The sequence below is a fragment of the Mobula birostris genome, chromosome 6 (assembly GCF_030028105.1).
Source record: "Mobula birostris isolate sMobBir1 chromosome 6, sMobBir1.hap1, whole genome shotgun sequence".
Classification (NCBI taxonomy): domain Eukaryota; kingdom Metazoa; phylum Chordata; class Chondrichthyes; order Myliobatiformes; family Myliobatidae; genus Mobula; species Mobula birostris.
In genome coordinates, this window is record NC_092375.1 from 132,546,129 (window position 1) to 132,756,626 (window position 210,498).

At 40.9% G+C, this 210,498-nt stretch overlaps 2 protein-coding genes and 2 pseudogenes across 16 annotated transcripts; 2 read left to right on the forward strand and 2 right to left on the reverse strand.

Annotated features, from left to right (window-relative positions):
- Positions 1-346: 346 nt before the first annotated feature.
- On the reverse strand, positions 347-72,213 carry parp12a (poly (ADP-ribose) polymerase family, member 12a). Of its 2 annotated transcripts, XM_072261346.1 has the most exons (12): positions 71,787-72,211; positions 45,422-45,557; positions 34,005-34,308; positions 28,274-28,375; positions 23,030-23,150; positions 22,704-22,866; positions 13,816-13,936; positions 13,587-13,683; positions 8,683-8,779; positions 4,192-4,322; positions 3,038-3,189; positions 347-2,337 (listed from the first exon to the last, which is right to left on the reverse strand). In XM_072261346.1, exons 1-12 carry the CDS (start codon positions 72,125-72,127, stop codon positions 2,078-2,080), a joined length of 2,025 nt encoding a protein of 674 aa, XP_072117447.1. In that variant the 5' UTR covers positions 72,128-72,211; the 3' UTR covers positions 347-2,077. The 2 variants fall into 2 exon arrangements, with proteins under 2 accessions (XP_072117447.1, XP_072117448.1); XM_072261347.1 differs by lacking the exons at positions 347-2,337; positions 3,038-3,189 and adding an exon at positions 3,197-3,337 and having other exon boundaries at positions 71,787-72,213.
- On the forward strand, positions 35,749-37,255 carry LOC140199688 (eukaryotic translation initiation factor 4B-like; annotated as a pseudogene).
- Positions 37,363-42,779, forward strand: LOC140199689 (eukaryotic translation initiation factor 4B-like; annotated as a pseudogene).
- A 7,492-nt stretch (positions 72,214-79,705) lies between the features above and the next one.
- On the reverse strand, positions 79,706-175,641 carry LOC140199375 (poly(rC)-binding protein 3). 14 transcript variants are annotated; one of them, XM_072261348.1, is made up of 13 exons: positions 175,231-175,638; positions 128,762-128,892; positions 125,963-125,986; positions 124,026-124,058; positions 123,805-123,921; positions 116,766-116,897; positions 115,974-116,114; positions 111,763-111,906; positions 107,723-107,764; positions 102,832-103,000; positions 99,778-99,830; positions 95,661-95,830; positions 79,706-80,156 (listed from the first exon to the last, which is right to left on the reverse strand). In XM_072261348.1, exons 2-13 carry the CDS (start codon positions 128,828-128,830, stop codon positions 80,120-80,122), a joined length of 1,131 nt encoding a protein of 376 aa, XP_072117449.1. In that variant the 5' UTR covers positions 128,831-128,892; positions 175,231-175,638; the 3' UTR covers positions 79,706-80,119. The 14 variants fall into 14 exon arrangements, with proteins under 14 accessions (XP_072117449.1, XP_072117450.1, XP_072117451.1 ...); XM_072261349.1 differs by having other exon boundaries at positions 115,986-116,114; positions 175,231-175,637; XM_072261350.1 differs by having other exon boundaries at positions 111,832-111,906; positions 175,231-175,637.
- Between the last annotated feature and the right edge of the window lie 34,857 nt (positions 175,642-210,498).

Consider the following 210,498-nt stretch of genomic DNA (forward strand, 5'->3'; position numbering starts at 1 on the left):
GAAGAGAGGAAGGAATACAAGCTGGCAGGTGATAGGTGAAAGCAGATGAAGAGGAAGCCGGGAGGGTGGGATGAAGTAAGAAGCTGTGAGGGGAAGGGTGACTCTCTCATGCTTCTCTTCTCCTCGCCTGCCTATCACCTGCATCTAGTGTCCCTCCTCCCTCCCTTTCTTCCATGGTTCACTGTCCTCTCCTATCAGATTCCTTCTTCAGTCCTTTACCTCTTCCACCCATTCCCTCCCAGCTTTTCGGTTTATCCCCCCTCCCCCTGATTGGGTCTCACCTATAATTTGCCAGCTTATTCTCCTTCCCCTTCCCCCATCTTCTTATTTTGGCTTCTGACCCCCTTCCTTTCCAGTCCTCAAGTCATCCAGGCCATGCTTTCTTCTCGCTGTTGCCATCAGGAAGGAGGCACAGGAGCCTTAGCTGAGTGGTTTAGCTCACGCAGAACCAGGTTCAGGAACGGTTATTATCCTTCAACCATCAGGCTTCTGAACTGGCAATGGATAACTTCACTCACCCAAACAATGAACTGGTCCCACAACTTATGGACTACTTTCAAGGACTCCACAACTTACGTTCTCAGTATTATTTATATATTAATTGTATTTTCACATATGGTCTTCTGGTTCTTTAAAATCGTATGGCATGAGATCTCCTCTTAGCAGTTCGGGGGGGGGGGGGGAACCTGTGCAGTGTACTTACATATCTGACAAATCTGAAGACATGACTGATTTATTTAGCTGATCATATTCATAAAGAAGTAGCTAAAATACATCAATCTGGTGGATGAGATTTCTTTGATTGGATTCATTTAAGTCTAGTAAGCTGGAGTTACTCAACATTATGAATCATATTGAATTATGCTTTATCATAATTTGCCTTTTTACTTGAATAAGGACAATCATTATTGAGTAGATCACACTCATGCCAGCGTGCCTACTAATCTACCTAACAATTACATAACTCTATGAATGCCCCTGATATTTACTTAACTTAGGTAGATTTTGATTATTTTACACCTAATGTAGATACATTTTTCTGCCTCTGAATTTTCAGATGTAATGACTCTAAACATGTTATTTAGAATCAAAGGGGGAATGTTGGCCTGGACTGTATAATTGTTATTTTTCTTTGCAGTTTAAAGGTTATGCCTGCTTGTATATTATGCAGTTACCTATGTATATGCAATTGTTCTGTGTGCCTTCCAGTGGTTAGAGTTCTTCGTATTGTTTTGGAAGCTTCTTGGGTATCACATTATTTGAATAGGGGCTATCAGATTGGTTAACTCTTATTTACTAATTTAAAAGGAGTGACTGTTATCTAGGGCGTAAAAAGAGCAGAGCACATTTGTTCACCATCTTTAATTTTTTGTTCCTTTCTTCTTTGTTCTTTGACTTCCTGATACTCCTGCTTCCAACTGCATTGTTCTCTGAGCACTTAATGAAATGATCGTGATGCAACAAGTTTTATGTCCATTCTTGACTTCTCTAAGAACATTGGATCAAAAACATTAGATTCCAACTATTTAGACAAGGGTGTAATTTAATTGTTTATACCTCAAGAGATGAGTTATACAGCTCGTGTTACATGCACGTGCAGTTCAACTCTTTGAGTGAAAATGCAGAAAGTTTGAAGTTAATAACTCATCTCCTTCTACCTTAGGCCACGAACTTACCAATCAGTCCTGCTGTGGACCACTTTCTGGAGGTCCAAGATGCTGACTTCCACGAGGAAGGGATCTGTATTCTCCACGACCGTTGGACTAAGTGTGTAAATGTAGGAGGGGACTATGTTGAAAAATAAATGTGCTAGGTTTTCTAAAATTGACTCCTTCTACCTTAGGCCACAAACTTAGTTAGCTTAACAATAATTCAAAGATTGCGGGTTGCTGATACATCCTTCCTGAACTACAATTACTAGAAATAACCAGAAATTAGGGAAAAAACCTGAAAAAGCAGAATTGTTATTCTAAAATTAGGTAAAAATAATCAAAGAAGGCAATGTGCATCTGCACTTTGCTGAGACCCATTGAGCTGGTGCCGATGGAAAATAAGCCACCTTGTGCTTCTTCTTTGCTTAACATTTATATTCTATAAGGTACTCAGGATATATCTGATGTTTCTCAAATACGACAAATATAGAAGGATTGGAGACACTGTCAACACAACTGTCATAAAAGCATTTTTTCGTGCCATCTTTCAAGGGTGGCCGGAGATAAGATGAGCATCCTCTTGCAGACTCTCCCACCAACACACGAGCAACAAACATGGTTAAGGTGCTTTTCCCTGTTTGGCAGTAATTATGGGAATAGGATGAATCTCTGGCAAAGTAACTTCCTAAAGAGAAAGAGAAAGACCTTATAGTTAATCAGCCTAGGTATCTTATAGCCCACAGAAGTACAACTTTAAAAGGTAATTACTGTTGCAGTGCTAACAAAATGCAGCAACCAAATTGGATACAGTATGGCTCTAAAAACAGCAATGAAGTAATCACGACAAAACACATTTTAGTTGAGTTAACTGAAGGATAAATATTGGTCAGTATACCAGGGAGAATAACCCTTCTGTTGTGTATTTAAGATTTCAATAATATTTGAGTAATCTTGTACATATATTGGTTCATTAAGCATTCTTGTTTAATTAATTATGGGTTATATGTAAAAGAATACTTTCATTGCATATGTTATCACACTACCACATGATATGTGGGTGCTTCGCTAAGAGTAAACTCGAAGTTAAACTTGCATTCCCAGACTTCCTTTTGAATTAGTTTAATGTTTTGAAGTTACAAAACATAACATTTTCTTTCTTTTCATCTATTATTGGGTGGGATTATTTATGTAGCATTCCCTCAGCGCTGACTCTAACAAAGTGTTGGATTTTTTTTGTGCTCAGGATCTTGAGTAGTAACTGAACCAGACAACCCCCTGTGCTTGAGAAGTGAACGGCATCTGCTGGGCTACAGGTACTTCACTGCGGTACAGTTCAATCAAATCTGGCTACAAAGGTAATAAAAATAGCTACTGTGTACTTGTACCCTTTCCGTAAGTCGTTCCATGGGTTCCACAGATCCTCCAGTCAAAGTTCTGCTGGCAGACTGCATCAATGATCGAGGAGTCCGTGCCATGGAAGAGCTGTTTCTCAACCACATCCTTGCCGTTATTGTTCTTCTTCATCTGTTCCTTCTGCCTGTCTCAGAAATGCAAGCACAACAGATGTTCGTTGTCCTGATAAAGGGCTTTGACTGTTTATTCATTTCCACAGGTACCACCTGGCCTGCTGAGTTCCTCCAGCTTTTTGTGTGCATTGTGCAATCGATGCAGCAATGCAACGCAACCTGTAAAACACAGCCCATCCTCACCCTGTCTCACAGGCGATCTAGTTGTAAACGATGACTAAAATCTTTATGTAAGAAGCAGAAACAAAATGCTGGGAACATGCATCAGGTCAGGCAGCACCTGTGGAAGGGGAAACAGAGTGGGTGCACATGTCAAACACAGTGACATGGTCAGAATTAGGGAAGAGAAAAAAAAAGTTAACTGGCTGAGAAATTAATGAGAGTAGTGAAGAGAAAATTCTTCAGCTTCAGATAACCCACTTACATATACCCCCTAGTCCACTTGTAATCTTGGTTCAGTCTGTCTCTCTCCACAAATGTGGCCTGACCCCCCTCAGCATTTCTACAGCTATGTATCCTCGCTCTGTCATTTTTATCCTTCACCCTAACCCTTGCACTCTCCGCAACTTCCTTTCTTTCTCAAGACGTGACAAGGAATCTTCGATCTGAAATGTTCGATGTTTCCCCTCCCACAGCTGTTGAGCACTTCCTGATTTGTTTGGAGCTGGTTTTATTTTCGTTACTGAAACCTTAAGCCCTCTGTTGGTATTGAAAGAGGGTACAACCAGTTAACATAGGTCACAAAGGAAGAATGTAGAAACACAAAAAGTTTATACTGCTGGTGTTTATAGGCTGGTAGTCTAAAAGTTTTCCGGGAGGGAAAAAATGGAGGGGAGAAGATCTGAGCTGTATCTCACCCCCATCTCAGTCAAATATACAAGAACAGACAATATGAGCTCATCTGTCAACTGTCAGGAAGAAACTTGCATCAAAGAAATCAACCAGTGACCAATCCCCAGAATAAATAATTCCCTTCATTATAGCCAGGTAGAAAAGTGATAAAGTTTGCAAACCATTGATAGACTTCCCAGAGGGCGATGTTTTGAATTCGTTCAATTTTCTGTATCACACTTCTCTTCATGGTCCGCTGAAAGAGGGACTGCACTTGTTTAAATTCATCTGAGGACTCAGCCACCTGAACCAGCTGTATCGAAACAGTTATTAGTTAGAATCACTGAACACTTGAACACATCTAGATTTACTCAGACTGCAACAAGTGCCAGGAATGAACTCCAGAGCAGCACAGTAGTGCAGCAGTTGGGGTAATGCCTTACAGCATCACTGATTGGAAGACTGGGGTTCAATTCCCACCACTGTCAATAAGGAGGCTGTACTTCCTCCTCGTGACCACGAGTGTTTCCTCCAGCTGTGCCAGCGACCTCCCACATTGCAAGAGAACGTACAGGTTGGAGTTAGTAAGTTGTATGAATGTACTGTTGGTGACGGAGAATTGGTGATACTTGCGGAGTGCCCCCAGCACAATCCTCAGACTGGGTTAGTCGTTCATGCCCTGTATGTTTCAATATTTCAATGCACATATGACCAACAATCTTAATAATTTTCTATTATGTGTCCTGATGTAAACATTTAACCTGGTAATGGGCATGTGGTGTTACCCTGTTCAGTCAGGTGCATACACTGCAAATATAATGTGGCTCAACACCATACGTGAGTTAAAGAGCCTCCTGTATCCAGCATAGAGCTCTTGAGCAAAAGGGGATACCTACATTCTTTTAAGAACTCTTTTATCTTGTTGTTTCCTGCTCATTATTTGTTGCTATTTCTTTATTATCTGCATTTGCACAGTTTGTTTACAGTTACTGTTCTATAGATTTGTTAAGTATGCCGGCAGAAAAAGAACCTCAGAGTTGCATGTGGTGACATGTATGTACTCTAATAATACATTTTACTTTGAACTTTTAACCAGTATTCCCATTCCTTCTGGAACCCACTTCCTTTTGAATCCCAGCCCTTGGCAAATTCCAAATTATCCAAAACTCCACCAAGACTTCATTTCCAGTCTCCTTTCCAGCTCAGATATCTTCTGTTTTTTTTTTCCTTTCTTCACCAGTATTGGCGGCTGTGAAACACCCTCCCGAAACTCTCCACCTTGTTTAAGACACTTCTTAAAGAAATCAGTATCAACTTACATGGTTGAACTTTTCAGAATGTTTTCAAGACAGGAGAAATATAAAAACGAAAGGGCCCAGTATCCAGAGGGCCCTGAGTGCCCCTGTACACGTATCTCTGGAAGCAGTCAGGGACAACGATCATTCAGGGAGACGAGTGCGTTGTTGACTTTGGTTTCAAGAGAATTTCAGTACAAGAATAGACATTTTATTGAAGTTACACTGGACATTCACAGGCATCAAAACTGGTAAAGGGAAGGAGTGAGAGTGGAGTTGTGGCGGAGTTCTGGAATTGTGCACAGGTCTCATACGCCCTCCTAAGAAACAGCACACTTGTGATAGAAGTGCAATGAAAGTTTTCAGATTGATTCCTGAGAACGGGAACTTTGCTGCATGGGGTCAAATTATGCAGACTGGGTATTTACTTGCTAATTTCCTAGTTCTGAAAGAAAATCATCCAACTGAATTGTTAACTCTCTCTCTCTCTGTGCACACTATTCGACCTGGTAAGTATTTTCAGCTTTTCTGTTTTACTGTGGGTCTACATTATCTTGAGTTTAAAAGGAAATGAAGTGATCTCAGTGAAACTTATAAAACTCCAGCAGGGCATAAAAGGGCAGATGTACAGTAGGGTTGGCTATGGCGTTGAGAACCAATGCTCATGGTCACAAAATATGGGGCTTGCAGTTCAGCAATGGTAGAAGAAAGAATTCCTTCACAAAAGGTTGTGACTCTGAAACTCTACACCTAAGGAGACTGTGGAGACTGCGTTACTAAGTATACTCAAGATCAAGATTGACTTATTTTTGAATATTAAGGGAATAGTGAGACATGGAGATAGTTGAGGGTAATGGCACCAAGTTAAAGGTCAACCGCAGTCTGACTGAACAATGGAGTAGGCACGAAGGTGAAATGGCCCTTCCATGCTTCTGTTCCTTAGTTCCTAAGTTATCATAACCAGTAAAATACTGGTAAACATCTATCTTTCAGGCTTCTTGTTTGCCTGGTCTGCTCCCTCTGGTGGTTTTAACAACTGCAGACAGCATGAGAGCATGAATTTCCTCCTCCGGCTGATGACTCAACGTTACTGTTAAGGGGAGTCTGCTGTAGGCTAATTGTTACTATCTCACTTGCAACAGTAACTGCAGTTTAAAGGTAGTTAGTTGATACCTTAGGACACACTAGTTCATTAATGATCTCATAAAAGTAATTTATTTCTTTGTTGGAAATTGAGAATATAATGTTTTCTTGCTAAGTCTGGGAGGCTTGACAGATACTGCAGTTGCACCAATGTGTATCAGAAGTTTTTTTCCCCATCAGGTTATTCGCCTTAAGAAGCAGCTCATAATGACTGGTCTATTTCGGGGTGCTCTCTTATTCAATATGAAGAGTGTAGGAATTGAGAAGAAACATTCATTGGTTAAATTGCAAGAGCCTCTTATTCATTCCAAACAGTGATTATATCAGCAAATCATTCTACTGCATTTACCGATTTGTTCTCATTCAATCAATAAACCTAACATGTTAAAGCTAACAGGCAATACAGATTTAAACATTAACTGGCAAATACCAAATGGAAGAATAAATTTATTTGATAAAAGGTCCTTTTGTATTTCAAAAGCAAAGATAAAGGTGAGTAACACACATCAAAGTTGCTGGTGAACGCAGCAGGCCAGGCAGCATCTCTAGGAAGAGGTACAGTCAACGTTTCAGGCCGAGACCCTTCGTCAGGACTAACTGAAGGAAGAGCTAGTAAGAAATTTGAAAGTGGGAGGGGGAGGGGGAGATCCAAAATGATAGGAGAAGACAGGAGGGGGAGGGATGGAGCCAAGAGCTGGACAGGTGATTGGCAAAGGGGATATGAGAGGATCATGGGACAGGAGGTCCAGGGAGAAAGAAAAGGGGGGGGGGACCCAGAGGATGGGCAAGGGGTATAGTCAGAGGGACAGAGGAAGAAAAAGGAGAGTGAGAGAAAGAATGTGTGTACAAAAATAAATAACGGATGGGGTACGAGGGGGAGGTGGGGCATTAGCGGAAGTTAGAGAAGTCGATGTTCATGCCATCAGGTTGGAGGCTACCCAGATGGAATATAAGATGTTGTTCCTCCAACCTGAGTGTGGCTTCATCTTTACAGTAGAGGAGGCCGTGGATAGACATGTCAGAATGGGAATGGGATGTGGAATTAAAATGTGTGGCCACTGGGAGATCCTGCTTTCTCTGGCAGACAGAGCGTAGGTGTTCAGCAAAGCGGTCTCCCAGTCTGCGTCGGGTCTCGCCAATATATAGAAGGCCACATCGGGAGCACCGGGCGCAGTATATCACCCCAGCCGACTCACCGGTGAAGTGTTGCCTCACCTGGAAGGACTGTCTGGGGCCCTGAATGGTGGTGAGGAAGGAAGTGTAAGGGCATGTGTAGCACTTGTTCTGCTTACAAGGGTAAGTGTCAGGAGGGAAATCAGTGGGGAGGGATGGGGGGGAACGAATGGACAAGGGAGTCGCGTAGGGAGCGATCCCTGCGGAAAGCGGTGGGGGGAGGGAAAGATGTGCTTAGTGGTGGGATCCCGTTGGAGGTGGCGGATAAAGGTGAGTTTTATTTATCACATGTATATCGAAACATACAGTGACCAACACTGTCTGAGGATACGTTATGGCCAGGTACAAGTGTTGCCATACATCCAGCGCTAACATAGCATACCAATAATTTACTAACTCCAAGCTGTACATCTCTAGAATGTGGTAGGAAACCAGAGCACCTGGTGAAAACCCTCGTGGTCATGGGGAGAACGTACAAACTCCTTACAAACAGCATCAGGAATTGAACCCTGGTCACTGGGACTGTAACAGTATTATGCTAACCACTACACTTCCATGCAACAGAGGTTTCAGTAAAGAGTGTGGTCAGCATTTCTTAAAACTGCAGATTAACCTGCTTAAGGAAGAAGAGACTAAAATGTAATAAAAGAACCTGTGGAATTTAAGACCAAAGGACTGCACATTAAGAGGTTAAATAATAGAATTTTAAGGACAGAGTATAATTTAAGGCAATAGAATTGAACACAATTAAACCAAAATTGTGTGAAGAACAACTATGTGAATAATAGACTTGAATGCATAATTTATGGATTGAATAGACGTAAGTTAAGGATTTTTGGATAAATTGAATTTAAGGAGTGAATAGGTTGGGCTGTAGTATTGCTGATGTTAATCATCGGAATTCTCAGCAATTCTTACAGGGGTAAAAACTCAGTAATATTAAACACGTACCTCCATTGAAATAGTTTCTGGAGAATATGACACAGCATATTCAGCACACCACCTTTACCTGCACATTTTGTAATTCTCCCATGATCATCATTGCCAGCTGAATGACTCTACCTTATAGCCCACATCTGACAGTGCTGATTTATCCCAGTGAGCCGGAAGGTTTTTTCCTTGAGAAATGCCCAGAATTCCCTGTCCAGCTTTTCTTTGGCTGTCAAAGGAGGAGAGCCATTAGGTGTCAACATCACAGTCAGTAACAAATTCCACATGAAGGTGAACTTGGTCTCATTATGTTCCTCCATTACCAAATCTCCACCCAATTTTCAAACTGATCTTCATCTTGTTCAACCTACTATTTCCTCTGGCACAAACTACATTGTGACTGTGGACAATGGATGCATGCAAGTGGTCAAAACCCAACTTGGACGTAAATCTGGGGGCAAAGTCACTCCAATGCAGTAACGAGTGAAAGCTGCAAAACTGGAGATGCTGAACCAAGGACTGTGTGTCCTAGGAGGAGCATAGAAAGATCGTGTGGCATTATCCGCAGCAACAGAGTTTACGTTGGGGAATTTGGTTATATTTATCTTTCTGTCCACTTCAGTAAAAAAACAGAATTCCCAGCCTTTAGCATACTTCCTTGGTGCAATCTTGCTGTGCACAATTTACAGTAAGCTCGGTAGTTATTATTGCTGGTATTTCTGTGTACATGAAATGCAGACTCCTAGACACAGCTTCACATGGCACCATATGAAAATGCCAGCAACAGTTTTGGCTTGAGATAGATGCAATGATATCAAATGAATACTAATTTTCAGAAAGCCTAGAAGAACTCCCAAGCAGATAATTTCCACCCAGCTCTCACATTCACATGTCCCATCCTAACTTAACATTTCCCTTTCTTATCATGTCTACTTCTGGGGACAGGTTGGCCTACAAGTATACATTGAAATTCTATCGATCTCAGCTACACCTATCTTGCCTTCCTGTAAAGACGCCATTTATTCTCCCAGCTTTTCCATCTCCGTTCTATCTTCTCTGATGATACAATTTTCCACATCAATGTGTTTAAGATGACTTCCTTTTCTCTAAACTGCAGCTGTCCCCTATCATACTTATTAATTGAATCTCCATAATTCCCTGAACTTTCGCACTTGTACCCTTTCCTTCCAGGAAGAACACAGGATAGTCCTTACCGACTATCCAACATCCTCCACGTAGTGGATCACCCTGCATTATTTCTGCCATCTCTAATATGACTGTATCACGAGCAGCACCTTCCCCTCCCCACTTAGACACTCTGAAAGGTTGTTCTCTCCATGACTCCCTCATTCACTGTTGTGTCACCACCAGCTACTCTCCTTCTCACAGCAACCAAAAAAGATACAATAACTGCCCTTATACCTTTTCCCCACCATCCAGTGATTCACTTGCATTTCTTCCAATTCAGAGTGCTGTATTCAGTACTCACAATGAGGAGGACAGGCACAGACTGGGTTACTGCTGTGCAAAATATCTCCATTCAGTCTGCCAGCACAACCCTGAGGTTCAGGAAAAGCCCTGCATTCCACTGAGCATTGGCACAAGAAAGCAGGATCCATTATCAGTGACCCCACCATCCAGGCCATCCTCTCTTCTCACTGCTACCATCAGTAAGGAGGTACAGAAGCTTTAGGTTCCACGTCACCAGATTCAGCAACAGTTATTACCCTTCAATCATCAGGTTCCTGAACCAGCCTCACTCACCTGAACTCTGAACTGATCACTGATCACAACCTATGCATTCACTTTCAAGGACTCTACAACTCATGTTCTCAGTATTTATTTATTTACTTCTTTATTTATTATTGTTATTATAATTTTTCTCTGCTCAAGCTGGTAAAACCTGAGATATGGGCATAGCCAAACACGCTCATTTCTCAATTGCTAGGAGCTTTTGAACTATTCTAGTGGTGTTTAGTATTGTGCCTTTCTGGAGAGATACATAAATATTGCTGTGTAGGCCTAAGTGTTTAATTCTATTGTGTAATGACTTTGGGATGATACCAGTTGTAGATATTACTATTGGGACAATGTATACCCTGCTCACGTTCCAAAGTCTTTCAATTTCCTCTTTTAATTCAGCGTATTTATGGTGATTTTCACTTACTGATTTCTGTATGTTGTTTGTGTTTGGAATGGTCACACTTAAGTTGTTCTTGCTTATTTTTCCCATATTATATCTAGACAGTTATAATGGATTGTCCTATCTGTAATAATGGATCACCCTGACTATAAAACTGATCAGGACTGTATTTTATTTATTTATTTTTTTGGGATACAGCATGGAATAGGCCCTTCAGCTCTTCAAATCGCACCACCCAACAATCCCCCGATTTAATCCTACCCTAATCACAAGACAATTTACAAAGACCAATTAACCCACCAAGTGGTACATCTTTGAAATGCGGGAGGGGTGGGGGAAGGCAATCAGAGCTCCCAGAGGAAACCCACTTGGTCACGGAGAGAACATGCAAACTTCTTACAGGCAGCCATGGGAAATGAACCTAGGTCGCTGGTATTGTAAAGCGTTGTGCTAACCACTACGCTACCACGCCGCTATAGTAGGGAATGGTGTCTTTTATGAGTCTGTATGTTAAAGCAAGATTTTGCCACTTGATTTTGCCTGTGTGAGTAATCAGATTGAGTTAAACTGCTGCAGGATCCTGCAATGTGTTGGATTATTTCTGGTTTCTCTTGGCATTTTCTTCATTTATCATCTTGAATTTGTTGACCTTTTATTATGTATTGGTGATTTTTTTTTGTGTGCTAACCACCTGGTCTGTATTGCCACAAGGAACCCCTCTGTTTCTGGCAAGAGGTCTCCCAACTGTAAGCCAGATGTTTGACACTTCATTGTCGACATCTAGTCTGTCTGATTGTGGGATGTCTTACATTGGCTAACTTTTGTTCTGCAGAGCTAATCTCTTCATATTTTTGGTTTTGTACTTTAATTTAAATTTAGTGTTATGTACTTCTCATCAGAATTGCAAATGCTTGCTTAAAGTGCTGAATCCTGTTTTCGTAAATTTGTTGTGTAAATTTTTTATGTCTGTTATTTCAGTGAACAAAGTATTTTCTAAAATTTGTCATTTCAGTTCTTATTTTCCTTTGTAAATTTTCCAGATCGGTTTTGGACCAAGATATTATGCCAAAAGAATATGTTAATATGGGTGTAGCAAATGTGTTTATTGCCTTTGTTATATTTTTACTACTGAGCTGTTTGGCAGATTTTCTTAAGCCTTGAAGTAAATTCTGTCAAAAGTTTTCCCTTCATCTATTTCCTTTGCTTGTTGATATCCTAGATACTTATGTTTTATATTCATCCATCAGTTGCCTAGTATCCTGTTGCTCTGTTTATATTCTACTAGCTCTATTGCAACTTGCTTTATGTTTAATTTCTGCACTTATTTAGTACACAGTTCATGTTTATATCTTTAGGAAGTAGTTCTACTATTTGAATTAATTGCTTTAGCTTTACTATTTTATATACAGTTTATAAACAAGTAATAGGACCATATTTTGATGGGTCATTTGTGATTTCTCCTTTAGCTGACAGATATGTTTTACCTTCTGTCAAAACTTCGAGCGCTTTTTCAGGGTTTTTAACAAAATTGTTGATATGATTGAAGGCAAGTAAATTTTTTATTCCAATCACTATATTATCACTGCCATTACTTTTCCAGTTGTGGGTATTTTTTATAAACACTGTTAGCATATACATTGTAACTACAGGTGTTTGCATATCTTCAATTGTGTGAGTGTATTCTTTTGCCTCCCTAATCAGCCCGTTTCTTAATTGTGCATCACCCTGTCTGACCAAATATTAAACCAAAAGTTCATTATCTCTGTGTTTGTTGGTAATTCTGTGCTAGGATTGGTGACATTTTGGAGTCTAATTTAGTTTCAATGTCCCGTATAAACCATTTTTATTGTCCCTAAACTGGTAATTCTGTTTTTTTTGTCTAGCGCATTTCAAATATCTATTTAGTCTGGCTTTGTATGCACCAAGCTTTTGTTTTAATGTATCTATAAACCCTACAATTCTTTTGTTAGGTTGATCATATTGTGTGAGTCTTATATTTCCTTAGCTTTTTTCTTAACTTTCTTGCTTGGGTTATCCATTTTGTACTCCATTAGGCAGGCTATTTCTGATCTTAAGATTTCAATTTTGTTTTGTAATCTCTTCTTCAATTTCAGTTTTCACATTTCATTACTCACTTTTGGGTTTCTATTAATGACTGTGTCTATTTTGTAGCCATTGCATTGCACTCCTGTTAATGCTGCACAGTATGTTATTGTGTGTAGTTCTTCAAATGTTTCAAGTTTTCCTAAATATGGTGATATTTCCAGAGTATTGTTGAAAGTATTAACAAATTTTGCAAATTTTGATGGTGTGTTTTGTTTTGGTATGTAGGATCTTTTTGTTGGGTCAGTGCCCATGTATTCTGTTAGTGTGGTGTTAAATATTAGTTAATTTTGTCTGTAAACTAAACTTCATCATAAGCATTCTGAGGAGGCTCTATGTCTGTGTTGTTGCTATTATCGTCAGGTTGTGGAGTAGTTGTTCATTGGTATTTGGGAGGTGGCATCTTCATTATTTTCTTGTATGGCATCGTTGTGGGTTTTAGGTTGATTTCTTTCTAGCTATTGTGCTATTCCATGTTTTATTTGGTTTAATATGCCCATAGGGATTAAGTTATTTTTTATTATTGCTCTACATTGATCTGCTATTCGGAATTATTATTATTATTTTGTATTTGCTCAGTTTGTCTTCTTTTGCACATCGGTTGTTAGTTAGTCTTTATGCATAGTTTTTTATTGATTCTATTGTATTTCTTTATTCTACTGTGAGCGCCTTCAAGAAAATAAATCTCAGGGTAGTATATGGAGTCATATATGTACTTCGAAAATAAATATAGTTAGAACTTTTATGATAGAAGTCTCCTTAAGGAGAATCATTGATGGATGTTACATACTTTTGTATCTGGCTCTTCATGTCCTGTTCAGAGATAAATTTGGGCCTCCTCTTGACTTCCCTGCGAGTGCCAATGCGTGAATTTGTTTGCTGCATTTCTAAATGAAATTGGGGAAGAGAGACAGGACATAGATCACAATCAACCTTCACAGTGAAGAAAGTGTGACAATAATTTTCACATGTTTCAATGAAACAGAAAATTGAAATCTGCTCTCTTAATATAACTGCACCTTTAAAGTTCAGCATATACTGGTGTATCCCTGCAGTGAATTCCACTTTCCCACTGCTGTCTGCTAGAAATGCCTTCTCCAGCTCAGCGGATGTGATGCTGGCAGCCAAGTGCAGCTTCTCCTATTATACAGAAAACACAACTCAAGAAAAGTTAAAGCACCTGGGGAAATTAGATTGAATCCCACCAAAGTAACTGGGGAATTTTAATTTAGGTTGATTTTACTCATTAGTGACAAAGTCAGAATATTTATTTATTTAGAGGTGTAGCAAGGTAACAGGCCCTTCTAGCCCAGTGAGCCAGTGCCACCCGATCACATCCACTAACACGTATGCCTTTGGAATGTGGGAGGAAACCAGAGCACCCAGAGGAAACCCACATGGACATGGGAAGAATGTACAAACCCATTACAGGCAGTGCTGGGAACTGAACCTGGGTTGTTAGCACTGTAATAGCATTATCCTAACTGCTATACTATAACATATTAACTGAGTGGCTGGTCTGGCCATTTCAAATGACAGTTAAGAGTCAACTCCTTTGCTTTGGGTACACAGAGCAGGTACACCAACAGATTAACTTTCCTAGTTCATATTAGATGGCTTAAATGCAGCAGTGTCATAGTCGTCAGATTAATTCTGGACTTCTGGTTGGCAGCCATATGGCATAGTTGCAGAGAACCGGCGCTCTGTCCTACTTTTAATTTCCACACTCCTTCTTCCCCCTTTTCTCATACCAAACTGTTGGACTTTTAGCACTTCCCCCTGCCTGTGACTATGCTCGTTTCACAATGACCTCAACAGTACTAAATCCGGGAAAAAAGATGACAACGGCTGGCTTGACAGTTGAGGCTATCTCCACACTGCTAGACCAATACCATGAGGCGCTAGCAGCCGAATTTAAATCTTTTTTCAGTCTGCTGGAAATTAAACTCGACCAAATCCAATGCAAAGTGGAGGACCACAGCCAACACCTACCCTCTCTCGAGCTTGCTACGGACGACCTGAGCTAGCGCATCAGTGAGCCAGAAAATATCTGCTCCAGCTTACATGAAAACAATATCAAGCTAATGGCTAAAGCTACTGACCTGGAGGGCCGGAGCAGACAACAGAACCTATGCATCCTGGGCCTGCCAGAATCTATTGAAGGCGGGCGTCCTATTGAATTTTTTACCAGTCTGCTTTGTGAGATCTTCGGGAAGGAGATGCTCCCATCCCCGCCGGAGATTGATGGAGCCCACCGTTCACTAGCAGCTAAACCAGCTCCAGGACAGAGACAGTGCCCGGTCATTCTTCGCCTGCTCCACTACCAGATTAAAGATCTCCTGGTGAGAGAGACCCAGCAGAGGGGGAAGCTGGAATACCACGGCCAGCAGATTCGGGTTGTGGAGGACTACTCTCCCAAAGTTTTGAGCATGCGAGCCGAGTACAGAGAAGTAATGATGGCGCTATACAACCGAGGACTCAGGCCTTCTCTACTATACCCTGTACGGCTCCGTATCACACATCCCAGCGGTGACAAGAACTGTCTACGCTCGGTAGACGAAGCATGGAAATGCAATGACAGCCTCCGCACTATACCGAATTCTTCAGAAAATACTTTTCTCCCATACTCTCTGCCAGGTAACGTTAGCAGTGCTTGGAAAGCGAGGTCTGGTTTGGTTTGGCTAGGTTAGATACTGAATACCATGATAGGTGGAATAATATTCATTCAGACTGCTCTCTTGAGAGAGTATTTCCTTTTACCTTCAACTCAGTGAACTCTACAACCTTTCGTGGGAAGAGCACTGGGTAAAGTCTGTATATTTTTTATTTTTTATATTTTTTCTTCAATTCTCAGTTTATATTTCTGCTTTATGGTTCATTCTTCAGAGCCATGTTTAATAAACTTTGGGGGAATTGTTTTGTCTCTCACTAAGCACAAGGTCAGTTTAGGAGTGTAGAATGCTTACTGTTTCCTTTAAATATCAATAATGGAGTTGAAGATGATGCTACGAGTGACAGGAAGTTGTACTGTTGGATAATTATCGTTCTTACGAGCTTGCTGCTATGCTGTCTGGCAGCTGTCTTGTTGTGGGTTGGGGGGGGATGGGGGGAGGGTACTCCAATGCTGGTACAGTTTTAAGACCCCTTAGAGGTCCTTGTTCTACAGGATTTATTTCTGCCCTGTTTCTCTTTGTTTTACATTTTTGCCTCAGAGCTGAAACCTGAAATCTTGACACCGTTTATGCCTATCAACCTGTATCTCTCTTACAGGAGAATGGTTAGTCCATTAGGTTTGGTAAGCCTGGAATATCAAGGGGCTGAATCATCCTGTTAAAAGAAGGAAGGTGTTCTCACACCTCAAAAGGTTTAATATAGCAATTGCATTTCTACAAGAAACACACATTCGCAGTTCTGACAATTCCCGTCTTATGTCACGATGGGCGAGGCAGCACTTCCACTCCACTTTATGGAGGACCAGATAATCTTTTTCCTTAATACCAATACATCACCTGAAACCTCAAGCCTGGTTGTCTGGGACGCTTTGAAAGCATACCTCAGGGGTCAAATAATTTCTTACACTGCAAATATGAAAAGAAAGACCCATAAAGAACAACTAGATCTAGCCAATCAAATTAAAGAAATAGACCAACAAAATGCTCAAATTAAAAATCCGGAGCTGTACAAAAACCGAGTGGAACTTCAAACTAAATTTGATCTTATTTCCACTCACGCAATTGAATGCCTACTTTTGAAGAGCAGGAGCTGGTTCTACATCCATGGTGACAAATCTGGTAAATTTTTAGCCAACCAATTAAGGGGCCTCAAAGCCAAAAAACACATTACAAAAATTCAAATGGAAAATGGAAGCATCACGTCGAATCATTCTGAAATCAACGACACATTCAGGAATTTTTACTCTCGAACTTTGCACTTCTGAATCCCCAAGTGATAACATTTCTGTCGAGAATTTTTTAAACAGCTTAAGTATCCCCACACTTTCTCCTGATCTCAAAATGAGACTGAATGAGCCAATATCATTAGAGGACATATCCTCAGCCACCTCGTTACAGCAGACTGGTAAATCTCCAGGATCCGATGGGTTCCCTGTAGAATTCTTTAAATCATTTTCGTCACTGCTCTTACCTCAACTAAACTTCTATCTGATTCGTTTAAACAAGGTAAACTGCCAGCATCATTTAATGAGGCATGCATCATTCTTCTAGCGAAGAGAGGCAAAGATCCAACAGAGTGCTCCTCATACAGGCCAATCGCTCTGTTAAATGTCAATGTCAAAATCTTAGCTAAAGTTTTGGCCAGTAGACTGGAGATCATTTTACCCTCAATTATTTCTGAAGACCAAACCAGTTTTGTCAAAAACTGCCTCCCTTTTTTTTAAAATACACCGTCTATTAGACATTTTGTATTCACCTTCAGTTGGGAACCCTGAATGTGTCATCTCCTTAGACACAGAGACAGCGTTCGACCGTGTGGAATTGAATTACCTCTTTGCTGTTTTAGAAAAATTTGGGCCGAATCAATGTTGTCAAAATGAACATCCTTCCTAAATTCTTATACCTTTTCAATCCATACAAATTTTCATTCCTAAAGCCTTCTTTGACTCGTTAGGCTCAATCACATCATCCTACTTATGGAAGGGCAAGCGTTCCCGACTGAATAAAGTCCATCTTCAAAAATCTAAAAGTGTTGGGGGCATGGCTTTGCCCAACTTCCGCTTATATTACTGGGCAGCTAATATACACTGTCTCATCTTTTGGTCTCATTTTTACAACCAATCTGACTGCCCAATATGGGCAGCAATGGAGCTGAACTCTATTAAGAATTTCTTCATCTCTGCACTTCTTGGATCCGCAATCCCTTTTCTTACGCCTAAACCAATTGTTAATCCTGTTATCAGGCACACCCTGAGAGTATGGGCTCAGTTCAGAAAGCAGAGTGGTCTCCATGGCTTCTCTCTTTCAAGTCCTATTCTATATAATCATCTCTTCCAGCCTTCTATACATGATCCAACATTTCAAGACTGGTAGAGAAAGGGCATCAGGCGCTTTAAAGATCTTTTTATAGACAACTGCTTTGCATCATTTGAACAACTGACTGCAAAGTTTAACCTACCATTTCTTCAGATATTTGCAAATTAGACATTTTATCAGTCCTTTGATATCAAACTTCCCTGAGGCACCCAACACAAACATTGTTGATATGATTCTCTGCATGAATCCATTGCGCAAAGGTCTAATATCTATTTGTGACAAGCTAGTGGTCCTGAGGCGAGCCCCCCTTGACAAAATTAAAACTGCCTGGGAGCAAGATTTAAATTTCTCACTGTCAGACGATGTATGGGATTCAGTTTTTAAGTTAGTTAACTCAACTTAGTTATGTGCCCGCCACTGCTTGTTACAGTTCAAGGTCGTACACAGGGCCCATATGTCTAAAACTAAATTATCTCACATTTACCCAGATGTTAATCCCTGTTGCGACAAATGCAAAAGGGGCAAAGCTTCCCTTATTCACATGTACTGGACATGCCCTAGCTTGAAAAAATACTGGAAAGATGTTGTTCAAACTCTATCCCAAATACTTAATTATAATTTGGAACCTAACCTTTTGATTGCTCTTTTCGGCACCTCCGGAGAGGGGGACACGCACCTAGGTCTGACCAAACGTTGCACAATGTCTTTTGCCTCTCTTTTGGCCGGGCGTGCAGTCTTGCTCAGGTGGAGGGATGCTGCCCCGCCCACCCACGCCCGTGGCTCAGGGACATCATGTCCAGTCTACACCTTGAGAAGATCCATTATTCAATTCTCAACTCGGACATAAAGTTCCAAAAGGTGTGGGGACCCTTGCTTGAATATTTTCAGAATTCCCAGCCAAACTAGGTCCATCCTTTCCTTCTTTCCTCTGCACATAAATCCCTGACTTCCCAGCATTTCCCGGTAAAATCCTACGGACCCGGACTTGTAAACATACAACTGTTTATGTATTAGGAAAATACACCTTCTCTATACCAATGCAGCTCTGTGGGGATAAAGGTTCTGATTAACCCTTTTTGCTAATGCAATGCTGGCTTGGAGATGGGGATTGGGAGGAGTGGGATGGGGCAGGGAGGCAATCAAAGCATGATTGTACTATGGGTGCATCTCTTTCATAGGTGTGAATTGTACATTTGATACATTTGTTATGAACTGCACAAACCTTCTTCATACTATGCTCTCTTTATTTAAAAAAACAATAAAAATATTTGAAAATAAAATAAATAAAATAACTCCAAACTTTCTTTACAATTCCAGATAACTTAATTGACTGAATTCACCCTCTGTTTTGGAATTAAGACCTATTCACTGCATTGTAAACCCAAGGCTTTAGATTACATTATCCAATAACTTAACTATTTTGCCTTCTTTACTTTCAGAGGTAGAAGTCACTACATGGAGTAGCTGTTCAGGGTTTAATGATTCAACCTAACCCTGTCAACTAATCTTGGATGTCACAGCCATATCCCACTTGGATGAAGTAAACAGCAAACTCTCATATGGGCTCAGATATTCAGCTTCTTTTGGACTAAGGCCAAGTGGTCCTGGTAGAACCCAAAGTGAGCAGCATTCAACAGGTTATTGTGGGTAATGGCCACGTGAATGAAAAGACAGACAGAGAGAATGAGATCAGTAAAGCATATGCAATCCTAGCTTTAATAGTGGAGGGTGAAAATTGATAAGGAGGAGGAATTAGAAAGTCTGGATGATCTGACAGTAAACAATTTACCTGCTCTAGATTGAAGGATATGAGGTGGCTGAGTGGGATGGGTGGGGTGAAGGCTGTGGGAAGGTTTACCATGATCTTCCAGTCCTCCCAAAAGGATGGGCAAAGTTTGAGTAAATAAAGAGTCTAACTCAATTTGATGGCATGACAGGGAATGCTGTGGATGCCATCCATGTAGATTTTTAGTTGACAAACTCCCGTATTTCATTGGCAGCGTTTAAGAAAGTCCCACACAGTGTCACAACCGTGGACCCGACTGCACAGCAGATTGGGTGACTGCGCTTGTGAGTGTGCATGTGTCAGCTCATTATTATTTCAGCTTGAGCATGTAGATATTACGAAAGAGGATGTGCAGGAGCTTTTGGAAAGCATCAAGTTGGATAGGTCGCCGGGACCGGATGAGTTGTACCCCAGGCTACTGTGGGAGGCGAGGGAGGAGATTGCTGAGCCTCTGGCAATTAACTTTGCATCATCAACGGGGACGGGAGAGGTTCCGGAGGATTGGAGGGTTGCGGGTATTGTTCCATTATTCAAGAAAGGGAGTAGAGATGGCCCAGGAAATTATGGACCAGTGAGTCTTACTTCAGTGGTTGGTAAGTTGATGGAGAAGATCTTGAGAGGCAGGATTTATGAACATTTGGAGAGGTATAATATGATTAGGAATAGTCAGCATGGCTTTGTGAAAGGTAAGTTGTACCTCACGAGCCTGATTGAATTTTTTGAGGATGTGACTAAATACATTGATGAAGGTAGAGCAGTAGATGTAATGTATATGGATTTCAGCAAGGCATTTGACAAGGTACCCCATGCAAGACTTATTGAGAAAGTAAGGAGGCATGGGATCCAAGGGGACATTGCTTTGTGGATCCAGAACTGGCTTGCCCACAGAAGGCAAAGAGTGGTTGTAGATGGGTCATATTCTGCATAGAGGTCAGTGACCAGTGGTGTGCCTCAGGGATCTGTTCTGGGACCCCTACTCTTCATGATTTTTATAACTGACCTGAATGAGGAAGTGGAGGGATGGGTTAGTAAATTTGCTGATGACACAAAGGTGGGAGGTGTTGTGGACAGTGTGGAGGGCTGTCAGAGGTTGCAGTGGGACATTGGTAGGATGCAAAACTGGGCTGAGAAGTGGCAGATGGAGTTCAACCCAGATAAGTGTGAGGTGGTTCATTTTGGTAGGTCAAATATGATGACAGAATATAGTATTAATGTTAAGACTCTTGGCAGTGTGGAGGATCAGAGGGATCTTGGGATCCAAGTCTATAGGACACTCAAAGCTGCCGTGCAGGTTCACTCTGTGGTTAAGAAGGCATGCGGTGCATTGGCCTTCATCAATTGTGGGATTGAGTTTCGGAGCCAAGAGGTAATGTTGCAGCTATATAGGACCCCGGTCAGACCCCACTTGGAGTACTGGGCTCAGTTCTGGTCGCCTCACTACAGGAAGAATGTGGAAGCCATAGAAAGGGTGCAGAGGAGATTTACAACGATATTGCCTGGATTGGGGAGCATGCCTTATGAGAACAGACTGAATGAACTTGGTCTTTTTTCCTTGGAGCGATGGAGGATGAGAGGTGACATGATAGATGTGTATAAGATGATGAGAGGCATTGATCATGTGGATAGTCAGAGGCTTTTTCTCAGGGATGAAATGGTTAGCACAAGAGGGCACAGTTTTAAGGTGCTTGGAAGTAGGCACAGAGGAGGTGTCAGGAGTAAGTTTTTTTTACGCAGAGAGTGGTGAGTGTGTGGAATGGGCTGCCGGTGACGGTGGTGGAGGCGGATACAATAGGGTCTTCTAAGAGACTCGTGGACAAGTACACGGAGCTCAGAAAAATAGAGGTCTATTTCTAAGTTCCTAGGTAATTTCTAAGGTAAGGACATGTTCGGCACAGCTTCGCAGGCTGAAGAGCCTGTATTGTTCTGTAGGTTTTCTATGTTTCTGTTTCATTATGGTGGTATTTAACTCCCTTCTTTTCATTGTAGTGCTTGTCAAGTCTACAGCAAAGCACAGCAACGTTATGCTGTCTGCTTGCATTCGGATTTGCCTGAGAAAGTGGACTATGTTTCCATGTAGATGTGACAAATAAAGCTAATCTTAAAATCTTAATCTTTTAAATCGGTAAAGCATATGGGATTCTGGATGCATAAATATGTGGAGGGAGTACTGAAGCAGAATGTTTAGGTTGATCCTTTATAAAACACTACTTAGGCCACAATGAAAGAATTGTATCCATTTCAGTTAACACCTCTTAGAAAGCATGTGAAAGAACTAGAGAGGATGAATGTTTACTAAGAAAAAAGTTTCTGAGATGCAGGATTTCAGCAACCATGTCAGGCTGGAGGAGCAAAGCCTGTTCTTCTTTGAGCAAAGAAAGAAGAGAGGAGAATTGATGGGGGTGTACACAATTGTGACAAGTTTAGATAGGGTAAGAAGAAGCCAGCTGCCCCACTTAACAAATGGTTCACAGACTGGGAGGAAACAAATATGTGAAGTGGAAAAAGTGAAGGACAGACAACACAGAAGGATGTGGAGAGAAACATATTTTAATGAAGTATGGTTGCGATTTTGGAACTCGTGTATAAGAATGGTGGAAACAGAATAAACAAGATTTTCAGCAGGACAGACATTTGTGGGTCATTAACATTCAAGGGCTGGGATTAATGGGATTTCTCTACAAGGAGCTTGTGTAAACTCAAAGAACAAGATGGCTTCCTCCTTGGCCACCATGGAAAGTGCTTCCTAATGGTCCTTACTTCCCTGAACAACCCAGCTCTCTTATTAAGTTTATGATCCATATTCTAAACAACCATTTCAAAAGCAATTGCTTTTGCTATCAGCTTTAAACCTTTTGATTATCTTCAATGCCTTAATTTGAACCACCTTTTAATCTTCCATACTTAGAGGAATAAAGTCCTAGGCAAGTTGTCTTCATTAATTGTGGCAATGGTATAACTCTGGTGAACTGATGCTAATTTCTCTCCTTCCCATGGTGCAGAAATGGATACAATACTCCCAGTGGAGGCCCAGCAGGGTCTTACACAAATGCAATGTAACTCCCAACTTTATGTGATGCTTCTGGTTGAAAATTCTCAAGAATACGATGGAAACACCCATAGGGGAGACACTCACCTCTTTCCCGTATTCAACCCACTCTCTACTCTCATCCTTCCAATACCACAACCATTCCGTGGTGAGGATATAGTTGGGGGGCTTTGTAACTGAGGAGGCTGTGGAGAGGCGCCGAACTTGGTTCGAACCACATAGCATGGTATTAAAATCAATATTTTCAGATCTGCAATAAGGACATAGTAAATAACAGGTATATATTTACATTGTGGTTGGAATAGCTTCTGTTACAGATAGTCAGGTCAAACCACATAGCCATGCTACAGCAAGGCTTTTACTCAACAAGTGCTTTGTTCAAATTAAAGTTCCCTGGATAAATCTAGCTGTACCTGGCTTTATTGGGATCACAGTAGTCTTTTTCAATCTTCTCCATATTTGGGAGATCTTTCCATGCTTTTTCATAAACCTGCCATCGATAAGGCAGCTTGAAGTGAACTCTCATACACCTATCTGTGGAAAACAGAAACATGAGAACAGATTAAATACATCACATTCAATGCTCCAATTGAAGTAACCTTCTTGCCACTTTCACCCCCAAATCCATTTTGTTTCAAAGAGAATGGTTCTTCAGGAGATACTAAACTCAAACTGGTCTGAGTCACAACCGAATCAGCATTCCAGTCTGCACTGTGCCTGGAGCTTTATAGATATCTTTACATCAGTTACAAGAGAAATAAGGGAAATAATACATTGCACAAAAACTAACAGTCAAGTATAGAATATAGAACTTTAGACCAATCTGTATGGAACATTATGTGAATTATTCTGCTTTGAGACTTGGAACAAAAATGTCCAGGTCGACTCTGAGGGACAATGAGAAACCTGAAGTTGTAGAAATGTTTTTGCATTAGTGGGGGAATAGAAGATTACTGAGGTTTCTTTCTTTTGCTGACCAGTCAGGATAGCAGGAGGGATTGCTTAACCTTCTGAAACAAGAGAAGTTGCATTTGGTAAAGAAAGATTTCACCTTTCTGGAAGATGAAGAGGCGTTGTTTACAGACATCCCACCTCTCCCGGAAGTTCCAGGAGCCTCCTGCATATTAATAGTGGCTCCCTGATGCCTGCATATTATATAAAATGTCCCGGAAATCAATTTTTTTGAGAGCGAGCAAGAGAGAGAGAGAGAGAGAACACGCGCTCCATGTGAGAGTGTTCCAAAAAAAGAAAATATAAAACGTACATTACCCCAGACTACACTAAAGTGTACCCCTGCCTAATAGGGGTCAAAATAATGACAGTGTTGCTCGCTGCACTGTTTGCAACAGTGACTTTTCTATTGCCCATGGTGGGTTAAGACTGTAAAAGACATGTTGAGGTGAGTTTAACAGGTGTCATTCATTCATTAGCATAGCTAAATGTTATGTAACCTAGCTGGCTAGCTGCTAAGGAGCTACGCTATTGCAGACATCCCACCTCTCCCGGGAGTTCCGGGAGTCTTCCACAAATTGATGGAGCTACCTCCTTGAAATGAGTTTTTGCAGGGTGGGATGTCTGTGTTTAGGACATTTTACAGACTCACTTTAAGGCTCTGTTAATCTTCATCATTTATAGAATTATACTAGAATCAATTCAACCAGCATGTTGGCATGGTTGTGATTGATTTTTCCTCTGAGTTTGTTTAAAGCGCATCAAGTCAAGACAAGTTGCTTTTTATTGTCATTTCGACCATAAACTGCTGGTACAGTACACAGTAAGAATGAAACAACGTTCCTCCAGGATCATGGTGCTACATGAAACAACACAAAACTACACTAGACTATGTGAGACAGCACAAGGCTACACTAGACTACGTAAAATAACATAAAAACTACACTAGACTACAGATCTACACAGGACCACATAAAGTGCACGTAACAGTGCAAGGCCGTACAATAAATAATAAACAAGACAATAGGCACAGTAGAGGACAAATTACAATATAATAATAAATGATGTAGATGTCAGTCTAGTCTCTGGGTATTAAGGAGTCTGATGGCTTGGGGGAAGAAACTGTTGCACAGTCTGGTCGTCAGAGACTGAATGCTTCCGTACCTTTTGCCAGATGGCAGGAGGGAGAAGAGTTCGTATGAGTTTAGTGCCAATGCATAAACATTGGCACTAAACTCTATAGACTCAGTAATACATTGGAGACACTTAGTGGCACCAACAATTAGATCATTAACAGTCTGAAAACATATATCATGCCACTAGGAATAGAATATGCTACAATGTGTAAGGCAGCAGAAAGCCTTTTGTATCTTGCTGGTTCTTCATAAAAACAGCCTAGGTGACTGACTGAAAGATAAAGCACCAAGGCTCAGCTCTTCAGAAAAGGAAGGGTTATGTTGGTCAATAAATAGAGCATTACCAAAAACAGATAGAAAGACAAAGTAAGAAGTCTTGGCAGATCCTGTCCAGGAGACACCCTTGAATGACTGCAAGAAAATAATTCCCTTCTAATGCTTAGTGAACCTCAGATAAAACGCTGTGCTTCGGACAGGAGTGCAAGATTATGAAACACACTTTAAATTACTCCAGTCTTCTCTAAAGCCACCAAATCCAACCTCGAAGTAAACAGAAGCTGAGCCGAGTCGTGGTTTCACCGTTGCTTGGTTAGCGGAGTTAGAGATTGGAAAAGATTCAGGCTGCCAGTCAGAGTTACTTAACATTGTTCTGCTTCTGTAACTAAGCATGTTGTCAGTAATCAGTAATCTGATCTCAGGCATTAAGCTTATCTTATTTTTATCTTACTTAGAGATACATGCTCTTCTACACCCTGGTCACCAATTGACCGACTAATCCGAGTGTCTTGACCACTATTACGGAGTTCTTAGGGGAGTATCAGTTATCCCAACACATTCAGTTCCTTCACTGGACCGGAACTATGATGGCAAGTATAAGTGGCAGCTGAAGCTCTCCCATATCTTTAGTCTTAGCAACTAAAAAGAAACTCAGGACATAAAATTTATTAAGAAATATACAGTTTCCTGCAGTGAGTTACTCTGGTGTTACACTGCTCAAGAGAACAATTCTGGGATGCAGAATTTTTTCTTTATTTTACTTTTTAATAGATCTGTATGGTGACAAAAGGCCACATTTATTGCCCCTCCCTAATGGTCCTTGAGAAAGTAGAAATGAACTACTGCAACTCCTGTGATGAAGGTACACCCATTGCTGTTGGATAGGGACTTCCAGGACTTAAACCCAATGGCAATGAAGGAAAGAAACAATGACTTCAAGTCAGGAGCGTCACTCAGGGGAATCAGCAGGCAACGTGTTCCTGCTCTTGTTCTTCTTGGTGGTCGAGGTAGTGGTTTAGAGAAGCCCATTTTGTTAACGATATGAACTTCAACCTCTGCATCCAGTGTTAGAGGATGCACATGTTCTGGGAAGTGGATGTGATGCCAAGAAACCAGGGTGCTTTACCCTGAATGGTGTTGAGTTTGAGTGTTGCTGAGCCGCCCTCATCTTGACAAGTGAAGGCTATTTGATCCTGCTCCCGACCTGTGCAATATAGATGACAACAATGCTTTGGGGTATTAAAAGGTGAATTACCCACCACAAGATAACCACCCTCTGACCTTTCTTTATCTGCCTACTCTAGATGAGTTTAATGAGAAGACAATGTAGATGGCGGGGCTTGGTAATGGTAGTGTCATTAAAGGTTAACGGGAACTTGCAAGACGGTCTCTTCTTTTCATCCACCACTCTACCTTCATCAACTTGTTTTGTCACTTCAAGTCCACAAGGCACAACCTCCCCCTCACAAAGCATTGCTGACTCTCCCTAATCAGTGCTTTTGATGCACTTACCACTCTGTGTAAAACCCTAGCTCTGACCTATCCCCTATACTTTCTTCCAATCACCTTAAAATGATGTCCTCTCATAATAGGCTTTGGCACCCTGGAAAAAAGCTACTCACTCTTGAATCTATTTATTCATCCTATCATCTTGTATACCTCTAACAAGTCACCTCTTATCCTCCTTCACTGCAGAGAGAAACCCCAGCTTGCACAACCTTTCCTCATAAAACATGTGGCAGCATCCTATCAGTTCTGCACTCTTTCTAAAGCTTCCACATCCTCACTGTTGGTGTATTTTTCACATTTAACTGAGACAAAGCTAGGACCAATCCTAATGCCAATTTATATACAGTGGGGACAGAATGATTAGTATTGGATCAGGTTGATTCTCAGATGCAGGTAAAATCTGGTTTTAAAACCTTACTAGATAATGCAACTGAACACAATACTGCACGTGTGGTCTAACCAGAGTTGTATAGAACTGCAACATTACCTTGTGGTTCTTGAAATCAAACCCTTACCTAACGAAAGCCATACACATTCTGAACCACTCCATCAACTTGCATGGCAACTCTGAGAGATCAATGGATGTGAACTGCAAGATCCCTGTTCCTCTACACCACTAAGAATCCTGCCATTAACCTTGTACTTTGCCTTCAAGTTCAACCTTCCGAAGTGTATCACTTCACATTTCTCCATATTGAACTCTATCTGCCACTTTTCTGCCCAGCTCTGGATTCTATCAATATCCCATTATAATCTCCGACAACCTTGTACACCATCCAGAATATGACCAAACTTTGTGTCATCAGCAAACTTATTAACCCACCCTTCTACTTCCTCGTCTAAGTCATTTATAAAAACCACACAGATCCATCCAGAACACCACTGGTCACTGACCTACAGGCAGAATACACTCCATCTACTACCATCCTCTGTCTTCTGTGGGCAAGCCAATTCCAAATCCAGACTTGGTGAAAGTTGAAGTGTGGATTGTAAGAAGGTAGTTGAAGACAGTGTAAGTAAAGATTGTAACATCAGCACCAAAAAGATACCAGAATATGACACTAAGGCATACAGGTAGACAGCAGAATTCAGTGTTGTTAATTTGATTTTGTTTCAGAATCCTTGTTTTAGTGCCAGTTGTTCTCTTGAGTGTTTACTGTATTATTTATAATTCAGAATTGAATTACAAGTCTCCACCGTGCTCCCACCCTATCTTTATGTCCATTCACTTCAACAGCACCAAATTTCAAAGCCAACTTTTAACAGACCCATGAATGTCCAGTTTCCACACTCAGGAGTATTCCTCTAATCTCACTGTTGGAATCAGTATTTTTGGCATTTAACTGAGACAAGGCTAGAACAAATCCTAAAGCCAATTTATATCAAGCTTGTTTTAATATTTATTCATTTACGGGATGTGGGCATTGCCAGCTAAGCCAGCATTTATTGCCCATCCCTAGTTGCCCTTGAGAAGGTGGCAATGTGCTGCTGTCTTGAACTGCTGCAGTCCCTGAGGTGTAGGCTCACCCACAGTGGGGAGAGAATGCCCAGTATTGGATCAGAGTGGTTTTCACACGCAGGTAAACTCAGTTTTTAAATGTGAACTGGATGCTATTCTTGCCCAAAAACATTTCTGTTAAATTGGAAGTACAAAAGTAAGGTTTGGAAAAGGACCATACACATAAATGCAAAGCTTGGGTTCCATTGGAAAACATGCTGCATTTATGGTGTGAGCATCATTACTTTTCCAACTCCGGAGACAAGATCCTGCTACATTTCCAGTACCTTTAAAGCTGCAGTTGCTCCTGATGAAGTAGAGACAAATCTCTTCATTGTCCATGTCCCCAGTGGAACTGCTGGAAGATAGTCGGGACACAGGTCTCTTCTCTGAGGGTTGGAAATCATAGCAGGTGAAAAGTCAATCTCACGCATTCAGCTGAGTCCCCATCTACAATAATCAGTGATTCTAAAAATGTACAGGAATACTTTAATAACCCATTTACCAAACTCAGTCAGATAAGGAAACCCATTTGAGTGAAAGCCATTGTATTACTGTGCCTGTACTCATTCTTTCATGACCTTACATCTACATAAGAGCATAAGAAATAGGAGCAGGAGTAGGCCAGCTGGCCTATTGAACCTGCTCCGCCAATCAATAAAATTGTGGCTGACCTGACCATTGGCTCATCTCCACCTACCTGCTGTTTCCCCTTAATCATTAATTCCACTACTATGCAATAATCTATCCAACCTTGTCTTAAATATATTAACTGAGGTAGCCTCCACTGCTTCATTGAGCAGAGAATTCCACAGATTCACCATCCTCTGGGAAAAGCAGTTCCTCCTCATCCCAGTTCTAAATCTACTCCCCTGAATCTTGAGAATACATCCCCTAGTTCCATTCTCACCTACCAGTGAAAACAACGTTCCTGCCTCTATCTTATCTATCCCTTTCATAACTTTATATGTTTCTATAAGATCGCCTCTCATTCTTCTGAATTCCAGCGAGTACAGTCCCAGGCAACTCAATCCCTCCTCATGGTCTAACCCCCTCATCTCTGGTATCAACCTGTTGAACCTCCTCTCACTGCCTCCAAAGCCAGTATATCCTTCCTCAAGTAAGGAGACCAGAACTGTACGCAGTGCTCCAGATGCGGCCTCACCAGTACCCTATCCAGTTGCAGCATAACCTCCCTGCTCTTAAATTTAATCCCTCAACGTGAAGGGATTTTCCCAACGTGAAGCAAGGAATCATCTATCGCCAAGAAACATTTCTTTTGGGGTGTTATTGTCGATTCTGCTTCTGCCACCTCTGCACAGAGTCCATTCTAGATCACAACAATAAATACCATTTTTACTCATCTCTCCTCTGATTTCTTTATAGCAAATACATTAAATCTATGGGAACCAACTCTTCTGCTGTGGTAAGAGCTCCCCTGAAGCACTTCTGCCCTGAGAGGAAAAAATGAGCACAGCCTCACCAGCTTCCCTTGAGTCGTTTTCCCAGCGTAGAGGAGTACAACATTAGAGGGCATAAGCTTAAGGTGAGAGCCGAAAGATTTAAAGGGGACGAGAGGGGCAACTTTTCATTTTTACACAGGAGGTAGTGGGCATGTGGAATGAGTTACCAGAAGAAATGATAGTTTCAGTACAATTTTTATGTTTAAAAGGCATTTAGAGAGATACATGGCTAGGAAAGGCTTAAAGGGATAGGAGCCACGTGCAGTCAAATGGGACCTGCAAAGGTAGACATCTTGGTCAGCAAGCTTTCTCACAGGTAGAGATCAGGGCCTTTCAAGACTTTTGGTGGGCTTCAATCATCATGAGTAGTTGCTCATTTGGCTGAGGAAACATGAGATTTTAAATGAACTTGGAGTCTTTGTGGGCTCTCCGTGGGCTTCAATCACAATGATCTATTGGATACTTGGCAAAGGCCATTAAAAAGAAGTTGGGTTTACGTTGAGCGGCCTTCAAGCACATAGGAGGGAGATTGAAAATCTGGCTGAGTGCTGCTACAGAAACAGCCTCTTACTTGATGTCAGCAAGACCAAGGAGCTGATTATCGACTTGAGGAGGAGGAAACCGGAGGCCCATGATCCAGTCCTCATCGGAGGATCAGAGGTGGGCATGGTCAGCAACTTTAAATTCCTCAGTGTTATAATTTCAGAGGCCCTGTCCTAGACCCAGCATGCAAGTGCAATTACAAAGAAAGCATGGCAGTGCCTCTACTTCCTTAGGAGTTTGTGAAGATTCAGCATGACATCTGAAACTCTTGACAAATTTCTAGATGTGTAGTGGAGAGTATATTGACTGGCTGCATCACAGCCCGGAATGGAAACACCAATGCCCTTGAATGGAAATTTCTACAAAAAGTCGTGTTTACAGCCCAGTCCATCACGGGCAAAGCCCCTCCCACCATTGAGCACATCTACGTGAAACATTGTCACAGGAGAGCAGCATCCAACGTCCGTGACCCCCACCACCCAGGTCGTACTTTCTTCTCATTGCTGCCATCAGGAAGAAAGTACAGTAACCTCAGGACTCAAATCACCAGGGTCGGGAAGAGTTATTACCCTCAGTCATCAGGCTCTTAAACCAAAGGGGACTACTTCACTTGCCCCATCACTGAAATGTTCCCACAACCTATGGACTCGCTTTCAAGGAATCTTCATCTCATGTTCTCAATATTTATTGCCCATTTGATTAATAATATTTATTTTATTTTATATTTGTTGTCTTTTGCACACTGGTTGAACATCCAAGTTGGTGCTGGCTTCCATTGTTTCTATTTTGGTAATATTCTATAATGGATTTATTGAGTATGCCACAAGAAAACAAATCACAGGGTTGTATATGTACTTGGGTAATAAATTTACTTTGAACTTGAGAGTGCAGGAGAGATTATGAAAGTCTCCAGAATAAATAAAAAGGCAAAACATTTTGAAAGGGTTAAAAATTTAACTTCTGGGGTCGTGGAGGAAAAATTGAAAAGAGCGATGTATACAGAACTGAAGGTGTTATATTTGAATGCACGTCATATACGAAATAAAGTAGATGTTCTTATAGCGCCGTTAGGGGTTGGCAGGTACAGTTCCTATAAAAAGTATTCACCCCCCCCCGGAAGATTTCAGGTATTATTGTTTTACAGCTTTGAATCACAATGGATTGAATTTAGCTTTTTTGACACTGATCAACAGAAAAAAACTTTCGTGTCAACATGAAAACAAACCTCTACAAAATGATCTGAATTAATTACAAATATAAAACACAAAATAATTGTTTGCATAAGTATTCACCCCCTTCGTCAGTATTTAATAGATGCACCTTAGGCAGCAATTACAGCCTTGAGTCTGTGTGGATAGGTCCCTATCAGCTTTGCACATCTGGACACTGCAATTTTTCCCCGTTCTTCTTTACAAAGCTGCTCAAGCTCTGTCAGATTGCATGGGGATTGTGAGTGAACAGCCCTTTTCAAGTACAGCCACAAATTCTCAATGGGATTGAGATCTGGACTCTGACTTGGCCACTCCAGGACATTAACTTTGTTGTTTTTAAGCCTTTCCTGTTTAGCTTTGGCTTTATGCTTGGGGTCATTGTCTTGCTGGAAAACAAACCTTCTCCCAAGTCGCAGTTCCCTTGCGGGCTGCATCAGGCTTTCCTCTAGGATTTCCCAGTATTTTGCTGCATTCATTTTACCCTCTACCTTCACAAGCCTTCTGGGAACTGCTGCAGTGAAGCAGCCCCAGAGCATGATGCAGCCACCACCATGGTTCACAGTAAGGATGGTCTGATTTTGATGATATGTGGTGCTTGGCTTATGCCAAACATAGTGTTTAGTCTGATGGCCAAAAAGCTCAATTTTGGTTTCATCAGACCATAGAACCTTCTTCCACCTGACCTCAGAGTCTCCCAGTGCCTTCTGGCAAACTCTAGCCAAGATTTCCTGTGAGTTTTTTTCAGCAGTGGCTTTCTCTTTGCCACTCTCCCATAAAGCTGCAACTGGGTGAAACACCCAGGCAACAGTTGTTGTATGTGCAGTCTCCCCCATCTCAGCCACTGAAGCTTGCAACTCCTCCAGAGTTGTCATAGGTCTCTTGGTGGCCTCCCTCACTAGCCCCCTTCTTGCCCAGTCACTCAGTTTTTGAGGATCTGCTCTAGGCAGATTTGCAGCAGTGCCATATTCTTTCCATTTCTTGTTGATTGACAACTGTACTCCAAGGGATATCCAGCTACTTGGAATTTTCTTGTATTCATCTCCTGACTTGTGCTTTTCAATAACCTTTTCACAGAGTTGTTTGGAGAGTTATTTTGTCTTCATGGTGTAGTTTTTGCCAGGACGCTGACTCACGAACAGTTGGACCTTCCAGATACAGGTGTATTTTACTACAATCAATTGAAACATTGTGGCTGCACATGCTGATCTCCATTTAACTAATTATGTGAATTCTAAAACCAATTAGCTGCACCAGTGATGATTTGGTGTGTCATATTAAAGAGGGTGAATACTTATGCAATCAATTATTTTGTGTTTTATATTTGTAATTAATTTAAATCACTTTGTAGAGTTCTGTTTTCATTTTGATATGGGAGAGTCTTTTTCTGTGGATCAGTGGCAAAAAAGCCAAATTAAATCCACCGTGATTCAATGTTGTAAAACAATAAAACCTGAAAACTTCCAAGGGGGTGAATATTTTTTATAGGCACTGGATATGCAGAGCTAGATTAGGGATAGCCAACGTGGCTTTATTAGAGGCAGTTATATCTAACTGATCCTAGCATTTTAAATGAGGTTACCAAGAACGTTGATGAAGGGAAGGTAGTGGATGTTGTCTAGAAGAACTTTAGCAAGGCCTTTGATAAAATCCTGCAGTGGAGGCTGGTCCAACTGGTAAAGTCGCTTGGCATTCAGGATGAACTAAATTCAATGTTGGCTTAGTGGGAGAAGCCAGAGAGTGGTAGTGGATAGTTGCCTCTCTGACTGGAGGCCTGCGGTGTGCATCAGGAATCAGTGCTGGTTCCACTGTTGTTTATCATCCATATTAATGGTTTAGATGGAAATGTAGTAAACTGGATCAGCAAATTTGGGGATGACAATTAAGGCTGGAGGTGTAGTGGACAGTGAGGAAGTGATCTCCACCTGCAAGCTGATCTCCAAAATGCTTGCAAAGTGATCTCCACCTGCTGAGAAAATGGCTGATGGCATTTAATGTAGACAAGTGTGAGGTTTTGCACTCTGGGAAGACAAACCAGTATAAAACTGGTTTGAGGGAATGAGGTGTGCAATAGGTCAAAGGGACCTGGAAATACAGCTCCATAATTCCTTGAAAGTGGCATCATAGGTAGAAAGTGCCTTAAAGAGAGCTTTTAGCACATTGGCTGGGATGTTACGCTAAGACATTGGTGAGGCCAAATTTAGAATATTGTGTGTAGTTCTGATCAACTACCTACAGGAAATATATCAATAAGCCTGAAAGAGTGTAGGGAAAATTTACATGAACATTGCCATGACTTGAAGGTCTGAGTTACAGGAATAGGCTGAATAAGAACTTTATCCCCTCGAAAATTGGAGAATGAGGGGAGATCTTACAAAGGTATAGAATTATGAGCAGTACAGATGGGGTGAATGCCTACAGGCTTTTTTCTCTCATGTTGAGTGAGATTAGAACTAGAGGTCAGAGGTTAAGGGTGAAAGGTGAAAAATTTATGGAGAACCTGAGGGGGAATTTCTTCTCTCTGTGGGTGGTGAGAGCCCAAGTGGTGGATACAGGTTGTGTTGTAACGTTTAAAAGAAGTCTGGGGTGGTATGGAGGGCTATGGTCTGGATACACATAAATGGGTCTCAGTAGAAAACCTGGCATGTACAGTACTAGGTAGGCCAAAGGGCCTGTTTCTGTGCTCTATGACTCTCTGACTGTTGTAGTCCTATGAGATCAAAGTCAACATTCTGTTAGTCTACCCAATTATTTGATGTTTCCTTGAACAATTTTTAGAAGTGTTTTACTGTGTTTGCACAGACCTTTCACAGCGGCAGTGCTGGCGGCATGATGATTATGTTCACTTGCATCATCTTTGCAGTCGCTGTAAGTTCTGATGTTGTATATATTCTGGTATATTTGAGGCAGGCGCATGATCAGGTCTAAGCTCAGATTTTCCAAGACAGAGGAGTTATTGCTGTCTTTGAAATTATGAGAGTGTTTACAGCTTAACCCAAACTTGCAGGTGCCCTGGACAAAGTGAAGGCAGACATGAAGCTTGGTGCAGGAATGCTTGAAAGTACAGCTGCCATACTGCCCGAGGCCCTTGTTGTAGAACACACAAATCTGCAAGAGATAATTCAGAAACATGAGTCTGAATAATGCAACCATCACACTGCATACACCCGGAATATGTGCCGGCAATTCCCATAAGCGTGCATTACAAGTGTCTATATTATTGCTGTAGTCAGCTGACAACACAATTAGCTTAAGTGTGTTCAGAATCAGAATCAGGTTTATTATCACCCGCATGTGACGTGAAATTTGTTAACTTAGCAGCAGCAGTTCAATGCAATACATAATATAGAAAAAAATGATAAATGAAATAATAATAAGTAAATCAATTACAAGATACGTATATTGAATCGATTTTAAAAATGTGCAAAAAACAGAAATACTGTATATTAAAAAAAAGTGAGGTAGTGTCCAAAGCTTCAATGTCCATTTAGGAATTGGATGGCAGAGGGGAAGAAGCTGTTCCTGAATCGCTGAGTGTGTGCCTTCAGGCTTCTGTACCTCCTATCCGATGGTAACAGTGAGAAAAGGGCCGGCCCTGGGTGCTGGAGGTTCTTAATAATGGATGCTGCCTTTCTGAGATACCACTCCCTGAAGATGTCCTGGGTACTTTGTAGGCTAGTACCCAAGATGGAGCTGACTAGATTACAACCTTCTGCAGCTTCTTTCGTTTCTCTGCAGTAGCCCCTCCATACCAGACAGTGATGCAGCCTGTCAGAATGCTCTCTGTGGTACATCTACAGAAGTTTTTGAGTGTATTTGTTGACATGCCAAATCTCTTCAAACTCCTAATGAATTATAGCTGCTGTCTGGCCTTCTTCATGACTACATCAATGTGTTGGGACCAGGTTAGATCCTCAGAGATCTTGACACCCAGGAACTTGAAGCTGCTCACTCTCTCCACTTCTGATCCCTCCATGAGGATTGGTATGTGTTCCTTTGTCTTACCCTTCCTGAAGTCCACAATCAGCTCTTTCGTCTTACTGACATTGAGTGCCAGATGATTGGCACATCTCACTGCTGTATGCCCTCTCGTCACCACCTGAGATTCTACCAACAATGGTTGTATCGTCAGCAAATTTGTAGATGGTATTTGAGCTATGCCTAGCCATACAGTCATGTGTATACAGAGAGTAGAGCAGTGGGCTAAGCACGCACTCTTGAGGTGTGCCAGTGTTGATTGTCAGCAAGGAGGATGTTATCACCAATCTGCACAGATTGTGGTCTTCCAGTTAGGAAATCGAGGATCCAATTGCAGAGGGAGGTACAGACGCCCAGGTTCTGCAACTTCTCAATCAGGATTGTGGGAATGATGGTATGAAATGCTGAGCTATAGTCGATGACAGCATCCTGACATGGGTGTTTGTGTTGTCCAGGTGGTCTAAAGCTGTGTGAAGAGCCATTGAGATTGTGTCTGCCGTTGACCTATTGTGGTGATAGGCAAACTGCAATGGGTCCAGGTCCTTGCTGAGGCAGGAGTTCAGTCTAATCATGATAAACCTCTCAAAGCGTTTCATCACTGTAGATGTGAGTGCTACCGGGCAATAGTCAATAAGGCACATCACATTATTTTTCTTAGCCACTGGTATAATTGTTGCCTTCCATTCCAGAGGCAGAAGCTCATACTGATAACTGCAGGTATTTTCCTTAAGATGGGTAGAATTCAAATGCAGGTGGGAAGTTCTGTCCAATATTCTGACAGATATTTATACTTCAACCAGCATTGTACAGTAATGTGCCTGGCCATTATCATATTGCCGTTTGAGGGAATTTGATCTGTGTATTTTTATTTCCGTGGGAGACAGTAATATGCAGAGAAGCAGGATCGTTATACAAGATGCTATCAGAATGGTTTGCTTCCGTGCAGTAACAATTCCATTATTCTTTGATTACAATGGTGATTACGCTTCATTGATTCTTTTGTGACATCCTGAGGTTGTTAAAGGTGCAAGTTTTTCTCAGATCCACCATTGCCTCAGAGACCAGGGTGCAACCCTAACCTCAGGTGTTGTCTATGAGGAGGCTGCATGTCCTCCCTGGTTTCCTTCCACATCACAAAGATGTACGAGTTGGCAGGTTAACCAGCCAGGTTAAATAGCTCCTACATGAGTGTTAGAAATGGAGGAACTTGAGATATGTGGGATTAGTGGAGGATGAGAGGAAATGGGTGCTTGATGGTCAGCACACTCAAAGGGCCTGTACTATGATTTGTTCAGACAAAGCAGCCCATTTGACCAACATCCCATGCACCACCTGAAACACACGTTCTCTCCGCCACTAGTACACTGTGGCAATGGCAGGCACCGTCTGCAAAATGCACTGTAATTACTCACCCAGGTTATTCTGACCTGACGTCTTCAGGGAAGAAAAAACAGAAAGAGGGGAAAGACCCTTACCTTAATTGACTTTCTGGTAGAGGATGGAGGAGGGAATACCCAGGCTAAATTCCCTCAAAGCCAGTAAGTTGGGCAGATGAGATAGATGACTTGGATACAGAAGCTTCCGCTGCTTGGCCTGGTGGTGATTTTATGAGCCTGTCATTAATAGGGCATTGCTGCCAACAGCACCTTGAGTAGCGCATGCACCACATATTGATATGGAACGTATCCTAAGCAGCCACCGTACACAGCCTTTCTAAGCAATTTGCCTTACGATGTGTGAAGAGTCCACCCGCAAGCAATAAGTCCCAGTGCTGTGTGTTGCCAAGGGAGTCCAGCAACCAGGATAGCTGCTTGATGATGTGGAATCACTGATGAATGCTTTAAGTCTCATTGAAGAAATGTTGCAGAACTGAAGAATGAGGGTGGATATTGCTGATAAAGCTCAGGAAAAAGAAGGGGAATCGGGGAGGGGAGGAGATTGGGATAGAGTTTGTGATGTCGAGATGAAGTACAATAGGAGAGCTCAGCCAGCAACCAATACCAATAATTATCTGTCAAGAAGGCTGGAGGACTCAATTGGGATCATTCGTGATTGGGTTGGTCCACAGTGGGACTGAGGTAGGTACAGGGAATGATGGTTTCAGAGGCCATGGTTATGATAGAAACAGTCGGTGTGTATTTAGCAGTGGGATCAGGAGGGACATTAATAACGATAAGTGGAGTGATGATTATCGGGGTGGTGGCAATCACCACAGTGACCATTACAGTGATGGATTTGACTGTTCTGACAGGAGAGATTACGAGTGAAGTGATCATGGCTCAAGAGATTAAGTGAGACAGGAAGATAGAAGAACACACACAAAATACTGGAGGAACTCAGCAGGCCAGGTAGCAGCTATGGAAAAGAGTAAACAGTCAATGTTTCGTGCTGAGACCCTTCTTCAGGACTGAGAAGAGAGGGGGAAGATGCCAGAATAAAAAGGTGGGGGGGAAGGGGGAAGAGGTTAGCTGGATTTAATAGGTGAAGCCAGGTGGGTGGGGAAGATCAAAGGCTGGAGAAGAAAGAATCTGATAGGAGAGAAGAGTGGACTATAGGAGAAAGGGAAGGAGGTGGGGACCCAGGACAAGTAATAAACAGTTGAGAAGAAGTGAAGGGTCAGAGTGGGAAATAGAGGAAGGGAGGCGGCAGCATTTCTTCACCAGGAGAAAGCGATATTCATGCCATCAGATTGGAGGATACCCAGATGGAATACAAGATGCTGCTTGCCCACCCCGTGCCATGGATTGACATGTTGGAAAGAGAATGGGAATCGGAATTAAAATGTTTGGCCACTGGGAAGGCCCACTTGTGGCAGATGGTGTGGAGGTGCTCGACAAAGCGGCCCCCCCAATTTATGACGGGTCTCACCAATGTACAGGAGGCTACAGCAGGAGCACCAGACATAATAGACGACCCCAGCAGATCTGCAAGTGAAGTGTTGTCTCCCCTGGCAGGACTGTTTGGGGCCTGAATAGAGGTGAGGGAGGAGGTATATGGGTAAGTGGAGTACTTTGGCTGCCTGCAGGGAGAAGAGTCTCGAGGGAGATTAGTGGGGAGGGATGAATGGACAAGGGAATTGCAGAGGGAGTGAGCCCTATGCAAAGCTGAGAGAGGGAGGTTCAGTGGTAGAGTCCCTTTGGAGATGGCAGAAGATACAGAGGCTGATGGGGTGGTAAGTAAGGACAAGAGGAACTCTATCACTATTATGATTGGATTAGATTAGATTATGAGAACACTCAGTCCTCGTTTATTGTCATTTAGAAATGCATGCATGGCGATGGGAAGATGGGGTAAATGTAGATGTTTGGGAAATAGAGGAGATGCCGGTGAGGGCAGTGTTGATAGAGGAAGGGAAACCCTGTTCTTTAAAGGAGAAGGACATCTCTCATGCCCTGGAATGAAAAACCGTGTCCTAGGAACAAATGCTGTCATGTGGGGGGTTAGTTTATTTGTCAGTCATCGAAAGCTTCTTCTACCGTGCCAATCATCGATTGGCCTGTTTGAAGGATGCAGCTGCTCTTTCCCATTGGTTGCCTTGTGCGCAAGGCACCAGTGTCCGGTTTCAGGTACCTCGGGGGTATAAGAATAGCACATGCAGAAGACTCAGTCTCTTTCTTTCATTCCCAGGGCCCACTTCAGGCTGAGGCCATGACCAACCCACAAACCTGTTTCCTTGTAACATTTGGCACTGCGAGCAGGGTCTGACAATTGAATGGAAGATGAATATCTTTAGAAGGTTACTTAAGAGAGAGAACCCTCCCCCCCACTGTATGATCAACGCTGAGTCCCGGGGTGGACCGACAACAGTGCGGGATTTGGGGGTCTCACCAATCTCCTCATCCCGTAGTTTGGTCAGCCCAGTTAGATTCTCCGGGGCTGAAACAGGACACATCATGTCCACACGTAATACATTAGGATTTCCCAGGAGAAAGGATAGCCGGAGGAATGCATTCTGGCTATTTGCAGCCATTGTAAGCCATCAGTACAAGACAATCGCAGGCCTTAAGACTGCAGTGGAGATGCTGCATCAGAAGTGTACCACTACGGGGGAAGTCGTCCGGCAGCCCAGAACTGGGCCACAGAGCTAGAGGACAAGCATACAGAGATAGCCGGTCGGCCAATGAAGGTACAACAATTCGAGGCTGCCCGGTGGGCTAATTAGCAGCTGGATCCCATTAAGGTCTGCGCCTTGATGCGGCAGGGCGATGATCCCACTGCATGAATGGGGGATGGGAGTGTCTGGCTGGATGTTGAAAATGGGGAAGAGAGGGTAGAGTGGTCCTAGGGGTCTTCCTCTCCCCAGTGCACCCGAAACAACACAGGCTAGGCCGGTGATCTTGCGGTCCCATTCCCAACATGGAGGGTGGGGGTGGGGGAAGTGTCCTCCCAGGAGGAGGGTCAGGAATGTGTGGGGCGTGGTACAACAGGCCCCTTCATGAAAACAGGGAATTCTCCATGAGGGAATTGGCGAGATTAGGGGATACGTACAGACAGAGGCCTGGAGAGTCTCTGGCCATGTAGTTGTTGAGGAAATGGGATGAGGGGAGTATTAGAGTGAGCCTATCTGGTACAGAGATGGGCATTTTAGGGAGCCTATCGTCCTAACACGTGATCAATAATGCCCTGGAGGGCGCGGCTCAGTTCTCCTGAGTATAATGCATTATTGTGGGATTGGGAGGCAGTGGTGGTCAGGGTCAGGTACCTTTCCCTCTTCGAATGGACTTAAAACCCTGGCAGAGTGGAGCACAGTAGAGTGAGGGATTAGAGCCCTTCACCATGGGCTCTGATTATGGGTTTATACGGTGATAGTGACAGCTTGTAGAGGATTCTAAACTAATCCCTGTTATGATGGGACATCTGGCTATGGAAGGGGTGGTGCTGTCTTTAGTAGGACCAGCAGTCAGACATCCCATAAATGCAGCCAGGCAGTTGTTGGCTTTGGAGTGTGTACGAGGTGCCAGGTACAGAAGTTGGATAAGCAGGTGGGAAATTGGGGATCCTGCATGATCCATAAGGAAATGTTTTTTGGTGTTGCTCAAATCTGGCTTCCCAAAGGAGAAGGAAAATGGGGCTCCCACTCCCACTCTCTATTCAATGTTTACTGCCAGAGGAGAGGCCAGGATGCTGGTAAGGGGGAAGGGCCATTGAAGTCCTCTCCGGATAAGGGCACCTTTTGTCCTCTACTGGATTTTCGCATTCCATTCAGGATTCCCTCTTATCCCTTGCTAGAGGTTCTGCAAAAGACACTAGCGGACTTTTAGTAGCTGCAATTGTTGGGGGGAGGGAATAGTTAATGTCTTCACACCTCAGCCCCAGAGGGAGGGGGACATTTGGCCAGCATCCCTCTCCCCTTTAAATAAAGTGTGAATGAATTGAGTGTAGGAGAAATGTTGCATGAGGTGTGACGATGCATCAGTTTGCTTGAGTGTGTATATGACGGAGGGTTTTGCCTTTAAGACCATAAGGCCGTAAGATAAACAGTTTAGAAAGTTTGTGAACTCTGTGGAATTCTCTCTGTTTCTGCATAAAACAGACCTAAAGTGTGATCAGATCTTCACGCAAGTCCTAAAACTAAATAAAGAGAACCCAATTAAATAAATAACACAGAAAATGTTATACTTGTTCATTTATTTATTGAGAAAAATGATCCAATATTGTGAACCTCTGGGCTAAAGCCTTCTTAGAAAGCTATTTGGAGTCAGGTGTTCCAAGTCAATGAGATGAGATTGGAGGTGTGGGTTGTAGAGGTGCCCTGCCTTATATATAAAAAAATACAAAGTCAGGTTACTGACAGAGCCTGCTCTTCTCAACAAAGCTCTGTTTATGCGCCTCATGCATCAATAAAAACAACTTTCAGAGGACTTTAGAAGAAGAATTGTAGAGATGCATCAAGCTGGAAAAGGTGACAAAAGCATTTCTAAAGACCTGAGTGTTCATCAGTCCACGGTAAGAGAAATTGTCCACAAATGGAGGAAATTCAGTACTGTTGCTACTCTCCCTAGGAGTGGGCATTCTGCAAAGTTCACACCATTAGCACAACGTGTAATGTTGAAGGAGATGAAAAAGAACCCAAGGGTCACAGCAAAAGACCTGCAGAAATCGCTAGGACTTGCTCAAGTCTCTGTTCATGTGTCTACTATAAGAAAAACACTGAACAAGAATGGTGTTTGTGGAAGGATACCACAGAAGAAACGTTGTTCTCCAAAAAAAAACATTGCTGCACATCTCAAGTTTGCAAAAGACCACCTTGATGTTCTACAATGCTTCTAGGACAATGTTCTCTGGACAGATGAGACAAAAGTTGAACTTTTTGGCAGAAATGCACATTTCTAAGTTTGGAGGGAAAAGGGCACTGACACCAAAACCTCATCCCAAGTGTGAAGCATGGTGGAAGGAGCATCATGGTTTGGGGCTGCTTTGTGCCTCATGGTTTGGACAGCCTGCAATCGTTGAGGGAATAATGAATTCAGAATTGTATCAAGATAAGTTACAGGAGAATGTCAGGGTAACAGTCTGTCACCTGAAGCTTAATAGAACTTGAATAATGCAACAGGACAATGATTCGAAAGACAAGAGTAAATCAACAATGGAATGGTTTAAAAAGAAGAAAATATGTGTTTTGGAATAGCCGAGTCCTGTAGAAATGCTGTGGAAGGGCCTGAAGCAAGCAGTTCATGCAAGGAAGCCCACCAACATCCCAGAGTTGAAGCAGTTTTTTTGTAAGGAGGAATGGCCTAAAATTCTTCCAAGCCATGTGCAGGACTGATCAACAGTTACTGGAAACGTTTGTCGTTTGTTAGAAGTTACTGCTGTATGGGGGGGTCGGGGGGGGGGTCACAACAGTTTACTGAGAGTAGTTTCACATATTTTTTTCAACAAATACATCTCCGCCATTTCTTCATGGCTAGTCCAATTTTCCTCTCAGCCCCAATCTCCTACCTTCTCCCCATATCCCTTCATGCCCTGTCCAATCAAGAATCTCTCAACCTCTGTCTTAAATATACAGAATAACTTGGCCTCCACAGCTGCCTGTGGCAAATAATTCCACAGATACACCACTCTCTGGCTAAAGAAGTTCCTCCTCGTTTCCATTCTCAAAGGGCGCCCCTCTATTTTGAGGCTGTGATAGAGGACCCATACGAAGGCCTGAATTGAATCTGAAATCTTGCAGCATTCCAAACGAAGAGGTTGTGCGTGCCCCTCCTGCAACATCATCTGGAAGGGCAGCATCCATTTTTGGTGCTGCCAAGCCGGTAAATACAACAACTAAAGAACATGAGGTTGAGGAAAGATTGAAGAAACAGCAGAGGCAAATAGATGATGAAGAAGGGGGGATTAAAGGGGTTAAGCAGCACTAGAAAGGCATCCAAGCTGACACCATGGGGATCAGGTTGAGCATTCAAGGATTGTCAGCGACTCTCCACAGCCAACTGTTACCTGTGCACCTGCAGGTCGAGCTACAGTCAGAACAGAGTGAAAAATTATTGGACAGCGAAGTGTTCAGCAAAGAAGTGGACCCACACTCACCAGTGTCCAAATCTTCTAAACCAGACCAGTTCCAAAAGGTCGTACCTGCCCCTCCAACTAAAGAAAATGCCTGAACAAAGTGAAATAAGAACAAGAACACTGAGACCGAGGCCACAGTGTCAACTTCACCAAATAGTGCACCATCAAATAAACCCCTAGGACACCCAGTGGCAAAACTGGGCCAGTTCCACCAACTGATAAAGTAGAAACATCATGCAAAGAATGCCGAAGAGTCAACAGTGCTACGAACTGCGGACAGAAAGATGGCATAAACAAAGACCAAAGGACAGAACTAGGGAGGAAAGACAAAAAACGCCATGATTCAAAACCTATAACTGAGCCAAGGAAATACTCAGAATTGCCCACTCCTAAATTCACTTCTGCTAGCAAATATGCTGCCTTGATGATTGATTCTGATGAAGGAGGAGACAGTACAGACTAAAGTTTTGTTTGAGAAACACACACCCACATCCCCTTTTCGGAGAACTGAAAGAATGAATTTCAATTAAAATGTGACTCTCAACAGCTTACATCTCTTGGAACCTTTCCTTGCATGCTGCTGCCACCAATATGAAACCTATGGCGTTTCCATCTACTACTTTATATGTTGCTATCAGGCTTTTGAGAAAACATTCTGTGCTGTAGGTAGAATGGGATTTTACATTTCAATATCTACATTTTTTTTTAAACAGCAAAAACCTTGTAAGGAGGTATATTTGTTTTCTTGTCACCTCTTCATAACCAAATTGGTTAACCTGCTACTGGACTAATCTTGAAATGTGACAACAGTCTGATGATATTGCTGAACTCCCAACAATTTATTTTTCTCCCCATGTATTTGGGAGGGTTATGCCATTGCTGCACAGCTGATTTGCTGGCACTTCAGGTGAGAGCGTTGTTAGGGCCAAATATACTAATACATCCATCTATGAACAAATGTGTATTGGAGTTAGTGGCCAATAGATGTGGTTTGTTTGGTTTGAAAACGTGACACTATCTGAAAAGGAAAACACTCTTTGTGTTAGCCCGTCTGCATAGCAGACTCATACATTGCTATGAGAAAATGGCTGATCTCTTTAAGATTAAGATCTGAACACACCATCTTATTGATGTCTGATATCAATCACAGACTACTTGAAACATTTTAGTTTGCACATCTTTTTCATCTGATCTGTTTAAAATACTTTCCAGTAAACAATGGAAACTGCCAACTCCAGGTTTATTCAATTGTGACACTGTTTTGATTGTGCACAAAGATTTGCATACAAACAGATTTCTGAACAATGAAGAGCAATTTGTGCTGTTGTTTTTTATAAGATGAATTCATGTAAGACTAACGTTGCAAGCTAATTGTTTGTGCTTTTTAACAAGCTAGTGTATTTTTGCACAGTATGTGGTGGTTTATCAACACTTACTGACCCAAAGCGGTACAGTGGTTAAACGAACCTTTCTCATTTTTCGCTGGCTAAGTACTAGCACATTACCCACGTGATGTAATCGTGCAATCATTGATTGGTTTAGTTTACCTAAGGAACTTTTCTTATCTCAACTATAAAAGTGATGGAATTTTTTCAGAGGCACCATATTTTTATCTTCCCATTCTTTGCTGTTCATTCACTTCTGCTTTGTTTCTCAGCTCTTTGTTTAGTTTGATTAGTATTTGCACGTTTGTTTGTACTTTAAAATAAATGATAGTTAAAATTAAGTCTGCTTGCCATTTTTGACTCCCAGAAAATAAACATGGATTCAAAAGAGCCAATCAAAAATTAAGTTTTCTACTGGAAAGTGAACTAGACGTTGCATGTCAGATATTTGAACATATTGGATCAGGTTTCTTTTTTGTTTTCACTGCTTGCATATGCAGATTAAGTATATAAGGTTATCTGATATTTCTAAAGGTCTTTCGGACTGCAAGCTGAAGTCCTAAATATTTGTAAGACTGCCATAAAGAATTGTTTTGATATGTAAATGCCTGACCCTAGACAATCTGCTGATTGTACTGGTACAGTTTTTATCTGTACCCCTTACACCTTTGGAAATATGTCCGTTCCTTCATTGTTGCTGTGTCTAAATCCTGGAACTCCCAATGCCACAACACTGTGGAAATGTGCTCTTCAGAAGGACTGTAGTAGTTCAAAGCAGCAGCTTATCACCATCTTCTCAAAGGCAGGGGAACGGAGTTGGCAACGCATGCTACTTTTGACCGGAAAACCAGATAAGTGAATAAATAATATGTGAGGAAACTTTCCACGGGGTTTCACAAGCATGAGAACAAGCAGAATTTTCACACTGAATCGAATGCTGAAATAGTTGACCAAGTGTTCCCCACCCTCCTCGCCCCAAAAGACCTTGAGGTTGACACGAGAGGAAGATAGGCTGAGGGGCGACATCCCAGTATCTCTGGTTTAGAAAGCTGAGGTAAGGGAGCAGAAATAAAGAATGACCAAGAAGATAAAACTGGAGATTGCAGAGATCTGGGATATATCAGGCTGGAGGCGATGACAGAGTAAAAGAGAATACAGGAAAAAGAGAAAATACACTATGGAGAGCTAACAGACAAGGAACCTGGGGCTAAATTAAGCCCAAGTAAGCCTTTCAACATTCATTAGATCATATGTCACGGTCTGCCTCCTCGGCTCACGCATCAGGAGTTAAGACGACTTTGGAGTGCAATGGTAATACATCAATGGAACCGGAGGCGTGACAAAGCTCCTACCTCAGGCAACAGGGATGAATCATTCTGCAGCAGAATCTGGCGCAATTCCACCTCTTTCAGATGGTGAAGTTTGTGAGCGCGCAGTACAGCAGAGTTGTGGCGAGAATGGATGTCGTGCGAGAAATTGCAGGTGTTTCTGTAAAAGAAAGCAAAGAATCAGACAAGAAAATGTTAAATATGTCTTGCAGTGTACATTTACACAAAAAAACTGGAGGCAGCTGCTTGGTTGAGGGAGTTCTCTTCAAGAGATAAGAGACTTTTTATCCCTGAGATGCAGTTTACGAAAGCAAGTACGAGCCCCCAGTCACCATCGGTGAAGAGGGCATCCTTAAGCTAGGGAGTAGCTGACCAAACCAAGAACTACAGAAGTCTTTGAATTTAAGTGATACCATGTGCCTAACAAGAGAATAGAAGGAAAAAATAGTAAGAAGAGACCAATTGTCCTCTTGAGCTTGTATCATCATTCAATGTGATCAGGAATAATCCAATCTTGGACTCAACAGTACTTTCCTCCTGTTTCACCTGCCCTTAACTCCCTTGCAAGTTAAATTCCTGTCACTCTTTGCCTTGAATATATTCAATGCCTGTATCTACACAGCTTTCTGGTGTGGAGAATTTTTAAAGAGTCGTAATTGACAGTCAGGCTCCTCCCTATCTCCATCTAAAACAGGAACCCCCTTATTTCATGCACGTTTTCAAAAAAAAAGTTCAAAGTAAATTTATTGTCAAAGTACATTTATGTCACTGTATGCAGCCCTGAAGTTCTTTTTCTTGTGGGGATTCACAGTAAATCCAAGAAACACAACAGAATCAATGAAAGGCCGCACCCAACAGGACGGACAAGCAACCAATGTGTAAAAGACCACAAACTGTGTAAACACAAAAAGAAAAATAATAATAATAATAGATAAATAAGCAACAAATATTGTGAACATGAAATGAAGTCTCTGAAAATGAGTCCATCGGTTCAGGGATTGGGTAAGTGAAGTTGTCCGCTCTGATTCAAGAGCCTAATGGCTGGGGGGTAATAACGTTTCCTGAACCTGGTGGTACAGGTCCTGAAGCTCCTGTACCACCTTCCTTATGGCAACAGCAATAGGAGACCATGGTCTGGATGGTGGGAGTTCTTGAAGATGGGTGCTGCTTTCCTATGACAGATGTGCTCAATGGTGGAGAAGCTTTGGCTGCGATGGATTGGGCTATATTCACTCCTTTCTGAAGGATATTCTGTTCAAGAGAATTAGTGTTTCCGTACCGAGCCGTGATGCAACCAGTCAATATGCCCACCATCACACTATAAAGTCTGTCATAATTTTAGATGGCATGCTGAATCTTTGCAAACCTCTAAGAAAGCAGGGGTGCTGCTGTGCTTTGTTCGTCATGGTACTTACCAGCTGGACCCAGGGCGGATCCTCCGAAATGTTAACACCAAGGAATTTAAAGTTGTTGCATCTCTCCATCTCTGATCCCCAAATGAGGACTGGCTCATGGACCTCCTTTTGCTCCTCCTGAAGTCAATAATAAGCTCCTTGGTCTTTCGGGCATTGAATGAGAGGTTATTGTTGGGGCACCACTCAGTGAGATTTTCAATTTCCCTTCTATAGTACATGCTGAGTTGTCTCCACCTTTCATTTGAAAGGACCAGGTATGCCACTGCCCACCCTGACAGTCTCCAATGCACTTGAATTTACAGTCACCTTCGGGCATGCAAGATCAGTCTTCTGAAGAGTGAATCCACTGGAAGCATTGGGCCCAGATGGTGTCCTGGCCATGTCCTTAGATTGTGTGCAGATCAGCTGGCAGGGGCATCTGGAGACATTTTAACCTCTCCCTGCTTCAGGCTGTGGTTCCCTCCTACTTTAATACCATTATCATTCCAATACCCAAGAAACACAAGATAATGTGCTTTCATAATGACTGCCCACTGGCTGCAACATCCACGTCATGAAGTACTTCAAGAGGCTGGAGCATCAACTCCAGCTTTCTAGACAACTTCGATCTTTGCCCACTCACTTACCCTATCGATATCTCTGTAGACTCTCCAAATCCTCTGCACAATCTGCTTTCATACTGAATTTGGGGTCATCAGCAAACTTACATATGCTACACTTTGTCCCCTCTTCCAAATCATTAATGTGCACCATGAAAATTGCTGGTCCAGCACTAACCCCTGTAGCACTCTGCTCTCCACTCACCGCCAACCATAAAACACCTGTCTATTCCAATTTGTTAGTACTATGTTAAAAGCCAATATCCCTAAATCAGCATCACAGAGGAAAAGTCATAGAGTTGTAAAAGTACAGGAACAGACCATTCTGCCCATCGTGTCCATGCTGAACCATTTAAACTGCCTACTCCTATTGACCTGCACCTGGACCACAGCCCTCCATGCTCTTACCATCCATGTAACTATCCAAACTTCACTTAAAAGGTTAAAATAGAGCTTGCATCCACCATTTGTTTTGGCAGTACGTTCCACACTCTCACAATTCTCTGAGTGAAGAAGTTGCCCATCATGTCTACCTTAAACCTTTCACCCTTAACCTATTCCCCCTAGTTGTAGTCCCACCAACCATAGTGGAAAAAGCCTGCTTGCATTTTCCCTATATATACTCATTATAATTTTGTCTACCTCTATCAAATCTCCCCTCAAGCTTCAATGCTCCAAGGAATAAAATCATAATCTATTCAGTCTTTCCTTATAATTCAGGTCCTCCAGACCCAGCAACATCCTTGTAAATTTTCTCTGTACTCTTTCAGCCTTATTCACATCTTTCCTGTAGATAGGTGATCAAAACTGCACACCAAATTAGGCCTCACCAACGTCTTACACAACAACTTCAACATAACATCCCAACTACCATTCTCAATACTTTGATTTTATGAAGGCCGATATGCCAAAAGTTTTCTTTACAACCCTATCTACCTGTGCCATCACTTTCAATGAACCAAGGACCTGTATTCCCAGATCCCTCTGTCCTACCACACTCTTCACTGCCCTGACGTTCACAATGTAAGACCGACCCCGGCTGATCCTACCAAGGTGCAACACCTCACACTTGTCTGCACTAAATTTCATCTGCCATTTTTCCAGCTGGTCCAGATCTCTCTGCAATGACTGATAGTCTTTATTGTTGTCCACAGCACACCCAATCTTGGTGTCAACTGCAAATTTACTGATCCAGTGTTACAAGGTAACAGGTTTACGGGTTTGGTCAGTGAGAGAGAAGACATGATTATGAATAAGCACATTAAAATATTTATTTACAGAAAACACTAAAAGATTCAATCAAACATCTAAGTCACCCTAAGTTACAGAACTATGATACTGTGGAAGTCAAATCCGGATAAAGTCACTCAGAGACCGTATATGTACAAACTCTTTATTCAAAGCACCCGGGGCTTACTCAGTTAGTCGCTCAAACAGGAACAGTCTGTCTGTGACTGTTCCTGCCCGATCCACCAACTAACTCACAATCCCCTTGTAGAAGAGATACATTCATTCAGATACCCCCCACCCCCAACACATACCTAGCTGGAGTCAGGCTTTATCTGTTGCTTGACAGTACTGAAAGACAAATTACAGAATAGGCATAATGGCCTAAATGCTCAAAACAGACTGGAGCTGTCCAATCTCTATGCATGACTGCACAAGGAGATAAGCACCCTGAAACCCTAGCTAGCTACCTTCAAGAAGAAATATTGCTCAGTATTGAATAACAAAATTAGCACTCAGGTTGGAGGTAAGATGAAGCCACACTCAGGTTGGAGGAACAACACTTTATATTCCGTCTGGGTAGCCTCAACCTGATGGCATGAACACTGACTTCTCTAACTTCCGTTAATGCCCCACATCCCCTTCATACCCCATCCGTTATTTATTTATTATTATATATATATATATAATTTTTTTTCTCTCTCTCCTTTTTCTCCCTCTGTCCCTCTCACTATACTCCTCGCCCATCCTCTGGGCTTCCCCCTCCCCCTTTCTTTCTCCCTAGGCTTCCCATTCCATGATCCTCTCATATCCCTTTTGACAATCACCTGTCCAGCTCTTGGCTCCATCCGTCCCCTTCCTGTCTTCTCCTATCATTTTGGATCTCCCCCTCCTCCTCCCACTTTCAAATCTCTTACTATCTCTTCTTTCAGTTAGTCCTGACGAAGGGTCTCGGCCCGAAACGTCGACTGTACCTCTTCCTAGAGATGCTGCCTGGCCTGCTGCGTTCACCAGCATTTTTATGTGTGTTGCTTGAACAAAATTAGCACATCTGTTTCTTAAAGTCAAATCTGAGTAAAACTCAGAAGACCAGCTTCTTATCGTCACCACAGTTTACTGCGCATTCTCCTGCAGGAACTTGAGACTCAGTTGTCAAAGGGGAAGCATGTCACCCTCTGATAAGTGGGACTGACTTAGTCAGGATACAGCCATATATTTATACATACTAAGCCCCATACATTACTATCGTAAGATGTTATTAGAACTAGTATGCCCACCAAGTCTGTTGGAGCAAAACTTAATTACTTCGATAAGACAGTCCACTAAATCGAAGTTTTAATTACAGACATATGTTCATCCCTGTCTTTGTGAGTGTGTTCTCCCTTTTGCTAAACAATGAGGGTACTTAGCTCAATACATGGGAAACCATAAGTCAGGATGTGTGCGACCGATAAGCAGACCCTAACCGCCAGAGCATAACATAGTCAGGGAGACACCTGCAAGGTCATTAGTCTGAAATTTGCCTCATGCAGGATTACTCAGAGCAGAATAAACAGACCTTTGTACGCAATTTTAACCCATTCGTTACACGAGTCCAAGAATCATTTTTTATGTCCCCAATACCCATCAGCGGTTTCTTTCAGAAAAACAGGTTGCTATTGTTTAACGAAGTGTTAACCCTTTTACATACTTTATCAGTACTAAACATCCAGAAAACTTCAAACAGGTACCTCATTAAGTCTCCCCAAGTTAAACATGTACAAAACTAAACATTCAACTTAGCTAAGAGTGCACGTAGGCCCTCCTATATCTGCAGCACTTTGCCAACGGTTCTTCAGCACTGGTTGCAACCTCAGTGTGAAGAGGAGCCCCTGGAGACAAAGGAAAAGCCCCCGAGGCACCCAAATCCGAACAGCAGTGCCATGGCACACAAGGCATCCAATGGGAAAGAGCTGCTGCATCCTTTGAATGGGACAATCGATGACCGGCACAGCAGAAACGGCTTTCGACTGACTAGTAAATTAACCCTTCACATTACCTTCCACCCCTCGAAAGACGTGACACCATAACAATCCGGCACCCAGACTAGTACGACCCCTGCAAACGCCCCATTAAACTACAAACGTTTGTACATATAAAACACTAAAGTACAATACCCAGTACTGTAAACCCAAATAGTCACTCCTTAGTATACTACAGTAGTCCACCAGCCTTCCCCCGAAGCATGGAGCTGGTCCCTCACTTAACGTTATCCACCGACTGTCAGATGTGATCAGCCAGGTGAGTGATGTTCCCCAACTCGTCAGGAATGTAGGTGCAGCATTCTTGACCGATAACATAAGTGCCTCCTTTCTTTGCAAAAGGTATTCTAACGCCATTCATTTCAGTTCCTGGAACAGTTTGGGCATACCGTACTGGGAAAGGCCATCATCTACAACCTTTCTTGCTCAGTGATAGTCCTCTTACTACACTGACCAGCACAAGTAGGGTGCTCATCCCAGACCACAGCAGCCATACCACCTCACAGGATAGGCGTGGGAGCTGCATATCCAGTAAGTGCCATTCCGAGTTTAGGGAATGCCAACCACAGCACCATTCAGCATAGACGGTCGCCCAGGATACTGTTCCTTCTCACTGACTGGTTGCACGTGTGCTTATCATGACACCTACACCAGCATACCTTTCCCATCCCTGCCAGATGGGGCATTACTTTAAGAGTTGGGACCTTCCAGTTCAAGAAATAAGTCTATAGGGCAGGGATCCCCAACCTTTTTCGCACTGCGAACCGGTTTCATATTGACAATATTCTTGCGGATCAGCCGACTGGGGGGTTGGGTTGTCAACGGACAAGAGTAGCAGTCAAATACGCTGGGTTTTCCCCGAGAAAGACTACAATGACCATGAAGCCTTGCGCGGGCACCAGTGCGCATGTGTAACTTGCACATGCGTGTACAATTTTTTTCTACAAATCATTTTTGGCGATTCTGTTCGGGGGGGTGTGAATCATGACTGGAATATAGATGATAATTAGCTAATACACTCAATTTTGTTTCTAAAAGAGTTTATCTAACGAATTTAATATTAAACACACAGCGCATATTTTCCTAGCATTAATATAGTGATAAGTCAATTATCAGGGGAGGGCAGGGGAGCTTGAAGTAAATGTTGAATGAACTTCCAGTAGAAGTGGTAGAGGCAGGTTCGATATTATCATTTAAAGAAAAACTGGATAGGTATATAGACAGGAAAGGAATGGAGGGTTATGGGCTGAGAGCAGGTTGGTGGGACTAGGTGAGAGTAGCATTCAGCACGGACTAGAAGGGCAGAGGTGGCCTGTTTCCGTGCTGTAATTGTTATATAGTTATATAAGTCAATAGCATCATAACATTTTAAGTATCATTTGGATATTAAACACATATTTTCCCCGTGTGAACATATAAAATCATTGCAACACACTAATATTGCTGAATCAGTGGGAGCCCTGGGCTTGTTTCCCTGCAACAAGACGGTTCTATCGAGGGGTGGCAGCGATACTCGAACGGGGTTCCTTATGTCCAGTCTATTCCGCAATTTAGTTTTCGTTGCATTCATTGCAGAGATATGTTGGAAATGGAAGCAATGTTTTCAGTGCTTTCATGGCTATCTCAGGATATTCGCCCTTGACTTTGATCCAGAATGCCGGCAGAGATGTCATGTCAAACATACTTTTCAGCCCGTCGTCATTTGCAAGCTCCAGGAGTTGATCTTCTTCCTGCGCTGAAATGGATGACGCGCGGGTAATGACCTCGCATGCGTAATAGCTCAACAGTGGGCGTGACAGGGAATGAGGAAAGGTGCAGCTGACTCCTATCGCCAAACCATATCGTTTCCTCGCGGCCCGGTACAGCATGCTCTGCGGCCTGGTACCGGTCCGCGGCCCGGTGGTTGGGGACCGCTGCTATAGGGAAATACCAGTCCTTAAAGCCCTTACTCCACTGGGAGTTACTAAGGCTCAAGTTCCTCAAGGGTGCCACCGTACTATGGGGAGAGGTTGTCCTGAATAAGCTCGTCCCTCCTGGCTTCCCCCAAAACAGAATGCTAAGACCCAAGAAGCTGGACAATTTTCCCCAGCAGTCTCTTTCTTTATCATTGAAAAGGATCGAAATGAATAGCATCCCATCTGTGGTGTGGTTTGGAGTCCTCAAACAAATCAAGCAATCCAGCACATTAGTCCTGCTTGCATATTCATACACCATCCATGTAAAACGACCGCCCACCACAGATCAGCGTCATCACCACTGCCACCAGCATCCATCACTTTGCCATTCCGTAATTAGGGAAACACAAGCAACACACATCAAAGTTGCTGGTAAACGCAGCAGGCCAGGCAGCATCTATTGGCCCTTCGTCAGGACTCGGCCTGAAACGTCGACTGAAACTCTTCCAATAGATGCTGCTTGGCCTGCTGCGTTTACCAGCAACTTTGATGTGTGTTGCTTGAATTTCCAGCATCTGCAGAACTCCTGGTGTTAGGGAAACACAAACTCACTCGCTCCTGATTAGACAAAAAGCAGTGTGTGTTAGCAAAAACAACAACTTTTAGGATTGCTCCCCAAGTCTTCTAAAACATGACATCCAAATTCCCAAATTAACTGTCCACCAATGAGCAATTTCCCCAAATGCACATTTCCCTCTGAAATGTGGGCATCTCATATCCAGAATAAAGATGTACAGATTTCCATCACCTTAACCTGGATTCCACATGGCCAGTGTGGAATCGGGGTCTCTCCCTGAACCCAATTTTATGGAAAGCAGATGACAAAACAAATTAAAAATACAGACAGGACAAACAAAGATCCAGGCTCGTAGAAGCTTTGCAAGTAACTACAGAATTTAGAACAAATAGTTAACTCCCAGTGAAAAAAACAACTGGGTGGGGTCCCAGCACATTAACACATTCACACAACCACTTAAAGGCGCAACCTTCACTCACATACATACACTCAACCAGCTGATGTGTGGCCACTCACTAACTCAAACCATTCACACTTTATTATAGGAAGAGGGAGTGCAAGCCCAATGACCTCCTCCCTATGTGGGTGAGGTGGGAAGGTGCTATGTTCCCCCCCACCCCCACTGATGCCTGCTGCCCCTGCCATCACTGCCTTTTACAGAGCCTCCTGCAAGGGATACAGGGATGTGAATATACAGAATGTGAGGAATACGGAGGACAAAAGGAGCCCTTTTTCAGAGAGGACTTGAAGAACAACCCTTTCGTGGAATCCTGAGCTCTCTTTCCTTGGCCCTCACACTGCAGAAAGGGTGGGAGTGGGAACCCCATTTACCTGCTCCTTCAGGACCCCAGCTTCGAGCAACATCAGAAACATTTCCTTACAGACCAAGCCGGATCCCCCGGATCCTCCACTCCCCGTCTCCTTAACCCGCTTCCACACCTGTCTACACGCACTTTCTTCTACATGCACCAAACACTGCGATATGGAATGGCTGTATTAATGGGACATCCAACTGCTGGTCTTTTTAAAGCCAACATCACTCCTTTCAAGTGAGGACTGCTGCTGTGACCAAGTGGCCTCACAGGGGTTAGTTCAGAATCCTCCAGTGAGTTATCACCATCACCATCACCATCACCATACAAGGCTGTAATGACAGACGGGTACTTGATCCTGACTGCTACTGCCACCCGATCCCATAACGATGCATGATACTCATGGGATGCAAGGGCATTACTGATCGCGTGTTGGGATGCAAGGCACCTGAAAACACCCATATCTCTATTAGATGGGCTCACTCTGGTATCCCTCTCATCCCATATCCTTAATAACCACATGGTCAGAGACTCTCCAGGCTTCTGTCTGTACCTGTCACCGATTCCTTAGTGGAGAATTCCCTGATCTCTGTGTCATGAAGGGGCCTGTTGTACCACTCCCCACACGTTCCTCATCCTCCTCCTTCGCTCCCTCCTAAGAGGAAGCGGCTGCAGGCCAATGTCCCCCATGGCGGCCTGTCTCTTACTGCTTCAGGAGAGTAGAGGAGAAGGCGATCATTAAAGGGAGAATCCTAGAACTCCACTCTTACCCATTCTCACCCATTCTCACCATCCAGCCAGACATTCCCATCCCCATTCCATGAGGTGGGTTCATCATCCCACCGCATCAAGGCTCAGACCTTAATGGGACCCGGATGCCAATTAGCCTGTCAAACCACCTCTAACTGGCTCTCTCCGCACTTCCTCTAGCTGTGTGGCACGGGTCTTAGCCAGCCGGGCGACTTCCCCTATGGTGGCACAGCACTGGTGCAGCATCTCCACCTCATTCTAAAGGGCCCTATCTCCTGCCACTTCTGTGTGATCATGTTGTGCTGGTACTTTATGACAGCTGCAAGCAGCCAGAGAGCACCCCTTCCACTGTCCCTTTTCCTGGAGAATCCTAGCCTGTTAAGTATGGACACAATGTGGTGTCCAGTTTCAACCCCAGGGGAATCCAACTGATGTAACCAATCTACGGGCATCTCTACATCTAGGCTCCCAAATCCAACACTGGTGTCGGTCCACCCTGCGACTCAGCATTGCTCATATGTGAGGAGGGGTGTGTTCTCTCTTTTAATTAACCTTCTAAAGATATTCATCGTCTGTTCAATCGCCAAACCCTGCTCACTGTGCCAAATGTTTCAAGAAAGCAGGTTTGGTAAGTGAGACAAGAGACACTGATTACTAATAAGCACATTAACCATTTACTTACAGATAACAGTAAAACATTTGATCAAACATCTAAGCCACCCTAAATTACAAAAACTACAATACTAAACAGTCAGTAACACTTCAAACTCAACAGGTACTTCATTAAGTCTCCCCAAGTTACACAACTACAAAACTAAACATCCAACAGATTCCTAGCATAGTGTGTGAATGGGCCCTCCTATATCTGCAGCACTTTCCCAATGGCTCTTCAGCACTGGTCGTGACCTTAGGGTGAAGAGGACTCCCTCCAGACAAAGGAGAAGCCCATGAGGCTCCCAAAGACTGACACCAGTGCCACGGCACATAAGGCAACCAATGGGAAAGAGCTGCTGCATCGTTCGAATAGGCAGAGCAGAAGTGTTCGACTGACAAATAAATTACCTCTTCACATTGCATCCAATTAACCACATCATCACCCAGATCATTGATACAGATGACAAACAACAACGGACCCAGTACTGATCCCTGCGGCACACCACTAGTCACAGGCCTCCAGTCAGAGAGGCAACCATCTACTACCACTCTCTGGCTTCTCCCACAAAGCCAATGTCTAATCCAATTTACTATCTCCTTTTGAATCAGCCTCCCGCGCCAGACCTTGTCAAAGGCCTTGCTAAAGTCCATGTAGACAACATCCACTGCCTTGCCTTCACCAACTTTCCTGGCAACTTCCTCAAAAAAGCCCGTAAGTTTGGTTAGACTCGACCTACCACGCACATAACCATGCTGAACTATCCCTAATCTTGCAGTATGTTGGAAGACACAGAGACCTCAAGTGTCCCTGACAACTACACCCGTGAGAAGCGCATCCAGCTGCAGCTTCCAACACTTTGTCTTAAAGAGCTGGAACAGGAACTGGATGAGCTCCAGATCATTTGGGGGTGACAGTTAGGACATACAGAGAGGTAGTTACACCCAAGGTGCAAAGCACAGGGAACTAGGTGACAGTCAGGAAGGGGAAAGGAGTTAAACAAACAGTGCAGAGTACCCTATGGTTGCGAACAGTTTGGACACTGTTGGGGGGGGGGGTACGTAGCAGAGGAGAGTCACAGTGGTCAGGTTTCTGGCACTGAGTCTGATTCTGCAATTCAGAGGGAAGAGGTGAGGCTGCGGCAAAAGGGGATTCGTTAGTTAGGGGAACAGAAAGGCGGTTCTGTGGACGAGAACAAAATTCTCGAACTGTATATTGCTTCCTAGGTGCCAGAGTCTGGGACATCTCGGATCGAGTCCTCAGCATTCTGAAGCGGGGGGGTGGACAGCCAGAGGTTGTGGTCCATTTAGGTACCAATGAAACAGGTAGGAAGAGTGACAAAGTTCTGCTAAAGGAATTCAGGGTGTTAGGTGCTAAGTTAAAGGGCCCCAACCTCCAGGGTTGTGTTCTCAGGATTGCTACCCATGCCATGTGCTAGTGAAGCTGGAACTAGGAAGGTTATACAGTTTAACATGTGGCTAAGGAGCTGGTGCAGGAAGGAGGGAGGAGGGCGTAAGATTTTTGGATCATTGGGCTCTCTTCCAGGGAAGGTGGGACCCGTACAGAAGGGATGGTTTGCTCCTGAACTGGAAGTGGATCTTAGCTGGAAGGTTTGGTAGTGCTGGTGGAGTTTAAACTAGAGAGTTTCAGGAGGATGGGAACTGGAATGCCAGAACAGTTTGTGGAGACAGACGTTGTTAAGTCCTCAGGCCTTAAGATTCCAGACGAAGTCAGGAATCAAAAGAAACGACTAACGTCCTGAACTGTGTATATATTTCAATACAAGAAATACCATAGGAAAGGCGGATGAGCTCAGAGCATGGACCAACACCTGCAATTATGATATTGTAGCCAACGGTGAAACTTCTTTGTAGGCCTGGCAGCTCAATATTCCGGGATCCGCTGGTTTAGACACCAGAGAGCGGGAGGGATTAGAGGAGGAGGAGGAGTGGCATCACTAGTCAGGGAAAAGGCCAAGGCAGTGCTCAGTCAGGCCAAAGTGCAGAACTCATCTGCTGAGGCTCTAAGGCTGGAACTGAGGAATAAGAAAGTGTGACCATGTGAATGGATTTAGAAGAACAAATTTGTAGAGATCACAGAGCTTAAGGTTGCAAGAAGCATAAGTGTGTTACAGTAGGTGATTTTAACGTTCCACATACTGACTGGGAGGTCTCCACAACCTCTCCACTAACTGTTCTGGCACTCTGGTTTCCATCCTCCTGCAACTGTAGTTTAAACCCCCTCGCTCCCCCCATCCAGCACTAGCAAACCTTCCAGCTAGGGTATTAATGCCTCTCCAGATCAGGTGCAAACCATCTTTTCCATACAGGTCCCACCTTCCCTGGAAGAGAGCCCAAAGATCCAAAAATCTTACGCCCTCCCTCCTGCACCAACTTCTTAGCCACGTGTTAAAACATACAATCTTCCTATTTCTGGCCTCATTCGCATGCGGCATGAGTAACAATCCTGAAATCACAACCCTGGAGGTCCTGCCATTTAACTTAGCACCTAACTCCCTGAACTTACTTGCAGATCCTCGTCCCTCTTCCTACCTATGTCACTGGTACCTACATGGACCACAACCTCTGATCACTCACCCTTCCTCTTAAGAATTTTGAGGACTTGCTATTTCTATCTTTAATATCTTTATCTTTTTCTTTCAGGGTTCTTGTGAAGACCCTGACCTGGAGTTACATGTAGGCTTCAGTTCTTTGTGGGAATGGGACCCATTCTCGGGGATCCATGACTGGCCGCTATTTGACATGCCAAGGATTTGGCCTGAGAATCTTGATCGTGTTCAGAAGCCTGAGATCTCGGGGCTCCGGAGATGGGCGGATCGAGGGTCAGTGTAATGGCAGGAGACTTATGTGTCGTCGGGGAGGCCGGAAAATCTTTTGCTGTGGGCCCGCAGACCCGAGGTCTTTGTGATCTTCGGACACAGAGCTTGAAAAAAGCAACGATCAGACTTTTAAGATTGTAAACCAGCGAGTTGTTGTTATGTCTCCTGCTCGCTGTGAAAATGGGGGACACCTCCCTCTCCCTTGCCAGAGAGAGAGAGAACCTGTGGGTTGTCCAATGTCGGATGAAATGTGAAGCTTTCGGGGTAACTTTGGTCTGTGTCTTTGGTATTGCTTTGCACACGCTTGGGTACCGGTGATGGTACCGACATTGCTCACTATAGAAGAAAACAATAATATTCTGTTTGTTATTAGAATCTTGCTTTAGGGATTATGCTGAGTTAAAAACTAGTAGTTCATGCAAGGAAGCCCACCAACATCCCAGAGTTGAAGCAGTTTTGTAAGGAGGAATGGCCTAGAATTCCTCCAAGATGATGTGCAGGACGGATCAACGGTTACCAGAAAGGTTTGGTTGAAGTTATTGCTGTACAAGGGGGTCATACCGCAAAGGTTCACATACCTTTTTAATCAAATACTTGTAATACTAGATAATTTTCTCAATAAAGAGATGAACAAGTATAATGTTTTTGTGTTGTTTATTTAATTGGGTTCTCTTTATCTAGTTTTAGGAGTTGCATGAAGATCTGATCACATTTTAGGTCATATTTATGCAGAAATAGAGAAAATTCTACAGGGTTCAAAGTTTCTAGCATCATTGTATTTTGTTTTAATTCTCTTTAGGACAAAAAACAACATTCCATTCTTTATATGATTATGTTTGTACCTCTCCTCTACACATTTCCATTCCCTGGTTCCTCCACAACCTCTCACTTTCTCACAGTTATCTCCAGCTTTCCCAATTTTGTCTGCTCAATTCATAAACATCTCTTTGTAGTTTCCTGGTCCCATGCTAGTTGCCCTCCCTCTAAATATAGTGACATCTGGAGAACTAGCTGTCACCTCCTTTATACAAATAACATGCTGGAAAGATTCTCATGGTTCCATCACTTGCTCCACCCTGTCAATCAAACTTCGTTTCCTTTATTACCATTCTCCATTTCCTTTCTCCCAACCAATTAACAATGCACATTGTTAGGTTCTCTCCAAATCCATATTTGCTTCTGCTACTAATTTTTTTATTTGAAATATAATTAAATGTTTTCTGGAAATCTCCTTAAACAAAGACATTCACCGATAATCTCAAAACAAAAAGGATGTTCAGTTGGCAGGCACATAAGAGTAGTTGCAGAGAACGGGCGCTCCATTCTACATTTTATTTCCACACTCCTTCTTCCCCCTTTTCTCATACCAAACTGTTGGGACTTTTTGCTCTTCCCTCTGCTTGTGACTATGCTCACTTCACAACGACCTCAAACAGTACTAAATCCGGGAAGAAAGAAGATTCGGCAGCTGGCTTGACAGTTGAGGCTATCTCCACGCTGCTAGACCAACACTGTGAGGCATTAGCGGCCGAATTTAAATCTTGTTTCAGTCTGCTGGAAACGAAACTCAACCAAATCCAATGCAAAGTGGAGGATCACGCCCAACACCTACCCTCTCTCGAGCTTGCTACGGACGACCTGAGCTAGCGCGTCAGTGAGCTGGAAAACATTTGCTCCAGTTTACGTGAAAATAATATCAAGCTAATGGCTAAAGTTACTGACCTGGAGGGCCGGAGCAGACAACAGAACCTATGCATCCTGGGCCTGCCGGAATCTATTGAAGGCGGGCATCCTACTGAATTTTTTTCCAGTCTGCTTTGTGAGATCTTCGGGAAGGAGACGCTCCCATCCCCGCCGGAGATTGATGGAGCCCACCATTCACTAGCAGCTAAACCAGCCCCAGGACAGAGACCGTGCCCAGTCATTCTTCGCCTGTTCCACTACCAGATTAAAGATCCCCTGGTGAGAGAGACCCAGCAGAGGGGGAAGCTAGAATACCACGGCCAGCAGATTCGGGTTGTGGAGGACTACTCTCCCGAAGTTTTGAGCCTGCGAGCCGAGTACAGAGAAGTAATAATGGCGCTATACAACCGAGGACTCAGGCCTTCTCTACTATACCCTGCACGGCTCCGTATCACACATCCCAGCGGTGACAAGAACTGTCTACGCTCGGTAGACGAAGCACGGAAATGCAACAACAGCCTCCCCACTATACCGAATTCTTCAGAAAATACTTTTCTCCCATACTCTCTGCCAGGTAACATTAGCGTGCTTGGAAAGCGAGGTCTGGTTTGGTTTGGCTGGGTTAGATACTGACTACCACGCAATTCAGTGAACTCTACAACGATAAGTGGAATAACATTCATTCAGACTGCTCTCTTGAGAGAGTATTTCCTTTTACCTTCAATTCAGTGAACTCTACAACCTTTCGTGGGAAGAGCACTGGGTAAAGTCTGTTTATTTTTGGGTAAAGTCTGTTTGTCTACATGGACTTTAGTAAGGCCTTTGACAAGGTCCCACATGGGAGGTTAGTTCAGAAAGTTCAGACAGTAGGTGAGGTTGTAAACTGGATTCGAATTTGGCTGTGTGGGAAAAGACAGAGAGTGGTAATGGATGGTTGCTTCTCAGACTGGAGGCCTGTGACTAGTGGTGTGCTGGGATCATTGTTGTTTGCTGTCTATATCAATGATCTAGATAATAATGTGGTAAATTGGATCAGCAAGTTTGCTGATGACACTAAGATTAGAGGCGTTGTGGACAGTGAGGAAGGCTTTCAAAGCTTGCAGAGGGATCCGGACCAACTGGAAAATGGGCCAGAAAATGGCAGATGGAATTTAATGCAGACAAGTGTGAGGTGTTCCAGTTTGGAAGGACAAATCAAGGTAGGACATACACAGTAAATGGTAGGGCACTGAGGAGTGCGGAGGAACAAAGAAATCAGGGAGTTCAGATATATAACTCCCTGAAAGTGGTGTCACAGGTAGACAGGATTGTAAAGAAGGTTTTTGGCATCCTGGCATTCATAAATCAAAGTATTGAGTATAGGAGTTGGGATGTTATTGGGAGGTTGTGTAAGACATTGGTGAGGCCAAATTTGGAGTACTGTGTACAGTTCTGGTCACCTAACTATAGGAAGGATATCAGTAAGATTGAAAGAGCGCAGAGAAGATTTACTAGGATGTTCCTGGGTCTTCAGGAGTTGAGTTGCAAGGAAAGATTGAACAGGTTAGGACTTTATTCCTTGGAGCGTAGAAGAATGAGGGGAGATTTGATAGAGGTTTACAAAATTATGAGGGGTATAGATAGAGTAAATGTGAATAGGCTCTTTCCACTTAGATTAGGAGAGACAAGTACAAGAGGACATGGCTTTAGGGTGAAAGGGGAAAGGTTTAGGGGGAACTTCTTCACTCAGAGAGTGGTGGGAGTGTAGAACGAACTGCCATCTGACGTGGTAAATGCGGGCTCACTCTTAAGTTTGAAGAATAAATTGGATAGGTACATGGATGGGAGAGGTCTGGAGGGTTATGGACTAGATGCAGGCCAATGGGACTAGCGGAATAATGTTTCGGCACAGACTAGAAGGGCCGAATGGCCTGTTTTCTGTGCTGTAGTGTTCTGTGGTACTATTTCATATTTTTTCTTCAATTCTCAGTTTATATTTCTGTTTTATGGTTCATTTTTCAGAGCCATGTTTAATAAACTTTGGGGGAATTGTTTTGTCTCTCACTAAGCACAAGGTCAGTTTAGGAGTGTGGAATGCTTACTGTTTCCTTTAAGTATCAATAATGGAGTTGAAGATGATGCTACGAGTGACAGGAAGTTGTAGTGTTGGGTGATTATTGTTCTTACGAGCTTGCTGCTATGCTCTCTGGCAGCTGTCTTGTTGTGGGTTGGGGGGGGATGGGGGGAGGGCACTCCGATGCCGGTACAGTTTTAAGAATCCTTAGAGGTCCTTGTTCTACAGGATTTATTTCTGCCCTGTTTCTCTTTGTTTTAACACTTTTGCCCCAGAGCTGAAACCCAAAATCTTGACTCCACTTATACCCATCAACCTGTATCTCTTTTAAAGGAGAATGGTTAGTCCGTTAAATTTTGTAAGCTGCAATGTCAAGGGACTGAATCACCCTGTTAAAAGAAGGAAGGTGTTCTCACACCTCAAACAGTTTAATACAGCAATTTCATTTCTACAAGAAACACACATTTGCAGTTCTGACAATTCCCGTCTTATGTCACGATGGGCAGGGCAGCACTTCCACTCCACTTTTCAGGCTAAAGTCAGGGGAGGTCTCAATTCTCATCAATCAAAATGTTCCCTTTGAGCTCCACAATACAATATCAGATACAAACGGCCATTTCGTCATTGTCTCGGGGAAATTATATAATACATTGGTAGTGCTGGCGAACATATATGCTCCTAACTCGGATGATGTGGACTTCTTTGAATGTTTTTTTCTGCGCTGCCTAATCTAAATTCATACTCTCTCATAACAACAGGAATTCTGCAGATGCTGGAAATTCAAGCAACACACATAAAAGTTGCTGGTGAACGCAGCAGGCCAGGCAGCATCTCTAGGAAGAGGTGCAGTCGAAGTTTCAGGCCGAGACCCTTCGTCAGGACTAACTGAAGGAAGAGTGAGTAAGGGATTTGAAAGTGGGAGGGGGAGGGGGAGATCCAAAATGATAGGAGAAGACAGGAGGGGGAGGGACGGAGCCAAGAGCTGGACAGGTGATAGGCAAAAGGGATACGAGAGGATCATGGGACAGGAGGTCTGGGAAGAAAGACGGGGGGGGGGGGACCCAGAGGATGGGCAAGGGGTATATTCAGAGGGACAGAGGGAGAAAAAGGAGAGTGAGAGAAAGAATGTGTGTATAAAAATAAGTAACAGATGGGGTACAAGGGGGAGGTGGGGCATTAGCGGAAGTTAGAGAAGTCGATGTTCATGCCATCAGGTTGGAGGCTACCCAGACGGAATATAAGGTGTTGTTCCTCCAACCTGAGTGTGGCTTCATCTTTACAGTACAGGAGGCCGTGGATAGACATGTCAGAATGGGAATGGGATGTGGAATTAAAATGTGTGGCCACTGGGAGATCCTGCTTTCTCTGGCGGACAGAGCGTAGATGTTCAGCAAAGCGGTCTCCCAGTCTGCGTCGGGTCTCGCCAATATATAAAAGGCCACATCGGGAGCACCAGACGCAGTATATCACCCCAGCCGACTCACAGGTGAAGTGTTGCCTCACCTGGAAGGACTGTTTGGGGCCCTGAATGGTGGTAAGGGAGGAAGTGTAAGGGCATGTGTAGCACTTGTTCCGCTTACACGGATAAGTGCCAGGAGGGAGATCAGTGGGGAGGGATGGGGAGGACGAATGGACAAGGGAGTTGCGTAGGGAGCGATCCCTGCAGAATGCGGGGGGGGGGGGGGAGGGAAAGATGTGCTTAGTGGTGGGATCCCGTTGGAGGTGGCGGAAGTTACGGAGAATAATATGTTGGACCCGGAGGCTGGTGGGGTGGTAGGTGAGGACCGGGGAACCCTATTCCTAGTGGGGTGGCGGGAGGATGGAGTGAGAGCAGATGTACGTGAAATGGAGGAGATGCGTTTAAGAGCAGAGTTGATAGTGGAGAAAGGGAAGCCCCTTTCTTTAAAAAAAGAAGACATCTCCCTCGTCATAGAATGAAAAGCCTCATCCTGAGAGCAGATGCGACGGAGACGGAGGAATTGCGAGAAGGGGATGGCGTTTTTGCAAGAGACAGGGTGAGAAGAGGAATAGTCCAGATAGCTGTGAGAGTCAGTAGGCTTATAGTAGACATCAGTGGATAAGCTGTCTCCAGAGACAGAGACAGAAAGATCGAGAAAGGGGAGGGAGGTTTCTGAAATGGACCAGGTAAACTTGAGGGCAGGGTGAAAGTTGGAGGCAAAGTTAATAAAGTCAACGAGTTCTGTATGCATGCAGGAAGCAGCGCCAATGCAGTCGTCGATGTAGCGAAGGAAAAGTGGGGGACAGATACCAGAATAGGCACGGAACATAGATTGTTCCACAAAGCCAACAAAAAGGCAGGCATAGCTAGGACCCATACGGGTGCCCACAGCTACACCTTTAGTTTGGAGGAAGTGGGAGGAGCCAAAGGAGAAATTATTAAGAGTAAGGACTAATTCCGCTAGACGGAGCAGAGTGGTGGTAGAGGGGAACTGATTAGGTCTGGAATCCAAAAAGAAGCGTAGAGCTTTGAGACCTTCCTGATGGGGGATGGAAGTATATAGGGACTGGACATCCATGGTGAAAATAAAGCGGTGGGGGCCAGGCCACACATTCTTTCTCTCACTCTCCTTTTTCTCCCTCTGTCCCTCTGAATATACCCCTTGCCCATCCTCTGGGTCCCCCCCCCACCATCTTACTTCCCAGACCTCCTGTCCCATGATCTTCTCGTATCCCTTTGCCTATCACCTGTCCAGCTCTTGGCTCCATCCCTCCCCCTCCTGTCTTCTCCTATCATTTTGGATCTCCCCCTCCCCCTCCAACTTTCAAATCCCTTACTCACTCTTCCTTCAGTTAGTCCTGACGAAGGGTCTTGGCCTGAAACGTCGACTGCACCTCTTCCTAGAGATGCTGCCTGGCCTGCTGTGTTCACCAGCAACTTTTATGTGTGTTGCTCATACTCTCTCATACTAGGTGGAGACTTCAACTGTTGGTTAGATCCAGTGCTGGATCGATCGTCTCCTATTCCCAGAGTACTAAGCAACTCTGCCTCATTAATTCAGTTCTTCCTCTCCAACTATGGCATCTCTGATGTATGGCGCTCTCTCCACCCAAATAAGAGAGAATATTCTTTCTTCTCACACATCCATCACACCTTTTCTAGAATTGACTACTTTCTAATCGATAATCAGTTGATTCCATCGGTCCGTTCCTGTGTTTATCAGAGTATGGTGATATCAGACCACGCTCCGGTTGTCCTGTCTATAATTCTTCCTGGCCTTCCTCAAATAAATAAGCATTGGCGTTTTAATTCGACCTTACTGTCAGATAATAATTTTGTAAAATTTATGGAGGACCAGATAATCTTTTTCCTTAATACCAATACATCACCTGAAACCTCAAGCCTGGTTGTCTGGGATGCTTTGAAAGCATACCTCAGAGGTCAAATAATTTCTTACACTGTGAACATGAAAAGAAAGACCCATAAGAACAACTAGATCTGGCCAATCAAATTAAAGAAATAGACCAACAAAATGCTCAAATCAAGAATCCGGAGCTGTACAAAAAACAAGTGGAACTTCAAACGAAATTTGATCTTATTTCCACTCACGCAATTGAATGCCTACTTTTGAAGAGTAGGAGTCGGTTCTACATCCATGGTGACAAATCTGGTAAACTTTCAGCCAACCAATTAAGGGGCCTCAAAGCCAAACAACACATTACAAAAATTTGAATGGAAAATGGAAACATCACCTCGAATCATTCTGAAATCAACGACACATTCAGGAATTTTTACTCCCGACTTTGCACTTCTGAATCCCCAAATGATAACATTTCTGTCGAGAATTTTTTAAACAGCTTAAGTATCCCCACACTTTCTCCTGATCTCAAAATGAGACTGAATGAGCCAATATCATTAGAGGAAATATCCTCAGCCACCTCGTTACAGCAGACTGGTAAATCTCCAGGATCCGATGGGTTCCCTGTAGAATTCTTTAAATCATTTTTGTCACTGCTCTTACCTCAACTAAACTTCTATCTGATTCGTTTAAACAAGGTAAACTGCCAGCATCATTTAATGAGGCACGCATCATTCTTCTAGCGAAGAGAGGCAAAGATCCAACAGAGTGCTCCTCATACAGGCCAATCTCTCTGTTAAATGTCGATGTCAAAATCTTAGCTAAAGTTTTGGCCAGTAGACTGGAGATCATTTTACTCTCAATTATTTCTGAAGACCAAACCAGTTTGGACAAAAACCACCTCCCCTTTTTTAACATACGCCGTCTATTAGACATTTTATATTCACATTCAGTTGGGTCCCTGAATGTGTCATCTCCTTAGACACAGAGACAGCGTTTGACCGTGTGGAATGGAATTACCTCTTTGCTGTTTAGAAAAATTTAATTTTGGACCAAGTTTTATCACGTGGATTAAACTGTTATATTCGCGTCCCACCGCCCCTGTTTTCACCAACTCTCAGCAATCCCAACCTTTCAATCTCAAACGTGGAACCCGCTAAGGGTGCCCTTTAAGCCCCTTACTTTTCGATCTGGCCATAGAGCCACTGGCGGTTGCGTTCCGCAGTGGTGCGGATGTGACGGCGATTTGGAGGGAGGGAGTTGAGCACAAAATCTCCCTTTATGCTGATGATCTTTTACTTTTTATATCAAACACAATCACTTCCTTACCCCCCATGTTCTCACTCCTTAACAAATTTAGCCAGTTTTCAGGGTATATACAAACTTAATTTACACAAGAGCTAACTTTTTCCAATAAATGGAGAAGCACAAGAGTCAGAGTTCCATAACCTCCCTTTTAAGGCGGTGAATAATCAATTTACTTACCTTGGCGTCACTGTAACAAGGAAACACAAGCGTCTTTTTGGAGAAAATTTCATTAATCTGTGAAATCATACAAAACAGAACCTAGCACAGTGGTCACCCCTGTCCATGTCCCTGATCGGCCGAATCAATGTTGTCAAAATGAACATCTTTCCTAAATTCTTATACCTTTTCAATCCATATCAATTTTCATTCCTAAAGCCTTCTTTGACTCGTTAGGCTCAGTCACATCATCCTACTTACGGAAGGGCAAGGGTCCCCAACTGAATAAAGTCCATCTTCAAAAATCTAAAAGTGTTGGGGGCATGGCTTTGCCCAATTTCCGCTTATATTACTGGGCAGCTAATATACACTGTCTCATCTTTTGGTCTCATTCTTACAATCAATCTGACTGCCTAATATGGGCCGCAATGGAGCCCATTCTATTAAGAATTTCTCCATCTCCGCACTTCTTGGATCCGCAATCCCTTTTCTTACTCCTAAACCAATTGTTAATCCTGTTATCAGGCACACCCTGAGAGTATGGACTCAGTTCAGAAGGCATTGTGGTCTCCATGGCTTCTCTCTTTCAAGTCCTATTATATATAATCATCTCTTCCAGCCTTCTATACATGATCCAACATTTCAAGACTGGTACAGAAAGGACATCAGGAGCTTTAAAGATCTTTTTATAGACAAATGCTTTGCATCATTTGAACAACTGACTGCAAAGTTTAACACTCATTTCTCAGGATATTTGCAAAGTAGACATTTTATCAGCCCTTTGATATCAAACTTCCCTAAGGCACCTGACATAAACATCGTTGATTTGTTTCTCTGCATGAATCCATTGCGCAAAGGTTTAATATCTACTATTTGTGACAAGCTAGTGGTCCTGAGGCAAGCCCCCCTTGACAAAATTAAAACTGCCTGGGAGCAAGATTTAAATTTCTCACTGTCAGACAATGTATGGGATTCAGTTTTTAAGTTAGTTAACTCAACCTCTTTATGTTACAGATCAAGGTCGTACACAGGATCCATATGTCTAAAACTAAATTATCTCGCATTTACCCAGATGTGACAAATGCAAAAGGGGCGAGGCTTCCCTTATTCACATGTACTGGACATGCCCTAGCTTGGAAAAATACTGGAAAGATGTTGTCCATACTCTATCCCAAATACTTAATTATAATTTGGAACCTAACCCTCTGATTGCTCTTTTCGGCACCTCTGGAGAGGGGGACACGCACCTATGTCTGACCAAACGTCGCACACTGTCTTTTGCCTCTGTTTTGGCCAGGCGCGCAGTCTTGCTCAGGTGGAGGGATGCTGCCAAGCCCATCCACGCTCAGTGGCTCAGGGACATCATGTCCAGTCTACACCTTGAGAAGATCCATTATTCAATTCTCAACTCGGACATAAAGTTCCAAAAGGTGTGGGGACCCTTGCTTGAATATTTTCAGAATTCCCAGCCAAGCTGCAGGTCCATCCTTTCTTCCTTTCCTCTGCACATAAATCCCTGACTTCCCAGCATTTCCTGGTAAAATTCTACGGACCCAGACTTGTAAACATACAACAGTTTATGTATTAGGAAAATACACCTTCTCTATACCAATGCAGCTCTGTGGGAACAAAGGTTCTGTTTAATCCTTTATGCTAATAGGATGCTGGCTTGGAGATGGGGATTGGGAGGAGTGGGTTGGGGCAGGAAGGCAACCAAAGCATGATTGTACTTTGGGTGCATCTCTTTCATAGGTGTGAATTGTACATTTGATACATTTGTTATGAACTGCACAAACCTTCTTTATACTATGCTCTCTTTATTTAAAAAAACAATAAAAATATTTGGAATTAAAAAAAAACAAAAAGGGCAACAGGATTGGTCAATACTAGGTCACTTAATGTATGTATAAGAAACTCTTGACTCATTCTTGCTGTTATTCCCTGGCTGATTTTTTGCCCAACTGGTTAGTCAGACTAAGATAATTTTCATCTTTGTAACTGCTGAGAAACTTTAAAGACTGTAATACAACGTAAGAAAAGGCTTGTGAGCCCACGATGTTTGCGCCAAACATGATGCTAAATTAAATCACTTCTGCCCATCCCTAATCCATATGCCTCCATTACCTGCGTATTATATTCTCATGTCTATCTAATACCATCTTAAATGCCACCATCATATCTGCATCCACCACTACTCCTGGAAGCCCATTTGGAATACCCAACAGTATTTTTAATAAAAAAGCTTGCCCCACAAATCTCCTTTAAACTTTCCCCTCTCATTTGAAATGCATGTCTTCTAGCGTGTGACATTTCTACTCTGGTATAAAGATTCTGACTGTCAATCCAATCTATGTTTCTGATAATTTTATTAAATTCTTTCAGGTGTCTCATCAGTCTCTGACCCTGTCAGAAACAACCCAAGTTTATCCAATTTCTTCTTGTTGCTCATAACCTGTGTTTCAGTAAACATCTTCTGCGCCTTTTCCAAAGCCTCCTCATCCTTCGGTAATGGGGCAACTGCACAAGTGCAGCTTAACCAGAATTTTATACAGCTGCAACATGACTTCCTTCCTCTTATACTCAATGCCCTTACCTGTGAAGGAAAGTGTGCTATATGACCTCTTTACGACCCTATCTAATTGTTTAGCCACTTTCAGGGAGCTATAGAGTTGGACCCCAACATCTGTCTGTAAATCAATGCTGTCAAGTATCCTGCTACTAACTGTATTCTTTCATTACATGTGACCTCCCAAAGTGCAACACCTTACTCTCAAGAAGGAAGGGTGATGGAAGAAAGGAAATTATAGGTCAGTTAGTCTGATCTCAGTGGCTGGGAAGATGTTGGGAGTTGAATGTTAAGGGTGAGGTCTCATGATAAAATAGGACAAAATTAGCATGGTTTCCTTAAGGGAAAATCTTGCCTGACACCTCTGTTAGAATTCGTTGAGGAAATAACAAGCAGGAGAATCAGTAGATGTTGTTTACTTGGATTTTCAGAAGGTCTTTGACAAGGTGCCATACATGAGGCTGCTTAATAAGTTAAGAGCCCATAGTATTACAGGAATGATACCAGCATGGATATGGGAGCCTTTTCTGATTGGCTGCCGGTGACTATTGGTGTTCCGAGAGGTCAGTGTTAGGACTGCTTCTGTTACGGAAATGTCAATGACTTGGATGATGGAATTAATGGCTTTGTGGCCAAGTCTGCGGACAATATGAAGATAGGTGAAGGGGCAGGTGTTGAGAAAGCAAGGTGTCTGCACTAGAACTTAGACAGATTAGGAGAATGGGCAAAAGTGGTAGCTGGAATACAGTGTCAGGAAGCTTTCAGCAAGAAGGCAGGAGAATGGGGTTGAGACAGAAAATGGATCGACCATGGTGAAATTAAAGAGCATCCCAATGGGCTGAATGGCCTAATTCTGCTCCCCCTCTTATGATCCTGTTCAGATTAAACAATTTGCATTTCTCTGATCTATATTCTGCTGTATTCTTTGACAACCTCTACATTGTCCACACTTACACCAACCTTTGCGCCATTTGCCATCTTACTAACCAACCTATCAACACTTTCTTCTGAGTTATTTCACAGGTATCACACATGCAGCACTGCTCACTGCAGGGCACCACTGGTCACAGGAATCCAGCCAGAATACCACCCCTCCTGTACTCTCTGTCTTCTGTGGGCAAGTCACAGTACCAAGTCAACATGGATCCCATACATCTTAATTTCCTGGATCAGCCTACCATGAGGGGCTTTGTTAACTGTAACTCCCCTCTCCCTTTATAAGTAATCAACCGACAGTTATAATATTACATTTTACAGGTAAAATTTCAGGATTTAGGGATTGCAAATAATGTACCATAATTTACTCACTCCTCTTTTTGACATTCTGGGATGGAATCCATTAGATCCCAGATCTTTATAACATCACAATTTAAAAGATATATAATAAATATTAAATATAACTCTACTGGGGCTGGGAAATGAACATGAGACCCTTAAGTGAACAAACCTTTTGACATATCAGATGTTCAAAAGTGGCCTATCAAGATATACTACCTTAGGACATTCAAAAGTTCTGACAATTGGGTACTTTTCTGAAGTACTGCCATTGCTGCACATAACTGTGGCTGTCAGTATGCATATGAAAAAATCCAATTATCATTGCCACTTATGTTCCAGATCTGATCAAATATTATCAGTTCCATTTGAAGTCCTGAATTAGTCTTTATGGAATGCGGATTGTGACACAACTGTGCTCTGTTGTCGGATTCGTTATGGAGGCACACAGAGATGTACAACTTCAGTGCATTTCCACTGATCTGGGCCCTCACAATCTCTATATTCATGAGGTCTCAGCTTAATGCCTCACCTGAAAGATGGTTTTCCCAACAGAGCAGTGTGTTTGTAAAACCACTGGAATGTCATCCTGCAGGGTGCTTAAATTCAGATTGAGTCTTGAACCACAAATCTGAAACTGATTCCACAACCTACAGACTCTAAAAGACTTTACCACTCAAGTTCTCAGTATTTATTTGCTCAATTTGTATTCTATTGCACATTAGTTGTTTGTTGGTCATTGCTTATGTATAGTTTTAATGAACTGTATTCCTTTATTTTCCTGTAAATGCCTGCAAGAAACTGAATCTCAAGGTGGTATATGGTCACATATACCTATTTTGATAATAGATTTTAGTTTGACTTTGTTTCCTCAATTTTCTGGATCCAAAATGATTAAACTGTTGTTTAGGGCATGGTTGAAGCAGTAATAATAATATTCTACTCAAAAGCTTTCTCTCACTCCCAAGCCATCTTAACTGCGGCATTACTCTATTGGGTAGTAACATGACCTTCAATAATGGGTCTGGCTTTTTCTGTTCCTTGATTCTGAAAAATTAAGAAAGTCGCTGACTGCATTAAAGTGTGTGTGTGTGTAAGAAAAACTCCTGACCCTCAATCTGTTCTCAGTAATCCCCTTCCCCAAACTCCCTCTCCTTATTTATCACGCCTGCCTGCCCAAGTCTCAGTTTACACAGTGTTAAACCCCACCCCCTTTGCCAACACAGAAGACCGAGTTCTTTTACCTTCCTTTGGCGAACCTACAGTTGTCGAACATGAAGAACTTGCATAGATGGAGTTGGCTGCAGTCACCATCGCTGCACTTTCTTTTGAGGAAGTCATTGCACAGCCTTGCAGGAGTGGTGGCGATGATCAAAGAGTCTCCGCTGAGCTGAAGGCCCGGGAGACCTGAGACCTCGGCCGGCACTTCGGTGAACAACTGCCCGTCTGCCAGTAACTTGCACAACTCTCCGTCTGACACCTTGAAATACCTGGAGACCTCCCTGCGCAAACTGCTGTAGCTCAGCGAACCACAACGGGAGCACAAGGTCTGAATACAGTAGTCCCGGACTCGGTCTAGAGACATGGTGCCGCCAGCCCTCCCTAATCTCTGGATCTTCTCCCTTTTTTTAACCGAGTCCTGGAAACAAAGTGAAAAACGAAACCGAAATTTTGGGCTGCCCCGCCTTCCTCAGTCACGATAGGCTGCTTTTGCAAACTACGTCTTTTCCTCCATCTCACAATGGGTCAATAACATTTCCTCTGACAAGGTACAGGATGAAGAGCTGTTGCGAGACGATGGACAGTGGGCGAAAGCGAGTGTGTGAGAGGGTAGAAATCAAACAGTTAGTTGCCTTTTTGTATGAATAGGGGAAGAACGCAATGGCGCACAAGAGGGACGGTTCTACACAGAGCCAGAGTCACTGGAGCAAACGAGAGGTGCGTTTATGCTTAAAATATAGAAAACTGTTGAGAAAGTTCTTTGGCGGAAATATTTGAGGAAAATCCGCTGGGTTCTACCAGGTTTTCAATATTTAATCCACCAGATCTCGTAGTTTTTGTTCTGTTTTTCCTTAACTCATTTAGCAGGTGTTTTACAATTTATCCCCACAGCAATCGTTACCTCACCCTACCACAGATAGTTTCTTTGTCCCATCCATTCCTGCCCCATATCCTCTGCGACTTAAAACTTTATTTTCCTTATCTTTCCCGATTCTGACAGGCTATGACCAAAATGTTTACTCTCGTTCCCTCTTCCACTGACGCTTCCTGCTTGCTGGGTATTTCTGACATTTTCTGTGCTTTTTCACCAGAGTAGACTGTCAGTAAGTCACAGGGAAACTCAATAAACTGTCTGCATCTTGTCCCCACCTGACACCGAGCTGATATTCAGATACACAAAATGACTGTTTCCAAACATCAGAACACATCAGTTTTGGTAAAATAACCTACAAACCAGTACAAATCTATACCCTCAGCACTTGGGTTGTGGCGGACTGACAGATTTTCCAGATTATCAGATGTTATTCCCAGTTAATTCTCCAAAGTAATTTAACTCGCCTTATTAAAATATGGCACGCAGTACTATCATGAATTTCCAGTGAAGCTGATAAATTTAAGGGGAGTGTGGGAACTTAGGTCTCCGTGTGCAACAGGGAGCACGTAAGTTGGCACCCAGTAAACCAGATGCTGAACCGTGAGGACTTTCAAACAATTGGATACTAGAATAAACTGTACAAGCTTTGCAAAAAAAAAAAATCCATTATGGTTTTTGTAATTTCCAAACGTTTTCAGCCAGTGATAGACCCTCTAATTCTGATGAAGCAATCAACAGCGACAATCAATGCTTTAGTAATTTTATTTGACAATCGGCAGTGGCAAGTGCTCATTTTGCAGAATACCAGCGAGGATCTTTACCCGTACGTTACAGGAGGCAGGAACCTGGGTGACTTTCAGGGGGACGAAAGGAGGAAAGCCAGTGTAGGTCATGCCCTCAATAATAAGTATACCGCTTTGGATATTTTTGGGGCAGGGAACACCTACCAGAAGCCGCAGCGACCTGATCTCTGGCACTGAGTCTTGTGTGGCTCAGAAGAGAAGGCGGGGTTGCCAACCAGGTGCCAGCGTCAGGGAGGTCTCAGATCAGGCCACCAGTATTCTAAATGGGGAGAGTGAACAGCCGGCTGTGGTACCAACGATATAGGTAGGAAAAGTGAGGCAATCCTGAAGAGAGAATAGGTTAGGTAGAAAGCTGAAAAGCAGTGCATCCAGGGTAGTATATAGATTGCTGCTTCTGCTATGCGCTAGTGAGGGTAAGAGTTTAGATGATTTGGCAGATGAATGTGTGGCTGAGGAATCTGTGCAAGGGGCAGGGTTTCATATTTCTGGATAATTGGGATCCCTTCTGTAGAAAGTATGACCTGTACAAAAAGGACGGGTTACACATGAACCCCAGGGGGGACTAATCTCCTGCAGTAAAGTTTTCTAGAAGTGTTAGGGAGGACTTAACTTGGCTTGAGTATGGGAACCAGTGTGATAGGACTGAGGAAGGGGCAATTGGCATGCAACTATATGCAGCATGTAGTGAGCTGTGAGGAAGGACAAGATGATGGGATAAAATCAAAGTCGGTGGATGAGTTAAAGTGTAACAGGGGGCCAAATTCGAAAAGAGTGATGAATACAGGACAGAAGGTGAACTTGCAGGTTGAGTCATTGGTAAATAAGGTAAATACATTGTTAGCATTAATTTCGCGAGGACTAGAATACAAAAAAAAGGGTGCAATGCTGAGGCTTTATAAAATGTTTGGTCAGTCGCACTTGGGGTATTGAGAGCAGTTTTCGGTCCCTTCAAGAAAGGATGTGATGGCATTGGAGAGTGTCCAGAGGTGGTTCACGAGAATGATCCCAGGAATGAAAGGGTTAACATATGAAGAGCGAGCGCTTCATGGACCTGGGCCTGTACTTGTTGAAGTTTGGAAGTATGAGGAGGGGATTTCATTGAAACCTATCGAATATTGACATGCTGAGTGGATGTGGAGAGGATGTTTCCTATAGTGGGGGAACCTAGGACCAGAGGTCACAGTCTCAGAATAGAGGAACATCCATTTAGAACAAATATGAGAACGAATTTCTTTAGCCAGTGGATGGTGAATCTCTGGAATTCATTGCCACAGAGGGCTGTGCAGGCCAAGTAATTGGGTATGTTTAAGGCGGATGTCGATAGGTTCTTGATTAATCAGGGCCCCAGAGATTACGATAAAGCAGGAGAATGGGGTTGAGAGAGATAATAAATCATCCATGATGGATTGGGGGCAGACTCAATGGGCTGAATGACCTAATTCTGCTCCTATATCTTATGGTTTACATCTGCCTCAGAGCATGGCATTAGTTTACTTTCTCATTTAAAAGAAGGCTTACTCCACAGCACCACAGTACTGAATTTGTTGGTGTTTCCTGTGTTATTTATTGTAGAATCAGATGCAATAGTCTGACTACTGAATCATATGCTGACACCAAGAAAACAGTACTGGAAGGGAGGAGACTGGAGTCAATTGTCAGAATGAAGTGCCTGGGATGGTTACGGAAAAAAAAACAGCCTGGTTTCCATTTCTGGGAAAGGCAGCAATGAGCATCAGAGTGCATGCAATCGAGATACCACGGGGTGGAGTGTGAGAAGATAAATGGCTTGTAGATTGCACTAAGTGCATTGCATTCATAGACTGTTGTATCTGGATCATTTAGGTCGTCTCGATCTTGTTGATTCTTGTTGCAACTCTAGTACAACTTTTCTCCAAGAAAGCTACCCTTTACCAAAGGATGGGTATCATCTGTGTCTTGGCTTATTTGTGAATGCATGTTTTCCCACGCAGTCTTGAGCTTCATTGAAGTGCCGAAGTGCATCTTTGTGGATGAGATATTCAGTGAAGACTGCCTGCCCTGTCAGATGAAGTTACCAGTTTGAATGGCAAGAAAAATTTTAACTAAGCATCAGAGGTGATCTCATTATTACATTGCTTTTGTGGGAACTAGTTTACAAAGCAGTTTCTCAGCGATGAAGGCAATTTAGTTTGACTCCATTGTGGGCTCTGAGCAGCTTGTTCCTCTTCCTCTCCGCTGAAGTGTGCAGGCTGTACAGACTTTGCCAAAGGTGAGGTAGGAAGTGCATGATAAGCGTGCGACAGGGATTGTGCAATTCTTCTCCATGGCTTCTATTGCACAGTATTATCGCTTTGCAGATTATCTTCCATTAATTGGCCACTGTAAATTGCCCCAAGTATGAATGAGTGGTAGAATCTGGAGGGAGTTGATGGGAATAACAGAATAAATTGGAATTAGTGCAAATGTATGCTCGATGTTCTGTATGAACTCAGTGGGCTAAATGGTCTATTTCAATGGAGTATGACTGCTGAGACATAGCTTGGATTCATACAGATTTCTATAGCCACATCACAATGAAGTGATCACACACCAGGAGTTGCAGATATTCTACTTTTTCCAAGCAAAATTGAGGCTCCTCTTGCAGCGTCTCCTATCCTTGTAGGATATCACTTACAGAATGGCTGGTGGATGGGAATCCACTGACAAACATTTAAACAATGATCTACCCACCTGACCTGGCTGAGTATGACTAGAAACTCAGTGCCAGGAGAGACCCGTCTCCTACCAATGGGTTGGTTGAATTTTGCATATAATCTCAGATTCTACTTCTCCTGTGCTTTGAGTTGCCTGGTGCAGATTGTCCATGTCCTTGTAACATACAAGAGGGGAGCGTTTATGGCTGTTTAGTGCTGGGTTTGAGGTCTTGGTCTTTTTGCTTATCTGTGCAAAGCTCTACTAGTCACCTGAAGGCAGTGTTGAATTGCTCTAACCTTGGTTGGAAGGTGGTTCCCAAGATATGGAGGGAGTTTCTCGTGCGTCTTGATAGTGAAGAGGGAAGTGTTACACACTGGGGGAAGTTGGAAGTGGATATTTAGTGCCCTATTGTTTATGTTACAGATGAGAGCAGAGCTCAGTTGTTTAATGTGCAGATATACAGGTACTGCCTGTGGTGTGTAAAATTGATTGAGGGGATTTTAATTCTGGAGATAAGATTTCCCTTTGTTTTATCATCACCACCATCAGAAGCCATGCCCAATTTGAGCTTTGACTGCCATGGCCCACACACTCCTGTTTCGGGTCAAGTGGATCAATTCATTGGTATTCATTCCCAGTTCTCTGGCTGCTGTCTCCATCATTTGTCTTTGTCTTCCTCTTGCTTTTTTCCCTTCAATCTTTCCCATAATTACCATGCATTCTAACTCCTCTTTCCTAATCAAATGAAGTTACATTGCCTTTTCATGATCTCATTTGTTCTATATATCAGTACAAAGATGTAGTGGGCATGTTAATTGGTCATTGTAAATTAGGTTAGGGTTAAATCAGGGTTTGCTGGGGCAGCACAGCTCAATGTGACCCCAACTCGGGTCATATACTGCTGTGTCATTCCCTGTACCCAGCTTTATTACTAGATTAGTTATTTCTAGCACTGGTTCTATTCTAAATACCCTTGGAGTCATCTAAAACTTTGCTACCCATGCCCCAATTCTCACACAGTGCTTGCTAACCTTCAGTGGATCCTACTGAGGCAATGCATCCATTTTAAAACTGTTACTCCTTTCAAATCCTTTCTCACCTTGTGGGTATTTCAGCTATTCTCTCTGGCTCTTTCCAGACCTAAACACTAAGACATGTTTTCTAATTCTGCTCTGTTGATTCTTTACAACACATTTACTGTCTTTGACAGTTATGAATTCAGCTCTCTCTCAGAGGACTCTGGAATTGTCCCTTTAAATTGCCCCCAACCCACCTTCCCTTCAATTTACAATATTTAAAACAATTTTAACCGAGTTTCTGGATTGCCTGAACATCTCCTGTAAAACAGGTTCAAATTTTGTTTAATTAAAACCATGAAGCAGCTTGGGACTAATTGCTACTCTAAATGGTGTTACAGTAAAACACTTGATAATTCTTGGGACTTAGATGCTGGAGCAGCAGATTTTCCTTACTTCTGAATACAAGGAAATAATCAATTAGCTCCAAGACCTTGGCCTCAATATTTCCTTGTGCAGTTGGATCCTCAATTCTGCTTTGTTGAGCACCAAGCCTGTCAGAAAAAGCAAGATCTCCGTGGCCACCCATTCCAATTCTGACATGCCAGTCCATGGCCTCCTCTACTGCCACGATGAGGCCACACTCAAGTTGGAGGAGCAACACCTGATCTTTGGTCTGAATAGCTTCCAACCTGATGGCATAAACATGGATTTCTCAAACTTCCAGTAATTTCTCCCCTCCCCCTTTTCACCATTCCACTCTCTAACCTTATCCCCTTACTTGCCCATCACCTCCCTCTGGTGTTCTTCCCACTTCCTTTCTTCCACGGTCTTCTACCCTCTCCTGTCAGGAACCCACATCTCCAGACCTTTATCTTTTTCACCATTCAGCTTCCCATCTCTTTACTTTACCCCCTCCCAGTTTCACCTATCACCTTCCATCTTGGACTAACTACTACTTTCTCTCCCCCCATCTTCTTGTTCAGACTTCCTCTTTTTTTCCAGTATGTATCAGCCTGAAATATTGACTGTTTACTCTTTCCAATTGATGCTGCCTGACCTGCATTTCCTGCAGCATTTTGCGTGTGTTGCTTGGATTTCCATCATCTGTATATTTTCTCATGTTAGTTCTTACTTGTAGACCCCAGACAGCCTGGATTGGCAACATCTCCTCCATGATCTCCATCAGTACAGGTGTGACTGTGTGCTTAACCCCCGCTCTACACGGTTTACAACCATAACTGCGTGGCCAAGTAAGCTCCAATGCCAAATTAAGTTTGCTAATGACACCATTGTTGTTGCCCAAATCAAAGGTAGTGATGAATCAGCATTCAGGAGGGAGAATAAAAATTTGGCTGAGTGGTGTCATAATAATAAACTCTCACTCAACGTCAACAAGACCAAGGAACTGATTATAGACTTCAAGGGAGGGAAACAAAGGTCCATGAGCCAGTCCTCATTGGAGGATCAGAGGCAGAGAGGAATAGCAACTTTAAATTCCTGAGTGTTACTATTTTAGGACCTGTCCAGAACCATTACCCAAGTGCAATTGTGCAGAAAACACAACAGCACCTCTACTATTTAGGATCTGCAGATATTCAGCATGACATTAAAACTTTGACAAGCTTTTATAGATGTGCTGTGGAGAGTATATTGATTGGCTGCATCACAGCTTGGTATGGAAACACCAATGCTTTTGAATGAAATATCCTACAAAAGGTAGTGGATTTGGCCCAGTACATCACAGGTAAAGCCCTTCCAACCATTGAGCACATCTACATCAAACAATGTTGTAGGAAAGCGCCCAGAGATCCCCACCACCCAAGTTGTGCTCTTTTCTTGCTGCTGCCATTAGGTAGAAGGTACAAGAGCCTTCAGGACATGCACCACAGGGTTCAAAAACAGTTAATACCACTCAAGTATCAGGCTGTTGAATAAAAGAAGATAACTACATGCACTTGCCCTGTCATTGAAAGGGTCTCACAACCAATGATCTCACTTTAAGGGCTCCTTATTTCATTATCTCATGTTGTCATTATTTATTTATATTTGCATTTGTAGTTTATCATCATCTGCACTCTGATTGATCTTTCATTGATCCTGTTATAGTTACTATAGATTTGTTGAGTATGCCCACAAGAAATAGAATCTCAGGGTTGTATATGGTGACATAAATGTACTTTGATAATGAAATTTACTTTGAACTTAGTTCCTATTAATACCAAAATATTATTAACTCATTTTTAAACCCTACAGGTTACACAGTAGTATAACTTATCAGGCAAACTAAGTTATTTTAAAGGAAACCTGAGGAACAGCGTCCCAATGCACTTAAAAGCAATTAAGGACCTCTGGTGAGCAGTTGCTGAACAAGTGATTTCTGAACAATTTTTCAGAGTTTTTTTAATGCCTATAAATATAATTATTTACATGTGACCCAGTCCATACATCTACCAGAATATTCAGTGACAAAGGCATTTGTCATTCCATAGTATTATAAATGATACATACCTTTTAATAGCAGCTGACAGCAGACGAGGTGAGTGACATGTATAATAAATCTGAATTTCATCACATATCGTCATGTACCTTCCTTTATTACATCCAGATAGAACTTCAAATAATTGGATAACATCAAGGTTTATTTTTTTAATATAAAAAGGTTGCAATCATGTTACCAGTAATTACTAAACTAAAAAGTATACAGAGAAAATAGTCTTCAAATACAATTTTTGCAAGCGATTGTTAATTTAAGTTAATGTCGAAAGAAAAAACTTACATTAAAACAAGAAGTGGGGTAGTTGGGTTTAGTTAAGGGGGACTGGATTTAAAAAGAATTTCAGAATAATTCCTTAAAATTTAACATTTTATCTATTTTCTATGAGGCAGAACTGTAATATACAAATTTTACAAACAAGTGGAAGCAGGTTGCTTGTGGTTTTCGCAGGTGGGCAACATGACACCGAGAGCAGAGGGAGCTGCATAAACAATTACAGAGGGCCCATTCCAGAAACTTCAGATGTTAGCCTAAAAGAGATACAAAAACAAAAATGAGTCGTTCTAAGCAAAAATAGACAGGTCACAGTACATTTTAGCCCTGGTATTTATGGTTCACATAAGCTTTTACATTCTTCATCAACTTAACATATCTTTTTAATCTTTCATCTGTTTTTCTTACTTTTACATTAGTATTATTTCTTGTAAATTCTTAACTGAAATAGGCAGAATACTTTAATTAAAGTCACAGCATCTCATTTCCAAACATTTATCTGGCGATCTATATTTATAGTAACACTACAATCTGATTCAGGAATGATAAAGGATTCCAAAACTTAATGGAAAACTCACTTTGCTTTCTTTAATATCTACTCATGCACTCTTCAGAACATAAATGGTACATGCTGATACAAAGTGAGCTCAGGAAATAATTGGCTCATTATTCATTGTATCATAGCTTTGGAGTGAATTGCTTGCTTTTCCATTCACTTTGGGAGAACGTTACCAAAATAAGCTAATGGACAAGAACAAGTTTAACAAGTGATGAGAACATGCCACTTGGGAATATCAGAGAACATCTGGCACATCCAGGTAAACACTACAGTGACCACTTTTAGGTACACCTGCTCATTAATGCAAGTATCTAATGAGACGATCATGCAGCAACTCAAAGCAGAAAAGCATGCAGATGTGGTCGAGAGGTTCAGTTATTCAGACCAAACATCAAAATGGGGGGGGGGGGGGGGGGGGGATGTGATCCAAGTGACTTTGACCATGGAATGATTGATTGCTGGTGCCAGACGGCATGGCTTGAGCATCTCAGAAACTGCTGATCTCTTGGGAACATGAACACACACACAGTCTCTGGAGATCTGGAGATACAGAAAATGGTGTGAAAAACAAAACATCCAGTGAGCAGCAGTTCTGTTAATGGAAGAGGTCAGAGGAGAACGGCCAGACTGGCTTAAGCTGATATGGTGACAGTAGCTCAAATAACCACGCATTACAACAGTGGTATGCAGAAGAGCATCTCTGATCACACAACATATTGAACCTTAAAGCAGATGGACTACAGCAGAAGACCATGAATATACACTCAGTGGCCACTTTATTAGGTACAGGTTGTACCTAATAAAGTGGGCATGGGGTATCAAAGAAACTGCAATTAAATGTTTCTCCTAAAATAAACATTTGTGTTTTATAAAGTTGCATAGGCACTTCTACAGATTTAATAGTTCATCAGAAAAGGATGTAGTGGCAAAGGACTAGTAGCTAAATAACCTTCTATCTTTGGCTAAAAAGAGAGAAAGCATAAGGAGAGGTTAGACTAATTCAACTAGAGGACATATAATGAAATAATGAAATCCACACTTACACAGAACATTTCAAAACCAAAACATACTAGTTTCATTTGTTTGTTATGTGCTGTGTTGTATGATGCAACCCGATCACGTTCTCCCTAACTGACCATTACACAAGAGAATTTCGATTTGCGATGCACAGTGAAAGAAAATTCACATTTAAAACAGTTGCAAATAATTGCATAAATTGTTCAAATATACTTAAACCTACAAGTAAAATTATTTCTTTATTTAATACTAGTAAAAACATTTTCATCAACAATTTTATTGTATATTAGACTAAGACCAGAAGATAGAGGAACAGAATTAGGTCATTTGGTGCATCAAATCTGCTCATCATGGCTGACCCAAATTTCCTCTCAGCCCCAATCTCCTGCCTTTTCCCCGTATCCCTTCTTACCCTGATGAATCAAGAATCTATCAACCTGTCTTAAATATGCATTAAGACTTGCCCCCCCCCCACAATTGCCATTGGCAAAGAATTCCAGATTCACCATTCTATCTAAAGAAGTTCCTCATCTCTGTTCTGAAAGGATGCCACTCCATTCTGAGCTATGTCTTCTGGTCTTAGACACTCGCAAACATCCTCTCCACATCCACTCATCAGGGCCTTTCACCATTAGATACCTCTCAATGAGGTCACCCCTCATTCTTCTGAATTCTATTAAACAATCAAATGCTCTTCATATGACAAGCCATTCAATCCTGGAATCATTTTCGTGAACTTTCTTTGAAACCTCTCCAGTTTTAACATATCCTTTCTAAGAGGCCAAAAACTGCACACAATACTCCACATGAGGCCTCACCAGTGATTTTATAAAGTCTCAGCAGTACACCCTTGCTTTTATATTCTAGTCCTCTTGAAATTAATGCTAATATTGCATTTGCCTTCCTCACCACAGACTCAACCTGCAAATTAACCTTTAGGGAATCCTGCACAAGGACTCCCAAGTATTCTTGTATTTTTTCTCCATTTAGAAAAGAGCCAACCCTTTCATTTCTCCTACCGAAGTGTATGACCATACACTTCCCAACATTGTAGTCCACCTGCCGTTTCTTTTCCCATTCTCCTAATCTGTCCAAGTCCTTCTGTAGCCTCTCTACTTCCTCGAACTACATGTCACTCCACCCATCTTCATATTGTCTGCAAACTTTGCAACAAAGCCAATTCCATCATCCAAGTCACTGACAGGTAACATAAAAAGAATCAGTCACACCATAGACCCCTGTGGAACACCACTATTCACTGGTGGCCAACCAGAAAAAACTCCCTTTATTCCCACTCTGCCTCCTGCCAATCAGCCACTGTTTTATCCATGCTAGAATCTTTCCTGTAATATCACGGGCACATAGCTTGTTAAGCAGCCTCATTTGTGGCAACTTGTCAAGGCCTTCTGAAAATCCAAGTACACAACATCAACCAATTCTCCGTTGTCTATCCTGCTTGTTATTTCTTCAAAGAATTGCAAGATTTGTCAGGCAAGATTTTCCTTTAAGGATAAAGGGGAAGCCTTTTAGGACCGAGATGAGGAAAAACTTCTTCACACAGAGTGGTGAATCTGTGGAATTCTCTGCCACAGGAAACAGTTGAGGCCAGTTCATTGGCTATATTTAAGAGGGAGTTAGATATGGCCCTTGTGGATAAAGGGATCAGGAGGTATGGAGAGAAGGCAGGTACAGGGTTCTGAGTTGGATGATCAGCCATGATCATACTGAATGGCGGTGTAGGCTCGAAGGGCCGAATGGCCTACTCCTGCACCTATTTCTTATGTTCCTATGCTGACTACAGCCTATTCTATCATGTGTCTAGTACACTGAGACCTCATCTTTAATGATTGACTCCAACATCTTCCCAACCGCTGAGGTCACACTAACTGGCTTATAGGTTCCTTTCTTCTGCCTCCCTCCCTCTTGAAGAGTGGTGTGACATTTGCAATTTTCCAGTCTTCCAGAACTATCCCAGAATCTAGTGATTCTTGAAAGATCATTACTGGTGTCTCCACAATCTCTTCAGCCAACACTTTTAGAACCCTGGGTTGTACACCACATGGTCCAGGTGACTTATCTACCTTCACTCCTTTCAGCTTCTCCAAAACCTTGTCTCTAGTTATGGTAACTTCAGACATTTCATGACCCAACACCTGGAACTTCCACCATACTGCTAACATCTTCCAGTGAAGACAGACACAAAATACTTATTCAATTCGTTGTCCCCATTACTATCTCTCCAGCATAGTTTTCCAGCAGTCTGATATTCAATCTCACCTCTCTTTTTACACTTTATGTATCCAAGAAAACTTTTGGCATCCTCTGTAATATTATAGCAAGTTTACTTTCATATTCCATCTTTAACCTCTTAAATGGCCTTTTTTTAGTTACCTCCTGTTGGTATTTGAAAGCTTCCCAATCCTTTAACTTCCCACTAGTTTTTGCTCTATTATATGTCCTCTCTTTGGCTTTGACATCTTTCGTTAGCCACAGTGGTGTTATCTTTTCTTTATAACACTTCTTCCTCTTTGAGATGTACATGTCCTGTGCCTTCCAAATTGCTTCCAGAAATTCCAGCCATTGCTGCCCTGCCATCATCCTTGCCAGTGTTTTTTTCCAGTCGATTCTGGCCAACTCCTCTCTCATGCCTCTGTAATTCCCTTTACTCCATTGTAATACTGATACATTTGACATTAGCTCCCCCTTCTCAAATTTCAGGGTGAATTTGTTCAAATTATGGTCACTTGTCCACAAGGATTCTTCTACCTTAAGCTCTCTAATCAATTCTGGTTCATTGCACAGCACCCAATCCAGAATAGCTGATTCCCCTAGTGGACTCAATTACAAGCTGCTCTAAAGAGCCATTTAGGCACTCTAGAAATTCCCCTCCTGGAATGTAGCAACAATCTGATTTCCCCAATTTACTTGCATATTGAAGTCCCCCATGATTATTGTAACATTGCCCTTATGGCATGCATTTTCTATCTCCCGTTGTAATTTATAGGCCATATCCTTACTTTGGGGGGTCTGTATACAACACCCATCAGGACATTTTTACCCTTCCAGGTCCTTAGCTCCATCCACAATGATTCAACACCTTCCAATCCCATGTCACCTCTTTTTAAATTATTTTATTTCATTTTTGTTTTACCAACAGAGAAATGCTGTCCCCTCTGCCTTCCTGCCCATCCTTTCAATACAATGTTTATCCTTGGACATTAAACTCCCACCTATAATCTTCAGTGATTCAGTGATGCCTACAATATCACACCTGCCAATCTGCAACTGTGCTGTAAGTTCATCACCTTATTCCATACACTGCGCACATTCAAATATAACACTAACAGTCCAGGATTCACCCTTTTCGATTTTGTCCCGCTTATGTTGAAACTCATCCTGTTGACTGCAACTTTGCCCTGTCAACAGCCTCTTCTCACTACACATCGACACTTTGCCTCTGTTTGTAAACCAGCTACCTCATCTTCCGCCTTTTCTAGGATACTTCTTGCATTGAAATATAGACAGCTAAGGACACTAGCTGCACTATGTTCAACTTCTGATTACCTACTTTGCCTCCACAACCTCTCCACCAACTGTTCTGGCACTCTGGTTCCCAATCCCCCTGCAACTCTAGTTTCAACTCCACCATGCAACATTAACAAACCTTCCCACTAGGATATTATTCCCCCTCTAATTCAGGTACAAACTGTCCCTTCTGTACAGGTCCAATCCTCCCTGAAAGAGAACCCAATAACCCAAAAATCTTATGCCCTCCCTACTACACCAACTCTGCCATGTATTAAACTGTATAATATTCCTAGTTCTGGCCTCACTAACACATAGCACAGGTAGCAATCCTGAGATCACAATCCTGAAGGCCCTGCCCTTTAACTTAGCACCTAATTCCCTGAACTCCCTATGCAGAAACTCGACCCTCGTCCTACCCATGTCATTGGTACCTACATGGACCACGACTTCTGACTGTTCACCCTCCCACTTAAGAAGTGGTTTAATTTCTTAGTAGTTCAACTATGCATTTCATGCTTTTTCACCTTTCAATGAGAAGGATGGGCTTGGTGCAGTGAGATCAGCTTCTCAAAATCAGGCTGAATGTTACTCAGGAGTCTCAGATCTTCAGGTTCAGTAATTGGCAGTCTGTTTCATTGCTTTGACAGAAATTAGGGTGCCTGTACTGAAAGTGTACTCCACTAACTATGATATTGGACAGGCAATAAAGAACATCCTGACCTTCTTCCACAGTGCAGGATAGTGTTCAGGGATTTCTTTCTGCAAACAGAAGTCTTATACGCTTTTTTTTAAAAAAACCTCAGCTTCAGCTCAACTTTGTAGCGAGATCAGTTCTCCTCCATGCTACCTGTTAATTCCTCATTACAAGTGTTCAGGAATGGATTTATTACCTAATCTGGAACTTGGATCAAGAGACGATCCTGAAATCTCCAACATGTCTTTACGTAGCTTACCCAGGTATTCATCATCTGGTATTCTTTCTTCCTCTTCCAACTCAAGAGGCTTGGAAATTGGAAAAGGTTGTGACAGCCAATGTTGCACTTATATAGGGTTAAGTTAGACAGAAATGTGTAAATGACTAATTTGACTTTGATAAGATTCACACCTTGCTTTGCAATTGAAGATTAGTTTCATGAAACTTTAGTTATTTGTCAGAATTATTCACAATGTCATGCCTAATATTCTTAACTTGATTACTGAATGAAGCATTCGCATCTTCTAAGACGTTTTTTAGTTTCAAAAAGCGCATAAAAGCTTGTCAGCCAGTTTGTTTTTGACAGCCACCTGTTTTCTGTGTGCAACAGCAAGCTGATATATATATAAAAATAATATTTACAATATTACTCAATATCGTTTGCTTAAGTAATTCATTACAAGTTACATGTAAAAATACGTGAATTGCATACGTCATGACACTACCACGTGATACGCACGAGTTCAGATTATGTGCTCAGAGCAAGATGCAACAAGTGTGTATTCTGTAAACCAAGCAACACTTATTGCGGTCCTACCATTAATGCCCAAGTATTACACAAGTGTGCTGAGACAATTCAAGCAGTGAAGGATTCCCCAAGGCCAAAGAACACATTATATTTGCAGTCCTTTTCAGGATTTGACAATTACTATAACAGTTTCTTGTCACATGTGGCTATGGTGCTCCACCCCTTGAACTCATAACAGAATGGGAAGAAACGGCAATGGTCAAAGCAAAGGGAGGTGGCTTTCCAGAACCTAAAGGAAATGGTGACAACAGACAATGTACTCACACATTTGTGTTCCACATCATCCAGTGAAGCATGCCGTAAGTATCCAAAGCTGCCATAACTACTGCCTGCAGTCCCAGAGTCAATCCTACAATCGCCACAGACAAGGCCCAAAACCCGATACTGTTTTAGAGCCACACATCTCACTCTGCCAAGCAGAGTGACCTCCTCTTCCACACACCCCCCCCCCCCAACCCATCAGGAAAGATGTTATTATTCAAGAGTAAAAAATCCTCCATGGGCCTGAATAGGTCAATTTAAAATTTACTATGCTGTGGATGTCTATATAGTAGCTGTATTATATATGGTGTGTGTGTCCGTCTGTGTCTGTGTGCGTGCATGCCTCTCCATGTGCGTGTGTGTATATATACACACACATACATACAAACACACATGCATGTAAGATTAAGATTTCTACTGCCATGCTGTGAGGTATTTATTTTATTTTAGCAGTTTTAGAAAGCAGTGTGTTGTGCTAGCAAGAGTGTTTTGGCTTCACATGAAGATAAGGAACCATGTTATCCAACTTAGAAATGTTGGATACAGGGTTATGGGATGCAGAGAAGGCTCAACAGAACTGGGCGGGAAGAGATTTCAAAAGGACTGTAGTCTGGTTGGGGTCCTTCTGGTGGGAACTGCGGAACAAAGAAAGATGCCACAAAATGCCATTGGGAGGAGAGTTCCCATTGCAAGAAGTGGTTAGTGCAGATGAATGGCTCCAAGGAGGTGGGAAGGGTCAATACTCCTGAGTAAGACCATCTCGAATGAACCGGCTTCGAGGGAACTTGGACTGTGGCGGTTGCTTTCACGCAGATCATGGGTCCAGTGCATGAGTAAAGTGATACACCCCCACTACCCCAGAAATGAGCTTCAATGTTTGTGCACATCAGACTGGTTTAACTGTAATGGGCCTTTTTTTCCTTTTTTCTGTAACTGTAAATTTGGTATATACACTTTCATTATAATTTTATTGAAACAAGAGGAAATGAGAGAAGGGGATGGTATATTACAAGTAACAGGGTGGGAGGAGGTATAGTTTAGGTAGCTGTGAGAGTCTGTGGGTCAGACACCCTGAGCCAATAGGCTGGTCCTGGACTTATTTCCTGGCATAATTTACATATTACTATTTAACTATTTATGGTGTTATTACTATTATTTATGGTGCAACTGTAACGAAAACCAATTTCCCCCGGGATCAGTAAAGTATGACTATGACTAATAGACATCAGTAGATAAGCTATCTCCAGAGAGAGAGAGAGCGACAAAGAGATTAAAAAAGGGGAGGGAGATGTTGGAAGTGGACCAGGTAAATTTGAGGGCAGGGTGGAAGTTAGAGGTAAAGTTGATGAAGTCAACGACAAGTTCAGCATGGGTACAGGAAGCAGCACCAGTGCAGTTGTTGATGTAGTGTAGGATAAGTGGGGGATGGATGCCAGTGCAGTCTTGGAATAAAAGACTGCTCCATGTAGCCAACAAAAATGTAGGCATAGCTGGGACCCATGCAAGTGTCCATGGTTACACCTTTTGTTTGAAAGAAATGGGAGGAGCCAAAGAATTTCTATCCCTATTTCACTCTACCCCCCTCCCCCAGCTCCCTCATGGTTCCACCTCCTTCTTCTACCACCCATTGTTCTCAGGGCTATGACGTCAATGCTTCCCCTCCCCACCCCTTTGTCTTTCAAATTACCGATTCATTGGAAGACACGGCACTGGCAAGTGTAACAGCAACGGCCTTCTGCTCCTCAAGACATGTGCCACACACGACCTTGTCATCACCAACATCCTGTTCCGCTTACCCACCCGTAAGAAGACGTCATGGATGCACCCACGCTCGAAGCACTGGCATCTGATTGACTACATCATCACCAGGAAGAGGGACAGAATGGATGTCAGAGTGACAAGAGCCATGTGTGGTGCCGACTGCTGGACCGAACACCGCCTCATTGTGTCCAAGTTCAGAAGACTGCAAAGAGGCTGAATGTCTCCAAGCTGAAAAGCAGCAGGGTTGCAGAAGAATTCGTCGATGACCTTGAAGGCAGACTGCCAGACACACCACAGGAAGATGGGACCAGCGTTGAGGAACAGTGGACAACCTTCAGAAACGCTGTCTACACTACCGCCCTCGAACATCTCGGACCAGCAACCCAAAGAAACCAAGACTGTTTCGATGAGAATGATGAAGAAATACAGGCACTACTAACGGAGAAACATCAACATTACAGAGCGCATCAGAACGACCCCACATCACTAGCCAAGAAAGATGCCTTTACCAACGCAAGGAGAAAGGTGCAGAAAAAACTTCACGAGATGCAGGACAGCTGGTTCAGCAAGAAGGCCGATGAAATCCAGGGCTATGCAGACAGCCACGACATAAAGCGCTTCTACGATGCGCTTAAGGCTGTATACGGACCCCAGTCCTCCGGCTCCTCACCCCTCCTCAACGCAGATGAGACGCAGCTGCTGACAGAGAAGCAGCAGATTCTGGATCGGTGGGCTGAGCACTTTAACAACGTCCTTAACCGCCCTGCCGACATCAACGATGAGGCCATTGCCCGCCTGCCCCAGGTAGAGATCAACAAGAACCTCAACACCCTCCCCACAGTAGATGAAGTCAGGAAGGCAGTGAAGCAACTCTCCTGTGGCAAAGCGCCAGGACCTGATGCAATCCCTGCTGAGGTATACAAAGCAGGAGGCCCTGTCATGATGCAAAAGCTGACTGTTCTCTTCCAGTCCAAATGGAAAAAGGGACAGGTCCCGCAACAGCTGAAAGATGCCAGCATAGTCCACATCTACAAGAGGAAAGGCAACCGCCAGTCTTGCGACAACCACCGAGGCATCTCCCTCTTGTCCACTGCGGGGAAGATTCTGGCCCGCGTCCTGCTCAACCGCCTTCTCCAACATCTTGAGCAAGGTCTGCTCCCAGAAAGCCACTGCGGCTTCCGTGCTGAACGTGGGACCGCGGACCTGATTTTTGCTGCGCGCCAACTCCAGGAAAAATGCCAGGAGCAACACAGCGACCTCTTCGTGACCTTTGTCGATCTAACCAAGGCTTTCGATATGGTCAGCAGAGAAGGTTTGTGGAAGATCACGGAGAAGTTTGGCTGCCCCAGCAAGTTCATCACAATCGTCCGGCAGTTCCACGACGGTATGATGGTGAAAGTTCTGGATGACGGCAACGAGTCGGAGGCCTTCCCAGTGACAAATGGCATCAAACAAGGCTGCGTTCTTGCCCCGACTCTGTTCAGTATGATATTCTCTGCCATGCTGACAGATGCCTTCCGTAACTACGAAGAAGGAATCCACGTCAGGTACAGGACTGACGGCAGGTTGTTCAACCTTAGGCGCCTGCAGGCAGTTACAAAGGTGCAAGAGACTGACATCAGAGACTTCTTGTTTGCTGATGACTGCGCACTCAATGCCAGCACAGAGCAGGAGATGCAGTGTGAAATGGACTGCTTCTCACAAGCCTGCGACAACTTCGGTCTCACTATCAGCACCAAAAAGACCGAAGTCATGTACCAGCCTGCCCCAGGAAAGCCATACCAGGAGCCGCGCATCACGGTGAAGGGCCAGAGCCTCCAGGCAGTCGACAACTTCACCTACCTGGGCAGCGTACTCTCTCGCGCAGTGAACATAGACGCTGAGGTCAACAACAGGATTGCCAAAGCCAGTGCTGCCTTTGGGAGACTCCGTGAGAACGTCTGGGAGTGGAGAGGACTCAGCCTTACCACCAAGCTGAAGGTCTACTGTGCAGTGGTCCTTACCACCCTCCTTTATGCCAGCGAGACCTGGACTGCCTACAGCAGACACACCAAACAGCTCAACCACTTTCACCTGAGCTGTCTCCGCAGACTCTTCCACATCAGGTGGCAGGACAAAGTCCCCAACACGGAAATCCTGGAACGAGCTGGGTTCTGCAGCGTCTACACCCTCCTGCTGAAAGCCCAAGCCAGGTGAGTTGGACACGTGGTTAGAATGCCAGACAGCCGATTGCCTAAGCAGCTGCTGTACGGAAAACTGTGTCAGGGCAAGCGCTCAGTCAGGGGGCAGAAGAAACGTTACAAACACTGCCTTAAAGCGTCCCTCAAAGGCCTGGGTGTCAACATCAACACGTGGGAGACGCTTGCCCTCGACCGTCCAGCTTGGCGCAGCAAGATCACCACAGGAGCCTGTGCAGCTGAAGTCAGGCGCATCATCGAGGCGCAACGAAAACGTGCTGTGCGCAAGGCCCGAGCAGCATCCACTGCCACGACAGCACCCACCCACTTGTGTCCCACATGTGGGCGAGCCTTCAGGGCCCGGATTAGCCTTATCAGTCCCCACCGGACCCACAGCCACCAATCTCCCATTTGGCTTTGAAGTCATGGTCATCTTTGACTACGAAGGATGAACAACAACAACCGATCTATCAACTGATGCTACAAGCATTCTTCAAATCCTTCCCCATCTTTCATTCTTCAGTCCTGATGAAAGGTTCCGGCCCAATACATCGACTCATCGTTTCTGACTGATGCTGCCCGACCTGCTGAGTTCATCCAGCGTACTGAAAGTGTTGCTTTGATCTTTTACAGCATCTGCAGATTATTTTGTGTTTATTAAGAGTGAGGACAAGCTCCACTGCACAGAGGAGAGTGGTGGAGGAAGGGAATTGGTTGGGTCTGGTGTCCAGAAAGAAACGGAAAGCTTTGAGGCTTTCCTGGTGGGGGATGGAGGTGTATAGGGACTGGACATCCATAGTAAAAATATGATGGGGGCCAGAGAACTTGAAATCATTGAAAAGATCCAGAGCATGTGAAATGTCACAGATGTAGGTAGGAACCGAATGGACTAGTGGGGATAAAAGAGTCAAGGTATGCAGATAAGTTCAGTGGGGCAGTAACAAGCTGAACCAACAGGTATACCTGGACAAGCAGGTTTGTGGATCTCGGGTAGGAGATAGAAGTGGGAGGTGTAGAGTGCGGGAATTATGAGGTCGGTGGCAGTGGATGGGAGATCCCCAGAGCTAATACGTCAGTGATGAAATATTGATTTGATATAGTATTTTTAAAAAACTGTTCACTGTTGTTTATACTAATATTTTGATATTTAGAAACTTTTCATTTTATGTTTGAAAGCACCTTCCTTTGACAGAATTTTTTTCATGTGTCCAAGACTTTTGTACAGGTTGAGATGCATTCTATATGGAGTTGGAGTTTATAGCTAAGCACGGAGGAATGTGTGTATTTAATATTTCAGTTGAGTTATATTGTAAATATATTGTTCGATTAAGCATTCTTGTTCATTTAAATAATTCATTATGGGTTATATGTCACAAGACTACCATATGATATTTACGTGCCTCTCTTAAGGTAAATATGAAACTAAGGGCTGTTCTCTTGGGCTCCCATCTTCTTTTTGCAATTACAGTACAAGTAGTGTTCACCCCACCATGGAAGTTTTCATGTACATCGAATCATAGTGAATTTAATTTGGCTTTTTTTTGACACTAATCAACAGAAAAAAACTTTCGTGTCAGTGAAAACAGATGTCTACAAAGTGATCTAAATTATTTACAAATATAAAGCACAAAATTTATTGCACAAGTATTCACCCCCTTTAATATGACACAACAAATAGTCACTGGTGCAGCCAACTGGTTTTAGAAGTCACATAATTAGCTAAATGGAGATCTGTTTTTGGAGACCTGTGTGCAGCCAAGGTATTTCAATTGAATGTAGTAAAAATACACCTGTAACTAAAAGGTCCAACTGTTGGTGAGTCAGTATCCTGGCAAAAAATACACCATGAAGACAAAAGAACACTCCAAGCAACTCCGCGAAAAGGTTATTGAAAAGCACAAGTCAGGAGATGGATACAAGAATATTTCCAAGTCACTGAATATCCTTTGGAAATGGGAAGAAAATGGCACAGCTGTAAATTGTCTAGAGCAGGCAGTCATCAAAAATTGAGTGACGGGGCACGAAGGGGATTAGAGAGGGAGGGCATCAAGAGACCGATGACGACTCTGGAGGAGTTACAAGCTTCAGTGGCTGAGATAGGAAAGACTGCACAGACAACAACTGTTGCCCAGGTGGTTCATCAATCGCTGCTTTATGAGAGAGTGGCAAAGAGAAAGCCACTATTGGGGGGGGAAAGAAACTTGCATGAAATCTCGTCTAGAGTTTGCCAGAGGCATGTGGGAGACACTGAAGTTAGCTGGAAGAATGTTTTATGGTCTGATGAAACCAAAATTGAGCTTTTTGGCCATCAGACTAAATGTATGTTTGGCACAAGCCAAACCCTGCACATAATCAAAAATACATCATCCCTTCTGTGAAGCATGGCAGTGGCTGCATCATGCTGTGGGGATGCTTCACGGCAGTAAGCCTGCTTCACGGCAGTAGGCCCTGAAAGCTTGTGAAGGTAGAGAGTAAAATGAACGCAGCAAAATACAGGGAAACCCTGGAGGAAAACCTGATGCAGTCTGCAAGAGGACTGCAACTTGGGAGAAGATTTGATTTCCAGCAAGACAATAACCCCAAGCATAAAGCCAAAGCTACACAGGAAAGGTTAAAAACAAAGTTAATATCCTGGAGTGGCAAGTCAGAGTCCAGACCTCAAACTAATTGAGAATTTGTGTCTGGATTTAAAAAGGGTTGTTCACTCACGATCCCCATGCAATCTGACAGAGCTTGAGCAGTTTTGTAACGAATGGGGTATCTGTTGCACAAGCATGTTGTTGAGTGAAACATCCTTCTTGAAAAGCTAATCAACAATCTGAAATATTGACTTCCCCCTTTGTATCTATTTGTTAGGGGGCAAGTCTTGAACCAGGCTTTCATCTTTTATGAAGCAAACATAACCAAAAAGCCATCATTGTCTGGCAAATCTGACTCATCCAAATACAGAACAAATTCTGTTGTCTTAAGTATGTTGCACAACGTGCCTTCCACATTCTCAGACATTTCATCTACTTGTCTTTGAACAGAGTTGTCTCTGAGTGGAATTGCTTTATTTATTTGATTCAATGACTTGCACAGATCTGTACTCAAAACCTTCCTTACTGCAGGCAGAACAAGTTCTCCAATTTATGGGGCTTTCCAGATTTAGCAATGAAATGTTGTATGAAGCACGCAAACCTTCACTGTTTTGTTGTGAAGTGCTGCCAAATAAGTTTTGAAATGTTTTCTGTTTCTGATAGATTTCATGAAATGACACAAAATAAGCCAAGTTTGTGTTTGCTTTATCAGAGTGTATTCTCTTCAAGGAGCCTGAATGGTCTCAATGCCTCATTTGAATAAACCTTTTCATACAACAGACACATTGGCTGCTGTTGGTTTCTTGGGACTGGTGTATATATATGTGTGTATTTCAGATACTCCACACCGTATTGTCTACACTTCTTTTTCGTTTGGAGTGCTTCTGCCATTGTTGTTATGGATTAATGACCACAGTTAATTGCCTATTGTTTAAATCCAAACTCAAGCACTGCAATCAATAAAGACAAAACTTCTTTGCCTGAAGGTACATAAAGTGGTGGAGCACTATCTCAGTTGGGCTGTGGGCTACAGAAATGCAGTCAAGACCATTCAAAATTCAATTAAATTTTAATTGTCATTCAACCATACATGAATACCTATGAATACAGCCAAACAAGACAGCATTACTCTCGGGCCAAGTTCAAAACACAGTACTAACAGTCACACACAGCACAAAGGACACATAGCATATACAAGATACCGAGCATAAGTAATAAATCAGTAAAATTCAGCCATGCCAAAAAAAGAGCGCCCAGATTCTGAGTCCATGAATGCCACAGAAATCTGCAGTCAACCACAATTCAGCTTGCCTTTTGCTGACAGAATACTGGGCAGGTGGGTGGGGGCAGCACAGACTCCAACCTGGATGCCGTGCCACACTGCCCCCGGTGGAGCACATCGGATTTGATGCCTCCCTCCTGGCAGCAGTTAACAGGCAATACTGCAGCTTGAGGCCTAGTCCTCACTATTGACGAGGTCATGCAGCACTTCCTGCTGTCTGCCAACAGACTTGCAACATTCCACCCAAAAGGGTTTCATGATCACAAGTGACCAAGATGGTCACTCACTATTAGACTGCACACCTCCTTTGTGCACCAACTCCTCTGAAGCCTCTCTGACACAAGCAGCAGCATGATCTGCTCCAAGCACAGCTCCTTCAGTTTCTCTGCGAACAAGCAACTCACTGATGGAGTAGACCTGTAGTATTTTAAGTTTTTAATGTCCAGCAGGATCTTGCAATCATAAAAGAATTGCACCACTGCATGATTACAGTATGAGAATCACACTAGCTAACACTGTACTACAGTAGTGAATGGCAATAATGTGCATGCTGGGCCCACTGAAGTAAAATGATTTCTTCAGTCCAGATTTTCCATAATATGCCAGATACAGAATTGAGACATTGCTTTTCAACACCCAATAACAGGCTTCAAGCAAAATCTAAGAGAATGGTTGGTTAGCAACCAATGAGCTGATTATGTGATCAATAATGAACCAGTGATGATCAATTGTTTATAAGTAATTCACTTTTTAAATTAAGCCTGTAATCGCTCAGCTGCTCCCTGCTACTGAGCAACCCTCCCCTTCTTTATCAGCCCTTTAGAAATTCTCATTGCCCCACCCCCCACAGGAGAGGCAATATCACCCACTTTGGGAACCATTGAAGGAAATGTAATAAATCTGAATTTAGCAAAGACCTTCAATTAGGTTAGCCTTTAACGCTATACGTTTATAAACAAGGTCACAATAAAATTATATATAAAAAATGTTCTTAAATGGCTTTTTAAACTCTTGGTTTTACTAAGAGTAAGAAGCAAACTAGAATGATTGCCTCCTCATACCTGCACGCAAAACCACTCAGCTAAATTTTCTTACCTTGCATTAATGAGGTACTGTGCAAGGCTTATATTGGCAGGGGATCCAGTAATAGTTATCTGACGTTCCGTTGAGCCTTCTGCTGCATTAGCTATTTTAATCTGCGCCCCAGACATCTGCCTTATCTCATTAATTTTGCTTCCTTGTCTGCCGATTATACACCCAATCAGCTGGAAAAGAAAATTGGGGAAAACTTACATTAAGTAACCAATTGATATTATGCTGTTGAGGCTTTTAAAATGTGTACATAAATAAATGTATTCCAATCAATCCAACAGCCACGCATCCCATTTATTCGTGTTCATTTTTTCTTGTGTGGTTCAACTAAGCTGATGTTAACCCAATGGTAATTATTCCTGAAGTTAATTTTCATCTAGTAATAAATATTCCCAAAACGCATTAATGTGCATGTTGACAATCAATATGTTTTTGGAGAAGAAGTGATGAAGAACTAGGCTGCTTTAAGCTGACAAAGTTAGGTAATTAAATGAAGTAGGCATTTTGGCCCCAAGGTTTGTTCTGCCATTCAAGTAGATTATGAAAGGCTTTTAACTTGCCCATTCAACTCAAATCCATTGATAGATTTAAAGATTGACCAATCACAGATTTCAAAGCTGACAAAAAAAAATCAAAATACTATTTGCAAACAATTGACATCCTTTCTGGGTGGAAGTATTGAAGTTTGTTCTAAAGAGCTGATCGCTCCATAAGTACTAGGTTTTTAAAAATCAAAAGCTCAGCAACATTCTTGCATTTGTTAAATTTCTGTTAATTGACAATACAGATATCATGTGATAATTAAAATGTTCAGTAGCTTTAAATCCAAATTTAAAGTAATTCCTCTTCCATTCAAATTAATTAATTCACTACATTCTGTCAGGATAGTTATAAAAGTGCAATTAACAGTGATTTTTCGATGAAAGACAAATCAGGAGTATACTTAACTCAAGGGTAGAATGGCTCTGTAACACTATCAATCAGCAGAGAAGAAAATCAAATAAGTATGTGATATGAAATGAGGTGGAAGGACAACTGCGGCTTCATGAACATCGGCACTGACTGCTCCAGTTAAAATGGTTCTGCTGTAAATCCTACATGTATAATTCTATGCATAATTATGTAAAAGTTTCCTATACAAATTAGATGCATATTACTGCAGTAAACACCACTGAATCTCAAGTTTCTAAACAATAATTCAAAGCAAAGTCCAGTGTAGTGTCCTTAAGATAACCAGCAGACAAATATGACCTGTCCATAATTGTATGAACTGAACTACTATAATTTGGGGGTTAAACAATCTTCGGTTCTAATGGTTTCATTGTAATAGATTGTGCCTTCCTCTAGTCTGAAGAGTCAAATAATTTTATCTCCCCATTCTTAGGGATTTCACAAATAAAAATTGCACTTACAATGCCACGGGTTAACTGAAATGCATCGTGATTAAATGATGAAAAATCAGAACCAACGGAAATAGAAAATGCTGGAAATACCTGGCAGATCAATAAGCAATTAGAGAGGTACAGAGTTAAATGTTTCAGGTAGATGACTTTCTATCAGAACTGAAAAAAGTTGAAACAGCAAATATTTAGCAAGAAAGATGGAATGGAGAAGAGCAAGGGGCAAAAGAGCTGTAGTGGAACAGCAAAGTTTGGATCTAGAGGTGGTAAGGGAAAAATCAAACAAGAGCGAGAGTACAAGAGGAAAAGAAAAGCCCAATTTAAGTACAAGGAGAACATGCTAGGAAGACTAGACGCTAAATTGCTGTCTCACCAGATTGTTAGACTGAACTGTATAAATGATGGGTTTAAATGAAGTATATTGGCAAGTACTGATCACTTGTGCTTGTTCTGTATGAAAGAGGTATGACTGACAAATGGACCAGGACATCATGGAAGGAGCTGTTCCTCTGACATAACAAAAGGGGGTGGGCTGGACAGATACATTTGCTGGTCACATCCACGTTAAACTGCTAGGTGCGGTGTTTTGACAGCAGGAAGATGCTTGGGTGTATGGAGGAGATAGGGAGTCCTACTGGAATCTTAGAAGGAAAATCAATGTTGAGGTGAAATGGAATGACAGTCAGGAGCCTGCTCAACAACTGACAAAGTGGAATTCTCCACTGAGGAAAATTCTTGCAGAGAAAGAAAATACATTTGAAACATTAGTATGGGTAGTGACAATGTCAGGGCTGATGCTAGTGCTAGAGAGCAAAGATGGAATAAAGTTCTTACAACAAGCAAACTGCTTTTCCCAGTGTGCCAAAAGGGATATCAGTGAGCAGGGACAAATGGACAAGAAAATCATGAAGGGAGTGATCCCTGCATAAACTGGAGAGTGGGGGGGGGGGGGGGGTGGCAAAGATACATTTAGTGGAAGGGTCCTGTTGAAGATGGCAGAAGTTGTAGAGAATGCTTATTAAGGTGATGAGAAGATGGGGTGAGGGTAGCATTAGATTAGATTATGAGGACACTCAGTCCTCGTTTATTGTCATTTAGAAATGCATGCATGCATTAAGAAATGATACAATGTTCCTCCAGAGTGATATCACAGAAAAAACAAGACAAACCAAAGACCAACACTGACAAGACAACACAATTATAACATACAATTACAGCAGTGCAAAGCAATACCATAATTTGATAAAGAGCAGACCATGGAAATGGTAAAAAAAAAGTCTCAAAGTTCCGATCGACTCCCGATAGTCCCCAATAGCAGGCAGCAGAAGGGAGAAACTCTCTCTGCCATAAACCTCCAGGCACCGACAACTGTCGATGCATTGGAAGCACCCGACCACAGCTGACTCTGAGTCCATCCAAAAACTTCGAGCCTCCGACCAGCCCTTCGACACAGAGCACCATCTCTGCCGAGCGCTTTGACCCCGTCCCGGCCGCCGAGCAACAAGCAAAGCCGAGGATTCGGGTCTTCCCCTCCGGAGATTCTGGATCACACAGTAATAGTGGCAGTGAACAAGGCATTTCAGAAGTTTTTCCAGATGTTCCTCCATTCTCTCACATCTGTCTCCATCAAATCAAGATTGTGCACGGCACCCTACTTGACAGATTACAGATATCATTCACCAGAGTGGCTGCACAAGCTGTGGCACGCCACCATCTTCTCCATTAATGGTGGAGGAAGGGAAATCCTGTTCAATGAAGGAGGAAGAGACCTCTGATATCCTGGGAATGAAAGCCTCATCCCGAAAGCAGATGTGGTGAAGACAAAGGAACTGAGGAAAGGGAATGGTATTTATCTTTTATAAACAGGAGGTAGGGTGGGAACAAGTGTAGGACTGTGTATAATCACAATTGCATAATTCTGTTCTTTCAGTGCAAAGAAATTTAAAATTGATTACTTTAGAGAAAAATATGATTATGACCATTTCCAGGTCAGTTTGTATAATTCTGAAATTTGATTAGCTTTTTTAACCATTGTTTTCTTAATTGGAAAATTCTGATGAACCATATACAACTCAAATGTATAAGTGAATGTATGCAAGTTCCTAGTCCAAGGACTAGGAAGTTCTATTATTTTATCTATTTAGTGATACAGTGTGGAACAGGCCCTTCTGGCTCAACGAGTTGCACCGTCCAGCAAACCACTTATTTAACACTAGTCACAGGACAATTTACCATGACCAATTAACCTACTAACTGGTACGCCTTTGGACCATGAGAGGAAACTGATTCACCTAGAGGAAACCTATGGAGTTATGGGGAGAATATATAAACTCGTCACAACTAGGCCGGAATTGAACTCTGGAATACCCCAAGCTGCAATAGCATTGCGCTAACCACTAGGCTTTTGGGTACAAGGTGTACCTTTTAGGTATTCCTTCTGAACCATTTCACAGATTTGGTCACCTGGCAAATGAAGTACTGTTAGCAAGGTTTATACATGACCTGAAGAACAGAGGGTAAAATCACCAGCACAACCTTATAGACCATCCCGTTAAATCAGAAGACAGCTTCTGAACAGCATTTTGAAAAAGTTTTGATTGAACATGTCAAATGAGGTTTGGAATTAACATGCTTTGAGACAGGAAGAGTGAAAGCAACAGTTCAGCATCAAGACACACAAAGATTTGAAACTACTGCCTTTCCCAATGGAAGCAACTTACATCATTGGGAATGGCGAGTTCATGAGTACTGGCCGGGGAATTGGCATCCAAACCTATGGAAACACAAGTAATTATCAATACACTATAGAGGCAAGATAGTAACAAGACAATTATCTGATCCTGAAATACATGAACTACAGGGCTCATTCTACCCAGCCAGATTTGTTCTTTATCTCTCTCACAGATACACACACACACACACACAGTCAGAGTGACCATTGACCAATTTTTTTTCTATGTGCAAACCAAACTTGCATTCCATGATTTTCACAGAAATATTTTTCAAAAAGCAGTCATAAATTTTAGCTGCTTTTCTCAGTATTAAGTGTCTCTCTCAATTGTGTATGCAGTTATTTTGAGTTCATTGGTTGCACTCAATCTTGAGGGCACATTGTCTTAGTACTCAGACTTCGCATTATGCAGAACTGATGAAAATGCATTTCTGAACACAGCTGATGAATTTTAAAAGGCATAGAATTTTTACATACTTGATAATCTTAGTATTTTTATTATCTAGAATTTGTCAATTAAAATGTTGCTCTATTTATAAATAACTTTTCATTTTAGATGGGAACTGAGTGACACTTTCACTTCCAGATTTCATGGGGCAGGCAAAAGCAAACGGAAAAAAAATAGCTTGACATGATCCCTACAGGGCATATAAAGGTTTCAATAAACAAGACTGGTAATTTTTCCCTCTTTCATAAACGAGGCCTTCTTCTAATTGGAACTGCTTCACTCAGTAGAAATTGAAGTGAAGATCCTTCAGTATCTTTAAAATATATCTGAATTTACTTGTTTGTGTTTGTTGTCAATCATGCACCAAAACAGAGTTCCATATCCCTTCCATCTATACCCAGCTTCATTAATGGAAACGGTTGAAGAAAAGGACACCCAGGAATATCAAGAATAGTCTCAAAATATAATTCTAACATAAAGTTCATGCAATAGCTTGTTGTCTAATTTAATGCTTCTAGGGATTCATCCCGATAAGTTATTTGAAGTTTGGTTTATTTCATTTGTAGTTGGACATTAACCCATGTGTTACTGCATTCAACATTATTTTTGTGCAAAGGAGAACAAACACAAATTAGAATCAAATATATGCAAATTTCCAGATTCAGCACATTCCTTTTCCCCTTGGGACAAAGATATGAACCCACAGCAAGCCAAAATGAAGATGGATTCTCCCGATTGCAGTGTTTGCCTTACTTTTAAAATAAAATAAAAATGGTTTGGCACAGCCAAGAAGGGCCAAAAGGCCTGTTTCTGCGCTGTAGTTTCTATAGTTTCTATGGACTGGATTTTTCAGTGATCAGCATAGTTGCTGTTACTGATTCAGCCTTCGTGCATCTTACTACATTCTCTGGTGCAATCAAGAAAAATGAGTTGAACTTATTTTTTAAAAATCTTACTTATCAACTAGTTTCCATGTAAAATGCCCTGAAAATAAGCAGCTCTGATGCTTGACTACTAACAAAATTTTAGCCAGAACTTCTCCTTGGCAAAATGTATTTGAATCTACCATTAGTAAGTTCTGCAAAAATGTATTTTAAAACATTTTTAAATGTAGAATGTTAACTTTCTTGTATTTACATGCATATTTTGATCTTATAAATCAATATTGATCATCTATAAAATGTCTAAAACATTAGTTAAAAAGGGGAACACGAGGAAATCTGCAGATGCCAGAAAAAAGGTGAGACAAGCACCTCTTGGTTTATAAAAATAATGTAATTGTATCAATCTTCATAGATTTGATAATATTGTCCTAACAGAGATCACATTGAAATGTATCAACAGGCATTGCAAAAGCCTTTGCAACTTTCTAGGATGTTGATGACATCTGCTGTTACTTGACTAATGACTGCAAACCCATACCAATACTTTGAACCGTACATAAATACGAATCTTATGATGAGAACTATCAAAGTACAAACATATCAGTCATATCTTGTCATGCTGATACAACACACTCTTCTTACTTTGGGATTGTCCCAGTGAACAAGTCTGATTCATTGTTATTTTTGTACCTGGTTTCTCCATGAGGAGCAATCAAGTTTGAACGACCTTTGTGAAAATCATTGGAAAAAATTGTAGTTGTTTTAGATTATAAATTATCAACAGGTCACACACACTTCCACAATGGCCATTCATATTTTTGTTTATGGATTCAGAAATTATACCTCTTGGTGAAGCAGCAAAGCACTTTCTTCTTTTCAAATTACTCATTGAAGCAAGTACTTAAAAAATTTTTGCTATTCCAAGCAAGTTGATAAATAACAATTATTTTAATTAAAGATTGTTTAGAGCAGTTGCTGGATTAATAACAAAATACCATGAGACTGATCCACATCCAAACTACACATTCACTTCCATTCAGCCAAAGGCAGGTTAAAAACAATACAAAACAATTAATTTTGCTTTACAACTTTGTTAATCAAGCTTAGATTATATCCTGAAGCAATGAGCATATATCCATTCCATTTAAAAAAATAAATAGAGAGAGAAGAGAAAAACAGAGGTGCCAAGAAAAGGAGCTGAATAGGGCACTGTGGGTACGTACCAGGGAAACCAGGGGTGGTCTGCCCAAGGGGAGTAAAAGGGGTATGCTGCATAGCCAACTGATGAAGCTTGGTCAACTGCTGAGGGTAGGAGGGGAAATTAGAACTAACTGATTACTTTACAATAACACAAACTATTCTTAGAAATAAAAAAATAAAAGTCAGTCAACAATAAACCATGCGGTAACATGGCAAACACTCAATTTGATGGAAAATAAGATACTTTATCTTCAAAATTACATTTTCTGTGCCTGGTGTGTCACCCTTCCTTAATGTTTCCCAGTATTAAAATATGAACAATTGATATATCCCACTGGAAAAATTCAGTCTCAGCTGAGAACCAGCAAAAAAATAAAATATAAAAGTTGCTGAACTCCCTCTGGAAGTAGACGTTGGCAAGCCAGGCATCATCTGGTGCCCCATCTAAGACCTCCAGGTACCCAAGTGATAAGAGACAGGAAAATCGGCTTGTTTTGGGACTTAAACATACCCCAAGTTCCTGAATCTTCTTTAAAGTTTTTAAATTCCATTTTTTCTTTCAAGGACTCTGGTGTCCAGGCAGATTCCTTCAGCTGGGAGGATGAGTGAGCAAGCTGCGGACTTCTCCACAATGTTGATGCCAACGCCGCTTTATAGTCAGCTGACGAGAGGCACGCATCCTGTGGAGCAAGATGGCCAGTGTCAGAGTTCCAATAACACGAGGCACCCTGTCTTGCTGTTTGACCGAGAAACTGAGGGAAGCCGTAGCAATTTCAGATGGAAGCTTTCAACATTGTTGGCATCAAACAACTTTATTGTGGCAGCATGTGCATCTCAAACCCATAATGCATGGAGCAGTTTTTAACATTAAGAACATGTTTATTTCCTCATGCAGGCAAAACAAACTGGATGGTTCAGTTTGTTGATGAGTGTCTCACAGCCACTCTTCAACAGATAATAGAGCTGGTAGTAGAGTAACATATTGTTACCAAAGAACCAGGAGCAAAAGGAGTGGATTCCACATTGAAATACTTAACTGACACTAAGCATCCAGTAATGATCTTGTAACATCTGTCACCTTCTGAAACAACTGAACAACAGCCTCAGAGTGCTTAATGTATTTTGGAATGTCAATTGCCTCAATGGCTTGAAATGACTTCTTTCCCTACATTTCAATGCTGAAGATGTTTGACAAAAGTATACATGGCAGGACTTGGAGGGCGAGAAGGGCTGTTTAACTATACATTCACAGCTAGAATTCCAATCAGATTGGATTAAAGGATATCTAAAGTATGGTATCAATGCAATTTATTAGAATTTCATTGAAATATCAATTTCAGCACCTTGGAATTTGCCAATTGTTTAAATTTTAGGGAAAACTATAGAGACTCAGTGAAATTAAATGGTAAAAATTCTTTCTGCGCTTGCAAGTAACTTTCAAGAGATGGTTGCAAAATTGAAGAGCCTGTAGATTTTTGGATGACATGTTTGCTTTCCATTGTTTAAATGAATGCTTTACTATTTTGATAGTACAGTATGAAAAAGCCAAAGATAGGAAGAATGACAGCTGATCTTATTGAAAGAAAAGATCTAGCACAGCTTGACAGGGCTGAAGCAGGGATGGCGTTTCCCGGCTGAGGATTCAGAATGATATCTGAGTCTCAAGAAAACATGGAAATCATTCAGAACTACAATAAGAAATTTATTCACATGTAGTGAGTCTTTGAAATTCTTTATCTGAGAGAGCTATGTAGATTTACTCACTGTATACATTCACAACAGATTAATTTTTTGGCTGTTAACTAATCAAAGCTTACAAAGTTAATACAGGGAAGCAGTGCTGAGAAAGAAAATTAACTTATCAAACAGCAAAAGGAGCCAAATGGCCTATTCTAGCAATGTGAAAGTAATGGATTGAAATAACTAATAGAAAAAGGAAAAATTTGATGAACACAGGTGAAAAATTGCTAAAGTTGTGCACTTTACAAATCTGTTTCAAACTCTAAAAATTTTTGTGGTTTGAAATATTACAACAGTTCTTCACTCAGCTGGAGGGACAGAAAATGAAGTTTGTCCTGCCCCACAATTGCCAAGAACTGCACAAGGGTGCAAAACCAGCAATTCAATCCACCAAGATGTGGAAAGGTAATTCTCACTGGGACGCAAATAGAAACATAGTCCAGTGTTTGCAATATATATTATAACTGTGCATGTGCATCTGGCAGAGTACTAGTTTTCAGCAGTTACATCAATGTGCTAATTACTATCAATGTGCCAATTATTGAGATTTTAAAGAAATTACATTGAATGCCTTACTAGTATATGCAGTGCAACTTCAGTGAATGCACTTTGATGGCATTCCTCATCTGGTAAAAGTCATAATTCTAAGTATCCACAATAACCTCGAATAAATCAATTTTTTGAGGAAATAACTTGTATTGGACACCTATAGTGTATTTTTTATGGGCAGGTGGCTCAGAAAAACTTCACTCGTGTTTGATAACTTCATTAAATTGAACGTAAGAAAAATGATCAAGTTAGGACATCAGCGAGACAATGTGGGGCCATCCACTTTGGGCCAAAACTAAGAAAGATAGTAAAATGCAAGAACGGTGCAGTGTTTCTGTGCATGTTTAGGAAAATTTCCTAAATAGGCAGAACAAAAAAAAACATAAGGTTATAAACACAAACACAAGGAAATCTGCAGATGCTGGAAATTCAAGCAACACACACAAAATGTTGGTAAAACACAGCAGGCCAGCAACAAGCGGAGGTATGGTCAATGTTTCTGCGGAAAGCAGAAAGAGCGGGGAGGGAAAGATGTGCTTGGTGGTGGGATCCCGTTGGAGGTCTAACTGAAAGAAGAGATAGTAAGAGATTTGAAAGTGGGAGGGGGAGGGAGAGAGCTAAGAGCTGGAAAGTTGAATGGCAAAATGTATGCAAGGCTGGAGAAGGGAGAGGATCATGGGACGGAGGCCTAAGGAGAAAGAAAGTGGGAGGGGAGCACCAGAGGAAGATGGAGAGCAGGCAAGGAGTTATTGTGAGAGGGACAGAAAGAGAGAAAAAAAAGGAAAAAATAATAAATAAGGGATGGGGTAAGAAGGCGCCGCTTCCTGCACACATGCTGAGCTCGTTGACTTCATTAACTTTGCCTCCAACTTTCACCCTGCCCTCAAATTTACCTGGTCCTTTTCCGACACCTCCCTCCCCTTTCTTGATCTTTCTGTTTCTGTATCTGTCTCTGTCTCTGGAGACAGCTACCCACTGATGTCTACTATAAACCTATGGACTCTCACAGCTACCTGGACCATTCCTCTGCCCACCCTGTCTCTTGCAAAAATGCCATCCCATTCTCGCAATTCCTCTGTCTCTGCCGCATCTGCTCTCAGGATGAGGCTTTTCATTCCAGGACGAAGGAGATTGTCTTCCTTTAAGGGGCTTCCCTTCCTCCACCACCAACTCTGCTCTCAAACGCATCTCTCCCATTTCACGCACATATGCTCTCATCCCATCCTCCCGCCACCCCACTAGGGATAGGGTTCCCCTTGTCCTCACCTACCACCCCACCAACCTCTGGGTCCAACATATAATTCTCTGTAACTTCCGCCACCTCCAACGGGATCCCACCACCAAGCACATCTTTCCCTCCCCGCTCTTTCTGCTTTCCGCAGGGATCGCTCCCTACGAGACTCTTGTCCATTCATCCTCCCCATCCCTACCCACCGATCTCCCTCCTGACACTTATCCTTGTAAGTGGAACAAGTGCTACACATGCCCTTACACCTCCTCCCTCACTACCATTCAGGGCCCCAGACAGTCCTTCCAGGTGAGGCGACACTTCACCTGTGAGTTGGCTGGTGTGATATACTGCGTCCGGTGCGGCCTTCTATATATTGGTGAGACCCGACACAGACCGGGAGATCGTTCTGCTGAACACCTACACTCTGTCTGCCAGAGAAAGCAGGATCTCCCAGTGGCCACACATTTTAATTCCACGTCCCATTCCCATTTTGATATGTCAATCCATGGCCTCCTCTACTGTCAAGATGAAGCCACACTCAGGTTGGAGGATCAACACCTTATATTCCACCTGGGTAGCCTCCAACTTGATGGCATGAACATTAATATCTCTAACTTCCGTTAATGTCCCTCCTCCCCTTCTTACCCCATCCCTTATTTATTTATTATTTTCCCCTTTTTTTCCTCTGTCCCTCTCACAATAACTCCTTGCCTGCTCTCCATCTTCCTCTGGTACTCCCCTCCCCCTTTCTTTCTCCCTAGGCCTCCCATCCCATGAGCCTCTCCCTTCTCCAGCCTTGTATTCCTTTTGCCAATCAACTTTCCAGCTCTTAGCTTCATCCCTCCCACTCCTGTCTTCTCCTATCATTTCGGATCTCCCCATCCCCCTCCCACTTTCAAATCTCTTACTATCTCTTCTTTCAGTTAGTCCTGACGAAGGGTCTCGGCCCAAAACGTCGACTGTATTTCTTCCTATAAATGCTGCCTGGCTTGCTGCGTTCCACCAGCATTTTGTATGTGTTGCATAAAGTTATAAAGTTAGTACTCGGGCTAGAATATACAGGGGAGGTATTTTTAGCAAGTTCATACAAAGCCCTGGCCTGGTAAGATATGGAGTTATTTATTCATTTCTGGGCAGCGCATCATAGAAAGAGTTAGAGTTGAAGCAACTGGGTGGAGAACCAGAATATTAATTAGATTCCAAGTATTCTATTCTATTGTAAGCAATTGCAGAGTTGGACTTGCAATCCCAAGAATGTACATAGAGGGAATTTGAATAAGATGAACATTTTTAAAAAAGAATTGCAATAGTAATTTCTTTCAAACCTAAAACAAAGGGAAATCAGGACCAAGACTCTCAAGAGAGGATTTAGGGAGCACTTCTAAAGCTACATGTGGCATAAAAGTGAAATCTCTGAAAAACACAGATGTCCAACTTAATGGATAATTTTAATCTGGAACAATGGAATTTAACTCGTCAGAAAGAAATGTGAAGCAGATACAGTTAAGAATCAAATCAGTTTAAAAAGATTACAAGTTGTGTAGCCAATGGAAAATGGTTACCCAACTGTTCATTTACTTTATTCTTAAGTGTATGGGCCACTACACATCAAGCATCAGATGACTTCACTATTAATTTGATCCAGCCATGAGGACTGAAAGAGTGAGGCACTTATTTTCCATCAAATACATTTGTAAACATTACAATATAACAAAGTGGTCAGTTAAAAACAATTACCAGAGATTACAGAAACATTGGTAAATGTACAAGTGAAATCATAATAGAACATTTTATTAATATTCATTAATAATAATAATAAACATCATGCATTTTATTTTTCATTGGAGCTCATAATTAGGGTAAGAAAGGGGGGAAAACTCACATCTGGGTGTGGAATGGCATATTGTCCCTGAATTGTATAGGCCTGAAAAAGTGAAAGAAAAAAAACAACAATCCTCTTTCGAAGCTCCTCATCCAAAACTGATCCAATTAACACCACTGCAAGCACCTGACCTGCATCTAATTTCTGTACTCTGGAAAACATGTTATCTCAGCAAAGGTGTCGTCTAATAATACAAAGGAAATAATGCAAAAACCACAAGAATTTTACTAACTGAGATTTGGATTAGAATTGAATGAGAGCTGCAGATACAATTAATTACCTAGCACCTAGTATAATTTTCAAAAGTGGTTGTTTTAATTGCACAATAAAGCTCTAGTGTTATTTGAAGCATTAGCCAATTAGACATTGGTATTTATTGGTTAAGTTCCAATACATTAACAGATGCATTGTACACACTTAAGCCATATTTTGCAAATATCCTTTCACCCCAAAGGCATCACATTAGATTTTAAAACCAGATTTTTTGATTCTGCAGAATAAAAACTCAGTACATGCACAAAGCGTATACTACATTAAGACACTACCCACGTCAGAGATTGTTGCTGTTCCAAATGTATTTTTAGTGGTGTAGAAATTGTTGCTGTGTTTCCCCTCACCACCCCTGCCTTCCATACCAGTGCTACATACATGGAAAGTAACGAAGTAGAACAGGTTTACAGATTTCTGAATGGTCTAAATGCTCTGAAATGTGTTGGTAACCACACTTCCACAAATCAGCAGTTTTCTGCATCAGCTGCACACGTCACACTTTGAACAATTCCCTGAGAAGTTAGTTAGTTTGGGTAGCTTTAAAGCCATGTCTGCATTGGACACACTCAACTCAATGTCTCGGTTTTTTACTACAGTGCTTGCTTTGAAGCTGTATAATGCGTCTCCAACAGTATCAACTTTCCCACAAGCAAATCCTTTTCCCCAGCAGTTTATTTCCCTAATGTGATACCCTTGAATCAAACCATCGACAGTACCCCTTGAATACCACCTGACCATCAAACTAACTCCGTTCAATCTCTGTATCTGTTCTCACCCTAGAGTCAAAACCTACCAGCTCTTTTGCTGTACCATGCAAAAAGCAAAGGCTGATTAAGTCGTACCTAGAGTTTCATTTATAACTGAATTTTAAAGCATAGGACCTATGAAAATGGCTAGCTAAACCTTTATTGCTTGCCTTCATTGAGGAAACTGAGCACAAGAATACAGAAGTTATGTTGCAGAATAATATATATACACACATACATACTATTTAGTTTAATAAACTAAATAGTGTAATATAACAATAAACAATTTTAGTTAGGCCGCACCTGGAGTATTTTGTGTAATTTTGGTACTCCTTTCCAGGAAGGATGTGAAGGAAAGAGTGGAAAAAGTGCAGAAGAGTTTTACCAGTTGGTCATATTTGGACCATTTTCTCTGCAGCGTTAAAGGCTAAGGGGAGACCTGAAAATTTACAAAATTATGAGAGGCACAGATAGGGTACACAATCAGAATGTTTTTTCCTCATAGTAGAAGGGGCAGCATGGTAGCATAGTGGTTAGCACAACACTTTACAGTACTAGCGACTTGGGTTTAATTCCAGCCACTGCCTGTAAGGAGTTTGTACATTCTGCCTGTGACTGCATGGGTTTCCTCCGGGTGCTCCAGTTTCCTTTCACTGTCCAAAGATGTACTGGTTGGTAGGTTAATTGGTCATTGTAAATTGCCCCGTAATTTGGCTAAGACTAAATTGGGGATTGCTGGGTGGTGCAGCCTGAAGGGACAGAAGGCCTACTCCATGCTGAATGTCATTAAACAATAAATGTCAAGTACATTCATTTAAGGCAGCATGTGGGTGGATGGGATGTTATGAAACAGATTTAGGAAGGTGTTAGATACATGAATATGCATAGAATAGAGGGATATGGATCATGTGCAGGCAGAAGAGATTTAGCTTAATTTGGCATCTTAGTGCAGATATTACATTATTTCTGTGCTGTATAGTTCTATATTCTTGTTGGTGCTGAGGAAATACCAGGCCTATAATAAAAAAAAATCAGGGATAGGAAATAGGTTATTACAGCAAAGATTTCTGACAATATAGCCCGTAGGGGTTTATCATATTCTGGAAGTAGATCAAAGGTGCTACTTTATTACTCAAATAAATGTGGAAAATCATACTATTCAAATACCACACGCTATTACTGCAAGTTTGCTGTAATAACAAGCACATTTATGTAGCAGAAATTTTTAGAGGCTTCTGAGAACAAATCTAGCAAATATTAATATTAATGTGAATTCATTAAGTTTATATAATGTATCCATTCTAATAGCAAATAGAATGGCACTTAACATGTGTATTAAATGTTTAAGAAACCACAGCAAGAGGTACCAAGATAGATTTGAAACCAACAAGAGGAGGTGGGTGAATTCAACAGTTTCAGAAGTTGGCAGTATGATCACCAACAGAGGACTGAATAATTTTGACAATGAGTGAAAATCTATGGAGGGTTTGTATGCTAAGGTAATGATTTTCAGATCTTGTCAGGGTGAGAATGCAGATCACCAAGTACAGGTACAGAACATAGAAAAGTATAGCACAATATAGGCCCTTCTGCCCATGATGTTGTGCCGACCTTTTAACCTCCTCCAAGAGGAATCTAACCTTTCCCTCCCACATAAGCCTTCCATTTTTCTATCATCCATGTGTCAATCTAGAGTCTCTTACATGTTATTACCTTTATTATCACCCCTGGCAGTGCTTTGCATGCACTCACCACACTTTGTATAAAAAAACTACCTCTGACACATCCTCTACACTTTCCTCCGATCACCTTAAGATTATGCCCCCTCGTATTAGCCATTTCTGTTCTGGGGAAGTCCCCAGCTGTCCACTCTAAGCCTCTTGATACTTCTCTATCAAGTCTCCTCTCATCATCCTTTGCTCTAAAGAGAAAAGTCCCAGCTCAGTTAACCTATCCTCATAAAGCATGCTCCCTAATCCAGAGCAATTTAAGCAACAAACACAAATAAGATCCTGCACAGTGACTTAGCCAAAGGAACTGCTACCTCTCAGCTCCAATTACATGGATTCGATTCTGACCTGCAAGCAGAAAAATTTGAATTCAATATTAACTGTGTTCCAATGATTTCATTATACCTAGGCTAAAGGTAGGTTGCCATTCCTCCATTTTGCTTTGGGCACTGTAAAATCCATGGGGTACATTAAACATTCACTACAAATCACACTTAAAACATCTAAACATTACCACCCAGAGAACCGCAGCCACAAACCAAAGGCCCAGCAGCTGATGACAACAATCCAATTCTGTAGGAAGCACTGCTGTGCTTTTCTAAAGCACACCAAGACCCAGCTTCCTTCATTTGTTGCAAGAGGGAGAAAAAACCATCAATGCTACATGATTTGGGTGTTATAAATTTATAACTAGATTGATACAATTTTTGAAAGATATTTACCACTGAATCACCAATTTTACTCATAAATGTTTTAAAGTTTTAAGTCACAATGCTCACTCAAAATAATAATTTATTTGTATTTTCCTGAATTACAGGACAAAATATTGCAGTCAACCTCAGAAAGGTTCCATTATGTTTCAGTACCAATAGTAAATATTACAAAAAATGTTTAATGCTAATGAATAGCCAGGAAATCTCAAAACTGAATCATCCAGTAATGCAATGATAAATCATGAAGTGGCTATACGCTTATCCTGGATTAGTTTAATACAACTGTATAAAAATCATTTATATAGAAATAATTCAAAAAATGGCCTGAAAGGTTTCGGGTTTCAACCGTGATATTTACTCAGATTATAGACATCATCTTTGCTGAGACAACGTGCATATTTAGGATGATCTGAAGCTATTCAGTATCATCACACGTCAATATGTATGCACTCAAGTGGGAGGATAGGAAGGCACGCACACATACACACACCATCACACGCTCTCTAAGCAATATCTGACACAGCTTAGCGGACAGTAGGAAACAACATGCAAGTGAAGATGAGAAACCTGAATGCACTAACAGGCAGTGGCTGGTGCTGCAGTAAGAGGCTGAGGTTGGCTGCGGAGGCCGAGAGGGGATCTGCTCTTACCTGGCCACCTGCAAAAATGACGGGGGCAGAGGCGGGCTTTGGGCGGTAGGGAATGGTGGCACCTTTCGGTGGGGACTAGGAGGGACAGGGAAAGCATGTTAGAAACAGCATTAAAACAGGTTCAATTCTGGAAAAATAAAACAAATTCAAATCATAAAACATTGGTAAAACACAATAGCAAGCATTTTTACTACTATCACATATCAACTTAGAATGAATTTATTTAAAATGAATGTATCAGAAATTCATACTATTAATTAAAAAACTTCAGAATTACAAACATTTTTATTTCAAAACCGTAAGATTAATTGCTGTTCATGACCCACTTTTATTTTCACATATATGCAAGGTCATTTAAAAGGCTCACTTGCACCACCACCTCCTCACTAATTTTGACTCGTTACTAAAGTTAAAAGTTCTAGTACTAAGATAATGACAATGTTTCTTAAAAGCTGAGAACTAATTCACAAGTCATTTTGGAAACCATGTGGAGTTAAGCCAAGACCATTAAACAAGCAGGTCAAGCTTGCTATACAATGGGAAGTTATTATCTCAATTCTTTTTTAAAAAGTTATCATGGAAAATGTAAAGTTTATATAGAGCGATAGGTAATGTTAATCTGACTCCTAGTGGGCTTTCAAAGACTTCACTTTGCATTGACTTGCACATTTGTAGAGGATGTCAAGATAAGCAGTTCATGAACAAGGGGGAAAAGAAATTGTTCTTCCAACAGTGAGGCATACATATTCTGAATCAAATCTATTTTATGGTCATATGTTTCTTGATTTCACAAAGGGCAGAAGTAGCTGTGAATGTGTTTAATTTACCACTTTTTTTCAACAGAACATCTATCTGATGCAGTACAACAAATCCATGTGCAACTGAGGGCATGGTGGTCTCTGTAAACACATCCACTGGGAATCAAATTGTGACAAGAATCTTATTCACTTTACTTAGCAATTTTTCTTAAGATGACAGTATTCCTCTATTAGGGAAATTGAGCATCTATCTACTTTGATCCACTTAACTCAGTTACAGTGATGATTTTAAGCAAAAGAGTTCTCAAACATTACTTGGTCACTATTACTTTGTATTATTTTATCAGTTATGATCAAGACATTGTCTAGAACCAAGAACCAGGCTATTGCTTTGATAAATCCTATTTAATTGGATACCCTTTGACAAATGCATAAATGACATCCTAGTCATTTTTACAGCTGGGACAATTAACAGATTGACAAAGTAATTGAAAGTTTCAAAAGAAAAACTTCATAGTTGTAAAACAGAATATGTAATTCAAAATTCCCAAGAATTAAGTTATATGGTTACAATACCAAAATACGGTGGATTCCAGTTCATTGGCATACATCAGGACCAGTACATTTTGGCCTAATTATGCAGCTGCACCATTTAGCCTTAGATTCATGGAAATAGTTAAAAAGGCATTAAAAAAAGATAAGCTGAGTAATAAATTAGGTATTTAAGTGAAATACAGATCAAATTAGAATACTACCAATAGTACTACAATACTATAAAACTGTACATTAGTTCCAAGTAATTATTCAGTGTATGCAGCCATGTTCTTTTGATTGATTGCAAATGAACAAAATCAGTGCAGACATCTAGTGCCGATAATGGACTGCATTCAACATTCAACTGCACCCTACAAATGTTCATTTTCATTGTAACATTCAAGATGATTACTGATACCTTCAAATTTTTCGTAGTTCCTAACTTGAGGCAGTGAAATAGTTTTACCTTCACTCCCAGCCGTTTCTGGCATCTCTGAGCCTGAATGCTTGAAGCCGCATTAGGCAAAACAGTTCTGAATTGTCTTATTGCTTATTTCTTACCAACTATCAGTGACAAAAAAAAAAATCACAAGCAACTGACGCTATTTAATAATTGTTTGTTCCAAGGACAGTGTAGCATTTAACAGCCACACAAGTGCATGTGACTGATGCTAGTAAGAACCTGTATGGCAACAGTCACCTGCCCCAAGCAGCATGGTGTCCCAAATAAGAGGATGCCTCAATTAAAACTGATGGCCCAATTAAATGGAATCCACTTTAATATTTATTTTGAAGCCCTGTAGATTTTAATCCACAAAACCTTACCTCTCCAGCCGGCTTTAGTAGGTTCATTTCACATTTGTTGTTCTTTACTTCAATTACTTAGTAGAACAGTGGCAGAGGTATTTCAATAAGTTCTAACTTTTTGTTAAAAAAAGAAATCCTCATCTCCAAACACCGCTCCATTTCCAGACAAGAAAGTAATTTAGTCATTATCAGCAATAAATCCATCATTCCTGCTCTTCAAAATTAATTGATGGGAGATACCAAATATGGCAAGAACTATTTATACAATGCAAACGTAGCTGATATTAGCTCCATCTACAAGTAACATGTGGATTTGAAGGACTATTCATTACACCTGAGCCAAAAGCTAAAGTGAACAAATCCCATCCATCAATCTTTGTGATTATGATGTTTATTTACAGAAATTCCTCATTTTCCACTCTCCTTAAAATTAGGACAGGCTTGTTTAATTTAACTCATGGCATGAACCAAATCTATTTTGCTTTTACAAGACCATAGCTTGTACAATAAATAACAAACCCTTTACATTATCTATGTGGTAGAAAATGACTTGTTTTAGTACTTCATTTTTATATTGACTGCTAATGGCCAGAAACCTAACAATGGCTGTGTTTGCAGTTCCCGATAGAATCCACAATAGAGAACACTACCATAACATTACACCTTTTTATCTTAATATTTTGTTCCTAAAATTTCTTAGGAGGACCAAAGGATCACATAAGCACAGCAGATCCCTCATTTCTGAAATAAAAACAGAAAGTACTGGAAATGTTTGATGGTCAAGCTCGGTTCTGGTAGGCTGAACATTTTCACTGGAACAGGTTATGAAAAATTAATGACCTTAAATGTTGTGCCAGATTTTGCTGCTGGATACACAGTGCTTCAGCAAACACTGGTTACCTGCACTGCATCTCCATCAACATGTTCTAGACTTTGACCTCTGTGGTGACAAAGTCTTGAAGTCTTGGGAGACGAACAACTACAAAAACTATCCGCAGTCAAAGGGTTGAAAATGATCTGCCAGAACTCTTGTCCTTCTCCATGCCTGCTGAGAATTTCTAGTGATTTCATTTTTACCTTCTTGCTAAAGACAACTAATCATTAGATGCTAGAAGTATTTATATAGGTTACTTGCCTGTACATTTCTCAATAAATGACACTTAGTTTACAATATTACATTGCACTAATCTTTCACATGAGCTTCAATTCAAACAAAAGAATGAGAATTATAAAAGTATAACTGACAAACTACTACTTAAGTCATCAGTTGGTTCACATTTTATGAATATGCTCACATGCATCTATTATATTTTGTAAATTTTGAAATACAACAAAATCAAAATGTGCCTGTCTTTTTTTTTTAAAACAGGGTAGCTACAAGCTAACAAAACAATGAATATGGAATTATGTCATTTAAATCTTTCATGTTCCCCCCAAAAAACTTTTGCTGGTGGCCGTTCCACTGAAAAGTTCTAGAATCTAGCCTCCACTTACTCATAACTGCAAATGCCACTTCCCAGTAAATCAAATAAGAATTTGCATGACATACAATATTAGGTAAAACCACAGTCTACTTAATCTAAGGGATTTGGCTTCTAAAAACCAAAAATAATTTGTATAATTATTTGCACAACTTGAGACAAAATTTTCTATTGATAAAGCTGTTAGTGCAATGAATTACCAACTAATGCTAATGTTAAGAGTTTTGCAGTTTTAACTTATTCAACTATTTAGATGTTACATAATAGAGGCGCTAAACTACAATCAGTTTTAAAAAGGAATGGTTTAGACAGCTGATACTGTATCTGTGTAAGGTATTTCCAGTTAAACAAAGGGCATCAAAAGGAGAATGAATGATACAAAGTGATGCTAACATTTCAAATCTGTGATCTTAAATATTTGGCTCCAGAGCTTACTAATATTAGTAAATTAATTAAACTTGGTTTTATAAGGTACAACCATGCCTTTTGTCAATTCCCAATGAAGTTAAATAAAAGAGTTGTCATCACTTCCTACTTAAAACTCTCCACTCTTGATGCTCGCCTTATACTCTACCTCCAGCATCACCACACAAATTTGCTTCACACATTGGATGATTGCATCTGGCATCCCAGAGATTGTCACAGCTCGTTCAGTGGAATTAGGCAGCATGTCCCCTGCCACCTGGACTTGAGCCCCTGTTGACTGGAAAGCAAAAAAAAAAAAAAAAAAATCTGTGCATGTCCGATACATTAGTTAACATGGATTAAAAGCCCCAGTTGTTGTGCTAAAGGCTGGATAATGATCTCCATGGTAAAATAAATTAGAAATCGGCAGATCAATGTTTAATGAAATTTGCTGGCATTACAAATAGGTAATGCTTCAATATGCACACGAAAACCAAGAAATACAGCAAGACAGCAGAATCAATTATAATCTTATAAAGCATTGAAGTAAATTATCTCAACTTTAAATTCTTGATCACAATTTTAAATGTGACTGAATGAACAATGAAACTGATCTGTTAATTCAACATAAGGTACTTCAGTACAGTAATTCTAACTTGCTTTCATAAACTATAGTTTTGGAAATGTAGATAAAATATACAATATGCTTCATTTCCAAAGTTAGACTCCAAACAGCCAGCAGGAAAACCTTCTTCCCTATCATCATTAACTAGTCATATCAGATGCTAGGACAACTTAGGTGATGAGCAATGACCATTTGTTCTGAAAATTGGTGCTCCCCTGCCAGTTTTGCACACTAACAAACATTTTGGGAGAGAGTTTCATATCATATAACACACTGTAACAAGATAGTCATAATTAAGAGTATTGAATGAAAGGAAAAGCTGACCTCTCGAATTTCTTTGATTTTGGAGCCTCCTTTTCCAATCAGAGAGCCACACTGGCTAGCAGGTACAACGAGTCGCAGGGTCACAGGTGGTTTACTGGTTGCTGTGCTATTGCTCATTGAATTATCAATGTCCTGAAATTAGAAGCAAATTCTAATGAACAAAAACTGTCATGAACTATATATTTTTTTTAAATTTTCAACACGTGTTAGATACTGGCTATTGGTAGTTTGCTGCCTCCATGAACCATAACATAGTACATTGAAAGTATTCCTGGAGGATAGTTTTCTGGAGGAATTTGATAACAATGCGCTTTGTTCGCAGGTTAGAATGGAGAGATCTTGCAGGAATTGGAAGCACTCTGCTATTTTTCATCATTCCAGACAATATAGTTTGCACATTTAGCGGTTACTGTAGCACAGAGTCATAGAGAAGTACAGCACAGAAAAAGGCCCTTCTAGCCATCTAGTCCATGCTGAACTATTTAAATGCCTACTCCCATCAACCTGCACTAGGACCACAGCCCTCCATACCCCCACTATCAATGTGCCTATCTAAACGTCTCTTAAACATTGAAATCGTGGTATGCACCACTTGTGCTGGCTCATTCCACATTCTCATGACCATCTGAGTGAAGAACTTTCCCCTCATGTTCCCCTTAAACTTTTCACATTTCACACTTAACCCATGGTCTCTGGTTGTAGTCCCACCCAAGCTCAGAGGAAAAAGTTTACTTGCATTTACACTATCTATACCCTTCATAATTTTGTATATTTCTATCAAATCTTGTGTTGGGCACGTGGCCAAGTGGACAAGGCGTTCATCTAGTGATCTCGAGGTCTCTAGTTCGAGTCTCAGCTGTGGCAGCGTGTTTGTACCCTTGAGCAAGGCACTTAATCACACATTGCTCTAGTCTGTGCGAGGAGTAGCGCCCCACAGACTTCCAATCTGCGCCTTGTAAGGCATGAAAATGCCCGACGCAGGCCTCTCACGGTCTGAATCGACGTTCCCCCCTCCCTCCCCTATCAAATCTCTCCTCAAATTTTCTATATTTCAAAGAATACAATCCTAACTTATTCAATCTTTCCTTCTAACTCAGGACTTGCAGACCTGGCAACATCCTTACAAATTTTCTCTGTACTCTTTCAACCTGGTTTACACCTTTCCTATAGGTAGGTGACCAAAACTACACACATTACTACAAATTAGGCCTCACTAACATCTTAAACAACTTCAACATAACATCCCATCTCTTGTACAAAGGCTGATGTGTCAAAAGCTTTCTTTATGACTCTACGTACCTGTAATGCCACTTTCAATGAATTATGGGCCTATATTCCCAGGTCCTTTTGCTCCAAAACTCTCAATGTCCTACCATTCACTGTGTAAGAACTACCCTGGTTGGTCCTATTGAAGCGCAAAACTAAATTCCATCTGCCATCTTTCCAGCTGATGCCGATCCCTCTACAAGCCATGATAGTTTTTTTAAGTAAGTGTACACAGTGAAATCAAGGTTCATTGGTGACAGAGCTGTTAAAATGTCTGTCAAGTGAGCAATTCTGCCTTTGATGACATGCTGTGCTCAGTTTTCTAGGAAGGCAGGGATTACTCCATCACATTTGTGTCTTGTAGATGGCACAATGGTTTAATGGTTTGCGGGAAGCCAGAGGGCAAGTCACACTGTAGAATACTCAGTGATTGCAGTACTCACTTTCCTCTGCAACAATTATGCTTTCTCAGTAAACATCCCCAATTCTGAACACATGGTGGCTGGAAACAGTTGGATTTGGTTGGCCATAGGTCACCATCCTTAAGAAATCTTGAGGCAAGAGTGGATCAGAATCAATCCAACTCCACTTCAGAAACTTGAGCTCAAAAGTCTCAATTAACACTTTCAAGTTGGTATTGAGAGTGAGTTGCACTGTTGAGAATGTCTTTTTTGGAAGAGCTGCTCATGTAATCTCCCAGGTAGATGTCAAAGATCTCCTAATACTATTTTGATTGGGCACTGGGCAGTTTTCTGGAATGTCCTGGCAAATATTTATCACTCGATATTATGTTTCCTTTATTTGGTCTTTGGGCACTGTGGTTGCATCTTGGTTAGTGCGACATTATTACAGCTTGGGGGCGGGGGGTGGGGGAGGTCTGGGCCTGACATCCCGCTTACCCAGGGTAAGTGTACTCGCAATACATCGCCACTCCTTTCCTGGTGTCGTGATCGCCGCGTGGTCACTGTCTGGTTTGCTAGGCAGGAGGCCACTGCAAATGGCCTCTTCTACATTACTGCGTCTGTAGCAACACCTTCTCGTCGGTGCCCCCCCGGTTTCCACCGAGCTTGCTATGTCATGGCACGACCGAGTGTTTGGAGGTATAACTGGATGGGTAGGCTGGGCTCATTAGCCTTGGTTGGCAGCCAGCCTAAGAGAAGGACAACTCTGAAACCAAACCCGGGCAGATGGGGCTCGTTAGCCTTGTCAGCCCATCCACCTAGGAGAAGGACACTCCGACGTAAATCCTACAACCCAAGGACCTCGCTGTTATCGTCCCAGCTTGATGAACCCCGGGTGTAAAGGGTGGGGCCAGTACCATGCACACTGTACTCCACCAAAAATACCATTGCGCAGGCTGAAGGACACGCCACGTCTACGACCATCCTCCCCGACCATTCATCAAGTCCTGCAGCGACAGGAAAGGGGCAAAAACGACAGGTGGAAGATGACACTGGAAGCTGCAGTTCCGATCCCACGCAGGCAGTTCGGGTGTATGGGTCATCTGATGTTGATCTCGGAGACGACTATATCATTCAGCAGCACTCTGAACGACCAAGCAGCCTTCTCTAGGCACAGCACATGGACAGGGGCCTAGAAAAGGTGGCCTAACCAAAGCTCGTTTCCATTTCCCCCCGTTGGCTAGTCACGGTGAACGGGCATCCTCAAATGCAGTCGAACAACAACAAGGAAAAGATACACACCTGCCGCACAAGAAGGGCAAGGACTAAAGCTCGCATGCTGGAACATCAGAACCATGCTCAATACAACAGACAGTGGTTGCCCAGAACGACGATCCGCTCGAGTTGCACATGAACTTTCAAGACTGAATGTTGACATTACTGCTCTCAGTGAAGTCCGCTTTCCAGAGGAAGGGAATCTTCAAGAACGTACACTCTCTACTGGTCAGGCAAGCCAGAGACTGAGAGACGCCTTTCTGGCGTTGGCTTTATGGTCAGGAACTCCATTGCCTCCAAACTTGAAAAGTAGCCAACGGGTTACTCCGACTGCATCATCTCCATGCCCCTCCTACTTCGAACCAAGAAGCATGCCACTCTTCAGCATGTACGTCCCCACTCTTCAAGCGGATCCTACAGAAAAGGACAAGTTTTACACTGATCTGCGCAACCTCGTACAGAATGCCCCTGCAGACGACAAGGTCTTCATCCTTGGCAACTTCAATGCCAGAGTAGGCCAAGATTCAGAAGCCTGGAAAGGAGTACTTGGCAAACATGATGTTGGAAACTGCAACGACAACGGGCGCCTTCTGTAGAGTTTTGTGCAAAGCAGCAACCCACCATCACTAACACCATTTTCCAGCAGAAAGACAATCTGAAGACAACCTGGGTGCATCCTCGGTCCAAGCATTGGCACCTCAGACTACATCTTGGTGCGCCAGAGAGACCTTCGGGACATCTTACTCACCCGAGTGATGCCCAGCGCAGAGTGTCATACGGATCATCGTCTTATCCACTGCAAACTCAGTCTCCATTTCAAACCCAAGCCAAAGAGAGAAGGCGCTCCAAGGCAGAAGTTACAGGTTGGCAACCTCCAGTCAGCTGAACTGAAAGCTGACTTGCAGACGAATCTTCAGACGAGGCTTCAGGATCCCAGTTTCCCTACAGACTCCTCTCCAGAAGTGCTTTGGGAACACCTAAAAACCACCATCCTGCAAACCTCTGAAGTCGTCCTAGGGTTTTCCACAAAGAAGAACAAGGACTGGTTTGATGAAAACAACCAGGAGATCCAAGAATTGCTGGTGAAGAAGAGATCCGCCCACCAGGCGCACCTTGCTCAGCCATATTGTCCTGATAAGAAAGCAGCCTTCCGCCTTGTATGCAGCAACCTCCAGCACAAGTTTCGAGAGATTCAGAACGTATGGTGGACCAACCTCACAAAGAGAACTCAGCCTCGCGCAGACACCGGTGACTACAGAGGGTTCTATGAAGCCCTGAGAGCGGTGTACAGCCCTTCACACCAGGTCCAGAGTCCCTCACGCAGTGCAGACGGTCAGGCGCTCTTCACAGACAAGGCGTCCATCCTGAACCGGTGGTTGGAACATTTCCAGACTCTCTTCAGCGCCAACCGCTTGGTCCAAGACTCAGCAATTCATCGCATCCCACAACAGCCAGAGAAAACAGAACTGGATAAGATTCCAACCCTAGAAGAGACAGTCAAGGCCATAGAGCAGCTGAAAAGTGGCAAGGCAGAGGGAATTGATGGAATCCCACCTGAGATTTGGAAGCATGGGGGTCCAACATTACACACCAAACTCCACGAGTTCTTTGTCTGCTGCTGGGAACAAGGTAAACTACCATAGGACCTCCGTGACGCCCTGTATAAGAACAAGGGGGAAAAGTCTGACTGCTCCATCTACCGGGGGATAACTCCTCTCTCTATCACAGGAAAAATCCTCGCAAGAGTACTCCTGAACAGATTGATGCCCATCATTGCAGAAGAACACCTCCCAGAGAGCCAGTGTGGCTTCAGAGCCAACAGGAGCACCACCGACATGGTATTTGTTCTCAGGCAGCTCCAAGAGAAATGTAGGGAACAGAACAAGGGATTGCACGTGATGTTTGTCAACCTTACCAAAGCGTTCGACACCGTGAGCAGGGAAGGACTGTGGCAAATCATGGAACGACTGAGATACCCCGCCAAAGTTCCTCAGCATGGTCATCCAGCTATATGAAGATCAGAGTGGCCAGGTCAGACACAACAGTGACCTCTCAGAACCATTCCCAATAGGTAACGGAGTAAAGCAAGGCTGCGTTCTTGCGGCGACTCTCTTCACCATCTTCTTCAGCATGATGTTCGAAAGGGCCACAGAAGACATTGATGATGAGGACGGTGTTTACATCTGATACCGCACCGATGGCAGCTTGTTCAACCTGAGGCGATTACAGTCCCACAACAAGACATTGGAGCAACTCATCCGAGAGCTACTCTTCGCCGACAATGCTGCCCTTGTTGCCCTGCAGCGTACAACATCCTGCTTCGCAGAGGCTGCCGAGCTCTTCGGACTGGAAGTCAACTTGAAGAAGACAGAAGTTCTCTATCAGCCCACACCTCAGGAAGATTACCACCCTCCCCTCATCACCATCGGTGAGGTAGAGCTGAAGACAGTCCACCAGTTCAGCTACCTGCGGTGCACCATCTCGTCAGATGCCAAGATCGACAACAGACTGGCAAAAGCAAACAGCGCATTTGGCAGGCTGTACAAAAGAGTCTGGAACAACAAGTATTTGAAGAAAGGCACAAAGATCAGCGTGTACAGAGCCGTTGTACTGACCACTCTCCTGTATGGCTCCGAGTCATGGGTCACCTACCGTCACCACCTACGACTCCTTGAGCGTTTCCACCAGCGCTGCCTCCGCACCATCCTCAACATCCACTGGAGTGACTTCGTCATCAACATCGAAGTCCTCGAACAGGCGGAGGTCACCAGCACTGAGGCCATGCTGTTGAAGACGCAGCTGCGTTGGGCAGGGCACATCTCCAAGATGGAGGATCATTGCCTGCCCAAGATTGTGCTGTGTAGTGAACTCTCCACTGGCCATCGTGACAGAGGGGCACTGAGGAAGAGGTACAAGGACTCTCTGAAGAAATCCCTTGGTGCCTGTCACATTGACCATCGCCAGTGGTCTAATCTAGCCTCCGAATTTCCCTTGCAGCCGCTGTGGCCAGACCTGCCTGTCTCGTATTGGCCTCGTCAGCCACCAGTGAGCCTGCAGCAGACGTGGGCGGTCCCCTTCCTAAATCTTCATTCGCGAAGCCAAGCCATAATTACAGCTTGGGGCGTCGGAGTTCAGATGTTATCTATAAGGAGCTCGTTATGTCCTCCCCGTGAGTTTTCTCCACATGCTCTGGTTTCCTCCCGAAAACATACCATGTTAGTAGGTTAATTGGTTATTGGAAATTGTCCTATGAAGAGGCTAGGTTGAAATCCTGAGTTGCTAAGCAGCATGGCTCAAAGGGCTGGATGGGCCAATTCTACGCTTATATCTCTAAAATAAAAATAAAACAATAATTGCCTCATTGCTCTTTGCTGAAGCCTAACCTTGTACAAACAGGCACTTGCAGCAGTTACACAGAACACACTTCACAAATATTTAAGTAGTCCAGAACACTTTGATGAAGGTTTAAGGTATCTGTTACAGGTAGCACTGCCCGAATCAAAGTAATCCACCAAGAATTATATTTAAATACCATGTTCAGATATTGAAATGCAGATATTAGAAAACTGACCAAGTGTCTTTAAACTTAAAATATTATCTTTGTTGCTCTTTTCACAAATATTCCAAATATTTCCTGACCTGCTGGCTTTTTAAAGATACTTTAGTCAATTACATTACCATAAGTCTAATCACTTCAGGCCAGATTTCTGCCCAATGACATTAGGGCACAGTTTCACAATGGTTTCATGGGCAACATCACTGATATATGATTTATCATTAATTTAATTTAAAATCCATAGCTTCCACATTCCTTTCTTAGATCATTAGCACCACAATGCTATCATTTCTTTATGGTAGAGCAACAGAGATAGATTATAATCTTTAACACCTCTTACTTTGTGCTGCCTACTTTCTACAACCTTGACTTTTAGAAAGGGAGAACTATACCAGTTTGAATCCCCAATAAGGTACAGACTGCTGTTTAAATTAAAGCAGAACAAGACAAACATGGAAAAAACACAAATATTATCTCATCAATGTTTCCTCATCTAACTAACACTATTAAAATACCATGGAGAGAGAAACAAATTTCTTACCTCCTCAAACTTAAAGGCAATCATTGCAAATGCCTTGAATATTGCATCAGTTGGGCCTGTGATGGTGACAATTCTCTCAGGACAATTTCCTTCAGAGATATTAATGCGTGCACCACTCTGAAAAAGTGCAAGTATGACCATGTTACTGGAGGAAATCCACTCAGTACATTCATCTGAATTCAAGCATAACGTAAGGAATCAGTCAATGACAATTCACCTACCTCTTCACGCATCTTTTTCACAGTTTCACCTTTCTGAAAGAAAATGGAAACAAACAAGGCAAGTACTGCACCATTGCAAATTTTACACATGTAGATCAGACTTGAAGTACTGCATATGATGGACATGATGGCACTGGGTGTGGAGAAAAATGCAATCAAATTGACACACAATAAGCTACTCTGGGTCAGAAAATTTAAATGATTTTGTACAGATTCTTGCTGAGAGAAATAGTGCATGTTTTCTGTGAACTTAACAGGGCAGATCATTGGTCACCTGCACTCTGAATAGTACAGTTTCTTCCAGAATATTCCAGAGCACATCGAGAAGCTGGTTCTTAGTATAATAGTGAGACTTGGGGCAGGAGTTCAACCATTGTACATGATCAGCTTCTGTTACAAAGTGCCACATGAACCAGGGAGGCCCCACTCACAAATTCACTAGCTCTCCTAACCTGCATTTATTCCGAATGTGTTCAAATGATTAGGGCCCATCAGTAAATAAAAATATAAATGTTCCAGAGCACCTGAGGTTGAGGTTTGCAAAGGGAGCTGGAAAAGGCATGTAGTAAGGGTAACGGCATAATTGTAATGCAGGATTTCAATACTCAAGGGGATTGGGAAAATCAGGTTGGTGTCAGATTGCAAGAGGGGGAAATTTGTTGAATACCTACAAGATGGCTTTTCAGAGCAGCTTGTGCTTGAACCTACTCAGGGAAAGGTCATCTTAGATAGGTGTTGTGTAATAACCCTGATCTTATTAGGGAGCTTAATGTAAAGGAACCTTTAGGCAGTGATCATAATATGATTGAATTCATACTGCAATTTGAGAGGCAGAAGCACAAGTCAGATGTACCAGTATCTCAAAGGAATAAAGGGAATAATAGAGGCATGAGTGAGGAGCTTGCCCAGGATACTGGTGGGGATGATGGTAGAGCAGAAATAACTAAAGTTTCTGGAAGTAGTTCACAAGGCACAGGATAGATATGTCCCATAGAGGAGGAAGATCTCAAATGGCAGAAGTAGGCAACCGCGGCTGACAAGGGAAATTAAGAACTTCATAAAAGCCAAGGAAAGGTCATATAAGGTAGCAAAATTGAGTGGGAAGTTGGACGATCAGGAAGCTTTTAAAATCCAACAAAAGGCAACTAAAAAAGCTATATAAGAAGGGAAAAGATGAAATATGAGGGAGACTAGCCAATAATATAAAGCAGGATACTAAAAGTATTTTTTCAGTTATATAAATAGTAAAAGGGAGGTGAGAGTTAATAATGGACCACTGAAAAATGATGGTGGTGAGGTAATAATGGGGGACAAAGAAATGGCAGATGAACTTAATGGATACTTTACATGTCCGGGAGCAGGAGTGAGTGCCATTGCTATCACAAAGGAAAAGGGGCTAGGCAAACTCAAAGGTCTTAAGGTGGATAAGTCACCTGGACCAGATGGACTACATCCAAGAGTCCTGAGAGAGATTGATGAAGAGATAACGGATCTTGCAAGAATAACTTGATTCTGGCATGGTCGTGGAGGAATGGAAGATTGCAAATGTCACTCTTTAAGAAGGGTGGAAGGCTTCAAGAGCTGGAAGATCTGTGGAAGTCCACAATTCACTGTTGGGATTCCATAAACGAATCAGAGTGGCATAGTCAATGACAGTAATTCAGCGTCTCTGGGAATCCCACAGAAAAGTTTCGAATACAATTATTTCTTGAGCCAGATCTAAAAGGAAAATCTTACGAAGGCCACTTCAAAAGAAAACTTAAGATTTCACAAATAACATGAAGATTTTTATTTATTATAAAACTATTAGACCTTAACTTTACTAGACCAACTTTAAGTATGCCATTAAGCATCAAGGAGGTTCACTATGCTTAGGATATGAAGACTTAAGTTAGCTATGAATGATCAACATGCACATATAAAATATGAATGCAAACCTTTCCAATGATGCTTCCAACTTCCTGAAAGAATCAAAGAGAAATATTTATCAATGCTTGTACGGTATTTGTTATAACTCGCAAATTCCTCTCTAGCATATGCCCTAGCTCATTCACTTGCAAATTTTATGGCATATCCTAATAGTCCTTAATTTGCTTTACATAAATACATTCACCACTGCATTATGATAAAGCACCAACCAATTAATTACATGCTATCAATCGATTACAAAGGATTATTTTTTTTTTAACAGATGTCCTCAAGTTGATTTTGGTCACATGTTGGAAAATACAAAAGCTAATTGATTTTGTAACTATGTCTCTACAGTGCTGTAATGTATAGCATAACTAAAGCACAGAGATAATAAAAGTGCAGGGGAAACTAGCTGTGGCTTGTAGGAATGAATGCATAGCAACTTTTGAATGTAATAATATTATGGGAACTTGTTCATAAGGTGATGTCCATAAATCAGGCATTCTTAACCTGGGGTCAGCCTGTGTATACAATTGGCAACGAAGGAAATAATACTTTGATAGACGCTCAGTCACACAAAGTAATTGTTTGGCAGGCTTTGGAAAGTACCAAATCTCTCAAAAGTTATTTACAGTCACAAGAAAACATACTAAATTTCCCCAAGAGAACAAAGTGAAAAGGATGCATGCAGGCAGTCTGCTGCACAGCAACAGGAAGAGTTAGATAGAGAAGAAGTGACACAGAAGGAAACAGCACCACAAAGTGAATACAAAAGGATTCAACTAGGAATCAGTTATTTTTGTTATGCAGTTAACCCAACAGGAGCAGTGGAAGAAGAAATATTTTGCTTCTTGTATGAATGGAGCTTAAATAATTCTGTAAAGTCCTAAAATAGGGCGTTACGTTAAATAATCATCTTTTAATATGTAATAATGAATTATTGTAAGCAACGCAGATGATTCCATTTAACTAGTTGAAGAGGAAAACAGTGATGCAACGTGGCAGTTCTTCCTCATTTAGAAATTTCAGAAATATCAGACAGGAAGGAATAAGTGTCCTAACCCCATTTGATCTAAGAGTTACAAGCAAAAGAAAATCTGACATCCCCAGCAGATGGCTTCAAAGTTCCTCACTCTGAAGCAGAATTACTACTGCTTCATTAATATTGTTTAGAACTGAACGCAGCAATATTAAAAAGGAAAATATCAAATTGCCTCACTGATGACTGAGCAACTTTTAAAAATAAATGTCAATGCATTTGGGCAAACTCAAAAATAAAACCAGCCTTGGCCGGTTATCACAGCAGTAAAAGATAAATAAAATTCAGCCCTTATTCTTCAAATGTATAACATCAATTCTTGCAATTACGCATGCAGCTGCTGCAAGCAGAGCTGTGCCAATCCAATATTAGCAAGAGAAGATACAAATAAAAAAGTCAGCTGGGGCAGGTTGAATACCAATATCTCTCTCGACCCTCAAATGTCAAATCATACAATCATCCTCTGAACAGTTTAAGTCAAAAACAATACTTCATTTAATGAAAGGAAATGAGTTTATGATGAGCAGGATCTGAATTTTAAATGCTCCATAACCTGTACAGCTGGTGAACTGTATTTGAAAACCATTTTAGTATATTGTTGCTCAGGAAAGTACAGCTAGAGCTAATCGATCACTGCAATTATCTGTCAGCAAGATAAAGTGCAAGTTAGAATATAAAGTACCTATAATCTAGCAAGTGTTATAAGTTCTTATTTAATTACTGAGACTACTTACCCATTATGAAATTTATAGTCAGTCAGAGACATCCAGCACCAAAACAGACCCTTCAACCCACTGGTTTGTGCCAAAGTATACTTCATACTTTTTGTTCTTCCCACATCCCCATCAGGAAACCAACAAATAAAGGGAAAGTGAGCAAACTCCACACAGAAAGCAGGTGGTCAGGATTGACCCCAGGTCAACACGTGTCGCAAATACTTCACCTTCTCAGTGATGAAAAACAATACATTCTGTGTTATCGTGTCCAATACCATCTAAATCAGGGGTTATTAACCACAGGTCTGTGGATAGATTCGTGAACTTGGATGGGGGGAAAAATGCATCTTTATTTTCACTGACCTCTAACTGAAATTTAGCATTTCCTTCAATTATGAATATAGGTAACAAACCACAGTGTGTTACCTTAGGTACGGCTAATAGTATCTAAGGTAATACACTGTGGTTTGTTGCCTATATTCATAATTGAAGGAAATGCTAAATATCAGTTAGAGGTCAGTGCATTAGCAGTACCTACGACTTTGTCACCAATAGAAATCACAGATATTTTCATATCACGTAACAGTTAATACAAATATCTCAAATATCGTTTATGGCACGGCACGTTCATCACTACTTCAAAATTACTGCAGTTATTAGACCTGCCACTGGATTGAACGGATCGCAGCCTTCCTGTCTGCAGATACTCATGCGATGCAGCTGGCCAACTACCAGGCAACTTTGCACCTAGAAGTCACTCAGCCATCAAAATAATTATTTAATGTGTTAATAAAGCACATAAAATACTATATCACAATTTATTTTTAATATTTTGATAACACGATTACAAAAGAAGTCAATTATATTGAAATACAATGTATTTTTATTTTACGAATTTAAATACATTATTCTGTGAAGGGGATCATAGGCTTCACCGGACTGCCAAAGGCACAAGAAAAGGTTAAGAATCCCTGATCTAAACCAAGCTTTACCATCACTGGAGATCAATCACTAGCAATTACTGGGTACTTCAAATGCCATTTCTTACTGTACCCAAATCGCACAACTACCTTTCCATGCATGAGCAGTCGGATGGTAAGGGTAACATTCAGTCCGCCTTCAGTCATCTTTGGGTCCATTGTGGTAGTAGTATTGGTGTTTCTGGATTCTTTGGGAACAGTGTAATCAAGTGGAGATGCACCTGCAGGAGACAAAGAAAATGGCATTATAACATTTGAATTCATAATATAGTTTAGTTATGAGTGTCCTCCAGTAAAAAGAGTGCTGAAGATTTCAACTTGAATATCCTAAAGGGCAAATTAGCTTTATTTTTATATTATTATATAATCAGAATCAGTCCTAGGCTAAACAGGCAAGTGGAATTACGAATTAAAGACAGCAGCACCTCCATTTCCTTAGAAGTTTGTGGAGATTAAATGCGCAATTCAAATTATGGCAAATCTCAAACTGACTTCACTGTTTTCAAAAAGCTGTATCTCCTCATCCTGCTTGGATAATAGGTAGTCTGGATTAAGTATCATAATACTAATACTAGTTGAATAAGTGCTCTATAATTTTTTGACAGGAATTTGTAATCATTTTAATAGTCATCTCTGTACCAGGGATATGCCAACTCAGCAGTCAGAGATGTGTTATTTTGATTATCTCAAATATCATTTATGGCACAGCATGTTTATCACTACTTCAAAATTACTGCAATTATTAGACCCACCACTAGATTGGTCAGGTCACTCATCTGAGTGCTACTGGTACCATGTAACCCAATACTACCTGTCGCATGGTTGGGTGATCGGCAACTAAACCGGCTCCCCCACCAAGCTTGCCTGGTGGTGAGGGTGGCTAGGCACCGTCCAGCAAACGTGCTGTGAAGCGTGGAAAGGGCATCCCTTGCATCGAAGCTTGGTCTGGCCATTCACTGCAACAGAACTTCCCCCAGCCGTCGTGGACCCCACCATGTCACTGGATCCAGGAGGGGACGTCGAGAGGGTGGTTCTGTTGGGCAACTCCCTACTCACCTAAAATCCATTCACGCACACGCTGTTCCTTTCTGAGTGGGGTACCCCACTAAATGTCTGAAAGGAACCATCATCATCCAATGGGATGGATAGCCAGAAGATGATGATTTTGATTTTGATGCATCTTCTTTACAATATATAGCCATTTGAGAGAATCTGTATAAGATATTAGGCAGTCCATCTGAAAGATCTGGGAGATTTATTGTTCTCTAATCCATAAGCTACCAAGAAGAGTTTCCTCAGTTTGCCTAGAAGGCCAACAGGTGAAATTAGTCATAGAGTTTGAGAGGCTGTGTTGCTTCTGCCTACAAAGGGTTATGTGCTTCCACTTAGTTGATTCTCCAGTTTGAGCAGTCACGAATCCACAGATTCCCAAAAAAAATCTTGGAAGTGTGTGGCAGAATAGATTGGCTTTTTTGGAAACTTCCGTGTCAAGCATGCAAGCTCCATTTTGTTTCAATTAAAAATATCTGCCCATCATATCTGGGCAGAATACCACAAAACCTTCCTTAGTGAGGGGTCATCAATGGAAAGAATGAGCAGCTTCAAGTTCCTCAGCATCAGAGGATTTATCCTGGGCCCATTACGTTGATACAATCATCAAGGCATGGCAACTACACTATTCAGTAGACTGAATTTGATAAGATTCGTATGTCACGAAAGATTAGCAAACTTCTACAGATGCACCATGCAGAACATTCTAATTGATTGCATCATCACATCTTATGGAGGCTCCAATGCACAGGATATAAAGAGGCTGCAGAGGGTTACAGAACCAGCCAGCTCCATCATGTGCAAAGAAAGGCCTTCTCACCATTGAGGACATATCCAAAGAGCACCATCCACCATTTAGGGCTCTGGGACATGCCTTCTTCGCATTACTATCATTAAGGAAGAGTTACAGGAGCCTGAAGATCCACACAATGTTTTAGTAACAGCTTCTTTGTCTCTGCTATTAAATTTCTGAACAGTCCATGAAAACTACCTCACCATTCCTCTTTTGCACTATATATTTAATTTTATAATTCGCAGTAATTTATGCCTGCACTGTACTGTCGCTATTTGATAGCACATGTAGGTGATAATAAATTTGATTCTGAGTTACATGCTTCCAGGTTTCCACTTAGTTCTTTGTATGATTCAATAACTTTAATTGCACTAATCCTTTAAACCATCTCTTAACATTTCTGACACTAAATCTAAATTTTTGAAGAATGGTCAAATGAATGTACTCATGATTTATTCCTAAGCATTTTGAGCATTGTTATAGATCACTCATTAAATCTTCTTTGCTTCAATGAATAGTGCCAAAGATTTTCAAGTTTTCATCACACATCCTCACATTGTATGTGTTATCATAAAGCTCAAAATTCCTTTCGGAATAAGGCTCTGCATAGTGTTCATCAGTTTTACGGTCATTTTTTATTTTAGACCTCCACCCACTACTTTTAAATTTACATGCCCTTCACTATCATTTAGCAACATTCTCTGTGGGTGTATGCCCAAATCATTTATACAAACAGTTGTTTTACTATACAGATCACAGTGCCATTGCATCAGCAGCAGCTGCCAGGCCACAAAGCATCCACTTATTCTTACTGTGCATTATATTTATGATCACATGAGCAACCTCCATTTTGAAGGGGCTCTAATTTTCATTCTACTTTTCTAGGAACACCAGGAAAGGTTATAACGCCAAATTTACTTTCACTGCAAATTGTAGTCTGTTGGTAAATTTGAAAGCACTTTTCATCATTTTCAAAACCATGCTGACAAACCCAAATAACAAAAACCTAAGAGTGTATCATAACTGTTTCTTCAAAGATTTCTTCTGGTGAAAAATAAAATTAGACACAGCATAAAAAGCAGCTGATTATAAATCTTTGCCCAGCATAAAATTTGCACTGTCATTGATAATGCAATAACAGAAAATGTTGTGTACACTTGGCAGATAAAAGCAGCATTGATAATGAACTAAATTATTTCTATGATCTATTGTCACAAGATAAAAACAAAAAGGGTAATACAAATGCCTAACATTGGAAAGAAAATGGAGGAAAAGACATACAAAATTAAGGAAAGGAATAAAGTCAGAAACAATCTCCTAGGGGGATTTTGATGTTAGTTATCCTGATGAGGCAGGTAAAGCAGCTAGACAATTCCATCAAAAGTGTATATGTTTCCTTTGAAGACAATGCTGCACAGTAATACAATAATTTGAGTTGCTGACTCACAGCAATGGATACCCTGGCTCAATTCCAACCTGCGCTGCCCAGATGGAGAATCCGAAGAAAAGTGATGGGCATGCAAGGCAGAGAAGATTACAGGGAATTGGAAGAATGGTACTGATAAAATTGCTCTGAGAGCAGACCAACAGACTGGATTCCTTATCATGAGAAAATGAATCATAAATGTTTCAAGGGAGAAAGATCCGGAGAACATCTTGACAATTGCACATAGTGTTTTGAGCGACAGAGAAATTTTAGAACACATACTCCAGCAAAAACGAACATGAAATATCAGAAATAAACAAAGGCACAATAAGGAAAAGAGGAGTACATGAGAGGAAACTAGGAAAGGAGCCAAAAAGAATAGGATGGCAGAAGAATTCAAAATAAATTATCAAAGTACTAACTCAAAGTCAAATATTCTAAAAGTTACATAAAAATGCAAAGCTGAAGACATTAAATATCTTGGATACATTACCAGCCAACAGTAGCAGTGCGAAAAAATACTATTTACTGATCAGATGGACATAGTAGTTCAATGCACGATTAGAAATTCTATTATTTCATTTTAAGAAACATGAAACTCAAAAATTCTTATCTACTCATATTCACATATTTTAAAATATTCTGATAAAGAGTCAGTAGAGGTATTACTACACCTATTTCATAAATCATTAAAAAGTAAGTGCTAGGTAGCAAAGAGATATATGTAACCATACATACTGATAAAGACATTTGGGGTAGACTATCTAAGAAAGGAGATGGAATATTGCCAGGGGATAGAACATTCAGGTTATCATTTCTTTTTCAGAACATTAAATCACAGTTAAAGTAGGAAAAACATTCAAATTTCATAAAAATTGTCAAAATGGAAGCTGTGCTTGAACAACTTCATCTTGTGGCAATAAAAGAGATAGATTAGATCCAAAAGGTTTTCAAGCTCTTCATAACAGACTAATGAGAATGCAGTGCTGGGCAAGAGCAAGGGAGGAAGGATAGTACAATAGTGGTGTGAATAATGAGAGGCAGAAGATTGGAAGTATATTGTGTCAGAAATAGTTTGACAGCATTTGAGAACAGAACTTTTAAATGACAACTTAAATCAGAATCAGGTTTACCATGATCACGTCTCTAAATTTGTTGTTTTGTACAGTGCAAGACCCAAAATTTACAAGTTACAAAGATAAATTTAGTCTCAATTCCAATGCTTACACCTGCAGAGAATACCAGTTAGGAGAAATAAGTCAACAGTGAGAATTGCAACAAATTATAAAATAACATCCAACAAAATTAAATTCATGTATAACTTGCCAATGAATTCCAAAAATTGAAAGTGGAATTACTACATACTGATAAAGACATTTGGTGTAGACTAGAGGATGGTAAAGGTATTATGGTACATAAAATAATGAAAGTTGCATTTTAAATTATAGGTGGCACTTTTTTGGTAACTCCAAAATTCTGCTGAATCCAATGGTAGAGATGCACCTAAACTTTGAAGCTCAGTGATATTCAGAAGGCACACATCAGGAGGAACTGCAAAACAAAGCAGGCAGGTATTTCTTAAGACTGAAAGGATTTTGCTGTCCCATAAGTAAATCAGTTCAGATTTCCAACTGTGAGGGAAGAGGTTGGTGGAGGAAGGAGAATTTCCAGCTAAAGCCAAGAACATAAATAAATTGTAGCTCAACTGTATAGAAAGACATAGGAAGAAAGATCACAGAGCAATATTAACAGTATGGTTAGGGAAGCTAGTACGTGTCTCAGTGATTTCCAAAATTATTTATAGAGGGTGTACTGATTCTTCAGTAGGAAGGATAAGAATAGCATTGAACAGTTGCATAAAATTGTCATGGGCTAGGGTTAACAAATGGTCCATACTGCCACAATGGCAGGTGGAAAATGGGGTGAAATCCTATAGTTGGATTTTCGGTCAGGAAAGAGATCAAGCTGCAGCCTTCTTTAAAAAAAAGTAACAATTTCATGTTATTTTCTCTGACATGTCAACAAGCAAAGAAAGTGGAAGACAGCATCAATAAATGCATAGCACAAAGCATAAAAGTGCACTGAAAGAAATCCTTTGATAGATGAGAACTCTACAAGAGAGGCGGGTTGCAGGAGGAGATGGGTCAAATCTCAAGGGAAGGTTCACTTGTACTGTGAGTGAGAAAGATTAAACTAATCATTGGTGGCAATACGTGCACAGGAAGATAACATTGAAACAAAGAAAAGGAGTTTGGGACAGAAAAAGGACACAGAACAAGAAATATAAAGGTTTAAGCTGAACCAAACAAAGACAGGGAAAGTGGATCTAAAGTACATGTACTATATAATTATTTAGCACAGTTGCAATTAATGTTTGGGGGAAATGAGTCAAGGCAAGTTGAGGAACATTTAAGAAACAGCAAATCACAAGATTATAACATTTACAACAGCAAATGAAAACAAATAGAATATTCCATGATTTTAAAAAGTAATTTGGTGGAAAGTCTTAAATGGTATGAGCTCGGGGAAATTTGAAATGAACCTTGACACAGGTAATTCAATGGGAGGCCCTCAAGGTAGGGACATATCAGCTAATTTAATTGAATTCCCATGACAAAGATAGGTTGGGAAATTAAAGCCGGGCTTTCCTGACGTCCGTAAAGACAGAGTAAAACACTGGAGACAAAGCATAAACCATGCATCATGCTGTTGAGAAGTGGGAGAAGTGGACTATGGTTCAGAAGGGAAACAATAAAGCAAAAGAACATGAGAAAGTCTAGCAGCAAACAAGATGGTGGAGTGACTTGGAAACCAAGAAATCTTCATATGGACAGTGCGAACGACTGGGTAGTAAATGAGGACTTTACACTCAGTTGTGCCATAGGATACCGATAATGCTAAAGTCTCAGTAAAAGGAAAATGTATAGGTTAAAAGTTGATAAAGCAACAGTGCTGGATAAGTTGGCTGTAAAATGAATGAGTTAACTGGTTAGCTGGGATGCTTACAAAATTGAAGTATGCGAGAAAATTACTGGGTATAATAGAATAGTACAAGAATCAACTGTTTTAAGGAAAGCAATGACGGGGTAGTATCATGTAGACAGATTTGATTACAATATTCACAAGGAAATAGATAAGGAAAAGAATTTTCAGGGTAATGGAGAGAGAGTACAGCAGAGTATGACTAGCTGGTTGGGTTGAATGACCTCCTTTGCTATAACAATCCTTTAAGTACAGAAAACTTAGCCTACATGTATCTGGTGCCAATTTTGATCAAGTACAGGCACACTGGCTAGGTGATTTTAATTGCTGGAGAAAAAATGCACTTTTGGACAAGAATACCAAGCACACAAATCAAAAAGATAGCATGCAAGGTAAAATACAAGGGCATTAGTGAGGCAGGGAAGATTAAGTGGAAAGGGAGGAAAAGAAGAGGAAGTCATGCAGAAGAAATTACAAACAACATTATGTAGTATTTTCAATGACAGTGCTTCCTGAAGCAAAACTCAAAACTAAAAATAAAGCTATAGTAGACTGCCCTAATTTGAACAAAGCAAAGAGTGCTCTGTTAAAACAAATCTTCACGGTTCCATGAGCTATGCTACTGGATTAAATACGCTTCATGCTCTGCTGATATTCATTACTGTCAATGGCTCTTGCCCACAAAATTATTTCAGATTATTTTTATTAATACCAGAAGACAAGAATCAATATGAGCATCTCTAACTGACATGAGGGAGCAGCACAAGTTACTCGGAATTCATTTAGGCAGAGACTTATAACATAGAAACATAGAAAATAGGTGCAGGAGTAGGCCATTCGGCCCTTCGAGCCTGCACCGCCATTTATTATGATCATGGCTGATCATCCAACTCAGAACCCCGCCCCAGCCTTCCCTCCATACCCCCTGATCCCCGTAGCCACAAGGGCCATATCTAACTCCCTCTTAAATATAGCCAATGAACTGGCCTCAACTGTTTCCTGTAGCAGAGAATTCCACAGATTCACCACTCTCTGTGTGAAGAAGTTTTTCCTAATCTCGGTCCTAAAAGGCTTCCCCTTTATCCTCAAACTATGACCCCTCGTTCTGGACTTCCCCAACATTGGGAACAATCTTCCTGCATCTAGCCTGTCCAATCCCTTTAGGATTTTATACGTTTCAATCAGATCCCCCCTCAATCTTCTAAATTCCAACGAGTACAAGCCCAGTTCATCCAGTCTTTCTTCATATGAACGTCCTGCCATCCCAGGAATCAATCTGGTGAACCTTCTTTGTACTCCCTCTATGGCAAGGATGTCTTTCCTCAGATTAGGGGACCAAAACTGCACACAATACTCCAGGTGTGGTCTCACCAAGGCCTTGTACAACTGCGGTAGTACCTCCCTGCTCCTGTACTCGAATCCTCTCGCTATAAATGCCAGCATACCATTCGCCTTTTTCACCGCCTGCTATACCTGCATGCCCACTTTCAATGACTGGTGTATAATGACACCCAGGTCTCGTTGCACCTCCCCTTTTCCTAATTGGCCACCATTCAGATAATAATCTGTTTTCCTATTTTTGCCCCCAAAGTGGATAACTTCACATTTATCCACATTAAATTGCATCTGCCATGAATTTGCCCACTCACCCAACCTATCCAAGTCACCCTGCATCCTCTTAGCATCCTCCTCACAGCTAACACTGCCACCCAGCTTCGTGTCATCCGCAAACTTGGAGATGCTGCATTTAATTCCCTCATCCAAGTCATTAATATATATTGTAAACATATCTCCTTTTATAAGGGAGATATTACATGAGAGATCTATAATAATAAACCCACACCCTGATCTCTAAATTAATTGAAATGTAAGGGAACTCATTTGATTGGATACAGTACTTCGTTAAATTAGGTTTTAAATATTCAGCACATTTTTTATACAAATATTGCAGATCAAAAATGGCTGGACGAGAGATTTTAACATCTGGACAAGTCTGAAAATAGTCATTTAATTTTACAGTCATACTTTAAGGCTGGGGTTCCCAACATTTTTTATGCCATGGACCAATACCATTAAGCAAGGAGTCCATGCACCCCAGGTTGAGAACCCTTGTTTTAAGGTAATATTAAACAAATTAAAATTTGAGTGGAAAAAGGGTGCTGATCCTTCAAAATTTCCACTCCAATTACAAAGCTAAGGTGGCAAGTCTCAGGTGATTTGACTCACTTATTTCCAATACATACCACTACAAAAATTATGCGAATACTGCAGATGATGGAAATATGAAATAATAAAAATGGTCAGAAATGCACAGTAGATGAAGCAGTACAAGTGGAAGAACAACTAGTATACATTTCAGGAAGAGGTGTTTTTGAAAGGAAGCATTCACTCTGCTTCTCTAAACACAACAGCCAAGTCACCTGCTGAGACTTTGGATGACATGACTATTAAAAGTACATTTTTACACATTCACAAATAAATGAGATCATTTTCATGGTGCATTTATGCTCAGCAATTCAAAAGAATACATTTTGCGTGTGTGTACACGCGCACACACACACACACCACCCCCAACCCCAAAGGTATTACTGCAACTTGCAGATTATCTCAATGTATTGAATAAAGGGCAACTTTCCCTGGTTTATTCAGCACTGTAACTGAAATTAACAATTAATAGACATAACCCATAGGAGCAGAATTAGGCCATTCAGCCCATCAAGCCTGCTCCACCCTGCAACACTGGCCTCTTCCTGCCTTCTCCCAGTAACCTTTGATGCACTTACTAATCAAGAATCTATCAGCCTTTGCGTTAAATATACCCAATCATTCGGCCTCTACATTTGTGTGTAGGAATGAATCCCACAAATGCCCAGCATTTACTCATTTCTGTTCTATAAAGGTCAATGTTGCATTCTGAGGCTGCACCCCCCCCCCCATCCTAGTTTCCCCCACTATTGGAAACATCCTATGTCCATTCTATTTAGACATCTCAACATTCTATAGTTTCAGTGAGATCCCCTCTCATTCTTCTAAACTCCAATGAGTACAGGCCCAGAGCCAAACACTCCTTGTATGCTGACCCTTTCACCCACAGGATCAGTCTCATGAACCTCCAATGCTAACACATTCTTTCTTAGATAAGGAGCCCAAAACTTCTCAATACTTCAAATGCCTTATAAAGCCTCAGCATTACATCCTTATCCTCTCGAAATGAATGCTAATGTTGTATTCACCTTCCTTGATACCATCTCAACCTGCAAGCTAAACTTTACGGAATCCTGCATTAGAACTCCCAAGTCCCTTGGCACCTTTGATCTCTGAATTTACGCCATTTAGAAAATGGTTTACACCTTCATTTCTTCTACCAAGGGGCATGTGCACTTCTCTACACTGTATTCCATCTGCCATTTATTTGCCCATTCTCTAAATCTGTCTAAACCTTCTGTAGACCCCCAGCAAAAACCCCTGCGAAACACCACTAATCAACAGCAAACAACCAGAAAAGGCCCCCTTTACTCCCACACTTTGCCTGCAGCCAGTAAGCCAAACTTCTGTCCGTGCTATTATCTCTCCTGTAATACCACGGGCTCTTAACTTACCTCGTTTAGCAGCCTCATGTGCGGCACCTTGTCAAAAGCCTTGAGATTCCAATTAAGAACCGTCCACTGCCTCCTTATAGCCTATGCTGCCCATTATTTCCTCAAAGAATTCCAACAGATTTATCAGGCCATATTTTCGCCTTAGGATATTGCAATAGACATATTCCATCTGTACAGGTGTTGTTTTGTTCATTATATTAAATGAAATTTACACGATGTTCCAGCAATATAGCCAATAACAAAAAAATTCCATCAAGACTGATATACCAATTTGCAAAAAAAAAAATGATGAATCATTCCTTTACTCTTGTATCCCTGCTAAGTGATCTGCATTCGTTGGGTACAAACCCAAAATGTTGATCACTTTTATTTCCATAGATGCTGCCTAACTTGGTGAGTTTCTAGCATTTTCTGTTTGCAGCCCTGTATTATTTTTGATTTTCATGACTCACATTCATTGGAACTTGCCTTAAATTCTAAGTCTGTATGCTTTGCTCTTCCCTTGTTCTAAAAATGTTAAATATTTGCCATATCCCGAGTAAAGAATGGACATATTTGCCAAGAAACGGTGTTTGCAACTTAGTACATCATTTTTTGCATCAATGCACAAAAACAATACTGCTAATGAAGAGGGTAAATGAAGGTGCTGATCAAAGTAATCAGGTTACATGTATATAAACAACCTTAAACAAAAATACAAATCTAAACAGATATTATAGTAACTTAGATAAGCAAAGCAAATTAAATTTTGTCTAGCGGTTGTACTAAAGTACTGGTTTCTCTCTATCTTATTGAAGAGCATTTCACTTTCATTTCCATACATGACTAACCACATACTAATTTTTTTATGGATTCAATTATTCTGGCCTGCAGCTTACAACAGATCAGTAAAGCACATCAAATTGTTTGCAGCTACAGTATCGGACCACTCAGTTTGTGCAAAAGCTTTGGGTATAATCGCAGTTAAAACTATAATCTAATGGAATCCTACTGGCCTGCTCAAACTGTCTCATTTTGACCATTAACCTGAACATTCTTTAATATCTGTGGTATTTCATTGATCTAGCACTACTGTTTAAGTGAAAATCGAATGACAATTCTCGCAAAGATGTAAGCAATATTTGCTTCAGTTGCGATATTAACAAAAGATCAATACAGAATATTGACTAGTTATATACTGCTTAAATCCCTCTGAAAGTGAGTAACAGAACATCTTGAAAAGCATACTTTAGTTATCAATGTCATTACAGTGTAATTTCTGAAGTATTCAGCACTTGCATTGTAAATTATAAAGTAACACTCAGATAAAATATGGAGTTAGCAATACTTGAGTCAGAAAATTTTAGATATTGCAGCAACAAATATGAATGCTGTGTGTTCAAAAAATAGAATTGAAGGAACAGAATGAATGCAGAAAGACAATTAAGGATCAAATTTCAGCACAGCAAATCTTACCTCTACACAATTCTGCACATTCAGGAATTCATGGTAATATTTCAACACGGCTTAAATGGCAAGCATATGATTGGTGGGAGAAGGGAAGAAGGGAACATGAATGTTTTGATATTAAAAAATTATTCTGGCCTAACAGAAACATTCACAATCTTGGCAAAACCAAAATCCGCACAAATATGTTTTGAAATAACTGATTTCTTATTTATGGATATTTCTAAAACAGTAATAAAACTTAAATTTATTGGAAAATTCATAAAAAGCTTTTGGTGGGGATACTTTTATCAAAAATATTGAACTGTAATCGTTTATCAAAGCGCTATGATACATAATTGCTTTAATATTATATTAAAATTTAGTGTCAAGACATTTTCATTCTTTATCATGCTGCAGGTCAAAAGCACATTAGGTTTTGGACCTAAAGATTTTATAGTCTGGAAAAGGTAACAGAGTAATACACATTTTAGAACTAGATCCATTAACTTACAAACATTTAAGTTGCTGGTACAGAGCCCTTGGTGGAATAATTTAGAACTTGTTGACTTCAGAACTTACAGAACAACTACAGCAACAATACAACCCTGAAAAATCAATGCATCACAAATTCAAAAGGTCAGACTAATAATCAAGCAGCAATGGCAAATGTAACTGAGTTGCCTGGGCTTCAAAAGGTTGAAGAGATCTTAAGCATATTAGGTAGTTTGGAGGTCATAACAGAACATGCCCAATAGCTTTATTTTACAACTGACCATTATTAATTCTCCAATTCCTGGGAGGACATACAATGGTGATGGAATTATTTAATGACCATATCTTGAAACATTAGCCTTCCATTTCACTAACATAAATACAGATGAACATGTACCCAACTTCAACTCTTTTGAAGACAATTTTAACTGTTTTCAGGCAATTGAAAAGAGAGGACTAAGAGGTAGCAGCTGCTACTGACAGGTCCCCATCAAACAGTCAATTCATGGAACCCTCAAAGCCTCTATCAGCTACATTTCCATCATTTTCCTTCAGCCTATGTTCAATATGATTGGTAAATTTTTGCTTAAAATTGCTAAGCAGATTAAAATAAAACAGAGGGGCTGGATTGGCTTAGGAAAGGTTAATTCAGGGTTTGTGCTCAATAGCTCACCTTGATCTAAAAATCTGCTTCTAATTTCTGATCTCAGCATGGAAATCTCGGACTCCTGGTCTTCTCCATCTGTATTCTCAGGGATTGTTGACAAACAATCCTCACTGTAAACCCACTGACAATCACAGGTCACTTGAATACAACTTCCTGTTATTTTCTCTCTTAAATGATGCCAAGCTTCTTGATCATGTCTATTCCAATAGAAACTTTCCAATGCATCTTGGTTACAATTAATTTTCTCTCAACACGAATTCCACTTACCACCCCTTCCTTTACACCCACCATTCTGATTAGATTATTTCACTACTATATATCCTCGTTAAATACTGAGTAACATCCCCCTTTTACAGCATTTTCCCATACGAGTGAAAACTACCTTCATTCCTTCAATTATGGAGGCAAACATACTTTCCAGATAAGACAGCAACTTACTGTGTTACTACTACACAGTGGAAATGCAGGTTTGGTTACAAATCTGTGGGTGCTACCATCATTGAAACTGCAGATTTGATCCTGAATTGTGAAGTTAATTTTTTCTGACCTCAGTCTTTTACCACAATTCCAAAAAAACTTAATGCATTGCCAGAAATGTAAGGCATACTGCAACTTTGCCGATCAAAATTCTCTCATGTCCTTTCTTCTCCCTGCATGTTACAATTTTTAATAAAAGGCATTTTTTCCCAGTTCTGTTGCAAGCCGCTGACTTGAAATGCTATTTCATTTTCTCTAATCAAGATACTGACAGACCTGCAAGATGAATTTTCCTCATCTTTGCATATATGAAACCCAAGGTATTATATTAGCACAACCTCTTGGAACTACATACAGGTTTCCCCCACCATCCGAAGGTACAGCGTTCCAATGAAATGGTTTGTAAGCTGAAATGTCGTAAAGCGAAGAAGCAATTACCATTTATTTATATGGGAAAATTTTGTGAGCGTTCGCAGACCCAAAAATAACCTACCAAATCATGTCAAATAACACATAAAACCTAACAGTAACATATAGTAAAAGCAGGAATGATATGATAAATACACAGCCTGTATAAAGTAGAAATACTTCTCTACAACGACTGCCTGCACAGATCTCCGTAGCGAAAATCTCACGCAAGCGCTGTTGGCATAAACGTGCTCTCCAGTAACCTTTAAACTATGAAGCTGCCAAATCTACCAAATAACACGTAAAAATACACAGCCTATATAAAGTAGAAATAATGTATGTACAGTGTAGTATCACTTACCGGAATTGGGAAAACAGCGCCCAGCACACTGATGATGGTGTGTTATACTGAGTCGTCGCAGGTTGGGTGGTGCAGTGGCCCCCACCCACTGGGCCACCAACCCAATACATTGCCGCGAAGAACACAGCGGTAGCTGGGAGGCACACGGCACATCGTTAACAAAAAAGCCAAAATAAACATGCTAATTAATTAGGTGCTGCCCGGCACGTAAATGTCAGCGCAGATCAGAGGCCATTGCACCTTGGAACTCATTTTGCTAACGGCTGCTCAATGCAACGTGTCTAAGCAATGTCATTCCGAATCCCGGGCAGAGTGGCTGCTCGGGGCGCGCGCTGCCTTTCTTCGTAACAGTGAAAACACCTTCTGAAAGCGAAAACAGGGTACTAATGTAGGTCTTTCGTAACAGTGAGGTTTCGTAGAGCAAACGTTCGAAAAGCCGGGGACACCTGTATAGCCAGCCACCAAGCTTGCAAATAAAGTACGAACAATGCTCTACACACCCTGATTGTGAATAATGACTTTAGAAGCAGAATGACTTTGAAGTTCTGCAAAAGACTGATACATTTCAATTACTTACTGCTACTATCCCAGTGGTGGAATCAAAAGAATAAAAATTGATCAATTCTTCACATACAAGTCTTTAACTGGGAGTGGTAAAAATCTTAAAGACATAATTAATACACAGACATGCCTTTTTTTCTCCTCGTGCTAAATGGGGCAAAACTAAGCTGAATGATAAAAATGTTCCTTTAAATGATTGGTGGTTTCTTTCCAGATTAAATTTTCAGGGTAGTTCCTCAAATGTAATGCACACCAGTTCCACTAGACAGATACATCAAGTGATATTATTAAAGAATAGTAATTTTGAGTGCACCATCACATCCTAATTTATTCTAACCTCAATGTGTGCCAAATACTTTCAGGCAGAAAGGACAAAACGCAATCGGATAAACAGAAATTTCAGATCACTATTTGCATTGCTTCCTTTGAAGTTTCACAAATATAGTCAGAATTAAAATGAAAATAAAAACATGGCAAAATTACAAAATGGGTATTTTGCTTCTGTATTCTTTATCTCTCCCCCCCCCCCCACGTTGAAGATCAAAATTCCAGAAATAAGCTCAAAATTAGAAAATAAATAGCTATGGGTACACAGAATTTAAAGAATCAAAATAACAGATAAAAAAGAAAGAAACTGGATTATATCTACTGTATTTGCAGTTAGATCTAGGATTAATGCCACATGATCAGAGGAGGAAAGCATTATATTAATACTGAAAGCAAATTCGTTTGGTAAACTTCAGAAATATTATGGACAGGAAAAAAAATCAAAATCTCAGTGTCATTTTGCTGAATTTAGAATTAAGACCAAGATTAAATAGCAGAGATGCAAAATATTCAGATTAAGGCAAACGGAAAAGAAAATTTCCATGATGGGCCTCAGACTTCTTTGAAGCAAAATAAAATGCTTTAAAAAGTCTAAGCAGAGTGTTTACTTGCTTCATGCTTTGATTTTTTCATCAACATGGCATATTTTGAACAAAGCAAATGAATTAGTGCAAACCCTTAGCCTGAATATATGCATTTCTAGAAGGAGCTTTGGTCGACTATGACAGCTGGCTCCAGAGCTGTCACTTCTAATTGGTCACCTTGAGCATCTTGGAGAGAAAGCTCGACCAAGTTGACATCACCTATGATTTAAATATCCTCTTCCCACAAATGCAACATCACAACTGAAAAAATATAAAATCATGAGGCACTTACTCTCAATCTTCTATCCAAATCATCCGTAAAGCATTTGCCATTTGTTGAGAACATTTTCAAGCTAGCAATCATTGCAATTATATGCAACTCCAAGTACCATGTGACTACCATTGCCAATCATTATACTACAGAAGTAATTCTAAAAAATTATAATATACAAAGTGGGTTAGAATTAATTTCAAGTTTTAAATTTAAAATGTTGTATAATGAATGGTTGTAAAAACTCTTCTGATTCATTTTAAATAAATGCATATCATTTTTAGTAAAATATCCCCCCCACTGCTCTCCCATCCTATTCCCAAAGAAGAATTGCTTTAACGATGTTACCTTGAAAACAGATTTTTTAAAAAAACAGTAAAACATAATCTGGCTTTTAATTGAAGGTACAATACTAACTCAATAAAAAATTAGTGAAATATCTACTGTAATGGAGACATTTTCAGGTGGACTGTTCATTCCAAATGAAATCCTCTTGAAAGAGGATATGAAAGCAAGCACAATCCACTTTTTGTTTATAAGATTAAAAATTAAAAAGAGCAACCGGGCAAATGTAATCAGATGTAAACTTGCTTACACAAAAAAAAAATAGCCGAGCAAGGTATTATCTTAAAGGTGTAAAGTACTTTGAAGAGACCTCAATGAAGTATTAATAAAACTTGACATGATATACCAGGATATGACCTAAAATTTGGTCAAGGAGTTAAATTTTAAGAAACACCATAAAACGAAGAGAGGGGGTTGGAGGGAATTCCAGCCTTCAGATTTAAAAAGCATCGGTGAAGGTCAACAAGACTGAATTGAAGATCATATTGAAGGTCACAGGATTAGACAAGATCACAGATACGGAGTAGTCTCACTGAGGATTCTGAGAATGATGGGAATTTTAAATTTGAGCAATTTTAGCCGAGAGCCAATGATGATTAACAGGTAAGTAGGTCACAGATGAATGCGCTTACTGCAAATTAGATGACATACAAATTGTCATGACCCAAGGTTTACAGAGATAAAGATTTTAAAACTAAAGCTGAAATTCCAACCCCATGCTTGAATTAGAGTAAAAGTGTTTTATGAAATTGTCAGCAAACCAAACATTTACCCAAGTTGCACAGAATCACCACGGATTAAATACCATTGTCATAAAGGCAATTAGGTACAATTATGAGAACTACAAATTTACCTTACCAGTAAAAAGAAGAATTTGTTTGAATCCTTGGCAAAACAGATTACCCAATCTGAAGAGATTCACTAATAATACTTGTGAAAAATACTAAACAGTTATTAGATTCCAAGAAATGTACTCCCAACAGAAATTTCAGGAAATGACACAACACTGACAGGTGCATTTATGATGAACGTGAAAATATATCACAGAAGAGAATAAACAAAATGGGAGAATTTTTTTTTAAATGACCATCTCCTTCCTTACTGGCAAGCCTTGTAAAGGCACATGACATTTCCTTAAAACAAATTGGAACTGCAAGCACACGGACATACATTTTACTACTTTCCATAATTGAATCCCCATTTTGTTCAAAGGTAGCAGCAGCACAAAATACAATTCACTAATACAGATTTGATTTAATCAGAGATGAAGATTACATTATATAGAAAAGCACTAATTTCATCATATGTACTTTTACTTTTAGTATGATAATTTATTATAGTAACTAAGCATTGTTGATTTGATGTTAGAAAACTTAAGAGAAATGAATCCAAGTACAGTGGATTCCAGTTAATTGGGACATATCAGGACTAGTATATTTTGGCCAAACTAAATAGTTGTTCCAATTAACCAAAGTTTCATGAAAATAGTTTAAAACGTATAAAAATGGTTTTAAAAGATATGAAAAAGACAAACTACCGTTTAACTGAGTAGCAAATAACGTATTTAAATGAAATACAGAACAAATTAGGACACTACACCACTACAGTACTATAAAATAACTATTAGTCCCTAATAGTTATTGACAGAGGGATTACACCACTACGTTTTGATTAACTGCAAATGAACGAAGTCAGCAGACATACCGTGGACTGCCCTCATACAATGCTTTTGACAACTGAATCGTCCAAATCTTCATTTTCATTGTAACATTCATGATTGCCGAAGCCTTCGAGTTCCTAACTTTAAGTAGAAAAATAATTTCATCATCACTCCCAGCTGTTTTCTTGATTAGCTTTTAATCCCTGTGGCAAATAACCGGATGCCCCGATTAACCGATGGCCCAGTTAACTGGAATCCACTGTACTACATAATAGCTGGTTACACAAATTTATGCAAGTACTACTGAATGTTTAGATATAACAAATCGAATGCAATTTTCTGTACTTAATTTTCTACTATAGACACATGAAGAATAAACAGTATCAAAATTAAAAGCAATAACTGGAAACAAAAATGATCAAAGTTTTTATTTCTATTTATTGAATACACACTGGGATAAAGATTTTATCAATTCACATCCCAGATACAAGTAAATTTACATGACAATACATGCATTCAGATTGCAAGCTAATATTAAAATATGCAAATAAATTCCATCTATATTGTTTTCAACAATACAAGCCAAAATGTTTACAATAACGAAGTATTTCATTGTTCTATCATTCCATTATACTATTATAAATGGGTCAACCAATTTGCATAAAATATGGTCCCAAAATGACAAATACATGATCATCAATTTTTGCCTGAGGCATGAAATGTTGAACAGAAAATCCCAGGAACACACCTGATCATCTTAAACATTAGAATTGAGAGACAGTTTTACATCTTGCCCCAACAGCTACATTTCCAAAGACATAGCGCTCATTCATTGATGCTATGCCCAGGTCTTATGCTCAAGTCACAGAGTCTGGAACTGTTTGGCTCTGCTTTGAGAGAACTCCCAAGTGTTATATGCAAATACACCCAAGATCATTTTGTACTCTAATCCTACTGTAGAAATAGAAGGAATAAACCTAACTTTGGAAAAATTCAGTTGAGTACATGTGGCTAAATATTCATTCCCTTTGTCATTCAATTCTGTATTATGTAACAATTAGAGTACAATGCAGATAACTACAATAGCACAGTGCATTTGTACAAGTGTAAATTAAGATACTAACACAAATACAAACTTAAATCTGTCACAAACAATCAATTTTCTAGCTCAACAATAGTAGCAGTGCCAATATATTATTGCTAAGTCACCAAATGCAGCTATGGTTATAATAAAATAATGAAGTTTACCAAAGCTCAATATCAACAACTGCTCTTTACAGTTTGATGGCTATGTTTAAAGTGTGTTGTTTTTGGAAAAAAAAATAGGATTGATTCCATTTCAAGCTTCAAAATGTGAGAACAAAATTCAAATTCTGTATTTCTTTCTGAACCTCAACCTTTCACTGCAGATGGATTTTATTCTTTTATCTTATTGGTTTCTTTCAGAAAAGATACAAAAGATGTGTTGGATGGAGAGATGTTATTCATCTGCAATAAACACCTAATTTCACACCCAATTCTAGCTCACAAATCGTGACCTCTGAAAATCTGTTAGGCATCTACAAGAATTATATTCTATCAAATGGAATTTGTGTCCATTCATGGAGAAATAAATTGTATGCATTGCAGCATTTCCCAAATTTAGTAACACAGGAAAAAAAATAGGGGTACAAGGACAAAAAACAAAATTTTGGGAATGTATAGCAAGTGTTTTTTAAATTCATTTCTTGAAATATATTTTTTTTACACAAACACACGCATATACATATATAAACACACACCTTCATTCAATTTTTGGTGACTGTCAACTAAAATCAGGAATGGATTAATACAGATAATCCCATGTAAGCACTATCTCACAGTTCTATCAACTCAGCTTGTCATGCAAGACATTAAAACTGAGATATGTAGACATTTATAAATTTCACTTATTCATTTTAATATGATTGAAATCACAAATATTGATAGCAAAATTCACTCTGCATTTGAAAACTAACTGGTCATCTTTAGAGCTCGGGAGCCTTGCACTAACATAGCAAAACACAGTGGATTTGTTACACGTCTTCGCCTGACCATATGCTTTCTACAAAGATGCAATGGACAATTACTGTTACGCATGATTTGATGAAATGACTAATATCTAATTAAACCAATATCACGAAAACTATAAAAGTTGACACTTTTAACTGAACGCTTATAACCAAACCCAGGTCTCCTCAGCGGCAAATCATAAATCATTTCTATTCAATCTGAAAACTCTCAAATCAAAAATTAGCAAACAAATTTTGCCAATATGGCATAAAATAAAAAAACAGCAAGTGACTTCTCAGGTAAATGCAGATATGAGTAAAATGGAACATTTAATTTTATGTCGATATATCAGACAAGTCCTTCAAAATCATCTTACCCCAAAGTCGCAGCTGTATTTGCCCCACTTTGTGGTGGTGTCGTTCTGAACAGATGGCCAGACACAAGTGCACAAGGATAGAAGGAAAATATAATGTGCAGACAAATAGCGATTTTGTTTGTCCCATCCAGTATGATTAAAATGCTCTGATTGGACTAAACAGAATCATATGAGACAAGGTCCCAGCCATGTGACCCAATTTTTCCAAATCCTCCTTTTTTTACCCTTTGACTATTACACATTGAATGCTTCATCATTTTGATGGCGTTAACAAAAAGGCTACTTCTCTGACCAACAGCGCTGCAGGCTACCATATTCTGTCAGTATCGCCATATCACGGACAGCTTTTAGCAAGACCAAGTTAGCTTATTAGTTTTTAGTTAATCATGTAGAACAGCAACTTTAAGCCCCCCCCCCACGCACCGTATAAGCTGCCTGTGCCTATCCCGTAGGTAATGCTTAATGTAATACCCTTTAATATTTTCATAATGGGTAGTTATCAAAATATAAAGACATCTTGTCAAATTCAAACCAGGACTGGATTGCCCAAAGGCAATGCAAGCCTGCAAGGGTGAATGCAGGAATTTTTTCTCGGGAGGAGTGAGCGCAAGAGAATGGAGAGAAGAGGGAAAATGAGCAAAATGCACAGTGAACTCAAGATTTGCCATCTAACATCACTCTTCAAGCAAAACATCCCTACAGCACTCCTAATGCTTCATTGCATTTCATTTTCAGCATAAATGGAAGGCCTGCAAACAAATCTGATGTTAATTAACTAAAGTATAACTACAGCATTATTTGCTCTTAATCTAATATTTTGTTTATCCAAACTTGAATTTTTTGATTTGCACTGCAAAAGAATGATTTATTAGGGAGTGCTCATATACAAAAGATGATTGAAGCTGTACAATAAGTTCTAACTTTCATTGGCAAATCAAAATAAGAGTCCAAACTCCTACTCCCACTTGTCACAGTGCAATTTTATTCAACTAGCATATCCTACAAAAATGGAACAAAATAGGGAAAAATACATTGGACTGGGACTACATTGGTGTTTATTGTCCATTACCTACTGCCTGAACTGTAATCTAAAAAGCTTGGGGATAAATAGCATCAGAAAGGCAGCTTCAAATAATGTACTGTTCTTTCACTCTCAATAACTGAATTTTCTTGACATTCATTTCATTCTGTTCAGCCAATTCACAATTACAAATGTCAATAGCCCATCTTTTGTTACTGAAACAATTTAATGTGCACTTAGTGCAAATAAACTAGCAACTTAAAGAAACACTAGTGTGTTGAATCACAAGACCTTTCTGCCATGATGAACATAGTATCTACTCAAATCGCATTTTCACTGTAAGTTAGAGACAGCATTTTACATGAAAGTACTTACTTGATGTGATTTGTATTACTGCTATATAATCTTCTCTGGCCCCAAAAATGGAACAAAGTGGAGTCTCATTCTTTTATTTTATTTTATAAATTTAAGTATCAATATTGTTCTTGTCACATCACACCCACCCCCAGAAGTTAGTTTGGAATTTATTTTACCTTATGACTCTACATCTCATTTCCTTTAGCACTGTTGACAACTTTTCCAAAATTCATACCAAAACCTCATCAATTAAGATATCCATTGGTTCCATATCCCTTATTAGACTTGCATCTCTATTAATTAAATCATAGATCTAAAAAATTAGATACTTAAATATGTAATGAAATTCCTCTAGATACAAATTCTCAAAAAGTTCTAAGAGCCCAAATTTGGGACTCATCAGAACCTTGCCAAAATCTCCGATTTGATTGCAGATTAAACCACACAAAGCTGTGCAGCACATAACAGAACGTTTCAAGTCCGAGCTATGGTACCAGTCCCTTAAAAATACTGCAGAATGATCAAATGTCCATCAGTGCCTCATCGATTCCAACAACAGTGCATGAGAGGCAGTATAACCATATTATTTTAATTTGTTTTTCTATTATGACATATGATATATTGCTAAGGCTGAAACAGCAATAGTCAGGATTCCAATGGGGTTTATTTTAAGATGGTGACTTTGTAATGGTTTATTGTTCCTTAGTTTAACTCCTATATTTATAATTGGGTAGGGATTAAATAAATGGACTCCCAATCTCCCAAATGCATAAGAAAAGCTTTAAAAAATTGCATTATGGTTTTGCTGCATTCACAAAACCAATATTTTTCCAGCCTCAGCTTTGCAGCTACCCTTAAAATAGCCTTAAAACCAACTTGAGCATTAGAATAATGTACTGAAACTCAACCCAATGCAATCTTTAATTCTGACTAGTCCACTTATTGCTGTGTTCCTGTAACAAATAAAGTATAAAAGGAGAAATCAGTTGCTGAATTAGAATATGGCTCTGAAGTACATCAAGGATTCAGCTTTAAAATTAAAACAAAATCACCACTCCAGTAGCAAATTGTCTATAACAAAGCAAAGTAACCAACCATAAAAAGCATTATTCTGTCCTAATCAGAATTAATAATTTGCAACTAAAATATACAAAGAATTTGGGTGCATTTTAAAAACAGCTTCAAGGAATTGTGAAGAGATCCCACGACTATGCACAAAAAAAAACGTTTACTTAAAAAACACACAATTTGGGGATTCTTTTTGATGCTAATGCACTCCTGAAATACCATTCTACATAGACGCCAACCTGCATAAATCAAGATCCACAGGAAACTGAGATGAATAACTCAGAATGTATAGTTAGCAAAAGATATGAAGTTCAACTGTTCTGCAACTTTCCTAAAATTTTGAGGGGTTTACATGAATATTTTGAATCACTGGATATCTGATTAAGTGAAGCAGCCTCTAAAGTAGTCTCGTGCCAATGCTCTGTTGCTATTGTTACCACCTCCAAATTCACACTTGGAGACCAGAGCAAGAAAGTCAACATCTTGGAACTCATCAGCACTTTCACAGCAATGAACGAAGAATATAACCCTTCATGTAGGTCCATTTTTGTTTTTGTTAATGTGGAACATTTATTTTACTTGGCCTTAAACACAGCAACATTTATTGTTTGGGTAAACAAAAGCAATGATCATCGTGAAAACTATTGACTTTACTAATGAAAGTCAATCAGAAAACTAAAGAACTATAGAATGCCATCTTTCGTTCACAAGATCAAAACACAATAAACATTTGAAGAGCTATTGACCTAAATACTATTATGTAGCCATGTGGCAGACCATGTTTATGTGAAAAGGCTGAGTAATCACCCCCACATTGCCTTTGATTGGAATATACATCCACTTCCTTTATTTTGCTCAAAGACTCTTCACATTTTAATTATATTTCTGAGGATAGATTAAAAATGTGCTTACTACACACAATCAGATTCAGATCATTAATACAATTCAAAAACAACAAAAACAAAGACTTATGTCAGGAGCAACCACTACATCAACATTGAAAAATTGTATAGGATCTTGGAAGAGACAGCATTAATAAAAGCAGAAACTTGTAACACTATATAAGAGCTTGAAGGAGATCTGAAAACTGCTCAGAGTTAGGTAAACTAAAAATACCATTTATTCTACTGATAGCTATGTGATTTTAAGGTTTAGTGACCAAGTCCAAATGCATTCAATGTCACTTCAAAATAATAGGTTAAATATCTTCTAATGCTTCCCACTGTACATTATAGAATATTCATCTTAATAGGGACAATATAAGGTGACAACAGCACACTGACACTGCTCTCTTCCCTCCAAAGCAATGGTTCAGGTACTCAAGAAGGGGAAAAAAAAACAAATTCATAGTAAAGATCCAGGTAACAAAGTTAACAGGGCAATCTAAAGGAATCCAGTCCAATACAAGTGGTTACTAGACCTACACTTTGAGGTACAAAGAAAGGAAAAATATTTGGGATCATATGTATTGATTTTAAAAACCTTAGTTGTGTCCCTTTAGTGATATGCAGTTTAGAATATTCACTGGTTCAAGAACGGCCTCCATCAATTGAACTCAAAATTCCTCTATTTTTTCCTAATCATAGTACATAGCATACAGACCAAATATAACTGTCATTTGGTGCACTGATAAACACAGATTTAAGAGAGAAAATTGGAATTAAACTGAAATTAGTAAATAACTCACCTCAAGATTGGGGAAAAGTCAGCAGATGTGCAACCTTCTGATGAAGGGTCTTTGACCTGAAATGTAAACTGCATGCCTTTCCATAAATGCTAAATGAACTATTCAATGCTTCCATCATTGCTTTTATTTCAGCATTCCATCATCTGCAGTTTTAAAAAATATTTTCTATCACTCTTGCTCTCATCCCTCTATATTTATACATGCATATTGCCCTTAGCAAGGACACAACATTCACATTGAGGCTTGTCAGTACATTACATGATGTAACTACCTTTGATTAATTGTACCAGAAGGGCGTAAAGATGTACTACATTCAGTCCAGGTTGAGAAAATTAACAAATGGATAAAGCCTGCATGCCCTCGGGATACAGAACACATCATGTTAATCAATACTATTAACTTTGTTAATTCACCTTCATCTTTCAAATGAGCAAAAGGGTCAAAAATACATTGAAACTCAGTACACACATGGGTAATGTGAAGAATACCGGACACTAGAGGATTGGGAAGTTTTTAAAAACCTGCAGAGAATTAGAAGGGAAAAGATAAAATATGAAAGCAAGCTAGCAAATAATGTCAAAGTGGATAGCAAAAGTTTTTTTCAAGTATGTTAAAAATAAAAGAGAAATGTGTATATAGGACCACTAGAAAATGAGGCAGGAGAAATACTAACAGGGGACAAGGAGATGGCTAATGAACTAAATAAGTATTTTGCATCAGTCTTCACTGTGGAGGACACTAGCAGTACGCCTGATGTTGCCGTGTGTGAAGGAAGAGAAGTGGGTGCAGTACTATTATAATAGAGAAGGTGTTCAAAAAGCTGAAAGGCCTAAAGGTACACAAGTCACCCGGACCAGATGAACTGCATCCTAGTGTTCTGAAACAGGTAGCGTTAGAGATTGTGGTGGCAGTAGAAATGATCTTTCAGAAATCATTGGACTTTGGCATGGTGCCAGAAGACTGGAAAATTGCAAATATTACTCCACTCTTTAAGAAAGGAGGAAGGCAGCAGAAAGGAAATTATAGACCAGCTAGCCTGACCTCAGTGGGTAGGAAGATGTTACAGTCAATTTTTAAGGATGAGGTGATGGAGTACTTGGTGACACAAGACAGGATAGGACAAAGTCAGCATGGTTTCCTTAAGGGAAAATCCTGCCTGACAAACCTGTTGGAATTCTTTGAGGAGATTAGAAGTAGGATAGATAAAGGGGATGCAGTGTATATTTGGACTTTCAGAAGGTGTCATACATGAGGCTGCTTACCAAGTTAAGAGCCCATGGCATTACAGTTAAGTTACCAACATGGTTAGAGTACTGGCTGATTGGTAGGAAGCAGCGAGTGGGAATAAAAGGATTCTTTACCGGTTGGCTGTCAGTGACTAGTGGTGTTGCACAGGGGTCAATGTTGGGACCACTTTTTTTTTGTGTGTAACGCCCTGGGAAAAGATTCACCGCTAATGTAATGGTTTCTCTGTAGCAGCAGTGTTTGGATTATAACTGGAGATAAAGGGGGCTTTGGAATGTGCAGCGTCCAATGAGGGGAGGTTCTTCTTTCTTGTGTGCCCGAGAGAGAGGTATTCGCAGGCTTTTGTTCGGTGGAAGATGGAGAGAGAAGATGCCAGCACAGTGAGGCCGTAGACTGCAGGACTGAGTGGATATGGAATGGGGTTAGGAGTTGACGATTCCCAGGAAAATCGCGAGCTCCAACGTGTGCATTATACTGTTTCATTGAAATGGGCACTTTTCTTTTTGTTTTCTTTACTAACCTTCTAGTCAAATTAAGAATTATAAAGCTAAATCGTTTAATTGCATATGGTGTACTGTTTCTTATTTCTTGGTACGGATTTGTAATTGGGGGAAAACATAACGCAGCATCCACAAAAACAAAATTTCACAAGTCTGGCAGGCCGGAGAGTGTCTTCCACTGGACTAATGCAGCATGCCGAACCCAAGGCTACATACGCTATATATAAGTGATTTAGATGATGGAATAGGTGGCTTTGTTGCCAAGTTTGCAGATGATACGAAGATTGGTGGAGGGGCAGGTAGTGTTGAGGAAATAGGTAGGATGTAGAAGGACTCAGACAAATTAGGAGAATGGGCAAGAATGAAATACAATGTTGGAAAATGCATGGCCATGCACTTTGGTAGTAGAAATAAATGTGCGGACTATTTTCTAAACAGGGAGAAAACCCATGAATCTGAGATGCAGAGGGAATCCTTGTGCAGAATACCCTGAAGGTTAACTGAAGGTTGAGTCGATGGTGAGGAAGGCAAATGTCATGTTAGCATTAATTAGATCTAGAATACAAGAGCAAGGATGTGATGCTGAGGCTTTATAAAGGCACGGGTGAGGCCTCACCTTGAGAATTGTGAACAGTTTTGGGCCCCTCATCTTAGAAAAGATGGGTTGGTATTGGAGGGGGTCCAGAGGAGGTTCACAAGGATGATTCCAGGAATGAAAGGGTTATCATACGAGGAGCGTTTGATGGCTCTGCGTCTGTACTTGACGGAATTCAGAAGGATGAGGGGAGGATCTAATTGAAACCTTTCGAATATTGAAAGGCCTAGACAGAGTAGATGTAGAAAGGATGCTTCCCATGGTGGGAGAGTCTATGACAAGAGGGCACAGCCTCAGGATATAGGGGTATCCTTTCAAAGCAGATGTGGAGAAATTTCTTTAGCCAAAGGGTGGTGAATTCGTGGAATTTGTTGCCACATGCAGCTGTGGAGGCCAAGTTGTTGGGTGTATTTATCCTACATGGAGATTGATAGGTTCTTGATTGGACATGGCTTCAAAGGTTACAGGGAGAAGGTCAGGAACTGGAGTTGAGGAGGAGATTTGAAAAAAGGATCAGCCATGATTGAACGGCAGAGCAGACTTGATGGGCCAGATGGCCTAATTCTGCTCCATGTCTTATGGACTACAACTGGAGGTCATGGGTTAAGGGTGAAAGATTTAAGGGAAAAATGAGGGGAAGCTTCTTCACTTGGAGAGTCATGAGTGTGAGGAACAAGCTGCCAGAGCAATTCTGCTCCTATGGTCTAATATGCATTGCTTTTAAAGCCAAGACTCAAAACTTACTTAAATTGCATGTCATCACCTGCAAGAAGAAATGACACACCAATGGATAGTAAATAAAGTTCAAAAGCCAAATTAAAAACAAGCTTCACTACTTTAACCTAAAATTTTAGAAAGAAACTATTAGTTAATAGTATTATCAATAACAATAAATATATACAGAGCTGTGCGTATTTGGTCAAGAGACATACTTCAAATGAGGCAGTGTGTTGAAATGTTTGTTTCCACAAACTATGTACCGCAAGTGCCATTTTAAATTTATAACTGCACATTTAAATTACTAGCAATAAATTCCTTACTTCAAAGCAGTTATAACGAATTTGTCACAAACAAGAAAAATATCCGCAGATGCTGGAAATCCAAGCAATACATACAAAATGCTGGAAGAACTCAGCAGGCCAGGCAGCATCTATGGAAAAAGAGTTCAGCTGATGTTTCAGGCTCTTCATCAGTTGCTCCAGCAATTTGTGTGTTGCAATAAGGAATTTGTTTTAAGTTCTTTCAGTCGGATTGGTTGGTTGGCATCCATCTATCTCAAAGGACAATGGGTGATAATGATTATCACCACAAGCCTGGGCAGAAGGTATGGAGATCCTGAGATGCCCAGTCATCAAGATCCCCTTCAGAGCCTCACCAGTGTAAGCCGCCAGATCTTCTCCCATCCTCTGTAGTTCAGCCTGAGTACGAAAGGAGTTCAGTTTCCATGTGTTGCCAGCGAGGATGCACTACATGAGGCTTGCTGTAGGAGAGGCCATGTACCAGCAGGGACAGACTCGCACATTCAGCTCTCCTTTTCCAAAGACTGCTAGCCAGGTGGATTAGCCATCATCTTAACATGTATTTCTTCTTCAAGTGACTGTTCAAAAACATCGACTTTTCTCTGATAAAATGTATTTAACTTTTCAAATCTAAGTCTGCTGTGTTTTTACCGTGTTGTCTTTTAAATTTCTGAAAGTTGACTAACTTGGGAAGAAAGTACTAGCTTCACATGAAACTAATTCGCAATGGTCAAATTTAGTTCATTCAATTCCTTTTCTTGGGATTCAGCACCAATGTGATTTTCCCCAATCTACCTGCATATTGAAATCCCCCAAGACTATTGTTAAGACTGTTCTTTTTACATACCATTTCTATCTCACATTGTAATTTGTACTCCACATCCTATCTACAGTTCAGAAGTCTGGTCCTATGTCACCGTTAAGAATAAGATTTCTTTTTTGAAACCAACAGAGCCACCCCACTCCCTATGCCTACCTGCCTATCTTGTCCATACAATGTGTATACATTGATGTTCAGCTCTCAACTATGATCCTCTTTCAGCCATGCTCACAAACTCAATACTGCAAATTTCTAGCTGTGCTACAAGATCTACCTTATGCTATATACTGTGTGCATTCAAAAATAACATCTTCAGGTCTGTTTTAGATTAGATTAGATTATGAGGACACTCAATCCTCGTTTATTGTCATTTAGAAATGCATGCATTAAGAAATGATACAACATTCCTCCAGTATGGTATCACAAAAACACAGGACAGACCAAGACTAAAACTGACAACTTACTAAAACTGTAACATAGTTACAACAGCGCAAAACAATACCGTAATTTGATAAAGAGCAGACCATGGGCACAGTAAAATAAGTCTCAAAGTCCCAACAGCCCATCATCTCACGCAGACGGTAGAAAGGAGAAACTCTCCCTGCCATGAACCACCAGCGCCACAAACTTGCCGATGCAGCACCCTGGAAGCACCCAACCACAGCAGACTTATTGTTTAGGGAACGTAACTGTTTTGAGTTTGGTGGACCTGGCATGGATGCAACATAGCCTCCTTCCCAATGGGAGTAGGACAGTCCACGAGCAGGTGCAGGATCCTTTATAACGTTACTGGCCTTTTTCCAGCACCTTTATGTAAATATGTATTAACTTGCGCTAGTGATGCATTGGACAGTTTTGATTACCCGTTGTAGAGCCTTCCTGTCCACTGCAGTGCTGTTTCTGTACCAAGTAGAAATGCAGCTTGTCAAGATGTTCTCTATTACGTAGTTGTAGAATGACACGAGTATGGATGTGCATGATCCAGCTCTCTTCCTTCTGTGACCATAGAGGCATTGATAAGTTTACCTGACTGTGTAGGATGTGTTCTGGAAACATGAGAGGTTGTGTATGATGTGCACTCCCAGAAGTTTGAAAATGCTTGCATTTCCCACTGCGGTGCCATTGATGTAAAGATGAGTGATGCGAGTTCTTCTGAAGTCGATAACCATCTCCTTTGTCTTGCTGATATTAAGGAAGAGGTTATCTGCCAGGCACCTGGCCTCGAGCTCCTGCAGTATGAACTAGTAACTGACTGTACACTGGGTGATACGTTTACCTAAGGTTAAAAAAAGCAAAGCTTGTGGTAGCTATCCACATTTATGACTAAGTCGGATTAGTTTTTACTTATAGAAGCAACACATTCAAATGAAGACGTGATCTTCTATGAAGGTTAGCACAATTATTTCACTTCAAAGTTTTTACTACTGCTTATTAAAGCCTAACTTGAGATTTTCAAATATACTGCAAATTTACAACAAAACAAAAATCAGGTAACAAATTGCTATTCTCTTAACAACTGTTAAGTAAAGTCTCATGTCAAAAATTTAACTCTTTTTTTGTCCCATTTCAAAGTAATGAGAATAGCAGTACACCACCTCAACAGCAATAAATGAAAATGAACAAGGGAAATACAATGTCGGAAAAAAACAATGGATGATGGATACTTAGAAGAGCCATGAACTTCATGAAGCCATGAAGCCATAGACTTCAAATTTCCAAGCACCCTCAGAATGTTTTTCTAATGTGCAAGATTATATCAGTAAGCAAATTAAAATACAGTTGCAATATCAATTTCATGATTTGTTTTCGTTTTATCTGAGAATAGCTTAACATGTTTATTGCCTGGTCAGCATGGACAGGATAGACCGATTGGCCCACTGCTGTGCCATTTTGACTAACTTTTCAAACTCGTACATATACACTGCACTTTAAAGAATAGGAAAATGCAGGAAGGTTTTAATGTTATTTGCCAGCATTGTATTTTAAGAAATATCAGTGTTTGTTATCCCCTAGTCAGAAAAAAAATCATTAGTATCTCAATCTGCCTTTAAGTTAATTTCCAACATGCTGTTCCTACAGCCCTTCAAAATAATTTTCTTACTAATTTTCCACTTTAATGTCTGTTACATTCCTTTGAATGCGATTTACAAAATCTAGGAGTTCCAGGTTGTGTTCTATCTAAACGCTGATCATTTTCTAGGTTTCCGAGTGGCCCAACCATCTTCTTATATTGTCATTTTATTCTTATATTTACTCTTTGTCCATTTTATTCTACGTCAACCACTTTGCTTACATGCATTTTGGCCTCAATTTAACTTATGTTTCTTCACATTCTCCATGTCCTTTGCCATCTGAAAAACTTTATCAATATATGATACTATACCTAGCCTATATATTCCCTCTTCAAAGAACACTGGGTGTTTCACTGGGTGTTTCACTTGCCAATCTTAGACTAAACTTTCCTTAAACCCACTAAAATCATCAGGCCTCATCTAATTAGAAATATGTGCAAGGTGTACTTCTCCTAATCAATATCAGCACACATTTAAGCCATTAAGTACAACCTTGGGATTAACCATGAGAAATATATGAAATTTATCTTTCTTTTACAAAACCTGTCAGCCTTGTACACAAATTGAACATGAATCAACACTTTTCTGCAGAAAGCTGGACCTTCTGACAAGAGAATGTGCTTCATTTGCAAATTTGACAAAAATATGGAAAAGACAGTTGTTGCTTGGACATGGAGTTAGAACAGCGGTCCCCAACCACCGGGCTGCAAAGCATGTGCTACTGGGCAGTGAAGAAAAGATACCAGTCAGCTCCACCTTACCTCATTCCCTGTCACGCACTGTTGAACATGAACATAGGGTTGCCAACTGTCCCATATTAGCCGGGACATCCCGTATATTGGGCTAAATTGGTTTGTCCCATACGGGATCGCCCTTGTCCCGTATTTCCCCCGCTAAGCCACAGCGTTCCTATGAAACCTTTCGTGCCGAAATGGCATAAAGCGAAGCAAATACCATTAATTTACATGGGAAAAATTTTTGAGTGTTCCCAGACCCAAAAAATAACCTACCAAATAACACAAAAAACCGAAAATAACGCGAACATATAGTAAAAGCAGGAATGATATGATAAATACACAGCCTATATAAAGTAGAAATAATGTATGTACAGTGTAGTCGGGAAGATTAAGCCAAAACCGATTTGTGGGGGGGAAAATTGGCACTTACGCACATGCGCACATCAGATATGCACATGTCACGCATGCGCACACAGGTGCCCGCGTGAGGCTTCATGGTCATGGTAGTCTTTCCTGGGGTAAACACAACTGTCCCGGGATTTGACTGCTACTTTTGTCCCTTACTTGGGAGTGAGAAAGTTGGCAACCCTAACTGTAAGAGACATGTTGAGGTGATTTTCATCCTACTTGAACAACCCCCCCCCCCCACCCAGTCCGCCGGTCCACAAGAATATTGTCAATATTAAACCAGTCCCGAGTTAGAAGATCGTTCTGGAGGGTGTAAGTTATTAATAATAAAGTAGAAATGATGACTGCCACTGCCTGGAGCAGATTTTAACCCACAATAACTTAAATCTGGTGAAAATTCAGCAATTGCAAAAAGGGGGATTTTAAAGTCAAGTTTCAACAAAGCTAAAGAATGGAAACTTTTTTTTAGAAAGGGAAAGAGAAATTAATTATTTCTGAACTAGATAAGAAATGAAGGTCATGGCATGAGTAAAGGATAAACTACTGCAAGATTACAGGACTGTTTGTGCTAAAATACTGAATCCCGTATAATGTTCAAGAACACTACTGAGTATTCCTTCTGCCTGATTGTTTTTATAATACAACCAAATTTCTAATAAAACATGCAAATCTGATGAAGAAAATTCAAAATTTGTTGAGGGGAACTTCCAATTGCTTACTTCCCCAAAATGAAAATTCCACTGTCAAAGACACTGCTATACCTTCATTTCAAGAATAATGAGAATTCATGGTAAATAACCATTGTATTGTGATGATGTTCATTTCATGAATAGGTGTTTCACATATGTGGCATATTGCTGTCAATAATCTTTGGTAGATCCAATGATTGATTGATTATTTTTATATATAATTATTTATTTTCAAGTGTGTTGGTTTAGTACTGTTCTATACATCAGAATAGCAGTATTACACACGAACGGCAAATGCACAATACTGCCCGGAGGCTGCGTTCAGAAGGTTTGAATAAAAGTTAACCCATCAAAATTCTTCACCAAAGCCAGGGGAAGAGGAGTGGAAATCTGAATTTTCAGTTATCTCTGTTCTCATTAACAAGAACTAGTTTATTTTTGAACCTGCATTTTTAAAACTTGTGACCCACAGGCAAAGTATTGCATGAATCACTCTAGTCTAGATACTGGGAACAAAGCAAAAAAGAACTTCTAATGTAAAAGCCTTTTATAAAAATAACATTTGACAATTGAGAATTGTCCCATTTGTCATTAAAAGATATATCAAGACAGACATCAGGAATTTACAAAGTTAAAGGTCAACTCTGGTCAGCACCTACAGGAAACCTTTGGTGGAGGTTATTGCTAAAGGAGGTTCTACCAGTTAAATACAAATGTTCACTTTTGCCCCCCAGCCTGGACTGTGTCCCTCTAGTGGTTACTTGGGCTAATTTATGTGAATTGCCAATGCATATAGTACTGGTATGCATGGGAATCTCATTTAAATATTATTTCAAATGTTTTGTAGGTTTATAAAAGATAGAATAATTAAACAATGTGTTCAATTAAGACATGCAAAGTACAATTGTTTGTGTTATTAATTTAGCTAGATTGCGTTAGTCTATTACTGTAACTTAACGAAGATCAGAACACATTTTATGAGTAATTAATGCAGAACACCAGGTAATTGCAAAGCACTCACAAACACTTTCTTGCAATTGTAAATCTGTGCCGACCACAATACCAATTTAAACTACACCCGTCTGCACATGGTCCGCATCCCACAATTTCCTGCCTGTTCACATGTCCATCTAAATGTCTCTTAATTATTGCTGTTGTTGTTTCCACCAATTAATTTCAGAAATCATGAGAAATATATGGTTAGTCTTAAGGAGGCAAGTTACTTGACTGAAATCCATACAGGATTCAGTGCATTCCAGGCTCTTACCACTTCCTTAACAAAACTTTCCTCACACAGCTCCTTTAAACTCCTCTCCCCCCGCACCCCCAAACCTTGAAGTTGCACCCTCCTCGAGTTGAACTGCCAACATCCTCTTATACATCAATTCTCTTAAGGGTTCTGTCATTTACTGTATACTTCCACCTTATAATTTAACCTTGCAATGAGCAATTCCTCACGAGTAGATTAAACTCCATCTGTGACTGCTCTTTGACAAGACAATTCTATCTTTTATAAACCTACTAAACATTTGAAATAATATTTAAATGAGATTCCCATGCATACCAATACTATATGCATTGGCAATTCACGTAAATTAGCCCAAGTAACCACTAGAGGGAATCAAAACATCCCTTTTTACAAACTGAACAGCAGACCAATAAACCATTCTGAATGTATACCATAAAACAATCCCAAGTTATTCAAGTTTTTGATCAAAAGTTGCCAGCGAATATTCAAGCAGATCAACCAAAAAGGAAAGCAAAATAAAAAGGACATTAGGCGATTCAAGAACTTTAGCTTAGGAGCTGAATATTGATACAGCAATTAAATTTATGAATTTAATGAATAACCAGAACAGTGGCTCATAATATCCATTAGTTGTAGATTTTGGAAAGTTAGATAGACAGGCAGAACTGAGGTCAGAGATTCTAAAAAGATAAGAATGTTTAAACTGGGAGACTGGTTTAGAGGAAGCCAAAGCAGGTCAACAGAGAGCAGTAATGGGGGCTGGGGGAGGGGGTGGAGAAAGCGTTTAAAAAAAACAGGTGGCATGGTAGTGTAGAGGTTAGCACAGTACGGATGACCCAGGTTCGATTCCCGGAGTATGAATGTTCTCCCCATGACTGCGTGAGTTTCCTCCAATAGTCTAAAGACATACTAGTTAGTAAGTTAATTGGTCATCGTAAATTGTCCTCTAATATGGCTAGTGTTAAAATCAGAGGCATGGCTCAGCATGGTTCGAAGGGCCGATTCCATGCCATATCTTAATAAACCTATAAAATGTGTGGAGAAGTATCTAGGAAGTTCTCAGGAGCCTGTGAATAATTCAGCAGTAATAAAGCCATCAAGTGAAGGCTTTGTAGTTTCACCACTAGGTGAGCTCATGCAAAGCAGACTTAGCTGATGCTCAAGAAGTGTACGCAGATGGTCTTAGTGACAGAATAGAACACCAAAGTCCTGGCATCAAATATAACAAGAAGATAATCTTCAACTAGAGATCAGTTTGATGTAGGAATTGATTTTTATTTGGCCAACAGCTGTAAATCATTGGGGGGGGGGGGGGGGAGAAGAGGAGGATGAAAATGAAACTGGCTGAGTAGAATAAGCCCTGTAGTTCATATATTTCGGGATGAGAAAATTGTGTTATTACTATTTTGCCTCTATAGTGTATTGATAATTACTTTGTGTTTCCATAGGTTTGGATGCCAATTCCCCAGCCAGTACTCATGAACTCGCCAATCCCAGTGATGTAAGTTGCTTCCATTGTGAAAGGCAATAGTCTGAAATTCCTTGATGCTGATGTCTTCATGCTGATGTTAGGACTGTTGCTTTCACTCATCCTGTCTCAAAGCATGTTAATTCTAAACCTCATTTGACATGCTCAATCAAAACTTTATCAAAATGCTGTTCAGAAGCTGTCTTCTGATTTAACGGGATGGTCTACAAGGTTGTTGCTGGTGGATTTGCCCTCAGTCCACCAGGTCATGCATAAACCTTGCTAACAGTACTTCATTTGCCAAGGGACCAAATCTGTGAAATGGTTCAGAATCATAATAATAATAAATACTTTATTGTCGCCAAACAATTGGTACTAGAACGTACAATCAGAAGGAATACTCTTTACAGATACACCTTGTACCCGGAAGCCTAGCAGTTAATGCAACACTGCTGAAGTTCAGGGTATTCCAGAGATCAATTCCAGCCCACTTGTGATGAGTTCGTACCTTCCCCCATGACTGTGTCGGTTTCCACCGGATGATTTGCTTTCCTGCTACGGTCCAAAGGCATACTAGTTAGTAGGTAAATTGGTCATTGTAAATTGTACGTGTGTGTCTGTTATGAAGACATTTTAAGAAGTTGTACTGCAGGATTTACCAATGAAGGAATACCAAGAAATTTCCTCCAAAGGTACACTTACTGTCTACCTGCTTATCATCTCAAAGACAATTCTGTTGTACATTTGGTGTACAAAAAATATGGTGTTTGCATCTGTTGTTGCTTGGAAGATAAACTTGGGGCTGCATTCATGATGAAAGAAATTCAAGATAGCCTGCAATTTTACTAACTTTCTTTTTAAATTAATTTTCAGTACTTTGACAATTAACCTGCCATATAAAAAATTTATTTCTTTATATGCGGAGGCACTGGCAGGATGAAAATGGGCAATTTGAATCTTAAAAGTTGTCAAGAAACAATATTTTAAAATCCTTGTAATGAGAGAGACAACCAAAAGTATGGAATTTTCACAGGTTCCATTTTACGCAAATGAATAGATTCTATCAGCCCTGATTGAACTAGATGAGAATTTTAAAAAGGGAAGCATAAAAACCCAATAGATCACAAGTAATTCTTGACGCAGTGTTCCCATAAATGCTAAACACTTCTGATTGCCCTAAACTTGACATTCATGGTTTTTTCCAGTAAACCAAGTTCAATCCATGAAGCACAAAGTAACTTACCATGATACCTCCCTAAACCTCCATAGCATTGCGAAGTAAACTAGAACTTGTATTTATAAAAAACCATGAATATTTTAGCAGTAATACCACAGCAAAATCCAGAATAACTCATTGGCTATGAAGACAAGGACGACAAATGTGATGAATATTACCAACGGAACAGAGAAATCTTAATAACTCATCAGGGGTGATTCATAAGTTTGTGGCCTAAGGTAGAAGGAGATGGAGTTATTAACTTCAAACTTTCTGCATTATCACTCAAAGCATTAAACTGCACATGCATGTAACAAGAGCCGTATAACTCATCTCCTTCTGCTTTAGGCCACGAACTTATCAATCACCTCTGCTGTGGACACTTTCTGGAGGTCCAAGATCCGTATGCTCCACGACCGCTGGACTGTGTGTGTAAATGTAGGAGGGGACTATGTTGAAAAATAAATGTGCTAGGTTTTCTAAAATTGACTCCTTCTACCTTAGGCCACGAACTTACCAATCACCCCTCGTATACAGATAAATCAGTTTATCCATTCCTAATTTGCAAACTAAAGATAGATCAAAAATATACTGATCTAATTATTTAACATTTTCCAAACTATTAATTTTCATCCACAAGCTAATTTTTTCCCCACTAACTGTAATGAAAGCTCCACATATTCAGCAGTGCCTTAAAAGATGAAACATCAACAAAGCTAAGCAATTGTCCCAAAAACAAAGTTTAATCATGTCCAATGGTTCTTCCTTAACATCTGTCTCCTTTTATCTAGTGTTAATTTGCACACTTTATCAACAGTCACCATCACAAGTTTATTCTGTAAATCATGTTGTGAGGACAAAGCCTAACAGGTTATGGTACTGGGCAAGATATAGCATATAGAAAATAATATAAAGGCCAGGCTACTCACTTGGATAGAAATAAAGGAGTAACAATGTTGTTAATGATCTACTGAATGGCATTTTAGAGAGAGATTCAGACATTTCGTACCTGAAGTAAAGTTAGCATTCAGGTACAAGTAATTAAGGAAAATAGTATACTAGATTTTATTGCAAGGCAGATGGAATATAGCATGTAGAACTATCTCACTACAATTGTTCAGGGTATGTAGAAAGTTACTGAATTAGCAGCCAGAATCCCAAACCATGGAGCTAATGCACTGTTGCAAATATATACTGATAGCCCTTGCCTGTCATCTTTTCTGCTCTCACTAACATCTGTCATCCTTTTCTGGTCTTGCTACAACCAAATCCAGACCACCAATGTGGTTGATTCTTATGTACCTCTTCAACAATTAAAGGATGCACAACAAATGCTGTCATCGGCTAGGACATGTTGAAGGTCAGTTTATTCCCACTGAGCCCTTCACAGATTTAGGAAACTATGCTTCCTCCAGCATTCAACAAAACAGTGGATATTTTAGTTCAGTGCTATTTTCCTGTACTAATGCCATATCCTCCAATTCCCTTAATACCTGAAACAAAAAAAAAAATCACATCTCAAATATAATCAATGACTCAGCCTCCATGAGAATTTTGGGTTAAAAAATCCATAGTCTTATCTACCTAATTTCGTAACTGGAGTTATGATCTTTGATTATAGACACCCCCAATGGGCAACAAAAACATTATCCTTGTATTTTCCAAGCCCAATCCCAAAAATGTTGTATTTTTAATTAAATACATCACATATTCCATTCAAATATCCCATGAACAAATAATAAACTTCATCTTGGGAGCACATTCTGCCCCATGGGTAGATACCACAGACACGAATTGAACATACCATGGAATTTGCACCTGAAGCTCCCAAACTGTTTAACTAATCAGATTATAGAAACAAGTAAACTGCAAATTAAAGGTACATTCTTTTGAGAGGTAAACAGATGCCAGAATTTCAAACTTCAAGGGCAGGATATTATAAATTGATGGTAGCTAGGTTGTTGCAGTTTATAAGCAACATTGAATATATGCTGCACAAGTTCAAGTTCTAAAATATTGAAAAGAGGCAGAAACTCAGGCCTGTAATTTTCAGCTTTATTTGCACAGATCATGATGACACTTGCACAAAATTACTGAACAATGCCTTGGTTTTAAATTCAAAACCTTATGAGTACACCCATTGTTCTTTGGCAACACACATTAAATGCTGGAGGCCAAGCAGCATCTCTGAAAAACTGGCCTCAGGCCTCCCATCCCATGATCCTCTCCCTTCTCCAGCTCTGTATCCCTTTTGCCAATCAACTTTCCAGCTCTTAGCTTCATCCCTCCCCCTCCTGTCTTCTCCTATCATTTCGGATCTCCCCCTCCCACTTTCAAATCTCTTACTATCTCTTCTTTCAGTTAGTCCTGACAAAGGGTCTCGGCCCAAAACGTTGACTGTACTTCTTCCCATAGACGCTGCCTGGCCTGCTGCGTTCCACCAGCATTTTGTGTGTGTTGGTTGAAGAATGACAATTGGATTTCAACTTAGATAAATGATAGGTGATGCACTTATGGACAGACAAATCAAGATATGGCTTAAGCAGTAAATGGCAGGGCACCAATGAGTGTTGTGGAACAGAGGGACCTAGAAAAAGTGCTTAATTTGCTGAAAATAACCGTGCAAGAGGACAAGGTGGTGAAGAAGGCGCTTAGCATGCTGCCTTAATCAGTCAGGACATTGAGTTTGGGAGGAGAGATATAATGTTGCAGTTAATCAAGTACTTAGTGAGGCTGCACTTGTGGTATTTTGCAGTCTAAGTCGTCTTATTATAGGAAAGACATTGTCAACCTGGACTAGAGAGTTTGAATTAGAGTGACAATGGCCACACTGGATCTTTATTCCTCAGAGTGTAGGAGAATGAGGGGTGACTTCATAGAAGTTTTTAAAATCATGAGGGGGTATGGATAAGGTGGACAGTCATGGTCTTTTTCGCCATGGTTGGAGAGTCCAAAACCAGAGGGCACACATGTAAGGTAAGAGGGGAGAGATTTAAGAGATCCGAGAGGTAACATCTTTACACAAAGGGTACAGCGCTCCTGGAATGAAATGCCAGAGGAAAAGGTTGGATGCAAATGCAATCTTTGAGAAGCTTTTGGATAGGTTGCATGGAGGGGAAATTTAGATGGTTATGGGCTGAACACAATCAGGAATAATAGAAACGATGCTTTGGTCAGCATGGACCAGTTGGACCAAGATGTCTGTTTCCATGCTGTATTACTTTACGATTCTTATTTCAAGATGTTGTTCCTCCCTGTGTTCAGTATCATCCCACCAATTGCTACTAGCCTCCCTCCTTTCATCATTTTAACAGTTACTAGCATCTAGCAATAGCAGTCGTCTCTTCACCATGAACATCTGATTCCATTCAAAATTCAGATTTATCACATGTATATTGAAGCACACAGTGAAAGGCTATATTTGCCGTAACAACCAACACACTGAAAGATGTGCTGGTGCAGCCTGCAAGTGTCGTCACACAAATTTGAACGCCAACATAGCATGCTCATAAGGTTTGGCAGAACACAGAATACAGCAAGTTGCAAAGCAAGCCTCATTTCTTCCTCTCATCCACATACACAGTCCTCCAACTGCAGGACAAGCCATCCTTGGCTTCCAGTGGATGAGCTCACAGACACTGAGTCTTCAACTTCCCCAGTGGCCTTGCAGACATTCACAGACGCTGGAGTCCAGCCATCAGGCCTGGACTTCTGAATGACCTTCAAGCTTCGATCTTCTGTACCAACCCTGGACTCTTCAATCAACAAACACTATGCCCTGAACTCTACTTGCATCAATTCATATACATGGGCTCACAGGCCCTCGTTCCTCCTGCCCACACAGAACTCTGATTCTGGAACCTGCTGATGACGTGCTGACCCGGGGGGGGGGGGGGGGGGGGGGGGAGAACGGAGAGTGGGGAGAGGTTAAGGACAGCACTAATTGATGCTGGCCTGACATCCGACCAGGGATGTCCTATGTTGACATCAGTGGAGCAGAAGCTTAAACTCCAGCCTGACCTCTAACTTACCCAAATTCCTGATCCTAAAGCCTATTCTGACCCCTAAACCACTCCCGCCATTCCCAAAACTATCTGTACAAAGCTAAAGAATCACAATTAAAAAACAATTAAGTCTGAGCCGTGACCTCGGAGACCTTTCCTTCAGTCTCCATCAAGAGCTGCGGTCATTTCTTTCACAATATTCATACAGCCATATAAGCCTATTACACCCAGACTCAATGGACTGAAATGTTGTTGGCATAAAAATTCTATTTGCCAGATCTTTGTCTACATTTGCATATAACGCTCAGTTGTAAAAATTCTACAATGTTGAGGCATCTTCAGAATCCTAGTGGCACACCACTTTTACATTTCATGTTTGCTACACTGTTAACTAAGCAATCTCCTACCTAACACCAATATGTTACTTCCTACACCATGACCAGCTAATTTCTATTCAACAACATTTCAAGATTTGGAAAGTTTTTTAAAAAAACTTACTTTTAAAAAGATTTTTTTAAATTGGAGAAAGTGGACCACTGCACAGGGGAAGGAATCAATCTTTCTCCCAACAGTTTTTCCAGTGATTGCACTGATATGGTGGAAAACAGTACGATTATTTACAAGATAAGGCTGAGAGGGCAGACAATACTGGATGCTAATGCATCAAGCCTAGAATACAGAAGGGTAAAGGAAAGAAACCATGATCCTGGGAGATGTAAAGGGAAAAGAGATAAAGGGAAATAGATGTCAATGATCAGGTCTGAAGCAGAACACACACATAATAAAAAACAAAGTTTAAACAAAAAGAAATTTGAGTATAACTTTGTTAATAAAGGGGACTAGTTGAATAGTGGTCTTAAACTGCAATTTCAGAATGAGTCAAAAAAATAAAGTATTTCTTTGTTGATTGCAATGAGAATCAAGTTGAATAGCCTCAATCCAGTTTTTCCTAAGGGCCATCAAAATTAGTGACTTATCTCAAAACACTGTAGTTCGGCTGTGAGAAAGTCATTATAATGATACAAAAGCTCACTTCCTAAAGTCATTAACATCCTGATCTTTTCCCCTCAGCTATATTATTGGCAGATATACTTCCTGCAGGTAGTTAAGCATGGAAGGCAAAATTAAACAGAAAGGTACGCTAATCGAGCTAGTTATGAAATCATTAACAGTATAATCAAAATACAAGAAATTGCAGTTTCAAGTTTACTTGTGGAAAATAATAATAAAACAATATCTTCATGCAATTCTTTAGTTGTGTCACAGGCCCCTTTGCAGTGACAATAAGCACAACTCCCAGGCGTTCATAAATATTGCTGTGACAATTACTCAAGAAACTTAATAAGCAATAGTAGCCTGTGTTTCTTCCCTGCAACAGTGGTGTCTAGCATCTGTTAGCCCATGTATTCTAATGGCCAGAATCAACAAACCTTATATCCTAATATTCAATGCAGCCAAGTATTTTCATTGTCTATATGCCAACTGACATTATGTTAGGTGCACCTTTCATTCACCTAAACTTTGCTAAAGCAATGCTTCAGGACTAAACCTCTTATTGTGTGAAAAGCCTTCTTACTCATCCAAGCCTACTACTCCGACACAAATGTTCTCCAAACTTTGCTCGCATGTGCTCATCAACGTTCTTTAGTTACATTATCAGTGTATAAAAATCTTATATTTACTCTGTTAAACAAGCTCTGGAATTCCTTCTCTTTAAACCCTACCTCTTCAATGAACTGTTTCGTCTCAATAAATTGTGGCTCAATGTCAATTTTCTCAGGTACTGTGTGAAGTCTTTTTGTGACTGGTAGCCTCTTACCAGCCTCTTTCCCTTTTGCTGGCAATGATTTGGACCTCAACATCAGGGCACTATAAAAAGTCTGCACACAATGCAAAAACTGGCAATGCAAAAAAAAATGGTAGGGAAAGCTTTTGCCTGCTAGAAATAATCAATTGATAAGGCAGAATTTAATCTCAAGTGCAATTACAGCAGAGCATTAGGGAATGTGCAAAAAGACAAGGAATAAATAATAAATAGCAAGAAATTGAGAGGTAGGTAGTATACTTAAATATTCTTAGAAGGTGGGACTGGTTGTAGCAGTTTAAAATGCTTTCCTTGTTAAACAAAACAGAGTATAAGAACAGGAAGGCTACTGCAAAAATGCTCAAAATCACCAGCCAGATCACAGTTTGAATACTGCATACAATTCTCGTCACATTACACTTTCCCTGGGTTACGAATGGCTAACATACAGAGATCCCTACATACAAACAGGCTACTATAATATTATTAAATTCAGTAGCCCCACATACATACTGTATATATCTACAAACAGAAGGAATAACTTTCTTTCCACTTATCAGGCTTAATGTGTTCTTGATGTCATTCATTGCAATACTTATGGGGAGGTTACCATATATTAATATGCATTTTCAAAATCAGCTTCTGTAAAAACAGAATCTATTCATTACCCAGTAAGGTCTGTATAGGAAAGTATCATGACTTTGAAGAGGGTGAAGGGGAGATTTACAAATATGCTTTGCTAGGACTGTAAACCTGTAGCCACGAGGAAGAGTTGGTTTTTATAGAAGTAAGACTGAGAAGAAACAATCACAATACTTAAACGTATAAGGGGCTAAGTAATTTGTTTAAGAATTGGAGGGAAGAATAAAATAGTTTCACCAATAAAGTGGTGCCTACAAGGTTTACTTAAGCAGAAACATATGCTTTACCCAGACACTGCAATGACTTAGCATCACATTTTCCATGAGTATGGAAGTTAAGCTAAATGTTTAGTTAAGAACATCAGGTAACAAAACTCAAATTGCTAAGCTGGCAAAATACTAATAGCCTCTCCACTTTATAAAATCATCCTTCCATAATAAAGCTCACAATAAAGCATCAACACAAGAACTGTGCTATCAGCTTTCATCGCCATTCCAACGATTTCATTAAGTTACTGCTGGAGTGGAACAACTAGAGTTGGATACAATAAAGATATTATTTTGTACATGAAAGCAAATCCAATACCTCACGCTAAGGTGTGCCCTGCTCACAGTAATCTTGCTATATGATGCACCAGACATCTTCACAAGTTTCCACTGAGACTGAAAAAAATGTATTTTTCTTAATGAACTTAATTGCTTATATCATCCCTACTGCAAGCTTCCTTTGCCCTGCCAACTTCATGACCAACCCATTCTACTTTCAGAAAAAGTTATTTTAAACTATTTGTTAATTTTTAAACTTACAAAAATACTTTATCTGATGGGTAGCATTGGGATGGTTGAGGCAGGTGAAAAAAGTTACTGAATTATGTGATACCAGAGAGCAGAATCAACAATTGAAATACTATTGCTGAAGTCCCACTGACAGCAGCACTTTCCTTGACTGAGCTCAGGGCAGAACAAACAATGGCATTCGAAAAGACCTTCAAAACAACTCATTCTTAATTCTTATACAGTTTCTTCTACCAATACCTCAAAGGCAGTATATATTATTAAAGACCCTCACCACCCAGGACATGCCCTTTTCTCCTTAATACCAATAGGGGAGGTGGTGCAGGAGTCTGGAGACCCACACTCAACTTTTTAGGAACATTTTCTTCCCCTCCACCATTAGATTACCAAACACTCAGTGAACACCAAGTTATTCAGCCTGTGCACTAGTTACTTTAGTAACTTACAGTAATTTTTATGTCTTGCACTGTTGCTGAAAATCAAATTTCATGACAAGTGATAACCATCTTGATTTGGATACAGCTAAAGTGGAATTTGTAAGGATGAACTGGAGTACTTGAATGCAAGCATAAGTCACATGTTAAGTTCTATATTTGAATGGCCTATTAATATTTTGCAAATATTCTAAATAAAAGCAAGCACACACTCATGTGCAATCACATTAAAATGATTGAAAAAAGGCAAAAAATACTTCACTGTTAGCATATATGAAGATACTTTGTATTTGATCTCATTATTCTTCTGAAAAATTATTCAAAATGATACATTTTTCCAGTGCGTGCATTTTACATAGAAAACCTACAGCACAATACAGGCCCTTTGGTCCACAAAACTGTACAGAACACGTCCTTACCTTAGAACTACCTAGGTTTACCCACAGCCCTCTATTTTTCTAAGCTCCAAGTACTTAAAAGATCCTATCGATTCCACCTCCACCACCACCGCCAGCAGCCCATTCTCCTGACATCTCCTCTGTACCTACTTCCAAGCACCTTAGAACTATGCCCTCTCGTGCTAGCCACTTCAGCCCTGGGAAAAGCCTCTGACTATCCACATGATCTGTCTCTCTATCTTGTACACCTTTATCAGGTCACCTCTCATCCCCCATCGCTCCAAGGAGAAAAGGCCGAGTTCACTCAACCTATTCTCATAAGGCATGCTCGCCAATCCAAGCAACATCCTTGTAAATCTCCTCTGCACCCTTTCAATGGTTTCCACTTCCGCCCTTTAGTGAGGCGACCAGAATTGAGCACAGTACTCCAAGTGGGGTCTAACCAGGGTCCTATATAGCTGCAACATTACCTCTCGGCTCTTAAACTCAATCCAACAATTGATGAAGGTCAAGGTATGCCTTCTTAACCAGAGTTGACCTGTGTAACACTTCGAGTGGCCTATGGACTCGAATCCCAAGATCCCTCTGATCCTCCACACTGCCATGAGTCTTACCATTAATGCTATATTCTGTCATCATATTTGACCTACCAAAATGAACCACTTCACACTTATCTGGGCTGAACTCCATCTGCCACTTCTCAGCCTAGTTATGCACCCTATTCATGTCCCGCTGTAACCTCTGACAGCCCTCCACTATCCACAGCACCCTCAACCTTTGTGTCATCAGCAAATTTACCAATCCATCCCATCCCTCCACTTTCTCATCCAGGTCACTTATAAAAATCAAATTTCAAATTTGATTTCCAGCCTTTGCAAAAATCTTCTTTTTGAAATAACACTATTTTACAAGTCACTCACATGCGAGCCTGCATTTTGAATGAGTTTTGGCCCTAGAAAATGGTCTGTATTGTTAATACTAGCAATGTGAAGATGCATCATTTGTACATGTGTCAAGAATGGCAAAATGAAGTGTGATTATTTATTTTTTTACAAAAATTCTGAGGGAGTGAATTTCATTTTACATCTGTTTTCTTGGGTGATAATTTGTGAATTTCATAGAGGAAAATTTCTGTTATCCAAACCTGCTATAACGGTGGTTGGGTGTCACCTGTACTGTATTGCTGAATCCTTTCCTGATCTTTCGTAATCTACATATTATAGATGTGGTTAGAACAACTGCATCTGCAAGATGGACAGAAATGCCAAAAGGGTACACAGAAACCTCAATTAGGTTTTGTAACATTGCGGCTATTGTATGATACCCGACAAAAGATACAATCCCACAGCAGTTAGGGATTGACAATATCACTCACAATCCATAGGACTACATTAAAAAGTGGCAATAAAAGTTACCATAAAGCTCTTGAAGAACTTTAATAAAGTCAATAACAAACACACAAACACACTACATTTTTGAGGATGTAGTAGCATTACGATTAACCTATTAAGGCTGTGTTTAATCAAAGCAAGCTTAAATGTGGGAATTTAAATTCTAGCGATTAAATGAATATGAAATGAAATGCCATTATCCAGTAATGGTGACCTTAAGACCATCAACAAAAATCTCAAAATCACACTTAAATAACTTATGCCTGACAGGAAAATAAGTCTGCTGTCCCGTACACGGTTCAAGTTCCAGAATAACTGCCTGCCATAAAGGCCTAGCAAGCCGCTCATTTTAGACAGTATTATGGATAGCTGAAAAATGCTTGCCCGGCCTGTGATATCAAAAGACAGCAATATTAAAAAAACATGGAAAAGTCCCACAATGAGACATGATTAAAAGGCACTGCATGACAAATGCAGGCGGGTCACTCTGATTGGGTACGGAAATCCCCCCCCCCCCCGCCATTGCAGGCACCCCACAGGCGGGAGCGGCGAGAGGCCTCACCACGTGCATTCGTACAGACTCCAGCAGACAATCAGGCAACCCCAGTTAGATCCCCACCCACATCACACAAACAAGCTCAGCCGAACAAGCAGCCGTCCACACACCAGGTTAACTTCTCAACCACCCACTACACATCAGGCGCATGTTAGCAAACGCCTGGCAACCCGAACACTGGAGATCCTCCGCCTAGTACGGGACGTATTCCAGCAAACACCGCCGTCTTCATGACACCACCCCCTGCCCCCAAAACATCAGACACGGAACAAGCAGTTGCCCCTTACCCTCCCTAACATCAAGTACGGACCAAATGCTGCTCAACCTTAAACACAGACCAAACATCACCGCACCCCGACCCCAACATCAAACACGAATGATCCTGATCAGAGTACTCTTACGAGCACATAGGCGCGACCAGAACAGCTGGCAGGACGTTACTGGGGCCTAGTAGTTAGACAAACCACCTGTAGGATCATTAAACATAAACATAAGAAGCAGCTTGTTCTCCCCCCCACCCCCCACTCCCGACCAGCTCTAAACTCACCAGTTCCGGGAGTCCAGGGCAGAGTAGATCAGCCTCTGTTCAGAGAGGCAGGCCCCGAAGGGAAAACGGATGGAAGGGGGCGAAGATGGTTGCAAGAAACTGGCGGCCTGCCCAGTAGCCGAATGAAGGGGGAGGGGGAAATATAGGAGTAGATCGGTAGGAACAATAGTCCGCGTCCCTTCGACAACGAGAGAGGGGGTAAGGTAAAATCGAGGGAGGCCTAAGGAAAGGTAAAAGGGGGGGAGGGTAAAGGAGGGGGGAAAGGGGTTTGAGGGGTGAATAGGAAAGGTTTTGACGGGGAGAGCCGCCGCCGCCACCTGCCTACAGTCCACAATCCACGTACACTGAACACCCGACGCAGAAACCGCCGCACGGGACTCGCCACTCGGCAGCGCGAGACCAACTGCCGCAGCGCCTCCCCACCACTCAGCCAATCACAGCGGCCGGGGCTGCACTGCCGCGCTTATCGTCAGCGTCGCACTCCGCCCAATGGCAGGCGGGCGGGCAGCTCAGTGGCTCCACCTCGGCCAATCAAAGGCCGGAATGTGCGCAGTCTCCTCACCGGGAATACAGTATCCGTTACGCGGCTTTGCTTCGGACGAACGTAGCTCCCAGTCACTGAGTGTTGTTTCACTGTTAGCGAGGTAAATGTTTGAATTGCTGCCCACCATGAATGTTCAGAACCCTTTGCTCTCATTGGAACAGACATATATTGGGCCAAGCAGTCCAAGACTTATCCAATCACAAGCTAGTTCTTGAGGTATTGATGTAATGGGGCTCATAAGAGTACGAAAGATGAAACCGCAGGAGTTATTGACATTTTCCTTCGATCCGAGAACCTAAAACCTCCTTCCAGTAAACATGCCTAAACTTCTTTAAGTCAGGCATAACCTGTAACGTCGACTGTTTATTCCCTTCCATAGATGCTGTCTGACTTGCTGAGCTCCTCCAAAATTTAGTATGTTCAAATTTACCTTGTCCATTTCCGACACCTCCCTCCTCTTTCTAGATCTTTCCGTCTCTATCTCTGGAGATAGCTTATCTACTGATGTCTACTATAAGCCTACGGACTCTCACAGCTATCTGGACTATTCCTCTTCTCACCCTGTCTCTTGCAAAAATGCCATCTCCTTCTCGCAATTCCTCCGTCTCCGCCGCATCTGCTCTCAGGATGAGGCTTTTCATTCTAGGACGAGGGAGGTGTCTTCCTTTTTTAAAGAAAGGGGCTTCCCTTCCTCCACTATCAACTCTGCTCTTAAACGCATCTCCCCCATTTCACGTACATCTGCTCTCACTCCATCCTCCCGCCAACCCACCAGGAATAGGGTTCCCCTTGTCCTCACCTACCACCCCACCAGCCTCCGGGTCCAACATATAATTCTCCGTAACTTCCGCCACCTCCAACGGGATCCCACCACTAAGCACATCTTTCCCTCCCCCCCCCCCGCTTTCCGCAGGGATCGCTCCCTACGCGACCCCCTTGTCCATTCGTCCCCCCCCCCCCATCCCTCCCCACTGATCTCCCTCCTGGCACTTATCCTTGTAAGGGGAACAAGTGCTACACATGCCCTTACACTTCCTCCCTTACCACCATTCAGGGCCCCAGACAGTCCTTCCAGGTGAGGCGACATTTCACCTGTGAGTCGGATGGGGTGATATACTGCGTCCGGTGCTCCCGATGTGGCCTTCTATATATTGGCGAGACCCGACGCAGACTGGGAGACCGTTTCGCTGAACACCTACGCTCTGTCCGCCAGAGAAAGCAGGATCTCCCAGTGGCCACACATTTTAATTCCACGTCCCATTCCCATTCTGATATGTCTATCCACGGCCTCCTCTACTGTAAAGATAAAGCCACACTCAGGCTGGAGGAACAACACCTTATATTCCATCTGGGTAGCCTCCAACCTGATGGCATGAACATTGACTTCTCAAACTTCCGCTAATGCCCCACCTCCCCCTCGTACCCTATCCGTTATTTATTTACATACACACATTCTTTCTCTCTCTCTCTCTTTTTCTCCCTCTGTCCCTCTCACTATACCCCTTGCCCATCCTCTGGGTTTTCTCCCTTCCCCCTTTTCTTTCTCCTTGGGTCTCCTGTCCCATGATCCTCTCATATCCCTTTTGCCAATCACTGTCCAGCTCTTGGCTCCATCCCTCCCCTCCTGTCTTCTCCTATCATTTTGGATCTCCCCCTCCCTCTCCCACTTTCAAATCTCTTACTAGCTCTTCCTTCAGTTAGTCCTGACGAAGGATCTCGGCCCGAAACGTGGACTGTTCCTCTTCCTAGAGATGCTGCCTGGCCTGCTGCATTCACCAGCAACGTTGATGTGTGTTGTTAAAATTTTGTGTGTGTTGTCTTCCAGGTAAAGTGGTGATTGTATTTTTCCAGTCAAGATGTAGATCTTCTCTATACTGGGGAAAATGTATATATTGGTGAACAATACACACAAAATGCTGGAAGAACTCAGCAGGCCAGGAAGCATCTGTGGAAAAGTGTACAGTCGACGTTTTCATAGATGCTGCCTGGTCTGCTGAGTTCCTCCAGCATTTTGTGTGTATTGCTTGGATTTCCAGCATCTGCTGATTTTCTCTTGTTTATACAGTATATTGGTGAATACTACATCCAGTCAATCTACAAGGCTGATCTGGATCTATACCTGCACCTAATTGTACTTGTGCATTAAATTCGAGTTGACCTGTAGTTCCCAGCTCCTTTTCACTGTTTCGTGCCCACTCTGGCCACTGTCTTTGGCCTCTTGGATTGTTTCAATAAAATCCAACATAGGTTGAGGAAGAACATTGTGTTTTCCAAGTAGGAGTACTGGAGCTTCAGGACCTAATATTGAAAATAACTAATTCAGACCTATTGCCACTTGGTTTCAATTTGTAGACCCTTCATCAGAATTGGGAAACCCCTATTTATCACTCCTTCACTGTTCTGATATGTGGTGTTTGACATGAAATGTTAATTCCGTAGATGCTGCCTGATCTGTTGAATTTTTGCAGCATTTTCTGTTTTACCCAGGGGTCAGTTGGGTGAATGTTCATCGTCCTCCCTCTATGACAAGTGCATCTTTTCTTAAGGAAGGAGTTGAAACCTGCATACAGTATTCCAGATGTGGTCTCACCATGGCCTTGTATAAATGTACCACAACATCCTTGCTTACTTAAAACCCCTTACAATGAAAGGCAACATATCATTTGCCTTCTTAACTGCTTATTGCACCTGAGGCTTTGCTTTCAGAACCTGATGTATAAGCTCATCCACATTAATGTTTCCTAAGTGGATAACTTCATATTTATATATGTTGTACTGTATCGGCCATGTAATTCTCCACTCACTCAATTTTTTAAATTCTTTGCATCCTCTGCACAATGCACAATCCCAGCCAGCTACCTATACTCAGATACACCACATTCACTGATTCTTCCATAAATAATTCACCAATTACAGCATCAAAACACTTCGGTAGATTTGTCAAACATAATTTCTTTTTTGTAAACCTACAGTGACTGTGTTTAATCCCACTGATATTTTCTAAGTGCTCTTCTTTGTAATAGTTTCCCTACTTCTGCTATTAAGTTAAGTCAATTTGCAGGTTCCTGTTAAACTTCTGTAATTTTTAAATAGTTGAGCTGCATTTGCTACTTACAATTCCATAGTTCATAGAATTTCAGAAGAAAACAACCAATACGTTCATCATTTCCGTAAGAATCTCTTTTAGTACTTTGGATGCAGTGGATCATGCCTCTGGGGTTCATTCAATTTGATTTCAGCCTCATTAATTTCTTCAGCACTTTTTTTTAACTTAACACTAATTTCAACTCCTCCTGCTCATAAGTCTCTTGCTTCGCTACCATTTTTTCGGAATTTATTTGCATTTTCTTTGGCAGATCCAAAATATTTGTTCGATTTCTTTGTTCCGCATTATAAATTCCCCACTTGCTGGCTGTGAAGACCTGCACAAGCCTTCAGTAATCCTCTTCTTTTATACATTAGAAGCATTCACGTTTGTTATCTTTTCAGAAATTACACATGATTGCATTCTAACACATTGATATTTCTTCCTAATAGATGCAGAATAAGTGTGTTTTAAAAACAAGTTGAATATGAATATCACAAACTAGGAACAGGATTGGGCCATTCAGCTTTGTTATTCAAAGAGATCATGGTTAATCTGATGGTAACCGCAACTCCACATTCTTCCCTACCCCTTGTTACTTTACTTATTGAGAATTTATCTAAATCTGCCTTAAAGTATTCAGAGACTTTCCCTTCACTGTCCTTCGTGAAGCAAGTTCCAAATACTCACCAATCTTTGAGGATTTTTTTTCTTTGTCATATATCTGAATTAAATAACTGGCTTTTTAAAAAGAACAGTGATTCCTGGTTTGGATGGTGGGGTGGAGATACATCTCTACCAATTGAGGTGCAAGGAGCTCCTTCCCTCTGCTAGCCTGCAGATCACCCTGGGGTTAGGTGTAGCACCTGTTTAGCCCCATGATTAGGGTCACATGAAGTCATGAGAGCAGGTGGTAGATGGTCGTATGAGCAGGTGGAGATATCACAGGTTCTGGTTATGCAACCACTAACACAGGCATGTGATCTCTGAAGAACATTGGCAATGGTTGGAATCACCTGTCTTGTGAAGACACTGCCCGGAAGAAAACAATGGCAAACCACTTCGATCTCACAGGATTCTGTATATTTCAATCAAGTCCACTCACAATGTTCTAACTTCCATCTGATAGAATCCTAGTGGTCCAAACTTCCCTTACATGAAATGTTGCAAACTTCATGTACACATATTTAGAGTTTGTCAGTTGATGATATTGTATTTCACATTAAAGAGACGGGTTGTGGGAGGGACTTCTTTCACCTGCTCCCCAGATCTGATAATATATTTTGGAGAATAACAGGGTTGTTCTGGGGAACATTTATTCTTCTCAATCAACATCACTAAATAGATTTAGCTGATCAATAATATTTACTCTTACTGTGTGCAGTAAGGTGTATTAAGTTGTGTAAGAAATTACAAACTGAAGAGCAGAATTCTAGTAATGTACAATTTTTGCACATTACAACAGTGATCATGTCTTAAATCCACCCTATTGCTGTGAAAAGGATTGCCTTGGCATTCTGAAAGATGGTATATAAACATATTTATTCTTAAAATACAAAAAGGTACAGACTTCTTTTAAGCAAAAATGTAGTCTTTAAACCCAGCATAATTCTGATTAGATGCTGAACCAAGGACTCAAAATGAGAGCCATTAAAAACAGTTTTTGCTTTGAATTCTCATCAATCTTGTGCCAGAACTATCAATTGCTTTTCATATTTATACACCAACTTTTGTATATCTGTTGCAATCATAAGCTATATTCTGATATGTCCTTTTCCAATCTAAAAGACAACTTTGACACAATTGCAGTCCATATAAGTCTTATTAGTCAGTCTCTTGCTGGAATATATGTAATATTTCAGTAATATTTGAGTAATATTGTAAATATATTGTTTGATTAAGCTTTCTTTATTTACATTATTCATTATGGATTGATGGAAGAAGTGTGTGAATGGCATACATCACTACGCCACTACATCATATATGACAGCCTTACTAAAAAAAAAAGAAAAACTAATTAGACAAGTATCCCAACTACTGTATTTTTCTTTCTATTAGTTTCTAGAGTTATGAAACATAACAGTGTTAACAAGGAAATTTAAAAATGAACTCGGGACGAAGACATACCTGTTGAACCGCAGCACGTCTTCCTTCATAAGGGGGAAAAAGATGTTCGAGTTTTAAAAAGAGGTAGGAAAAGGGTAAAATTTACAAGCAACGTGTATGGCCATGGGTTCATAAACAGTGAATACCCCTGGGTGATGATAATAATTTTTTTAAAAAGCACAAATGGCTGGTTACGTTGAAAATATACAGTAGACACATTTGATTGCACAACAGATAATTGGATGATATTTATTGAATGAATTGAGCAATATTTTGAAGCAAATGAAATAGCCAAATTATAAATGATTGCCAGTTTTGCTGAGTGCGATAGGTGGAAAAACATGCAGTTCGGTCAGAAGTTTAACTCCTCCATCCAAACCCACTGAAATGAGCTTGGCTGATATCATGAACATAATACAGGAATAGTTAGAACCAAAACCATTGTTGATCACAGAATGCTTTACGTTTCATAAGTAGAATCAAACGGAAGGGGGTCCATTTTGGTTCACACAGCTGACTTGAAGAGATTGTCCGAACGTTATCAGTTCAGTGATGGGCTTAATGATGCACTGAGAGGTCATTTAGTTCGTGGAATCTTAGAAGAAAGCATTCAGAAATGGCTCCTAACTGAAGCAGAATTCACATTTAAAACAGCAGTTGAAATCACTGTATCAATGGAAACAGTAGCCAGAGACTTATTTGAGTTGCGCTCAAGAATGAAAGTGAGAATGAACAAAACTGCAAGATCTAAACAGAAACCTGTCTGGCCAAACAAACTGTTACCATTGTGGCAAGAGTTCACTTTCACCAGACCAATGCAGGCTTAAAGGTAAAACTTAGAAAAAATTCAACAAAGTAGGACACAGACAAAGAGCATGTCAGGCTGTCAAGAATAAATGGACTGCATAGGAAAGACAATAAGACAAAAAGTATAGTTACCATTTCAGAAGGAGCAGTAATTTGCAAGCTGTTGGTGAAAAGTCTGATAATGATGAGAGTGACAAGGGACTGAGTAGCCTGAGATTTACAATGAAAAAACTAACAAGAGACAAGCAATATGACGTACATCGGAAGTGAATGACAAATTAATTAACATGGAATTGGACACATTACCACATCATTCAGAGAAGCTTTCCTGTGATGCCTCAGCTTAATTTATAGATACAGTCTTGTCACATTTTATGAGTGATGGAAGTGAACACCCCATAGTTTTTGTATCACATTCCCTTGTAGCCACAGAGGAAATTTATGCACAGGTTGACAGAGAGGCCTTGAGTCCAATTTGGAGTGTAAAATGTTTCAACCAGTACTTGTATGGGAGAGAGTTTACCCTCATTACTGATCATCAACCACTGGTGTCTATTTTCAATCTATGGAAGGGTGTTCCACTAACAGCAGTAGCAGGAATGCAGAGATAGGCTCTGTTTCTTGGAGGACTTAATTACAAGATTGAATTCAAGAGGACAACTAATCATGAAAATGCTGAAGGATTACCCTGTTTACCCTTGGAAAAGGAAATACCTAAAAGAATTTACAAAAGAGGATGTTCTTCTTGACCTATTCTCACTAATGCAGATCAGAAATCTTCCTATTGATCCAAAGGGAAACTAGAAAAACCCATGTGCTGTCTCAGGTCCGCGTGGCCACCCAAAATGGCTAGAATGTACAGCAGGAACTCCAGTTCCCCCCGTTTTACCAGTGCTGGGATAAACCTACCCTTGACAAGGTTTGCCTTGTGTGCTGATTGAGAGTTGTTTTACCATCCAGACTCAGAGGTGAAGTGTTGGAGGAGCTAAATGTTGGTCATCTAGGCGTGGTCAAAATGAAATCATTGGCTTGAAGTTTTGTCAGGGTGCCAGGGATAAATCAGCAGATCGATCAGCTTGCCATGCACTGTTTGGAATGCCAATGTCTAGAAGATGCCAGTTGCCCTGGCTGAGGATTCATTTTGATTTTGCCAGACCATTCATGGGCACAAATTTCTTGGTAGTAGTGGACGCAGCTGCAAACTGGCCAGAAATGTTCCCAAAGTCTCCACTACAGCCTTGCACACTGTTGATGTGTTGAGAAACCTCTTCTCAAGGACAGGTGTTTTATTGCTACAAATACAGTGAAACTTACTGAGTCCATCTTGCAGCATGCTAAGATGCAGACTGCAGGACTCCACCAAGGTGAATTGCTTTCAATATGTAGCTTACTTACTTTTGAAAACAAATGTAGCAGAAGAGCAACATCATTTGAGTGAAAACTAAACCTACTATATGTCTAATGCAATTATTGTCAGTGGTGTGTATTGAAAAAGATTCTTAATTTATTTAAGTTTAATGTTACAGTATCTTTCAAGTTATGTATTGGTGCTCATGAATAATCATGCCCGTCTTCAATTATGTATAGAGAGAGGAAATCATATTTTAATATTTGGAGTGCTCATAGCTGAGGGATGATTGTCATGAATTACCAGTGTTAACGCAGTTAAGGTGGAAGATTCCCTATGAAGAGCAGTTTTCCTTTTAGCACAAAAGCCCTGTAGTTTCCTGAGACCCATCTGATGCCTGTTTTCAATTCATGGATCATATAATAGGAAATACTATAACTGGCATATGCAGAATTTTAAATCCTGTTGAATTCACTGAGAATATTTATTTTGGTTCCACTTTGTGCACTTTCTTGGAATCTGTTTGACCATGTAGCATTGAATTGCTGCCAATGGCTTCCAGAATGTAATCTGTTGAGGACAAATGTACAAGGGCCAAATGTATTACATGCTATATTTAGCTAAATTTTATAAAAATTGTACCTGTTTTCTGAACCCTGACACTATGCAGTATGTATTGAGAGCTCGTGACTGATATTAATCAAATATGTGCACAAGAGAACTAAATCGTTCTTAAAGGCACTTTGCTCTTTGAATGAAGATCTTTGTGTACTTCACTGAAAGCCTTTGTAGATGCAAAGAAGAGTCAATCAGCCAAAAGAAGGAGATAGGAGAGTGCATGGGAGTGAAGGTATGGGTCAGTGATTTCTCAACGGGCAGCTCTCACTGGATTCACATCCTTTACTGCAAAATGTTCATGGAAACACTCCAGGGTGGCAGCCTTGGCAGAAAATCACCAGAATGATCTCTGTAAGATTTGCGTGCAATCTATTAATGCTTCCACGCTGAAAAGGCCTTGCTGTGCAGACACATGCCCTTGCCTACCCAGCCTGCTACTGTGAGCTGAAAAGAATAGTTGAGACATTTTGTCCTTGAATTTGAAATTTCTGTGACTTCCCTAACTCAACAGCTGTAAACTCCAAGACACTATAGAGGTCAGTAGTAATGGCCTGGAATGACCCTGAGTCTAGGAAGATGAGTGAGGCCATGGTGTTAATTACTGCAGACAAAGCAATCAGGTGCTAATCCACCGAGAAGTCGCAATGAATAGGTCTACTCCATAATCAAGTTCGCAGACGACACCACAGTGGTTGGTCTGATCAGAGAGGATGACGAGATGGCTTACAGGGACGAGGTCTTGCACCTGGCTGCGTGGTGTGCCGACAACAATCTGGCCCTTAACACCCAGAAGACCAAGGAGATTATTGTGGACTTCGGGCATGCCAGGAGTCACACTCACGTCCCCATCTACATCAACAGAACTGTAGTGGAGTGTGTATCAAGCTTCAAATTCCTTGGTGTCCACATTTCTGAGGATCTCAGCTGATCCCTGAACTCCTCCATCCTGATCAAAAAGGCACAACAGTGCCTTTATTTCCTGCAGAGCATGAAGAAAGCTCACCTCTGTCCCAGGATACTGACGGACTTTTACCGTTGTACCATTGAGAGCATACTCACCAACTGCATCTCAGTGTGGTATGGCAATTGTCCCGTATCAGACCGCAAAGCACTCCAGCGTGTGGTGAAAACTGCCCAGCAGATTATCGGCACCCAATTGCCCACCATTGAGAACATCTACCATAAGTGCTGCCTGAGCAGGGCGAAAAGCATTATCAAGAATGCATCTCACCCTAACCATGGACTTTTTACTTTCCTCCCATCCGGTAGGCGCTACAGGAGCCTCCGCTCCCGCACCGGCAGGCACAGGAAGAGCTTCTTTCCTGAGGCTGTGAAAGTCATGAGCTCAAGTTTCAAACTGAGTGGAAAATCCAGGCTACAGTTTACTTTGGTGGTGAGGAAATTGCTAGAAGTACCATCTCCTAAATGAAGTTTAGGCGCTCTATCTCTTGGATGAATATATGTAAGATTCCTTGGAATAATGAATCAAATCATAAAACAGATTTAATAATCATTGCTGTTGCTAGAATCTACCTGTTCACAAATTTGCTCCAGATTCCCTTTAAGCACATAACTGGGTTTTGTTTCTGACATTGCCTTTCAGCTCAGTTGATTCACTGGATTTTTTTTGTTCTATTGTGTAGCACCTTAAAAAGGTGAATTAAATTTGTGTTGATGTATTAATAGAAATAATATTCAATTATCTGGAAAACCTGCCAGTCCAGCACCACTAATTACTTGAGCCTGCTGGATTATAAGAGCTGTACTGAACTGCTCTCTGGTGTACATCCCAGTCTCAGGAGTATAGCTTTGTTGAATCTCTCATATTTATGATTTGTTTACACTCTTCCCTACATGTAGAACCCGTCTAAAAGCTTCACAAATTTCCACACACTCTTATGCACAATTATCTCTGGCAAATATTGATACTGCAATGACATGAGGAAGTGTCAGACTGGTTTAACTTTGTTCTTATAAATTCAGCTAGTGGAAAGAAACAATTCCTTGCTTACTTCTGAACATTTTCCAGTGAGAAAGAGTTTTTGAGTCTTTTTCTAAACTGTATTCCATGTTATAATTAGTATCCTCTCCATTTTCTAGTTGACTAATTTGCTTATTATGCCTGAAATTGTATTCCATTTTGATGCTACACTCAATAGGCAATGATATGATTGCTCCAAACCAAATGTGTCAATTTGGGAATGAAGCACTCAAAGTAGTGCTTCAAAATATATATATTGAAAACCTGGTCTGTGCTTCATGTTATACTGCTGCAATAGAAAGAAATGTAATTGTATCTACTACAGGGATATTCTAGAGAGCTTTGATTGTAATTATTCTGTACTAAATGGGGCTTGGGAATCCTTGACGGTGACACTAGGTTCAAGGAGTAATGCATTCATCAGCATGGTTTTCTCTCATTCAATTAACAAATAATTTTAGCCACTCAGATTCTCTGGAACTGTTCTATTTTATTTCATTTCACTTTTCATCTCCCATGCAGATTTTCCAGCCCAGATCTTGCTGCCTGTCCATCACAGTTTTCATTATCAGATGTTTTGGTATCATTATAAATTTATTAAATGGATCTGTCTGAATCATCCTCTCCATTCAAAGTCAGTCACATTGGAGAGGGTTAGTTACTCCACACAGTGCTGTTTTAACCTGTCACAATTTACTTTGCTGAACTTGTTGGAAATCTCTCCACCTTCCTGTAGAACTCATTCAACACTCTCTGAAGATATTTGTTCTGAAATTATTGATGTCAGTGATGGCAATTCTGCTTGGTGGCACTTGTCCCTGCGTCAGAAGAATGTGGTTGATTGATGTGCAAGCCTGTTCTCAATCTCCAGCCCATTAACAGCTCTGACAGACTGTAGCAATTCACTAGAGGTGTGGAACGATAAGCTAGCAATGCTTTGCAGGGGTCTTTTGCCTGCTGTAGGAGCATCTTAACAGTTTGCACTGTTCTTTCCGCTTTTCTATTTGCCTGTGGTCTGCTTGTCTGGTCATGGTCCCTAGCAAATGCTTTGAATTCTAAGCAGTTGAATTATAGACCATTGTCTGACACAAGTGTCTCTGGTATTCCATGGCGAGCAAAAGCAGCTTTCAGGTGTGATATAACTGCTGTTGAGGATGTAGAGGACAGCTTGGACACCTCACCATTCCGTGAGTAGTAATGCACACTGAGAAGATATCTGTCTCTTTTCAGCTCTAAATTTCTGTGCCTGCAATTTGCCATGGAAAGTCTGGGAGTTCTGTGGCACAGAGAGTTTCAGCATGATTTTTGTGCAGTTTCTGCATGTTTCACATTGCTTTACATAATCTCCCTGCTATGTGCTCAGACCAGGCCACCACATGGATTGCCTTGCTCTCAGGTGAAATTTTTTGAGCCTTGATGGATTTGACTGATGATTTTGGCGTGTGTAGAAACAGGAATGATGAGCCTGGAGCCCTTTACAGCAAACCATCAAGAATGCTGAGTGTGTCTCTCAAGCGAATAAGATTTAAGTTCATGAGCTTCTGTTGGAACAGCCGGCCATCTATGCTCACAGTATTGCATGGCCTTGCTGCAGATTTGGTCTTTTTTCAACTCAGCACAAATTTCATCCAGTTTATCTGTGATGCAGGAAAGCTTTGATGTATCTGAGCTAAGTAGATGTTGGTATCTTCCATGAGATCAGTTTCCGTCCATTCACTTTTGCATGGCATCCTCAAAAAAGTATCAGGTGTTATGAAAGATTTACCAGGGATATGTTCAGTGTCATAATAGTATCGCATAAGCCTCATTCTGAATCTTTGCAGACGTGGAGGTAAGTCATCCAAGTGTTTTGAGCTGAGGAGGCTAACAAGTGACTTATGGTCTGTTTCAAGTAGTAATTTATTGCCTATCCAGTAGCAGCTGAAGTGTTCACAAGCCCACACAAGAGCCAGTGTCTCCTCTTCAATATGAGTGTAACACTGTTCAGTGGGAATCAGTGCTCTTGCTGCATATGCCACCTGTTTCCATGCACCACTGTAGTGTTGCATGAGCATTCCCCCTGGGCCTAAGGAAGAGGCGACTACTGAGACTTTGTTTGCTTTGTTCGGATCAAAGAACACCAATGTTGGTGGATAGATTAGGTCTGGTTTAAGTGATGAGAATGACTTCTCCTGTGGTGTGTCCCAGGTCCAAACATTTCTCTGAGAGAGGAGGTCATATAGTGGTTTTTTGTTTTCTCTGCCGAATCTGGAATGAACTTTGCTAGCTGGTTTACATGCCAAGGAAGCTGGATCTCTGATAGATTTGTAGATTTGATAGATTTCCATGTTCCAAACTCCTGCCAATTTGTCTGAATCTAGTTGCACTCCCTCTGATGAGAGTTGGTGGCCTAAGAACTTCACCTCCATCTTTGAAAATTTGCATTTCGTTTTGTTCAGGGTGATTCTAACCTGTTTCAGTTTCTCCGTGGTAAGTTCCACTCTTTTGTTATGTTCCTCACTTGAGCCCCCAAAGATGAGAATATCGTCCATGTATAGACTACCCTTTCCAGTCCCTCCAAAATTTGGTTCATCCTCATCTGAAAGAGTTGAGGGGCTGATGAGATGCCAAAAGGAAGTCTCTTGAAGGCATAGCATCCAAAGGGTGTGATGAAGGTTGTGAGCTTCTGTGACTCAGGAGCTAAACTGATCTGCCAGAACCCATAGTTTGCATCTAATTTGGTGAAGAACTTTGCTCCACCCAGCATACCCAATTTGTGCTCAACAGAGGGCAGAATAAACTTCTCCCACCTTACAGCATTATTCAAATTTTTTTAGAACAACACAGATCCTCGCTGTGCTATCTGGCTTGGAAACAGGAACAATGCCTGCACACCAATCAGTAGGTCCATTCACTCCAGTCATGATGTCAGGTGCCTCCATTCTCTCAAGTTCAGCTTTGATTTTGTTCATCAATGTGACTGATATATGTTTCATTGGGATCAAAGAGTAGGGCATCACTACTGGCCTCAGTTAGATAAGGTACTCTTCTTTCAGTATCCCCAGGCCTATGAAACAACTCCAGGTACTTCTCCTGCCACTGAACATTGTTTAGGGAATCCAACCTTGCAATGAGGTTCAGCTTCTTGATGACATGTCATCCCAGCAGTGGTGAAAAGAGATTCAGAACAACATAGACATCCTCTCTTAACCTTTTCTCACTTTTACAGATGGAAGTATAAACATTCCTTTCACACTGCACTTATGTTTCCCTGTTCCCATGAGCACTTTCTTTGTTGGCTTTAGAATAATGCCTGTTTTCTTCACCAGTTTTTGTTAATGGACATTTGCGGATGTCTATGACATCTGCCCCAGTACCCATTTTGAATGTCACTGCCTCATTTTGCACCTGAACCGTAGTACACTAGCCTTGTGTATTTGAAACTAGAGCCCCAAAGAAAGCTCTTTCTTTGTCACCATGGTCTTCTTTGACCTAAAGAAATGTTTCCAAGTGACACTGGCTTTTATAATGGCCAACACTATTGCATTGGTGGTATTTCACTTCTTTTGCTGGACAGAGCTCTTTGAGATGGAATGGAGACTTGCCACATCTCTTGTATTTGGACATTTTACCTGCTCTTTGTTTCACTTGTCTGTTTTATTTGAGCTGAGCTCTACTGTCGCCTCTTTCTGTAGTCTTTCTGACTGCACCTTGTTTGTACACTTCTTTTTGCACAGCTTTTAGTTTTACCTCAGCATCGTTTTCATGCGTGGGTTCTACCTGTTGCTGACAAACACTTTCACTCTACCTGGCCATAGTAGTAGCTTTCTCTAGTGTGAGATTTGCCTGCAACTGAAGTCTCTATCACAGTTTGGTGTTTAGTAGCCCAATAACAATCCTGTTCTAATGAGCTCATCTCTTGGATTTCCATATGCACAGCTGTCTGATAGGGCAGACAGGGCTGTGCTGAAGTCATTTATACCTTCACTTGGCTCCTGTTTTCTGGAGTTGAACTTTGCATTCTCATATATCACATTTCACTTTCCTTTGAAATATTCTTTGAATTTATCCTAAACTACTTGTACTCCTTTTTCTGAGCAACTGTCAGTCCTAATCCACCAATGATGCCATCTGCTTTGTCCCCTGTGCAGTATATCAGTGTGCTTACTTGATGCTCATCTGAAGCCTGAGTGAGATTGCATACAACCCTAAATCTCTCAAAGCGTCTGAGCCATCTCCCAAAGTTTCCTGGTTTAGAGAACCAGCGGCTTTATTAGGTAAGTAGGTGTAGATACTGCAGTTATTTGCTACATTCTGCTGTTTGCTTATCTATTATTTTATTTATTTGGACTACAAAAGTCTTCTTTTCTTTCTCTGAGAGTTTGTCTGGCTTCTCCACAGTGTCTGTGTCTCTGTGCATTTCCCCAAGCTAGTGGCCCACAGATTATTACAATGTGTCCACTTTTGGGTGTAGCTTGAAGGCATTGCCTAGCAACCCTAGTCCTTCCTACACTCATGCCATGGTGCACACATTTATCAAACTACCATAGGCAGTTTAAGTTGATATGTTTCTAGATATTTTACATAGATATATATGAATAAGAACAGTCTTACTGTAAATTCTTTCTTGTTAGGGATCTCACTTGGTCTATAGCACCAATTCATCAACAATCAACCATTTCTGACACTATGTTGTGTTCATTACAGTATTGAGGGATAATGCAGGATACTCAACTGAACTGTATTGATAACTCAACTTGTACAGTATGGGAACTCCTTCCATGTGGAAGTGGTTAACTGAGTGGCATAGGAATAACACTAACTATCACTACAGATGCCACTCAGCCCATCAGCTCCATACTTTTACCCAGTAGAACAATCTCGTCTCTCCTTGTTTCCTGGAGACTCAGGAGACTGCAAGTGCTGGAACCTAGAGCAACAAACAATCTACTGGAGCAACTCAGTGCATTGTTCAGAATCTGTTGATGGAAGAGAATTGATAACATTTTGGGCAAAACCTTTCACTTCTCCCCGAAGAGTTCCCATTATCACCTTCCTTATTTATCAGAGTCGAACACTGGTAGCATTTGTGTTCCCATGTATCATCCTCCTTCATTTACCTTCACCTTCCTTTTCCCCTACCAGGCTCCATATGCCTCTTTTTGATGGAAGGAATTAAGCAGTTGTTGTTTCAGGCCAAGTCCCTTCATCCAGTCTTAGCCCAAAGCACTGACTTTATTTCCCTCCTTAGATGCTACATGACTTTAAGATTTTCCAGCATTTTATATGTGTCACTCAAGACTTCCAGTATCTGCAGAATGTTTTTGCCTCTTTTTGCCATCAATTATCCACCTGCCTCTCTCCCAGTCCACCCCTCTGCCTCCCGTCCCTGGCTCAGTCTGACCCTTCATCAGTCTAGCTGCTGTTACAACATTATCCCTCTCCACTCTATACAAGCTCTCTCCCCTTTCTGTCTTAGTCCTGATGCAGATCATCAATCTAAAATGTGTGTTTCTTATTTCCTTGTAAATTATTCTTACTCATATCCCCATCAATTCCCCTTTTGATTGTTGAGTCTCTTAACCACATTTCCTCAAACTACCAACTCATTTTTAGATATGGGAGGAAATCAAGCACCCAGAAGAAACCCACTGGTCACAGGGAGAGCATGCCAACTCCACACAGGCAGCAGCAGAAGGCAGTATTGAATCCGGGGCCCTGAAGTTGTGAGGCAACAATGCTACTGCAGTGGCAGAGTGCCATCCTTACCCTTTGCCACAATATTACACTCCCAAAGTACACAGCTGGCTGTAGCAGAGCACAAGTGAGTGTTATCACTATTACTAAGAGGAGAAGATGTTTGGGAAACTGTAAGGTCTGAAGGTAGATGAGTCACCTGGATGAGGTAGACTACACTCCAGGATTCTGAAAGAACTGAAGAGGTTGTGGAGGTCTTCGAGCCTGAGGCACATGCTCAATGTTTTAGGAACAGCTTCTTTTCCTCTGCCATCAGGTTTCTGAACGAACAATGAAACAACCAAGAACACAACCTCACTATTTTTGATCTCTTTTTGCACTATTTATTTAATTTATTTTAAAAATATATATTTCTTGTTGTATTTTATAGTACTTTTCATGTTTTGCACTGCACTGCAGCAAAACGACAAATTTAACGACATACGTCAGTGATATTAAACCTGACATACTGATATTAAAGATGGTATTCTGAGAATCACCATATTTTGGAATGGTTCTGGAGAACCAGAAAATTGCAAAGGTCAGTCCAGTCTTTAAGAAGGGAGGCAAAAGATAGGAAATCATAGGCCAGTTATCCTGATTTCAGTGTGGCAAGATGTTACAGTTTATTATTAAGGATGAGGAGTTCTCCACAGACTACCTGTAACACACACACAATGCTGGAGGAACTCAGCAGGCCAGACAGCATCTACTGAAAAGAGTAAACAGTCAATGTTTTGGGCCAAGAGTCTCAGCCTGAAACGTCGACTGTTTACTCTTTTCTGCAGATGCTGCCTGGCTGCTGAGTTCCTCCAGAATTTTGTGCGTATTACTTTGATTTCCAGCATCTGCAGATTTTCTTTTGTTTGTGACAGCAACTATCTGACCTGCTGAATACATTATTCAGGATTACAGCATCTGCAGAATCTCTTGTGTTTTAAATAAAATAGGCATAAGTCAGTTTCCTCAAGGGAAATCTTGCCTGACAACTATGTTGGAATTAATTGAGGAAATAACAGGCAGGATAGACAAATGAAAGTCAGTGGATGTTGTTTTCTGTGATTTTTGGAAGGACTTTGGCATGATGTTGTTAAACAAGATAAGAGCCCATGTTATTACAGGAAAGATACTAGTGTGGACAGAAGATTGGTTGACTGGCAGGAGGCAGAGTGGGAATAAAAGGAGCCTTTCTGGTTAGTTGCCAGTGACTTGATATGTTCCATAGGGGTTGGTGTTGGGTATGCTATGTTCCACATTATGAGTTGATGTTCCGGGTAGTGCTGGGGGGGGGGGGGGCATTAAATTAGAGCTGCAGGGGAATGGGAACCAGAGTGTCAGAACAGATAATGGAGAGGTTCTGGAGACAGGTGTTGTTATGACCTCAGACAAAGTCAGGAATCAAAAGGTTGAACATGCCGCAATTAATGTCCTGAGCTGTGTATATTTCAGTGCAAAAAGTATTATAGGAAAGGGCAGATGAGCTCAGAACATGGATCAACAACTGAATTATGATATTGTAGCCATTAATGAGACTTGGTTGCAAGGAGGGGCAGGACTGGCCGCTCAATATTCTGGGGTTCCATTGTTTTAGATGCAACAGAGAGGGAGGGATTAAAGGAGGCGGGATGGCGTTACTAGTCAAGGAAAATGTCATGGCACTGCTCACTCAGGACAGACGGAGATCTTGTCTAGTGAGAAGTTATGGGTGGAACTGAGTAATAAGAAAGATATGATAATGTTAATGGGGCTATATTACAGACCACCTAACAGTCCGAGGGATTTACAGAAACAAGTTTGTAGAGAGATCACAGACTGTGGCAAGAAACATAAGGTTGTTATAGTAGGTGATTTTAACTTTCCACATATTAACTGGGATACCCATACTGTAAAAAGGACCAGACGGGATAGAGTTTGTCAGATGTGTTCAGGAAAGTTTTCTTAAACAGTGCATACAAATCCCAATGAGTGAGTGTGTGATACTTGATCTGTTATTAGGGGATGAGACAAGGCAGGTGACAGAAGTTTGTGTGTGAACACTTTGCATATAGTGATCACAATGCCATTAGTTTCAAAGTAAGTATGCAAAAAGGTAGTCTGTGGGTTGAGTCTCTAAATTGGAGAAAGGCCAATTTTTATGGTATCAGAAATTATCTGGCAAGGGTGCATTGGGACCAGTTGTTTTGTGGCAAAGGTGTACTTGCTAAATAGGAAGCCTTCAAAAGTGAAATTTTGAGAATACAAAGCTTGCATGTGCCTGTCAGAATAAAAGGTAAAGATAAGAGGTTTAGGGAACCTTGGTTTTCAAGAGATATTGAGGCCCTGGTTAATAAAACAAAGAAGGAGGTGTGTTGCAGGTACAGGCAGGTAGGAGCAAATGAGATGCTTATAGATTATAAGAAATGCAAGAGAACACTTAAGAAAGTTGACGCTACTTTTTTCCATAGATGCTGTCTGGCCTCCTGAATTCCTCCAGCATTTTGTGTGTATTGCTCAGATTTCCAGCATCTGCAGATTTCCTCTTGTTTATGAAGTTGCCTTATCAGAGAAGATGAAGGAGAATCCTAAGGAATTCTATGGATATGTTAAGAGCAAAAGGATTGCAAGAGACAAAATTGGTCCTCTGGAAGATTAGAATGGAGTGGAGCCAAAACAGATGGGAGAGATCTTAAATGCTTTTTTTCATCTATATTTACTCAGAAGACGGACACAGAGTCTACAGAAGTAAAACAAAATGGCATTAACATCACGGACTCTATACAGATTAATAAGGGGAGGTTTTTGTTTACTTGAGGCAAATTAGGGTGGATAAATTCCCAGGGTCTGACAAGGTGTACTTTTGGGCCTTGCGGGAGGCAAGTGCAGAAACTGCTGGGGCCATAGCAGAGAAATTTAAAATCTTACTTGGCAACAAGTGAGGTGTCGGAGGATTGGATGATATCCAATGTTGTTCAGCTGTTTAAGGAAGACCAATAGTGGGAAAGTTACAGTCATTTTAATGGACCTGATATATGAGTATTTAGATAGACATGGACTGATTATGAATAGTCAGCATGGATTCGTGCATGGTAGGTCATGTCTTACCAACCTTATAGTGTTTTTCAAGGAAGTTATCAGGAAAGTTGAAGAAGGCAAGTCAGTGGATGTTGTCTACACGGACTTTAGCAAGGTCTTTGACAAGGTCCCACATGGGAGGTTGGTCAAGAATGCTTAGTCACTCGGCATTCAAAATAAGGTAGTAAGTTCGATTGGATATTGGCTTTGTGGGCGAAGCCAGAGAATGGTGGTAGATGGTTACCTCTCTGACTGAAGGCTGGTGATAAATGGAGTGCTGCAGGAATCGGTCCTGGGTCTGATGTTATTTGTCATATATATCAACAATCTGGATAATAATGTGGTTAACTGGATCAGCAAATTTGCAGATGACAACAAGATTGGAGAAGTAGTGGACAGTGAGGAAGACTATCGTGGCTTGCAGCGGGATCTGGAAAAATGGGCTGAAAAATGACAGATGGAATTTAATGCAGACATGTATAAGATGTTGCATTTCGCTATGACCTACCCTGGTTGATCCTACACAGTGAACGATAGGGCAGTGAGGAGTGCAGTAGAACAAAGGGATCTGGGAATACAGGTCCATAATTCATTGAAAATGGTGTCATGGACTGATAGAGTCATAAAGAAAACTTTTGATATATTGGCCTTCATAAATCAAAATATTGAGTACAGGAGATGGGATGTTATGTTTAAGTTGTACCTAAGACATTGGTGAGGCTTAATTTAGAGTATTGTGCGCAATTTTGGTCACCAGCCTACAGGAAAGATGTAAATAAGGTTGAAAGAGTACAGAAAAAATTTACAAGGACAATGCCAGGTCTGAAGGACCTGAATTATATGGAAAGGTTGAACAGGTTAGGAGTTTATTCTTTGGAACGTAGAAGATTGAGGGGAGATTTGATAGAGGTATACAAAATAATGAGGGGTATGGATAGGGTAAATGCAAGCAGGCTTTTTTTCCACTGAGGTTGGGTGAGACTACAACTCGCGGTCATCGGTTAACGATGAAAGGTGAAAAGTTTAAGGGGAACATGAGGGGAAACATCTTCACTCAGAGAGTCATTAGAGTGTGGATCGACCTGCCAGCGCAAGTGGTTCATTCAAACTTGATTTCAATGTTTAAGAGAAGTTTGGATAGGTACATGGATGGTAGGAGTGTGGAGGGCTATGGTCCTGGTGCAGGTGATTGGGAGAAGGCACTCCAAATGGCTCAGCATGGACTAGATGGGCCAAAGGGGCTTTTTCTGTGCTGTATTCTCTATGACTCTAGTAGAATTGATGGCTTTGTGACCAAATTTGCGGTTGATAGAAAGATAGGCGGAGAGGCATGTGTGTTGAAGAAGCTGGGAGCGTGCATAAGGACTTGGACAGATTAAAATGGACAAAGTGGCAGATTGAATACAGCATGGTGAAGTGTATGATCATGCACTTTGGTAGAAGGAATAAGGGTATAGACTATTTTCCAAATGGTGAGCAAATTCAGAAATCGGAGATTCAAAGAAACTTTGGAATTCTAGTGCAGCTTTCTCTAAAGGTTATGATCTTATTCCATCTGGCAAATACCCTGGAGGATTGAATATCACAGCTCTTCATTTTAAAATAATTCTCTTTTAAGCGTCAAAAGACTTTTTGTCCTCTAAGGTACAACAAATAGCAAGTGCTGCACTGCATTCAAGTGCACAACTAACTTTTATTTTATTTCTAGATTTTTTTTTATCTTCAGATGCATATACCACCCAATGGAAACAGAGAGTAAAAAAAACTTTGACTATGTATATCATTGAATTAACCATGAGACCATAAAACATAAGAGTAGAATTAACCCATTCAGCCCACTGAGTCCACTCTGCCATTTAATCATGGTTAATTTATTTTCCCCCTCAACCCCATTCTCTTGTCTTTTCCCCATAACCTTTGACACCCTTACTAATCACGAACCTATCAACCTCTGCTTTAAATATCAATCTCAAGATCAAATTTATTTTAACTTGATGCAGCATATATACAACCAAATGAAACAATGTTCCTCTGGTCTACAATGCACCCACATAATATATATCACACACAATAGGTTTCAATAGGTACATCTAATGTCAGAGAAATGTATACAATATACATTCTGAAATACTTTTTCTTTGCAAACATCCATGATAACAGAGGAGTGCCCCAAAGAATGAATAACAATTAAACGTTAGAATCCCAAAGACCCCCATCTCCCCCCCCACACGCAAGCAGCAACAAGGCAATGATCTACACCCCCACCCCCACCAGCAAAAAAGCATCAGCACCCTCCACCAAGCACTTAAGCATGCATCAAGCATCAATGAAGACACAGACTTGCAGTACTCCAATGACTACTGGTTCACCCGGTAATTCGACTTACCACAGGCTGTCTCTCTCCCTAATAAGGGAAAAAGAGGTGTCCCCATTTCACAGCGAGAGGGGAGACATAACTCGCTAATTTACGATGTTAGAAGTCTGTTGCACCGCTTTTTCTGAGCTCTGCGCCGAGAGAGTCAGCCCCAGAAAGGCTCAGATCTCTGGACACACAACCCACAGCAGCTAACCCGCTGCTCCCATGTTCCATGTTCTCCTATGACGCCTCAGTCAGGGACAGCGGCCTAGAATCAGCACGTCTCCAGAGCCACGAAAATCTGGCACCCTGAAGGCCGCGTCCTTGAGATATCAAAAAGCAGCCGGTTGTGAGGCCCTGAGAGTGGGTCCCATTCCTGCAAAGAACCAAAGTCAGAGTGTAACTCCAGGTCAGGGTCTTCAAGAGAACCTTGAAAAAGAAAAGAAGAGATATCAAAGATTGAAATAGAGCTGTTTCAGAAGATACAAGTAAAGGAGTCACTGTTTAGCGCCATCTTGACTTTGCTCTGACCCTCCGAGTCCCAACACATAAACCAAAATGTTATATTATAAATAAGTTAATAAACCATAATTCAAAATTCATGCAGCACATGTAAACAGTAAACAGTAATAAGACCTCAGTGGTAGCAGGGTTGTTATGCAATAGCTTGGCCTCCACAGCCATCTGAGCAATGAATTCCACAGATTTTCCACCCTTTGGCTAAGTAAATTGTTCCTCTTCTCCATTCTAAAGGATATATTTCCATTCTGAGGCTGTGCCCTCTGGCCCTAGACTCTCCAACTATTGGAAACATCCTTTCTGCATCCACTCGAACTAAACCTTTCAAATTAAGCAAGTTCCAATGAGATCCCCTCTCATTCTTCTAAGCTCCAGCAAGTATAGGCCCAGAGCATATGAACTCTTCCATTCCCGAATCATTGTTGTGAATCTCCTCTGGCCTCTCCGGTGCCACCACATACTCCACACAGTATTCCAGATATGATCTGACCAATGCCTTGTAAAGCCTCAGCATTACGTCCCTGCAACACATATAAAAGTTGCTGGTGAACGCAGCAGGCCAGGCAGCATCTCTAGGAAAAGGTGCAGTCGACGTTTCAGGCCGAGACCCTTCGTCAGGACTAACTGAAGGAAGCAGTTGTTTGCATTACGTCCCTGCTTTGATATTCTAGTCCTCTCAAAATGAATGCTAACATTTGCCTTTTTTACTAATGACTCAATTTGACCTGCAAGTTAACCATCAGCAAATCTTGCACAGGGACTTCCAAGTCCCTTTGCACCTCCAATTTCTGAATTTGCTCACTGTTTATAAAACAGTCTACACCTTTATTCCTTCCACCAAAGTGCATGATTGTACATTTCTCTACGCTGAATTCCATCTGCCACTTTGCCCATTCTCCTAACCTGTCCAAGTCCTTTTGCAGACTCCCTACTTCCTCAAGACTACCTACCCCTCCACCTATCTTTGTATTATTGCAATGACTATTGCCCAGTAGCACTTACATCCACTGTGATGAAATCTTTTGAGATGTTGGTGATGAAGCATATCAACTCCTGCATGAGAAGTGACTTAGATCCACTCAAATTTGCCTACCGCAGTAACAGGTCCACAGCAGATGCCATCTTATTGACTCTTCACTCAACCCTGGAACATCTGGTCAGCAAAGGTGCACAGATCAGGATGCTCTTTATCGACTACAGCTCTGCATTCAATACCATCATTCCCTCAGAACTAATGAATAAGGTCCAAGACCTTGGCCTCAACACCTCTTGTGCAATTGGATCCTCAATTTCCTCACTTGCAGACCCCAGTCAGTTTGGATTGGCAACATCATCTCTTCCACAATCTCCATCAGCACAGGTGCACCATTAGGCTGTGTGCTTAGCCCCTGCTTTACTCACTTTACACTTATGACTGTTCAAATGCCATATTTAAGTTTACTGATGACACTACTTTATGAAGATTCGGCATGACAACTAAAACTTCGACAGAAGTCTATAAATGTATAGTGAAGATTTTATTGACTGGTTGCATCACCTGGTATGGAAACATTACTGCTCTTGAGTAGAAATTCCTACAAAAAGTAGTGTATAGGGCCCAGTCCAGCATGAGTAAAACCCTCCACACTATTGAGCACAGCTACATGAAACACTGTCGCAAGAAAGCAGAACTTGTCATCAACTTGTGCTCGCTTCTTGCTGTTGCTATCAGGAAGAAGGTACAGGAGCCTCAGGACTCTCAAATCAGGTTCAGGAACAATTATTAGCCCTCAACCATCAGGCTCTTGAACCAAAGGGGATAACCTCACTCAACTTTCCTTGCCCCATCATTGAAATGTTCCCACAACTAGTGGGCTCACTTTCAAGGACTCTCACGTTCCCTATATTTATTGCTTATTTATTTATTATTATTATTCCTTTCTTTTTGTAGTTGCAAAGTTTTATGTCTTCTGCACTCCGGTTGAATACCCAAGTTGTGTGACCTTCAATTGATTCTGTTAAGGTTATTATTCTATAGATTTATTGAGTATACCCACAGGAAAATGAATCTCATGTTTGTATATGGTGACATATATGTACTTTGATAATAAATTTACTTTGAACTTTGAAACTTGGCCACAACGCCATCAATTCCATCATCCAGGTCATTAACGTATAACATAAAAAATAACAGACCCAACACCAACCCCAGAGTATCTCTACTAGTCACTGGTAGCCAAGCGAAAAAGGCTTCCTTGGTTCTCACTCTTTGCCTTCTGCAGTCAGCCCTCTTCAGGCCATGTTAGCATCATTCCTGTAATACCATGGGCTCTTAATCTTGTTTAGCAGCCTCATGTGTGACACTTTGAAAAGGCCTTCTGAAGATCCAAGTAAACAACATCCATTGACTCTCCTTTGTCTATCCTGCCTGTTAGTTCTTCAAAGAATTCCAGAAGGTTGTCAGATAAGATTTTCCTTTAAGGTAATCATGAGGCCTTTAGCCTATTTTATCACGTGCCTCCATGTACCCTGAAACCTTAGCTGTACCCAATTTCCCTCGGGATCAATAAAGTATATCTATCTATCTAAACATCTTGCCCACCACTGAGGTCTGGCTAGCTGGCCTATAATTTCCTGTCTTTTGCTTCCTTACTTTCTTAAAGAGTGGAGTGGCATTTGCGATTTTCTTGACCTCCAGAATCTTTCCAGAATTGAGTAATCTTGAAAAGATTTAAACACCAGCCCAGGTTGTTGGCAAGAGCTGATTTTGCTCGCTCTCCGCCATGTTCACTTTTCTCTCCGGGACACCGGAGCCTTCCCCTGTTCCATTGTTTAGTCAGATTAAACGCCGCCCCAGACAGACTGATAAGACAAGGTGTTGGGATCCGGGGCTAAACCAATTCTCCGCAATTGTCACTCCTCTCTCCATGGCGCTGAGGCTATGACAACAATGCTAGCTGCTGTGCTCCGTGCCTGCTAATATGATCAACTGATATGTGAGAGTTTGGGCCTACTACGGGCCGCTCCAAGGTTCGGATCTGAGGTCTCAATTTTGGTTTAGAATGTTGTTCACTTCAATTGTTTGCGTGCTTTCTGTTTTTTTTCTTTGTCTTGTGCACTGGCTGTTAATCTTTTTTTTCTTTAGTTGGGTTCTTTCATGTTTCTCGCTTTATTTGTAGATTCTTTGATAATAAATGTACTTGAATTTGAAATTGAAACTAATCCCGCCACAACCACTTCAGCTACCTTGGGTGTAGTCCATCTGGTCCAGTTGACTTATCTGGCTTCAGAACTTTCAGCTTCCCAAGCATCTTCTCCTTAGTGATAGCGACTACACTCACTTCTGCTTCCTGACTCTCTTGAATTTCTGGCATGTTGCTGGTATTTTCCACAATGAAGACCGACTCAAAATACTTATTCAGTTCACTCGGCATTTCCTTGTTCTCCGTTACAACCTCAACAGCATCATTTTCCAGTGGTCCAATGTCTTCTCTTGTCTCACCTCCACCAGATATCTGAAAAAAACTATGGTACCCTTTTTTATATTATGTTGTTACCATACCTTCATATTTCATCTTTTCTCTCCTTATGGCTTCTATTGGTTTTTAAAAGCTTCCTTCTAACTTTTGGTATATTGCATGCCCTCTCTTGCTTTTATGCCATCTTTGACTTCACTTAATCAGACAGGATCTGTCTTTCTATATAGTTCTATCTCTCCCACATGAAGCAGTACCATTATGGGGGGGGGGGGTGGAATGGACCTTGGAGCTCCATCAATATCAAGAGGCTATGATATCACATTCAAGTGCCCTCCTTGCCAATGCACCTTTTGACTGTAAGGACACGTTCATCCACAGGAAGGGGTCACTTGTCCCCAATCTTGAATTGCTTCTCACCTGCTATCCAGACAAGGTTGCAACCTTAGAACTTGAGGAAGTCTTTTGTACCCCAGGCCTCTTCATCATTTCAAATAGATTGGGGATTATGTTTATCTGAACTCCAGATACTCTCCTTTCTACCTTAATCCTTAATGCCTTTGGCAATCAAAAATCGATCATTGTCAAAATCAAATAAAATTTATTATAATAGTACATATATGTTAGCAGTTTTGTTTTGTCAAAATCTCAATTTTGTTAAACTTTCAAGTGATCCCCAGACATTTTGGGGGGAAAATTCCAATCTTCTTTCACTCTTTAAAGAAGCGATTGCTGATATCACCCCAAAATTAACATATTCTAATTTTTAAGTTATCAGATTCTTTAATCACCTTTAACCTAAAGCCAACACAGTGGTACAGCAGGTGGTGTTATCACATAGGTCCTGTGACTTGACTTTGATCATGACCTCAGTGCTGTTTGTGTGGTGTTGGCATGTTCTGCCTGTGACAATGTGATTTTCCTTCAGATACTCTGGTTTCCTCCCACATCTATCCTAAAGAAGTGCAAATTGATAGCTTAATTGGCTGCTGTAAATTACCCCCCGTGTAAATTACCCCTTGGATAGTCAGAGAATCGGGAGAATTAATAGGCATTTGAGAGAGAAAAGGATTTGAGAGAAAATCTGTAGATGTTTGAAATCCAAGCAACACACACAAAATGCTGGAGGAACTCAACAGGCCAGGCAGCATCTAGGAAATGTACAGTCAACATTTCAGGCTGAGACCCTTTATGAAAAATATGTATGGAGCCAGACTTGTGGTACCCTGCCAATTTGAGTATCACTCATCTTCTTTACACTCTCTTTCATGCCACACAGCCAGTTTCCTCACAGAACCACAGGCCTGGAAATTGTTGGGGCATTAGTTATTGCTGTAGTGCATCTATTCAGTATCACTAATGACAGCTGTGGTTCACTCAAAGTGGACTAAGTTAATGTCCTGCCAAGAGGTCTTGGCCAGAAACGTCAACTGTACTTTTTTCCATAGATGCTGCTTGGCCTGCTGAGTTCCTCCAGCGTTTTGCGTTTGGAGGAATGAGATTGCTCTGAGACCTAGCATTGACTCACTGGGCTGAACAGCCTCCTATATTGTAAGGAGTTATGAGGTAACATAATACCTCAATCAGATCACATCTTAATCTTTAATACTCAAGAGAGTACAAATCTAGACTACTTTTGATTGGAAGTGAAGTGAAAAGACTCTATATAACATCAGTATTTGACCAGTGTAGTATCATGGAGATCAAGTAATGTGGAAGGCAATGGGAATCTGAGGTTAAGGGTTATGCAGGCAAGGTAGATAGATGCAGTTAAGATCAATATTATCTGTGGTCTACGTGAAATGGCTGAAGTTATACTCAGAAAAAGAGATTACTTTATTTGTTGGATGTCAAACCTCTCAGTAGTTCAATTCTATTGCAGTGTTTCCCAGGGTAATATATGCCCAGTCATTTTCAGTTGCTCTATGAGTGATCTCACTTTCATTATAAGATCAGAAGCAGGGAGGTTCGGTTGTGCTCAATCCTTTCTTCAGCCTTTCAGATAATAAGCCAGCCCATTCCTACATGCAACATGATTTTGAACAGCATTTGGGCTGATGTGGCAAATATATCTGCACCACATGATGATCATCTCAATGATCACCCTTGAAATCAATGAGATTACCACCATTGTATTCCCTGCTATCAGTTGTTACCCTTGACCTGAAAATTATTTAGACCAGTCACACAAGTATTTCGGTAAAGTGCAGTAAAAGAGGTAGCAACCAGCTGAACCCTCCAAACCTTCTCACAGTCTCCTAGGCACCAGAGTGCTTTCAATTTTTCTGTTTGAGTGCAGTTCAGCTGCTCTCGAAACTCTTGGCATCAAGAGGATAATGTAGCCAACATGATTGATGCCATGCCCATAACCTTAATATTTTCTCAATCCACTTCGAGTGCATCACAGCTGTCATTAGTGATACAGAATAGATGCACTGCAGCAATAACTAATGTTTCCAAGCCCGTGGTTCTATGAGGAAACTGGCTGCATGGCATATGAGAGAGTGTAAAGAAGATGGGTGATACTCAAATTAACAGGGTATCACAAGTTTGGCTCTGTACATATCTGTCATAAAACAAAAAAACTGCTGGAAGTGCTCAGCAGGTCAAATAGAATCTTTGGAAAGAGAAAAACTACCCATCATTTAGATTGGTAAAAGGTCATGGATATGAAACAGTGGCTCTGTTCTCTCTCCACATACACTACGTGGCTTGCTAGGAATGTTCACCATTTCCTGGCTTTATTTATAATTTTCAGCAATTGCATGTTTTTTTTTTCGTTTTGCACAGAGATAGGCCCCTTGGTTCACCCTGGTCATGCTGATTATTGTACCACAATTCGATGTGGGACTGCAACTATTCACTGTAATTGTTAATGATGGATGGATGTATTTATGTTTTTAGAAATACAGCATGGAACAGGCTCTCCAGCCCAGCAACACACCTACTTGACATTAGCCTAATCAGAGGGCAATTTGCAGTGACTAATTAACTTAGTATCCAGTACGTCTTTGGACTGTGGGAGGGAAATGGAGCCCTCGGAAGAAACCCACATGGTTCAAGGGGAGAACATACAAATTCCTTACAGACTGTGCCGTAATTGAACTCCAAACTCCAGAGCACCCCAAGCTGTAATAGCAATAAACCACACAGTGATATTAATAGAGCAACTAGGGATGCTGGGGATATTGTCTTCAAACCTGGCAAATATGATGACGTTAACCTTAGATATAAAAAAGGTAGAATGAAGTACTTTTTAAAGACAAATAGCTAGAATTTGTGGAAGTTCATAAAAGATGTCTGCATCGATCTTTAAAGTGCTATGAACAGGTACTTAAAGTATTCTAAATGTCTAATGGAACCTGCAAGTGAATGAATGAATATTGGGACTGGGATAATGACTACAATAGCATCCTGCATCAAATATGCCATGGTTTAAAATAATATTTACCACATTTAATTAAGTTCAAAATAACATGTAAAATGATGGAAGCAAATTAATTTGGGATTTAGAAATCAGATTGAATTATTGTATGCCCTTTGAGGACTATTAGGATTATCAAAAGTCAGTCCAGCTATCTACAATTATCGAACTTTTAAATATTTAAAGAAATCCCAGGCTTGTTCTATGTAATTTGTTTCAACTTAGACTTTTTAAAATGTGCTTTTTACAAAATGTCCTGGCAAACTACCTCATTATCTTTCAGTTCTCCATATGTGGAGGTGGAATTATTTTCAGATCGATTAGTTAGTTCTGTCTACTAATGACAGGATTGTCCTGAGTTTCACACTGCCAACATCTTAGTTGCACAACAGAAAGTACTTACATTGATATTGATGATGTCTGAAAACAGTAAATCTTTACTATCGCTCACTTGGCACTGAAATGTTCATTTGAATATTGCAGCTAGTGAGATGAAAGTTGAAAGAATGAGTGCAGGAGCTGAAGCTGCAAATCCATTTGGGCACATATGCTCAGACTGCAATCATGCTGGGCAGAACCAGGATCAATGCCCTAGGCTAGGGGGATTGTTTGCTAGAGCTGTTGTGAAGGGTTTCCATTAGTATGACGGGGGATGGGATTACAGGCAGACAGACTGAGGGAAGCAATGCAGAGACCAAAGCAAAAGTTAAAAATGAAAAAACTCAGAATGGAGTACAGAAAGGTCAAATGCAAAGGACAATGAGTGTAAAGGTACTTTATCTGAGTACATGTAGGATTTGAAATCAGGTCAGTGAACGTGTTGCTCAAAGGGGTGTAATTTAGTGGGCATTACAGAAACGTGGTTGCAGGGTGGAGGTGATTGGAACTTAAATATCCAAGGGTATCTGGTAAAATGGAAGGTAAGGGAGGGTAGTACTCCAAATTAAGGATGAGATCATGGCAATCATGAGAGACAATATAAGATCTAAGGAGCAGAACGTTGAGTCCATCTGGGTAAAGATTAGGAATAGTAAAGGAAAAGTATCACTGGTGGGAGTTGTCTATTGGTTACTGAATGATAACATAGCGTGGCACAGACAATAAACCAAGAAATATCTGATGCATGTAAGAATGGAATGGTGTTTGTCCTGGGAGGCTTTAACTTGTATATAGATCTAGCAAATCAAGTTAGTCAAGGCAGTGTTGAGGAGGATTTCATAGAATGCATCCATTGTTAGCTTTCTTGAAAAGCATGTTACTGAACCTACAAGGGAAAATGTGATTTTAGATCTGGCTCCGTGCAATGAGACAAGTAAAATTAATGAGTTTGTAATTAGCGATTCTCTTGGAAAGAGTGATCATAGTATGAATTAATTTCTCATATAAATGGAGGGCGCAACTAGAGAGAGACATTGCAATTCTTAAATGGTGCACATATGACTCGGATTTTACGCCGAACAAACTGAATGCTAGATTTAAGGACTGGACAGCTAAAGGAATAACAGCTATTTGCAATATGATGAAAGAAGGAACACTGTTCAGTTTTGAAATGCTGAAAGAGAAACACTAATTAGAAAAACAAGACTTTTATCAATATTTACAGATGCAACAGTATGCTAACAGGACGGTTAAAAATGTAACCAAGGCAAGTACATGTTTGATAGAGCTATTTAGAAAAGCATATAATTCAGACAATGGTAGTAGAATAATTTCAAACCTGTATAAGGGTTTGTCAAATCTTAAAACACATTTGACTTCATACATTAAAATAAAATGGGAGAAGGAAGGAGGGATAATAATATCTGAGGAAGAATGGACAATAAAATGGAGGTATCAATGGAAGTGTACTAGTTCACAGAAATGGAGGGAGTTCAGGTGGAAAAACTTGATAAGACATTTTATTACACCCTCTCAGAAATCCCATTATGATAGTAACCTCCCTGTTTGCTGGAGAAATTGTGGAAGTCAAAATGCAAACCATTATCATATTTTCTGGGAATGCCCAATTATCAAAGACTATTGGAGTGGGATACACAATGCGCTACAAGACACCTTTAAATGTGAAATACCTCTAGAAAGTAAGACCATATATTTTGGGTATATACCTCAAGGATGGTTGAAAAGAGACAAATATTTAATGAATATACTGCAGGTGGCTGGTAAAAAGACCCTTACCAGGAAATGGTTATCACAGGAGAGCCCAACTTTAAATGTGTGGATGGAAATTACAATGGACATTTACAAAATGGAGAAGATAACAGCATCTGTTAATCATAAGTTGGAACAATTTGATTCATACTGGGGAAAAATGGTTTAACTACATAACACCTCATAGGCCTGATTTTATTCTCACAAGTCAATGAATATGTTGTAAAAAAAACATCACTCCCTACTCTGTACATAGTTTTCTCCTTTTGCTTGTTCTTTCTTTCCTCTCCTTTCTATAAGTGTATAACTCAGACAACTATTATGTGGAGATTTGTGACAAATATGATTATATGATATATATGTACAGTATCTGAACTACATCATATGGAAATGTTTGTTTGATGATGAACTTCAATAAAAAATAAATTACACAAAAAAAGAAAAAAAAACAAATGGAGGGCACAATAGTTTGATCGAAAACCAATTTCCCCCGGGATCAATAAAGTATGACTATGACTATGACTATGACTAAAATCCATGTATAATGCCTAAACAAGGGAGTCCACAATGGAACGAGGAAGAAGCTGGCTAGCATAAACTGGAACATAGGCTATGTGGTGGGACAGTTGAGGAACAGTGGAAGATTTTCAAAGAGATTTTTCACAGTGCTCAACAAAAATATATTTCAGTTAAAGACAAGGGCAGTGTAGATGGGGAGAGCTAGTCTTGGATAACTGAGAACATAAAAGAAAGCATCAAACTAACAGCTCATGCATACTAAGGCACCAAGAGTAGTGGGAAACTGGAAGACTGGGAAAATTTTGAAAGCACCAAGAACCACCAAGCAAGCAATAAGAAAAATGAAGATAGCACAAAATATAAAATCAGATAGTAATTTTTTTCATAATTATATAAGGCAGAAAAGGGTGGTTAAATACCCATCCATGGAGTTGGGGGGCAATATATTAGCATGGATAGAAAATTGGTTAGGAAATAAAAGGATGAGAGTTAGAATAAATGAGAGTTTCTCTGGCTGGCGGTGAGTAGTGAGCGGAGTGCCACAGGGGTTGGTGCTGGACCCACAACTGTCTACAATATACATTGACAATTTGGAAGAGGCGACAAAATGTAACATATCTAAGTGCTGAAAGTTTGCAGCTTTCTGTTGTGCAAAAGGACTTGGGAATCCTTGAGCATGAATCATAACAGGTTATCAAGCAGGTAAATGGAACGTTGAATTTAAGAGTAGGAGGTTGTGTTGCAACTGTTCAGGGTACTGGTGCGGCTACACATGTAGTACTACCTGCACTTCTGGTTTTCATACATGAGAAGAGATATACTGGTTTTGGAATCTGACTGGAAGAGGTTTACTAAATTGATCCTGGAGATGAGGGATTAGCCTGGGAATTCAGAAGAATGAGATGTGATCTTATAAAAACATAAAATTATGAAAGGGATAGATAAGATAGAGGCAGGAAAGTTGTTTCTACTAGTACATGAGACTAGAACTAGGGGACATAGTCTCAAGATTTGGGGGAACAGATTTAGATGGAGATGAGAAGAAACTACTTTTCCCAAAATGCAGTAAATCTGTGAAATCCTTTGTCCTGGGAAGCAGTAGAGGTTACCTCATTAAATATACTTAAGACATAGTTAGATAGATTTTTGCATACCAGGGGAATTAAGGGTTATGGGGGAAAAGGCAGGTAGGTGGAGCTTAATCCACGGCCAGATCAGCCATAATCATATTAAATGGCAGAGCAGGCTTGACAGGCCAGATGGCCTACTCCTGCTTCTATTTATATGTTCTGATGTGTTTTCCCTTTTAATCACAAAAGCCATAAATTATAGATTGCGTAGAATTCAGTCACAAACCTGCTTATTTGAGACATCACAGTATAACTGTAATCTACATCTAATAAATGATTTCTATGTGTCAGAGGAATCTTCTAGGTTTTCTATTTATACACTGATTAAGCCCAATACCAATGATGCAGAGATTGGGCATTGTACAGGGAATAAAATATTGGGCAGTTAATGTGAATAAAAACATTGATTCTTTATCAAGAGACTTTACATAGTTATTATTTTAATATTATAATTTTGCATTAATAACAAAGGGCCTTTTAGTTTCTGAGACCCTCTCCACTGTGGGTGAAGAATATAATAGTCTCACTGAATTAGAATTAAAAACAATAAATTGGAATACATGATCATTAATTTACAGGCAGCTTATTGTTTCAGCTACCTGTCACTCTTCAAGTCAATGTGCATAACATATGAAACAATTAAACCACTCTTGAAAGGTTTAATTTCTCATAAAGTTTGCAGGCAATCTGACTCGGGAGACTATTGCTCCTTCACAAATACAGAACAGAAGTTCAGCTTTGCCTGAGGTAAGATTATGCCAGCACATGGAGACATAAAATGTATAGTCAGGTTAATCTGGTGTTCAAAGGTAGTTTGCACATTCCTGTGTGTCATCTGTGGCTCAGAAATAGCATCCTTGCCTCTGTGTCAGTTGATTCTGGATTTGAGACATGTGGAAACATACACAATTTCTAATAGGGTGGATGTGAAGTTTACAGTTCCCGTGGCCAGGTATTTCAAACCATTAGTACTGTCTCAAAAAAAGAGTAAGCCATTCAAGAGAGAGATAGGAAGAAATTTCTTCACTCAGAGGGGAGTAAATCTTTTTACTACAAAGGCCTGTGAAAGCTCAATAACATTCAAGACAAAGATCAGTAGTTAAATACCTAAAGAGTATAGCATTAATGCAGAAAAATGGGGCTGAAGTTTTTTTAAAAAATCAGCTGCTATTGACTCTTGCATAGATATTCTTAGGCATTATTGGAAGAGTTGCCCACACTGACATAACTTCATGATGAGACCATCCACTATTGTAAAAAGTGGCATTATCACTGCATTTGATGGGGCTGATCTAGTAGCTCAGATCTGGGTATCCATGAGGCAATGCTGGAAGGCAATAGAATTCTATTGTATCCCAATCTATAATAACATATCCTGTCATATCCCTCACTCTACCATTCCTTCCATCATTCTCATTTGAAGGATGACATAGAAAATATTCTACCTTGGACTGACAAATGGAAAGCAGACCTCACGTCAAGCAATAACTTTCCTCAACAATAGAGGACATTCCACAGCATTTACCATGAGAATATCCTCCATAATCAACATCTTGGGAGTCATCATTGACTGAAAAAAAGATAACATTTGGATGTCACCCTAATCTAGCTTCTAAACATATCCTACATTACTGTGTTTCCTCTACAAAATTCACTGTAGTGACTCATCTAAACTTCCTTGACAGGGCTTCCTAAATCTTTTGTCTATAGAAGAATAAATGCATCATTCACCAATCAGTTACTCTTTGATGTCTAATTTCTTCCACGTGTATGATTCCCATTTGAGTCAGCTAATTGGCTCATCTCATTGTTGCCAGGCCAAATCCTGCAATACCCCAACCACAGGACTGTGCGAGTATTTTTATCAGAAGGACTGCAGTGGTTTAAGAAGGACTGCAGTTACCAGACGTCCTCACGGGTAATTGGGGATGGTTATTAACTGTTGGCAGTGTTGGTGATGCCTATCGTACATGATTGAATAAAAATAAGGATCCCACAGTTAAAGTATATAATTGGGTGGGTTTTCGTGGATAGCCTTACTTGAGAAACATTTAGATTCATCACCATTATCAGCCACAATTTTTATTCACCAGTAACTGGCCAAAGACAACCGGGAGGTGATCAAATTACCAATATTGAAAGAATGCAGAAATCTACGAAGTTTATAGACAAATGCCAGTTTTCTGATTTGAGTAAGGTCAAATAGCATTTTCAGAAGGTCTGTCTTGAAAATAACAAAGATAAAAAAAAGATAAAAATACTAATAATATTAATCTCAATTAAGATAGCATGCAAAAAGATGGAAGTTGTGCAATAATTATAAAACTGTTTTTGGATTGTATTGGGAGTGTTTTGTTCACTTCTGGGTACTCATCCTCGGGAAAGGTACAAAGCAAATTTATCATTATACCACAATTTAAATAAGTATGTAATGAGAATATGGTGCATAGTGGAGGCAAGTA

Bases quoted from the DNA above. Each gene is read 5' to 3' on its own strand.
- parp12a (XM_072261346.1), bottom strand. From the start codon at position 72,127: ATGTCTCTAGACCGAGTCCGGGACTACTGTATTCAGACCTTGTGCTCC. The intron at 22,867-23,029 runs GTACAGCTAGAT...TCCTTATTGCAG, and splicing joins TGTGATCCCAATAAAGCCAG to ATCTGAAAATATTGATTTTA. The intron at 3,190-4,191 runs GTTTGCAAACTT...TTTCTGAGACAG, and splicing joins CTCTGGGAAGTCTATCAATG to GCAGAAGGAACAGATGAAGA.
- LOC140199375 (XM_072261348.1), bottom strand. From the start codon at position 128,830: ATGGACCCAAAGATGACTGAAGGCGGACTGAATGTTACCCTTACCATC. The intron at 116,898-123,804 runs GTAAGAAATTTG...TTCTAATTTCAG, and splicing joins TTGCCTTTAAGTTTGAGGAG to GACATTGATAATTCAATGAG. The intron at 111,907-115,973 runs GCGAGCATCAAG...TGTCCCTCCTAG, and splicing joins TGCTGGAGGTAGAGTATAAG to TCCCCACCGAAAGGTGCCAC.